The sequence below is a fragment of the Varroa destructor genome, unplaced genomic scaffold (genome assembly GCF_002443255.2).
Source record: "Varroa destructor unplaced genomic scaffold, Vdes_3.0 BEIS01000003.1, whole genome shotgun sequence".
In the NCBI taxonomy this organism is placed as follows: domain Eukaryota; kingdom Metazoa; phylum Arthropoda; class Arachnida; order Mesostigmata; family Varroidae; genus Varroa; species Varroa destructor.
The window spans coordinates 41,339,477-41,627,834 of record NW_019211456.1 but is presented as its reverse complement, the minus strand read 5'-3'; the positions used below and the strand labels follow the sequence as shown (position 1 = coordinate 41,627,834).

Genomic DNA, 288,358 nt, shown 5'->3' with positions numbered 1-288,358 from the left:
GCTGTGACGAACAGTCTGTAAATCACTTCATAAATCGGCTTAGTAGTTTTTTGTGATTATTATTTTTAGAACATTTTCTAACATATAATTGCTATTCTATTGCCTATGATGGTTGTGATCGAGACGACTGCTGTCGTCGGATGAGAACGAGACGTTATTGTAGCCAGTCATTTTGACAAGGACACACACGCGTCGGCAGATCTGTCCATAGACAGGTACATGCAGCCAGACCGAGTACCTGCGTGCCGCACGTAACATTGCATCGACACTGACGAGCGGTTGTTGCTGCCGCACCCTGACTGAGCATTTATGTCGCCTTTCGCTCTTAGCTTCTGTGGCGGTTTCTGTCCCTCGAAATATCAGAACACTAGAGAAACAGCGGACGTAACATTATCACTGGGCTGAAACGACGCCATCCGCCTGAGTAGCTGAGCGCTTATTGACTGTTCACAGTTTTGCGATGATGAGGTGCGATAAAGAAACGAGTGAAAGTGGCGTCGGCAAAACTTCGTCACGTTCGTATGCAGCCATCACAAGTCGATCGTCGTCAGTGAACGAGGTAAGTAGCCATCGGGCTATCAATTATCTACCATGTAACGATGATGACACGGACAACTGAGGCAACAACAATAATTCCAACGGTGTTTTTATTTTCTCTCGCTGTTGTATAGTTGAATTATATAATCATGTAGTAATACCTTTTTATCTGGCTACATATATGTATAATTTTGTGAACTTAATTTATATAGTCTGTTGTTTGTTACTTCGTTCACGTTTGCTTTCCATGTCGGCGAGTGTTGTTACACTGTGACAAGTAGTTCGAGGTCAAAGAATAAGCATTCTCGACTACATCGAATTACTTTTCCCGCTTCCTCTGAAATAGATCCGCTTCTCGATATGTAAGCCCGAATCAGACACGCTTCACTGGAAGAGTACCATTTCTCATTCTTAATGCTGGTGCTTATTGTCGATCTATTGTTATCATTACTAGTTTTTTTGCTAGCTTCTTTTCTGTCCAAAAGCTTTACTCAGTGTACCGTATCAATATAGCGTTAGTAGGCATTAAAATATGTATTACAGTTTGCCTCCGTTCGCTTCAAGCTCTCATCAAACCGCCCATTTATTAGATTTCGGAATATGCCCATTCCGCTGATCTATAATCATTTATTTAATTTATATTTATAATAACGATTGCTGCAAATAAATGTAGACAGAAACAACAATTTCTCTAGGGCAGAGAAATATATGCATAGCGCCAGTCGGCATAGTAGCTTCGCTGTTATTTACTATCGTACGTCTGATTACGTTATTGCTTGGATACTCGATAATAAACACCTTCAAATTTTGTGCAGACCGGTTGAAAGTCACGCTTGAGTAAGCAAAAACATTGAAGTATTTTGACTGTAACAAATAATTGAGTTCTCTATGTGTCGAGTTTTTACGTCCGGTATCACCGTCAGGTATGTCGTGAGACGGCTGGCTCCTGGCACAAAACGAAGTGTATCTATACCCAGGTTGGAACCTAAACCACAACATGTTTCTAAGGTTAGCAGGCAAATACATTACCCACTAAGCTATCACGAGGACTACGTTGGTTAATCTAAGCTGAAGGCCGAGTTGAAGGATTCGCTTAAAGGATTGGTACATTATAGGCGAGCCTAAATCAAGTTTAAGTTAGTGCAGTGGTTCGAGTGGTGGACAACTTACGGACCGAAAATACAGAATTAAACTCTGAAGTACACTGGAAACGACAAAGTTTTATCCCGATAAAGCGAAGCCGTCAGAGGGTACCGCGTCGCTCCCAACTCTTGAGAAATCGTAAGATAATGTAATATAATACTATGGAATCTCACTGCAATACCATCGCGACGTTCGTTTTACAGTGTCCTGATTACCCGCTTCCGTTTTGGCTGTAGGACAGGAGTTGGGACAGAAGCATGAGATCATGCAAGCCTTAATCGGTACAACAGCAGCAGCAATGGTAGCAGCACGAGTAATCCTGGTTTATTGTCTATAACATAAACCATGACGATAGTCTTTCGAAAAGCTTTATTATCTAGTATGTTTTCATTAGCGCTTTAGATAAAGCCGTGGCCACCCCTCCTTGTTAAATTCAGTGGACGAAATTCACTGCGTTGTGGCGTCAGTGAGAAAACGGTACATATACAATTACTTCAAATAACAATAGATTTTATTTATCTAGTCATTTTTGCCACATTACGCCGATACTGGACATGATATCTAGCAATAACTAGTCGGCCCGTTTAGTAATTTCGTTATATTCTACTCTGGCTTTTCAAGCTTCACAGACAGCTTTAATATACTACAAGCTACAGGAATATAGCGTTTGCACCCCCTTTTGTTATTATCTCTGGCTTGACCTCTATCCTATAGCATGAAAAATAAAAAATATAACGATAAAAGTTTCGAGGATCACGCCAAGATCGGCTTGGAGTATAAGGGGGAATCACATTTAATGGCCTCATGATATACAGGCTAACATATGATTATGGGGAAAGATTTTTTGAACTTGAATTTTGTTTTCAGTTAATTTTAAACATATGATACGCGGTGTTTCAACTACGCACGTGAGCTTTACGTTCGCGATAGCTTCAAATCAGCGCTTCATTTTTAGATATTTCCTATTATGTAATGCAAGTATACACTTGTCGTAGACGCTGTCTGTAAACCAGCAACAGTGCACACCTATCTATTCGCTGCCATAATGTAATGAGCCCAAAATTCTATATTTAAGAGGAATATTGTTCTCGCATAAAATATAATTGGCGAAAAAGTAGTCGTTTGATTTTTTTTTTTTATTCATTAAACTCATTTGACGTCATATCGTTCTTGCTACTTACGTGTATCGTGCCAATTGCAGCCCACAGCCTGCCTTACAGCCGACAGACTGCAAACGCCCTTCATATGACGGCTTGCACTGAAGACAGCGAGACGGGCAATCCTGTTCCGACTTAGCTTTTCGCTTCGAATGTAGACGTTAGAATATAGAGTTTTGACGTCTACGTCGAGCGTACGCGCTGCGACGTGGACGTCAAAACTTGGACAGCCTTCACTTTTAATCAAAATAACATTTTTGCATGGTACTTTAAAAGGACACAAACGCCAACGAGAAACGATGCAAAAATATAACAGTCTTCTGACACTATATGCTATAAACCGGTATGTTGTTTCGGTATTATCGTTTAGAATTTCTTGAACAGCAGCATCGTCTTATAATACGTTCTACTCATACATGTAGCGTATTTTCTCTATGGAACATATTTATAAAATACGCCTGTCATAGTCTGACGGCAACTCCCTAACATATAGAATAGTTAACATTATATTTTGACCATTAACTAACTAGTACAGTGTACATATTGATTATTGCGGGCTGCGCGTGTCTCTTGTCTTTACATGGACCCTTCGTCTTACCTCTGCATCATCAAGTCACAATTTAGAATTTCTTTCTTTCTTTCTATCTGCTGTTCGTTCCCCTCCTCCATCCCGCATTTCCCAACCGGCTAGGGCTCCACGACCGACTCATCCGCGAGGAGTTATGCAGGTTGTATAGTTCTGCATTTCCCACTGGGAAACAGCCGTGTCGCACTGTTCGACTGCGGTAAACAGCGTTTCTCGAACCTCCGGATCGCCGCCGCTATCCCTCTGCTGCACCAGGCTATCTTTAAGCTTTAATCCACCTCGTTCTCCTTGCTTCGTGCGGCTCATATTTCTGGCTCTCAGCCGGCTCACTCTGCCGCCGACCGCCAGCCACAGAGAGGTCGACGAATATTACTAGGAGCTTTCCCGTAATCGCAAAGCGACGGCGAGTCCTGCCAGCACCCTATCTATATACAGAGCGAGAATTTAAGTGCAAAGGGCGTTCCCTATAAACACAGCCTGACTTTGCATACAGCACATCAGGAAACTACTCCTCAGATGGAACAAGCTGCTGTTGGTGGGCCGCCACAGAGGAATTCAGACCCTGGAAAATTCTCCACGCATGAGAAAACTAGGGCTCAGGCTTGAATAGAATAGGGCTACCAACGGTCGTCACTCACCAGGCAGATCAACTGACTGCGTCAATTTCGTGCATGCCGAACAGCTATCCACTATCTGTAAACTGCATTCGCTCTTGTGAACCAGATTACATATGTATTATGGGACTTGAGGTTCGTGAGAAATGGGACTCCTGGAGCTTTTAAATTTAACAATGGACAGATGCATATAGAAACGTCTGATCTAGAGCTACCGTCAATGGGATTCACGTCAATTTTTTATGGTTGCCGCATACGCCTGTTCAGAATAATGCCAACCCTTCATCGGGATCTATGGAATTTCCAGGGTCAACGTGTACCTTCCAGCTTTAAAATCTGCCCAAGATCCAACAGTCAATTCTCCTGCATAAGGTTACTGATAGCCTACATTGAATGACATATTCTATGACTATATTGAATTGTCTAATATGGAAGTCTGCATACCAAGTGATCGTTGCTTTATATATTTGTGTTAGGCCTTAAACTTTCAGATGTTCACATTTACATCGTTAGTGGATGAGATATTCGGGTCTGTGTAGAGCTATTCTACAATAAGCAACAACCATTTTCTTATTTTCGAGTTCAGACTGATGATACCGATCGGAAACAACCGCCTGTCATTTTAGGCAATCCTAGTCATCCCATAGCCGCGCGAAGCTGCTACCTAGGAGGATATGGAAGTGGATGTCCTTAGCCATTGTAGGTAAATCGCTATTAACGGTAACATTGAACCTCAGACATCCATTCCGGGTAGTAGGTGCGTGTCGGCTCAGCCGGTGCGCATTGCAGCCGATGTTTGTTTTCTCATCAGCTATACCACTCAGCTGTCAAGGCTTTTACAGAACGTTAGCGGAAATTAAATAAATCAATATCAACGATAACGGCAACAGACAACACGATAAGGCAAAGGCTCCAGGGACTCAGAAGGAGGCAACTTGAAGAATCGCCCAGGTTCCTTATTTGTAGCCTAAGCGGGGGGAGGGGGGGGGGAAGGTAACTACAACTGTCGCATTGAATTTGTCTGGTGTTCAGCCCCTTGGGACTCTAGTAGATCTTCTATTAAAGTTTGGGATGGTCTTTGCAGTAAAACCTTCCAACTGTAACATCCTCTTGCAAATAAAGTTAATATATGCGTAACTTGCAGCTCCGTGTGTATTTCGTTCAACCTGAAAATAGTTTAGTAATCTAAGGAATATTATCGTGATTATATATAACTTGTGAATAATTCAGTCCGTAGCAGATTGTAATCAGCTCCGCAGGCCCCATTTATGTTGACAAAATCTATACTGAATTCATTGTTACCCAACTTCGAAATGTATAAGTGTACGGCAAAAAACATATCAGTGTTTAGGATGGAAACAACATTCTCAATTTTATCTTCATATTTGTTTAGAAACATTATGGAGCAAGCTTGTTTCATTTACATTGGATCATTGCGTTGGTTTTTCTAGTTACTTGATATAGCGCATACCTACAGAGAGCACCTGATTTAGACAACATTGTCGTAATTTTAAGTGCTAACAGCGTTAGTATATAATAAGTAACAACAAAATAATAAAGACAACGACAAATTCGTCTAAAATGCACAAAATGATCTGGGTTATTTTTAATAGACTAGATTCTGTAGAATTGGACGCAATTTATGAACAACTTCCAGTTGCTTATATATAATAAATATACGTTTCTCGTCATGATCGCAGTGGCCGACTGATGATCGTTTTTGAAATAAGCTTCTCATGTGGAGCATCTGTCTCTAAGCAATTATCTAATGGGAACAACACACAACTATGTAATAACATGAGATGAAGTCCTTTACTAGATAAACCCGCCTGGTTTTATTTGTATTGCAGTAGAGCACATCGTGTTGGTGGGTAGTGGCATTGTATTTTTAGTTCTACTATTTGCAGTTCGCATTAATAATAACACTATTAGAAATATCAACGGTTCCAAGGGAATCCATAACTCTAAAAATAGCGCAGTATCATCCTACTCGCTGGACCAGCCCGCACCAGCTTTGTCACCGGTGAAAGCCTGGCAAAGTCGCATAAGCACCACAATCCATGTTTTACGAGCCGGTCTGCGTCAGCGGCAAAAGGCACAAAGGAAAGCAAGAACAACATAAGTAAAAGCAGCAAGCTTCAGCAGTACATTAGGCTGTACTGTCGTTGCCGTTTCGAGGACTAGCATTCAGGCCTTCGTCGTCAGTCGTTAGGTTGTTACGACTTTCACAGATGTCAAGTGCGTTTCCAAAAATAGAGTCGATAGAAGCGGGTGTGCTAACACACGCCAGCATGACGCTGTACCCTGTCTAATACCAACACTAAACACCAGCGTCACCGGCTTCCCTTTCCTGTTCATGCCAACGTCGCGGAGGTAATACTCGACAGAATCAACAGCTCAACCGGCATCCCGGCTTTACTGATGTGGTGGATACCTTCGCCGGTATAGGTCTCCTAGCGTTTCTGGACGGCCAAGCACTGTCGATGCGTACGCCGATTCAAGGATCTTGTACTGCGGGTCTGTTGGCCCTGCCTCAGCATGCTTTTGTTAAATTCTTATTAGTAAGTTGGAGCCGGTGCAAAGTTAAAAGGTCGCACCTTCTGTCCTAAGTACGTCTACACATTATGAGGAAAGAAACAAGGGCATAACGAAAAAACTATTTGTCGGTTATTTCGTTGGTTGCAAGTTTTTGTGACGCTCCCCTGTGTTAATTTAGGTCTATCGCGGTTGCTGTCGTAATCCTTATAGTGATGTTTCCTTATAGTGTGGCGACTAAAAGCATGATTAAATATACTGTGTATAAAAAGCTGCGGCCAGCCATCGCGGAAGTGATCATTGAAATGACGTCTAGCTAAGGTTAGGTTACGACTTCGTAACTGTTAAGCTCATTCAATGTTTCCTTTTGAGTAATTTTGCAATTGATTTTTTCGCTGATGCCAATTACGCGTCACAATTGCCGAGGAAAATTATCGAAGAATCGACATAACGGCTTGCCCTTCCTAAACTTGTCAAATTTATATCGCCTCTTATATCACTGCGTTTGCTGCGCTTACGGATACAAAAACGCAAACGAGATACGATAGTATCGCTTCTTCAGAATCATTGTTAGATATTCTCAAAATAACCTAATCTTAATTCGTTTATAGTAAGCTTTTCTCTCAATCTCCGCATCCAGTTGGTTTAGTGGCTGTTGCTTTGATTCCCCATTACTTCTCTCTCTTCAATTTGGCTCCTTTCATCGTATTTTTAGTTCTCGTTTCCTGACTCCTCGCTTACCATCGCCTACGAATTTTTTAGACAACGTAGATGTTTAGATCTACTATAAAATGGGAGGTTGTTACACCCTTGTAGCCCATGGGCCTAGACTTTTATGTTTACCGGTCGTTATATAGGCTCCAAAAAGAGGACTTACTACAGAGGTTATACATAGAGAAGTTAAGCGCAGAGGCTTCACGGGAGGCAATGTCAACGAACTTCGCTGGACCGGTGAATCTCATTGAGATGTAGGACTGCGTTCTCATTTCTTTTACCCTGCTATTTAAATCATGTTTTCGCCACCTTTTTAAGCATATCCGTTTTCCTTGTGCCAACAGTCTCTGATGTCCTTGTGAAAGCGTCATGGGTAACGTATTTGCCTACTAAACTTAGAAACACATGGTGGTCTGGGCTTGAAACCAGGCATAGGCACGCTTTGTCTCGAGCTGAAACCCAGCCCGTTGAAGTAATGCTTAGCGCCGATGCCGAGCCTAAAACAGTTTTCTACAGGCTTTGGCAGGACCACACTTTATGCTACAACCACCGATAGCACTGCCACTACTTCTAAGTTAAGCAGTTATCTTCCTTGATTTGCTCAGACCAGCTTTGGTTAGCCCACTGTTCCTATTTGATGAACGGGCTCTGCTTTGCATACGTTGGCACCGCTAGGGGCAGAAAGTCGATTTAGCGACACCGCACGCTTCCAACCGAAACTGAACCGCTTAGCTAGAAGCCTCGCCAATTAACCAAATAGCGTCAGGAAACAGACGCCTTCTGCTTTATAGTTCCTCTCGCTTTTACTAAGACGGAAGCCGATCAATAAATTAGGCCAGAATCGGCTGTGCAGTCCCCACGGTTTAGGAATTATCACACTTGCAAGGGATAGGATAGAAGCAGGGGCGGTAAGCCGATAGGGGTGAACGGAAGAGGTCAGTAGAATAAAGATGGCCAGCACGAATAAGGGTATGAGAATAACGGGAAACGAGCGGGTGGTTTATTTCGACAGATAATTTTTATCTAGTTACGCGTTTTTATTATCATTATCGCTTTCTTCACCTTATTGGTGTCTTGCTGAAGTTCGTCACTACAGCTGCTAAATAGAGAAATGCTTCGAGTTTTACGTCCGCTACTGCCATACCAATGATTACAGCTGCTGATGTTATTTCTTACTAAAGACTTAGTATCTGGTCCGTTTATATATTTTTTAACACTCGCTTAGCGATAAGCAGTAGCTGGAGGAGCTGTTGGCCTTTTCTACGATCTTTGTTTGTAGGAGACCGTCTGGACCTACGTTACAAGAGTGTTTAGTTAGGGAACTCTGGGGTTTAACATTGTGGGATACCGTTGGTGCACCGAAGAAATGAAGAAGAGTGAGTAGGTGGGGCAGTCGCATTATCGAGAACCCAAGTCCCGTTCCCTGAATTGTGACTACGACAATACTAATACAGTGTTACTGTTCGGCTTCATTTCACATTCTCACATACAGCTTTTAACATTAAATCATAAAAAAGAATCATTCTGTTTCAAGGCGCTCCGCTTAGGCGAAGAAGATAAATAGTGCCAGTTTTAAGCAGAACAGATAATAAAACAACTAAAAAGGAATCAATCGTAATCACCTCTACTAAATCATATTAAAAATCTGCAGCGTGTAAACATGACAGTGTAGAACTACTGCATACTGTTGCTGATTAGCCGTCATATCACCACCAGCTTGCATGCCTATCTCGCCTATGGTGGCGAAGATTAATGCTGATTATACATTTTAATGTGTGTGCATGTACTAGCGTATAGCTTTACGTACGCTCGTTTACTGGTTACCTACTTCCTTTTCCTGTATTTTTCCCTATAGTCTCCTACGGAAGTGTTGCAACGTCCTAGACACAGCGTCAGGTGCAGCTGGTGCATTACTAAAAACGAAATTGGCGACTTGATAGTTCGTAGCTGGTGTGAGCGAAGCTTGGCGCCCCATTTGTTCGTAACTCTGGGTCGCATTGGGTGTGGCGCTAAAGCCCACTTTTCTTGCTTGCATTAGCCCTCAGCGAGACTGCCCGAGCCGGATTGAGTGCATGGAAGCGCGTTTAACGAAAGCGATGGAAAGGGCACTGATATTTAAGCGGTGGTAGGTTTTAATTGATGGACTAAAAGACAGTGAACAAAATGCGAATACAGTCCGATAGTGTATAGAAAGATCCTGCTTGCGCAAACGGTACTTAGCAGTGCGGAGCATTTCAAAACTCAAACTTCAGCTGACCATACTTTTCTAGCAGAAAGTACCTTTGTCGACTTCTCCATCAACTTCTCAAGCGGACGGAGAGACGACCGTTTAAGGCCGTTTTAGAGAAATTGGTAGAAAAGGGAGTAATTCCTGGCGTGACTTGTTTGTTGATAAGCGAACGTTGAAACATAGATATGACCGCCATGCGACCATAATCGCTTTCTGTAGATTCGATGCAGTTAATAATTGCTTTGTATTAAAATATCAACGAATAAGGTTCACAAGGTTTAAATGTGATTGTTTTCTTTTTTTGAACTTTTACAAAATACGATCTTTTGATATCCCACAAAACAATGAAGATTGTCCGGTCTTCTGTCATAAAATCCTAAGTCGTAAAGTACAACTTTTGCCTTATTGGAAGCCACCTTACGTGTGGAACAGGCTAACTTCAGAAATTTGAAGGCAATCAATACGCTGCCATTGTTTCGAAACTGTGTAAAGTCACACATTGGGGTCCTCCCATCAACTTTTATTTGATAATGATTCTGTAAAAACGCTTATATAATTAACGAATAGCATTTGGTCAATGATGATTCGACAATAAGAATTAGCTGGGTCCTTTATTATATTTAACAGCTGAGCAGGGCTGGAAATCTCTTACAGTTCCCTATTTCGACGGGCGCGTATTTTGATATATGTTTAATCTCTATGCGTATATATCGTTTATAAAACTTTTCCGTATCAAGTTAGCACCTTTTTCAAAGGTACTACCCAGGACAAGTGATGTTTTTTAAAACTCGACCATATTTTTTTTGGCCAGACCTCGGCAAATACTCGAGCCTTATGGAGGCAAGACTCCGTACGAAGAGTCTCCTAAAATCGAACCAGTTATTGAAAAACTGATGGAACTTCTGAACCTTATTCTACGCAGATAGTTTACAAGGAAGGATATTGATGCACTAAAATGTTATGCCAGGATGTGGCAGATATTGTACTGTGATGTTTTCTCAACCTAGAACAGTGCTTACGAGACATTTCTCTTCTAGAAAACTAGACATAGAGCACAAGGGCCTTCGAACAAAATATGATGAGGTAAAATTTTAGACGATTTGGGAATTAATCAATAGCTGTTTTTCGTTATTTTTTTTTACAAAGCTGAATACACTTATGTTTTTTTTTACGTTTGCTCATTGTAACTAACGGTAGCATTTCCCAGATTAAAATTGGTGGTTTTTAATAGAAAAACACAAAAGCCGGAAAAGAAATACAATATTAAATTACATATGTACGGCTGAGGTGGCAAACGATTTATTTCGAATGTTTACCACAAATAAAATCCTGTCACCCTTATTTCGCTTACGCAGAACAGTAGATTTAACAGAAAATAAAACCGATACGGAAGGTATTTGATTGTTCATACGACCCTAATATCGATGTTCCCTTATACATATACCGAGGACTCTGCGCATCGCATTCGAACGAATTCTGCAGTAATATAGAGGCAAGCTGCCTAAAACTTCAACAGTAATTAACCACGTGACTCGCTGATAGCCAATGGGTGGCAATACGGCCTTTCTTAATGCTGCAGTAATAACGATACATATCTGGAAAAACGGGCTAGCTACTGATGGTCCCGCAGCTGCATAGTCCTACCGACAACAATTAGATAGACGGTGTTAGACAATATAAAACTCTAGTTGCCTTCTTTTTTCCTGTTTTTACACCGCACGTTTTTCAATTTTTAGTCATATGAACGATACGTGTTCGTCGATATGTACAGACCTATAGAATTCATATAGCGTACGACTGAAGATGGTTTCAATTATTCATTATTAGTTTTTGTAAATTTATTTCGTCACCGAGCATTAATTAATTGACGTGGTAGACTCTCTATCAGCAGATAATTGCCCCTATAATCTCGTTGTCTCCCTAATCATAATACAATATAATCCTCATTATCTAAGTCTGTTAAGCTTTCCCCGGATGATCGACAATTATATCGAAAACCGGAGACAATTATCAAGCCATTTCAATGTTAGGGTTCACTCATTTTTTTCCTAATTTTTATAACTAGCATTCAATTAATGTTCAGTAGAAGGGTAGAGGAAAACGTTTTAACACTTTCCCGGTAGCTAGCGTCAACAACCCATTTGCTTCTTCCAACGACGCTTTCATATGACCTATTTTTCGGTATTTCGAAGTCTGCTGGTAACGTTTTTACCTAAAGCCTCAGATAAGTGTCCTTGTACGAGCCGTATTACTCTAGCTCATTCTATTGAATAATTTGCTGCTCCTAAACATATCAGTTCCGTCAAAGAATGTTAGTTTGTGTATACGTAACTTTGATAGAATCCCGAACCACAAGGTCTTCACTCACATCCGGATGACGTCAGCCCTCATTTATCCTCTAATTCATACAATTTTTACTGCACGAACCTATTACATGAGAGCATGCTCTATTTTACAGTTTTGCCATGTGCATTTTACTAATGGTGCTTGTTCATGTGAACGTTTGATTCGAACGTTGTAGTCACAGGACTTTACTGGGGCTGTCCTGTATCCTGTGTCTCGGCATTGTCAACCTGGTCTTGTTGAAATGCACATTTTAACGCTCCTATTACAGGGTAAACTTGCTGCCAGCAGAAGTAGTCTTGAAACAGCTAGAAGCAGCTAATAAGTTTTAGTGGCCGAAGTTCGCGAAGAGATGAGTACTGATTACTGTTTGTCAACTTGGTGTATATATAATATAATATAGTTTAACCATGAAATCGTTGTGAGCCACAAGAAGCAAGCGTTACTGAGGACAGGTAAGAAATGATTACTAATGATATTATAGCAGCCAAATGAGCCACACATATCGAATGGGGCAGTCGAATCATCTGTCATTTGACCTGGCTTCGCAGAGCACTCAGGCCGGTGACCGTGGTGGCAAGTATCACTTTAGCACCGTTCACTGAAGATCGGATATCAATAAGCCTTTTCAAGGCAAACTGCAAGTATCGGAGATTAGTGAATCAGTTATATATTCTGTGAGCATATAGATATCCACAGACTATACACCGAGCGTGTAGAATTGTCCTGATCGTTGATCGACCGTTCCGTCAAGATGCTCGTAAATTATCTAGCATCTTTTGAGAAAAGCAACACGACTGTATTACCAAAAGCTGATGTTGATGGTAAATTCGAAGAACAGATAATAGAATCATCTCGTAGACTTCTGGGCGTGACATGAACGCATAAGTGGTCCCTTGATCCAACGTGAAGAATTTAAGTAATCATTAAGATCTTCCGTTGGTTTCCCCTTTTCCCACGTACCCCTCCCGGTGGTGCTTGGCATCTTTGATTGGCTGTATTTCAACTAACATTTTTGTTCTCAAGTAAAGAAAATGTTCTCATGCAGGTTTATTCAAACCCATTCGATGCGTAAATAGCGTTTCCGAGTGATATATAAATAGATAGACTTGGAGTAGTAAAAAAAATCGATTTCAAGAAGTCCGCTTGGCCTGCTGCTGCTGCTAACGGCTGACTTTGAGGTCGCTCTCCGACGTTTCGGTGGTTGTACGCAGAATACTGCGGAATAAGTGAGGATGCATGAACACGCCTTTGGTTGAGCCTTCGTGTAGGTACGTTACTTGGGGGTTGAATTGTAGGGGCAACGAGCACTGCAGGGGAACAGCACCTTCCCTGTTCGTCGACTCTCAAACCCACCTTGTGTTCGCCTCCCTTCTTCCCACCGAGTCCGTTGCTCGTACAGTGTGAAAGAAGGCCTCACTGCTCTTTGGAGTAGTACGCCGCGAATGACTGCCGTTGGAGAGGGTTGTTGCCTTTCTCGTCAGCTTGACTTGCTCGAAGAGTCGAAGACTCCGAAGGGTCTTTGGGAGCGGAGGTGGAGTCGCTATAAAAGAGGGCAGGGCCCCGCCACTATTCCTGCTGTTTTCCCTCCAAGCCAACTCACGCCCCGTATTTACCCTTCTTCGTGCACGACCGGCTAAACTTCGGAACCGGTGTCGCCTGGTCTCTCGATTTTTCGATTGCTGACCTGGTCCGTCGCCGGCTGCTTGCTAAGGTAGAGGCAGCGGCAATGTCTTAAGGCCTGAAGGCCCAAGCAGGCCCTTACTCAAGCCGGTGAACTCCTACTTCAACTCATGATGTGCCCGACCCTCAAGACTTCTCCCTTCATCCCGTCGGCCCCCCATCTTTTGCAGGAAACTCGCGCCTAACTTTGCCTCGCTCCGTTGTGGCTTTTCTGGTCGGTCCAACTTGAAGTAGAAGATCCGTACATCCGAAAGCTACTTGGAGAGCACACCTAGTAACAATGTTCTCCGTCGGAAGCGAAGCAAGTCGAGTTGAATCCCTAACTCTTCTTCTGCAAATTCAAACCGTGATCCTTTTTGTTCTTTGAAGCTAGCAGATCCTGAAACAGAATAGTGATGACTTTGATTCAGTACACAAAGGTAGCAGTAATAGTAGCAGCTCTGCTGATGCAGTTGAACTGGTCGTAGGGCGAGACCGAGTACTGGGTAGCCTTCATCTGACCTGTTGCCCACTTCGACACAGAGTAAAGCCATAGGACATATTTTTCTGCTGATAGTACAAGCGCCAATGACTGGCAACCGGCTGTTTGGTCGAACAGATTCGATCCTCAGTCGGCCTCGTTGGTGCAACCGTTACCGCAGTCTGTTCCGTCGCCTGCTCGGCCGGATCCATCTTCTTTCATGTGAGTGGTTGAGCGGGGTTGCGATAGTCGCAACGAGGATGCCTCGGATGTTGTTACCTCGTACACTATAGCCTACATCCTAACAACACTAGCAGTGATTAACGGCGGCAGAAGTAAACTTCTACTGGAGAGGGGTTGCGGTAGTAGCAGGATCAGCAAGTGAACGGAATGTACTGTTGCCACCAGCCTACAATGGTAGATCAGAACGTTCTCGAGCAGCGGCAACACTCGTAGATATTACGAAATAGAGCGTCATGCAGTACGAGGAAAGCAACAACTTAGTTGAGCTTTGGTCTATCGCCACTCCCATTCGTCCGCTCGTTTTTTCCATAAACGACTCTATCGCTGATGTCGCACGACCAACATGCCTGGATAACCCAGCCAAACTTTCTTTTCGTGACAATAACTACGACACCATCCGTAAGATGGCAGCTATTCATATCTGCTAACTCTCCGCCAGCCAGCCAGCCAGCCTAGAAGAATGGAAAGTCCCGCTTATGGACGTTTATGGATTGCTTCATTCATTATCATCGGCAAAACATCCGTATACTTCTCTCGGGACATTTCAATACACGCTATCTCTTCGCGTTTTCATATGGAAAGAAGCTCACGATCGGCCATGCACGTAACATACAGGCAGGGAGGAAGATACGCTGGTCTCGCCCGCAGGCACAAATAAAGGCGCTTTCATCGGGCGGGGGAAGATTCTTCAAGGATTCCTGTCAATACTTCGTTTAACGCTCCTCATGTCACCGCTGCGATCAGCGATAGCGAGAAGTGTACATTCATTCCGGCCTATATCGTTTGTATCACGGTGGTCGATGTAAGTTGCAAGTCACTATTTACAAGGTCGCTGCATGTGCTTCTTCCAAACTTGAAAAGCTACACAATGTAGCTTGCTTCATACAGACGGAGACATGCACAGCTTTGATATTACTCGGCGGACATTTCAAGGACACGTCCGACTTCTCAGCGCGTTTTACAATATCAGCTACAGCACTATATTATAGTATAATAATATATTGCTTGGATGTTTCCGAAATTGACTTTTATCGCATGCTGTCCGATGCCTTCATATTCTTCACTACATTAGCTTCCGTCGTATTTCATTGCGTTCGCCCAGCTATTCAGCCACGATCAAGGACTAGTTCTACCGCTACTACTACTGCTACGACTGGTTCATTGGTATGATGATTTTCGCACCATAAAAATTATTTTTGTTGTCAGCTTTTTCCATACGTACTTGCACGACGGCACGTTGCCCGCGAGTGGATAGTTCTCGCTCTGTCTCATCGTCGTTGGCCGTTTCGTTCGCACTTAACTGCCGCTGTTGGGTTAGCTGCGTTAGTGGGCTAGCTATGCTCTGCATGTGTTTCAGCGTGCCTTGCTGAACAGAGAAGATTGGCGTGATCCTATCTCTGGAGAGCGCTTTATCTTCTCTACGTTTGCACCTTGTCGAGGCAGCAGTTACAGCCGCTGCGGTTGTGGCAGTGGTAGCAAGGTGAACGGCAAACGGTAAGAGAAGTGAGCGCCTGGCGACGAGGGCTTTCTGTCCTCTGCGACAACGATTATCGCTAGGCAGGTGCTTTTAAGCGCCACTTTACTTAGAGTATGCCCAAACCGACGAGGCTCACTCTGCTGTTACTTTGTAGACCCTTTTAGTTTTCCCGCTCCCCCTTTGACCTGCTGCTGCCGCCGGTCTGACCCCCCAGTCCCACTCAGCCACCCCCCACTTACCGTCCTCATCTCACAACTGAATTGTGCTAACGATAGCAAAAGCGCTAGCCGCTTAGCGCGGTCGGCTCTAATTCTGTCGTCAGCGTCTTCGCTATCTAATTGCATCTTTTATATCCAAGTGGAAGGTTTATCTAAATCACTAAGGTTGCAAACGCGTACATACGTAAACAAAGACGGACTTATATACCCTTTCTCTATATATATATATATATATAAAGTTTATTTTTAAGTATTTATGTATATGTATTATATCAAAGTTACAAGGTGCTTGTGACATTACACGTTATTCTAATCTTGAGTGTTATATATAGATGTAAATGAGCCGAAAATAGCGCGTAGCATTTCTCAATCCCAACTAGGATGGGGTGATAAAGATAAAGAAAGGTATGTGGCATTACCATCTGATCCGAGGATCCGAATAAAATAACCTAAGGGGAGGTCAACGGGCCAATTATATGAAGAATAGTAATTTCTTACTTCACCCGCAAGGATTCCAGAAAGATCAGCAGAAGCTGGATATATGCCTCATCAACTAGCGCATTATGGTAGCGTATGTATTTGTAAAGACAAATAAGTCCAATACCACTAAACGTGTGCCTGAGGCCTATTTAGTTCGAAAGGATGCATCAAAAGAGAAACGAATATAAGTGTACAACACCTAGCATAGGTCAAAAAAATATAATATTTGCATTACTTAGCAGGTTCGTAGCTTTCTTTGCAAATGAATCGTCAGTAAACTTTCTTTTCTATTGGTGCGCCCAGCTAGGTACATTAGTGTCTGTGGACATTGACGTCAAATCGCTGGGGCGTAACGGGCGGCACCACAAAATATGATAACCCGCCACGAGCTGTAGCGGCACAATGTATACTCGAGACGATGCGCGCAACGATACTGAGACAACCGCCTCACCTTCAGACGGGAACGAGCATAAAATCGAAAATATACTTCAATCTCTCTTTCTTTCTCGACAAACATGAAAGTCTAGCCTAAGACGGACCTATCAGATGCCACGTTTCGATCAGTGGAGCGAATTAAGTGGCTGTAAGGCTCATAGGGAAAAAATAGGGACTTACAATACTATGCTGAATACGCGTCATCATCGTTATTATCATAGTCTTGTTATTTGGGTATTAATATTTACCGCTTATGTTTAGCCTCCACTGGTTGCGTTAGGAGGCAATTCTTTTATAACGGGAAAACGTTGCGTACGCCACGGCTAGACGAAATGCGCAATGAAATGATGGCCTTGGAAGGCAGTTTGAACTATTTGAAATGTGGTAAGATTATGATGATATAATCTATTTACATACCTTATTCGTATGTAACTTGAAAAAATGCCCAAACTAGAGATCCGTAAAGAAATATATTCAATTCTGAATGCTGCTTTCAGAAAGAGCAAAGTAACTAACCGTAGTTGCTCCAAATGTGTGTCTGACACATTCTGAGTTTTCAATTAGTTCTATATTAAAAAAGGCATTTTCTGAAATTCATGATTCTGAAGTGCCATGGAAGAAGTTGAACATTCGGACGAAACAAGGGGGGCTGGTGCATCTCTACTCAAGAAATGTAAGCGTCCCAAAACTATATCTTTATTAGACCGTATGTGTTCGTATTTGTCTTTTGGACGACGAAACAGTTCGTTTCAGCCTGCTACTACGTGGGCTACGATATGCCCTTATGCATCAGACGGACTGAGTTACTAATGTTGCAATTTAGCTCATTATCATTAAGCATCAAGCTCATTATCAATTATCATAAAGCAAGCACAAGAGTATTATTGCGTAGCGTAATAATCGAAAGCTGGACAAGCAATTTATAGTTTTGTTGTCCTAGCTAAGATTACCTCGGACTTCTCAACGACTCCACATGTGATACGTAATATCACGTGAAACCTTCAACGCCCCAGTCTTCTTTTTCGCCTTCCACAAGGCGAATCTAGTAGTAGCAACAAAAAGCCGAGGCCATTACGAGCTAATATTCCGAACGACTATAGCAGCTATTTCCTCCTGCCGTTATATCTGCCTTTGTCTACGTAGCGCTTGGTCATGCTGTGTGTCTACCCCCCATTACTTCCCCCAGCTCCTACCTAACTGGACTGATCCGGTCGCATGTGCTTGCCGCAGAGCTGTTCCTGCTGAAAAAAACTTTCAATCTACATAAGCCCCTGCACGAAATAGGTCTCGTCTGTCTAACCCACGATTATAACTGTACATTCAGTTATAAGCGGTCTTGATGAGTTGCGATGGTCCCAAGCACCCAAATGAAAAGGTTCGCTTCATCTCTCCCACAAAACATTCCCTGCAGCCGAGAATAGCAGGAAAACCGCTTCTAGCCACGCCACCTTAGAGATTCGTTAGGGTCGCTCTACACAGAACAACGGAGTGCAAATGCTGTACAGTACAGTAGACACAATGGCTCACACGAAGTAGCACCTGCGGCAGCGGCAGAAGTCTCTAGATGCTTGGGACCAAGGCGGTTGGGTTGGGAGCAGAACCCCAGCCCATCGACGTTCATATCTGCCTGCCTATCCGGCCGGGATGTGTGTATGTCTGCGCGTATGAATCGGCTGTCTATACTAGAACTCCCCTTGAGATTCAGTAAAGGCACCGAGCAACAAGAAGTGCGATCACAGCAACCAATAGCGTCCTGCTAGCAGGATTCTGACTAGAAGCAAATTCGAAAGCTTTGACGGCTCGAAAGCGCGAGTGTTCGGCGTGAAGTCGCTGGAGCGCTGATAGTGGACCGTTACTTTAGACCTTAGACGCTCACCATAGGTACCGTATTAATACTCTGTCAGCAGTAGTGCCAGCTTAAGCTTACAACTATGATACGTACTAGGCGTTCTTCAGATCTACCGTCTTTAACATTACCGCAGCGGCTGCCGCTATTACTATGCCATCATGGCGCAGAAGCAGGGTGCAGCGACAAAAGCAACTGTGCGGAGCTTCAACAGGACCCATGAACTACAGGCGGTTCATGCATAACGAAACAAGCCAGTGAGCCAGCTAGCAATGAGACGAGCGTCCAGATGGCGAGGAGATGGAAACCTACTTAAACCAGTCGGTCTATCCTCGCCAACCAGCTTCCGTCTCAGCTTGGCTAGCTATAGTGGTGTGAAGTTCTCGAAAGGGGAAGGGGCTATAGGAAGGCTAAATAAGAACAAGGTGTCTATGAACGTTTGAGGGGCGGGTGGGGTGATTAAAGATTTTAAAGGGTTCATCTCCCCTTAGACGATTGCGTCTGGAGGGTTTGCCAGTCATTGCGGCCGCTTTGGTGGTGGTGGTGGTGGTGGTGGTGGTGGTGGTGGTGCTGCTGCTGCTGCTGCTGCTGCTGCTGCTGTTGTTGTTGTTGTTGTTGTTGTTGTCGTCGTCGTCGTCGTCGTCGTCGTCGTCACCATCATCGTCGTGATGCCACGATTCGCCAATATTGCGAAACGGTGTCTCTAGAATTAGCGGCATGCGACCGGTGGTTAGCTATCTACAGACTTCTCTTCGAGCGATCATAGTAGTTTCAGCAGGCCATAGTCTAGCAGAATACGCCCGGCAGCACCGTTCAACAGTCACTGAATTCGTTAGTGATTCGTCTTCCGTTTTGTCCAGCACCATAATCACAATCGCCATGGTGATGCTGCCGATGAGGCTGTAGCTGTTACTGATAATAACAATAATAATAGTACTATAAGAACAACAAGCGTGTGAGGGTTAGTGCGAGCACAATAATTGCGGCTATAAACAATAGGCAAACGAGGATGATGTGGTGTGCGATGGGGGTGAGGTTTTGGGGGCAACAACAGGAAGGAGGTCATCACTATAACACAATGGTGGCGCCCGTAATAGAGCTAATACCAGCGATCTACAATAAAGCGGACTTGGGACTTAGAGCCGGAGGCGATTTAAGTACAACGAGTAGTTAATCTTTCGGACTCAACGGAACCAACAAGAATCGTATCATCCAATTTAAATTACACATTTCTAACGCTTTCTAGCTAGGGATGGCAGAGACAAAGACACTCGAAGAACGACGACGGTGCGCTTTCAGCTTGGTTCAACTATTTGTTTGGCAACGGCGTCTCCATCGGAAGATTATTTTCTAGCTTAGACAGAAGTGATTTGACTCATAGTTCTTCAGAGAAACACATTAGACACGGAACTGTCATAGTTTAGTTGTATCCAATATAAAAAGCTCTTTTAATATCTGTTTTTACTTCTTAAGATTGAAGCTGTTACCCAGGAAAGATCGTCGAACCGGTAAGAAGGCGTCCGGCAGGTAGTGCCGAATGATATGCACGTGACGATATAGCTTTAATATTAGAGATGGTGGCCTTGTCCCGTCACGCTAACATTTAGTTCGGAGATATCTGACGCGCCTATGCTAACTAGAAATAATTGAGGTTAGGTTGAACATTTTAGATTTTTCATTTTGGAATTTGACGCACAGAATCGGCTCATCCTGCAGTAGTTGTCAATTATTTTCATTTCGTAATTAGCTACAAAGTGACGCCAGGCAGACCCGACATGTTTCCTTAGTCATCCAGGATAAATGTAGCTAAATTTACAGCGAGGCTTTTTGCTAGCTCCGCGAAACACACACAGTATTAGACGGACCTACTTTACCGAAATAAGTACTTTGAATGAGATAAACTTTAATAACCTTTAGATTTTAAAATGCGTGCGGTACCTATTAATATCCAAATCGTTTCCGCTACTATGTTCTATCTAAACCGGTTTTTGTATCCATTCTAAAATTTCGTTACTGTCGGAGTTCGCTCAGCGATAGCGTGGGCGATTACCTCGCAGGATTCGCTCCCTAAGCAGACGCTTTATTCGAACGTGAGCTACAAAAGCTTTGAAATCCCTATTGACAGGAAACCTTAGTAAATTCAACGTGTAATCCTAATCCCATATATATATATATATATATATATATATATATGGGATTAGGATTACACGATGAATTTACTATACTACTAATGAATATATTACTAAATATATATAGATACCTAATAAACAGACACTAGGTATTGTCAAACGCCAACATTTTTGAGGCTGAGTTTCTGACACTTAGACAATCAATTTACCTAAAATGGTCCTTCGTATGAGGAGTCATTCGTTTTTTATCTAGCTAAAGCTTAAACACAATAAAGAACCATTAACTGTCAAGTTAAACCAAATTTTCCACCTGTCTGCTAAAAATTCTAAGATCTTCTTTATTCGAAGAAGTCCTCGCGTCTGGTATCATTGAAAAGCAAAAATACAGTTCTAATTTGATCGAGACTGTAGCAATTCTTTTTTTGAGCAGCTTCTACAGCACCGGCATTTCCAGTGAATTTTCATTTATCACTGCTTTGTTTTAGGATCTACCATGGTTTTCTTAAAAGCGAGGATCTATCAGTAATTGTGGAATCGATAATAGTGTCTGCAGCGCGGTGAGGACCTGTATTTAATGCAGCACGAAATAGGGCAGGAATCATATTTACGCTGGTCAGACGTAATTATGTAACAAATTTATGCTGAGAACTCAAACAGCTTTCGGAAGTTATCGGACGTCAATTTAGGAGTCAAAATCAGGACCCCAGTCTTGTGAGTGTGGAGCCTTATTCACGTCGCTACCGAAACAGATAAAGTCACTATCAGTATCCCTTTCTGCCACTAGTGTCCCATAAGTAAAAACGTATACAGTGCTTATTAAATGAAAATTCTTTATTCTTTTATTTATCATTAATTTAAGACCCGCACGTTTAATTTTAGCGATCGCTAAAATGTAACTAATGTAATAGATTAATAGCAGTTTTTTTTTCTTATGTCTGCTAGCTAAATAGGGATATTGCCATAGACAGGTGAAGAACCTGTGTGGTTCAGGGAATTAGTGCGTGCTATGACCTAGTTTTTTTAGAAAAAATATTGCTACATAACTAAAAACATCCGTACAAATTGGCCGTATACAGATATCTGAGCAGATAGGCTTCCTCTACTCTGTGGCGAATGAAAGTCGTAGACATACTGACAGACAAGCCATTTATATGCAGGCCGATGCTGCGTCACAAGTCTTGATAAATGAGCAATGTGTCTTATACAAAGTGTCAGCACAAAGAGACATCGATTTAAGCCCCTAGCCAGCATCAAGCCAACATAACAATGTTAACGCGTTTCCACATCAGCTGCTTCGTCTAGATCTCACTTTCTAGTATTCACACGCTAATTACCTGTTTTCCTCTTCCTTTCAGTCTATTTGTATATATATTAACTTCTATCACATCCATACTATAGTCTAGGCCGCTTGTCCCGCTCATGCACATCCTACACTACAAGCAAGCTACGCGAAAAAAAAGCGCAACACATAAATGGCGTCGAAAACTCGCAAAGACAGACAGGGGAACACACGTACACGTCCTCATCTCTTCATTTATTTCGTTGCCATCACCCACTCGTTATTGTAGCCTGCCGGATTCGAGCGTAAGGTAATTTCGAGTAATCGTTGAGTGGACTCCATGAATGGTTGGTGAAAATGGTGGCTCCAGCAACTTTTAGGGTAACTTAATTTCTGTCTGCCTAACTACTCCATATGATATTAGCCTAGATAGTTTCAACAGCCAGCTCTTGCGCTTCTCTTTATATCGTCATTCTTCATCCGTTTTTCAGAACTTTCCTGTATCGAGGGCCTGGTCCAGGAGGCCTATATGTGTATATTCGCTTCATGGATGAAGATTATTTGCTTTCACGCATCGTGACAATATTCTGGCAAGCGGCTGTATTGGAGGTAAATGTGTGCGGGTAGAGAGCAAGCGTTGCCATGTATGAAACCAATTTCGGTACACGCAGTAGGTCACATAGCCTCATGCGTGTTGGCCAGCAGGCTAACGGCAATTAGCCTAACAGGCACAGGCCAAGACGACAGGCAACGACAGTTGGTTCGCCGTCGTTGTTAACATACATCGCTAATTGAAGCGGAATAATCTGCACAACCCAACCCGCTCTGCTATTGTAGCCGAATGATCTACTGTACATTGAGATATAGCTTAGATATTATTGTTGTTATTATATATAGAGATTAGCTGATAATAGATAGTCGGGGGGGGGGGGGGGCAACAGTTAATTAATCTGTTTGCGGTAATCACAAAATATAGGTTCTCAACTGAGCTTTATTGAGCGTTTGTTACTTGCGTTTACTTTGAGTCTCCTCGTGTGCCGATGGCTACAAACAAGCATTGCACGTGTCATTGTTTTGGAGGGCTCTTGGAGAGCTATCTTTTAATTGATTTTGGATACGAATGTATCGGATAGCATTTTCGTTATTTGTCTGTCTTCCTTAACTGAGTTCTACAAGCTGTCGGAATAAGTGAAAATAGATTTAACATGTAGAACGCAATTTGGTAGCTGACAGTGTAAATCAAAAATAACTTTCAAAACTCAAAAAGCATCTTCGATCCAAAACTGCATTGTGCTCAATCTTTGAAGATAGTTATTATTGAATAGATGTGGAACCTTGCTGTGTACAAATATTCTAGGTTCCTTTTGTAGATTAATGACACTAGCGATTAGGTCCAGCTCTTCTTCTTCATCTAACATGGCCATTACTGGAGCCCGAAGTCAGAGTTCATGATCCGATTAGAACGATGACAATGTCATACCTTAGAGTAAAGGAAGAACTCTTCGATGTAACGCTCGACTGCGGCAATAAACAGCCAAAAACAAAATCAAATAGGAGAGAGCATAAATAATAACGAGACGGACTTATCGTTCAACCCAATAGCAGCAGCTGAGGTGTCGCGTTTATCGTGAAATAGGTAGCAATATTATTAGTTTTTATCATACATACATAAATAACAGGCCTGTATTGATCAAACTTCGCCATATTGTCTAACAGCAGGCACTTTTGAAAAGACATAAAAAAAGTTAGATTCACTGAGACAGATGCAGCGCTCCCTGACTATAATGCGTTTTGGTGAAGTCAGCAGTTTCGCAATATTAGCGCTATCGGACTAATACACCCCACGAGTCAGAACGGGATGATAACAGAGAAACTCTGTGTCGAACCTCAACAATGAGAATAGAAGATCTTTTCGGCATCTACGTCCTCAGAGGGCTGAGTATACAGCGTTCACTTCTGATATTTCTTTTCTATTTTTGATCCTAGTAATCTAGGCAAATACATATGCTACCTATCTAGGATTCCGTGAGTGCAGATTTGCAGACATGTTCGTATTACTGTTGTAATCTAGTTGAATAACTGCAATTATGTTCACAGGGATGAATTAAACACGTTTATCAAGCAAGTTATCAAGAACAGGAAGCTACAATAGGATCGGGGTATTTGGTTATGTTGAAAGTTCCGCTGACGAATTACCACGATATTGTCTGTCGTATTCCAACTTGAATATAAAAAAAAGTTCTCTTTACGCTTAAATATACGATACTTACCATCAATTCTAAAACCAGTGTATCTCCTTAGTACATTCATAAGAATTGCACCATAAACAAGGACAACTACCTATTTCTTATTGCCAGAAGAAGTGTCGAAAACATCGTGTGATGCAGCAATGCCAATTAGCAAAAAAACCGCATAGAGAATTCGATAGATTCTAGAGTATAGTCCGCGTCGATACCCAGCCTATGCAAAACATGCGCATGCAAGCATCCATTACATCCAGTACATTAGTCTTAAAAAAAAACATTAAAAACTAAATGATGAGCAAGTGAGTACGTTATGAATAGTTACAAGTTACGTGGTTCGAACATAAAAGAGTTAGCTGATACATTTTCCGTCAACAACCAACGACGAAGCCCACGCCACGTCAGTTGTTTCCGACTCGTAGAAGTGGCGAAATGCTCAGACTTCGAGACTGGCCATATATCCGTCAACACGTCCTCGCTGCTGAAGACAGCAGAGGATAAGTAACAAGATGAGGAAGGCCGATCAACTCAACAATAAAGAGAGGCCACCTCTGTTGCGACCGGTAATGCCGATAGTAGCATCAGATGGTAGCCTACGGGGTTATCGGCACTAAAAGACGGAACCAAATGGGGGTGCACTCAGCCTAAAAGGATTAGGATCCGCGAAGAAGACTTGACTGAAAAAGGAAGACCAGACGAATGCTGTCCGGGGAGCAAGCAGCTATATCCTGTACGAAGTCGCCAGGTTTGTACCGTAAAGACTACAGACCGGAATGGCATCGGGTCCGTACTATGACGATGGGTAAAGTGCGAGAGCACTATGATCGCTGAAGATTCGTAGCGACGGCGTGCAGTCGGAAGAACGGTGGGCGTCACGATATTGCTGTCGGACAGTTAGGGCACTGAACTGCGAAGGGGGCTGAGCGTAACGCCCAACAAAGTAAGTAACAAATAGCTACTAGTTCCGACACGGACGGGATACAAAAGCAAATGATATTGTCGGCCTTCGATACAATCTATGCATTCATAACCTATGTATATATTTGTACGTTTTCGTGCACATGGTTAGATAAGGTCAGAGCAAAACTTGCTTTGGATCAGACTATAATGCGAATGCAGGCCTCGTAGTAGTCAACAAAGGGGTGAAACAGTATAAAAGACAGAGCAGGACCGCTACTGGATTTTATAGGCACCTTTCTTGATCAGCTGCCTGCCGCTTTGCTTACCTCGAAAGAGCCGTCTTCGAAATAAACAAGCAACGGGGGTCGACGACCACAGAGTTCTCGTGGGGCAGCAAAAACAAGAACGACATAGTGAAACCATTGTCAACTGGCTTTCTCAGACAACACAGAAAGGTCACCAGCTGGTTGCCGCTAGGGCAACCGGAAACGCTGCCTGACCTAACTGTTAAGCCCTGCAAAAGACATGTTAACGTTGAGATTAGACTTTGTATTTAAACGTTGCTCTCGCAGACTACATACTAAACAAAGAAACAAGTGAACAGCTCGTTAATATTTATTATGAAGGTTTGCTTTCTGTCGATGCCTAGATTAAATTTTTGTCGTTAAAAGTACTATTTTGCTCTATTGATAGATCCCAACTAGTGACAAATAGAGATGCACTTACAGCAGTTTTAATATATTTCACATCATTGTGCTTTTCAATATTTGCCCTCGCAGCGTTTAAAAGCGGTCCTAGACAATGATTCAGTTGTTTTGAGGATATGCAAATTGAAGGCGGCTAGTATAATTACCAGACCAGGCCAGAAATTTGGCCTAATTGATAAGAATGAGTTGACTGCTACTCAACGAACTCTGATCTGTTACGATAGATTAAAATTGGCAAATTTCGTTGTTATTTTTAGTCAGAACTGCGTTTCAGTGAACTGTGTATCTAGTTATTGTGTTCTACCTGTTCAGTACAGATATATTAATACGCGCTGAGCTTCTCCATTTGTTGTAGGTTCACTATCAGATCGACCGCCGATTACCCCTTTAAAACTTCAATGTACCGTCGCCTGTTTTCCCGCTATTGACTCGTTAATCTGGTTCCTCTTCTAACGCAGAGAGCAAAATCAAATCGATTTCGACAATCAATTTTTACGCTATTAATAATTTTCGGTCCTTTTTCGATATACAACGATAAAATAAGCTACAGGACAAAGGAACTACACTCCGCCCTATTCGTTACGAAAATTGCCCCGTACCCTTTGCTGGCGTTCTAAAATTAATGTTTTAGCTAAGCGATGTTTTACAAAAGCTTAATCTTTTTAATTAGTTGTTTGTCAACAATAGTGAGAAGATTGAGGTCGCAGCCTTTAGCCATCTGCACTGCAACCTATTCCGTCGGCTGGCTGTCAGCTTTATGATTGTACAGGTGGTGACAGTCTTTAGCAGTAGGACGAACCGATGTGATTACAGGTCGATGAACATCTCAGCAATGTACCAACGATTGCCTGTCAAACAATGCCTCGCTTAGTTCAGTGGTCTTTTTAAAACTAGTCATATTATTATATTGAAAATATTATGTTGATTCGTAGCCGTTGCAACCGCTCACTATAGCCATTTGTCACTAGTGGCTCACCGATGCGATGCTGTTCGGCCGTAGTCGCTTGGCTGCTTTGGTAGCTATCGTCGCAGTTGTTCCACATCGTTAGCTTACTTGCTTTATTTTAATCAGGACAATGAGGCGACAACGCGCCAAACGTCAAGGAACCAAGCGAGAGTCTGAGTATTACAGAGTAACGAGGTCGAGGGACAAATCGGCGCTTGGGGGAAGTAAGGGGGAAATCGGCAGCTGTGGCACTTAAAGGAGGGTGACAATGACGGTTGTATTACATTAACAGTGGCAAAGTCGGCGGGGCGCAACGTTCGAGTGGCGCAGTGTCAATGGCAATGGCGATGAGACGGTCCTGTGGCGATAAAGACCACGACCAGCGATATGTTTCGAGACGACCGTTATATTCGCTATCGTCGTAAGTGTCATCGGCGTCGCGCATCCGTTTTACTGGCCGGCCCAAGTAGGGCTAGTCGACGTTTGCTGTCGGTGATCAGTGGGCCCTTACTCGCTAGGGTTGAATCAGTAACAGAGTTAAGTTGAGCTAGATCGTGGGATAGGCCGTGCCATACCATATGGGCTCCAGCATTTCGGGCTGGAGAGTTCAGATTGCCTGATTATATAGTCGGTGCCGGCACTTGTAGTGGGCAAGCAAAGTGCCCCTTCAACCACAGTTTTCGGTCGAAGCAGCATTGCAGTCGCCATATGGTGCGATGGATAACGAACGTAACGATAAAACGACCCCGTTTGTATTTGGCCGATCCCTGGATCGCTCGCAACTACCGCTTGTGTATCGCATTCTCTCGTAGTGAGTGAGTTGCAACAAACGCCACAGCCACACCGCAACTTTGCGGGCGAGCACAGTACAGCAATGGCCGCACGACCACCAGCAGCCACGAGCGCTTCTTCTGTCGATCGCCCACAGCGAAAATGCAGACAGAGGCTAAGACTCTGATACGGAACGGTGCATGACGATGTCCACACTGACCAAACTGGCTCGCAATGGCCATAACATAACGAACAATAGCGCTGAAGCTTTTGTTTACCGCTATCCATAACAACAACAATGCTAGCATAGCGTACATGTCCATCAAAAACTAAGTGAATTTATAGGTGGTCCTACTTTCTATGGCACAGAGGACTACAGGGGGGAACGAGAGCAAGTCATGCTGTTCGCGACTCGTGGCTCAAACAGAGTTGGCGAATTAGCGACAGAGTGAGCAGAATGGGGTAATCGAGAGGCAGGCAGGCACGCAAGGGCAAACAATAGCTACTACTACAGAGAGAGAGAAAGCAAGTGCGAGAAAAATAGCTGCTGTCGGCAGAATCACAGCGTCACATAGTGTGATCTAATATAACGCAGCAGTGTCGTTCGCTTCTAGCACGATACGCAAACGCGCACATGTACCAATACGCACCGCAGAACAGCTCACACATCCTACATCTTTGTGGGTTAGGGGGTTAGAAAGCAAGAGAGGTAGTCTTTGCATTTTTCGCACCGGTGGGAACTTTAGCCCTGTTCCTGCCGTGAACTGGCGGGTGGGCTGTTACGGCGCCAATAGCCACCGCAGGGTGTTTGACTATTTTTTGCATAGGCGAACAAATAGAAGGATATAAAGACGGCATAAATAAACAGGCAGATAGACCTACACTAAACTTATGTAAGTGCTAGGACAACAATTGTTACGATACGGACCATTGTTACAGTGGAAGTGACGATGCTGACGCTGCAGGCGCCACTGTCTACAAACAGGGGAGCCGTTGTTCGCAGTTGCGGTCGCAAGCCCACTTTGCTTGAACCTGGCGAACGGTCGAAACGGAATATCGCTGCCGATTACCGGATCCCAAACGGACTGAACAAAGGTGAACTAACGTGGTAAGCCCCACTGTTGCTATGGCCCAGTTGAACGCGACATGAAATCAGGGAAAAAGGCACGGGAGAGCCGTGCAAACTGCCTGCAATAAGTTCGCTAATACGTATAGGCAGTGAGGTGATCGCTGGCGGATGACTAGAAAAGCGTTAACTTGTTGTAAACTTTATGTATGGCAATATGTATACGCAGAATCGGGGGACGGCTTTCAGGAGATCAGTCTATGAACAGCTGCAGTAGAAGCGGAGGGTAACAGGAAAGACCACGACGGCAGGCCCGACGTTACCACTGTCGCTGAGTAGGTCACGACGGAAAAAGTCTAGTGACAGATAGCGGTAACGGTAAAAAGAAAGGTATCGAAGATAATAAAAGAAAGAAATCGAAGTAAAGAAAAAGCATCACAAATTTAACGGCCGCTCATCTGTTCGTTCGACTCTTACGTAGCAACAACAATAGTAACAACAACGACGACAAACGCAGCAGGAACGGTCACCACGTCATTTGAATCGTCTGGTGCGATGTTGGCTCCGCTGTTGGCGACAGTGTACGATACTACGGCGATATACATAGGCATAATTACGAAGAGCAAAAAGCGGTTGCTGATAGAATGGGACACTGTTAATTGTGATGCTGTGATGATTTGGCCGCGTAAAGCGCCAGCAGTCGTGCTATAGGGCGACAGAAGGAAGCAGGTATGGCCGAACAAGCTGAAACGTTTGGTTACTACTGCCTATTGTTTATCCGTAAAGAAGAACACCAGTTTTTTGTAGTATAATATCCACTCCAATTTATATATATATATATATATATATATATATATATATATATATATATATATATATGTAAGATGGACCTAAGTTTTATGTCCGGCGCTGCTATTAAGTGTTTCTTCAGGCAGTTCAAGATATACCTATATGGATTGTACGGTATCTCCGATTTTTAGAGTCAAGAATGCTACTATGTTACTTTTTTCTAGCAGGACCGTATGTGTCCTACCATGGGAATCAAAACAGTTTTTCATCCTTGCGATCAGGCACCTGTTACGCATACTTATCGATAGCAAACATATTAAATAGTACGAAAGCAGCATATAGAAAAATAGCTAAATGATAGAAAGGTTTAGTAAAACATAATTTGAAGGACTATTTTACATATTTAGGTTTAGAACTATAACTAAATCGCAACTTAAAGCATCATAGGGAGACTCTCATGGAGACATTAGGTTAAGCGAAAAGCAGCGACAGCGGAAAGCAAATTTAAGTTTGATCCAGTTGGGAATTTGGAGATTCGAGCAGAGTTTCGGTCCTCTTTTATCGTTATGGAAAAAGATCGACATGCCTCACGTCAGATCGGCCATAATCGACAGAAATGAAGGTATTGGTTATCGGACTATTGGACTTCACGGTTAAACGATGGAGCCGTCGAAGGTTAGAATGTTTGATCGCGTTGAGGCAGGACAAAGACGCTCTTAGCACGACGCCGCACTGGGCTTCTGGGTAGGTTCAGACTTCGATTATCTGGTGTAGCGTACCCCTATGGCTTTCCAAATCAAATTAAAAGTTGCTTTTGAAATGAATATACATTATCTATTCTATATCCGCATTGCGTGCAGTGACGTGTTCGAACATCTGGCGTCTCGGTGGCGAACGTAAGCGTATATGACTTTCAAAAGGGCTTATTCCAAAAGGGCAGTTGAAACGGGAATCAGCTAAGTTTCTAATTCACCTATGCTCCAATGATGCTTCCAAATCAGTGATTAATCTAGATGATATTTTTAATTTTCTTATTCATTATTAAATGGCTGTAACGCCTAGCACAAGTAACATTGGCGTAAGCCTCTACAACGTTTGACGTCAACTTAATGCGTATTTCCTGGCAGACTAAACGTCTGAATGCTTGTATTGTCCAGGTAGGTTGCGAAGAACTTCACTCGGTTGATCGTCATTCGCGATCAGCAATGTACTATTATGGAAAAGTTAAGCAAAGCGAAAATAGTTTATTTAAATAGAATAACTTCCGTAATGATTCTAAACAACGGAACTGAACCAGTTGTACTCGAGTATATACTTTGTTCTTGGATACACGTTGGCGTGTCAGTGTGGATGTGGAATTGAAAAGCAAATTAACTAGAAGTCGTCCAGCATATCGGGCACACATAGGATTCTCCACATGGGTCACAATATGAATATCTGCCCTGATACTCCATTCACACCAGATAATCTTCCTTCGGTTGAGCCACGCCGATGAACGTCGATGTTGATCCATGACTGTGCATACAATAGCATTGATAGCTCTAGAAATATTATGCGCAGTCATTGAACCGAAGCCCTTTTTAGTTTCCCTTGATTCACGATCGAGGGCAGCAGTCATTGATGAGATCAGGGACAGCATGCTGGGGAAAAGTCTTAAGAAAACAACTCGAGGTAAAGAAAAGAGCGGCATAGTTATATGTATGTATGCATGCATGCATGCATGCATGTATGATTTGGTCCTTGTGTTTGGTGCACCGACCAAAAGCAAATAATCAAAGCAGCAAGCTAAGCTTAACTGATTTTTCTTATCAATACACCCACACAGACATGTACATACAGACATATACATACCCATGAGTACGCACTCTATCGATCTTTCATGACGTGGCTTGGTTTCGACTTGGAAATACTTGTATGCACAGAGACAGCCAGGGAGCAAGGGACCGCTCATTATTATACACTTTCCTGAATGCTCGTCAATGGTATGCTAATGGACCGGCGAAGGACTGGTCGAGAACCATGTATAAACTAAGTTTTACTTCCGTAAGGGGTAGGATCAGAAGTGGAAGACGGATCGCAAAGGTCGTTTTTTAAGTTGAGTATTATGTTGCTCGTCATTGCGTAACTCTTTGCTAGCTTCTTTATCTATCGCTTACTGACCTCTTAATGTCAGTATTCTAGTTTGTGCAAGCCAAGCTTACCTGGACTAACCAGCGGTCAGTCAATATAATTCAGCCTGTATCAGCTCAGAGTCCATCATCGTTTGAATGCTCTTGAAACAGCGACACTACAGGCGCAACAGGGCCAAAGCTATAGCTGTTCATAGTACGTCAGGAGTCCAGCTGAGGCAAAGCTCTCGTAGGCGCCGTATAGCAACACAATGGTAGAATAGCCTCCCAAGGGGTGCCTTATTAGCTAGGACGTAGTTTTGCGAATGCATGCAAGGGGAAAGCCTGTCTGCCTCTACAGTTTAGACGTTTACCTAATTACTAGTGCTGTTGTTTGGTCTACTGGAAGGCAACCGAGAAAGGCCTTGACGGACGTTCGGCGGAGAAGCAGCCAAAATTAAATAGCAGCAGACAGACGAGAAAGGGGATCGATAGATATATAATAATGCGTTGAGGTATTTCGGCTTCTGTATAAATTGTGATTTTGCGTGCGACATACTCGAGGATAGCGACAGTGTAATCTCATCAGAACGCGTTTGTACACTCATCTCGAAGTCATTTCATCATCGTTAGTTGCTTCACTGGCTGTAATCTCATCAATGATATATTCGCAGCACGCCAACTCGATGATACGGTCCTCAACGAGATTAGAGATTCGAAAAACGCACGCGCTCTGTCAAGCCCATACGAGTCGCACGAGCTGAGGTCGTCAACTACAGAACACATAATAGATGCTCTTTTTAAAATTCTATCTGCAAGAAGACATCAGCTCGTTTAGCTACATCTCTTTTGTGGTGACCTATGCATAACAGCATAGCATCGTAAGAACTACTGACGCACGATCTCGTTAGTAATGTATCATATCTTTACTATAATTGTTTTCGCTATGGCATGCTATAGCTCATAGAGATTAGTATGAGAACAGCGAAGACACCTATTCAAGACGATATCGACTGTGCGAAGGAGGAACGAAAACAAACTGTTATTTAATCATTAGTGATCCCCTGTTAGTGATTTCGCCGAACGGACGCTTTATCTATATCGTAATCGAACTAATTACCGAGCACATTTCTGCCTTTGACTGACTAGTTTTTATAGCCCGTCGTCCCGTGCTCTCTCAATATATGACCACCTGCCCTTGAAACAAGTCCCGCTTGAAAATTGGCGAACGAACATGTACTCAACAGGACGTTACGTAACGTCGGCGATTCCGATTTGCCCACGTTCTATTTTGAGCTGAAGGCAACCGCTCTGATCCGACAACTCTGTTACATAGGAAAATTCGATAGCTAGATAAGAGAGATATTAGCAATTCTATAGGGCGGATAAGGATAGTACTGTTATGCCACTATAATTCCCTGACGGGTTAAAAGGGGCTCTATTCGAGATCAAGTGTTCCTTCGAACCATCTACGGAACGCTTCACTTAAAATAAAAGGCACGTGTAATATAATGGTGATCGTTACCAATAATCATTACTTAGATTTATCTGTAATTGGTGAGTAGATGCTCAAATGAAGTAACGCATACTTTAAACTTACGTAAATTAAAAAAGACATGCCCTTCATTTCATATCACTACACTGCAATCGCTTCCGGTGTCCACGTAATATAGTGACCTGACATTCGAATTACTCTGCCTATCGCCTTCGTTAAATAAATGTCTCGTTAGGGATCTTTCATCTAATGGTTTGAGTGTAAACGCCGCAAACTAGGACAGATACTTCCGCATGCGTTAATTGTCCATCGAGCATTTTCCTTTGACAGTAGTGCTTGAGCCTGCATAATCGTCCAACTGCCAATAAAAACCGTTCGGACGACTAGCAGCGAATCTTATAAAAGCCGATAGTTAGACTCAACGTTCTCTAATGACAGGACCTTGCCAACAAACTGATTAGCTTTTGTTAAGTATTATTAAGGTTTTGTGATGCCGGAAGTCGCCGCCATCGTCGAAACAGTTTCCTGCAGACAGCCTGCGCCGATTGCGATGGACCTGGCAATCTATGAGGCCTTTTTGTCCGACGGCGACCGACAACTGGTGAAGGCCTAGGCATTGTTCGTCAGATCTCCAGCCAGGTTCTCCGGTCGTCCAAGCAGCCCTTTTGTCACTCGACCATACCCATAAAGAGGGAGCTCTGGTCACTCACAAAAGCTGTCTTACTAGTGGCTTTGTGTACCTGTGTATTCTTCATGAGCATGCAAGCTTTACATGATTGTTGCTAAAACCGAGCTCCTGAGAGAAAACATATTTTTAATCGAGATTTTTCTCCACTAGGGTTCACATCATACTCAACAAAGAGATCCAGTATCAGAGGGCCTCTGATGGAGAAGAAATGGCGGCAGTTTGTTCCGTTGAAGTTCACAGCCCATTTCGACAAATAACTTCCTGAAACCGCCGCTGACGCTGTAATATTAGCAACATAATCTAGTGCCAATGTTTTATTGTCGGCTTACAGCCAGATGGTTAGTTGGCTGCGTCCCAGCGTAGCCGGAGAGAACTTAAATAGGTAGAGGGGTAGTGAATTTAGTTTAAAGAGCCCAGGAGTTGCACCAAAATGATATAATATGGGGTAGAAGCTTGTTTTACTCCTTTTCTCCTCGCACACATTAAGCCTGAGGCCGGATCTACGATACTAGTACTTTCACTACGTACTATTGGAATGTTGTGCCGCTGTCGTCGCCAAGATGGCTGACGAAACTCGTGCTAGCTCACAACCCCACAACGAAATGCCTTGTCGACTCCCCTACCTAGATTCCAGGCCCTTGGGGTTGTTCTTGGTAACCTTTATCATCGGCTACCCCAGCTCTAATGACATAGAACGAGACGGCATGCTCATAGCTGGCCCTGTATCAATTTTCGTAGCATGGGTAAACACAGTACGCCGCAGTATAAATCTTACGCATTGTACCCTTGACGACAAAGATGTGTACAAATGACAGCGATGTATGTTTTCATTTTAGAGAACAACGTGCGAACGAAAAGAACTCAATGTCGATATTTATAAAAGGAACTGCGCTGAATGTCGGCCCCTTGTTTGCTACGAAGGGCTCTACATCGTCTGTGGCATCATAACGGGACTATTGTTGACACCTCGTAGCAGCAAGACGGACATCTAAATAGAATTTATAAAAACAATACACTTTATAGCCTTGAGCCTTCAGGTGCAACCGAATACTGGCCAAACAGCAGAATATATTCATTCAAGCTTGGGTGTCAACTTCGTGGACCTTACCATCATCGAATTTCGAGAAGATATTTTTAAGTTAGCAAAATAGCTAACATACGATAATTGACAAGGAACGTGAAGCTAGTTAAAGTTGACCTAGTTTAAAAAAATCATTTTTCGGTAGCACACTGTCATCATGACTACTTCGTCGTGCAAACATATACGAAGCTAGACGGACCCAATACTTTGTGTAGGAAATATAAAGTCAATATCAATCGTTAAAATAATAAAAATAATGCTTCAACCTGAAATTACGTCTTCACCTGTTTGCGTCCTGTGCGTTATTTGCACCTTCTCTTGTAGCGCGTGGAGCGGCCTCGATTGACTGTGGTCACTACAGCGTATTGCTATACACGTGCCCACATATCTAACAAAATTACATTGTAGTTATGTAGATAGCCGAAACGTTTTCAATCTATGCCTGCTGGTATATTCCAGTGTCACCAGGACACAAATCCGACTTTTAGATTTTTTTAGATAGACTATAATAGGCTGTTCAATAGTGCTTGGACAATGTTATTTAGAAGACAAGGACGGTCGACGCAGGATAACCTTCACTAATTTTGTTCAGGTAAACTTACTTACTTACTTACTTACGTTTATGGGGATCCCATACGAAAGACACAGCCATACGGCTGTAGTCCAACGACAATGATGATAATGTCATAGAAAGCTCTGATGTGTGAAAAATGTCAGATTTTTCCATTAACATTGTCGTTGAATTTTCGGTATATTCAGTCATCTCTCTGTGGTATAGAGTAGGTCCAACATCGGCGCTAGTGTCCCTGCCACTGTCCACGGTCACTCAGGCTGGCGGGCGACTATGGCCTTTTTTGACATGGCATCTTCTCTATATGTGCTTGCTTTGTTTTTACTTTGTGTTTATGAAAGATGGGGCACCGCTTGTGGCGGAACCGGAAGCTACGTGCAAACGTTACGTCGAGGAACTGATGGTATATGATTTTAAGTCTTCTTTGAGCGAAATGAATTTATACAAGTGGAGGAAAAGGGAGGGAGGGGGGACTAACCTGATTTCTACGTACAGATATTTATAAATTTCTAATGAGTAGGACATGCTTCTTGTCTCATACGTTGTCAATCAGGATGCAAATCGATACAATTGGGTATATATAAATTAGAAAAGAAATAAACATCAATAAAACTATTTTTATAGGATCTCTTATAAGCAAAGTTTTGCAATGGACGCAGTGATTCCAATATGGTATTTGAAGCTGTCATTTTTCATCTGGCTTTTTAAAATAACCCATCCTGCACATACAATGAGTCTATATTTGCTTCACAATAAACCTTAAATAGGGTAATTAGAATTCGATCTTGACTACGCATGGCTAAAACTTCGCTATGAATATATAGACAGAATCATGGTTGTATGTAAAAAAAGTTTCGCAGTTCCATCATGTCGGTATCATAACGCTATGATTCATAATCAGAACGAGAGGCGCCGTCTATGTTTAGACGGCGTCCGATCGTTAAACGATACGCAGATGTTGTGAGATTTTCGTCGTCTTCCATCTCTTTCTTCGTTTCTGACTATGGAAAAGCTTGTAGATTGAAAATTGTACCTTTTCATTCCAATGTGTCTATTTCGACTGGCTGTATTTTTATTAACTTGTATTTGGCGGCACGGAGAATCCCTCGTCTCGCTGGCCCATTGCACCAATAGAAGGGTCATAAACCGAACGCCTCTTGCGATCGTTCTATGCGTCTAATCTAAATCTGCGTCGATTCAAGCGTTGTCTATTTAATACGCGGCTACTAGTGACGAAATATTGAATGCGGTACATTGATTTCCCTTTCGATTTCGTATTCACGCTTTGTCCTGGCTTACCATATGGGAAGGCTTTACCTGACTGTTTGCACCAGCCCATCGGGCTATTATAGGACTACGACGATCCTCATCACCGCATTATAGTTCTAACGAGGCCATCATTACCGATACATTTATCCCAACTGAGTGGACAGGCTTTTGATATGATGATGATGTATCGAACACTCTATTCGTGAGCGTTCATTTTGATTCACTTGCTAGCATTTCGAGAGCTCTCAGACCGACCAGATCTCGGAACGAACCACATCCACTTGATATCATTGATCCGGACCATCGGCGCATACGATCGAGGTTATCTAATGAAATGATGTCTTTTCACCTCAATAGTGACAACATGAGGAAGAAAAACGTAGCATCGAAGAATCTTTACCATTAGCGTGCGTCGGAAACAAGCCCAACGCACAAGCGCACACGTGTGATGCATGTGTATCATTTAGTACTATCAATGTAAACTAGGATTAAATAAGTATACGAAATACGTAAGCAGGTAAAATAGATTTGATACCATTAGGACAAAGCTGATCGGTGCTGACAAGAATGGCTAGAGATAGAATAAATAAATAATCAAAGAATAATAATGGATACTGTGTCTGAAGATATTAAGGCGATTCAATTAACGTATATAAGATATAGACAAGCATGATGTTTTCGGCATTGATAGAAAGTATTATTGATCTATAGGCTACATAGGAGACGAACCTTTGGCGGCAGCTTACGAAATAACCTTTCCTTCGAGATTGTTTTTCTTTCTGTCTTTTTTTCCTCATTTGTACATGTACTTTGATGTAAAAAAGACAGTAACAAAGAATCTACAGGTAGAAGTAACGGTTGCCTAGCTGGACAAACCCGCTAATCTATAGAACGTACCAAAGGTAGATATACAATGTAGAATAGTGCAGAAGATAAACAGACCAACTAATACAAGTGTTACTATTACCACTACGTTTATGTAAGCTTCATAAAACCTAAACAGTTGTATTATTAAGCACATTTGAAGTAAGCCTCCACTTCCCCTTCCTCCTCCCCGAGAGGCCTAATAACTGCAGCAGAATGATATATTTTGTTACAATTAGCTGAATGTGCTTTTCTAGTTTCGTTGCTGGCAATTGGAAATTTTGTAAGTAAGTAAGCAAGTCTTTCTTTTCTGTCAACTTGTATGAGTACCTATAAAACTTGAAAACTTATCTCGTTTGGTGGGCGCACATGGGTAAATAAACGTTCAGCGATATATGTTACACATTGCGAGGAACAGTCAGACTGCCATGGCCCTGTGTGTCGATATCTCTGTGGGGAGCCGCCATTTTCGATACTCTCGTGGTTCACGCCGTTAACTGGCTGTTTCTTTTCAATCGAAAGTACCGATCGTATGAAAGAAAATTCTGCGCCTGCCAAAATGTATACGTTGAAATATATTGAATAGCTGTATCTAGCTGGCTGCTTAAATTTTAAGGAGCTACTCGACGCGCTGGCTACTTGATTGGTTGTCCTAGGCGAGGGTTCCTGCCCACCACTAGGCCTGTGCCTAACGGTGAACGCTTAAACGCTGTTGGCTTGCAACAAGATGAACTTTTACCTCGAGGTTCGACGAAAGACGTCTTAAGTTCCCAAAATCTCACCCACGTCCTACTTGTAGCGCTGAGCTGTCAAAATTTGATTCATTCATCTTATTCTATTCGAAGGCTTGGCTAGCTAGGATGGCGAAGGCTTTTCATTTATTATGATTATAAGATCGGCTATTTAAGTTATTGAATTGCAGTAGGCCGAACCATTATTGACCCTTAGTTGGCCATGGATGGAAGAGGACGTTGATAGGATAGAGATGGTGAACGGTAAACGAGGTTAATTTTGTGTGCCTTCGAGTCCTAGCTCCTATGTATTAGGAACATGGGCAAAATCTTCATTCATAACAGGTGTACCTTGCATTATCACATGGGCCGCCGAAACGTAGAGCGCAAAGCAAGAAATTAATTTTACGGGAAAATTTAAGTTCATACGCTAACCAAATCACAATCAGCATTATCGTCGGGTCTTTTTTGGTTCATTTTCATTCGTTGCTTTCTAGAGAACAGTGAGCGCAAAATGTATTACAATGAAATGATAGAAAATTATTCCTAACATAATCTTTCTGCACATGTCGTTTAGATATTCATTTGGAAAGAAATACTCGGATTGAACTTACGCAATAAATTATCTCGCATTTCCACAATTAGGTTAAAAAAAAAACAGGTGACAAGGATTTTTCAAAAATTAATTGGTGGTACATCTAAGCTAAGCTTTTCTTCCTTGGTAGACTGCTATTTCGAGCTCTGCTCAGTCGGTATGGTACATATGATCATAATTTGTGATTAGACGTATTCTGTTTTATTTATAACATCTGTAGAACAAGCAGTGACATAAACGTGCCTATTAGGAACAATATGTATTTTCACAAGCTGCAAGCCAATCAACCTCGTCTAATGTGATAGTCCATCAGTCCACATCAGGAGAACTGCGGTAAACCACAATCTCTGTGCATGTCAACGATGTTAATCGGCACGAAAGAAGGACCAGCTATAAACAACATGCTTTTCGCTGCGCGTCGCTACATCTTCTCACCTGAATAATCGTCCTATCCAAAAGTTGGGTCTAGCATCCGTAAGGGGATTGGCCACATAGGTTCTTACTCACGCTTCTAATCTTCTCTGCCGAAGGAATTCTACAATCCGCCAAACAAATTTATCACTGGATTCACGAATCCCTAGTCGAATATAATACAGCATTTATAGGATATATTTTATTGTGTGATGCAGCGTGACGTCAATGCTGAAACCACAGGATTAGTTCCAGTTTCAACGTCACGTCAGATTGAATCGCACCCCGTTTATTATTACTGTTCAGGATCGCCGGTACGATGCTGACGATTGGCAACGAAAAAGTTGAAAAAAGAGTTGTTGAACTTTATTGATAAAACGGTTTAGTCAGACCAGCAACGTGTCATGACTGGTGACCTTTCTGAACATGTCGACGTAGAGTAGGGCCTTTATTTAAATATTAAAAAAAAATCAACTTCGGGACATGAAGAAAAACTATCATTGTAGTATGCTGTGTGAGCATAGCTTTTGTTGGCAAAATACCGATAATATAAAACAGTATAACTATTTTATATAGATACGTTCTTCTGTCGATTTCCTGCGCTTTCTCGGTTCATGATAATTCTTAGTGGGCTATAGCAAGGGGCCGCACGAAGGTTTGAAGACGTCGTGCCGTAAATTTCCGAGTGATACACCATTGGAACTGTCATTTCCTACGACCCACGAGCAAAATTATCTGAGGCTTCGTCCTCAATTGTGGAAAGAAAAACTTATAGGGGCTTATATATTCAATGCCCTATAACTATGTTAGCTTTCTAAAATTTGCGATATAAGATGCCTCTACTATAAAGGCCGTTGCGCTGTCCTCAGATTTCATTATAGCATAAATATGATTGATACGGGTTGAACTATTTTGATAGGACGGTGCAGTGGCAGCATATCTGCGTACATGACTCATAAACGGAGGAAATTAATTTAAAATACGAATCTTCGGATAGACGCTTGTTTAATTTGAGCTGAAAGTCAACCATCTCCATCGTCATCATCCTGAAAGGAAGTTCCGGATGTAAAACACCAACGGTTTATCAAAACAAACTAGGATTAAGTGAAAAAATATTAATAAAACGTTATTTAGCAAAAAAAAAGAATGACCTATTATTACAAGTTCATATTAATGATAAATTCGTTTTTACCTACAATTTGCAACTTACAACCTGCGATCATCCAAGGGTTGCTACAATATAAGCCGATTTTATTCAGTGTCAAATTCTTTGGCATCCATTGACACTTCCTTCTGTAAGGCGTATGTAAAAATCTGATATGCCCTGGTTAAGGCAGGCCAAAATCATTGTGGATTTTCTAAATAACGCACTACTTAAAGGTTTACAAGATCGTGTGTTATAAAAAAGGGAAGTTCTAGTATAAGATACATATATGTGCTTTTCGTACAAATGATACGTGTCTCCTCTCCTAGTTGATCACGTGAAAAATAGTAGATATGTAAAACTCTAAATAAACCTTACCAATTAGATTGGTCTAATATAATAAGATATATACGAACAACTCACACATCATTCTAAATAATATTACGAAAGACAATTGTATTCAGTTGTATTCCATGCGACTCTTAAGCTTAAATTTCTCTTAGACAGTATTGTACTATGTGTATAGTATGGTAGATGCGCATAGCATATATCGCAGATGAGCTCAAAGAACCCGCAAAAGTCATGCTGCTGCCTAAAGGAAGAACACCCACGTTCGTCGTTGCCGTCCTAAATGAAGTGACTCTTCATATGATCGCCTGCTTCACTCATATCCTATTGGATGCTTGACGCAGTCTCACCGCAGGATGCTTCTAACTGAGCCACTTGCCTCTGATCGGCCGAAATGCTGCTGGGAATCAATAACAAAATATAAAGCAGATAACATACAAGTTACGAATCGAACCTGCGACCGTACGGTGCACGATCTGAAAAAAGCGTCAACCATAACAAACTATGCCTTACATTAGGTACTTTTCTTCCGATTAGATTGACGCTCTCCCTCCATTCTTCGTTCCACGACAAACGAGGGTTAATATAAACAGGACTAGCTTTAGGTGAAGATGAATACATACGTATACGAAATCAAGACATTAACACTTTAATATCCACATTCATTATAGAATACTAATATCTACAGAAGTGGAATAATATTAACAAACAGTTACAGGGTTACCATGACTGTCGGTGCTAGCCAATGCTTGAAGGCAACAAAAACTTCGTCTCGATCCTCTCGGGTGTAAACCTTTCCATTATCCGATTTTCTCTGATTAGCGACAGCGTCAACGGCAATCGCACCTGCTACCGGACAAGCCTCCTTTTGGCGAACGACTTAACGATCGTTAACATTAGCATGAAATTATTGCTCATGGCGGCAGTGACAACAACAACAACAACAATAACGCTAATAGTAGTGTGTGACATTAACATATTTTTAATCAAGGGCTCTGTCCATCCAACTCTTAATGATTCCTGTTCATAGACAAGAAAAAGCAAAAGATATAAACGGCGAAGACCGAACACGTAGGATAGGTCATAATAAAATCTATATGAATTTGTAATATACTGTATTATTACTGAGATCGTTTCAGCGCATAAAAATAGATAAGATACGATAAATTCTACTTATCTGTATCCAGATGAATAAGATGATTAAACAAAAAAAAAAAAAAAAAAAAGGAAAACATCTGCCATGGTAATAGAAAAGTAATTAAGAAAAAAAAAATCTTTGTCTTAGTTACCCCGACGTGTGAGTGAATTATAAGTGCATTTTGTCAAAGTTCGAAAGCTCAAAGCATCTTGAAGAACGACTGAGTTCTATAAAACCGTATAATGATCGCAATCAACAGTCGTTATGGGAACTATCCTAAATTGACACACGTTAAACCTATTAAAAACGATACATTATGCAATGGTCATTTTAACGTTTCATTGCGTAAACAACTGGAAAAAAAATATTGCCTTAAATGTAAAGGTGAGATTTTATTGTGAAGTAACAGATTTTCTCTTGGGAGAAAATAGACTTACTAATAAAATACGTGCCCTTTATATTGTTAGTCCATTTCGTCGTTGATTTTAGCTCTGTATTCTTTCTAAACTGAGACCTCGTTTCTTATGGAAGAATTAGGATTTATATTTTTTCAGGGATACTGAGTTTCGTCTTCTCGATTTTCGAAATTCCCCGTAAGGATCGCAGTAAATTTTAAAAATACGGAAGCTTGAAAGCTATTTCAAACGCTATAACTCTTCCCTTTCTGTTAGATTGTAGATAGGCACAACGGTGAAATAAATCAATATTCCTATAGAGAATAAAAGCTTCTTGGTCTCGTATACCGATTTAATTTAACACTATTTGGAGTGTAACCTTTTCTTAATATTCAACCAATTCTTACTATTTGGTTATTGAGTCATCAATTTACTAAAATAACATAGAAAATTCACGAGGTAAATTTTTTTTTTTTTTTTTAAATTCATTCAAATTTATCTAATATTGTAAAATTTACATTAGGCGGTCGATATTATTGCAGATAGTAAATGGCGTTAGATCGTACGTATTTAATAAACAAGCGTTTCGGAGATGGATGGGCGATTTCATGCCCATTGGTCATTTGTTAGAAACCTATAGCCCGTAATATGATATAAAAACATCTATAATAACGTAGTAGTGATCATTCCATGGGCCGCGTCAAAGGAACTATTAATATTATTGTCACGTAAAAGATTCGATTAGAACAGTGTAAAAGCAAGGTTTTTTTTTTAAGCTGCGTTTGGGTATCCTTTCTTTACACCCCAGGAGAACTCGATGTCCGTGATCAGTATATCGAATTGTGTAGTCTTCAAAGTTATTAAGATCGTTTTTACTGGTGGCTACATGACAGCGACGCCTAGTACTGCAATGGATTCAAAACTCATACCTGGATCCTCATGACTCTGAAGTCAGAACGAGCTAATGAAGGTCTAATTATAGCGTTGCTATTCGTTCGTAATTGTTTTAGTTGATATTGCCTATCTTTCGTGACGCTGTTGCTTTGTAACACTTATAAGCAACACCTATCGTAACAGACGAAACGATCGGACCGTCTGAATCAAAATATCATCTTCCACGAACCTTATCTGGGTAAAGTATAGGGGGTAAGGATGCGTCATGACATTGCAATAGCTGGGTAGCAGAATGAGTCGCCAGCATAATAGAAGAAGAAGAAAAGGGCAACGATATGACGCTTTTCGTACATGATTTTAATATAGATCGTACTAATTCTACTTTCCCTATTCGAAAGCAATAGCTTCGTAATAAGTTTCATTGTAGTAAAGGTAATCACGATAGTAATGTAGGTTCGTCTGCTATCCCTTACGGCAGCTGCATAGTTACGGTCGTTATCGTTCATTTAAAGGGTCTGCGTGGTTTGACGGCTAAAGCGCACGTTTCTGAGTGCGTTACCATAATAACTATGAGCCTGCGGCCATCGTTGGTCCAAATTTTAGCGTTAACAAACGACTGCTATGCCGTTTTATAGGTCTATTAGAAAACACTCAGCTTAATCTAGCTAGATCTGCCTGAGGTAGTGCTTAATAGCTTAGATACGGGACCTGAAAAAATCAAGCCGATACCGGCGACAATTTCAAACGAATAAGAATGACCTGTTGCACATTTATATTATCGTTCCAGATAAATACTTAATATTAGTATTGTTATTACAGATAAATAAACTGAATATCCCATATGGATGATCTGATCATTGTCGTTGATTGGTCGTTTACTACCAACGGTTCGATGTAAGCAATTTTTATCGCCGTCTAGCGACGGCTATCCTAATTTGACGGAGAACCCAGCTTGAAGAGGAGGAAGCTTAGCCGTCACTTTCATCGAACGTTTTGTATGGATTACTTATAACAAGGTGGTCCGATGTATGTACTTGATGCCCTGTTTCAGTTCACGTACATCTAGTATATATGGACTAGGCGGATCCGAAACACCGAACACTTGTAAGACGTCGGTCAAAGGCAGATTCGACCCCGGACAAAAACGGGTCATTGAAACAAACCAACTTAGATTTTTCGTCGGCTGGCGTCACAGTCACTCGCTCTGACCTTATATAGCCGCCAAGGTGTATTTACCCATAGATTAATATTACATTTCCTTCGTTACAGTTCGGCTACGGTTATCCGGCGGCATGTCTTCATCCCGCAACGGATCTGCTTTAGCGCTGAGTTACTTTACGTTACCCTCTCTAAACTTTCTCGTCGTCTCTTCGTGTGCTTCTCCGGCGGCATTCTCAAGCCGATAATAGAACAACTGGCGGCCTTCGACACGATCGCGAATGTCCTGCACGAGCGTCTGGCGACAAACCCAGGCACCCAGACCTGCCGACAACCAAAATCCACTTTTTTGTCGTGGTAATGTTCATAATGATAGCGGCTGTTCACGTCACTTAACAAGACTGATGCTCCCCTCTCAGCGGAGAATTCGCGGATCCTCGGTAAACGGGGTAGAGAGGGACATATACGGCAAAGCCATGTACGAACGCACGTACTTCAACCTAGGCCCTCTTCCGGGAAAATTGCACGTCATTAGTGGGTGCGCAGTTTTACTAACGTCTGGCTACCTCGGTCACAAGGTGGAAATATTAACGCTTTAGCTAATTTTGGTACGATTGGTCGTAATATTCTCAGATTAATTTCAGATAGCAAGTCTTCGTTGAGCATGAACTCACAGACCCTTCATTTTTCCTACAAAGCTCGTTTTACAGCGACCCATGGAGGACTGGCTAGTTGATGCATTATGATCTGTGCATTGAAAATGGCATTTTTTTTAATAGCGAACAGACGGCGTGGGCTGTCTGCAACACAGCCTGGTTCGTCTTGCGTTGTCGACTCCCACTCCTGCCCACGATCCCTGCGCATTGATATGCTCTGTGCCACAACAATAACGGCAACTGGCGTTTTTTTCTTTGCTCGTTACGCTTCCGGAAGCGTCCGTCAGACTTCTTCAGTATGAAAGCAGGCCAACTCGACGTACGAATCGACTCTAACCACCGTAGAGTTAGCAAAAGTGGCCGATTTCGCGCTTCTTTAGAAGTTTGCCAGGAATACGCTAAATTTGAACTCAACCAGGAGTGCTCGTTAGACGTACGCAAGCCATTGGAACGTCTTCCTGTTTGTCCTATAGGGGCAAAAAACGGTTTCGGTGGGCCGATTACCTCCGATGGAAACGTTTGTACAGCTTATCCTTAAAGCTTTTCCAGGTCTTCCTGAAACCGATCTCGAGATCGAGCCAACTACATGTCACTTTTTGCAGATATCGACGTGCCCACTTCAAAACCTGGACCGATGGCAATTTCCGTTTTTCTGTAAGCCGCTTATACTCCTCACCCTGATGTTTGAACTTCCTCTCGCTAAAAATCTGTTCAAAGACATGTGTGTCTCGAGCGATGGCTGCACGGTCACCATCATCAACTTATGTGGTCTACTTGTTGCTTTTGTAATTAATTTATCGAATCGACAACTGCTCAGTTAGTTCTACGCTACAGTTTAAGGCCTAGCGAAATATGAATACTTCCTTCTCTCTTTTTGGCCGCCTCTGTGTGACTTTTCTTTAGGTCGTCTTTCTGCGCTCTCATTGATCCTTTTCTATCTTCCCCATAATAATAACGAGCGCTCAACCGCGCTCGTTATTATTATGGGGAACGCTGGCCTGCGTTGCTGTTATGAGTGGAAAGTATTTCACAACAGCTAACTTCTCGTTGGTAAGCAAGAGTCTCACTTATTACTTTAGCTTTATGGCGAATAATGATTAGAATGACTGATGGAGCGTTGCACTGCCGCAACGATGATTGCGCTGCTGCTGCTGTCGGCAACAGAGTAGATAGGGGTATGGACGTGTTTGCGCTGATTGTAGCAGCCGAGAACGATCCAACTGTGTCCTAGTAAACCGATATATATAGTACGTTGCTCTCTTCCACTCTTGGTGACTCGCGCTTTTGTTCGTACTCTTTTTGGCTTGTTTGAAGGGTTAGTTTATTCGCCAATCGCAACGCATAGCTTCCGGGGGCAGAAACAGCAGCAGTGGCGACGGAACGCTCAACGCGGACTACCTGCTGCTGCTGCCGCCGTGCACTTTTGCGTTATTTATGAGCCGGTGTGTGTGTGTGTGTGTGTGTGTGTGTGTGTGTGTGTGTGTGTGTGTGTGTGTGTGTGTGTGTGTGTGTGTGTGTGTGTGTGTGTGGGTGTGGGTGTGTGGGTGTATGTTGCAATATGTGACGCAAGGGGCAGCAGAAGTTGGGCCAGCACTAATATCGGTGCCGCAACGAATTGGTCCTAGTCAGGCGCTTATCCGGACGACTCTGGTCCTGCGCCTAAGTCTTCGAATGTCGTCTGCCGTGCAGTTCTGATCGTTGTCTGTCAGCCAGCGGTTTCAGTCCGTCGTCAGTCGACGTTGCAGCGTTCTAGCCAGCGCATATAGGTGCTGTGTTTACCAGCTGACTTGTCGTCATGCTGCAGTTAAAAAAAGGGGAGACATCGGCCTGCATGCCAACTGGGTATTAGCTAATCTCCTGGCATCATCTGAATAGTGCGCTTGGGTCTCGAACAGCTGTGTGGACCACTCACCTCCGTAGTTAGCAACATTCGCTAATAATAGTAATTCTGCTGAACAGGAACGACAGCGACGTCAGGGGCTGTAGCAACGTAAATCGATATCAATATCCAACACATGTTAGTCACCACTGTTCGTCACAGGCGTCGACTTCGTAGCTCTTGTGTGGACTATAAGCGATATAGCTCTTCACGGTGATCGCCGTTGATGTTAGATAGGCATCGGGTAGTCCAGCAAACTGGCGAACTAGTATTACCTCATAGAATTTGTACGTCGCCTTCCGACTTGGCCAATGAATAGCAGGAGACTCCGACAGGCAACCCTTCGTGCAGATGACGGGGCTCGCAGGACGTGACAGGAGAGAATGACCGACAGAAACGTAGACCGGCAAATAGATAGCGATAGCAACAACAACAGCAGCAGCAGCAGCAGCAGCAAGCGCACATAAACTTCAAACAAAACTTCAATAGTAATGCAGCAACTGTCTGATCCGTTCATGATCTTCTTACATACATCATTAGTATTGCTGGCTTTTTGATACCCGCCCCCATTTTTCAGCGGGTCATTATAACGAAATCGAATCGAGAAAAAGAAGAAAATCAATGCAACTGTTTGAAAGATAAGTGATCATTCTTTGGCTTTCGTTGATATGCATGATTCATAATGGCAACCATTCTGATATATGGTACGTATTTTAACGTGCGAATTTTCAACAGTCTGCTAGTCTGACTAGAACCAACGTAAAGTAAATGCATTATATAGAGAAGACATCGGTGACATAGAAAAAATAGCGCCTACTGCCGACCCAGAAGTAGCAGTGAATATTTAGCAGAAAGACGCCCTTGCATGTCTCGAAGCTGACTCGCTTTCAGCGAAAATTATAGAAATTTCACTTAATTATTTCACGTATGCTCGACTCGTTAGTCCATCAGTTGCAATAGCAGTTGAAGTGAACCAAATATATATATATTTTATACTTTTTTTACCATTCTCTATATAGATTGCGATTTCATACCGTTCACCTCTCTGCTCATCTATTTGCAGTGATTGTCCTATAACTACTGATGCAGTTTCATTTACGTTAAATATTATAATTAAGTAATGTAGGGCTTCGCTCAGACTTTTCTGTAGTTATCTACTATCACGTTCATTGTCATCATCATTATGATGCTCCACACGTTTAGATAATTAGATACAATGAAGTCTTCTGCTGAAAAACAATTTGTAACAAACAGCAGGTATTTCTCTATCAACTTTTTCTACAACTAGGGGCCAATCACGTAATTTATAGCAAAATAGTGCTGGATTCATCACTACTGAAGTAATATGGTTTGCTAAATGAACGTGGGGCTACTTTTGTGGTATGGGTCGCCATAGTAACGATATTTTTCTTTACGTTTTTACGCTACTATATATCCATATATATAATACTAACGCACAGATGTGTAACATTGTATTATTGTTATTCAAATGCTACACAAGCTACTCTGTAAAAACGTCAGATTGTCCTAAATTTTAGCCCAAAACAGATATACCAGTAGCTAACTGTTGTTAAACCCGAGGAAAAATACGACCTTTATATCAGGAAATTAGCGAGGAAGCAAGACGAGATGAGTGAAGATCTTTGAAGTTGGAACGAGTACAGCTGGCTGCTGTCGTTCAGGCTAATTCATTTACCCACTCCGTTAACGCGAACACGTACACGCACAGATCGTATGCCAGATACATGCCTCACGGTAAGGTCACTGGCCATCGTTGGGCCGGCAGTATCATAACAGCATTTTGGTTGGTACAATTGGTCAGACAACTGCTCAAGACTCATTCTGAAATAGCCGATTCGTTGCGCCATCCTTCTGATTACTTCAAACATGAAGCAGTCCAAAGGTCATGGCTCATTGTACCTGTGTGTGTGTGTATATATGTTGTTTACTACAGAAGTCATTTCGGCTTGGCGATTCATTCCGTTGCTGCCTTTCCTTTACCCTTCCGCTATATGCTTGCCTATATATTTGACGCTCAACCAATGGCAAATGCATACGTATTGCATTGTTCGGTTTCCCGTCCCTCTGCCATCTCTTCCTTTGTGATAGACACTCAAAAACTTAATTGCCTCACGACACGTCTAACAACCACCAGCTAGATCTACCACTCCAGGCCCATCGGCTGGACGTTAAACTAGTGAACTAACCGACGACACAGCCAGTCGGCCTACGGGCCATCGGCCGATCGACGCCAGACCGCGTGGCAACATCGCACCATCATTGTCGTCATAGACGAGAGAAACATGACGATGATTGTGATAATGATGCGACAAAAGAAAGGACGCCATACAAACGCCCATATGTGCTCTCTATTTTAAATGCTACTTGTGCTACCACTGCTACTTCTACGAATGGTAGCCATTGCTGTAAAATAATTGTAATAGTAGCCGTAGAACGATTACAGTTGCCGCCGCCGGGGGTCGGACCGAGTCGAGGAGAAAGATTTGCATCCATGCAGACCATATCTACGATCACGTCGTCGAACGACTACGCAATCAACCCCGAAAGACGACGCCAACGAAAGAAACGCCTACGCTAAGATAGCAACAGCCGAATAGAAATGATTAGTTGTGCGCGATCACCATCAGTCCGCTCTTCCTCGACTGTCATTATTTGGTATCATATTATAGTTTGTGTGTTGCATGACGAGGTCGGTCCCAGGCTGCCGGGCCAACTGGGTCGCTCTTTGCGCGTATCGTATATATACTAGACGATGGTCGTTTTGCTTTTGTAACGAATGAGTTACGCGGTGCAGGCTGTTCTGCTCAGACTGACGCTGGCTTATCAGCTATCGAAATCGATGCTTACATAGGACACGATCTATGTCTGTTAGCTAAATGTTACCGCCAATGCATAGTACTTCAGTATTCCTTCGATTTTGGGTACACTTGAAATCGTAAATAACCATCAAGTTTATGTTGCTCGAACGATTTCGAAACAATTCCTTTCGCACATTTTTATAAGTAAATCTTTTACGCATCTAATCCATCGAAAGCCTGAATAGATAGATTTATTGGAGCTTGCCGTAACGTTAGGCTCACCAATGTATGCTGTCTAAGCTTCTCGAAGAAGCTTATCCGCGATCGACAAGATGTCGCTGTCGATAGAATGGTTTTGTGCCCTTATTAGCCTCGAGTGCTATTACAATTGGGGGTCCGTTGTTTGTTTTGTATTGGATTGGTCGAGCTAATAAAAATGTAGGGCGAACGTCCAGCAGAACGAACTTCCACAATTTGTCTTAGGAATTCAGCTGGTTGACATGATGCGCCCGATTCGAAACGTTCTCTTGGTCCTTACGACCACACCATAACACGTCGCGTCTCCCTTATAGGATTGTATTTATAACCGAAGCGTTAGGCGGAATAGAAACGCTATAGCGAGAGTCGGGCAACATCCAGAGTAATATGGCACAACGACGTATGACGTAAATTTAATTGAAGTAACTTCAGCCAACACACAGAATGATACACAGTTTACTGGTAGGCCAATATGGTGCTCACAAGAAAAGGTGCTCCTTGAAAATTAAATGCATTTCTGTCGTCCTATCGACCGGTCGTGACAGACCTGATAGGACCCTGTCAATGCATGCATGCATGGCTACTAGCGTCAAAATTGTCGTTCAAAACATTCCCTTCGCTGTAGAATATAGAGCGTGATAGAAAAACGTTCTTTTTTTCCTGTAAACGGCTGTTCTTTACGCGATGGAATTATTCCAAGAAAAGGCGTGTAAATGTATTTAACTCTGTCAGTTTAGTCATACGTTGGTAAAGTATAGATCGAAATAGATTGCTGCTGTACATGTACTAATGTACATAGAAGATTACCTTCATTATTTTGAAATGTCTGCGCAAACATCTAGCTCTGACTGTATCGTCATTTCGAACGTGTGGATCTCATCAGACTTGAAGATATAACAGTGATAATTACAGGCGAATGAAGAAACCATAGTTCTTCTACTCGTCCCACGTATGTGGGAAACTGTGAGTTTCATTATTACGTTTTGTAATAACTGTTATCATAAAGTTTAAATAGAATTTGTTCATCTCAGTCTTATCTTTGACATGTACATGTGAAACATAGTAATGCAAATAGATTGCTATAGGTAAAAGTGAACTTACGTTAATTAGGTGTTGTTTCACCATGTTGAAACAGCTAGATTAGTTAAAACATGTTGTAGTGAGGTGCTATGCCCGTGACCTTCTCCATTACCTACTAGTGGGTAGATCTGTTAGATTCGAAAATCTTTTCTTTACTTTTCAAATAGGTGCGTGCAACTATAGTTGTGTTTTACTAGTCTGTTATAATAACTTCCTAAAGAAGCTATAAGGACTTGATCGAGGTTACAGGTTAATCCGTACAACTTTACGGCCGGAGAACACTTAGAATACTAATGAATGTTGCACTCCCGCCAACCGTGGGGCAAATTATGTCAACAACGCGAAAAAGTTTAGATCTATTGAATCGACAGAAGTGACTCGATCAAATCTTCGTCCACTACTCTTGCGAGTTCGTTCCATCTCTTCTTCATTTCCAATGCAAAAAACAAAATTTCCGGCAATAAAAACAACATTATTCAGAGAATGCGGTAATGACAGCCTAGGGGCGACGAGATCATATCTATATTGTAAAAATAATCATTGAATTAGTATCTTTCGTAACGATTTACGAGTACATACTGCTTGGGGGAAATTTTCTGACAAGGACCGAATTGCTAAGATACGAACTTGCGGCCGTTAGAAACAGCAGTAATAATAATAATAATAATATTTTAAGGTTTCTTATTAAAAGACATTTAGCTTTATATTTTACTTACAGTCAGTATGTGCGTAGTTGTCCAGCGTACGACAAGTTCTTTCGGAAGATTTACAACTTGTTGGTTCACAATACCTAACCTGACTGGGTAGAGCTTGCTCGAAACCATGAGCGAGTACATTCATTCTAGGGGGCGCAACAAACAGTTAAGCTTTTAGCCGATTCACTAAGGAAAAATACCGAAAAATCAGTGTAGCAGGGAAGGCCAATGACCACCTGCAGGACACGGTAGCTTCGTTTTACCAATCGAAAAGGCAAAAAAAAAAAGGAGTTCTATGTGCAAGACCATTTGCCTTAGGTGTTCGTGCTAGTCGTGTGTAGACGACTTCCTAAGATCTCAAAAATAGCTGCAATACACAAGAGTTACGAGCTGCCATAAACTGAAAGAGGCCAAGTCGGGTGTTCACCATGTTTATTCATGCCCTATGGTACGCCTTACGCAGGCCTTAGTAAATTAATAATCTAATATTTGCTATCTTACTGACGTATATCCTCATCGCACCAGTAAAATCCAATGCATTTATTGGCCAACGGGCTGTTACGTTGTTTTAGTAGCATACGTGTGGTCGGACGGTCAGTATGGCTCGGGCGGCCGCGTCCGGCTGTCGGGAAGGAACAAGCAGAGGTCGCTGCTTCAAGTCTCGCCAGTGACACATAATTACCGTATAACAATTTAGCTAAATAAAAAAAGTTATACTATTAGAGAACAGAATTTTTCAACGTGCTGTTGCACATCTTTGAACGTCACATCGAATCCGTTGAAGCAGCCTCGACGTTTTCTGTCCGTGAAGCTGAAGTCTGGCACAAAGGCACACATAAATCTGCTCCCGATTTTGAAAATTTCGACATTCTGAGTTTAGGTAGTAGCACCGCATTCAGAATACCCGTCTTAAATAACTTGCATCATTCACTGCTGGTATGAATTAGAAAAAGAGGAGAGCATGTTCGTTCGAACGCAAACCCACCATATATTCACTTATCGAACTCAAATGAACTCGTTCTTGCATGAAGCCCTTATTTTTCTAACTGTATATAAGGCTTGTACAATTTATGGTACCTAGCTAGAATTGGGCGTTTTTTTTTTCTAACAATAAACACGCCTGTGCACTGCCTCTGAATTGTTTACTATGTATTTGATTATATATTGCATATTATGATGGTATAGCTGAAAGCAGTCGATACCACCGTCTACGATGGGAGTGAAACGTACGTGGTCGAAGAGTCCTTACTGAGATACTCTCCTGGGATGGATACACTGTTGTTGCTGTGTTTGGCTACCGCAGTGTGTGGGAGTGTAACCCCATTCAAGCTATGGTATATCACTCAGTAATACATATTAGATTTAATCGTTCTGGGAAATATGCTGCCATGTTCTGAAAATAACTGAAACAAGTTAAATGTAAGCGAATTAGAGTCTGAAAAACAGGATAGAAATCCTGCTTCATGCGGCTTTCCCAGATTAGCCAACTGACCAAAATTGAATACCGAGTTCCTCCTTTTAGGGCCCGTTGACGGATGCTAGACTCAGCAGGGATGCCTCAGCAATCACTTTTGCGTTTCCTTCAAAGTGGGCATATCCTTACCTATCTAGAAAAAACAGCATTCTATTCTATTCTATTCTAAATTCTAAACCAATTTAGCCAACTCAAGCTTTCAAGTAATGACCTTCTGCCATTGTCCTGACAACACTATAAACTCATCACCGCAGAACTCTTTTGCTTTCTGGACGAACAGATGTGACAAGTGACCTCTGCTTCTTCCTTCATTTAAACCAAATTAACACCGATAACGGATTGGAACAGATGACTGTTTGATGTTGCAACATCTGAGCTATACGGGGCATGCATGAAAATTTCCCATGATTTCTGCCGGTTAGCTAAAAACGTACGTCATCTGGCTGTGGCAAACTACGCTTTTTCTGTTCACTGTTCACGGTCTACCTTTTCAGTAGTTTGTTGCAGTCTTATTAGTTGTTGTGAGTAGAGGTCCGAGTCAATCGTCCTGCCCGGTGACAGCAACTAAAAATGCGCGATTGCTGTCCAATCCGACCAAACGTACAGCGTCGCCTCCATTGGCATGAGTATGGATTCTGCCAGAAACGGTGGAGCTTTTCCTCGTTGTGACCATGATTTTTTTTTCGCACATTGTTCGTGATTAAATATTTCAAGTATGACTCGACTTCGATGATTCGAACTTCTGTTAAATTGTGCATATGGAACTAGGATCGAGTAACTTCTTTTTTTGCCGTAATTCATGTGCCGTCCAAAACTTCGAGCTTCTTTTTGTAGCCAGTTTTCTTCAAACAGTTTAAAGCTGTTTAGCGGTAGATGTTTGGTTCTGTAATTCGTGGGTTGATTTTGCTTAACTTTTGCAATAACATTATTGCATTTTTTTGTAACTGGTCGACCCCTACGAGAAGCAGTTTTCACATCAAAATTTCCAAAACGAAACCATTTTCGAGAGATACAGGTAACGTATCTTGACTATATATAGTATAACCGTTTATGGCCTAGCCAGCATCTGTGCGCTTTTCATAATAAAAATTGAATAAATTTTGTAAAAATTTCACTCATTTTCCAGATATTTCCATTATAAGACTAAAGAAGAACATTCTGGCTATGGTAGTACATCTACGTCTGGCGTCAACTTTCTCTTCTTTCAAACGTCACCAACGCCAACCTGTTACGACTGACTATCAGTTTTTTTTCGACGACTCAACAATGTTTTCGATCGCTCTAGCTGTGTCTGATTGGGCATGGTTAAACACAATATTTTACAATAACCAATGGTAGTAAAGGGGTAGATCTACCAGCAGTAGAGTGACGAAGCTTCTTCCCAAGCGTTTTCCTATTGTCAAACAAACACATCGCGCGTTTATGTAAGACTTGCCTGGCATAAGCTCAATCTGAATGTAAGAATAGGCGAGCCACAAGGCTAGCGTTGCTTACCATAATTATTTCCCTATCCAGAGAGTTCTTGCTGTGTGCTTACAAACTGGAAAGATAGGCTTTCACGTCTGACGGATATCCATCTTCTATCCTTCAGGGAAGGATCCGCTGATCCTGCAACAATACCAGGCGACTCCATTTCGTCCGCTTATGCCACGTGAAGTGACGACCTCAGGCTTCGGTTCCCACGCGGATACTATCACCGCTACTATCATCACAACGGAGACGCATGATTAGTCTGACAGTTCTTATTTGGTCGCTCTGTATTCTTCAGTCGGCGTCCATCTGCCACTCAGAAAGGTGGAGTCGTTCAGTACAATCCCCAAATCGCGACTGGAACCGAATTCTTGTCAACATAAAGAGGTGTACAATTTGTATGTATTAGGGCGGTAAAGAGCCGAGCTTGACACCCACACTACCATCAGTGCAAGCATTATCGCAGTAGTTCGATACATACAGACAGTCGTGCAGAGCGCACAGACTTTCTAGCTATGCAACTGTATCCGTAGATACTCGTGCCCACAACAACACGCGCCGTCAAAATGTACACTAAATCATACACATACATATATGTACATGTATATATCGTATGCTGTTTTCTATCTATACTGCTACAGTCATTTGCTTCTATTTACTTTCTTCTCGAACTGTTTCGCTGCCCTCCTGGGTTTTTAGTATTGTTAATAGATGGTGGCACCTTATCCCTGCTTCTCCGGGCTATTTATCCCGCTAAACACCTCTGTTAAAAGTAGTTGGGCCCTACGAGTGTCTGCATGCCAGTTCATTCCCCTTACTTCGAACTTTCTATATCTTTGCTACTCAGACGGATTTCTTCGATTTGGCTGTAATGCTGGCAACCGTGGCAGGCACCGTTCTGTCCCCTTCAGAATTTCTGGATTATGTCTAGTATTTGTAGCAGTATATGTTTCGTGGTGTGTTTACATATGGCTATAGCTCGTTACTCAGACAGCGGTTATCACCTTATGTATCCACTTAGTAAAGCTCTCAAACCCGCTGGCCGCAGTCTCCGCCTCTTCGTCTTCTTTATTCAGCCCACGTCGTTAAACACTCTCATATGTAAATCCAGCAGAAATCTCTCCGCTCTACCGATCCCTACTACAACGAGTCGCAAGCGTGACAAAACAAGGACAACGAGTGGCACTTCTTTCGGGCTAAGAGACCCAGTGACAGGCATTCGTGATAGGTACAAAATACCTTGATATATACATTGAACGCACTTATCGGAATATACACTTGGACATACCGCCGCAGGTTAGCGTCGAGGCAACGCCACGTCGAAAACCAGCAAGTGCATGAATCCTACTGTGTAGTGATGTCGCTGAATTGTCGTTCTTCACTGCGCATTCCCACCCCTTGCAAAATAAAAATTTTGAGTGTGCCGCAGGATAAGTTGGCCCAGCTTAGCTATCCGACTGGGCATAATCTGTAATGTAATTGACATACGAACTGACGGATAATCGTTTATCTGAAACGCGTTTGTCCTATCATTTTATCACTGCTAAGGTTCAATTCAGTTCTAGGCTAAGACCGCCTGGTGAATTGTGCTATTTATTGTAGCGGTCGCAAATATTTGCGCGGACCCGAAATGGTGGGTCGGCTTGAATCAGCCTTCGAAACTGGGCTAGATTATCGCTCGCTGGAAAATCACTTTTTAGCAGGTGATGTCAAAGGGTTCAAACCTCAAACTGTCGACTCGTCAGTGACGCTTCCATGTTTCGAGTGGACAAAGCTAGCGCAGCGCGTGTGTGCTATACATGTATACACGGGCAGTAACGCTACCGGTATGCGACTCAGTGGCGGCGCTCTAGGTCGGACGCTTAACTGTGGTTCTGTGACCGAACGGTATCACTGTCTTTCCGCACCGTCCTGACTCTTGCATTCCCAGCCTTTATCTCTGATCGTCGTCGTAGTCTGTTGCACTCGTTTTACAGCTGTAGGAATAATGCAGCATCTAAATTATGATTGATGATACTTTTTCCTAGGGGAGTGACGGTGCCGAACAAAGGGCACTTCGAAGATGGTTAACGGAACCAAGTGGGTCTAAATCAGACTAGAGGAAAATAGTTGGACGTTCGCGGGACGACATCAGTGTCTACGCATATATATATCTGTATAGCTTCTCCATAGATATACTTAATGAGCCGTGATATAACTACGTGCAACTAAGGTTATGATTAACGAGGAAGAAAGATATTGTCGTTATTTTTATGCTACATAGATCTACTTCGCTAATGTAATAAGTTCAAAAGGGCGCACGCAGCGTTTGTATTCAGTGTCACGCTTCAATGAACTTCAAGATTTTCGCTGTTCAAAGCTGATCTTGTAATCTTTTTAAGTTCTTTTGTGCACAAATTAGGATGAGGATAAATAAATAGGAGGCCAGCACTAACTAGATATTGTTGAACAAACTGCTTAGGAGGAACAGTAAATAGCATTATTCAGTAATGCCGTAATGTTAATACTAAAAATACTAGATAAGATTAACGAATTCTGTCTAAACGTTGAGCTATACATAATCGAAATTAAGACATATCTATGGGCTTCAATGTAAAATTTTGCATCCCAAATATACGGTTTCTCTGTTGGGCTCTGCATAGTCCTCGAGGTGTTATTGCAGACAACAGACATCGCCAGCACCTGCAGCCGCAGAACAGGGAAACCAGTATCCGTTCGCTTAGATCGTTAAGTAAACAACCTAAGGCACTTTTCAATTCGATTTGAGCTAGGATTTCCGATGTGCTTCCGCATTCTACCGTTGCGTACGATCACAACATCGACCTTTTTGGCCTACGTTTACGCAGAGGCTGCCGTTCGACGTAAAAACATAATGCTGAATCGTACCGTCAAGTACATCTATGAGAGAACGCTATTTCATAACTATCTGTTCTTAAACACAGTTCCTAATGTGTTTTTTGCTGACCAGTCTAATAAAAGTGCATCCAAAGGTTGAAAAGTCCCAAATGCTTTTACAAAGCCCGGCTCTGTGTTGGCTGCCCTATATATGAATGGTTCGCGAGTGAATGTACGCCATTACGGGTAGATGCTTGTCAAACAAATGTCAGGGCCTGGCGTCTATTGATTGATTTAACGTTTTCTGCAGATATTCAACCTTCAACCTAATTCAGACAAAATGAGATAATAATCTTTTGCAGTTTAAACATCAAGCACGTTTATATTCTCTAACCAAAAAACCTACATGTAAGCCCACATGTCTTTTAGGATTGTTTATAACTGTCAGACTCCTCAAATGGACTTAATATGGCGTGCTATTGAGCAATAATGACTAGTATATTACAAAACAACAAGAGTTGCGTGGTCGTTATTTATCCATCGTCGTTATAAACACGTATTTATGCATCTACATTTAATTAGCATGCATTGATGCACATTTTCGTGCTTATCATACAAATTGCTCTACCCGGAAATTGAAAAAGGTCCGTAAGTGGGAGCGCACTGTCGTTCTTCTTTTGCAACCGTTTGGTTTATAAGTAGTGGGAACCCATTTAAACCCGGACTGCCTTACCACAACCACATAAGGCAGGCCCATATCAATTCAAGCAATATACATTCATATACCCACGTCAGCTACTGTATATACCAACTTAGACCTTCGCCACTGCTGCCGGTGCCGTTAACGACAACGATGTTAACATCAGCAATGGCGATAGCAACAGCAGCGAAAATGACAGGCAAATCACACGCACAGTCAGGCGGTACCTTTGCCAAGTTGGGGCGCTATTCCCGTCCACCGAGCAGGATCCCAAGTGTAAGCTCGCAGGTTCAGTCGTCATGCCTGACCCTATAAACATCGTAGGTGGAGTATCTATGGGTAGCGGAAAAGTGACGCAGTTCCGCTCTTGGGTTCCGAAGTCCTACGGACCGGGCAATCATTCTTGCTTTTGCTACGAGGTACTGCCACCGCCGCCGTCATACTGGGTACCGCCTGTCGATGGGTCGGCTGCTGCCGCCACTGCGTCGACGCAACTACGTGGCATTGACTGAACAGTCCCAGGACTCGAAAAGTAGGCAAAGATGAAAGGACAGGGTGGTGACTGCGCACTGCGCTACACTCCGGTTCTTTTGCTGCTGCTCTATTTTTTCGCATCAGGCATGCTTTCTCTGTTGGCGTCTTCGTTCTTTTTTTCGACGAGCCCAGGAGTCGACTAGTCTAATGTGGGCGGTGGTGGTAGCGAGCGACAGGAGTGACGGTGGTACGAAGTGAGTCAGCGGGCGACTGAACGAACATTCGGAACGGAAATGGAGCAAATGAAAGGATTAGTTCGGTTGCCTTAGCCGATACGTCAGTTTGGCTGGCGCAGCGACATTGGCCGGGTGCACTAGCGCTGTCAGTTTGGACCGGCCGCTCCCTGCTACTCTTTCCAGACTATTGCTGTATCTTCACTGATGCTGCCTGCGCCTCTCCTGCTCTCCTCTCCAGAGTGACTGCTACTGCAGGTGAGTTTCGCTCATACCTCGGCCTCTTTCTCTTTCTATCTCTTTCGTTATCTTTCTTGCCGCCTATCGCTTGGCTATAGACGCATCTTCCTCCTTGGCGCCATAGCTGTCTTCCGCTTATCTCCAACCAGTGCTTCCGTCGTCTTTTTCCTTTTGACAGGGTGCTACGTTCCGATCTCATGTCGATCATTTCCAGTGTTGTCTATATTCGACGTTATCCTTCTTGCTCTATAACATTAAAAACGAGTCAGGGTAAGGGAAAATGAAAAAGGAAATTAGAGCCTACTTACTTGTTACTGAAAACTCTTTCTTCCCGCAGGTCTCTGGCCCCTCACGGTCGACTTTTGGATTGATTGGGCCTTTTGCAAGGCCCAGCTCAGTTATACTTTGTACCTCTACCGCCGTCCCGTAGCCTTGCCACCAATACCGGAGCTCCTTTTTCACTCCTTTTTCTTCCATAATGTTTCTCCCTTTATCCTTCGCTACATTACATTTGCTCAACCCTATCGCCGAATGACTACAAAACAATCCTAATGTTAATTTCTCATGAAATTTACATTCTGTAACTCATTTAATCCTATAAGCGTGGAGATAGGTGGCACGGTAGATAGATGGCCGATATACATGCAGATCAGGAGTTCTGTAGAACGAACGGCATTGAGAAGCATAGCGAAAAGTTAACATGTTCGGAATATGCTGATATGGCCTCAGTGACAACGGCTCTTACATAAGGATAAAATACACTTCTTATGTGAGATTACAAAATTACATCCTGCTACAACCTATTGTAGACTGACACGTTACTTTCTACGTCTTCACTCGGCTCTATATCGTAGACGGCGCTGTTTTATGGTATGGTAGACACGTATGCGCCACATCTGCACATTAGTGTTTCGAAGAGACATAATTAAACGACAGCTAGACAAGCTCTGATCCTGTTAATAATATCCAGCTAATTCCCTCAGCGGACCTAATTTGCCACATGAATACAAGGACAACAAACCCTTTTTGGCCGTTTTCTTCCTCTTTATCTCATAATTTCCTGTAAACGTCTTGTCCTTGCTCTGTTGTCTTTTCCTTTGACACACAACTTTGTAGATACTCCTACGCAGTTCGGTGTGGATTGTACGTGTATGAAAAACGGATACCATGTATGTACCGCCGTCAATGGCCGTCTCAGATATACCGTATTCGATTGGATCGAATGACAGTATCGGATCACCGGCCGATGAGGAGGACGGAACGATCTAGCCATTGCTCATCGTCCGCTCACTCATCTCGACCTCGTATCTTTGTTCGGTCCGGTAGCCTTCCGATGGCGTCATCGCAGTAGTGATCGTCATTGTCGACGATGTTTTTGTCATGAGGTCTTGAGCGAAAAGCAGTAAGCAGACCCGACTAGAAACGACTGACAATTTTTTCTTACAGCTTGCTTTGTTGATCGCGTTTGATTCTATTTCGTTTTTTGTATCGCCCATGTAGTACCAGATATACAGAGCAAGAGGAGAGTGGTTCACGCTTTGGCTGAAAACGATGTGCCTTGGGTCGTCCTCGTCACTCGGTTTTCGTTGCAGCCAAATGAAAATCTGATGCTTCTCCAGCCAACTTCTACGAACTCGATGTGTATTCTCCACGAGCTACCCGACCAACTTTGGTTGGGGCGACGGGCCTACTTTCGAAATGTGTCCTGCTCCACATATAATATACGCGCTCACGCACATACACACGCACGCACACACACACGCACACAATATGCCATTCTAATAAAAAGCAACGCGATACGTACATTAAGACACCAAAAAAGATGCTACGCATTATGAGCGTAAGGACAAAGAAATTGTTTGGCTATGGTTGATGATTCGCCGATAGCTTTCATATAGCATTGCTTCGATCTGATCGAATTTAAAGTTCTGCAAGGTAGAAACAAAGTTGATGAACAAGGTCACCCTAAATACTTTCATTCAATGTATATACTACTTTAGCCGCTTTTCTTGATCGTTTACTAGCGTTGTAGCACCATATCATGAGCCTTAAAGACTGCTGGAGCCTTCAGATTATCCCAACCAACCCTAGCCGTGGATTTTCCCGGGTCTCTGAGAGAAATGAGAGATAGAACAAGAGAAAATGCGATACGGACCGATTGTATCCAAACGAGTGGGATGCGATAGAATTGGATAAATGTGTTCCGCTCTTTGCGATATTCGCCTGACTGGTCCACAGGTCCGACCATTCGTTTGTTCACTTGCCTTTGTCTGTCCGTATAGTGTTGTATAGGAAGCGTGGCCTTTACGGCAGAAGTTGGCTCGCCTGGGACGTTCAGTGCAGTTCGTCTAGAAGCAGTAGTCTAGGACTCTTTCCTGATCGACGTAGCAAACACACTAAAGGTTAGTCGAGCCCCTGTATCAGCCTCGTCGTTGCTGTAGCTGCAGCTCGTAGAAAACTCATGGCGCTTCCGCCTTCGAAATGACGGTGGTACTATACCGTGTCGGCTTGCTGTCCGTTGCGTGCAACACTTACTTCGCCTTCCCCGTTGGATTCAGCCGCTTCTTCGGCCGGCCGGCCGGCCTGGATGATACTGTCTACCACCAGCATCACTACTGGCAGTAATAGTAGTAGCAGTAGTAGTAGCGTAGCTCGGTCTAGTGCCTAATTTATGGACGGATGCTTATCTGCTGCGATCCAACGCGCTTCAGCAGCGAGAGCCGCAGCCAGAGAAACAGGCGGCGCAGCGGCACACAGAAAGAGATGCTTTTCCGTCCGTCGTCCCGCTGCGCGATACTTTGTCCGATGGTGCGTTAAGATCCGCACTCCGAAGGGTACGTAGGATACTTGGGAGAGAACGGGCCGGGAAAGCAGCAAAGGCTGGGCAAAAGAGAGAACGTGGAACCCTCCGTTTGCAGGCTGTCTACCCTCGGGGGGTTTAAAGAGCCCCTTACTTCGACCCACAGCAGGGGCAGGATTCGTACAACAGGACACATTCTACATCTTCCTTCTCCTTTTTCGTCTTCTTTCCTTTCCAACCAACTAGCCAGGGAGATGCTGAACCAGCCCCCAGGGCTCGTGCGAACCTACTGTCAATTCTCTGCAAACTCTTTTGAAAGTCCTTCGGAGCGAGCAGAGAAGATTTACTTGTTCGTTTGGATGCTTTCGATCAGCAAACGAGCGCATCCAGGGCGAGGGAGAGATCTAGGAAGTCCCTGGGAAAAAAGGGAGCTACCCAGGTGAAGTCTCCTATTTCGGTAAACGAGTACGGAAGGGGTGCTGGGAGACCCAAGCGATCGTCCCAATTCGCTTGGCTCGGTCGCCTGAAGTCGAGCTACTCCAACAGTAGCTTTACAGGGCGGCAGAGAGGCCGACTACGCTCGAAGTAGCCGAACCCAATCGAACCGAGTCAAACCGAATGAAGCCAACCCATAGTGACCATTGGTTGGTACTATTACTAAAACTACGACCTCTCCTCTTGCAGCTCGTTTGCTGTTTTACTTACTCCCATCGAGTCTACTGAAACTAGTAGGCCGATGGCCGATACTCTTCCGTGGCCAGCTGTCTGCTCTTTGGTCTGAGATTAACTGACGAGCAGTCAGGCAACCAAACGGGAAATTTGATCAGATCATCAAAATTGTTCGGCTAGCGGTACCAGTAGTAATGACGGGAACAAAGGGACGGACGTTCGTTGATTCTTATCAGGATCCTGCCGATAGTGGCGGCGCTAGAATGGCAACGGCGGCAACGACGACGACAATGGTTCGTGCTCAAAAAAGTTTTTTCGCTCCCCCTGCGCTTCCCTTATTTGTTCTGCTTAGCGCGTTCCACAGAGATACAGATATTTTCGCTCTCTCTCTTGCTTTTCTCGCACATACACAGATATTCTATGGCAGTGTCCTGTAAGCAGTTGATGTCAACGGGAAACAAAACAGCTTCAGAAACTGTTGGGCCACGTCCATTCAAAAAGCATTCGAATGTTGGACTAACGGCAAGGTTCTTAAACGCCGACAACAGTTAGAGGGGCTGCAACGTTTGAAGCGGCGCTTTAAGCGTCTCGAAGAAGAAAAGGTTATTTTTACTGATGTACACCTCATTGATCGTTCATTCGCTCGCTGGTCGCATGCTAGTCGCACGAAGCCCGCTACGTAGATAAAAACCCGAAAGCGTGCAAACAGAGGAGGGGATAAGAAGTTTTCATAATAGGATCGGACCAGGAAGTCGTGGGATGGGTGGATGCACACTCTAAATGGACTAAGTAGAACGGCTGAGGAATAGAGCTCCGAGGTACTGGCCTGTTACGATTGGGATCATGGTGGGAGTCCTTTCTAAAATAACAGCGTATAGATCATCGTCAAATGAAGTCATTGTATTGCGCACAGATACACATGGTCACAGTCTATGATTCCAACCGTCCGCCTGACTTCGTTTTCGCCTCAGCCGTTGCTGTTAGATGTTTCTTGTGTGTATATTTGTAGATTTTCTAAACTATGTACACTGACGTCTTTGTATATGTATTGTGTTTAAATCGGTGCTATTTATTAAGCCCATATCTATTTCTACCTACAAGATTTTACTGGCGCTCTCGATTCTGCCTGTTTCTCGTCTGCGGACTGGGAGAAGTTCTCGTGATGATCGGAACCGGGCTTGAGGAGCTTGCGTTCGATAGAGAAGACGATCCGTGCGACCGCCTATATACGAATATAGAAGTAGGCATCCTGTTGGATCAGTCGTCCTGTGCTAACAATGTACTACTGATAGCTAAGGACAGACTAACGAACAGAAGCGAGAAAAGGCAATGCTGATACTAGTGAATCAGCTGTAGCTGGTTGGCTGGTGGGCTAGTAATCGGCTAGATATAGACCGAGCTCGCGACGAGACTTTCAAGTTGACGATATCGTGATCTCTCTTGGGCACTTGCTAGTACGTAGATCTCTTTTAAGGGACCATAAGCGAAAATACCCAGAACTGACTTCAATTGTACACAGGAGGCAGACTCAAATCATAGCAGATACTAACGCTGGTTTTTCGATAGATACTGGCCTAATATACAAATAGGTTTAACTACTACTACACTATACAAGCTCAAATGAGTCAAGCTAAAAGGAGCGAAAAATAGCCCGCAGGAAAAACGGACACGTGTCTAGTGCCAGGTGGATTAAGCAGCAGTCCCCCAGACAACACTAAAGACTAAGTTCGAAGGATAGCGTTTCAACAAAAGCAGTATTTGATAGCAAAATGTAGGTGGATTTCAGACGCTGAATGCGGCAAGGATAGACGAGCGCAGAAACAAATATCTAGTCTTGGACCATTCAATTAGTCACTATCATCAGCACAAGACAAAGCTTGAGGAGATCTCTATTGAATGGGACAATGAGTGCTGTTGAACTTTTTTTAATAAAGGAAGTAACAAAAATGCTTCGGACAAAAGATCTATATTAAATCTCTAGGCAATGTGCATGTGTTTATTGTAAGTAAGTGGAAAAGGGTATATTCATAATCAAACCGTATAAAAAAGCTGGTATATTGCCTAACATGGATATTTAACGGTAAGTAACACTATTTATGCGTCTATAGAAACGCTGACTTTCTAAGGACAGCCCTTTTACTAAATCATGTATATCTTGTATTTATCGGATGAAGCCTTCAACGTAACCTGATCGCTAGTTCAGGTCGATACAACGACCCAGTTGGGCTAAACAGAGAATGCACAGCAGATAAATATGAGAAGGTTTTTCCAATAATGAGGTTCGTCGCAACGCAATTATTGGAAGACCTTGAGATAGTGATGCAGATGGTGTCATAGCTAAAAATTTTGTCTGAGCACTAATAAAAATATTCCAATTGTTCAAATCGAAATAAAACAGACGCAGAGCTAAATATGTGTTGATAATTGCAACGGCTCAGGGTCCGGCTGTGAAAATGAGGTCGCTAATTCGAGTTCCATAGTGGGGACATTTCCCCCGACCGAGTTCGAAACGCCATAGGCCCTATCAGGCCTATGGCGTATGGAATACATTTGAAGGGGTTCCCTCCGTTGGCAAAAGACGTTATCTATGTACAGCATGTTCAATAAATTTCTTGGGAATTTACTTCTTGTGTATGTTGAAGCTATCGCACGGCAGTTTTTTTGACCCCAGCTTGTTCCATTATGCTCGTTGTCCAACTTACCCTACATGCCGCTCCGTTTAAGCTTAGTCGCATCACTTACAACTTGCCATAGTAACGTTCAGACAAAATATGACGAAGGTATGAAGAGTAATATGTTCAGGAGGAGCAAAGTCGTTCTCGAAACTTTGCTTTTGCGGGAGCGTTAATAGAGGCCGTCAATTTTGCCGATAGGCATTTAATACTACAGTTTGAAAATTGCACTATTTCCTACAAGTAGATTGCAATCTGCGCTCATTCCAAGATGGCCACTGCCGTCGTGACATTTGGTGGAAAAGTTAAATGGCTAAAAGTATCTTATACAGTAGGCGTGTTTTTTGCTCGATATGAGGGAAAATTTTTTTCTACCATTTTTTTCTCGCTTTCGAATAGCAATTTCACGTGGCGAGGGATTTTCATCGTTGTGATCTAGCAAGCCCAGTCCAGATCTGCCTTTTCGAATGTAACAGAAGCTAGTATACACGAATCGATTCTATGTACTTAGAAGAAAAAAATTATTCCTGAAAATTTACAAGCGATTAAGATAACTCAGGCGGTCATAATTTCTAAAAATTTGAAAAAAAATCCAAAATTAGAATATTGTTATTAATCGCGTAACCTAGTAAGAGCTAGCTTGGGTCGAATACTATAATCATACATTCACATACGCGTATAGGTAACAGTTCTCGTGGCAGTATCGTACTGCTTTAGCATTTGGCACCGGTTTGAACTGCGAAACTCATTCATTCTATTCAAAGTTACAGACCATCTTCTGTGAGTATTCCTGTGTGATTGGCTGTTAAGAGAAATTTTTTGGGCCCCACAGGCAGGAAGATGTGTTGGCGGACTACCAAAGATGATACATACGCAGCTGACTTGTGCGTTACCTAGTACGACCCGTCGTACATCAACTTACAATGCTAACTCGGCACATTGCTACAAGTTCCATTGTAGCGTTAACTACTAACGTTCTACCGATAACAATTCCGCCAATTTCTGAGAGTAGGCTGAGCGATACTGATAGAGCTCTGCTCAGTCTACCTTTTTATGCCCATTGTTGCGCATTACCAACAATATTTTTCACTGGGAATATTTCGCCCTTTTGTGTGGAAGTCAATCAGTAATGTAGCCGAAAAATTCTCACAAATACTTTATCTATTCATGGTCGTAGGCGTTTGCCCTCGAAACAAGTACAGACGTTCACTATTAGTAGTTTAGCTGCCACATGCAGTACGTAGAGCCGATCGGTGTATACCTGCGAGTGACAGAAGTAAGTTAACCCGACTGCCAAATTATAGAAATTATTAAAAAATCCGTGCTTTTGGCTTTTAAATGCTGGTTAGTTCATAAAAATTAAGAAAAATTGCTAAAAAAAAAGAGTTCGCAAAAAGTCGGCAAATGTCTACCTTGGAGGTTGGATCTTATTTCCTGTCGTAGAACATGATCGTCTAGGCCTCGTATGCCCTTATAGACTCTGCTTTCCTGGCCCAAAGTTTAAAAACGGTTTTGTAGGATTTTTTCGTTAGAGGTAATATTGCTCTTTAGACTGTCATGACGTAGCATGTAAGTCAATTTAGATATATCTGATGATCATATGAATGATACATAACGTCAGACTACGTTATAGTCCATTACAATCTTCCGCAACTTGAATGCATATCATGGAACTACACATACATATCATTACCCTGTATATACTAAGTTGTAAAAACTTAAAGTTAATTAATACAGGAACGATTTTAAATTATCTTCCACTAAGCGAAAGACATTATACCTGATCTTTCAACTGTAAATCAACCAGGGGCTCTATAGGATTTTTACAATCCTACATTTAGATACACATTTATGAACAACAAGCTTATTCAATAACATACTTTTTTTTCTGATTATTGAATATGCGGCACTAAACGCACAAACATTTAGTCGTCGACTGGTATAGTATCGTAAGGAAACGTTCGCTGTCATGACAACAATCTGATTGAGTTACGCACGCCGCTGGCCCCGTTCTAGTTACGAAGGGATATTACGTACGTTTGCGAGCGCGTGAGCTGTAACTTTATTCACTATGCAGTTAAATGTACAGCTATTGATAGTATAATCACTTACTATCATTACAACGTTATATTTTGCCTTTGATTCTAATGAGTAGCTCGAGCGTGGTTCTTTTCCTTACCATCTTCATTTGAGTGTGCATTGTCTGTAGGCATCACTGTCGTTTACACTTTTTTTATTGTAATAATAATGCGTAAATGAAGGTAGCTAGTGCGCAAACGTGAACAGCTTTTTAATCGGAGAATGAGTGCCTTAACCACTGGCAGTAAGGCTTACGCAATGAGGTTCAGCTGGACGGCGAAATCGCCAACCGAGCCACTGCTATAGACGTCAAAGCACCTTATGATAATTTACCTATTACATAATACATATTTCCTTCTACTAGTAGTTACCGTTGCCTCTTTTGTAACTATTACTGTCGTCGCTGCCGCTGCCGTTGCCGTTGCCGCTGCCGCTGTCGTTTTCGAGGGCCGATCGGCAGGGCAAACCGAAACGGCCGTTGACGAACTGAAGTCGGGCGACCACGAAACGGGGGTGAGGCCTAGTAAGCAACGCCGGTAGGACCAAGCAGTTTTGCGGCGCACGACTGCATCGGAAGCAAAAGCATCGTATAACATAGGAATAATTAATAACTGAATCACGCCATTGACATTAGTCTTCTGCTCTCTGCACTTCTGCTAGTACTGTTGTTCGCTTTTACCGCCTTCCATGTTGCTTCAGTTTCGTACTACAGGCAAATAGATAAACAGACGCATGTACGAGCATACGATATTGTCATTGTTGCTAGTCCAACTTCGACAATATCATTATGTCAGAAAAGACGATTAAACAACAGACTTGGTACTCGAATCGAGGCGAAAAGAATCGTTGTTACGCGTTGACGAACAGGTACGGTAGTTTGGAGAGAAAGTGGAATTAGCAGCACGCATCAGTGCTTTCGTTGATTGCGTTCAATAACGAAGTGTTCGTTTGATGGGTCGTGTCGCTCTAAGAAGTTTGGAATACTGCCCTATTTCGGCTATTGTCGATATCTCGACCGCCGCCGTCGCAGTCTACCCAGTCATACTGATCGTTCTCTCCGTCTTTTACAGTCGTTGCCGTACATCGATCACTGGAGGCAGTTTTCGCGAGCTCCTATGAGTGACCTTGGCAATGGCTGCGTTGGGGTCTGCTTCTCGCTATTCCACTTACTGCCAAGTATTTTAATTCCATAACTTGAACCCTTTTCCCTATTCCAACACTCGTACTATAACATCTCAGTCGATCCCTCTCCTTCGCCCTTCTCTTTTGCGCTATTCTTGGAAAATCTGCGTTCGTGGGAGCGGTAGCTGTATCGCTACAGCAGCAGGGCTTGAACAATGGACTAGCTGGACTTCCGGCTGATGATCTTGTTTCCTGCTACAAATGAGCGGGGTCCAAATTATTTGAGTTATTGAACGACGACGGGTCAAACGGCGGTCTGTAGCGCTACTATTTGTTATGGTTGCATTAGAGAAAGTTGGTCGAGTAATGGCGATTACAATGGTTATGGGAGTGGAATGACTAGCCTCAGCAGATCGATCTAGGAAAGCCCCAGCGGATTTGTATCTGCTACATACGTAAAGCACAGGCCGCTTGCTTGTGTGCCCCTATATATACATATGATGGGTTTGCTGTCCTGGGCTTAATGCTAGCGTTGAACAAATCACGGTTTAGACTTTCGCCATAGTGGGCCATGATCGAGTTCAGCTGATTGTGTACTCTGTTTTGAGCACTGGTTAACTTAGCAAGAGGAATAAGGACAGAGATGCACTATGGATGTGCTAAGTATTAGATCACGAACGTCGTATTATACATAGGAACACAACAGAAAAGCTCCATCTGTCAGTATAATATCCACACCTATTTCTCGTGTGCAAGACGATTTAGTAAAAACACAAAACAGTGAACGACTAGCCATAAAGCAAGTAATTAAATTCAACGTGTTAATTATTTTGTGCCAAGTTACCTAGTTAAGTAATTATACGAGTTATATATATATATATATATATATATATATATATATAACTTGGTTATGTCGGTCGAGGCTGTTACGTCACACATGCGAGCCCGAGTTAGTACGTTGCTATCTGAGCATAATATTGCCACTTGAGATTTTTTTCCACAGAAAAAAGGTGAGAAAGAGTACTTATTCTGTTGTTTGAGACTGATTTGAGGTGTTTTTCTTTTCGCCAGGGGTCATTTACACAGTTGGCATCCATTTAGATATAGAAGGATACCGATATGCTATGCAACTGTTAGTCGTTCGTAACTGTATCTTGTGCCATTATGTTGCTTTATTATCTAACTATCATAAAACATCTTCAAAGATAAGTCGTCATTTTCGAGTGGCATCTCTCATCACTATTTGTATTTTTGCTCGTATAACATCTCGACAGTGTTAGCATATTAGATAGCAAACATATCTAGACAACAGAAACCCATTAGTGACGACGCGCAAATCACAGCAACGGTGACCGTGGTGCTCAATCGCCTGCATTACGCCACTGCGACGCTGACGCAAGCAGGCCGAGTTTCCAAAATGTTCAAGCCGTATCGACGTGTATAATTAACGTTCAATTCAACAAATCAAGCTCGTGATCTTAGAAAGGAGCTCGTTGATAAAGTTTGTAACAATTGCGATTAATGGATGTCCGTATTGTTACAAGACCCAGTCAGCTCCGGCTGCCGTAGCTAGACCTTTTACAGCCTTTAACGGACACATCGGCCTGGCACGCGCCAGAGTGCGTCACGCCGACGACTAGCTGGCTTTTTCTTACGCTGTTCTCGTTCAAGGACATTGCATCAGAGCTAATGGCTAAAAGTGTTGTTATCTATCAAAAGCACTTTGTGACGTAATAATTTGTTTCTGTATAAAACATAGTAAGAGCTATTCGTTATCGATACGTAACGTGAACTATAGCAGGTGGTAGAAACGATTGTCATCTAATTTAAATATATTTGACATATTATCATGAGATTATGGACCTTTCTGCTTGATTGTTATTTTCTCCAAAAAACGCTTCCTCCAGAATTAAGCGATTGACAGCTATGGCGATGGTACTTATGCGATCGTAGAATACCCGCTTCTTCTAGCTCCATAAAGCGACAGTCAGTGCGGTTTTCCCAAACCCGTTCCCGCCTTGGGTCTTTGTCCGAGACTCAACGGCTGGGCAAACGTAGTAATTCACTTTCCGATAATCTCATTATCTACACCTCGAACTTTCGTATATGGTAAAAATAATACTGGTATCATAGCACGAGGATTACGCTCTGTATGTGAAAACGTAGATTCATGCAAAAGTCAATGGGTTGTACAACGCTATACATTATACTAAGCGAAGATGAACCTATCCCATTTCATCCGTCTGCTATTATATCGACGTAGAATTACCAGTGCGTGTATAAATGCTCCTCTAATTAACGCTTGATCGAATACCAAGTATCGTAATATGTATATTATTTTATTTTCTATTTCACTGTAACATTGATAACGGAGAACGACCCAGCTATGCACGACGGTTCTCGCCCCCCCCCCCTAATACACACGCACCGTGCACTGAGACTCACGTACGTACAATGTTATGAATGTATAAATACAACCGACCAAGCCTGTCTACGGAAAAGGGGATGGTCAATTGAGGGGGCAGTACCGGCAGGATTACTGTTTATCGGCAAAGACGATGAAATTACGATTCCTTTCATTTTCAGTGTTCACTATTGCATTTTCTGTTCACGACCACACCAGAACGATGCTGTTATTATAGGCTGCATGGATGGATTGATAGTTGCTTGCGGTTCTTGTTTATCCAATCACTGATTTATATGATTTTCCATTGTTCTACTATCCTATTATATATATTATCGTTTTGTTATATCTCTTGCGTGTTTATTCGCTCGTTTAGCCGGCCTTTGTTAGGATACGATGCATTGGTGCACCATGTACACCATACAGATTGCGTCTAACTACCATACAGACAGCAGGCCATTGCTCTATATCCGATTTTTTTTTTTGCAATCGATTACTCGCACTGTATATTAATAAGAATAGTCGATAGTCATGGTGTCATGAATGCCTTCGTTAATTTAGGCCTTTCAATAAAATAAAGCCTATTGTAGTTCCTTTTGTTTTTTCCTTTTTTTTTTCGTTTCTTATTAACTCAATTGATGATGAACACATTACGTAAACACAGGTGCACAGGTCTAATAATACATTAAAACATTAATAGCACTAATCGAATCTATCACCTTTGGCCAATGGCTCTCGCAGTTATTTGAGGGTGATCTAAGAGTTAGCGCAAACGGCTAGACCTAATGCAAATAGGAGATCATTTGACAGGTCAGAAATCTACGACGAAACGAAATTTACAGTCAGGAAATGTCCAATGTCGAGCTGATGTGCTTTAGTTTTTATAAATTCACTATACAGGTATGTTTGCACAAAATCCCTAGTTAAATGTGATGTATTAGCGTATTTTAGCCTTTTCGTCCACGATGAGGTGTAGGTGAACTGTATTTTAGAGCGCAATTTTTTCACACGCACTTCAGAGTCCCAGTTTCGTGGCAATCAATCGTCTGCTGGTGGGACTTAGTCATGATCTGCGATAAAAAAAGTACCGGAAGCTTTTTAACCCCTCACATCTATTTTTGATCTAGATTTTGGTCTATTGCCCTTGAACGGCTCAACCTTCGCAGAGCAGATCACGGACAGGGTACGGTGCACGATGGTCGTGAGTGTGAGAATATAAACATCTTCAAAAACTCTCCTCTAGCGCATCGCACTAACCCCATTCGGAATAAAGGTGAAGCCAGTTGCTTTCTACTGAATCCAAGCTAGCTGAGAACACTTCTTGCTGATGAAATTCGCCAGTGCCCACTGAATCAAACCTGCGATATTGAAACACGTCATGGAACTGCAGACAGAAGTACGCTTTTACTGTGCCAATCGAAAACCTAAGAAATGTTTGTGCCGTTCATCCGTTAGGCAAATGATTTTTTGGCATTTTCTCTGCTCTGAGGTCAAAGTATTTATTTGAATTTGTTGATAGCCAAATGGCTCCTCAATGATGGTTATTTTCCGCTAGGAACAATCTACCGTGCTGCCTGATATGATACCGTATCAAATCTACTGTGTCCTATAAGAGATTTTATGTTGGCACGTAACTCCGGTTATCAAGATCAAATACAAATCCTAGTAACATATGGAACTGAACGGTAACATACTGATCTAAACTTAGAAGCTTTCTAAAGAATCTCGAACAAAATTATTAAAATTTAGAGACGACATTTAAGGACCAGCTCTATATCATATAAATATGCGGGGACAAAATATTGTGACTACAATAAGTGGTATTAAAGCTTACAACAAGCTTTTTCGGATTTGACCTGTTTCTTAAACAAATTCGCAGGCACTAATTGGTTTAGGATTAATAGCTATGGGCTGTATGTCCAGTCAAAGTATGTTCTCTAAAGGCCATTAACGATTTAAAGCAAATTTGGGTGGTGACAACAGGAAGTCGAAGTTACGTTAGAAAATCGCATTGAAATCACAAAAAAAAAAGAACGCATCCAGTACGCGTGGTGCACCCTCTCAAACAATTTTCCTAATACAGGAGGGCCATGGTACTTGTGTTTCTTACCGGGTTACCTGTCGCAAGGTCAGCCTAGCTTGGCATGGCATGACCTCTGTGCCGTTTGCATATGGAGCTTTTTCCGTCCTTCTTTTTTCCTGCTCGTGTCTGTCTACTGGTCATGTCCTTCAAATATATTCTATCGTTTCATGCTCTCTAATGATTTCTGCTATTCCATAGTTGTATAGACGAACACGACCATTATAGCGAACCGCCTCACTTATCCCTCTTGACGTTACTTGATCCAACATCACAGCGCCTAAAACAAGAACGGCCGCGCGGATGTTTTATGCCAATGGATAGAGTATATATATACATATATATATATTATTACTGCTAGTATGTGGACCATAGCTAAGTGTGTATGTATGTGCGTGCACATCGCTGCGGTACGCACTCCGCCACCCTATCCGTTTGGTGTAGGTTGTATTTTACATGGTGTATTACATGGCGGACCAGTAGTTGTTATCTTGCCATTGGAGTAGTGCTGCCATCTTCTCGTGCTGGGGCACGTTCTCTCGTTCCCGCAGGGTCGACGAAAAAAGGAAAAAGGTAGATGGACAGTCTAGTCTCTTTTCGTGTGGTTACGTGCTATATATACATGAAAGGAGGCACGGACGGATGGACGGACGAACTCACTTAAAGAGAGTCCAAGACAGATCTCCGGAAATGTTGCCTACATCCGGTCGGTCGATCTTCACTGACGGCCTGCGTGAGTGTGTGGCTCTGCCAAGCAACGGGTCGTTCGGTTCGTTCACTTGCTCGCCTGATGTATGTCTGCCTAACGACCGACGCTCTTCGTTTGTAGAGATGGTCGAATACCGACGTGGCAGTCGTGAACAGAAGGCAGAGACGAACGACGCGCTTCTCACTGACTACCGCTAGCCAAGGTGCACGTACAACGTCGGACACGCGCGTCTCACAGGCGTGAGAAGTCTTTTATGATACAAAATCTAATATTTCCACGCTTAGGTTTGTCTAACCAACGACTGTCCTTGCTCTTCGCATGTTCGACTTTTCCGTGCTTCCGTACATAAATGGTACGTATACAAGTGTGCCTAAAGTGGTACGTGAACGGTGAATAAAACCAGTGAAACGTATTAGAGTAAAGCTTCTACATGTACCTCACTATATTTCGTATATTTTATCCGTAGACCTCTGCGATAAATAAAGGTGCGTCCTTGCTACTGTTTAATAGGGAGCTGAACCTACGCTTGCTTAGTAGAAAGCGTCTAGCGAGAAGTAATCGCTTCATAAGATCATTTCACTTTTATTAGTGGTATCACCGCTTTGTTGGCGATCCGAGTGGCTGTGTCACTCTCTGACCATGCATTATAGAAGTGTACGCGGTCTAAACGATACCTTTTTCTAAGCCATTTCAAGGAGAACTTAAGAACTAAACAAAACTGAACGACTAGGAAACTTTGAAATGAAAGCAGTTAAACATGTTCAAATTCGTGCTAAGACAGTGAGTCAGGATCTAGCAGGTGGGTAAACTGTTTCCGCTACCGCGTACGAGAGACGTTGCTTTCATGTATTGTATTCCATAGTCTATTTTGATCAAGTACCATACGAAAAATAAGGGGAATACGGTGAGCGAAGACGCAAAGTCGCGTTGCTTAATCACAACTCAGCGCCAGTTGGCCTTGTTTTGTCAGCGAAGCTGTCCAGTAGAGTACTAAATGACTGAAAAGTCGACGTAACGATACTGTACTCTTATAGCTGATTGAGTTAGCGGTCGTCATCAACAATAGTGTTATAGATGTCAACTCCATACGCCGACCACTCGACCGGCCTTAAAAACAGGAACGACGGTAAAAATAATCAAAACCTATCTACAAATTCTGCTAACTTAGAACTAAAGATATTGTGCCTTCTGCAGGTTGGCCTGTATCAAGACTGATGGGCAGAAGCAGTCTTAAAGAAAGGACGACTACCGACACTTACAATTACAGATGATGGAAGTTGTACATTCAGACACACGTGATATGAAAAGCTATCACTTCAAGTAATAGTGTGCTTACTTGTAGCTCACCCCTCGTGTGCTTATCAGGTGTGGGTTACGATCACGAGTATGGTCATCTGTGTGCTATTCTCATTTGCATTATGTTATAGAGTCTAACAAAAGGTCGGGCGTGATCCGGCACGTTCACTTCGACTTTACTTAAAGCAAGACGAAACAGGAGCGAGAATCGAAATGAATGAAATTAGGAAATGGGTCATGAAAAGATGCCGTGATCGTTTTGGCATCTTGTCATTGTTAAAGTTTGAACGTTTTCAAATTATGTGTCCGTAGCTTTTTGTCCTGGTTATGCTCTCAGCCGAAACGACGCGCTACGCTGAATCTAATAATGTACCTGCTATTGTTTTTCTTTTGGCAGGTACAAGTTCGGTTTGTTCATTTGTTCAATTGTTTCACATTCAATTGTTGTAACGGTTTTGTTTATTACACGATTTTAGCCAATCTATTGGCCTTTGGCAATTTCCTAGAAGTAGCAAAACGCCTTTTATATGTCCTGACCTAAGATAAATGACCATAATATTATCTGGGGAAAGCTCACGTTATGGTCGTTGTCAGTACCTTAAGTAGTTGATCTACCGCCTGGGAGCTGCAAATCACTTCGTTTATTACTGAAATTAAAAACAGAAGGGCATATTAGCAGAGTCTGACATACGAGTATATGTAAATTGTTACAAATTTGGAAAACAAATTAAATTATCACTATAAGCTGTTAGTTCGCCTTCAATTAGCAAACAATTATAACTTCAATTTTTTTAATAAGATGATGATATCGAGTCAGCGTATTGGCGTCAAGCGAAATTCGACTTTTCATTACACCTGCCGATTATATAGTTCGGAGGATATAGGACTATAAAGTTATTAGTTGAATAATAATAATAATAATAATGGATATCATTCATGACGTCTGTTTGAAATGTTACTGTGACAATGTAACAATTTATTCAGTGTCAACTTGAAGGTTACCAGCGAGGAAGTTGCAACTTAAGGCGCACTCAATTTGTGTGACCCAATATCATGCGTTCTCAACTTGGCAAAACATAATGAACGTAGCTGGCATCGGTACGTTTTTGGCGTTCCGCAGTATTTTCTAGCTATTAGCAGAAGTGATTTATTTAAAAACAGCGCCCCTCCGAAATATCGGACACAAATACCATTAGGATAGAACCACGCCAATTACTAACTATAGCGTAAATCAATCAAATTACGCATCGAGGACATCGGCGAGTTCTATCCTATCAGCCATGTCATTTTTAGATAGATAATAGTTCTAGATATACTCCATAAGATATCGCCCTATTGGTATAGTGTATGTCAAAACATGAATACGATAAAATAAACTTATCATATTTACCGATCGTTAACTACTAATTATTACCACTTTTTTTCTCTATACATGTAGCGACGATTAATTACGTCATAGATCTATCGTCTACCGTATTATGAACGTTAGACAACTCTGTACGTATACAAACATATTATAGTTCATGTTCTTCCGATCCGAATTTGTTAGGCCTGATACCTCTGACATAACATTAAGCAGAATTATAATGTGTTAAATGGCTAAACTGGTCCGCAAGCGCATCTCAAAATAAACCCACTTTTGATGCCATAACGACACACACAGATGCTGTCCACCGTCGACTGCTTCTTGCATCGTTCGCCTAAGCAACTGTTGACCAGCATATACGCTGTACTCGGCAGCCGCCCAATCGTCCTTGTGTGCGTCCTGAAAGGGTCCCTTGCTTGTTTGGCCGCCTCACAGACAAATGTGGCCAACAGGCCGAAGCGCGAATCGCTTGCGAACCTATCGCAGGTGCGCATCGTATGCCAATGCGCTGCTGTTCCACACAGCGTCAACACTTACAGACGTAACCAACAGGCATTAGCAGCCTTTACAGTACGAATCGCCATCGCAGGACCACGTCGCGTAAAATCAAACGAGCTCAAACTTGGAAAGCAGGACATGATGACTGAAAACTGCGTTACAGAGTTGGCCGTCGTCGTGTGAGTTGTCACTCCTGCATCATTTTATCGAATTGTTCGACAAGTGATGCTAGCATCGCTAATCCGGTTAGCTCAGCTATTCTCTCATCGCCCAAAAGGCACACATGATCCCGGCCTTACATTGGCGTTCACACATGCATACGCCCATGCACGAGAATACAATGGTTCGCCAATCAGCAACATAGTAATATACAGCTGACTTAGTCTCTTTTTTTGCCCGCCTGATTCGTAGCATGCCTTTACCGATAACTTACCGTATACAGAGATAAAAGCGGTTGCATTAACTTTATCTCACCCCAAATGCAGATGCTGCCGCCGCCATTGTCCGTCCCTCTCAGATAATTCAATAGTTTGTTCTGTCTTGTCATCGCTTGCAAGAGCAACAACGCCTGCTGATCGCCAGCCACACCGTCTAGTGTGGCTGGCAGCTGAGAGGAGTGCGTGCCCAGAGTCACGTTTGCTCGGCATCGCTGGCGGCCGACAGTGCGCTATAGCGAAAGTTTTCAATGAAACCACAAAGGCTACATGATTGCATAGGCAGAACAAAGGACTAAAGGCTACACTTAACAAAGCTCGTTGTTGATGTAAGACGTAAGAACTGCCATTGTACGGTTCTTAACTTGTCCAATTTTGCAGTTCAACTTATATTCCCAGTAGACGCGTGTATGTACTAACGGAAAAGGAAATAGCGCCATTTCATTACTGCGCTAACAATAAAGTTCCGTTAGGTTATAAAGTTATACAATAAAGTAACCTAAGCGGTAGTTATGAAAGTGTACGTAATTTCAAATGTATGTATTTCGAACGGAAGTTATTTGAAAAACTATTCTCCATGTGCATATGTACACATGTGTGCCACGCATGTCAAGACTGCTGAAGCAGCGGTAATAATATACTATATGAGCTGACAAATTTTTGCGTCAGCTCCTTGCTTTCTTTTGGTTTGGCCTTTGTTTCTTACTTATTTTGCCCTCTCATAAAGCATTTAATGTCTTCGTTTTCTATTGCCTCCATCGATATGTTGTCAGAAAAGAACGGCAACTTGCTTTAGGTGTTACGAAAGCCCGTTTACATAGACGAGCTTGTTATAAACGTCGACGACGGTGGGCCGTAAAGCGTACAAAGGGGGAGTTCACAAAAAAAGACTCACAGCTATAAAATACGTCGTTTAAAGGATTGATTAATTAGATGCACGCTATATACAATATAACGAAAGTCGTCTGTTGAGGGCGAAGTCGCAGCAGTGATGCGTTTGCCACAGTGGCGGCTGCGAAAGGGCCCAGAACTGCTGTAGTTAGAACCGCAGTAATTGTAGGCCACCGCCACAGGAAGTACCGTGTATAGTATTATCTCTATGAAAATTCGTAGGCCGCTGTAACGGTACAAATTTGTAGTTTACATGACTATCCTTTCCTTTTTCTCTCATAGAGGAAGGTTTTATAGGAGATAAAATTATGATAACTTCCGATATATACCGCTTGACTAAGGCAGTGTTCTGCAAACTTCGTTGCTGTAACACTTGCAGTAGCCTCATCGATTGCAAAATCGTACCGCGATGCTGCGACTACTCTGTTCGTCAGTCAACGGTCAGTTCGCTGTTTACAATGTGTGTCCTCGGCTATATGTTATGAATAATAATGTGGTAACGAGTGGTACTACTTCAAGATATTAAGCTTCAGAGGGCCTGGACAATTCATGCTATGTAAATTAGTATGAACGCTATGCATGTGCAGGACCTTTGGAGACCATAGTGTCTGCAGATGTCAGATCGTGCTCGAAGACAAATGCTTCCATGCAAACCACTCATTGCCAAAAATTGATTGAGCCACATTTTCCCTAGTTTATACTCTTAGTCTTCAACCGCTTCACTGAACAATGGACTCTCGATTGTAGTCTGAATACAGAACGATTGGAAGATCAAAAAGAACTAAAACATGTATGTATCTCATAGCAGCTGATTGCTCTATTACCTGAGGCTAACATGTATGTTATTCGGAGGCAGTAAGTACCTATCTGATATACATATAATTACATAGAAGTGTAAGTGTTCTACCTAGCACGAGAAACAGATTTTATACTCAAGGTGAGTCCCTCGTCATCATCGGGAACGGTCAGCTATACGCCTTCGACGAAGTGAAGTGCTTTGTAGGCTGTATCATTCTGTTCTATTTTTGGCTATGTTGGACGACTCAAGTAGCTCGCCCGCTACTTAGCTCTGTTTGATGGTAACTAATATGACCTGCTGAGACAATCACCTCTTTGACAATCCTGTACACCGTACATGTATAGGTCTGATATGCTAAAACAAACTACATCGACGTGTGCAATCTGTGTGCTGTTTATTCTATCACCGGCTATCATAATAAAGTGTAGATACTGAAATTTTACGTATTATCGTGTATAGACACAAATCATAATAGAGGGTCGGCTGTCTGGTCGAGACCTACTTCTAAACAAAACCGGCCTAATGAACTTATAAAACAATTTCTTTATTACAAATTTTATATACTGACTTTATTCAAATAGAAGAGTACTAAGATGGGGGGGGGCTACAAGGGCTTTCTGCACTGCGGTAATTTGCTTTACTCAGTTTTTAGCCACTTTCCCATATACATCTGACACTAGCTCTTTAAAGGCACATGGATATTTTCCTCAAATGGGTCCACCGCTTGTGGAATGTCGTAGGCCGAGAATTACCGGGATAATAGAATTTACATACAAGAAAAAAAACCCTATTTTGTGCGCTATGTGAGCCGAAGGCATCATTGGCCTTTTCCTTAGCCAAAACAAAAAAAAAACTCTGCTTGCTATTAGAAGATGATTCCACGTGTTCTGATATCCCCAATTGTTGAAGAAGATCTTAGCAAGATAGCCCACCCCTCCACGTAAGTAATAACGTGCGAAGGATCACTTTATTGAGCGCCTGAGCTCCAGATGAAGTAACGTTAAATGATCCGCCAAGTCATGTGATATACGAACACAAAATCATTATAATTTACTCTGAGAAATTTTAATATCAACTTAAGGGTTATGTAAGTTTGATAATAGAAGTATAAGTTTGATCATATAGTAATTAGTTAATAATACATTGCAAATTATATATATATATACGTCTTGCGAGCAAAATTCATCTATACGAACTACGTTATCGGCACTGGTAAAAGAAACGTAACGTTACGTCATTTACCGATCGAGCTAAGGTCACCTTGTGATAGTTGCCATGTAACAGTTTAGTATGACAAAATTTAGCGTCCTGAACGTTGTTCTGTCTACTTTGCAGAATTGAGATTGTGACGACTATAAGCTCATCGACTGCCATGAATTGATATCAGCAAGCCCAGAAATGCAAATATCATTTAGAACATACAGAAAATAGCAATTTTGCAATAAAAACAGATTTTACCAATACATTATTCCGTGCACAGTCTGCATTAAAACAAAGCAACAGTAGTTTTCCTGGCTTTAGCAATCAATATGGTGAAGTACTTTCTCATAACGAAGTAATTTTCGATAGCACATTGCCTCAACTTAAATAGTGAGCGACATTATCAACGACGTTAGTAAGTTGTGCAGTGATTTCCAATGTGACTATACCATGTATTTTATGAGTAAAGCATGGTATAAGTGTTAACTACTAACAATAAACAATATTCTGCTAAAATTTGACATGATGCTAGTATCAGTAAGCGCTTCAGTCTTTACCCATACGGATGATTTGACAGGATCCTATAACTAGTTTTACGTGTTTGGTAAAAATTAAAAAAGATTTTTACTTAAAACAAGGAAGTTAATTATAACAATGAGGCACATAAGCTCTAAACCTTTGCCTTTAAGCACTGGCTTTCAATTCATATGGGTAAAGAATTTCTGTTCTAGTAGATGACCATATCTAATAAAGAGTAATTAGAATCTCTACTTTAGAATTAAAGAAATAACTCGAATTTTATGGATTGACCCCTAAAAAAAAAAGAAAAACATTTCGCTGAGTTCAATCTTAACTCTGAACGCTACAACCACCCTTTTGCACCAATCGAAGCTGTTATAGGGCTTCGTTATCGTAACTCGTTAGAGGAAGCCCACAAGGACTGCTGCCCAGCGGTTGTACAACAATTCTTCATTGGCCTTGAACTTTTCTGGTCAGGCCAGAGTCGTTTTTAAATGGCCTCGGCTTATGAAAGCACGAGGTAGGTTCACCCAGAGACCGTATCGGATTAGGACGTAATTAGTGTCTCTCAAGTGAACAAAATAACGTATTCCAGCTTTGTCCCCTACCAACAAATTTGTAAACCTATAGTTAAGTCTGTTATCTTATTTTATAGAATACATATTACAGGTAACAATGTGGTAGAAAAGTACAAAGTTATCAGGCTGAAACCCTGGCTGATCTGTCGTCATCTCAGATAAAAAGCCACTAATGAAATGTTGCTAAACGCCAATTACTTGGGCTAGAATTTACGTTTATCACGTCGTCGTAGCTACGTATTTTTAGACAAAGACAGAATTAAATGGAGAGCGCGCCAGTTCGTTAGAGGTTTAAAAATAAACGAATCAATAATTTGGCTCCCGATTTTTTTTTCATAGTGGTGTTCAATTCATCATAGGGATTCTTTCTACTATTTGTAATAGGCTATATATTTTAGGGCAGGTTAATTCGCTGCATTCAGCAATTGCAGAGGGGCATTGGAATGGGTCTATACTGAGCCATTTCGTTGTAGGCAGTGTTGAAATATTAGCTGTAAAGAAAGCGGGTCTCTTATTATTAAGCCCTTCTTCTTCTTACTATTATTACGAATTCTAGTTACACCCTTTACAATTATCGTATCGCATGGTACTATGTATGTAGAGTCAAAGAAGAGTTGCATCAGGCGATGTAAAAGTTTAGGTCTTCTTGAGCCTCTTTCTCCTAGGTCCTAATCTGTCTGTTGATCAAGCTCCGCGTCAGTTGATCGGACTTGCAATGTTGTAGTCTCTGTCGTTGGCCAGCTTTCAGTAGCACGGTGCAGCGGGCTACCGCCAATCAAGATCTGGATGTTGTCAGTCGCTGTGCCAATATTCAATGCCAGTCACACTACCAACCCTAGGTAATGAACAAGCGTGCAAGGACTACTATAGCAACGAGAACGATATTTCGATAATTCTTAACTTTGTTGTGCAGGCTGTTGCCGTTGCTGCTACAAGTCGAAAAAAAGAAGTACTAGCTGCGATGGGGTGAGATGGTTGTGACGGGAAACACGGGTTTTAGGCCTGGACCTATAGCTCTGATTTCATCAGAGGTCAGAACGAGAAATAAGGGAGTTTTTGACCCTTAGAATAGTGCTGGTGGTAGGAGTTGTGGTGGAAAACCAAAGAGTCTGGTAGTAAGTACACTAGAATCTACTAGGTAGAGATTAGTAGTAGTAGGTAGTAGGTAGAGAAATTTAACAGCAACGAAAGCAACGACGACAAGTTTCTAAAAGCTGCTTTGAACCGTCGACATTATGGCGCCCGTACGTACGACCGGCAAATTCAGTCACTAACAGTGAGCTAAGGCATCTTGTCCTGGTCCAGGAAGGGGCTGCTATAAAGAATAAAGGTAACTGATAGGATAGGATTAAAAAGCGTGACGCCCTAATATCAATATATGTGGTAAACGAACCAATGGGACAACGACTCTCAAACACAGCAATAGGTTGATCTTCATTTGAAGTTGGTTACAAAATTCTATTCGAAGATGATCCTGCATGATGATGATGTGATCAAATCCCGCACTATCGAGATCTCATCAAATCTATTGATATCGTTCTGATGCGCGATATTCTCATTTACGTATATAAAACGTTAAACGTATAGTTTTGTATGTCGTTCGGCACGTAATAGCTGGGCAGATATCGGAATAGATCTGACGTTGAGGCGGCTCAATGTCAACGTACATATACTTTAATGGACACTAAAAAATAGAGGATACGCCCGAAGGGAGTAAAAAGATGAAACAGGAAGTCCTGGTTACTGCGAAGACAATCTAGCAGAGCTATATGGTGCGCCGGAATTGGATTGATAGTACTGAAACAATATAGCTACTATACCATTTGGACGCGAACGGTTTCGAGAGAGAATTATGCCAGTGAAGCAATCTAATTTGGCGGATAAAATATACTTGTCGTGAATCCCTTGGCCTCGCAAGCGTGCCAATAAATAAGCTTGTGCTAACCATAAGCCCGGAAAAGCTCTAATGAAGCCACATTTTTACCATAATACAAAGAAAGAAATAAAATAGACAGGAGTCCAGCACATATCATTGTGTTACTGCTAATCCTTCGTGCGTTCACATCTTGAAGGATACTAAGTAGAAACAAAAAAAAAAAACAACAATTGGAAACACTTTCCTTTCGATTGTCTTCCTGTGGCCGAACTTGTTCTGCACGGTACCCTACGCGTAGGATGTGAAATCGTCATCCGTCAACCTGGCTGAACAAGTCGTAATGAGGTCGCTAAACGTATGTGGCCAAATCGCCATCGCCTCGACGGTAGTAGTGTTCGTTCAGCGTGCTCTCGCCAGGTTTGTCGGTCCATCTGTCGGCTTGAAAAGCTTAGCTTGCCTCGAAAGGGGCAATTCCAACTAACTGTTTTGGTGAGTTATTTCCTGTGTCAAGTAGCAATGGTTTTTGTGTTACTGTAGAAACATGATGATGTGAATGATTAGGCGATCCGCGACGTCACAATATTGCAATCAGCGATAAATGTAGTTGCAACAGCAGGTCTGATGGAAGATGTACATATCCTACACAGATCTGCGATAACGACTACGAATTTGGGTAGTCTCTCAGTTCGAGTTGTACAAGCACGGCGTCCCGAAATGCGGATTCGCACAGAATTGTATAGCTTTACCAAGCTCTAGAAAATAGTCATTTAACATAGGTGAATTAGTACTCTGTTTTCGTGGGACATTACTGTCTGGCTAATCAGGCATAGAAATGACAAGGACAACGGTACTTTATTGAATCACGCATGTCTTATGGTACAGATATCGATATCGGCGTGATATCTGGAATAAATGGACTCAGCTATACTGGCTTAGCTGTGTTTTCTCTATGCAAATGCATTGAAATAATGAGATTAAGTTTATATGAGGCAGCTATAGATTAATTCGTAGGACTGCTTATAGTCACTAGTAGCGCGTTTACTTAACGCGAATATGATACTTTTCGGCCTACTCTCAACTCTGGGACAACATTATCTCCATCGGCAACAAATAAAAAGCGAAGTCGCTATCGCCGAAAAAATGGCACTCGTAATTCCGCCTTTCCCTGACAAAAACATTGCGACTTTGGCCCGACTGGTCCTTACATTTTTAAAATAGTTCTAGTTTTCGTATGTACTTATCTAAATGTATTTTGCACAAACCATGGACTATATCGAGCTTATAATATTGGGTGCATTGGTTATACGATAAATGCCTATATATCTTGTTTAGGACGTTTTCGTTGTGTAGTAGGCCGAACATGCCGCTGTCTACAGATGCCAGCTTTGTCGCTTAAGCACGTATTTAGTAATTTTCTTAAATTTATTATTATACTTCATTATATATATAGTTAAAAAAAAAAAAAAAAATATATATATATATATATATAGAGAGAGAGAGAGAGAGAGAGAGATTTTTTATTAGTCTATTAAATCAGCGACTCTTCGCTGTTTCCTTATCTTAATTTTTAAGTTATTCTCTAGCCGACTACAGGTGCATACTGACAAATGTTTTATGCATAGATCTGCTTCGCAACGTGTTTATTTAATGTTACAGAATTTTCTATTGTTGTTTTTTTCATCTCTGCTAATTACTCACACAAATCATTAATATCCTTTCATTACTCTAGTCATCAACAGAAATGGTAGCTTCATGTACACGTTTTTGCAGATCTCTAGCCGAGTACGTCTTCAAGTTTGGGAACCGCCATAATTGACGTCAGCTACAGTTTCTTCATGCCCAGAGTTAATGGTGATTTAAACACGACTGGAGGGGTTAAAACGATAAATTACGGTGTCTATAATTAACGATGGTCGGTGGTGCAGCGACGTTGATCTCTAAACAATAGTTTGAGACCTCGGTATCACTCCGGCCAAACTAACCTAAAAGGTTAATGCGGTTTGTGCTCCGCTGCATAGGATATTATGGAATACAGGATGACGCAATGATTAGAGTAATTTTGGTTGGTGTTTCTTATCATGAATGAAAAATCGATCAGTACTTTTGATTCGATATTGAAGTTGAACACTTATACAAGATAAATTGAGGTGATTTTTATGCACAGCCTAAATTTCCTTATTTCTCATTGTTTCAATTCTTTCGCCCAGTATTAGTCCCTTTCGTTCATCCCCAGGCACTCTTTCCTTTATCTCTATTTTTAATAAGGTATAGATAACTGGAAATAAGCTTTAGTTCTACAAATCCTGTCTGGACACAGCTTCTTAGTTCGCCTTTACCTTTTATGCATGTATATAAATACGTATTTGATTTTCCGAAAAAATATAATAAGGCTGAGAGGGTGCTTATATTTGAGTAACCAGCAAATAGCAGCTTTTCTCAGCGACATTTTAGCCCTGCCTCGCTAACCCGCCTCAGGATGCTCCCGTTACGTTCAATGCTTTGTTTGCCATTAACGTTGCATCTGATGCAGTGGTCGTAATGAGCGTTGTGCACCACATTTTTACCGAACATAGCCCAAATCTAGGCTCTTAGATTTCATAAACACTTAATATAATTTTTTTGCCGTGGCATTCAGACACCCATTTTACCTTTTGATTTCTTTTTTAAGCTTCGTCCCAGTTTAAAGGCTCTATCGGCTGAGAAGCCCGCGATAGACTGCGAGAAACCCAAGTGACGCAGTAGTACCATCATATCGAGAAGCTTTTGGTAAGAGCCACAGCTGTAGTCAGTTGCGATGCGCAAGTAAGAGCGCATTGGGTTCTACCAGGAAACATCAACAGTACCGTAGTCATTTGATTACTATAGCAGGTGTCCGGACACGAACTTGATCAATTGCTTGGGTTCGAGTCGTACCGGTAGACGATGGGAGTGTTCTTTGTTAGGGCACGGTTCCATGCTTGGCAGTGACCGGTCGCTAGTGGACCTACCGTTATTGGCTTCGTATCACCTACTTTGTAAAGCTTCCTATCTCGTCTTTATGTTGTTCAATCTTCCTGTTACACGTGTTCGTAACTTTGCGGACGCTGCCTGTTTACTACTGCTACAACCAGCAGTTACCGTAACACAACCACGATCGGCTGGATAAGTATTATAGTATCATAGATGATACGACATTGTTTCACATAACTCTACCGATAAGAAGCAGGGGACACGAGCACCTTTTGTTGGTATTGTCGCTTACGCGCCTTGGCTTATGTGATGATATTGCCACCACTGCTGCTGCTGCTGCGGCACCCGTTCTCAGTGATGATGAGTTTTTCACTTCACGACGAAGATGACGCGACAAGACGACCTGTGATCGGTGCCTATACATACCTTTTTGGCGTTGGCAGCCATGTTGACTTGGCAGGATAGCTGCCCACCTGCCTTGTTGGCTGTTTTGCGTTGATGTTCGACGTTCTAGTTCTCGTTCTCGTTCTCCATTGTCAATGATTTCTCATATCATCCGCCGTCACCACCAACTATGCCGCCGCTCTTGCTTCTTAGCGTTACAGCGGGCACAGCAGTAATGAACGTGCGCTGTGCTTGCTGGTGGAGTCGACGACGATTGGGTCTTGTCGCAATCGAACCCACAACCCACTACTCTTTACTTAGACGCGCATACAACCTCTCAGATAACAAAAATAGTAAAGCAGTACCGGCTTCTATAACTGCGTCGTAAAGCTCATAGCGTTATCATTGCGCTCGTTGGTCCTCGTCTATCAAATTCTCTTTCTATTTGTCAGCATATACACACGTGTATATATAGGGTGGGAAAAAATCTCTCGACAAATGTAGATTCTATCCGTGTATATACTGTACAGTTGTAAAACGAAGACTCAGTTTGTGAAGAGACTTTTCTTCCATACTCTATATAGAAGTAGTACAGGTGATTTCTGTGCGTTCGGCAAGAGGTGTCATAAATTCAGTATGATTCGAATTTGTCGTTTTAACGTGGAAGAATACTGGCTAAATGACTAAACAAACAACTGTCAAATATCTCTTGCGTACAGCTATAATATATTGCCTATGTGCATTATATATATGCGGTCACCCATAGATTTCTTACAAATATGAAGACTGTCATGTACTTTTTCGAACAACATTATTTAAATGTATGAATTTAAATCCCGCAGATCTTCTTCTGAAGAATCGTTCAAGTTATTCTATCATTCAACCTAAGTCCTTTTCCATTCGTTAGCGTCTGCTCTCTATACTGAAAGCTTCCTATGATTGCAGTCAACTTTAAAACACCTTTGTAAGTGTAGGTCTAAAGAGAAAATCTGGACAAAGGTTTTGTATGAAATAAGAATTGCCCGTTTTCTTCAGAGTTTATTCCAATTAGTAATCCTTTTCTCTTTTTTCGCTCGTCGTATCTATGCTGCCCCAACTCGTGCTGCTATTTACCCTAGCCAAGAATACGTGGTGCATAGGAATAGCAACAAATCGCCTTTTTGTCTAACGGCCATTTTGGGAAAGCTGTACGCACATCAGTTACACCTCAAACTCAGGTATCCTACACAGTGATCGCTAATGCTGTATATACGCGCTAGTCGTCGTTGCCTTCAAGGTACGGCTGTGTTTCGTCGATGAAGAAACTCAGTTAAGCTGACTGCATCTCTCTATCACTTACAAGATATCCAAAAGTTTCTGTCCTACATTCTATGCCTCTACTATATAACCCAGCGTAAAGGCTAAATGCTGGTGTTACAAAAGCACGACTGGGTAGAAAATAAGCGAGGAAAAACGACGATCGTAGCGTGCCAAATGGTACACATCGATGATCAGCCCCAACCCTGAGAGATGCTTAGAAAAAGTCGTCACTTGTACATCCAGCAAGCTCATCAGTCTTTACAACTCTATGTAAGATTAATAGTTACATTGCCGGTTAGAAGAAACAGACGATAAGTCGCTCTAAACGAGGACAGAAATGCTTATACCCAACTTACGACCTATGAAGCGTTTACGTCAGCCTCAGGGTTAAGGTTTATGAGTTGCTCAAACAGCATACACAGCAAGTTCACACTATGAATGACGATTAACTGTTAAGTACTGGCCAAGTATTTTATCATCTATTTTTCATTCATTTATCAAGAAGGTCTAGTCTAGTAGAATAATGCCTAATACCTCAGTGAATCCTGGATCGAAGCTAGGGAAAATCAGGTTACCGCCAGGCTTGAAATTTTGAAACAAGTCTACGTTATCCTTATGCTGAAAGTTCATTTGGGAGGTTAGGTCTAGGATAAGGTCTCGCTACTTGCCTCCCTGGGCAAAATGTTTTGTAATTGCTCCTGACAGTGGCACGACGTAAAAACCGGAGCTGTTGTACAAATCTCATAACGTTCAAATTAAATTTTGGGTCGCTTAGTTTTGTCCGCGCTCGGAGTATTACTGCGGACATGCTTTACAAACATGGAATACGTAGACTACATAGAATAGAAAATTACAGTGAAAACTAAGATATTGCTTCTAACAAGGTATGACCACATACTTCTACGAAAGGTCATGCCTATATACATAAAGATGTCGTGTTTTTATTTTATTTTTTTTTTTAATTTATTTATGAGCCGATACGGCCGCTTAGTCAGTCAACTGAAATTATTTTTAAGTGCTCCCTTATTTCGTGTTTATTCAAATATATCTGCTTTCCACAGTCAAGTGAACGGCTCAAACTGCGCTTCGACATGGACGGTAGACATGGTAGTAGCAGATGAGACGTCAGAGAGGGCCCATGAAGTGTGAAGCCATAAATATTTTTACTTAAGTGAACGTCGAAACCGATAACTCTCTACTTCTTGCGTACTACCTGGTGTCATTATTTTCTTTGTAGTACTCGCCTATACGCTTTTGCAAAAGAACAGCTATCCCGTACCTGTGGCTGTGTCGGCTCTGAACGGCAAGACAATAGCGAATGTCCGATTGTTTTTCTGAAATGATAGTCGAATCGCCACCAGAAACTGGCCACTCATTGCAAAGTGGCCTATCGTCTTCTGCGGCTAGCAACAGCCGTCCGTCATCTTTTCTAACCTGAGCTCTCCTGTTAGTTGCCCCGTCGCAGTGTTGCTGGGGATGGCGTCAGTTTTTCTTCAGGCCGCCAGAAAGGAGGTCGCAAAAAGAGAGTATCGCCTCTCAACTCATAACACTGGCTGCAGAAGTGCCCGTTTGTACGTGGATAAGGTATAAGCGATGCCGCCACTCCATTCAGCCGTCCTTCTGAGCTTCTTAAGTGCGTGTGACTCGCCCACTTCGTCGATGCTGACCGGCACTACTTATCACCAAGGCAAACGCAATAGCAACAACAGCAGAGGCGGCCGCGCCACCAGACGGAAACAAAGTTTTAAAGCACGACGCGTGAGGCCATTATGGCAACAATAATGATAATAGTAATCACAATGCACTTACACAATAGTCCAACTCTATCCATCTATCTATATTATTTATCGCTTATGCGGTTGGCGTTTCTATCGGTGCTCTGGCTCGACGATAACAATGGACCTAGTGGCGTCTGTGGTCATGGCAATTCTGTCGACGACACGCCTCCTCCTGCTGCCGGTACGCTTGCTCGTCGCTGCTGCTGGACTGCTATGACGCCGGCTCGGTGTCAGATGGACACAGAATGAGGCCTCGCGTTGAAGTCGCCATACGCCACAAGCGTCGTTCCGGAGCATCGATCTTAAAAGCTGATGGACTGAAGGGCTGAAACACCTTACGATGTCTATTTGGATTGCTGCTACGACCACTGGCTGTCACGGCTTCTCTTCCAACTGCTGCCGTCGACGTCAGGACCTCTATTTGACGTTCATCTTCAACAGAAAACGAAAGCCACGCATGATACTACAGAGTTTTATTATTTACTAGTATTTTTCTAGGACGCAGACGGTGAAGGCAACGTTCCTCAAACACTACTCGCACACGTTTCGTACACAACGAACGAACAAGGGCAAACAGCTAAGCATTTTATGTAGATGTTTGGCCTATAATCAGTCAAACATGAAGTCGCTTGTGATAAAGGTACAACGAGTTCAAGGGTTTTTCGATGAAGTATGACTGACTGCAGTCAAGGTCAACGGCAAAGTAGAGGGTTTACTTAAATACTGGACGTACGCACGTATCTGCGCGTCCCATGAACTAAGCGATATTGAATATGAAAGAAAACAAGCAAGCAAACGACTTGTTTTTATAGTTATCGATAATTACGCCAACGAGAGTTATTTGTCACATTAATTTATTTAAGCGTTGCTGTTTCTCCATTATCTCCGTAAATACATTGTGAATGTATGGGGTAGAGATTAGCTAAATCAAGTTGAGCAAAGATTATACTTAATTACTATCTCTCAGGCGACATTTTAGACCAAGCAAACATTTATCTATTATACTGGATTTTAACTACTTAAGTAACACGAGTTCTATCGGTAGTAAACGTAGGTTCATTGTTAATTCCATTTAGTCGTCGGTGTCCATCATTAACTTAGTAACTGCGGTAATATTATCAAGGCAAAATGTACAAGCAATATATAAATGCTTGGTCTGTGACCATTGATTGCATCTTTTTCAGTTTCATTAGCATTATCGCATATATATATATATATATATATATATGGCCATAAAGCATATGTGAACATTCACGCATAACCAGTATTTTGATTTGTATCTTCCACTGACAGCATCGCTCATATTATGGTAAGAGAAAATTTATTTGTGAGTGAACGGTAAAGGTAAAGCCAGGACTTGAGCTGCCCTGGCAACTTTTACTATTGAATTTCGAGTTCGCCGTGTATGTACCCGGGTATATGTTTAAGTGCGTTTCTGGACCAAAGCTCTTGTGTAGATCTGATATGTGATTATGCCCGTGCGTGCTGTCATCATCACTGTCAAGGCCGGTCATTTTTTTGTTTTGTATGCTCTATCGTTCATAGAACACAACGTCTTCGAGTCGTGTGGCCATATACAGTTGGAACTGCTTGTGAAACCGAGCGTCTGTCGGCGCATCGGCAGCGGTTCTGTCGCAGCGCTACCGGCGCGTCCGTCGACGTTGGTGAGTGTAGGATTGTTGCTATGGGGGCTGCTCAGCCGACTGGGCGAGTATTTATTTGGAAGATGTACGTCATGTTCCGTGCTGCTGCTGCTGCTGCTGCTGCTGCTGCTGCTGCTGGTAGCTCGTCTTTTTTTTCTGCTCTCCCGCATCTCAACATGTCCCAGCTCAACCATCCCGTCAGTGACTAAGTCCCGCATTCGGTGGCTTCGATACTGCAGTTGATGTCGTTGTCTATTCTCGATGCAGTTGTTTCGCCTCGATTCGACTCTGGCCTGCGTGCCTGTCTGTGCCAGTGTGTGTTAATATACCTATGTTCCAGCTTTCGGGCGTATCGAACAAATGGATACTTCTGAAGAATGCTCGTATGTGTGCTTCTATCAGACACTGAAAGGATAATTGACGATAGATCTACCGAAATTCGCTTTCACCCGCTAAACTAACACATCTTGGTTTAATAAGTTCTTTTTGTCGCATTCGATATTCGACCGATTTTTCGACCTCGTTCATCCGTTTTTTTTTGCTTGAAAGAAAAACTTTCGTTCATACTACTAGCGACTTCTTTCGCGAATGCTATATAACATTATACGTTCAAGGTATATATAGATAGTTCTAAACGGTCCCCGAGATTTTCTCCAAAGGTAATGGACATTTTCTGGACGCTCTAACAGCGCTCGTCCCTGTCCTCTTTGTGCTTGTGCTTGCCGCGAAAATTTAAACTTTGTTCTAACTGCAGTTCATCCCGTCCGCGCCATCGTCGTCAAGAGCGAAAGTACTAGTGTCACGGCTGCCGCAGCTAGTGAGAATGCTGCTGGCTTGTCCTTGAGCTACTACAGAGTGGATGGCTGGTTGGTTAGAGAGAAAAAGGAAAGTCAGCCGGCGTTTTAGCAGTGATGGCCGCGACGGCTACGGCAGCAAATAGCACTAGACGGCCTGGCGCCGTTGGTGCGTTTGGCAGCAAGCAAGCGACGGGCCGGCAACCGGCGGCGACCCCAGATAGCGGCGCATAATGTCGCTAAGCGTCAACGAGCGTGTTGTTCCGGCCACCCTACCTCAGCTCAAGCAACCCGAGCTGCCAGTCGGCCCCGCGAAACTGCTCTGGGAACAAAATCGTTGGCCTACTTTAAAGAAAATGACGATGACTTCTATAGTGCGCTCTTTGTCTGGAGTTTTTTTGGACGAATTTTATTCTTGAAGAAAAAAACTTGTTTGACTGCTTTAGCAGATTTTTTAGCTTGAAAAAAATTGAAACGGGCTGGCGGGCCTTTTGTTGTCTCATCTCCTCGTATTCTGTAGTTAGTAGTATGTTAAAGTACGTACGTAGAAATACGGAGAGATAAATAGATGTATTTTTTTCCATGTTTGCCCTTGCTTCCTGCTTACTACCTGCTTGTTGTAGAATGTGGGGAATCAACGAGACGACAGGTTTTTTTCCCGTTGGTGTAATTGTATTGTTACGTAGTCCCAGACGTCGATTCCATTTTAGCTTTTCCCTGGCGCACAGACTGAACTTTGAATTTTACGTGTATTATATTCGTATGTTTAATGTCATTAGCCATTTTAATCTTTGCATTACAGTTATTAGGCCGAGTTCTAAGAGCATAGGGCAAGCTAAAAATTAAATTGTTATCTCCTGTTGTTGTTTTTCCCTACAAGGTTGGTAATCCTTTGCATCCTGAGGGACAATCTTCAAAGTAATCCAGTAATATTTTGTCACTTTTTTAAAAATCCATACCATATTGACAGTTTTCCGTATTTACCAGTTCTAATGAATTACATTGTGTATATTTACCAACTATAAGCGTCAGGAGAATACTGTTTAGTTATGAAGTAATCGATAAAAAGGAGAGTCTGTAGATGCTTTTTTCTTAACAAAATAGCCCTTGCTATTGCAAATGCTCAAAGGAAAAACACGGGAATAATAGAAGACGTATGAAATTGCTGGGATACACAGGCGCACTTGCCGAGCCGAACAAATTGAGGCTTTGAAAAAAGCTAGAGCCTCACTAAAATTGATTACAAACACGCGTTTCTACTTAAGAATAACTTTACGCGTAACATTTTATCAAGCGAGCTGTGTTCTGTCTCTAAAGCATTCTCTAATTCAATTACGTAGATTTGCTGTCATTGTTGCACCTTTGTAACAAAACACACACAGATAGTCATAGAAATTTTATGTATTAGTGTCAACCTCAGGGTCACCTGTGCTTATTTACTAACCCTTACGAGTAAGTAGTCTCTAAAAGTATAAAGACAAGTTGCAACCCAGTTTCTCTTTTTCTCGATCTCGGACCATCGACAACGATGCTTTTAGCTATGTTTATCTATGGGTTTGCTGTATTTCATGCGTAGCTGTTCCGAATTTCTATTTTCTCTATATTTTCTATATATTTCTATTGCTAAATTGACTTTCTTGCTATAACGTCTAAAAAAAAAACCTAGATCTACGCCTACAAGTATCGAGGTTCATTCTACTCAAGACATTACAGAAGTTCATCGAATTTCTAATTTTTGGCAAGAACAAGTGAAGTTCCTGCGCGGACAAGCTGAAACGTAGCTGCGTAACTGAGTATAAGTTAAAATGACGAACGCTATCGGGCGGTTAACTTGTCTTCTTTACAGAAAAGCTATCCAATTCAAACAAAACCACGAAGTTAACCTTTCAAAGAATAAACGAATTCAAACAATAGATTTGCTTTCCATATGAAGACGCGATCTCGAGCGATATTAAGCTACGGAATATCAAATATTGTTTTCTGTCAATTGAATCGCCGCACGCTTCTTCGAAAAATACTTTCCTCTCTACTGAACCTGATTACCTAGACAGGAAAAGGGAGACGACCTGACTAGACTTGGTTCGCTGCTTTCTGATTCAATCTCAGCCTATTGGAATGATAGGCGCGAAATCGTTAGGCTGCTGCCAGGAACAGGAAACCGGCCATGGTAATAAAAATAAAGGTAGCTCCTGAAAGACTTTCTTTGATCATTCTGATGTACAGAGTCTATTTCAATATACACTTATTCTAAGCCTAAGGAAACAGTGGATCCATAGCCACAAATCGATATGAGCATCGAAAGTTTCTGAAATGATATCAAACGAGTCATATTAGAAAATTTAATTTTTCTTTTTTAACTTCGTACTTTGATTTGTACTGATTTTACTACGGTTTGATCAGATAATCCAATACGAATGATAAACTTATGCCGACGTACCTGCGCTGTCAGATTTAATGCGCTTTTTTTAAACGCTTCCAAATATCTGCCAATTACAATTATAGTTGTTTTGATCCACACTGATGTATCGGGGTCAAGACAAATCTGTGTATAGAAAAGTTCAACCATGTGTTTGTAAACGTTCAGACCTCTGTTCTGGAGGCGCGAACTTTATGGGCTGACGGCCATTCAGTAGAAGTATAAAGAAGAAAAAAAGCTGCAAATGTCTACACGCATTTGCAGAAGATTAATGGCAAACAATAGACAGTCCGAGACACTACCATGTTAAGTGAAAATCTACTGAGACCACACCACCTGCTTAAGTTCGGCCACTGTCCAATTGTAGTTAATTTCGAATAAAGAAGAGAGCGCATAGCTAAGTCGAAACGGCCACGGATTTACTAGGAATTCTAGTAATTTCGCGTCCGGATCCGGGTTTCTAGTACTGCGCCTGGCAAGAGCAAGGAGGATCCCAGTATAAGTACATAGAACATTAGGACACTGTCAGATGAACATAAAAGCTCTGTGAGCTGGGAAAAATTCAGCTCCTCGTAGATGTTCGATCGCGCTGATGCACGAGTAAGTTGTATAATATACTTCAAGTTGACAACGATAATCGTCAAGCAATCTTCCTTAATTTTTGTTCACACGACACTTTTCCGAAGAACAATTTCAACTGTAATATTTCTAGTAGCAAATCGTTAAAACTGGTTTTTATTGCCGCGTCAATCATTGCTCAGAATGATAACGATCATTCTTCTTGCGGATTCATAATAAGGGACGAACGATAGCTAGTCTAAACCGCCGCTCTTAAATGATATAAACATCCTATCAGTCCGTACTGCGTTATCAAAGAATCACCCAAATTACTGAAGTTCAACCCATAATAATAATAATAATAATATAATGATATAACAGTCATGCTAATGAGAGAGATTCAATTTGTCTAAAATTGGCAATGTTTCCACTTATCTCGTGAAATCTTTTAGCTAAATGATCACAGTTTTATAAGTACGTAAACCTAAGATAATTACTGGAAAATCAGAGGCAATTAATCATGTCCTTACGAAGAATGTTCTAGTTTAGTTTGGGAATAGGAAGCGGGGTGGCCGAAGTGGTCATAACGAAATTCTTCTACACTACGGATCCCGCCCATCCCCCTAGATTAAGGGGGTATGCCTTTCGCATGCGCAGTTTCTTGACGGTGAGGATTGACTAACTGGATGTCCTGTCAAATATTTTCTATTAGATAGTCAAGCCGGAAAATAAAGAAGTTGATTGACGAATCATACTGACGATATAAAAGCGAATGGTGACTGCTCTAAACGTTTAAATTAGTATTCATTCTATCAAAAATGTGTCCGAATGATATCAGCTAAGTATAAAATAACGAAGACAGACACCCTTGTATATACTGTTTGTTTGTAGAATATTCGTCTTTGTTGCTGGCGCTATTATGTTTTTTCTAGCATAGCATCACCCCATCAGTTTGCAAAGCCTGGGTCCGTCGAGCGTCGGCGGCCGAGGCCCGTATCAGACACTGCCTGAAGATAAACCTAACACTGGCATTATTACTACTACTATTAGAACTGACATGTAATTTACACTTGACAAAGGGTAACTGCGCCAATAACAAGACTAACTTCTTATTTGTTGTTTAGCCGTATCAGTCTCGTGTGACCCGTACTAAACGTGTTAGCTTCATATTAATATGTAAGTTAAATTGCTAACTTCTAGGCAAGCGGCTATGTTTTTGTAACAATCAATTATAATGCAGGGTCATCTGTTAAATACTGATATACCGACAGCTGCAGCGTAACCTGAATTTAGATTTCAACATTTATTATATAATTACTACTATTGCTTGATTTCGGACAATCAGTGAAGTGTCTCCACTCAACCGAACGACACGCTATTATTTGATGCAATAGGAAAATACATTGGGGAACTGTAACTTCAAAACATTAGCCCGAGCGGAACAGAGCGATTTGCTGCTTCGAAGGTAACTCGATCTAACCCTGTCCTTCGAATGGCGTGTTTCGACAGAGCAAGTTTCACCACGCTTCATATCAACCACTTTGTGACCGAGGTGACGGGTCGCTTTGTATTCGCAAACTGTAATTCTTCGCCCGCTCAATGTTGTTTTGTGGAAGATGCCCGTTAGACGATTGCATCTCGTCCTTCTCATCTATCGACGTTTCTATGCGCGTATATGTGTATTGCATATTAGCCGGAAGCTGTCTTGGCAGGTGGCGAGGAAATTCCTTCTAGTTGAAGCCAAGCCCAGTGCGTGGCAGAAGGCCGTTTGAGGCTTCTGCGTTGTAAGCGGGCTGGAGCAAACAGCAAGCTACAGGCTATAGGTCGCCGGAGTGAAACACACGTTTCTGATTACGGACCACTATAGCCGTACCACGAATCCCGCTTGTACATCGTTTTACAGATTCTCCTCTGTTTGAACAGCTCTTTCCTCAAAGCCGCTCCCGTACTCAGAGCTTGAGCCACATATCGCGCGTTGAATACCTCCAAATGTTCATATTTCGGTGCCGGCTGAAGATGCCAACCTAACCCCTTGGTAAAGCTGTCCTCTGTCTAAGCGAGCAATCCATCGGGCCTGGAAGAAGCAGGGAAGACCAGTCAGTTTCAATGATATACTAACCATCGCACCGAGAGAAGTCCGTTAGCCGAAAGTTGATTGACTGGGAAGCATCTGCACTCAGAAATAGGGCAGGCGACTACACTTCGTGACAGACTACTTTATGTGTATTATTGTTGCCTTTGGTGCTGCTGTTGTTATTTGAGTAGAGAAATTTTGTTAAAAATTTACAATTTAAGGCTTGTAGAAGTCTAAACGACACAAATACTGAACATATCGAAACTGCTTTTAGATTGCATACAGTACGCTCTAAGTAACAGGTGACAGCTGACGTGGTGTCGTATAAGAAACTTAAGAGCGTCGACTGCAACTTGATAAATTAGGCTATCAGAAAAATATACAGTTTGTATGCGTCTTGAATGAACGTATGTGTTATAGATAGCGGATATTACGCGCTTCACCATTCAAATCTGGACCCTTTATCTCAGAAGAAAAACAATGACAGAAAGTTCGTTCTGAACCAAAAGCTTCCAAACTGATCAGCGAAATTGATTGGCTTAACTTGAAGGCTACACTTCTTAAATGTTTAATAAAGTTTCCTTTCCCGCAAATACATTTATTCCAAGATACATACCAGATATCATTCCACAGCATTTTTTTGCAGGTGTGGTCCTGTAGGACGTGGTAGCGATGAACCACGTGGACCACAACAGTCTTCAGGCATTTGTTATGTTGCCGACCACCTGCCGTCCAGAGCTCTACTTTATGATAGGTGCGCTCAAAACGCGTAACCACAAGAGTTAGCTCAGCTGGCAACGAGAGTTTGAACGTCCTATCGCATTTTCGCGGTGGCACTCCTTCATAGCGTCAAAGCTCTTATCTAAGGAAAAATATAGCATGGTTTAATTGCAAAGACTACAATAGGTCATTGTACGCCAAGATGTCTTACCTGTGTTGATGGTATGGACAAGCGTTTCGATACACTAGCATGATAGACTAGGGGGATCAGCACAGGTGAGAGGACAAAGGCTTACTGCAGTCGAGAGACGGGTTTTGCCCACACTGCCTGCGGGCATCGATTCCCTACTATTTGTTACCTTTAATCAGGATAAGAAGTGTGCGTTTTCATTATCATATCATGCTCACACGCTATAAGTCCACCTCCGATATGACAAAAACTTCTAAGCTTTCAGGCAGTAATAATTAAGGAAGGTTCAAAATACGCCTTTGCATATTACCCCTGCTTAATCCACTTACTTCTTCTAGTCGAAGCGGTGCAAATTAAGTTTTATTTACATGTTATTATAATATTACTTTGAATATTAGCTCGTAGAGATTTTCCAAGGGATTTTTAGGACACCTAAAGGCCCGTTACAATAACTGCGCTTAGATGTAGCAGTACACGTTGAACTACTAAAATATCATCAACATAAGGTACAGTACCATTGTTTTTACTACTCGCTGAAGATGTAAGATAAGATCGCTGGTGATAGTAGTTAAGCAATCATCCCACTTGCGACGTTCGTAAAATAAGATAGAGTTATTGTCAGTTTTCTCTACTCTGTGCCTTTCTTTAGCATCCGATGGCAAAGACATTGATTTGATATTGACCCATGCATGGAATATATTGAGCAAGACACACAACCCGACCGCCCGGTGATGACGGTGTTCTCAATGTGTCGTCTGGCTTTTGACGTGCATTTAAACGCATTTCTAGCGCCAATCAGTGTATGCGTATGGATAAAATACGGGCGCCATTATTCGAACAGATCTGCTGTCTATACGATTCATTGAATGGTACGCAAAGTACGATAAAGGTCCAATTTGGCAAACGAACAAATAAAGGTTTGTGAATGTGCCATCTTTGACATGACGCTTAACTCAGTCACCGCCGTTCGTACGCGTAACGTGGCTATAGAAATATATTGGACGCGTCAGCAGTGGCAGATTTAGCCGTAGCAGGCCGCAGTAGGTTCATTGTAGTTAACAGCAGCAGAAGAAAACGCAATGATAACAAAGCGTTGTCCAAACAAATGTGGCTGAACTCACAAAGAGCACACAATTAACATGTCCTTTGTAGAACATCGATATATTTGGTTAGGGATTCTTACGTGACGGCTATATATACTATATATAGCAAGTCAGTTGTTCAACGTTGGATGCAAATTTTTGCATGATTTACAATTGGATTCATAACATTACAAGCATGACAGCAAGCTGCTATTTCGAGTTGGACACGCGCACATAGATAACACCCTGCCACGGGCAGGAGCCGAGCGTCTGTACAGATCTGCAGGACGGAGCTGCTCTAAGAAGGGTTCGGCCATCGTAAGCAAGCTCTTGCGTGACGCGGTTTCGATTTGCTGAATTATTTCGCCAAAACAGATTGACGATGATAGTGGATTGTCACGCCTCTAGCATCAGGCTTTCACCATGATCCTAAGTTTGCTCGCTTGTTCGTTAGATCTCGCTCTGACTGCCGCCGGCTGTTGAAGATTTGCATTCTATACTACATGCACTCGCGTTGCCTGCGAAAATCTATTTTAAAATTGCTTTTCTCAGCCGAGCTCCGGTTTTTACACGAAAAAAAAAAAGAAGTCCTTATTCGAGGACAAATTTATTTAACGCAATACTTGGAGATCCTTTGCAATTCTTTTTTCAAATTGAACGAATTTAGAACGCATTGAAACTGCAAGTGAAAATAGAGGATTGCAGTTTAATATAAGTTCGAAGGCTTACATCGTCCGAGATTATGTTTCATCGAGTTGGGGGGGGAGTCGGAAATACATGGAGCATATAGGAAATGAAGGCATAATCTGAGCTGGTACTAGAAACGCCCTTCGAAGGCCTTAACTAGGATACCTAGCCAAAACAGACTTTTGTTAGGCCTGTTCATTAGACAGGTAAATCGACAACATTTACACCTCTTTAATACAGCACGTCAGCTCTTTTCTTTGTCGTAATAGTAATCTTAATCATTTCTGTGACCAAACTGATGCCATAAGCAATCTCCGAGAAATACAAAAGCAGCGATATCCTTACTCATACAAAACGTGACTAGTGAATGCCGCTTTCGGCTATTAAAGCTGAATGATAAAGCCAAATGCCCATTCCAGGTAAAGGAATTAAACCATTTATTGGCTTTCTCGTCGTGTTCCCATTACGTCTCATTATTTCAGGGCATCTCTTGAACCGCCAACGTCGGCGTAGACAACGCTCGGCAAACGCGAAGTGACCAGTGACGGCGGCCAAAGATAAATAGTCTTCGACAAAACGCCACTCCAGCAATCACCGCCATAGCGGTGGATGATTTACAACGATTGCAAATTTTCCCTCTTGTTCTAATATCACTTTTATATCTCGCTTTTGTTTTTGCCATTTTCTCCATAACAACTTCTATAGAGCACAAACAAGTGTCTTGTTTGCTCGTTTGCCTGCTGCTACTTTATTTCGGCCTTAGCTACCGTCTGATTGGCACGCGTCAGCTGCTACTGACATTTCGGCCAGCCATACCTGGGCGTTCTCTATGAGTCTTTCGAGTTTACTCTTGTCGGTGGCATCGGCATCGTCGCCACCGCTGCTGCCGCTGGTGCTGATATTATTCGTACCACAGTATTTGCCAGTATTACGGTCTCACCTATCGGTACGATTATCGTTCCTGTTTGTGCTCGCGGCGGTGAATGGGAACACCTCCACTTTTCCCATGCTTACCCAACTATCTGGGGAGCCGAATTCAAATGACGAAAATCCCAGCGCTGCTGTTGCTGCAATAGTCGAAGAAGAGGCAGTCAAGAAAACAGTTAGGGATTGAACGGCGCGAGCTGTTCAGGCACACAAAACATAAATCGAGACCGTTTGCACGATAGCGGTAACTTTGGCAACGGCTTCCATCTGTTCTTGCCTTTACACTAGCATCACGCATATACATAAGCGATGCGACTGCTGCGGTCGTTATTGACGAACGTTCGACTGACGGCTCCACTCGATATTTTCCATCCTAGCACTCTAAATATATATATATATATATGTTTTGTCTCTAGGACGATATCGTTGTTGTCATTCTCCATTGCTGAAAAAATTGCCTATTATACCGAGCACCTGTTCCTGTTATTGTGGCGGCTAGTGCTATGGTGTCGTTGTCTGTTGCCTGCCGTTAGTTGCAGTCCGACGTCCTGTGGCCTATAATTTGTTGTCGGGCTATTACCGCGCCTTGGACAAGCGCCGTTTATTTAACTCAGCCAGTTCCATACACCTGACTCTGGATCGTCATCACCCCACCAGCTCAGCTCACGCATCCAGAAACGCCAAGCAAGCAAACGTAACTGTAAAGCAAGGGAAAATACATGGGTGGTTACCACCGTGCGTTGGCCAGTTGGAACAGCTGTAGTGGTGTTGCGCCCGCAAAAAGCCGGTTACGTGCCAAACAGAAACAGGCTTCTTGCTCGAACCTAGGAATCTGAACCTTTCCGTTGCGCCACACAATCGTTTCGTAACTTTCGACTTCGTTCATTCGCAATCTGTCTTCTCGCCAGGCTTTTTGTATCCTTAAAAGTACTGCCACAATCACGAGCCCCACTACTGAACAGGCGGTGAGGCGTATTCAGTTTCTAGAAATAGAATTTATTTAGACTTCACTTTGTTTTAACAAAGGTGGTTAACAAAAGCGAGAAGGTTATCTACAGTCAGCCTGAGCATAGCCGCCGTGCGCAAGGTAGTAAGTGAACTTGAAGGAAATATAGATTTCTCTTACTGTGCTTAGGAAACGGAGTGTCGTCGTGTATTACAGTATACATATAGCGAACACGAGAAAAAATTACGTAAATATTTTTTCTTTCTTTCATAATTGAGTAACTTTGTTTGTTTTGTAAGGGAAACAGATGTGTTAATATTATTAAGGCTACAAATATTTGTATATAAATTGTCGGACATTTGACGTAATGTATATTTAAGGTACGTGCCTATTCTGCCGGATACTCCCTATCAATTGTACTATTATTGTAGCAATATATCTTTTGTTGTCCTGACGACGTAGCGCTGTTTATCCAATGTACTAAAGGACGTCGTGATCCTTTCGCTCATACCCAGCAGAAGTTTGACTGCCGCATGCATAACCGCACGCATGTAGTATTGCCATGACATAATCTATTTACACAAGGTTAAGTGTCAATATAATACGGAGTCTATGAAAAAGGCAAATGGTGTCCAATAAAAACCATCCTTATGGAGGCCGATTAATGACGAGCCAATCTACTATAATTGAGAGCCGTCACGAGCTGATTCGTGAAGGTTCACGGCTCCTATATTTTCGTTGGTTATGTCGTCATGGAAATGCGATGTTGCCGATCATGTGTTAACCTTTCCGACACGATTACTCTGTACACGTAGATCCCGTTAAGAAGACCCTCAATACATATCGAAACATTTACCTTCGAGAAAATCAAATGGGTGAGCAAAAGTTCATGGACATCGAACGCGCTTTTCAACGCCAAATAAGTGTATATATATACATATATATGTATATTGGGTGGCCAAAAAAGTATCGACTGGTTTTCTAGATAGATGGCTTTAGTGTGCCATATCTCAAGCAATGTGAGCCGACCGCATCGTGTCGGCGTTAGAAATTTTAGCAGTAGTAGATACGCTAAAATCGTTGGAACGCCTTTATTCACACTTAGGATGGAGCGCTTTGAAGGTAAGTGCTATTCTTTTGCAAGAATTCCCTGAATTTATTTCATTTTATTACGGGGAAGGCACAAATGCTACCTAGGCTTATAACAAAAACTGTGCTATTCATGGTCAAAATGCATCATCAGAAACATCGGCCTAAGGGTAATTCTATCGTTGTCGCTTTGGAAATCTCTATGTGAAGGATGTTCGTTGTGGCTGGCCAATTACGGAAAAAGCTAATAACATTATTACGAAAGTAGAGCGAGACTGACGTGCGAATGGCCCAGACGTCGCCATGAAACTAAGGACGAAGGCTGGCTACAAAAAAGGTTCGATGTTAGGCACCGCACAAGTTAATACGAGAGAATACTCGACGGTATTGGGATCCAGGAAATTTTATAGAAACTCATCGAAATCAAACCGTTTCTAAAACGCTTGATCAAAAACGGTCAAAAGTGGATTACATACAACAGTAATGTGCTCTACAATCTGTGATTACGGCCGGACTGATGCTTGATTGAAAAGCTCTTGCTAAATGGTTAACGGGATTGAAAAGCAATCCTGCATTACGTGTTGCTACCGCCTACAAAAGTGTTCATTCGAAGCACTACCATCAACAATTAACAGGATTACAAGAAACCATTAGAAAGAATCGATTAGAACTAATGAAAACAAAAGGCGTCGTCTAGCAATGCCAGACTGTCCTATACGTCTTAAACTAACTGGCAAAAATCAAAATAACTTTTCATGAAAAACATTAATATATCCATCGTACAAACTGAACCTTGCATTGTAATGCGTTTTTGTCTCTGCAGGACCCCTTTAGTTAGGTAGTCGGGCATAGGAATCACTTGTTGTAAGTCAAGTCACAAAGCTTCTATAGTGATGGGATTATGAAACATAAGCAAACGTGTCAAGGTGATGTATACTTAATTTAGTAATATGACTATAAAAATAAGAAACGCTTGCTTTAATTTCCGCTTGAAAATGGTCAACAGCTTTTCGACAAGCCTAAATACGTACATATATACTCTGTGAACTCATCGAACATATTTCATATGAACCTAAAAACTTCCTATGCCATCTTCAGAAAATTTAAGGCTAGCTAAGATTGCTTATGTAGAGTATTCGATCTGTAGGATTTGCATGGAAAGTCTAAACACGGAGGGCCGATATTGATCGATAGATGCTTCCTTCACAGTTTCAGTCCTTCTATGTCCTAAAGTGTTAAATCAAGAAGTACTTACAAAAAAATTCTCTGTACAATTTTCAATTTGTTCATCTATTTTTCCCGCAAGTAGCTTCTCCAGACTATCCTAACGTAGATAAAGAGCAACGCATGTCGCAGTATCGGGCTGAAGCAATCACGTGCCCTTTGTAGTACTGCGGCCTTTTTATGTGCGACCTATGCTTACTCATGACCGGCCTCATGACTAAGATGCTGGCTTGCAGTTTTATGCGGTATTATAGCTATGTTTGATGAGAGAAAACTTTCATCATAAAACGCCATCGGCTTAGGTTGCGGCCGACAATGGTATTCTATTTATTCTCGACATTAATTCGCTTAGCACCGCCTGGGCGTGCTATATTTTGCAGTACGAAAATAGAGCGGTTCCGCTGCTGCTTTCCGCTGCTGCCAGACGCTTTTTGTCAGAGTTTACTTTAAAAACTTTACTTTAAAGGCGTCGGCCACCACGAACCATCAGCTATTGTTACTTCTGCTATTAGTCCTGTTGGTGAACTGGTCTAACCGGCAAACACTCGCCTATGGCAAGCAGCGACGCGCCTCGTGTTCTCGATCGTTCGCTCCAAAGAGTGCTTGGCTGTAGTCATGCGTTAGAGAGCTTCCCCGCTGTTGCCTCGCGACGGCCCCAGGTACTGTTCACAAAAAGGCTGAGAAACTATCTCTCTAACTTGTCAAGTTTTACTCCGTGTTTCCTTCTTGGTCGAGCTGCTAGATTTGCCTTCCAGAAGGATTTTGGGTTTGGTTGTAGCAAACTTCGCAAAAATGCTTTGGTCATTAACTGGCCTGAACTTAACCTCGGACTGATATTCCGTACCCGTCAATATTCTATTCTCCGGCTATTTGTATGGCTATGAGTATATGTATATATTGAGAAGCACAGAATTGATAGCTCAAGGAAACAATATTAGCAGCTCTAGTAGCTAAGTTGGCAATTACTTGAGAATATTTCGCTCTGGCTTTTTTTTTCGCAAACGAGGGAATTTATCGTCGTTGGGTGCTTCTTACAGGCGGTCCGCTAGTGGTAACGCCTGCCGCGTGTCCCATATGAAATGTCTAGCCCATCTATGCGCACACACTGAACTATGCATGTACATACGCTAGTCTGAGTGATTTGCTGTTGAAGGTCAGGAAAATAAACTGAAGAGAATAATTCGATAGACAAAACAGAAAATACAAGAAAAAAGCCAACAGACAGAATTATACGGTCCCAGATACGACGTAACATAGATAACGTAGACTCTTGGGCTTTTCAGGGATAATCCATAAGCCCTTTGGAGGTTATCCAATTAACTGTCTCCATACGGTCAAGTCGGTTCTGATATAGATGTAGAATACGTAACATACATATTTTATCTGTTGTCTTAACAACCGCATAGAAATTATATTATTTACTTTGACTAGGATACATACAAACACATGAACGCATAACGTCAACATATTTCACAAGGAAATAATTGTCGTAAGTTGTAGTAGGTCATATTCGTTCTGTGACTTCCTAAAATTGAATGAAAGTGAAATAATCATTGCCGTAATCGTGATTAGGCCAGCTGAAAAACGTGTAGAAGATATACCTACATGGATCTGTTGCTCCTTCGAAAATACGGGGTCACATGAGAAATTGTCTCACGAATCAGTATTCGTACGGCCAACTAGCTAATTAAACCCCAAATAAGTTGAAGTTAAAAAAAAAAGCCAGTTAAAGGATTACTAGCAACCTATGTGACCACAACAAGCAGACAACAGCAGAAGTAAACGACGCAGGCACCCAGTTCGGTGGGAACGCCCCAAAAAATCTCAGTAGAACGAGTCTAGAAATTATTGTTGTATGCCGGCAGTACAAAGCTCTAATATGGTTGAATAAGGATGATTTTTCCCTACGCTAGTCGGAATTAAAAAATATTAGAAAATTATGTTAATTATTTTCTATAATTGAACCGCTCTATTTGAAAGTAATTTTTGTCGATACAAACAGCTGTACAAACAGGACATATGTATTAGGATATTTCATCTTCGTGTTTACTTTAAGCATAAGTGCTCCGCAGAGATCCAATTGTCATCTGATTTGCGTAGTGATTCTGTCATCGTTCAGTCGGGGGTCATTCTTCGTGTTAATCAGCAACAGTAGACAACTTTGTACAGCCATGGGGGATATAAAAGGCTATTCATCTTCAGTTAGTCAACCCGTTTGAAAAAATCTTGTTTACGGGTGACAGGCTATTTGAGAGCAATACGGCGCAATCTCTCGCGACCACCAAGAGACATATAGTGGACCTGAAAGGTCACATCGGTTGAAAAAAACACGGATAGCTTTGATGATTTATCTTTGTCACGAGTGTACTTAGTTTTCGGCAATTGGCATTGGCCAGGGATGGAACCTTCTTCCTATTAGGTTCATAACAAGCATTTAATAATCATCTGCTCGACGTTACCTCTTGAGAACTATCTGTCGTATCTGAGTAAATGTACCTGCTCTTACGGTACATTTATCAACCCAAATCTTCACTTAATTCGAGGACTCTGGTATGACGGCGGAGCCATTTTTCCTCGTTCCTCAAATGCTGCTACCAGTGAATTAAATCACAGCCGAACAGGATTAACAATTCGAACGACACAGTAGAGATTGTGTGCTGAATTTCGGAGGCTGCCTCCTGTCTACACGACTGCGAATCTGGTAGCTTATTATCTCGCTAGCAGTATTTCGTTCGAGCTATTTCAGAATATTCTTAGCATCTGGGTTCGAATCAAGGAATGGGCCCTATTGTTAAAACTTGCGTGGTCTTTTGCGACACTTGCGCCCCGAGTCGGGCGGCTGACATCGGGTAAACATAGTAAAATCGAGTCGGATTTCAGTCAACGCCAAATAAACGCGCTAAAATTCAATATGGACCCATTGTTCCGCAGATATGGCCGGCGGTACAAAGTACATTCGGGATTAGGAAACGAACGGGGATATTTACCTCTTATACAAATTTATGTTTTTAGGACGATACAGCAGAGTTCACTTCATATCGATTGTACGACTCGAAACCCAGTAAACGCTGGTGTCATGGACTATTAGCTTACGTCCCAGAAAAGGTTCGATAGTGTTACATAAGTTGAGTCATTCAGCAGAAATCTTACGCGTGGTACCTAAGCGGCTATTGTGTAACAAATAATAAGATACTTATTCGAAAGCCACACCGAGTAGGAGGCGGTCATCCGTTGAAATATTCTATTCTAATGAAAAAAACAAACCGATAGTTGTCAATATGACAAATTATCCATGATAAATTTATTCGTATGATCGGCTTAGAATATCACAAAAATATCTATAGATCGACAGAGGGATATTGTTTTCCAGCGTGTCAACCGAGAAAAGTTTTCGGAGCCAAGAGGAGTTTCATGAAATCTTCAACCTTTTAAATTCATTCTCAAAAAAAAAACAAAATGCCCAATTAGCTGGTGCTTTAAAATGCAATGTGGGACAGCTGTACCAACGATCACATTTAGTAAAATATTCTTCAATGTAGTAGTTTGATCGAACGTGGTGTCAAGCCAGAGGACTTAGGCTTAACGTTGGCATGTACCTGCGGTGCTAACTGAGGACGCAAACCGAACGATCTTGCCAGGACAAAGCTAAACCGGCCGTGGCCTGTAATGACCCGAGTGGATCTTTCCGGCACAGCCCCATCAAACTTGAACGCAATATTGTAGGTAATTTTGTATATATCAATTAATGTAGACGACGATGTAGCTATCCATAGAACAGTTACGAAATTCCACGACGGCAGTTGCCCATCATGAGGCCAATTTGTCCATTTGGAGTGCGCGGGCTTACTTACTGTAAAGGTAATATACTCATTCTATTGCGTGGGGCTTATCAGCGCGAGCTAGTAAAAATTCAAATTTGTCAAGTACCGGCCAGTAAGAAATGAGTATGTGCACTAGACTGCACAAAATCTCCTATCTGTATTATTAAACTGATATTGATCTGTGTACTTGTGATTACCATGGCGTATTTGACATTTATACTACAAATATCGTGCGAATTAACAAAAAGGATCAAGTAGCCTTTAGCAACTGAGCATGTTTGCGAGTGCACTGTTGTGAATGGGTATGTCGTTCTGAAAAAAAAAAAAAGAAATGTTAGATCAAAAAACAAAATGCATATAGACGTACTCTCGAAAACGGATCGCTCTCTGAACTTTAATGGATCGGCGTCCTCCTGGAATCTCCGCTTGATCCTTTGTCCTGACTCGCGCCTCCTTTTGGTAGAGAAAACGTGCATATAAACAGCATCGATTCGCACGGACTTAGTGCAATATAGCGAAAGATAAGTTAGCTTATTAATATCCGCCAGTTTTTTATTTATACGTGTAAGCCGAGATAACATCCATTTCGAATAAATTTTAAATAAAAACAATAAAAGTCACTCAAGGTGATAGATAAATATGATACAATGTATCGGTTTTTTTTTCGCATGGAAACGATTGGCTTAGTGCACACTATAGATAAACAAGTAAATATATATACATTACTCTATATAGTCCATTGTTTAAAGTTTATTTACATTCTCTTCCGTGAAGCTGAGATCAGTATCCATAATACGATGTGTGCGCAGCCGGCGCTTCATTAAGCTTCAGATCAAAACAACGCTTCGTCGTTTACTTAGACTTGCCGTACACATGCTAATTAACTTACTTCAAAACCTGTATATATAGCGGGTATCATTGTTGAAGACAGATTATAATGTTGCGCCTGTACTCGCGGAGACCCGTTGAGTTCTATTTGCCCGAAATCTTTTCAAAACTATAAATAGTAGAGCTCGAAGCGCCGCCATGGAATTGGCATGATTTGTGTGACTGGCGGGCTGTACGTAGACGTCCGTACTGTGTGGGCATATACGTCGATGGTGCCTACGGTTTGGTATGCATATGAAAAGACTTCATAAAAGCAGACATAAAACAGACAAAAGAAGAAGAGAACAGCCGCATCAAAGCCTACCTAGAAAATTCTCATCAGAATGACGCCAAAATATTGTAGATGTGCAGGATAGCATGTGTAATTAGATTGCTGCAAGATTTATATGGAAACTAACAAGAGACAGATGCAATATAGTTAACTTTTTCTTTCTTTTTTAATAAAATTATTTCGATACGAATCTATAGAATAGCGATGCATAGAGGCATGCGGCACATTTTAAAAATGGCGCTGAGTTTCAACAAAGCTTCAAAAACCGTTCGAGATGCCAGTCTCAAGTTCTGCGAACATGCTTATGTTTGACATATAGACGCACTTATATCCGCTATGATCTTACGTGTATGTTACAAGAACGGGGTTTGGCTTGATGATGCTAGGGTTTTCCTATTCGTACAGGTAAATATCTATAGGATACGGTTTTCGCAAGCTTCTCCACCAACCCTTTTTCTACGATGTCCTCCATTTAAACCGCTTTCAGGGTTTGTAACCTAACTATATTCTATATACATAATCATATTCTAATAAAGACATCGAGCCAAACGGTTAGTCTACTGAATTTCTATTGCCTGCAGCCATCAGTATTACCTTGTAGCTATGTGCCTCGTAACATACGTACCCCTAGAACGGGGCAGCAGGGGCTAACTACCGATGAAAACTATTTTCCGGACGCGGACTCTTACGGATCGGTCTATACGCAAAGCTAGAACAAACAAAGGCCAGACTGAACGAGAAGCAAACCGCAAGAGCATCCACTTTGCTGGCGCTACTGTCGTAGCATCTATGCGCCACTGCTGCCATCTGTACGACTTTCTTCAAAATTCTATATGTTTCTTTACCGTCTCACCTGCACTCCTAGCTGTTTAGATAATTGTTTTGATCCATTTCTATTTCTCTCTGGCAAAGCCCTTTTCGCGCGTTAGCTGTCTCATTGCCCGGTTGTTATTCTATAATTGTTTATTTGTCGGCCGCAATTTGATCATCGTTTAATTGCGGATTAGATCATTGACCCGGTTGTAGCAGCTCACCTGCTATTACCGTCTGCTGACTGTTTGTTCCATTATATGGTGATGATATTACGATTATTGTCGTCGTATTACTGTCGATGCCGCTGCTGCTCTTAGTTAATCGGTCGCTTTCAGTTACAAAAGCACAGCTCAGCTACTCCATAGCAACAAACAACAAGGACGACATTAGTCTCTGATGGCTGTTATTAAATTGTTCGCCGAGCCATCGCGCCGCTAGTGCAGCATAGAAGCTTATTATCACCACACATCCTACCATTCACTAGATGCAGCTGGTTTAGCCAGCCGTTTTGTTGGCCGCTGCCCCTACTCACAGTGCTACGAGCAGACGCCACAGTCCGCTCCGTTGCTAGCTCCGACGGACGCTGACTGGGCTGGTGAAATTTAAATGCTGTTGTTTACACTGTCGTAGCAACTGTAGCTTTCATTGGTGTTGTTTGCCACTTCTTACGTACCATTCACGCGCGGTGACCGTTGGGTCTGAGGCGGTTGGGTAAAGAGGAGCGATAGGCTTCCGCAGCGAGGCCCGTCCGGTCAGTGGCGGTGGTGGCAGCAGTGATGGGCACAAGCCGTGGATGCTGTTAGATATTCGGCCTGGATGCGCCATTGATGACATATTGTAGTGGCAAATACACAAAATTTGTACTAATGTACTCGTCGTCGTCCTCATCTCGTCAACCACATCTTGAACAAGCATCGTGCATCCATTTGCTCGTCGTTGCTACTGCCGCAGCAGCAGCAACCGCTTTTATCTCCACTAGCGCTAAATGTGCTTTCCTTCTACTGGCATCCTGGCGTCCCTGGCACGTTCCGTCCATGATTTCTGATCGACTGGGGGTAAACTGCAGGCACACGCAACACGCGCGCAGGTATTCAGGGCTGTTTCCCTGTCCGTCAGCTAGCCTTGGTGCTCACATAACTCGTCCGAAAAATGGGTCCTGCACCAGAGTTGCACCATTTGTTGCTCCCCTCCAGCTGAACCTTCCCCTCGCGCTGCGTCTTAGCTCCGTCGATCATTTTCCGTTATCCAGCGAATATCCACTGACGTGGCTGCTATAGTTGTTAATAGTGTTGCTTAGCTGAGTAAAAGTGATGCCAGTGATAACAAAAGCATCTCGAGAGCTCGTACACTAATACAAGAAGCAGAACCGTAACGTTGCGCCGGATTCGCTTTGGTGGTGATGAAGGTGAAATAGCCCGACGTTCAATGGCGACGCCGGTGATCTACTAGTAATAGTATATCTGCAGCAATGCAGTGGAGTCTAATCAGAAATGTTTATTCTCTCTTTTCGTCGAGGAAGTAGAGAAAGGTCTATCTTGATTTGGCGTTTCAGTTTTGTGTTCGGTGTTCGGCGGCGGCTGCTTTCGCGGTCGGCTCGAAATGGACGGACAAAATGAGGGCTGACGATGGCGGCGACGAATACAACCGCGACTATCATGATGACACCGAAAAACAGCAGCCTCAGAAAAAGCAACAAAGTTGGCGGCGATGATGATGACGATGGTGACGCTGCCGTTGCCACCGGCCGTAGCTGACAGTTCTTTGGTTGAAATGAAAAAGCAAGCTTTCTCAAGGACAACATTGAGATTTTTCTTCTATGTAGACTCCCATCTCAAGACTGCGCCCAGCGGCCAGTTACATAATGCAATACAACGCCGTACGAGCTGAGCTAAGTGGAGTACTTTTTATGCAGATAGATAAAAATGCCACAGTTTTTTTAATATCTTTTTTAAAAAAAAAAAAACTTTTTTTTAAATGAACATAACTGTGCAGATTCTATCTGAGCCGGCTTCAGATTGTGAAGGATACTGTATTTGGCTACTGTATAACTAGTTACCATGCTGTATTACGGTTAGAATATTATCTAAAGCCTACTCTCAGCTATTTGCTATCGAAGCACGCTTTCAGTATGATTTACGTTTCCACTGATTATATATTATTGATTCGAATTGTAATTATCTGATTTCGAATAAAAAGTAACTTACTGATAATGTCAAGTTGGTTTTATTTATTACAATTGTAATATTTTCCAGAAAATTCAGCAGTTCATTGTAACGTCTTTAATTCAAAACATCCGTTCAGTGTACTGCATCAGCACCTAAAGCACTCAATGACTCTTGATAACCAGTGAGGGTTCAACTACAAACCGTATGAGAAAATAACCATAATATCAATAGTATTTTAATTATAACAACTATATATATATATATATATATATATATATATATATATATATATATATATATATATTGAGAAAGAGAGAGAACAAGTGATTTTTACGCGGCCTTCAAGCCGTCGACCGTGGATCACGTAGGTCATTGTTGAAGCAAAATGAACACTTAGCTAACGTAGTGGCCATGATGAATGATCGCATTTCATAGAGAGCGTAATTATGAGTTTTCATTTCTCTCACCTATTCACTCGATCTGCCGTCGTTCGCTTGATAGCTTTTGCATTGAGTTAGATCTCCCTCCCTTGAGATGAAGGAAGTCCCTTGTCATTCGTAGCCAACGGGAGTTTGGGCCTACGAGTCTCAAATTCGGACTCATTTCTTCAGAAGCTATACATAAACACTATTCTATTACACATAAAGAGATTATCTGATAACATACTTGTCGCAAAACATTAGCCAATCCGCGTGCAAGATTGAGAGAAAACGTAAATGGCGATCTACAGACTCTGCTTACGCAAAGCATGACTTTCGCAGTTCCAGTAAGTTGTCGGATCTTGCGAACACTGGCCAGGTATATTAGATGGAACGTATAACTAGGACCGACTGAAAACTTTTCGGAGCTTGAATAATGACTGTTCATATATAAGCTATGTTGAGTGACGAAACTGGTCAGTCACACTGTATAGGATGAGCGGCCTTCAGGAACCGATGCACAATGAAGTATTGTGCTAATCATATCTCTCACTTGATGAGTAATCCGAAAACAGATTTCCACCACACGCTTCTCGATTCTACAAACACGTATGTTTATTTCAAAAATTATGGTCAAATGCTAAACACCAAATAGCCCGTTGAGTGCAAAAATAATGCAATATGCTCAAATTATAAATATCCTATTTGATCGGTTTTTATAGACCTTCGAACGACACCTTACATTGTGTTGACTGTGTTTTTATTCCTAAGATCGAATACTTCCGCTTTCTATTTGATGTTGAAACACTGATCCCTTCTAAAATCTAATTAAAATTTTTTTGCCGCTGTGAGACGAAGGCAGTATGTGGCATCTCAGTTATGTTCTCCGGCACTCTGTCATGTTTGCCTCTGAGCAATCAATGGCTGACTGAGATTGTTAGCCAAACTTGTCTCATATTTGACCTTTCGTATACGACAATAGTGTCCTTGGCGGCGGGTACCTACTTCATCCAAACGCCTTACCACTGTACTGTACCTAGGGTGATCTTACTGGCCATTGTCCGCAATGATGTTACTTTCTTGAGCAGTATATTTCCTCTCGTCATCTGCAAAACAAATCTGCTTTGATACCTAAATTCGCACGTTTCGTATCCCAGTTCGTAATACAGAAATCGCGCGCGTGACACGCAAATCTGTGTTTGTCTAAGCCTGTAATGGCCTGGCTGTCTTTAAAACGGCGCTATCTAGAGCGTTAAGCCCGCCACATGTAAAACCTCGAGTTTACCAGATACATATGGCACGGAAGAAGCGGCGTCTAGTGATCCTCACAAGTTCGTAGCATGTGCGAGTACGCTCGCAGCATCTTTGCGACCGACTTTTCCCTACACCCTGGTTGGCCGCCAGCCATAGACATTTTTGCAGATGCCCTCAGTCAGCGTCGTCGTCGAGCGCTGTGGTCGAGAGAAAACGTCGTTATCGGTTGCCCCTGCGCGTTGGCCGCCAAGTTGGCTAGGTATTAACTATCAGTTCGTCTGGTCGGGCCGCAACGGTCGATTTGATCTGACAGTAGTAACAATTACAGCAAAAGCATCATAGAAGCTGGTGGAGGCAACGGCAAAAAACGCGAACGGACCACAATGGATAATATTTGAAATGCTTTGGACCGTTGACAAAAGGCAGACGTTTTTACACTTACCGACATTTACGTGAACAAACGCGCCGATTATATCGGCCTATACAGAAAGACACACGATAATACCTATCACAGAAGGGGTTACTGGCACTGTAGTAGAAACTGTTATAATAATGAAGGCAGCAATAATCATCATGGTGGTACTTTTGCGCCGCGCCCCTACGATACAGATACTGCTGCTGCTACGAAAACGTACGGTCATGGCCCAGTCTTATAAATGAAGCAGCGATAGCTTCAGTGAAGGCATTAGAGATCTTATTTATAGTAGTACGACAGCAAAAGTCACTGTGGTAGCACTCGTGCGCTGTTCTAATGGAACCAATATTATAGACGAACCTGCATGACAATTGGTAACTAATAACTACCTGCTGCCATTGGCCCGTCATTGCCACGACCTCCAATGCTTGTGCGAGCTTTGAAGCTCTGCGCCGCATCGGTCGCGGCGACCTGTACTGTGAATCAGACGAGTAGGTACACCACAAAACATTTATAAGAATTTGTATATAGGTCATCCACGTGTTCGAGTCATGAACGAATCCATTCAGTTGAACGTGTTACCTATTTTCTTTTTTGCTTGCCACGTAGATTAGGTACTATTTTAGCAAAAAAAAAATAAGATTATGAAGTAGCTAGTCTTAAAATGCTCTTTGCTATCGCTACCTGTTCGATTAGTCCGACAATGAAACACGTATATGTATATTCTAGCTTTGTTTGTACGGAAACAATAGTGGGTAGGACTTACTGGCTTCGGATCAACGGCGAAATGTCCCTCATCGACATTTCCCATTGTGACGACGATCGCCTATCGAAGCTGCAATGGCGACGGAGCACGCCGACGGCTGAGCGAATAAGTCATCACGGTCGATCAGGCGACTGCCTTATGCCATCCAGATAGCGTGGGTAAACGTGCCAAACAAGGTTTAATGGCAGTACCAAGCGTAAAACTGGAAATAATTAGGACTGCAAAATTCACAGGTCGCTTACTAAGCAATTTGATGAACTTGGCCTAAATGAAATTGGCCACAACCTACCAACTTACTGAATAAAGATCTGAACAATGTAATCATACACGGGATATCAAATCTTTACATACATCCAAAATTTAAAGACTTAAAAAATACTCTAATTGCAAACTGTCCATTTCCTTTCCGTTTGTCCCTTTGGATCTTATGCGGAAGAAAACTACAACGGTAGCACAGAAACCCTTTCAGAAAGAAATGTACAAAGTGGTATGAGCAACGTTCAGCAGAAACCTCTCTTGGCTAAAATGGCCTTCCGTTCAGACGACTGAGTTACATCCTACAATAGAAAAACCAGCATCTATTATACGTTGATCATTATCTTCCTATGTGAAGTTAATGAAAACGCGAAAGCACGTAAACATTACGAACAAATTGCCAAGCGCCTCGACAGCGTGTCGACGGCTACTGCCCGTTGAAGTCGTCCGTGGCAGGACGAACAGCGTGGTGACTGCACGTAATTCCCAAAACTACGCACAATTCAATGCATCTGAGAAACACATTTCTATGTGTGTTTGTAGTGGGAGGTCTGAAGAATAGAACTACTTATTCCTGCGCGATAAATGGCACCACAGTAAAGTTGATCATAATCGGTATTTATTACCAGATAAATCTTCTCCATTCACGCGGAAAGCTATTACGACCAGCAAGAAGTACTGCAACATTCGACGATGCCATGATAGATGAATCACGTGATTTACAACGGCGCGAACCTACGACGACAGCTGGACCAAAAGTCTACCACAACTGTAACAATAGAATACACGGTGATACTACCCAACAGCAGCCGCGTGAGCAACTAATAGGATCAGCGGACATATCGCCTGATCATACTGGTGCACTCTGTAAAATAATTTGCGGGCCGCAGCTCCTCTCCTCGGCCGTCAGTTTTTTTTTTTTTACTTCAAAGGAAAAGGAACACCCCCAAATTGAGCAAGAAATGGAACTGGATGACACGGGGCGAGCTTTGCAAATTAACACGACAGGACAAAGGGGGCATTCTAAGCTACACACAATACAGCCCACGGTCGCAAGCTGTCCCCTCGTCTAATGTGAACGGATTATTTTACGCCGGTTATATGACTAGGTTTGAACATGTATGCACGTACTTGTCCTTGGCACCAATCGATATAAGGCTGTGCTGACGCTGCCATGGTAGCTGCTATTCAAGGTTTTGCCTGCCTATGCCACTGCCGCTGTCATTCTCAAGATGATCGTTATTACGATTAAAATCATCATTCGGAAGATCATCAGAAGGGGAGAGAATGTCAGCCTTCAGGGTTATTGTTTAGCGTTGAGTGAGCGTAGGCGGATACGAAAGGGGCCAAACAAGAAAAATATTTTTCAAAAAAAGGAGGCCAGAGAAATAAGGAGGAAGAAGTAGGGAGTCCTCTATGTACGCGATGAACGTCTGCCGGCTATTTGCTCTTGCGTTACTTCGAATTCTAGTCCGAGTCAAATAAACGAACGAACGAACAAGTCCGTTTTGTCCAATAAGCAGTAGTAGGCTACTATTTACCTAGTCATTGAGTAACGATGCACCGATAAACTGTCTTTTCTGATACTGTTCAAATCTAGGTGTTTAGCTACTGCATTTATATATATATACTTCTATTTATACAATCAGAACGACTGCGTTAGGCGCTATCAACTCTAATGATAAAATATGTAACTACAATTAAGTTGTGTTTCTTAAAATGACGACCACTGCCGAAACCGGCCCATAGAAAATAAGTGTCAACTTCAGCAAAGTTTCAATTCCAGTTCTAGGTTTCCGAGAATTATTTAAATTAGTACTAAGTTTGGTTCTCGTGATGGGTGACTTGAATGCTTTTCGGTTGAGGCAAAATTTAAGCGTATCCAAACGCTTATTCACAGATTCAGGAAAAACAGGCGCTACATGATCGAGGATATTCTTTTGGTTTTTTTATGACTGAGTTAATTGTAAAAATACACTATAATTGTGGGGAAGTTAGTTGAGTATTTTCAAATGCAAACTAGATGGTAAACGTCTGAAATTCTATAGTCAGCCGAGCTATAATTTGCATGCGCTTCGTAGATTGCCTCTTCTTCGTATCTTCCATTTAAACACAGGTAACCTATGAGTGAGCGCTACTTACATGGATTCATCTGTAGGGTCTGTAAGATTCCACTTCGGCCAGATGGGTTAAATCTTCTGCAGTGGAAATTTCTAAGCATGGGTAAGCGGTTCGATCCAAAATAACGCCGCCAGCGGGGTATATTTCACTACAGTATCTACTTGCCTGAAGTCCACTAGAAGCAGACAATAGCGGATTAACCACACTCTTCAAAAGGAATGCTCGAAGTAATTGTCCCCTTTAACACTATCAGTTAATGCCCATCTGATTACGTATGTAGTTTTCGTGGGCAAGCGTATTTATATATGAAAACATAAATAGAAAACGTACACAAGCATGCCCTCAAGGTTTATGAAATTTGAACTAATAAAACTTTTTAAAAAAGTAATTGCATAGACCGTTTAGTCATCTTGAATTTCAAACCAGATATGACTAAGCAGCAACAATCACGTACACAGAAAAAAAGCGAGAGAGAGCGAGAGGAAAACACAGATACGTGACTTAACGAACTGCCAACGTTATAAGTTACGTATACGATGTTTACAATACAGGCCGGACATCGGTTTATGAGACAGAAACGCAAAAAAAAAGGGTATAAACTTGAAGAACAACTCCATCCACTAGCAGCGCTGTCAGATATATATAAAAGCGGCCGCTATTCCGGTAACACTTAGATTTTTCTAGCAGCAAAGGCAATGTTTCTACAAATCCTGTAATTAGAAAATTTTAGATATTTATTCGACTGAAGGTAGGAATAAGCCTACGCCCTTGACAATATAGTGCAATAAATACGATTCAGGTTAATTTGAAAGGTGCCATTTAGGCCAGATTGTATCAAAGGTTATAGCCCTGATATTCTATTTTTATTTCTATAAGTAATCTATGTGTAAATAATTTTGAGCTACAAATATAGATACCAGCTTATTTGACGCAAATTGGTTTTAGTACGCCACAAAGACACCTACCCAGTACGCCATTTTAGATGTTGAAAGGCTTCATTCCCTACAGAAAAACAAGGACGAACCGAAATTATTTCTATTTTAGTCCTAATAGAAAAAAATCTGTCGCAACAGACGTTATACAAGGAACAGATAGTCTATATAACAGGACAATAATACCTAATTTTTATTTGATTAATAAAAGCGAGGCGACTCTATATAGGTAGATATAACAGAACACTTGTCGGCATATCTAAAGTGAAACACCTGTGTACACCGTGTTTTTTTACTTGGAACAATGGAAAATGTTATTAAAGTGAAAAGATTATGGATATAACAATGTTTTACCGATCCAATGATGAATCATCTCATACTCTGGGGGCAGACGAATGCGTTTTCATTATGTTATTACACATTAATCCAACAGATCCCCTGCTTGGTCCGGTTGATTGAGTGGGTTATTTTACCCCCCGCCCCCTGGTATAATTCCATTCGAAATTATAGCAGTCAGATCTGCTGGTGAATCGACTAACGATTTCTAATGTTAAAAAGTAAATGTAAAATATTTTTCGGTTAGAAGAAAGGCTGCTGATTGTTTATATACTATAAATAGCAGCAGACCTATTAGAACGAATTTTACCTCGCAGTGCTTATAACGGAAGTCTTGTTAATTCGCCATTAATTGACCAAGTCAAAAAATAAAATTAATTCCAAAAAGTATATATGCTGAATAGTAACAGATAATAGAAATCAATATTTTTTGACAAGAAGATCGTACATGTATTGAAAGCGGTATATCAAGTTGAAAGAATCTATACGATGAAAATTTGCAAAAAACGTGTCCTACATGCACGTCCTATGTAAAGAAGAACATTGATCTCATAGCGTTTTCGGAAAGTTCCTATAGGATTACGTATTCATGGTTGAGAATAGCGAGGAAAATAATTAAGAGCATGATCAAACTTGCAAAACTCTGAAAATGGTATTTTTATTTCAACTTTTATGTCAAATGACGTAACGGTCAATTTTTCACATATATTTAATAAAAATGATGATGATGGACACTTGATTTTGATACGTACGTACTATACACAAATAATAGCTACCTTCATTATCAAAGTTAGGTACTATTGATATTTCGAAATTCTTCTCTTATGAACCCACGCCTGAACGATCTGTGACCTTCGTTCACATTTTTTTGTATTTGCTGTTGTTTTTTTTCTTTGCCTCAAATAAAAGCATCTTCAATAAAAGCAATAGCGGTAGATTTTTTCGAGGAAACTTCCTCCGTTCTGTCTAGCGTCACGAATCCGAGCAGGTAACCCATTTTGATATATGTCTCCATGAGTGTATGTGTGTGTTAGCCTTCACATTGGATTTTTCTGTCCAGCAAATCTATCCTAAAATACGACCTAAAATCGTTTCCTTTTCTCGCTCCAAGAACTATGCCACACCCCACTTGGTGGTGGCCTCCCTCGACCGTTGTAACAACTGTAAAGGCAGAAATAGCCCATATAACTAGTTTATACCATGTATAGAGCCTAGAGAGGATATTATATTATTTATTATTATTATTATTATTATAATCATTTTTCGCCCTGTATGTAGGGTTATGCCATATTACTGGACAAGACAGATACAGAATAGTTCGCTACATAAACAACTCAAAAACGCTGCTCATCTGGAAGTTTGTCGTTAAGACAAACTGGCCGTTCACTGACTGACTGATTGACTTTGCCGAACGCGAGCGAATAAATGAAACCGCTTCTTTGTGTCACAGGAATCGCCTATCCTTGAGGCAAATGGAAGAACGAGGAAGAGCGTCTAACGGGGCCCGGTAATTGAGTAAAGCGCAAAATCGAACGTTGCAAACCGAGAGAGATATGGCCGAGGAGAGGGGTACGCCGTTTGATTCTACTGTTCTCTGTCATTAAAATCTAGATGTGGATTATAGGCTGAACATAGCCAGCCAATCAGGTTTGTATAGGATAGCCGATGAATAGAAAGCTTACTTCCGAATAGATATGGCCATCTCATTTTTTAGCTAAAGTCAGGTATTACACTGTTCGTAGCCAAAATAACAGCGTCCATATTGGATGTTTTTGTCAACAATGATAATTTCGCTATTTAGAAAAATTATATTATCTCATTTTGCACAATTTAATGTAGCCATTCTGTATACAAAAACGTGTCATGAAAATCAAGTATATAGCCACTGTTGCGTACCATTTGATTTAAATACTAGATATACTGTAAAAATGAAAAGAGGTCTAACGACTAGAATCGTTGGAACCTTTTCTTGACCTTTTCTTCTGTGGGTTTAAAGCCAGTGTTTCTTATAAGGCACTTATAAGGCGAGAAATATATGCTGTGAATCGTTTCGGAGAAGGTGATTATTGGGACAACATGAGCATACTTCAATCAATTTCGAGTTTCTTTTTTCTATAAGGAACCACTTTGACCAAATTGAAAATTGTCTACCGGATTTGCAGGATGCATAAAATCAATGTTTCCATACCTGAAATGAATATTTTGGATCAGAAGTAAATGCTATTTTGAAAGCCGTAAATTTCTACCTGTGCTATTCCTTTATTGGTGTCCATTCAAATCTCTCGCTGTAACAAACCAAAATTTGATAGACCTTCTTTTCGGTTGCGAGTAACTAGAAATGGTTCGGCCGAACGAACGTCTCGGGGACAGAAACTATGAAGATCCGCGGGCACGAATATGCGTAGCTTGGCTGGAACCTCTAGCTCGGAAAGAGGTCCGGGTCTAGTTATTTTCATATGCCCATTCAGTCAGTGTGTCAGGTAAATTCGTTACGTTAGTGTTGATTCCCATTGAAATGCCATAGAGGTTGGATACTTTTTCAGCTGGATGTTCGCTACAAGATAGAACCGTACATTAGCCTTTGAATGCTTGTTTATTACATTAGCCAGCCTGCCGAATGTGGTCCCACCCCGAACTGTTTTTCCCTACATAGACACCCATTTCTGACCAACGACCCAAAAAAGCTCGCATGTATCCTCCGATTGTGAATCAAGCTATCGTGAAAGTCTGTGTTTCTCGTAATATATTAGTAATATTTCCAACCGACTCTTGTTTACATATAGTCAAATTTCGGAATAAAAATTGTGATCTAGGTCCCGCACATCAGGCCAGTCAAGGCACCGATGATATCAGACCGCTACAGATCTTTCTTCGTGCACTATTTAACTATAATTGCAGAAGTGGCCTAATGTATTTTTAGGCCAGTGACAGAAATTCGTTTAATAAGTATTTTGCATTATTCTGTTGTTGCATCTCCCTACGTTTCCAATCAGTTTCTAAGCACGACCTTTATCACGTATTTGTACTCCGATATTATTTGCTGTTAGTTCCCTGGCGCGAAAGAAAACTAACCAATTATTTATAGTATCACAGGATCACAAGTGCCTTTATCATAACTGTGGACCTATGGCAAGCACTCTAAGCAACAAGATCCCTGGTATCTCAAAGCGATTGAACACCTTGCAAGCGATCGAAGTTTTTATGAAAAGCATCTTTCCGATTTAATAACAGATACTGCCTTACCCGATATACAAATAAATCTTATTAATAAATGTTCGGGCAGAATTGAAACCACTTCAGCTTCGACATGGTTGTCACACCGATAAAAATTGAACTGAGAACGAGTTGATCTATATGGAAATTTTTACACTCGGTGACAAGCATGAGTAGATCAGCTCAGCAATTTCCTCAGTCACATCAGCAGTGGCAACAGCCGTGACACTGCTTGTCCTCGTATATACTTGAGCAGAGGGGATTCGCCTAGAGGATGTACATTCTGGGTGCTTGCACAGCTAGATACTAGTCATCTTGTCAGACAGTAAAGAGAGAAGGAAGCGAGGGAGTAAACGTCTGATTCGGTTGATCGTTTGACTGACGGGACGAAGTTGAAGGGTATTTGAGACAATGGAGCATCAGCGGGCCATTGTCGAGAAGCAAACGCAGGCCAAATTGTAGGGTTGCTCAAAGGTAGCGGTAACCATGAAGGAATACTTCGGGGATGGGTGGGTGGGTGGATTTTTGTACATACCACTAGTGCAATATTTAGGGGCGGACAGGCCGATTCAGGGTTCAGCTTGTCGGAAGCGTTCTCTGGTCGTGGTTCTCATATGGACCCCGTAAATACTAACCTTTCGCTATGGTAGTTAGTAACAAGGTGCACAGGTTGCGTGCCGAATTTTGCTCAGGTCAGTGTTTACCGAAATTGCTACCGTTCTCTCATAAGCGCTGGTAGGGGGTGGGGTCCATTGACAACACAAACTCTCAGAGATCGGGTCAGTTCTCTGGTTGGCGTGTCTGACGTGCCTTGTCTTTCTTGTTCTTCTTTACTACAATTTATCGCCTCCTTCATTGACGTGGAGTGAGTGAAGTGGAGGGCTGAGATCGATGTGTTATTTGTAAGTTAACGAAGAATATTTAGCTTTAGAATGCATTCACCTCATATTATAAGTATACTACCCATGTCTGATTTGAACAAATGATTCATTTCTTTAGTCGACAAGTGTTGCGTCATGTGTAACACAATTGCCAGCAGTTGACTCTACTTCTAACCGTCTGTCTGATCAGCAAACGTAATTTGCTTGTCCTTCGTACATTCCTGTATGAATGTATCCTTCACTTAAAGATGGCCGTGTTTATAGCTGGAGATACCCTTTCGGCTTGTGAGTTTGCTTTTTGCGTCTGCTGCTCGCCGACATGACAGCTACATGACTGTTTTTCCGAATAGCGACCCTGATTTATTCCTATCGCCCCTCTCCCGAGCTCCCAAACTTCTGCAGCCTCTGCGTTCAGATGCTCCGTCTATCAGCCTGTGGGCAGCCCATTTTGTCCTCTTGTCATGGGTGACTTCACGGTAGCAGGAGGAGCAGGCGATGACGACGATAAATGAATTCACTATCGATAGGACGCTTGAGTCTGCTTGAAGCTGTTGCTTCTCAAGTGCCATGGACAAAACCAGGACGACTAAGGGAAGCACTAGAACGGCAAACGATGGCAACGACAACGACAGGGGATAGCGGAGCATTGTGTCAGTGTCAGTAGCATAGCGGCGGCTTCGGTGATGGCGAGTTGAAGGGCAGAAGCAACAACAGCAAAGTGGTGGTAGCCGCAGTGGCAAGCAGGCCCATAGCTGGGCTGTGATCTGTCGCATGATTGATCATGTCTAGTGCTCGTCCTGCGGAGCACTGATGAGAGGGACATACAGAGAGTGGAACAAAGAAGGGCGGTGACAGGGTAACTGGAAAGAGGGAGAGACGAAAGCATGGAAGGCAGCACAGCCAAGAACTTAATGGCAAACGTACATACAGCACAGGAGAAAAGCTTATGCAAATGCCGATGGCGGCAGCACTAGCGACTGAAGCGTGCTAAAACGCCTGGCAATAGCAGCGGCAGAAGAAAAAGAAGCGACGGATGCCTAGCGACGAACCGCAAAGGTGTTCACTTATCTGGAAACCGCACACGTAGATAAGAAACAAGCGTAAGGCGACGACGACGATGATGATAGATACAAGACGTGAAAGTGACGGGACGACAAGCTGCGAATTGTGCACCTACATACACATCTAGCTCTTTGGTAAGACCACTGGGGTACTGCCGCATATGCATATACCATCTCATTGAACGGATATGTCCGTAAGAGAGCAATTTTCTTGACCAATTGGAAACATGAGATCCCTGGCAACTTTATGCTTAAGTTGCACACAAAGTTAAAGCTCTAACTAATAGGAGTATACCATATTAAGTATCATAATAAATTTTATTATTGTTTGGGCCGTTATTTGGTGCCGGCTTTTAAGGACAGGTACAATAACTAACTACTAGGGAACAATGGTAAGGAAAAAGATCGAAGAAGGAAGATCATTACGTATCCCTCTGTTAAGAACTTATTTTGCTTTTGGGATGCGTAAATTGTAAATTGAACAGATGAATACGAAGATGTATGCTCGGACGACAGAAGAGTAAGAGTCTATCTTTATGACTAGATGAGTGAGATGCTTCACGCTTCGAAAAGAGAGATGGTACACTCTATCTACCTTCATCATTGTCTCGTCAGTCGACTGAACAAGAATCAAGAACAAAATGTTTGCTTTTGAATTACATTTAAGCGAGCTATATAATCGTGCAGGCTATGTTCATCCGTATGTGTATGGGAGAACGTGAGTTTGTATAAAGGCAACGCCTGTTGCTAGTCCTATTCACTCATCTAGCAACTAGCGAACGTCCATTGCTGTTTACCATGATGATGCTTCCTTAAGACGCTAAACATGCCCTGTTTGAGTTCCGCTTTTCTCTACGTATTGGCTTGATAAATCTTTGTGCCTCTCTCGTTTGCCCGAACTGCAAACTAATAAAGCGATAGCTTTCAGGACGGCAACTAAAAGTAGAATCAAAGACAATTATGCGTCTTCATCTGCGTGTTCTTTCATCGATGCGTCGTATTCTCGTAGGTCACTCTTTGTTGCTGGGGTTGTAACGAAGAACGAGAAGGCTTCAATAGGTCTCTTGCTTAGCAGTTAAAGCAGCCAGCGTGACATGATGGCTTTCCTTGCCTTACTTAATTCCCTGGACGTTTTTCCCTAGATTCTTGACAGAAGCAGGGATTGCACAGCTGCCAAGTAACCATCTCAATGGTAAAATCGAATATTTACCATAGCAACAACGATAGCCATCTTTCCCGGGAACTTGTTGTTGCTGTTCCTGTTGTCGATATGCTGATAGTAGAACCCATTTCGACCTGCTATTCTGTTCTGCCCTTGTGACAGCGTTGGCAGTCGCTTAGCCGCTTGGGTTGATGCTATTGCCGTTGCTTCGTAGCAGTTTTCTGTTGGTGACCTAAGCTTCCTCATCGTCACTTATAGAAAGGTGCAAGCTAACGAACTCGCGCCAGAGCCTATGCTTGGCTGGCTGGGTGCGTGAGCGAGTAGCAAACGCGACACTATTTGCTCCGACCGATTACAAAAGTCGACAGTTGCCAACGGTAGCTATACCTATTATCGCATTTGTCTGATCTGCTGTTTACGAGTATTGGTTTCGCCGGCTGCTCTTGTTGGCTGTGTCAAACTTAGCCAGCAGCGTCCTGGTCAATGGGCATGTCGAGACAGTTGAAGCTACTAGCGCATGCTGCTGACCACGTGGGCAGCCTCCGCACGGGCTCGCCCTGCGCTGGATAGCGCTGCCACTTCTGTGCAAGCTTGCTGCTGGAAGGTTGAGTTTTACGGATTTGCTGAAAGTAGCGGTCTCGCTCGGCGGCTGGCGTCATTGCATCATTGTCCCATTGACCTGTAATGTTCGTCGTTTTATTATTATTTTAGTGAAGCGTAGCGTCATGGACATCGGACGACGCAAGCGAGCAGTAAACTGCAACGCAGGCCATGCCGGCTGATAATCAGGAACCGACTGGTTGTGTTGGGTCACGACAACTGCACCAGTGGCGACGGCATAAGCAGCCATACAACGGTAAACACCAGTAGACAAACGCCTCCGGCATTAGTTAACTTCAACGGGACTATTTGTGTGTCTCCTGTGATGGCAGTAAAATTGTACTGGCCTGTTTGGTATTCGATGCACCGGCCCTGGCTCGCGGCGACAGCAGCAGCAGCAGCTGCGGGAGCACTCCGATAATACTTGATCTCATTTTATCCGCATCTACGGCTCTGTCCTGCCTGTCGCGCTATATTGTTGTTGCTATGACGCGTCGTCCACTATGACCGCTCCCGCTGCTAGGAGAGCTGTCCCTCGAGTTGGTTTGTTCAATGGCATTTATTTGTACGGCCTGAAGATAAATAACGCTTCTCCTCTAGCCCGTATCAAAACGACGTTGCTATAAACGATGATAGTAATATCAGTAGTGAACGACAATAGCGGGTCCGTTTCGTAGAAAATTATGTTTGTTTAATTTGACACTCTTCGCCACGCAGATTTAAGTAAATAATCAGTCCTAGCAATGGGAAGCCTTGCCGCACGTGTAGCGTTCTTGCGTCGCCGAGGCGGGCGTATACTGCTTCCAAAAGGCCACCACTTAGTCTGGTCCGTTATTAAGTTTAACATATTTGGCGAAAGGACCTGTACCGCTAAACATGCGTTTCAGTACTTAGTATTTCACCTTCGTAGCAAAATAAATAAAACTGTCATTAATTAGTACTTTATTATAATTGTATTTTTTTTACATCGAGCTGTCCGCGTCGTCCCGTAGGTCTCTATATACATCTCTCTTTTAAACATAACGAACACTATCGAAATGAAATGGTTGTTAACTTATAGGACAGAACCTATCTACATCTAATACATTATGAGTACGGGGCAATGGACAGAAAATTGGAGCACTTCAAGATGCGCATCCCTCATACGATTCGGTTTATTCTTCTCAAACTCAAGGCTCAGATATGAGCTGTAACTCGTTCATATCTCTCTAGCCAAACTGGACACATGACTATTAAAAGCAAGCAGCAGAGACGACCGGATCGACAACAGAATAAGCAAACCAAACGCGAAGATCGTTTTGTGAATATGAGCCATTGTAAGAGGTCACCTCCGCCATCAATAGCCGTCGTTGATCTATTCTGATCGTTTGTTCTAAGAAGTCAACATTTCTATCGCTGTTTAAATATACGCTTTACGACATACACAGCGAACCAGTGGATCACAGTTAAATTCTAACAAAATCGGCGTGTCTGCCGGAAGGACTGATCCAAGCTGAACGCAGGGAGCTATACACCCGTTAGCCTTACCTCACTGTGTATGCGTCGAAGTTAAACGCGTAATGAGACACAGTGTTTGGAACATAAACGACAGTGACACATTCATATTGTCATCGTTATGACCGTCATCGAATCCATAGAAGTCATCATTAATCCGGCACAGACGACTGCAGGGGTAACAATAGGACCTTAAGGTCAACTGTGTTTAGCAACTTCTATCAATAACGTTCGCTTTGTGTAATACTAAAGTGCATCAGGATATTCAGACGGGAACCGAATCAAGAACTGATGTAAGAAAAGTATAGTAAAATAATGTATAATCATAACATAAGAAAAACCAATCAGGGTCTTTTTCGTACGTTTTTTACGTTACGTATGAAGCGTAGCGTTACAAATCTAGCCTTTACAGTGTCATCATAATGAATATCTTACGGCATAAAAAAAAGTGAAATCTGCTTAAAAGCAACGCCAGTACACAGCCTATTCTAAAGTAGCAACTGACATGCGTATAACACAATCTGACGGTGTGGAAAATTGCGAAGTAACAAACACTCGACAACATAGCAATATGAAGCTACGTGTAATTGTTGTCATCAAATCTGCCTGATGCGCGAAGAGTGCTAGGTTCATGCCTTGGAAGGGCACTTCGATTCGTAGCCCTATAACGTATCTGGGCGTAGTGAGCTTCGGAACGTGTTCTGCCTTTAAAATACCGAAGCAAATGGTACGTTTATCAATAACAGGAGGTGAAATGAGTTGAGTACGTTTGTTGACGTCCACAATAACTATTGTGCAGTGGAGAGGCGTCAAATAAAACTAAGTGGGAAGTTATAGCAGGATTCGCAGTTTATGAATTCTACCATTTAGTGTGTGGGTCGCCGAAGTATCACGGACCAGGTAGTGACTGGGTCTATAAATTTTATGATGCTCGATAGATTTTATGCCAGTGTATATAGCCAAATCTGATGGTTGAACCAATCAGTAAACCACACTGCGAACTATTTTAACCATATATATATATATATATATATGTTTTGAGTTTTACGTCGAAGCATCGCTATTAGGCACCCTAACAAACATATTTACAGGCCGTTTATAATATAAGAATGGTGCGTGATTCACGTGAATTCCTCGTGTTTGTTTATACATACATTTTATATAATCGATACAATTCGTGCAAAAAAAAACATTACTGCTATCAGAATTTTAGGCGGAGAAGAAAACACAAAAAGAAATTAAATAATGGCTGTCGTAACTGTTATCTGGAATTGAAAATAACACAGACGAGTGGCACTAACAACTGTCGTTTTCTAAGTTATAGTACTCTAGTAACGATAGTTACATTAGTCCATAACTTACTATATAAACGTGCTGTTTTCTTTGCCCTTGTTGGTTATTTTCAATCTTCGCTTTGTACGTTATTTACACTAGATTGAGACAAACAATTACAAAAGGAGAAAAAATTCGATACAAAATGTTAATTTCTACGTTGGGAGATGATAAAAAAAGTCGGCCGCGTTCTTCAACCATGACATTATTTTTTCATTATAAGAATGTGGAAACGTGGCACTAATCCGCAGTCGAGTCTAGACATCAGCGCACGATTGCGTAAATAATGCTGGGGTACGATGCTTATCATCATGATACGACGTGCCAAAATTATGACCATAATCCGTTCTTTCTTTGATCTGGGTCAGAGGCAAACCGACCCTACGGCCCCGTAAAGGACACTGTGCCTATTTTTTTTTTTTGCTTAGTGACACATTTGGTCGCTAGAGGCCATTTGCAAGTGTTAGCGAAAATGTCTGGTCACCCCTATCTACAAAACATTAACTCTACGTAATGACTATGATGTTTTTCATTGAAGTTTCGAAACATGAGATAACTAATTCATTTTTCCGCTATTATCATTTACCCTCGACTTTAATTTTCTCCACGTTATTGTTTTGAGTCATAATTCTAATCCTTCATTGGTTAATGCAAAAAAAAAAAACTGTATGAAAAAGAATTGATGTTTCTCGTCTCTTTTGTTCGCTACAAGCAAGAATAAAGCAATTCGAATCTACGGAAAGCCTCGAAAGAGATCTACGGCAATTAGAGTCTGCAGGCAATGCCAGCCATGACAGTATCATCTGTCGAATGAATAGCGAAGAGGACGAAGGAAGTCCTGGTCCTCCTGTTCTGGCCTTTCTTCTTCTTCTGCAAACTCAGTGAATTCGGCTCCTACTACCGCCGCCGCCGCCGCCGCCATCCTCAGTGCTTTAATGAGGACAACCACCAGCGACTCACCGACAAACGGTCCCGGCGGAAGAAAGCCCTTCTTTGACTCCGCCCCTGGTCTGATTCCCCTCCCCTCTGTCTACTGTTCTCTTGCTTTCCTGAAACAGCCTACGTCCTCTAGTAGCCACGAAAGCAGGCTACTTGCCATTCCTCGCTGGCTAGTCGCGCTATTCAAAATGCCGAAATCGGCAGAAAGTCGCAAATTTTAATTGTGCACTTTTGCCTTGAGAGACAACTGAGATATGGAGATGAGATAGCGTACGTACAAATGAGCCAGTGAGAACGGAGATGACAAGAGTACGACGGGTGTTCTGTTCAAGCGTCCTGGTCCTGGTCCAGCGGGTGCTGACTGCGGTAGATGATGTCGTAGTTGACCGACCCTTTTCGTGGTAATCGTGCCACCAATAGCACCACAACAGTATATTGTTAGTGAACGTCCGCCGTTCCGTCTCACCGTCTCTCTCCCTGGGTTCACCCTCGCTCGCTCTTCTCCTTCCAGAGGTCGTGTAAAATTAAGCGCCGCAGTTTAGGCTGCACCGCCGCCATTTCTTTGCCAGCTCCATGCCTGGTTAGAAGCAACTCCTCCTGTAGCGCTAGAGGCTAAACCGACCGTCAGGTAGGGGAACAAGGGAATGAAGGCCAAGGCAAAGAAAAGACAAGCTAGATCGAGAAAAAGAGGAAGGTCTTAAACGTATAACTAACCCGCGATGTGCTTATCGACAGAGAAAATACGGAGATATGTTTCGTGGTATAAAGTAATATATGTAGTATAGAGCTCTTTGGTAATGCGGCGACGATAGTAGTCAGTCGTGTTTTTGGGTGTGGCTCACGAAGCGTAGCGACAGGTCGGCGGACAAACAGGCAGGCAGAGGCAGCAAGAGAAAAAATAATGATAACCCTCTACGACGCTCGATAGCTGAAAACCGGCCCCGGACGAGGTGTTATTTGGCATACTGTTATACAGTGCTGATGGCGAATTCAATTAGCGAGCTAAAGTGTGGTTTTCGTAAAGTATCATCATTTATTGCTCTCATACATTGGCATCATCTAAAAGTAGGGCAGAGAGCACGCATTTAACACCGTTCCAACAATGGCAAAAGCATCTACGACAGTTGCGCATACTGGTAGCGAAAGATTTATGTTGGATCATTAATAACGCTAATTCGTATAGGAGCTAAGCAATACATTTCTCTTAACCTTCGTATTGTTTCAGAGGTGGTATAGGTATAGAGAGGTATAGGTAAACGCACGAATAACACACAATTTCCAAAAAAACTTGAAATTCGACTTCAGAATTCAGTTCCGCTCAATATGCTTTGTAATGTAATATAAAATGTACATTCTAAATCATTGGAAACATCGGTGGCAAATGTTCCCATGGTTCTTTTAGGAAGATTTAGGCAGCGGATTTAGGTAGATACGAAAATATTGATACTGCCATCTGTCTCGACATGTACACCTAATCAATAATCGTTAAATTTGCGGCGATAGACGCTACTCAAATGCACATCTATCATGCGATTCGCCCAGTGGAAGCTCATGTCCATGCTTCTAGCAGATCTTCAAGAAACAGTATTTCCTAACTTGGGATCATTATGAGAGACGGGAACTTGAAAATGGCCCTTAAATCGGAATAGACAGTTCACCGTATATTTATATTATTTTTTTTTTTTAATTATTAAGACAGATAGCTGATTAAGCGGCTTAAGGAACAGGTTTCTTATTAGTGACCTAGCTGATTCTAATCACTTTTAGGTCGATGCATGAGTAGGTTAGCGTAAAAAGAAGCCGAGCTTTTGACACTATGCTGCATAAACAGCTATAGTACCACTGTAGCGGCTTCGAAGTACAGCTGACGAAGGGACCAATAAAGCCTCACTAGCTCAGGTCGACTTCACATTTATCTACGGAGTGCAGCATGCATCAGATGAATCTACATATTTTGTAAAGCGAACTTAATCATTTCTGGTAGAAGCGTTTTTGAAGCGCGAAGATCGATCGCAATTAGCCAATGACACAGGCTAGGTAGGCTGGAATTTTTTTAGCTTTGGGCTCAACCACATACGCGGAAAGGTGTCCGCCATCGTACTTCAATGACCAGCCAACACAGTATAGAAGACACCATCTGATTAGATCGGTAGCTATCCGGCCGGACCCTTACGGTGCCCGTTCTCGGTTAGTGTTCGTTCGCTCGCCATGGCACGATCGATCGCAACGATCTTTCGGTCCCGCCATCGACGCTCATCATCTCCTTCGTTGTCTATCGGCGATATTGTCGCCAGCAACAATCTGTTGCTGTTGTTGCTTCTCTTCGCACAGCCTCTTATTGGCGCTGCTGCCGCTGTTATGGCAATGGAGGCGGCCCGACAGATCGGCAGGTCACTTCTGCACCACTCCTCGATCTTCTCTCGCCTCGTGTTTCTGCGCATGCTGTTGTTGGGTCGTCGACAACGAAATGTTCGTTACGGCTTGCCCCCTCGTCTGCTCTGGCGACCGAATGTCGCTTCTGTGATTTTTTGCTGTTTGCATCTCTAGTCGCCGGCATAGCCGTCGACCGGTGGCGGCAGCCATAACGCTCCGATTACGAAGATTAACTTGTTTCGTCTCTTTTCCTCCCGCTAGCGCTGCTGCTGTTGCCGCTACTGCTTTCTGCTAGCGCTAGACAAGTGACTGCGTCTGTGTGTGTCCGAGTGTCGATATAGTGCAGTTGACATGTGTTGTTTGATGCTTATTGCGTGTGTGTATCTGTTGTTGTTGTTGCTGCTGCTGCTGCTGCTCTGTTTGTCGCGTTGCACGTATTATTGCCACCTTGTGTTCCGATCGTTATCACCCAGGCACACACAAGGGAACGCAGACATAAACGTCTCCACATGTATCGATCGTTCATCACCCTCCACCGCGGAACAGCGACGGCGAACTTGTCGTCATTGACGTAAGGGAAAGATCGGAAAAGACGGTACGAACTTAAAGTAGGCACGAGATAAAGTACAAGTCCTTTAGCAGATCAATTAATAGTTAAGGACAACGGCGTGTCGCATCTCACAGCGTCTAGTCGCTGGCGAAGACCCTCTACCTCGATATGAAGCGCATGCGTATTTCATTAGACAACGAATAAGGAAGCATTCCATTGTGGCATCCATTAAGCAATCCGTTCGTATGAAAGCTTCAAAAAATGAAAATAACGACAGCATTATCTTCGCCAACATTATTCAGCCTTAACGACAGATAAAATTTGCATTTAATAAATCAGAAAGTGTGACGAGGCCATACACAATTGTCTTACTAGGTCTTCATGTACTGGTCAACGATCAGATGATGATATTGCCATCAACATTGTTTGACAACGACGCCGCTAGAGACAAGTTCGCAGTCATTCAGCTGTAGCAGATGATATAATTGTGCTTCAGAAGTTTGTATCGTTCTTATTTGTCATTAGACGCAATTATAAAATCCAGCTTCCGTTCCGACTTCCACTTAACTTGTTGCACCGTTTTTACCTTGAGGCTGACGGTCGGAACCGTATTGATTTTCTCTTTATTTTGCGATCTTTTATCATTTGTCTAAAAATAAAATGCGTATGTATGTTACGGCTTTTGTTCAGACAGAGAATTAAACGAAACGTATCGTTCCGTAGCTTTTTTTTTTTCGTAAATACAAGTTAGATTTGCCTCGCTCGATTGTTATTGCCTGATTCGTAACGGATCACACCAATGAAAACAGATCGGTAATTTTTAGGTTTTCGCTTGAAAATGTGCTGGTTCCGGCAGAGGTTTCTGACCCAGCTCGTATCTAGTTAAGTTAGCCTTGACAGTAGACAATTTCCCGGAGGGAAGAATCCGCGCAAGCCGCTCTTCAAGCACTGGACGTTGATACTGGTCAGTTCGATGCACGAGCCCAATTATCGTCGAAGTCTTACTAGTCATAGTAGAGTGTACGCAGTTTTTAACCGTTATCATAGGCTACATTCGTCATAGCCCACACCCATATAAGATGTTCCGATCGAAGAATGAAAATAGCAACTAGGATGATATAGATTTAGAGTATTTCCTCCTTCCTCCTTCCTTAGAGTATTTTGAATCTCACGAATCATACAAGTCCAATAGTGCGCCTTAATGCATTACGAGTCCCGCTCATGAAAAAAAAGTCTAAAATAAGAAGATCTATCTAGAAGTTTCTCATCTTGAAATCATCATTTTCCATTAGCTGAAAGCAATCGTTCGTTTGGCAGAAAGTTGACTCCCCGCAGAGATCCGAAAGCAGTCGATGCACTGTTATTGTCAATGTTGTATGCAACCCCATCTTAAGGTATAACTATTTGTCTAAGACTAGTCGTGGGTAAAGCTTTTTTGCAAAGACAGCGAATCAAAACTACTCACCTGAATCTTATCGAGCTTAAAATAACCTATGGAACAATAGACAGTGATTTTAGAAAATGCTCGAAGAATCATGATCTGTAATAGATGTAAGCAATACAACCCCCTAACACGATGGTAAATGGTATTCCGCCCCAACGTGTGCGGCTACCCATGCATTCAACAATAAATAATGAACGTATTTTAGCCTGAAAAATGACAGCTGCTGTTTTCAGTGTCGTATTATCATACTTGATGATGGTAAACACCCGTTATGATAGAACCTATCTTGTTATGTTGTAGCTGTCGTGCATAAACAATGAAGATTGTTCGCTAACGCTAAATTAGCATGACTGTTTTTATGTTTCTAGTCTGTACACGTAGAAGCTATTAACGCTCCTGTTTTTCCTTGCAGAATGATTTTTTTTACTGACAGCATTAGTGGTCCGGCGGCGGTGGTGGTGACAGTGATCTTTTACGATGAGATTCGTACTTCGATCGCTATTGCCTATCATATTGCATATATGTACATCGTACAATGCATGCTATGTACGCGACGATAAACAGCGAAGAGTAGAAAAATCCTTGTTATCTTATTACAGCCTTACGGAGGTAGCTAGTCTGTAAATGGGCGCCGATGGAAATTGTGCGGCATCCATAATAGTATCGATATCGCCTACTAATACGTCGTCCGGGATAAAGGCATCGCTATCTTCGACACGATTTTAACTATTCATACTGTTAGTATGTTGCTCAACCAAACCAGAGAGTAAATCGCACGGACATATGATAGATAAATACCTGAGGAGCGTTCCCTTGTTTATGGGAAAATTCTTATTAAACAACGTGCCATTGTTCAAGTGTCCTAAGCGCGTGCTATATATGTGTATAATATAACTGCTTCGTTTGGACGACGACGACAACAACGACAACGACAACGACAACGACAACAACGACAACAACAACAACGACGTTTCGAAAAGTCGCTATAAGAGCATCATAATCTTAGTAGGTAAATGCACAAGGACATCATTAAGAAACAGAAAAAATCAAGTCAGAGGAAACGAAATCGACAGGTTGAGAAAAAATCATACAAAACTGTCGGAAATAATACGAGAGCTCCGTTCGGATGATGATAGGTCTGCTTATAAATAGTTTAGTAAAATAAGCAGAATCACGCTCGACTCCCTCTATTCACCTGAAATACGAAATGGAGCATCTTTTTATGATGGTGATGTAACCAGGAGAGATAGGAACAGCCGAACAGTTACGGAACATGCGGAAAACGTGGACACGGACAGACAGATAGATGATTTGTATATCTGTGGGTAACCTCGCAGCAGAGTCCATTACATGAGTCGAGAACTGCAGTGTTTAGTTCATTAAATTAGTTCTTTAGTTCATTAAATGGTTTACTTGCAAGATCTACCTAGAAGTACTATTAAGCAGAATAGAAATGTTTCATATTAAAAAAATATTGCAATTAAACTTTTTTCAGGGTCTCTGACAACCTAGTGACCGCGCAGGGGACTCAAGGTCTGAAATACCCCCGCTGCAAAAGATGCGAGGTGCGCTTACATCGAGGCGTCACAGCAGGTATCATGCTCATTATGCTTGAATAGAGCAGGCTAGGTTTTCTAGTTTAGGCCGACTCACGGTTGTTTTAGGACATCGAACAATATTTTAGTTGAATGAACGTTCACATTTCTCCTGATCATTACGACCCGGAAAAGAATTAAGCTCTTTTTCTCTATTATACGTGTTTATCAGAACAAAAGTTGAAGTTCGATCTCGTTCGAGATATGTTACGCTGTGCATGAGCTGCGCCGGAGCGGACATGGTGACGGTGGGCGGGATTTCAGAAATACACACACGTGCTGGAACGAGCCGCTACGTGTGAATGTTGGCTGACGTGAAAAGGCACGACGCTAAAAAAAAGTGACAACGCAATAGTATCCTTGTGTTTTCGCATAATTTTGACTAAAGGAGGTGTCTCTTCTGCCGCGGCCACTAACCGATTTACGTTATCGTTTGCGTCGTCGTACGTCTCGTCAATGACGCTTCTGTTAGCTCGATCTCTCTTGACTGACTTGTGTTTAGCCGTTTTTGCTCGTTGAATTTCCGTTGTTCACGTTCGTTCTGTTTCAGGTTCTTGTCCTTCTTCAGCGACATTCCTTTTGTGTTCTCTCGTCCTTCCTATAGTGCTGTAGGTGATAGTGAAACCTTGTTCGCTACTTAACTTGCGCTCAGGGCTTTTGGTCTCTCTTCATACCCAAAAATGTATCCACAAACGCATATACTTGTATGCATGTACATAAATATTTATGCATCTATGGTTCGGAAACAGTCCGGGATCAACCAGTTCCAGCGAATCATATCCATCCATATTTGTGTCCCTGTATATCGAGATGCGTTCATATCATCGTCTTCTGCAGCCATTGCCAATCTCTATTCTGTCCTGCACCTATTCGCTTTCTTCTGCGACGTTCCTGTCATTCTCTTTACCCCAAACCCCACTTCTGCAAAAAGGCCTTTGTTCTTTTTTTGTGTCGGCAACGCTCTCTCTCTCTCTCTCTCTCTCTCTCTCTCTCTGTCACTCTACACTTCTCACTTAGGCCGTTTGGTCTCTTGCTTCGGGCTAAGCAAGCGCAAAGCTTCTTCTTTTCGCTGACGTCGTCCTTTGATGATATGGCCTGCTTCGTTGTTGGCTTTTCGACCTGCTTACTTCCTTGCTAGCTACATCCGCTACCCACCGCCGATACGTCCATGCATTCGCTATGTGATGTCGTTCATCCTTGCTTACTGTCGTCATGCTGTTGTCGTTATCGTTGTTTTGTCGTTCACTTGAAGCCAGCGATGTTTCTTGTCTTATTCGTTGCTCGAGGGCACCATCTCCAAGACATGTCGGTAACCAAAAAATGTCAGATAGTGTCCATAGACAAGACGCCATACCAGCACGTAGCACACAACGACGAAAGGAAGGCCGTAGCTGTGGCGTTTTCGTTTTTTACAGAGGCGCACTAAACAACCGACAACGAGTGTATAAAGCAAGTAGACGGAGATACAGCAGAGTGAAGGTGGTGGCTTGCCCCTGACATCCCAGTTTTGATTAGTAGTAGTTATGCTTTCATTTAGAGCAATAGGTGACAATATATATATGTATATATATAATGTACGAAAGAAATATTACGTTGAAATTTACCCATCTACACTCCAATGCATTATGTATATAGCCAAGACGACAAACATCACCAGCGCAATAGAAGGGATAGTTGAACCGATTTTCTCAGGTCAACTGTGTAACCAGTTAGATATTATTTTGGAAAGATTGTTTTTATCTAATATCAATTATGCACTAGGCCACTCAAACCGTAAACAAGTCCGAATTTTAATAGAGTCTAGCCATAACTCGTGGTGTGTTGCATGGTGTTCTACAAGTTAAACTTAATTATAGCCGACCTATGGTAGAATGGAACGCTTCTGAGTTTCTACATACGTCCAGAAGCGTTGCTACGCATTACATGTAACACGGTCAAACCCTAGCATGAAGCTAGCTAGAGGATCTCACTCAGGCATTCTGGTGCTGCTATCGACTCTAGTCCGGCTGTAGTAATCGCTGACCCTGGAGTACCAATATGCGTCGCTGAAGTGACTACCATTGCTCCGTTTTGATAGATCGAATGGACTACGCTACTTGATGCCTGGACACGGTTAGAAGACAGTGTGGCGACACGGACAGATGCAGATTTCTCCTTCCTTTGACACACCCTAAACTGGCACCAGACAGAGCAATAGGTAGCTACTGGTTTATCTCTGTTCTCAACTCACATGTATTACAATAGTAAATTTTTTAACTTGATACAATTTTTATGCTACGTTTTCTCTCTCTCTCTCTCTCTCTCTCTCTCTCTCTCACTCTTGTCCGCCCTTTTTCCTCTTTCTCAAGCGGTTGACTTCTGCATGCAATGGTCGGAGAAAATGCTGTCGATCCGTCTAATTCGTCATTTGATTCTACCCGGCCAACGTCTAAAGCTGGCTAACACTTGAGACTTGTTAGGCGAATAAAGCGGTGATTTCATCCCGTCTGGCTGCGCCGACAGACACAGGAGGACAGTTAAAAACATCCTGCAAAATGCAAAAAACACAACAAAAACATAGAAACGATTCTCAGACAAGGCGTGCAGCAGACGCGAAATGACTGAAGACATAAGATTGCCAACGACAAATGCTGCGTGAGGCGCCTGGCCGCTCAAGCCATGCGTTACATACACACACATGAACGGCGGAACGACAGGTTCAACGTGATTTTCGGGCAATTGCAGTAAAAGCAGGAGCACTTGTCGTTTGGTAGGGGGTGAGGTTTTCCTGCCTCGGTTAATGCGGCAAAAGTTTAATTTAGTAGTAGATGCTATACGCTATCTACGTTATACTTTCTCTAACGTGAACCAAGAAACAAATAATTGATTCTAGTTTATCTTTCGTGTTGTGTTTGACCAATCGGCTTGTGCCAACGTCGTTGCCACTTTTAATTGCCGTGAGGTGCTGTACGTGAGGTTTGTCTTCTAACTGAGAAAGGGATTATCCTGAGAGAGAGAGAGAGAGAGAGAGAGAGAGAGAGAGACCAGCTTTTACGGAAGACTACGAATTATTCGAGACCATTGTTTTCCCGATGTCAACGGCTGCAATCATAGTCTAACTATAAGAAAAAAAGGTTAGCATGACCCAGCGGCGGACGGGCGGGCGGGTAACCTTCTTAGAATATCTACTGTACAACGGTTCGTGTAGGCTTTCGGTAAGTGTCTGCACCCGCCGCATTCAAACGACCAAGCAAGCGTCAATCTCGGCGTCAATGTCAAAGACAAGCAAGCGTCAATGTCAAAGACAAGCTTTGCATGCCCGGTCCTCCGCTTCTTCTAATCTATTATGTCTCTCAACCGTTGGCGGCTAACCAGAAACGTCGAAGTGCTTTATTTAGTTCTGATATATAAGGGAATACAGTTTTACCCACATTTACGCGTCGTAAGTACGACGGACTGCTTTATATGTAAGTATATGTACTTTATGTTATTGTTTCTTATGTAAACATATGTCACATATGACTGAAATTGTATGATATGGCTGAATGATCTACTATCACTTTTCATTCCATGCCGTTAGTGTAAATAACGCTGGGCCACTGGTTAAGCTCATCAACCATTGAAAGCAATTAACTGAGCGTTGTTCAGGCTTTTTTCGTGTTAGTTTAGCTCTTTCGTTGACAATTCGTACATAAAATTGGCATTCCTTTTCTAAGGGTATCATCTTACTACCAAAAACACGAACGAAGACATCGTTTATCCTAAAAACGTGTTACTATGGCAAACATGCCACCGCTAGCACTACTGAATAATTGACTTAGGGTTTCTTCTTACTAAATTTTACCATAATTATCCACCTACTGGGATAACTCTACACGTCCATTGGACTGCATCTATTAGCGATGTGTTGTCATTGAGTCAGCACGAAGGTAATTTGAAGGAACGGACCGGCGCTGATTTGACGCCGGTGAAGTCGTTTCGTCAGCCACAGCAGTAGCAATAATAACAGTTAAAATACCTACAGATCGTTGTATCAGTGCTCTTCACTTAATGATTACTATAGTTTGCGCCATCTTGCCGACCCGTTTACCGGGCCGCCGCCGCCGCCGCCATGATATTGCGTGTGCATATATGTATCCGGCTCATTGTGCTGCTTTAGTTACATCAAAGTTCACAGCATGGCTATCACGTTCAGTAGTGTCCAACCAGTTGAATAGTATTTTACTCGTATTATGATCATAGCAGTCCGTGTTTGTAAACTCTTCTTTTCAACTCAGGATATGGTGCTGCCGCTGGGTAGCTTACATACTCTGCTGAAGAGCTTCCGATTCTTGTCTATCTATCTGCCTCTCTTCCTTTCATGCCGTGTGCTCTCTGCCTATCTACCAATGTCTTGTTGGCATCCTTACTTAATTTTGATCTGATAATGTAACTACGAATCGCGTGGTTTTTCTTTGTTTTTTTTTTTGCAATTGAGGGCGTGTTCGCTCGCAGAGGAGGCTGCTATTATCGTTAGTGCTGTTGCCGTAGATGCAAAACTATTTTGTTTTCACTGATTACTGCTGCTACTGCTGCTACTTATTATTACCGGTAGCAATGTTGTTGAGGTAGCTGAGGTTGCTGTTGCCGTGATGTGTTTACTTCGCACATTGTTATTTTTTCATTCGGCTTACGTAGTTGTTATTGTTGCTGAGGCTCGTTTGATCTATACGGTGACGCCTCTTCCTTCCACTTCTACTTCGATCTAAACTAGTGTTTCTACTGCTCGCGGCCGCCGTCGTCACAGTGTCATAGGCCTTACTTCACGCTCGTTGTCTTCGACTTCACAAAAGTAGTAGACAATATCTTAATCGCACGCTTGCTTTTAGCACACAAATTACGTGTGTGTAGCACATTGGCACTAGCAGGACAGAGGCTAGCGCCGAAACTACAGACGCAAGAGTGGCCAGCAGCAACAACGATAAAAACAACAACGACAACACTAACGCATCGTGTAGCACTGATCATCGTACCATTCGTATTAGCAATGTTCTAGACCGTCATTATCGAGAATTTTCTTTTTCGCTGCGAGGTTGTTTGTTACAGCGTTTGAACCTGCACACAGATGCCCCAATAAACCGACAAGTTCTGCTTTGCTCAATGGGCATGCGAACTGGACCTTCCCCCAAACTACAGGCTTTGATTTAACTTGCGAGAAAAATATATGTAAAATGCATCATGGTAGGTATGATAGATTAGCAGACTACGTGTGAACTGCGACGTCTCGTAAGCGCTAAGGAAAAATATCTTCCGAATTATAGGCACATCGACGCTGATATGGGAACGGCTGCTTTAAGTGTCCTAGAACTGCAAAAAACCACCATCATTATGACCGTTACGTTCAAATAATGCAACTTTACGTTTGCGTTTGAGACGTTCCGCTAAGCATCATCTCTATGATACGTATTTCTGTCCGCACCGAATATCAATGCCCTATTAACAACAATCTCTCAGGCGATTAAAAGAGAGCACATTTATATTTAGATATTAATTACCATTTTGACGTTTAGAAGACCCCTGTTGGCTTATTTTGGCAGCCCTTCAGTCCCATGTCAATGAGAAAGACTACAACATACGTATAGACAAAGCAAAAAAGTAAAGATCAATACAAGTCAACGTGCTGGCCCAAACAAGAACCCGAATAAACTTATCTCTCGTTCGCCTAGCTCATTTGAAATTATTGGTCTTTCTCTCGATATAGCGCTATATATATTTTTGATTATCTAGCTATAAACAATGATATAAAAAGACATTGAAGCCCAGAACTCTGTGCAGTTAGCACATGTAAATAATAAAAAAAAGAAATAGACTATATCTGTTCAATGAGTTTAGCGAGTCGAGCTGCTATAGTACTATATGTATCCCGTAGCAGACCGTCGCTACGCGGGTAACCTCATAAAAACAACGGAACATAGATTAGAGCCCAGCGGCGCATTTTGTAACAAGCTGTCAAAATCAATATGTCAGAAGGACTTGCTTCCCATCGGCAAAAAGTTGATAAAACTGTGACAGGTGTTGAGATGAGATTCGTGACAAAGACGAGTAAAACGCCGGATAAACGATAGGAATAAACGCAGAAGCAGTGAGTTGCTGCAAAAAAATTATAATGAATAATTATGTAATCTATGGTCAAGAACAAGTGGTAGCACCTGATATTGGCATAACATCATATGGATGTTCTAGGTATTTGTCGGCAATTTTGGTAATGTGGTCCTATCACAGGAACGAAAAGTTGGTCTAATATGGCACCGTAGTGGACATCGACTTCCAGCGAGCGATTTTAAGCTCGATTTCACTAATTCTAACACTGCAAATGACCAATAAGTCAGCAGCACATCCGAGATGCTTCGTTAGGGGGTACTAAACAACTTAATGGATAATATCAAGTAATAATGTGGCTCTGCTTTTGCTACTGATTACACAACTCTTAAGCTTTCAGCGTCCTTCAGACAACCAGGTGTCCCATCGCTACCACACGTGCTGTTACACGGCAGTATTTAACGTGCCTTAATCCTTCGCAGCTTCCTAAGAGATACCTCAAACCATGTTGAAGTCAACGAATGCTGGACAAGGGAACAAACGGGCGTTGACTAGATGAAGGGTTTTTATCACTTCAGACCGAATAAGTTGCCGTCTTGCTATCTTTCGATATAACCATTTGAAAAGTACACTCGCTCTTTTACATTTCCCTTGCTTGTATTTTATAGATTTAGGATTTTTGACAGACATTTCTATGCAAACATTACGGCCAAAAATCTCCCTAAAACCCCTATTCGAGGCTTGGCCGTGGTTACTACAATGCAGTGCCTTCGACAGGCCAAAAGTATCGTATTCAGGCGAATTCGAGTGAAGTGTACGCATTACTGAACTAACAGCGCTTGCTCTGAAGATCGATAACCGATCTTCTTGTAATGCTCCAAGTGAGCCACTTCGTCGACAGCCGATGCATCAACTTGCCATCGTAGGCCTATAGCTTTGAAAAGCGTACCGCATTGTAAAGCGTTCGAATAGAGCGAACGAAACCGGCTAAACTTAGACCCGCAACAGAGCTATTTCAAAGAATAAGAGCTTTTAGGGCATTGTGACAGGAGCGCCATGATCGAAACTAAGTAACCTAGCTGGGTAGGTTCCGTGAAATGATCCTTACTTGATCAAATGATGGATATGTGAATGTAAAAAGGATGGGAAGTCCTGGCCAGCGTTGTCGAAGCTCATATCGTATATTTTCAGTAAGGTTGTCAGTGAATACCGTAGTTCGTCATTATCAAATTAAACCCGATTGCCATAAGTGAACATCAAGTAACCTCGTCTCGGTCTGGCAGACGTAAACAAAAAAGAAAAAGGAACTTATCGACAAGTTATCGATAATCCATAATTGACGCCTGTTGCCCACAGCGTTTGCTTCATCGTGCGCTGTCGCTCGTTACTTTCTGTGTATTTAGGTTTGACGGATTTATTTAATTATGCATCCCTGTTTATCAGGCTTAGTAAGGCAGCGTTGATAACATCATTGTCATGTATGGCGATGCCATCTTTCAGGTCGGAACAAAACGCCCAATATTCGCTCGCGTACATTATCTAGATTTTGAATGTTCCGTCTATGCAAATGGCACCCCCAAATAAAGCTTTGCCTTCAGGTATGACGTGGTCTTATACGGGATATGCTACAAATGATAACAAAAATGATAAACCTAAACAGTAAGAAACAACCGACAACGACAGTTGTACAAAGCAGCGGAGCTTCAACTAATCAATTCAAGAACCATAAGGACAAGTAACTTCGAGTAATTCAATGCTACCGCGAGGAAAAAACCGTCGAAGTGATGCGTTAAACCCTTATGGTAGAACTAGACAACGACTATTTCGAAACGTCTATATGTCAACAAAGGTTTCTCCGAGCGATTGGCCATTTGTACTGTTGTTATATTGCTTATAATGAATATCATTGGTGACTCTACTACTATCAGTTAGCTGATGTGATACTTAATAGCACAGAAATATTGATGATTTTTAAATAACACCAGGCCCTGCTAGAATCCCGTGTTGCACTTGTTGTTGCGGCATTATAATTTTTTTTGCCACGATTGATATGTGTTCGGCCGTTGTTATAAAAGGGTGACAGGCAGGTCAAAAAGGGTAGATGAATAATTCTTTTGTTCTCTGCAAGTATAATAACTACACATGTGTCTACAAATATGGTATTAACACGGCGTCAAGCGAAATAGTCACAGCAGCGCAAGCAATCATTACCATCATCAGTCGAGAAGAAGTTTATGGGCTTCTTGTCTATCGATAGAAGTGCGCTATGACAGCTAAGCTATCGAAGTACGTGACGAAGGCAGAAAACTGCGCTCCATGGTTCGATTCCATGACACTGTTTTGTGACTGGCATCTTTTTCAACATGGCGTGTCGTGTGCGGTGTCGCTTAGACCGTCGACCTAATTTTCAGCTCTCCGCTGCCCTCAGGCACGCACGCGCATGGATCATAAAGGATGACATGGATAAATTATACTAAAAAATACCTTATGCAAAATTGTATATGCGTCTCAAATATGACAAACTTGCGAACGCCTATTGGGTGTACCGCGTGTGTTGTGTTTGAACATTTATATCTGTGGGCCGCCGTACTGTCGCCTGCAATTCGTAGATGAACGAAGGTTCTACTTATCACTCACTGGTCGCTCCCCCCTATTGTATAAAGGTCGTTTCCAGCAAGAACTTCCCGTTAATGGACGAGAGAGATTTACGCGACGATTTTGTTTTCTAGGTTGACAATCTTTTCCACATCGGTGACAGTGTTTCATTTGGAATTCAAAAGACGTCCACGAAGGCCTACTGGGTAGTTATGAAGGTATGGAGATTGGGCTGAATTGGCTAAAAGGTAACTTTCTTAGGGCAGGTGAATCTTGAAATAGATGCCGACTGATTGAACACAGTTCAGCTAGGAGCTAAGGAGCGGACTTGAGGAAACTCAGACACAGTCAATACAAGGAAGTAGTCTTCTGTGTTCATAGTGTATAAGTAAGCCTCTATGCACTATTAGATATCGGTATAGGGATCATCGAATTAAGTTAAACTATATAGAGATAAGACAGTTCTGTAGCCTTACTCTGCAAAGGCCAGCACTTTTCCGCAAACTCTGTAATAGCATAGCATACATCAGAAACGACTGAGTATCGATTTAATATGGTCTGAACAGATGATGTAAGTACTATGTTTACCTAATGAACTCTGTATGCTCGTAACGTTGGTCACTATCAGCGGCGGTCATTTTGTGTAGGGGAAACGATTCAACGATAATCACTGAAGTTTACAAGTTATTAGTTGTGCCGTATTAAAAGCAAATGCAAAAGTACTAATATACTACCCAAAAATATTAACACAGGAATGTGTAAATCTGCAACACGAACAGAACGAGAAGCCACATACTTCGACAATCCTTGTTTCAATACCCTACTAAATCCAGTCGAACTACTCGGGTCTACCGCATCTGTCGACCGAAATTACGTTGCTTCGCTCACGCGGGTTGGCATGTTACCGTGCATCAGTATCGCGTTTTTGCTGCCACTTTTTTTTTTACTAGGCTTCATAAATATATTTCCTTTTATTCGATCTGAGCATATTCTATGAGTTACATATTTTCAGGTATAGGACAGTCTAACCGTAATGAGTGTTACTGCACTTTTTTCGAGGTTTCTCAAACAGACCTATGAAAGCAACATGGCGATCATACAAACAGCCATTAATCTTCATAATAATATCCTATCGTGCTTGATTCTTTACTTTTCTCATGAGTCTTATTATTATTATTACCTGGTAATACTTTTTTCCAACGCTGAAATTTGAATTAGCGCGGCAGTATCCTTGTTAATTATGGTTTGCTGAATAGATAGCTAGGTACGCTTTGATATAGCACAGCCTAGATAGACTTGTATGATGGGTAGAGTAGCGTGTAATCTTTTACATCATATCTAGCGTCCTGTGGCGAGCACATTATGACGAACTTTCCTCATTGAATGATATTAGTCATGACGACGACGTGATGAAAAGAACGGGCAGCTTGATAGTTTTAGTCCGCCTTCTGCATCGTTGCATGTACATTGTAAATTCTGAAGTTGCTCTTCATCCCTTTGCAACAAGAACAACAGGAAAGATTGATTCCGCATCATGCGGCACCCCTAGCATTGTCTTGCTACTGTAGTTGAAAACAATCTAGAATAAAAAAACTGACGATTTAGTCTATCGCGAGCCGATCAAGGATCTCATCGAGACCCATTATGTTGTATCGCTAATTAACGACAAGCCAACAGACGGCCAGGGTGGTCACCACTGAGTGCCATTTCAGCGAGAGCATCTTTTTCTCACGCTTCGTTAACCCGGATAGCCGGTGTCTTTCTTTGGCAGGATGTCGTTTCTTGATTACGTCAATCTATGATCCAAAGGAGGATCCTCGACCTGAACGTGAATTCGTTAAGCGCAGGCTGACGATCGTTCGCAACCGGTCAACTGAGCCATATTATCTAACCGTTCGGTTGAGTTTAGATGTTATTCTCCAATAATAAGGTGCAATGACACAGGATCTTTCGTATTTTTCACTTGACGATGCTGCCAGTCACAACGTTTTCACTGCTCGCCTTCTTTATGCTCTTTTTGTCTTCGTAACGGTTATGCAAATCTTCAGTAAAGTCCACCGCGCCAGTCACAGTCCCCTTTAATTGTAGATACCGTTGTTACCGTCATCGCCATTTGGGCTGTGCGCCGACCCTGCAGCCGTTATTGCTGCAGCGTTGTTGAACTGCGTTGGACGAACTGGTTACCCAATCATTACACAACGACTGGCCGGCCGACAAAATAGCTGAGGCCGCTGGTCGGCGCGAAAGAGGACCTGAAAAACAACTGAAAACACCATCACCAGCAGGACCTAAGGGGCCTAAATAGACGGATTCTACTCGCTTGTCGAGACGGTTTTTGCTTGAGCTGTTAACTTGAGCTGAGTAAAATTCCGTAGGCGCAATCGCTTTGGTCACTTCGATACGCAATATCGACGAAAATCTGCGACAGGATGCATGAGCATCCGTTGTTTCTGTTGTGACTGAAAGAGTCTATAGAAAAAATGCCACTCGTTCTGTATTTCCATGCGTGTTATGCCTATCGTATGAGACTAATTCACAATTTTCAACTATGCCATTTCGTCGCTCTATGATCCTTTCGAACACAATACAACAATGACCGAATAAACAACCGAAATTGCTCGTTTGTTGAGCTTGAAAACGCATAGGCCAAAGGTGCAAGTAGACTAACAATGTTTGTATATAGATAGAAGAAGCTGCATTATATAAACGTATTTATTGTATCAGATATAAAGCCGTGTACGCGCCGAACGAAATGCTCAAACGTCGGCAAGACTCAGATATCGATGATGGGCAGTAGATAATAGCAGGAAGCATTCACGGCGCTACCTTTGCGACTTGTTCTATTTCCTATCCAATTTGATTTGGATTACTATTATATGAATGTAAACACACGTAATACATACACACCTCTGTGTTTCGGCCCGATATCGCCGTCAGGCATTCTATCGGATGGCTGGCTCCTAGCACGTTGGTCGATGCCAGGATTCGAACTTAGACCATAACGTATCCCTAAGATTGGCGTGCCAATACGTTACCCACTAGGTCATCACGAAGACAGTACGTGCGCACCCGACGAGAACATGACTTCATTTTTAGAATCACTTAAAAAAAGAGAATAGCCTGTCTCATGTTACCAAACAAATCGATCTAGTTCAAACGAACACACCGTCTGTATGTAATCCTGAAAATAAGCCTTCATCTTCCAGAGAACTGGATCCTCTGAAGTCAACCCCCAGCGAGTACATCTTATATTATCATATTAGTTAGAATTTTCGCCTAGTGACATGATGTTATTACTGCACGTGAGGTTCATATAGTAAAACAGTGACACGCCATATTCAAGTCGTGAAGCTCCGGGCAGCGCGATCTGAAAGCTTGAAGAGGACCGCTGAAAAACGCTCACGGCAACAATGAAACAATAAGATTAGGTTTCCTTTTCTATTTCTCTGCACTCGGTCCGTATATAGCGCAAGCTGTTAGCCAGTGTAGTGAATTGAGTGTTGCTTAATTTAACGACACTGTAGTGGTGTTACCGCATACGTAATAATTGTACTGATTGTTGCAGATAAGATCGGTACCGTGCGATAACGACAATATTGTCTGGTTCGACGATTCTTCTACAGCAATCGCATTGTATTCATCTTCATCGGCTCAGCTGCATTCAACTCATAAACGAACGCTATCGCACACGCAGAGATCGCCGGTGATAATGACGGCTCATGCTGATCCCGTACGTGATGGCCAAGGGAGCCAGACGTCATAGGCCAGCAGGGACAAGCAGTCAACCTCGCCAGATGCCCGTGCCAATATTATCAGTTGTAACCATGGCAACTGTGGCAGAATCAGGGACTGCGTCTACTACACGAGTCGTGTCTATTCTCAGTGTTGTTGTTGTTTCTATTGTTGTATGTTTGTTGCTTCATGACTTTTGTTGCATGACTACGAAGAAGCTCTGTTGTGGAAGACAGCCCTTCCACTGTCTTTGTTGATGTTGTGCCTTTATCCGCGGGCAGGCATGTGTCCGGTGCCCTTTCAGTATGAAGAACATACAGATTCCTTGGCCAGGTATCCGGCAAGTATGAACCCAAGTCAGATAGAGGATTTCCGGTTAAAAGTGTTGTCGAATACCGAACGCGATAGGCCACTCTACTACTTGTCGTTAATACATGCATTTTATTCACTGTATTCGTTGTGGTGTAGAGCTATATACTTAGATGTCAGATAAACCCAAGTTAGCTTTCGTATGGTGTGTTGATTGGCTTAAGAACAGAGGAAACTGCTATTTGTTTAACTTTACGCTGTTTCCTTAGACCGTATCAACCGGAAAAAGTAAGTAGGAGAAGGGGCAAAAAGGGCCAATGGTGGTCTTTTCTTGTTCAGAAGATATAGAACTGAGGATTAATTCAATCCCAGATAGAATAAACATTTATATGGCCGTGTGCATAAATCTGGTGAATTTTCATTAAAAGGACGGGCCTAAACAGGCAGACGAACAAGAAAGCCTTTGTTCTGTTAGTTGCCAGTATAGGTCACGAGCTTCTACCAAAGTGCTGTTGTTATACAGCCGTTCGGTTTGTGATGTCTTCGCTTTCATTTCGCAGCTGATCTGTGCTATAACAATAACACTGTTGCAAAGCTATCACGATCGATCATCACCAACAGGATCGTTGTTATGCTAAAAGCATTTTCTCCTAACTTCAGTCTTTGTTAGGTAATATCCAGCAACCTCCACGCGTCCCGTCAGCTCTGCCTTAGGAAATTCACAGGGATCGCTCTTGCCTTTGGACTTTTCTCTAGACTTGTTTCTATTTCTCATACTTGAGCCTTAAGCATGAGAATACCCTGCTGTGCACATCTTGTTTACAGCTAAACCTGTATGTGTAGATGAACAGATTTGATGCTCTATGGTAAAGCCTGTTGAAGCTGAGCGATCTTTGGCCACTGCCGCCATTTTTAGACCTGTCAATTGTTTCGAACTTTTATGGATGCTAGAAAGCTAGGTTTTGAACGTGCTCGTGGAGGCAGGACAACCTGCCTTACGCCCGTCGCAATTGGAATCAATAGAATTGTTCATCATCTGCAGTAAATACTTTCATGACGTGCTTATACCAACTTCAGAGGGCATAGCGTACGAAGTATATATATATATATATATATATATGTATATACATGATTGAGTCGCGTAATGATAATTCGCTTTGAAATATTTTCTTTAATCCATACACAAGCAGAAAAATGCTATTAAACACCATATATACATTTGAAGATACCCACACAAAATATGTGAGAGAGGCTCCGCTCAGCAAACTCACTCGTGGAACCCTTCGTCCTCGTCTTCTTCGAGAAAGATAAGTTCATATATGCATAGCCCTGAAGTTGTGCTTGCCAGACAGCATATGCTGTTGAATATCCGGTCCGCAGTGGCTCAATATTTTTAAGGTGCTTAATCTAGAACGTCTACTAGTGGGTGTTCATTGTTGTGGAAATGCCGCCACGGGCCACGAGCAGCCACGATCACTGCTTCTACAGCGAAGAAACTTTAACATTGGCTGGCAGCTCGTGCTTGCCGACGTCATTTAGGAGGTCTATTCGCGTTCACCATCATCACTCAACAGCATTCTTCACAGCAATCGTTCTCGACAATATCGCTCCTGGCCCGACGTAGCTTATAGCGTCGTTTTCACGACTTTTACGACGACGGTGGTGTCGTTATGCTACATCAGAGGGCTTAAACATAATACAGCGAGCGCCAGTCACTACTACGTCATTATGGCCATATAAGCATTCATTTATTTTCCCTGAAGTTATTCAACAGTGATTTCCTCTAAGCTTGGTCGAAGTACTGCCACCGACAGCGAAGCTCGCGTTGACCGGCTTTTTGCAGTCGCTTCCGCCCTTTGCTAATGTCTTCGTCGGAAGTAGCCCCAGTGACCGGTGTATAACCACCGCCCTAGTACTTCTTCTTCTGATGATAAGTGGGCACTGTATTGTTACTACCGTTGTTATTGTGAATGCTTGCAGTGAGCTTGGGCGGCGGGCCAGCACGAGCGGCCGAATGGGTTCTCGTCAGCACTCTTTCGCTGCTTTTAGGATAAACTAGTGCGGCGGAATTGTAGATTCAGGAAGAAAAACGAGAAAGAGGGAGAGCGTCGATTAAAAAAACAGAATGTTAATTAATCTTAAGTGACAACATTCGCCTTTCCAGCTGCGAAAGTAAACAAGTAGTACGGAGTAAAGAAAGCGAGAAATTGCTACCTGCCTCGGGGCGAATCAGCGGACAAATCTTTCTCGGCTGGAGATATGGCTCTTTGAGTAGTTTCGAGTCCTGTGGCTGCACGGACATGACAGGTCCGGATAAATACTTCAACCGATGAAAACCGAGGACGTTGTCACGTTCATCGCTACTATTAGATATGTCATTTTGTATTCATCTTTCCCGTACCGGCTTCCATACTTACGTAATTGGAGCTACGATCTAGCCGTCGATCAGACGCTATTGATTGCTTTTCGTATATGTGGAAATTAAAACCAAACCGATATGTGTGTGTTTCGGCCCGCCGGTTCTTTCTTTTTGGACATAATTTGTCCCATGTCAACGTATAAAATACTTCAGTCTTTTGGCAAGATTAGAAAAAAAGAAAGAAAATCGATACCACGCTGTGGATGTGTGTGCCAGTGTGCCATTGTCCAGAAAAAACACGTCTAGAGCACGCCTTTCATTTAAACGAATTGATCTTTGCCTTCTTGGAAAACAATATCTAGCATTAGAATATACTATTCTCATTATCCTGATCATCGTTAATATTAATGATGCCTTATTACCATGTCATGTTAGACTATTGATAGCAGCACATCTAAGAAGCACGGAAGTAAACCCCGAAGCAGACAGCTATCATCCAGGAAAAGTATCGTAACTGGAATGTATATGGAAGATTATCCAGTGCTTTATACTGCTACCACTACTAATAGTGAGCAAACTCTCAAAAATTCCTTTGTGTTGAAACGCACCTGCGTCCATGTAGGTACTGGTGAATTAGCAACATCCTTAATTCACATATAGTTTTTACGCCATGATCTACGCGTCCGTGTGTGTGCGAAACACATTTAATAGAATGTATAAGCAAACTTATCAATATCAATGCCTGCTATCAAGGACGCGCGCCTGTCACAGTTGATGAACCGAACTGAAGACGGTTCTCAACAAAAACAAGGTAGGACTAAAGGCGAAATTTTTTTCCTTCCATAAAGGTTGACAGACACGTCGCTGCGTGAGTGTCTTTAAAATAAGTGAACACTCGGTGCCGCTAATAGCGCCATGTATAAGTCCGTAGAGGAGAAAAGCGCCCGTTTAGGTGTACACTCGTCCAATCGTCCTGAACGAGGTTCAGCACCCATTGAATTTTCGACAGCATTGCCATTGGACCTCTAAGAAACGTCAAATATTTCTTATAATAATAACATAGTATTTTCTCCCTAGAAACATCCACTTGCTCAATTGTTCAATATGTTCATGTTTAAAATTTGCTCGTTTTAGTTCTAAAAGGCTAACCTCTGTAGATACAGATGCTTCAAACGTTTACCCATATTTTGATCATATGACCATATGGAGGACGGCTTAACAATGCAGTCGTCCTGTTCATGGAGCCGGTTAATAGAGTATGCATTTATGACACCCAAGAAACTTCGAAATTCCATCAAGTGGTCGCAAATAAAAGTCACGACTTGATCAAGTACGGTGCCCATATATATTTAGAAATTGGTGCAAAAGTAATCTGAATAGAAGCGGTTGACTTTACGGCCGTGCGACGTGAGGTATACACTTCGTCACGGACGCCAGTGAGAATATATTTTATGCTCGATAACCATTTCTATTGGTTTACAGTGTGTTTATTTGTTTTCATCCTTGTCAGGTACCCTGTATGCAGGCATCATGAAAATATATTTTTAAAATAGGATACGAGTGTTAAAACCAGAATAAACAGATTAAATACGCAGCGCAGAGCGTTATGACTGCGTCGCGCGATTCAACGAAGGCCTCCTTGGACGTGAGCCTACGTGAAACCTCCGTATCGGACACAGATGGAATTTTCGTTCGGCTCGTGGAACAATTTATTAGCAGACGCGATATGGTGGAAGTCATGCACTATGCGGCAGACTGCCATATGTCGGTCCCTTCTAAGTAGATTTTTCCACGCTCAGTCCACCATAGTATAGGTAGAACTTCAGCCATAGGTTCCTCCCGTTGTCGGATGAAATCCAGCTAGGCGGCGCTTTTTGTAGGTCAAACTGGTGCTATAGTTCCTGAGAGAATAGCGACGTATCCACTAGCGAATACACGCAGAGGTTACGGCAGGATGTATACAGAAGAAATCAACTTGGACAAAGTTAAAACGGTGATCTTCGAAAAACGGGGCTACATGCAGCAGATACAATGTTCCAGTCGCGCTCCTTGCCTCTGAAATATACGAAGCATTTTCGCTCTCTAGGGCTGACTTTTCCTTCTCCGGAACTTGCCACACTACGTATGTAGCAAAACATGACAGAAAAACATTAGTAGTAAGCGTTGCCATAGATAAGCTGTCGTTCCGCTTCGTGAATACGGCAATACACCTTTTCAATGCCACTTTGCGCCGACTGTTTCATATGGCATCAGGCTCGTCACTGTTAAATAGGTCCTCATCTCAAAAGTTTTCTAAAGCTTCTGACGTCGTGTCACTCAAATTTAATGACTGTGTAATGTCCCATGACTGGCTATATATACAACTATATTTAATTCATTACCCTAGCATTCATACACGCTGTCTATGATGTCCAGATCGAAAAGTCATCCCCACTTCGTTCTCTTCACAGTTGCGCTATTACCCTCTCAGCTAACGCACTCTTCATATAATCCGTTGCAGTTACTAGAGAACTAGATAACTTCCATGGTTGTAAATGCTTCACTTTTTGTTGCAGATACTAGCTCTGTTCTTATATACACGGTCCAAAGCTCTTGTTTCCGACTGTCACGGTGTAGGCATGCCAAGTCGTCGAAATAAATGCCCATACATAGATCGATGTATAGGCTGACATCAAGCGCGGTGCTCCCGTATCGTAACGAAGCAACGGAAAAAGTTGTGTCCGTCTAATATATATCTGCCCTATGTAAAATAAAGTGCGTACGCTCAAGCAATTCCCTCAAGCACTTCACGCTCGCGTGGCCATCATATCTTTCACAATATACAAAGAAACCTATTAGCAGATAGAAATGTGCGATCTATACGCATCTATGTTCGTATCTTTACTGAGAGGATAGCATTTACATGGCGGCACTACCGTCCGCGTAGCTAAAAGAAAGATTAATGAATCGCCTGTAGATTAATTAATACATGTACAGTTCAGCCAGTCCGTTTGCTTGACCGAGTTTTAGATGTTGCTGCTTCTTGCTAACGGTTGTACTTCTGGGACGCTGGGACCGCATTGGCTCGGCTAACATGCCTACGATGTGGTACTAAATGTTCGAAAGCGTACGCCATTTTGGCCCAGGTCCGTCATCAGACAACAGCAACAAAGTCGTCAGCTATAATTAGTATCGAAGCCCAATACGTCTTCCAAATGATACCTATATGTGGCCCTGGAACTCAGACACGAGCAGCAGGGAGAGCGGGTTTTAGCCGAATGCCGCGTGAGATGAGACTGTCAACCATTATCGAGCCGTTAAAATGGTTTTGAATGGGCCCGGTGATAATGCCGTACTACTGCTTGCTGGCAGCGTGCAAATTACAGTACAGCGACCTGAGAGTGCTAGTATTGTCTCGTATATAAATCAACAAATATGGCAATCACGAAACATCAACGTCCTGTAGCCAATACGTTTCTATCGAACCTCGATGTTTTTATGTACTAATTATTTTTTCTTTCTGTTTTCCTCTATCCCACTTAAACACAAAGAATAGTTTTGTATTTATGCCCAGATCGGACAGACAAGTCCAGTCGGTCAACGGCGGCGCCAGGCGATCTCAGCGAATGTCGGTGCGAGAGCGGCAGTGATCGTGCCGGTTATGGATCAGCCGTGACGGCACGTACAGTCTTCACGACAATCAACAGCGACAGTGGCAGCAGCAGCCGTCCGACGGTCATCAGAACAGAGAAGACGGTACAATCATAGCTATTGTTGATGATGGTCATCATAACGACGCGTTCTGTTTGAGGTATACGAAACAACTGCAAAGGTTTCCAACTTTGTTGCTATTGTCGCCGCCGCTGCGGCTGCCGCTCGTATTATCAGCCTTGCTTTTTTGTTCGTTCGTATAGTTACTGTGGAAGGAGATCAAGGTAGTGAAACAACAGCGACGTCGACACCAACAACAACAGCAGCAGCAGCAGCAGCAGCAGCAGCAGCGGTAGCAGCAACAAAAGCGCCATCGATGGTGATGATGATCGAGAACGTGATTGCAGTAATTAATGGCCGCAGCTAGCCGAAACAGAGGCGACCCGTGCGTCGACCGTCGGCGAGCGTTCTCCCGGCGAGAGCGAATGTCGACAACCTGCACCGCTGGCAGCAGCGTTAGAAAAAACCTCGATCACCTTATCTAGTGTTTTTGTTGTTATCGTCGCCGTAGTTGTTGCTGTTGTTAAAGTTGCCACAGCCCTGCAGGCAGTATTGGTCGGTGAACAACAAACGCCGGCATCGCATCACGCCACGCCCATCGACTGCCGGTCGTCGGTTGTTGTCTGGTTAAGCAGTCCGAATGAATATAACTTCCATCTCCGGCAACGACTGTGGTCATGACGATGATAATGATGATAAGTAGGAAGAAGAACAGTTTTCAAATTCACACGCTGAAGTCACGCTCGGTTAAAACGCCAGCGTCGCATTTTGCTCCGCGGTCCATTCTTCCTTTCTGCAGTAACCCTGTCGGTGTATCGGTCTGTCCGTCTATGATCTATCTACACGCAGGTAGATCGGCTTGGCACAAATATAATCTCATCCGCTTTCGCATGCTGCTACGCTATGAAGTTTGCGACGATTACACACAAACGGCTAACAAACATAATTCAACGAATGGAAAATGTCCATTGAGTTAGGCCTCTATTCTATATTTTTTTTATATCCGCTCTTGTATTCTATGAGGCATAGACGCCAACCGTTGCTTGGCCAAAGCTTAGCAGGAGGGAAAATACCTTGAAAAAAGTTAAACCAAGCTATATATATGTGTGTAAGGAGCATAACAATTATGGCATGATTTTTCCCGACTCTAGCGAATGCTGAGCAAAACACTATCTGATTAATCATACATGAGATAATAAGGCTGTATATTAATTTAGATAGATCTAGCTGATGACGGTACGCTACACGGACAACCAAGCCAAAAGATCTTAATACTATGATTTTTGATGAACGTTTATATAAGCTGCGAGTATCTGTTTTGATTCTTAGAATAGAGGCATCGTCAGCAGCTGGAAAAGGAGGTCCACGCTGTCCTGTCTAACTGCGCTATTTAACAACAAATAATACATCTAGTTTACGATATAACCCCACTGCGAAAAACAATATCACGCCCACTGTTTAATAGCAACACTGACACGCGTCACCAACATCCGTCCCTGCATCGATATTTAAAATAAGATTTTCAGTGATAAATACACCTTCCGATGGGTCTTGTCTCAGCGTTCAGCAACGCCCAATGACAGTCCGGCCAGGACAACAACAAACTTGTGAAAAGCATTTATGTCAGCATACATACATACATACATACATACATACATATGATAAATGACTGCCGTGGCCCTTAAGGACGAGCACTTTTAGACATCTTGGGCTAACCTAGGCAAGTTTACGACACGCAGACATATGCACGCGTATCGAGGCGTTTAGCAAGAGTACTTGATCTGCTTTCTTTTCCGATGCCATTAACCGTTCAGCATTGCAAAGTATAACAGGCTTGAGCTGTTTCACCAACCTTGTCGTTAACGCCCTAAAAACTGCAACGTCCTGTTTGTCGTCGCCTACTTGGGTATACCATGGCGACGTGGCAATGCCAAGGACTTTGTCGAAGACGCACACATATACCTTGGTGTTGGTGGCGCTATTGCTAGAGTTAAGCGTCTTGCCAAACCTCGCAAAAGCACCACGGCTGTTGACATTGATGCGCGGCCCTTGTCGCCTTATGATCTACAAAGGGACACCGCAAGCGTAGTGAACAGCCGACACAGCGACGTGCAATAGGTGCGATGGCCTCTTAGTGTTCGTATGTACGTTCAAAAATTGCACTCTGATATACGCTTTCAAATATAGGTAACACATTCGTAAAGGCTATGGATGTATATGTAGTCGCAGTTCTCTAAAGCGCCGTCACGCCTCTCTATGCAGCCATCGGATAATGGATAATATGTGTTGTTGCTATTGTTATCATCGTTTACTGCAGCGTGAGAGCTTTCGTGCAGCAACATATACAGTCAGTGAGTAGACCTTGAGCTATTGGTACCGCTCTTGAATGCACGTACGCACTATGCCGGAGTGTTTGTATGTGTGTTTAGTCTGCATGTGATGTCTGTTATTCATGCAGATCTCTAAACTGTGCCGCTGGTCGTTCGAGTCCATGTATGTGTGTTCTCGCGAGGGTTATGTAATTAATCACCGATTTACAGTCTCCATCAGTCGTCTCCGACTGGGTAGTTCGTTCGGCCGTTTAGGAAGAAACTGGAGCAGCTAAACCTGTGGACATGTACACGTACATATATACATACAGATTCGCTCTGTTTCCCTCCCTGACAACATGGCGTTATTTGCTCTCGTGCTGACTGCGGAGATGCCTGGTTCACATCAGCTATAGCGGCTTATGCGTTGTAAATGATCGGCACAGTTTGGGCTGAGAGCGATAGTTGCCGTAGAAAGGCACAGCACGCCACAACGAATGATAGCCCAGGTCGTTCTCCTGCCTGCTGCCTTTCGCAGCGGCGATGGTGGCGACTGCAGCGGGACCAGCGAATGAATACGCGTCTCACGTGTTTAAAGCCATAACGGATCTGTCAAAGACGACCAATTGGTCGTTTTGCGAGCCGTTGTCGTCATACAGAAGGCGATCGAATGTCTCGATACAAGTTAGAGGAGCATCGATCTTTGAAATTCACAGTTAAACGTTCCAGTAACCTCAACGTTAAGGGTAGCACCGAAACAATCACAACGGGACAGCGAGAGTTAATCGAACTAAGGCTCCTTTTGTGCGAATTTCCATGCGAAATAATATCACCTTGATACGAGAACGGCCTCGATGATTCAATGAATTAAAGCAACAGCTCTGTTTGCGAAAGGTTTTATTGGGATTAAAAAGAGGACGCTATTGTTTTACTGGATGAGCAAAAAACTAATTAGCTAATGACAATGTAAAATAATACAGTCGAGGAGAAGGTGCATGACTTGATCGCTACAAATCATCAGTAGCTAAGTATAGCTGATGCAAAATGCGTGTATCCTCCAGAAAAATACATAAAAAGCGACATACTGACAATAGAGACGTTTTCTCAAACCACATACACAATGCTCACTACAGTAACTATGCCCCCTACGGGCTAATCTGCTATATCAGGTCGATAACTTATCGTTTGGCTAGGAAATGTTAACTTGTCATTTATTTATCCATTGGGAGTTGAACGAGATACGTAAAATGGTTGCAACACAGCGGAAGTAATATTAAAGCGAGTTAGCGTTATTGAGGCGGTTGTCGTTAGGTCGAAATGTAAAAACAATACCTCTACAGGTTGGCTTCATTATATAGACCTTTGGTAAAAGTTCGTAGAACGCCTGAATAGAAGAATACATCTAATCGTAAAGATAATAGTTTAACTCTGCATACTGTGCCTCTAGAAGAACCTACCTTGCCTTAAGACCTACCTAGTCGGGCATGTTGCGAGCTGCTGGTTCATAACACTATATTCCGGCAGTTCCATGGATGAACAGACGTTTTGAATGGACCTGCGCTGTTATTTAACTGACACATTATGTTCTGGTTGCGTAAAGTTTATAATAATATAAATTCATCTTAATAAACTGGGTTAGCCAACCTGTGCCGCAGAGATAACGTATCATTTTATTTAATTCATTCCCCTTAAGTTATGAGTACTAACTGTGTCGACGTTTGTAACATAAGCAACCAGATTATATTTGGGCTCACAAATAAACTTTTTGAAACTTGTAGTTAGCTAATTTTGTTCACCGTGTTGGAAATAGCTCAAGTAAGGCTGTTCCACATTGTAGCGAATCTATTTCTGGGCTTCTCTATGCTAACGTCATAAGAAAGTCTATATTGCCTTGCCAAGTAGTTAATTGCATTGAACAGTATAATCTCTATCCGTATGATTTACGCTTCCAAATAGAATGTAAATTATCTGGTAATAATGAGAGCGTGTATGTACGTTTTTAGAATATCATTAACGCAGCAAAACTACCCTGTCAGCCTGCGCGTTTTTAACGTAAATTAGTAAGAAGTCTATATTAGACAATAAATTTCCCAGCTCTATTGGCGTATCTAAATGGCTGCCCGCGGCTGGCTATTGTAAAGAGGAACAGTTAGAGTTCTATATTCTTTATGTCTGCTGTCTTCCTCGTTTCAGTAACCCTTGACCCGCTGCTGCTTCTGGACTATGTTAAATAAATTGCAATAAAAAACGACCGAAACGAGAGTACCCGGTCTGTACGTTCGTTTTTATTATTACACAATTTCTTTATTGCCTTTAATCGGTTTACTACTCAGTAGTAGTTCGGGTGAGGGCTATAGGTAAACAGTTACTTTCTTACACTTTGGCTAAGGATTGTTAACTGCATTCTTATAGGTATGTTATTTTACATATCTCAACAGATCCATCCAGAACTTTATAGTTCTAATAACGTTGTGTGTTGGCTTTTATTTGCTTTTTATCATTATCGCATCATCGTGCGCTATTTGGCTGCTCGGCCTGACAGCCTCTGCATTAAGTCTATCTATCTATCTCATCTATATTCGATTCGCGCTCTCTCTATATCTCTTATGTTCCCTGAATCATTACATATCAATCAGTTGTGTTCGGCCACTCATATGTTTCATTGTTCTCTCCGCATCTTCCTTCGCTATTCATTGCGGTCACTCATGTGTTGTTGTTGTTGTTGTTAATCTCCGCTTTTTGTGGCCTGGCGTTTGCTCTTTGTTGCTACTAGAATCGACGCCGCTGTCGGCGTTAGCAGTGAATGTTCATTTAGCCTCCGCCGCCGCCTTGACGTTCGCATATCGGCCCGTCGGCCTGTCCGTTCGCCTGTCTGTCCTTTCCTCGTCAGGGGGTCAGTCAGTGGGCTCACCTTGGGTTTGTTTACTGCTGTAGCATTGGACGCCTCGTCATCAAGTTGCTGAGACTGCCGTCGCTGGTTCATTTACGTTTTTCCACATCGTCTTCGTTCACCCAGCGTCCCCACCTCTGCCATTGCCACAGCTACTTCTTACTTTTCCATTCTACTTCGAGCGCAACTGCCGTTCGTTCTGTCTATTGTGCTGATTTCTGCGCTTTGGTCCCGATGGTTCTTGTCGTCGACGTGTGCTGCTGCTTCTGCCGCTGCTCTCTGGAGTTGTAAAATGTCGCCGCTATATTTGGCAACAAGGTCTGTCCGTGTTGTTTTGGCCCTCGCCGCCGTTCCTACCGCTCATGTCCACTCTTTATTGGTCCGTATTTTCATCAAGCGCCGCGGGCTAATAATCAGCGCGCAGTCATGGCGGCAGCGGCTGAAACAGCCCCGTCTGGAACCGATGTAGCCGATGTCAATATGTGAGCACGTGCACAATCACAAGTGTTCTGACTCTACCCGTCTCGTTGTTTCGTGTATGTATGTGTGCATGTGCGTGTATTTGTACACTTGATTAGTTGTGTAGCTCTGGCCGCGTCTGCGTACGGATCCCGCTACCCGGGCTGCTACTGATAATTTTAGCCAATCGGCCTATTGCAAACAACGGTATTCTTTTGCTTTTGCTACTGCTTTGACTACTTCAATGCTAACTCTATCGCTAATGCCAACGTTAAACTCCGCAGAGATCGAATAATTTACTACCGTGAGCTGCTAATGCTATGGCAGATGATAAGCGGCCTACGGCAGCCTGCGATTTGATAGCGGCCGCGTAAACTGTGTCGCAATGCTTGAATTTGAAACAAACATACGTAAATACACACACGCACAAAAGGAGAAGACACGAAGCTTGTATATATAGACTTTATTATGGTTAAACTGGATGGTACTCGTTTAATAAACTGGGACAATATTAATAATATCCGCTTGTAATTAATGCACCAAGAAGACTCACCCGAGGTCAAACTCTATTTCCCCACATCGATATTGCGTTCTTAACAGGTAAGCTGTTAGCATCACTGAATTTTAGCGTTTACGAAGCAAATCATCTTGTTCTCTGAGCCGCAAAGTGTTAAATATAAAAAAAAATTGCCCATTGCATTTCTAACGTTAAGTGGCCGCTATCCCCTTTCAAGTCAGCGCCCATATTCTTTATGTACTTACCTTCTGTTACTGTGACATTTTACGCCGGAAAACAGACTAAGTCCGAAGATAACACATCCTGTAACAGCCTACAGTTGCACCATCTGATGTCTGATATTCCGGATTTTTGACATTCATCGCCGATCATTCACTACGTTTCTCATCCAGTAGGCAAACTCTTATCGGCATTGACAAATAGTATTTCCAGGCTGTTACCTGACGTATTGTGAGATATAGAACGACCTGGATATCACTGCTAGCCGATTTGACTAAGTACAAAAAGTCTTCTCGAAGCTGATTACTGGTTTAAGGCTTTGCTGATAACTGGTCAGAATCGCTGACAGGTGTTGAGAAAACGTGACCCATCTAACTTTTACCAGAAACATTTGTAGGCAGCGACCTGAGTGTAGCTTTCGACGCTGAAAATATCTTATAATACAGTATATTTTAGTGTCTGAGAACAACGTGGAGGCGAATGTAAACAGCTTTTCTTAAAAGTTTACACATCCGACAAGCCATAACGAAAAGATAAGAGCGTATCCACATGACCCTGTCTGGTTATACGGCAAATGCTACAAACTTACCAAGCGTTGGAGATTGACTTCCATTAGCCTTATTTGGGGCGTAATGCTGCCGGTAGAAGGAGGCAGTATATACAATACATTTAGTAGCACTTAGTTGATGCCGATCACTGTCATAAAACATATGCCGGCTTCCGAAGCTGTTGTCGAACTAAAACAGCTAAGGCATATCAAGGACTACTGGCCTGAGGGAAAATAACCTTCCCTGACGCAAGGTGCAATCCAAGAATCCAGCTGCATTTAGTAACTTGGCAACATTGGCATGCGACTGCGTTAATCACAGTCGCATGGGGCGTCTTGCGGACGCCCCACTCTGACCTGTCACCGAAGGCCGACACCTGTCCCCTCCAAGATCAACGAATTACATAGAGTAAGTAACTAGTGTAGTCGTGATGATATAGGTAATGGATGAACCAGGTGGTAAGCGAGCGAGATCAGCGAGCAAGCAGTTAGGTAAATCTTTACAAACCAATAGCATCGAAGACGCAGTGAATCTTCTTTGCCTGCTCTTGTGTTTCCTGTCTTTTAGAATTACCGCAGCAACCCGTCCACGTCACACTAACCAAGGGCCACCTGTTTCGTTTTCCAATATAATGCTGCCGTGACAGAAATATACAGAGAGGACCTGTGCCCGCGCCGGTGACACGTTAAGAAGCAGCACGAATATCACAGCCAACGATTGAATCCGTATTGTACTGTGCTGCCGTTCCTGTTGTAAGTATATTGTGACGCCTCTCTAGGTGCCCACCGTATGCAAAGTATAGGGCAAAACAACTCACGGACATAACAGCTCCAGCCATGTTTGTCCGCCTATAAACTGCTAGAAAAAGAAAAGAAATAATTCTGCCAGTATTGCCGCAGCAGAATTCTGCGTCAAGCTGCTTGCTGCGGCTGACCTTTGTGGCCTCTCTGGCTGTCCAGCACAGCATGGTCAGATCATTTAGGGCTGACCAGTGGCTCATTCATGAAGCCCCTATGAGTGCGTTGCCTACTCTACAGGTCGATAACTTATTTCCGCACGGGGTTATCTGCATAATTCTACGCCGCGAAATGCACGATGAGACACGTAGGCAGTCATAGAAGCTATAGAGGCGGCAGTTCACGTCTCACCTATATCGTCTTTCGGAACTACGCGAAGAGCAATTTAGGCAACATGTTTCCTCATGTCTCTACATACGCGACGATGATGATAGCATCGGGAGCGCCGGAAACAGAAGTGACGGCCGATGCGAGTGCGGATTTGCTACACTGCGGCCTTTATGTGGACAACTGTATAAAGCGGCTGCCAACAGCGAACGCTCCCCCTGATGATGGTTGCTTGCTGAGCGGTTGTTGGCACTTGGCGGGCAGTGAATGACATTGACCGGTCGTGGTGGGGTAAACCTATCGAGATAGCAAGAAGCACTTATCTTAGTCGTAAAGAACAACTACTCCATTGATGACCACACAGACGGACCTGGCGAGCGGGACACGGACCCGTACCGAGACGTCGGGCAGTCGAAGGAGCGTAGAGAGGGGGATCACTTATACTGTGAACATATCATAAGCATTTTCATAGGTGGAAATTGCATGAGCGCGTCGATCTGGCTGTAGGTGCGTGGGCGAATCGTGCCCAATCTATGGAGCTCTTATCTTGGACGAAGATGAAAACCACCGGGTGGACCGCAGAATATGATAATGCAAATAACAACGGATTTTGTCCATGTGGTCTGTTTAAGCAGCAGCAATGGGATAGAACCAAGAGGAATAAACATATGTGGTATTCTGGGCTTGCTACATTTGCTCTAAGTGTGGCTGTTCGATGTATTACGTTTGGGTGGACCAGCCCGCTTTTCAAAAGCGATGTCCGTTATATGTGAACATTATAAGGGACGCGCATAAAGATGCAGCGACAACTGAGTCAACCTATTTGTGATATCGCTATCTACTTAAACGAAACGCTACTTTTAACTTAGGACTTAGTTAGGTATCTTGTTTGAGGACTATTCCTACCGGAACTTCAGTGCTTCGCTGTATTTATCACTTATAGTAGTTTATTTGCTCGTTCCAATGTTCCAAAACAATATCGTCTGAATGTCTCTGGGGTAACAATCGTTCAATTCTGTCGTTGGCTATATATCTCTATTCGTATTCAAGATCACCACGTGAATAGGTAGTACCTTTTTCTCGACGTGCGCTTCCGTTAGGGTAATTACCACAATTTGCAAAACTGAGCGTTTCAGCCAATTGTCTAAAAGGTCTCAAATACAATATGAATCTATTTGCTTACGGGGGTAAACGTGACCACACGTCTGTCCATGAATAGGACTTCTATGTTAGGCCTGTTTAGTTCAAGCAGTCATATCATAATAGAGTCTATAGAGCAAACAGGCTTAGCTAAAGCTACGAAAATATTCGCCGTTTTCAGAGCGTTTGTCTTCGGAAACAGTTCAAAGCTCTAGATAATCTATAATATTGATAACTGTCCCGATAACTATCGCGATTCCCCTTTAAACATACTCATTGTTTCCCTTTCGCTTTATCAAATTGCAGCAATAGTCGTCTACTGATATCCGTTCACAGTATCTTATAGTCGCATCTGTTTCTATGGCGGAGCGCTTTTCCCCTTCATTTAAGAGCGAGCATGTAGCAAGACAAAATGTACTATGACTACGTTTGGATCTGTCTATCACTTGCCAATAAGCCGGCAGTCGTATAGAAGCAATATATAAATGGAAATTATTTCCGTTCACCGTTTCCGTTAATAATTGTAGAACTGATTGTCCCACTGACTCTCAAATGATGACCAATGATTAACAAGCCTCTGTTTATGTTACGCCTTACATAGCTTTGTACATTGATTTCTAAGCGAGTTATCAAAAGTTAGAGATATATGGCTATAATAATTTTAGAGATAACGACCCTTTTCAGATGGGAAAACGCACTACTAGTTAAAAACAATGGGTACTTAGGTTCCAATGTCCAAGCTATTAGAACATGTGAGATGTTATCAACGACGGAGACGTTATTACGCCGCATAGGAATTGAGTGAAGATTACTAAAGAAAAATTGTGTTCCTCGCATACCCTCACTGGGCCTCGTGAGTTCTTAGTAACCAATTTCTAGATTGAAAGGATGACACGTTAGAAAATCCCTTTCCATAACGGGTTGTAGCAACAGGGTTTTTTTCGGTATGGGGCACATAGATGATTAAGTCAACAGAACGACTACGCGATTAATGATAATCCCTAGACGACCCATAAAATCTAAACGCTCTCGAATTTTCCCTTTTTGGACAACAAACCTCTAAGTGCAGTGGGCGGTTGAGTCTTCCCAATACGAGCCGCTCAAAGCCACTCTATCTGCCTGTGAGGAACTAGGCATGTGAAGATGTGCCTAACAATTGCTCTATTACGTTATCGATTGGCCACTGATATAAGAATGAAGTGTGATTAATTTTACTCCTTTTAACCTTCCGATCCTTACCTGCTGATGTATTTTATGAAATAATGATGAAAAAGCTGTTTATTGTTAGGCATTGATGAACTGCCATTACTATTGGTCGGAAGGGCTCCATTGTAAATATTTTTTTTTCGTATCGTAGCGTTTATTTTCGAATAGGACCGATGCGAAACGGTTTTGTCACCGCGTAATGCTTCTATGCACATCGAATTTGAATTTGTCAGGTCTGGTAGCAGTGTAGTGGCCTTTCGTTTATTCGTTAGATCGCTAACATAAACAAGCAACGGCTTTGGAGGAGCTCATTGCCTAACAATCCAGGTCACTGTTAAATAACAATTGCTGTGAATATTGATGCTGATGCCTCAGCGGCCAGTTAATAACACAATAGAGCAGTTGTTAGACACATTTTCATATGCCTAGTTCGTCATGTTTTTCACAGCCAGAGAGAGAGAGAGAGAGAGAGCGAGAGAGAGAGAGAGAGAGAGAGAGAGAGAGAGAGGGAGAGAGAGAGAGAGAGGGGCTTTGAATGATTCGTATTTTGCAGATTCAGCCTCTCACTGCACACACGTTGCCGAATGTACAGTGATGGAGAGATCAGACAATGGCGGCGGATCACCGGAGCTTGCCTTCCATATAGACATAAGGGTGAGTTGGGGCTGGCGAGCCGGGCACATTTAGTCTGCTAGCTGAGTTCCTATACAGCATAGCTGGTGAACGGCTAGCGCCTTGTTTTGACTTTAGAATAACGTGCTGCAACGGGCAAAGCGATCTCTCAAACTAATCGACCACCGGCGTATAGCTAGATTAGCAGCCCCTTTGAACCATATAGAAGTCCATATGGCCTCAACACACTGTTGTGTACGCTCCTCTACGGAACGGCCCGTCAGATAGAACTGTGACCTCGTGAGAGTTCTACGAGGAGAGCCTAAATTCCTGCGATGATACAGCCTCAACCGACTTGTTGTCCTTCACGGCGGTTTACGCGATGTATTTATGATTACTTCGATTACAGGTGAGGTTTACGCGTGTCATCTCGCAACAGAATGAACGGCTACTGAACACGATGCAATTGGCCAACGGTGGTAAAATTTAATTGTTTTTCGGTGGATTTTCTCGCACTTTCAAGTGTTTCCTTTCATTTGTAACGACGTACTATAGTTGTGTGACGCCCAACACGCGACGAGGCACTCGCTCGTCGCGTGTTGGGCGGCGGCCACGAACGGAGCCTTTACATGTAACATCGGCGGGATTCGTCTACTGGAAGAGTAAAGAAGATCGACAGATGACCGATAACTAGAAACCGGTTTGGATAAAAACTAATTGAAGCGTCTACACCTAGTATTTTAAACTGATTATCTTGTTCAGGACAAATACGCCGATGTATTAAAGTTAAGCTCATCTGATCCGAAACAAGAAGGGGTTCGGAATAGCTTAACAGAATATCGCCTTCGGGGTAACACGCTTTATTATTAGAATTTCGTAACTACTTTGGGATATAGAAAAGGAGTCGCAAATTTCGGAGCAAGGCAAGAACAATCTATTGATACCGCCTAGATTATAAAACTACGTCGCTTCAAAAATATTACCTATACGTAGATGTATATTATTGTAGTTGACCAACTTCTACCGTTTTTATATGCGCACAGCGTCGACTCGCTTATCTATCTAAGTAAACAGAGACACGCAGAAAGTGGTATAAATTGTATCTAAAAGTGTTTCTCTTCTGCCATTGGATTTAGCTATGAGTTTAAAATTTCTGCGTTGTGGATTATATGATAACAAATAAAAAACACTTTCTTTAGTAGATTCACACAAGTGGCCCTATGAATTCCTTCCAACTCGAAGGGGAGCTAGCAAACATCAAACGCAGAGTTTGCTCTACTAGAAACGATAGGATACGTAACCGGCCAGCCAGTGAATCTTCGCGCTAGAGTTTTATCGAATTTTCAGTTTTTTTTTTCTCTTTTTGCCAGCATCAACAGTAGACCATCAGTGCAGAATCGATGCCCATTATTCTCTGTTGATTTATCATCAAAGCCATCGGCGCCGTTGACATCGTTCCGCAGTTCATTAGGTCTGATGCTGATGGAAATTTACTATATCCTCTTTAACTAGTTATCACTACTTATAGTGAGCGTTTGCCAACAAACATGGCCCGTCTATTTGCCTTATTCTTGTTTCGTCGCTTACATTGCACGTACATTAGTGATGGTCGGATGAAAGGGTGCGATATACTGTTCCTATTCAAACTAGGATATTATTATCATAGCCAGATAGTTATTCATCGTCAGACAGATTGGCCGCCGGCCATACTGTCGTACATCCATCTTCTATATTAGGGTAACGTTGCTTCTCTACAAACAGCGATAACGTTGACGATGTTTTTGACGATCTATGAGGAACGGGTCCTGACTAGCGCCGGTGACCTGCTAGCCGATACCGTGGCGCTCATTGATATAGTAGTCGGTCACTTAAAAATGCGAGCGAAGAACTAGCTAACAGAACTAGTTCGTACTAGTCAGGCCAATCTGGTCAGCCTGAAGAAGGGAAGTAAGGTCGTAACCATCTCGGAAGCCACAAAAGAGAATACTGTCAAACTGAGGCCCGGATGGACAGAACAACGCACAATTGAATTCATGATCTGGATTTACGTGAGGTGCGAAACATTATATCGAGTTCGCTTCGCCTCCGCATTTTCTATCTGCCTTCGTCGTAGACGAGGCGTTAGCAGCCAGCCAATTCACTGAACGTCTCAAAGGAGAGCTAGATTGGGGATGCCCTCGACCAAACTTGACGCGGTACAGGTTGAAATAAAAGCTTGTTGTTGTTGTTCTCCTGAATGACTTTCTACTGTATCAGCTGCCTTTTTCGTCTGTGAGAGTTTGCGTAGTCCTTTTCACTTGTTAAGCTTCGATGGCAGGGAGTGGACACTTTTTGTTCTCTTGTCTCCAGCCAAAAATAGCTTTAAGCTTGAAATGGATAAATCGTTTCATTGGTTCCACCGAATGTTGACCGAACGCGTTGAAGTTATTATAATGACTGTGATATCAGCTTTTTCAAGCCGACAATCTATGTTGCGGTTTCGATACCTGCATGGCTGTCTTCTTGTCGTCTATTACTAACAAACACTTAAGGCTTAGCGCATCGTGATGGTCGCGCGAGAACTAACAATGAAGCTCGCCTCTGTCGAAATCTTCCGTGAACCGGCGATGACGTTAGCTCTGCCGTTGACCACGATTGCTTCTAATGTGTATATATATTTATATGCGTACATTATAGCGTAATTACTAATAGATATATTGACATATATTAGCTCTAGTGCGACGGCAATAGCCAAACATACTGCTATCGATGCCTGTACGTTCTTAACTGATACAGAAGCGCCGATGCTTCTGTTGCTTCCGGCGGGCTCGCTTTCCCGGCCAGTTGGTAACCGGTCACCGGGTTGGCTAGTTCGTTTCGTGGTCCTGTGGCTGTTGGCGAGAACGGATTTCTGCGTCGATATGCTGTTATCATTTGGGCGTACCAGTCGTGCCAGCCCAGCAGCTATATTGGCTCGCCGACATAAGAACAAGTCGGTCTGTGTTTTGTTGATATTTTTCGTCTGCAAAATCTCAACACGCCCGCTGGCGCTTTATTTTTTTTTGCCCGTATTAGCTTATCTTTATCACGTTGTAGGGCTAGCCGGAACGAGCGGGCCAACAGCACGTTAAGCTGCGTCGGCATAGACGACGATAACGCCACAAATAAGTAGGACGACCTTGGCAAATAGTTTCTTAGACGAAAACATTAACTTCCCCTTGTGAACTAACTCAGTAGCTTTTCTAGCGGTCAACAAACGATAGCAGACGCTACAGTCATAGTCAACCTTCCAGCCAACGCTGAACAGGAGCAAATCGGCCGGCCAGATCGCGACGCAGTCGGTTAGGCTGTCCAGTAAACGGTCGGTCGACTTCACTCATCCGTCCACGGCTATACGGGTGGTAGCACTGGCGAAGCAGGTATAACGCACCGACAGACAAAAAGTTGCCAAGGTAGCGCTCACAGTCTGCCGACTTAGCAGCCTAAACAATAGAGACGAGCAGCGAAAAGAACAGCGAGATTCGCTGAATCGTCATAGTCGCAGTACCACGTACATATATTTCTAGATAGCTAGTACAGAATTCAGCATAGCTGCGATAGCCGCCGCCGCCGCCGCCGCCGCCGCCGCCGCCGGCGTCACGCGTAACGTAGACGGACAGACAAATATCGCACGAAAGCAACAATTAAGAGAAACAACATTTTTGCTAGCATAGCGCCAATATATGTGAACGTGAATTATAGAGGGAATATGAACAGCTGGCTTGTCGCTGAGCGCAGATCGTCTGATACTAACGTCACTCACGGAGCTGGTCCTATTTCTTGCTGAGCACATTGTATTCCCTAACGCCTGCAAGACTGATTGACTACACTAAGTATGAAATGCATGATCCTCTAGCTAGCATACTAGAAAGAGTCTTTATTGGTCATCGTATATTATAAAATCTACAAATTTGGAGGACTTTTTGTGTGTACTTCCGCGAAATCCCAATAGGTACATTATTCATCTTTGTAAAGCAAAGCGCACATTGTCAAGCGTCGCTGCGCTGGCCTTTTCAAAAGAGGTGCCAATATATAGTTTATGTGATTCGTTGAGCTTGTTCTCAATAGCAGCAACTGTGTACGATAGCACGATACTTGTAGAGTTCCGGGGGCTAATTTTTGATACGGTTTCTTTTTTGAGCAATGCGATACCGTTCCTATCGTTTCTGCTATTTTCTTCAACAGGCAAAGTTCATATAAAACTAACAAGCAAATAAACATCCAGCTACGAACTCGAACTATAAAAAACATAGTTCCATGCAGTTATTGAGCGAGCTTAGCTACTGAATTGGCAAACAAACGATGGTTTTCCGTCAAAATGATATAGTTATCACATGCTGTTTTTTCAACATGATCATTATATTATTAAGTTCGAATTGCGCTCACCGTACCCGAGGCCGTACTCTGTATTCGTCGTCTGGTGCAGAGTAATGTTTCTGAATTACGCAACGTCCACCGTCGCGAGACAAAGCTAACTAATAGGTCACTTAAAGACACTTTAACTAACAGCGCACCAAAGGGCAAAATTATGCTTCCCATATTCTAATATATATATGTTGAAGACCACTGCAATCTAGAACGGTAACCGTTATCATCGTCATTCCCGGTATACGACGGGAATAGAGGCGCACACAATATTAGCGACTTCTAGCTCTATGGGCTGAGCACCGCTTGTTTGGATGTTGTGCGTGTTATAGTCCTTATTATTGGCTACCTCTAGAATGGTTCGTTACAATGAGACACTGTGTAGGCAGATACATTGCGTTAAGCTGGGAATCGATTTCACATCTGGGAACCAATATTCAATAAAATCGTGCAGACGGAACGGAAGCACGCCTCTCGATGAAGAGGGCGACATAACGATGCTAATGGTCACAACAATCGCCTTAACAACGATATCAACAAAAACGATTATCCAATAAAGTTGATACCTAAGCGTTCCGCCAGGCTGCGCACAGCAAGGCCTTTTATTCGTTACCTCTCATCGTATACTATATTACAAGCTCTCGATGACGCTATTTACTACAGAAGAATTGTCATATTAATAGTCTACAATAACAGAATTGACTGTACGGAAGACGGCATCACGACAACGATACACTTGACAAACAGACGCGTGTAGCGAGTTATTTTGTCATAACCTCTATTTGATGCCCATCTTGCCTTTTTCTCGCGCGAGATGTCGAACATCATTCAAGTATAGCGTCCCTTTTATATAGCGTCCCCAAGTATAGCGAATCGACAATATCCGGTTTGCTATATTTGAAAACTGGTTGTCGACAACAACGACGACGACACCGGTTGTGACTACGATGCCTGCAACGATTATTAACTTTCCCCCTTATAGTTCAGAGCCCGAATTTGTGTGGAGGAAGGGCCGAGCTGAGGGTTTGTTTCGCTCGCTCAAAAAAGGTCGTGTCGTCATGCTGCCTTATTGCTTTCGCTTCTGACACAAGGACAGTGCTGCCGATGCTGGCTTTTGTTGTCTCCGCCACTATTGATTTGGATCCCTCTAATTGACTAGGACTCCGATCGGCGGCGTTTCCCCCTATCAAGCCAAGCAAATTGTGTGCTCCGCCACGATACCATGGATGTTGTGCTAGACCTGACACTGATCTGCTGCCGTGACAATCTATGAACACCGTGAATGCGCTCGTGCTGTAAGAGAAGATCCGTCCGTTGGTGACCTTTCTTCTCTTACTCTTTATCGCTGCTTCGTTATGTCTGTTTCGACGTCGTCTCAGGTCAGCCAGATAGTCGGCCTGTCGTTAGAGGCGCTGGGGAAGGTCTCGCCGAGTCCTACCTTGAACACGGCGCATACATTTCCCCACACAATCTGCTATAGACAACATGATTGTGTAGTTGGTATTTTGCAACAGCATCAAGCATATCTCGTTCGCTGTTTCTGCCGCTGACGCATGGCTGCTGCCACTCACGCTGCTTGTCTTATGGCATCTTATTCCGTTCACCCCCTCTTTGAGCTGTTCTTGGAGCGACAACAAACTATATTCTATGTTCCTCCTTATGCTGCTCTATCAGAGGAGTCATACCTACGTCTCGGCCGTCTGGTAGGATTCCGATCGAGACTTGCGGGCGAATGTCGCTGATCCGAAGACGGACGAGCAGCAGACTAGATGGGAGAATTCCCTGTAGTCGGCCGTGGGGACTGCTGATATCGACTGACTACCTACCACCTGATGTTGGCGCAGTAGCACGGTACCAAATCTTGCTCCTTGGATTTAAAGCGATCGAGTCCTATTTTCGCCGCGTTGATGCTGCTGTCTTCGTCAGGATGTTCATTCATTGGATCATCGTTTAAAGCCAGCGTTCGCTTACTGTCTAACTTGAGTTCTATACAGATCTTGAGATGTAGTAGCAGTGAGTGGTCTTTCTAGCAGCCGCTTTGTGGCTGTCTGGCTATGGCGACTGATCTCTTAAAGTCTCACTCAGGAGCCTACCCACTGCTTTGATCCGGTTTGCGCGTTCACCAGCCATTCGTCGATCTCTCTCGTGCTCTCGCCTGTCTCAATAGCTGCTGTTCGACTGCTAGTGTAGAATCAAACTGAAGCATTGGGGGGCTTCAGGAAAGACTCGTGCAGGAGGGTTTGCTCCTGTTGTGCCTGCCATTGTCGTCATTCTCTATGGGATCTTCTGCGAGATCCTGGCCTATTCCGGACGACTGGGAGCGATCGGTACACAACAGACTATTCAGACTCTCAGTCAGGCGTTGCCTGACCCGTTGATATTGGCTGCGCCTCGACGCTCGTAAAGAACGCAAAAGATAGCAGCACGGAACAAAAGCCACCCCATTCCATTCGAATCCAGTCGTAGACGTGAGAGATAATCACGATTAACGGAATAAGAAAACTGGTCACTATTAATAATAACACAATACAGTAGCATTACCAGGATCACTATCAGAAACAGGATCAGCTACTGGGAGCGAATATGGGCCAAATGACGTAACAGGCCACTTAGACAGCCATATACACACACACGACCACATACTAACCCATTTGTATGTAACCATTTATAAGATAAGCACCTACATTTCCTCCTATCTTACTGCTATTTACAACTGTAGTTTGCTGTTAGAGCAAAATTGTATGGCCAAGTGAACTTGGTAGACTTTATTAGAGCGTTATTATAGAGTTTTCTTTATATAAAGCTTATCTTATTATCTCGCTTTATATTAAAAGCGGCGCGCATTCTCATACACATAATAACACGACATATACACGCGGACATCGACAAATCTAGCCCTGTGTAAGCGAATCACGTGTACTCTGGACCTTTGGCATATAGCAGCCCGCAGACATAGAAAATGAATTCTACCTTAAGCGAAACTGCGGCTCTCATGCCAGGGCCTGAGTGGCTTGCTTCTGTATAGCCTTATGTATGACCATTAGGTTTTGCTATTTACATATGTCATTGCAGCATGTGAAAACGCTTGAAAAAGCTCGTCCTCGTTTGTCTGTCGTATGCAATAGTAGAGATGTACTGTGAAGCATAAAAAATGGCTGCATCTCTTAATGGCTGTTCTCTGCCGCCGAGCACTCTGTGCTGAAAAAGCGTAATCCGGTTCAACTGTGATTTTTACTATTATATCGGTCAAACACGGCCTCTGATTGGCAGTACAATACAATGATGACGTAAAAGAAGATCCCTGCCGAGAATTTCTATGTATTTTACCTAGGTGTATGTGTATTTCTTTGTGTTCAACTTTAATATGGGGCAGACCGAATAAATTGGTAAACCCGTTTGAGGTAATAATACAGGCTAGATTATACCGAATCAGAGTAAATAGAACAATTTTGTTATCTGCAAGCAATAACACAATTGAAAGGTAGCGTAATCGATTTTCTTCTTCGTTACTGGTAAAGATAGCTTTTTGCGGATGAAACCACAATTCGGTCTGCAGTCGGTGCTTCGTCGAACGAAATTAACCGTTTCATCATCGACACGGTGAGGACAACGTAGCTATAGTGGCTGTTCTGGGACACCAAAAACAGCAGTTCGCGAGCCAACGAAATATGACCATAAAAGAAACAAACTTTGGCGTGTTTCCCGTTAGCAGAAACATTGTCAGCGTCTGCACGATCTTAAGGCCACCGGTTGCCTCTTTTGCTCCTTCTATTGCTGTCTTCATGGCGGCGGCACCACTTCTTCTCTGGATGAGGAGTCTTTTCTAGTTATAAATTTTCCCTATCATAAATAAGAAGGCAATCGTCAAATAAATCACACGCGCGCAGCCGCACAACGGCAACGCCGCTAGTACTGGCATTCAACAGCTGCCGCAGTGGTGGCCCTGTCTATTTTGTGCAAGACTGGTGGAAGAAACAAATAGTTGAATCATCGGGGGTGATCTCGAAGACACCCAGTAACGGCAACGAGGACGACACATTGGCTGAACAAAAAAAAATCGCCAAGGTAAACGGTTAGCTCTGCTGGCGATGATGATACCGTGCGAGTGCCAGTGGATATCAAAAGAGCCGAACAGCGGCTTCTAAGACATGCTGAAGTGTCCCATCTGGAGTAGTGAAGCCGTTCATGGACGACGAGAGAGAGAACGCCAAGGTCCTTGTCCGAGGAAGGGTAGCTAGCACATCGCCTCTATTTTCAGGGCGTAGCAGCAAAGACATTAGGGCTGTGCAGCCCGCAATCGAGCGGCCGCTTCATGTCCTACTAAATGACTTCATAAATCAGCCATTGCTAGCGCCGTTGCTGTCTGGATCGAGATCGCTTTTGCCTTTCGTGCCCAACAAAACTCACGCCGAGAGACCGGTAGAGGAACTAACACGGAAGAGAGACGGTGCGACAGGCACTAATCGTCCTTAAGCATATGCAATTGTTTGCAGATGTGTGTTTAAACGAGTGAACATGTGTCGCTTAAATGCTAGCGGAACCTGTAGTGAAAAGGAACAATGCTAGTGTCTTATCTTGATGCACTGAAACGTTGTAATGCTCTACAAAAAAATATAGTAGTAATTAGAAATGTAGAACACGCTTACTTGCGATCTGCTGAAACCGGCCTCGGACTGTTCTATACAGTTAAAGGTATCGATCTATGACATAAAGTTCTCGAACTTTAATACTTAGTTGCGATCCATGTCTCGTTTAAATAGCTTCGCCATTTTTGAAGATCACCTGCGCGAAGTGACGTCGCTACTACGAGTAGCGGCGGCGACGACGACGTTAAACATGGACGTCGAAATCAAAAAAGGAATCCTAGGAATCACTACCAGCGTTCAGCTTCGTGGCCATGTGCGAAGCTGTTAAAGAACCAAAGTACAACCGGAAGAAAGGAAGCCTTTTAATACTACTCAGTCAACACAGATTCTCCGACAGGCAGGCCTAGGCCTCGGCCTCGGCCTGTATGATTAGCCGACCTTCGCTTGTGAACTGCCCGAGCCGAAGCCGGCAGTATTATTTTCGGCCGCCGCCGCTGTTGCTTCTGCATCCGCTGGCCATATGTTGTTGTTTGGCAAATTCTTTTGCCTATTAGATAGGCAGACAGGACGGCAAACAGGGGTTACGTCTGTTGAAGCTTTAGGCGGATGTTGCATCAACGGTGTGGCACACGCCTTTACGAGCATAGGAGCCACTTCACTGGAATTATTCTAACTTCGTCCCTCCCCCACACGTTCAACGTAAGTGGCACATTTTTGCGACGCGAATGTTAAGGCGACTAAAGCGTTTACTGTACGACCTTTCATTCCTGTAAAAAGCATTGAGATGCTGTGGGGAAGGAAACAGAAGTATGCGTTACTGAAGCTCTCATATATCTATTCTGTTTCTGTTGCTCGTATACAGGCACGGAGAGGTGAAGTCTTGTGGAACTGCCTGCCACACAACTGTTGGGGCCGTTACAATAAACTTTCCTCTAAAATTACCAGGAATTGATGTCATGTTAGGGTCTCGTTAGACTAGCGCTTCCATATACCTCAACGAGTGCTGTGGTTCAAACTAAAAGTGTGGACTTTCGAGTCACATCTATAGTCGCCGTGTCCGGCACACCAGAACGCCTGCTGTTTCGACTGATCAGAGGAAGATCGGTTGCTGAAGACAGAGGAGTCACGACCATGAGCACGACCCTGACAGCGACGAAAAACAACACAACGAAATGAGAATGGGGTTGACGCGAAGCGTCACTGAGAAATAACGGGTAGAGCTAAAAATCAAGAAGAAACGGTAACTTGGACCCTGGCTACGGTTTTGCAATTAAGTAACTTTCGATGCGCATGCGTGTGAGTCTAGCATATTCTAGTATTTAACTTTTTTATAATTGTGATTATATAGATCCAATACGTTATGCTAATGGGTGCCATATATATATTACTAATTGGGGATGTTGCTATTGTCAAATGTAAAAAGGTATTATATCTATGTTTCTATAAAACTCCTTGAGTGCATCGAGGACTAAAATTTGGCCATGCAAGCACCTGCTTGCAAACAGCAGAAGATTCAGTTGTAGCCAAGATTTATATTCCAAGATGTACTACGCAAGCCAATTTCTTTATTAGAAACGAGATAATTAGCGAGTAGTTTCGATTCGTTTGAACTATACTTTACGCATAGAAAAAAAGGTACAAACAATGATAGTAGCACACGAGCCTTAAGTTGATAGAGCGAATAGAAGTGGATCATTTGTTTAGCGATGCCTAGAATGTGGGTGCTTCGATATTAGACACCCCCTTAGATATGCAAGTCGTCTGGGCCTAGCTGCTGCCAAAGCATCTAGCCAGGACCCCTATGATGATTTTTCCGATAATGATTCTTGTGGCAAATCCTGAACGTTGTTTAGAGGAGCTTTTCGATAGTAACTTTGCTATGCCCGTGAGTAATTTCAGCTGAAAATCAGAGCAGACATTGCAGTACATTTTATTATAGGACAGTATTATACGATATATTATCGCCTATTTATCTCTTAGATTCGTAGTATTTTGATAACGCTCTAATAACTAATATTAGGGACTGCATTCGGCGTTCTATCAATAGACTGAAAGCAGAGTGACGAGTGAATACGAATGTATCGTGTACCCATCCAATACGGAACGTTACAAGGAAGGACAGCTACATTCTATGGCTTCACATGAAGGTAAATAGACTAAATTTAGTGAACAATAGTACATTACGTTAATGTGAGACTGCTTTCCCGTAACGTTCTAGCCAACTAGAAGCTAATCTGGCCCCGAATCTGTGACCACACTTTGTCGCATGATATTGTGGCTCTTCATAATCGCTGAACGGTATAAAGATGTTTGATTATCAACATAGTATAGCTGGACGGACAGTTTCCTTCGAAAGTAAGTTACAATACGTAATATGCGTTTTAGAAGAGCGACATAATGCCAGCCAGCGAGCATTCAGTTCCACATGAGCAACAAATGAAGCAAGTTAGCTAGCAAATTACCGGAACCTATGCTCAAAGGGTAATTTCTGACATTGTATACCATCTTGACAGCAGGAGTGGAGGGAAAAGTGCACTGGGCTGTTGTTGTATATGGCTGCCACCATAATCGATACAAGCAGCCAAACAATTAACTGTTTGCTAATAAAGAGGCAAGCATCACTGTAAACAGGTGTTGACCCTCGCGATGAAGCGAATACGACAATGACGCCAGTCCCCTCAGACAAAGGTTCCCTAGCACAGATCATGAGCCGCCTAAAAAGAATGGAGCTATGACATTGTTATTACACGATCGGGCCTGCTGTCGCATAGGAAGAACAGACACGAGCAGACTAATTTGATGAGGCAAATCTTGCCTTGCGTAACAAGGAGATGAGAGATCCGGTAAATAGGTACTTTTCAACGTGCGGTAAGGCTAGCTAAAAATTAAGCTTTGTTTATGCGTTCCCATAGATTGTTTTTGAGCGTTCAGTTTCAGCTCGGCTATAACCACTGGTCTCTACTTTTTCAACATACAACTTTCCGCTTGAGAAGCAAACTTCACCCAGCTTAACTTCTACTGAATCCTACCAAATCTTGTTAATATATCCTCATCGCGTTTTGTGACATGAAAAATTATTTGAGAGTTGCACAGCTCGTATTGGGTACCAAGGGATGTCCTGGTTTAATCAATTGCGCGCAACCTGGCGTGAAATGCATGTCACAGAAGAATCCATGGTTGGACGAATCGGTGTTAATTTGGGAGTGTTTTAGAGAACCGCGTGCAGCTCAAAAACGTGCTGCACGGCATGTAATAGCACATTCACTTAGGGCACATCGTTTGTTAGCCCAAAAGCTGTAATGAATAATCATTGTTGCACTCTAAGGTCTCAGGCTGGACCGCGAGCTTGGTTAGGCACACTTCATACGTTTCGTAATAATATCCAAAGCGGCGCTAGAACCGGAGGTCGTGCAGCGCTCAAAGCCAAAGGTAGGGCAAAAAATGCTTACGCGACAAGGAAGACTAAATAAAGCGATTTTGTTCAAAATTGTTTTGTCGTGGCGCCTGGAAGCTTACATGCAGCTTAACAGTGAGACTTTAGACAATTTCACTTTTGTCATTTAAACTTTGCCCCACCAGATCAGTAGGTAACGGGTTCCATTTGTATTTTTCAAAGCAACTTAACAAAGATAATTTCGTCTAACAAACATGAAGCTGCGTTGGACGTTCAACCAATACGATATAGATGTCCGACGGACCTGACCGACGCGCCCTCAATGAGACTAAAATATGCGCTTCTGACCAAAGGGGGTCAATTGTGAACTTTAAATTTAAAGAGGGTCATACGTTCAAGATTATTGAAAAAAAAACCCACAATGAGAGTCGAAAGATTTTTTTATAGTATCTCTTTAAAGCTCAACTAAAATAGAACCGCTCGACACGATAATTAAACCTATACCTTTGCATAAACTAAATTTCAATGGCCTACTGCTTTTTTTTACAAATGCTTTATATATGTATGCGTATATATATAAATCGCATATATATAAAATTACTGTGAATATTAGGATGTTGCTGTTGTTATTCTAATGGTGCATTGTTTCACGTTTGAACCATATATAACGGTTACAGATATAAGCTGCCTGTTGTTTATTACGTTTTCCTGCCGCTTCTTATTGCTAATTTGGGTCGAGAGTCAGATCAGACCTTTGTCGTTCCTCGTAACTTCGCTTTCTAATTGTCTCCGTAGTATTGGCTTTCTTGATACAATTATTTCCATAGGTTTATAGACACGATTGTCAAAATAAGCCTTATACTCGCCGATGAGATACATCATAAAGCAGATGCAGGTGCATAAATGTATAACGTATATGTACAAAAGGGGATCTCTCAGCTTCCGAAAAGGCGCGCTTGTTCCGTCTATCCCTACTCGAATCCTGTAAGCATTGAGGAGAGATGGATAAGTAATCACGATGAGATGAGATATAATTACGATAATTTATAAGTAAAGAAGAAATGCGCAGGCGCTAGAAGGAGGAAACCTTGAGCGTACTACGTGCGAGTATCCTTTGTGTTTCGAGTTTTACGTCCGGTATCGCCATTAGACATTCCACGAGATAGACGACCGGCCGGCTGGCTGGCTGGCTGGCTGGCTGGCTGGCTGGCTCCTAGCACAAAACGTGTGAGCAGTGTCCAAGATAATATAATCGGTCTCTAATAGAGGGAATACTGATGGCTGCGTTAGTGGGCGAAGCTCGAATGCAGTGATCACTGCGGTGTCGTCTAACATCTGCTAGAACATACATATCTCAGTAGAGTAAGGAAAAAAATCTATCTTCACAAAAGCAGTGGCTTTCCCTCAATAAGTTCGTAGTACATACGTATAGTCTTAATATTGACGCTGTGATTTTTGCTCGTCCCAGGCCTGTTACCTTCAAAGTATGGCTAGCAAGTAACTCAACTAAATGTGTGTTCGTTCTATCGGATTGTATGCGGACGTGATTAGCTATCCATATAGTGATTGCGCACCGTAGCCACAGGACAAAGGTCGTTTTTTCGATATAGTCAAGCGTTTCAGGTCACGCACCATGCTAACCAGTGTTTTGACAAAGCTTACCAAAACACTGCACAGCTAGTGATATAGATTCAATTAGAGGTACAGACCTTTACTATTAGTCATCCTAAAGATGATGTTTTTAAAAAAAAAATTACAACACGGAATTATTCTTACGACATTGTGTCTCTAATAGCGTTTGTTGTCCTTGGCATTAAACAACGCGTCGTATCCCGCTTTCAGTATTTGATTCACTCCTCTTGCGTCCTAAGTTTACACACAAATCACGTAAGTTATCTTCTACGACTTAAGCTAAATTGACTATTTAAATAAGCGTTCCATTAAGGTGAATGGGTAGCGTATAGTAAGTTGGTTATTAAACACCCAAATACGGAATCTATTTCATAGAGAATTGTTCAGATCAGATGAACTGTACAATCGTAGGCTAGCTAAGAACAGCGAAAATTCGCAGGTTTAATTATAATTTGATTTATCAGATTTGGTCATTTATACGTTACACTGAAACATTAGCTCTATTTTCTAATATATCTTGCTTTTTGCTCCGCAGTGTGTTAGATTTTGCTTGTTTTTTTTCTATAAAATCTATACAAACATAGCAATCTTTTACGAAGACAAGGCCACAAAAAAGGAACGGACAATATTATCTTAGGAGACTATAATAGTCGCTGTTTTTCTTCCATATTTCTAAAGTAATTTCGTTGCATACCCGCATAGCAGACAAGTTTACGGGTCTTTTCAAGCCATTTGTGTCTAACACAAGCAGATATTTGCATTTACGTAAAAATACCACGCTTTTTTTTCAAGTAGTCATACGTGGACGATTAATTGTCTTTCTTCTTAAATTCTTCTTCTCCCGCTTATTACTTTGTCGTTCTAATAATAGGTGACAGTCAGTTGGTCCTGACAACGGGGTGCAGGTACGGGGTGAGGTTAATGTACATCACGGCGGCAGTCTCGCTCAGTGAGACACAGAGCGGTTATGGATGACACGGCAGACGTTTATTCCACAGTAACATTAATCGCAATAATAACTACTTTGTGTATTTGTTGCTCATTGCACTGTGGGACGCCACTGCTTGCAGACAGATGCACAGAGTCAAGCTTACGCTGTTTGTGCTATGTATATATACATATAATGTTACAAACAGCTTCGTCAAAAACAACACAAAGGATCTTACCATTCACGGTAACACAAATATAAGCTAAATTTGCATTCATTACTCCTGTCGCCGTTTTCCTCTTTGTTCCTTGTTATTCAATAATATGATCACTTTACGGAAAGACTAGGGCCAGCACCAGCGACATCGGCTGCAACGTATGCATATTATATGTACATCCGTGTGCACGTACATGAACACAGATAACCCAGGCAGCCATCCGCCTCTACTCATATATACACATCCAGCGAAGGAATATTGGCATAAAGGGAAGTCTTATGGAAGCTAACAAAAAAAACAGCGATATGAAATACTTTTTTTCTTACGTTAGCCGGGGTCTGTCGTCTGTCTGTTGTCACTATGGCTGGCGTTGTTAGGATCGTCGTTGGCGCCTCCATGTATGAATAGCTGTTGCAATTGCCTAGTTGATTCGTTAATGAAATGTCGAGTCAGCGGCCGGTGGATTCCGCCCAGTCTCGACCAGAATTGTTTCTTCCGAGGAATAATAACAATATTTCTAATAAGTGTGTGTACAGTTGCGCTGGTGACGTCCACTGAAGCCGGTAGCGTCAATAAGAGCAACGACGGCAGCAGCAGCAGTCCTATTATTATACTATTAACGCTAGCTATGGCGTGTCGTAGATACAATAAAACCCACGTGGCGATTATAGGACTAATATTTTGATTGCCGTTGCTGCTCTGCCCATCGCTACCTTCCTGTTGGTGTCAACAACGGCCTCAACAGAACGAATGGTGCCGGGAACAACAGGAACAAAAGCAGAACGACAAGGAAGACCTGCCACAACCGCGACCTAGCAAATTCATATCGTCACCAGCGCTACTGCCAAAACGGCCAACACATCAGCGTTATTGCTGTTGAATCATCGGTGCACGATTGATTCGACGTGATACGTTATAACTGGGTTTGGTCTGGTGTGGCGTCGTACGCTGGTATTGCGGCTGTGACTGTGGGTAGTTCTCTGCTGTGAGTCCCGTGTCGGTATTGTAACGTTCATTTATGACGTGCGCGTGTGTATGTATGGATGTATGTACAGAGGCATGTGGAGACAATACGCAGAGAAGAACATGTCCCATAAACACGGCACAACTCAATGTTACTAACAGCCCGCTGCCAGAGGATCAGCGCGCACTCGCGCTGTCTGCATATTGACATGAACACACACGCAACTACCAGCCAGCTAGTTGGCAAGTACACGTTCACGGACACAATTATACGATGACGACTAAGGCAGAAACAGCAGCGGCAATATCTTAAGCAACATCTGTGATGACACGTTGATGGTGGAAAGTGGTCATAGATAAAGATGAGAAGAGAAATAGGCCGTGCGCTTTTTTCTTGTTCCACCCACGCGACTTGGCGTTTTCGCTCGCTGCCGCGGCTACTGCTGCATCCGCCGAAAAACAGGCCCACGGAGACACGTTTCAATCGTGATTACGGTTACGGTTAGGATTTCAGTTGGCACTTGGCCCATGTCGAACCTGAAGCCGACAGTTGGCAGACACGGGGTGGTGGTGCCGTCTACATACGAATATGTACTTATACCGCTAGCAGCTGAAACGGTGGAAGGGATTTGCCACAGGAAAGCGTAGTAACGAGCGATCGAGTGTGTGTCAAAGGGAGAAAGCATCCTTGTGAAGGAACTTCTGACTAGTCTGTTTTACCGCGTCTCCGTTGACGCCACTTCTGCTGATTGTCCCCCTGTTTTTGCGACCAGCGGAGTCTTCCGAGTCATCTAATCATTATAGACTACAGAACTCAGCACAGAGCGGCGATGATCGACAGCGTGTCGTCGACAGTAAAGCAATGAGCAGACAACGTCTTTCCTGCTTACTCAGTTGCTACCCCTACAGGAACCACAGCCATCATTGAAATCATCAAAATTATGTAAGTTCATACCGGTGCATTGCCGTCTTGCCACACTGCCTTACAGTTGTCGTGCTATTGGCGTGTTATCGTCAACTATCGGATAGTAGCGTGACGTAGGGAAGTGAATATACGTGCTGCCTTCATTGTCTGGAGATACGTTTACGCTACGACCGACTAGCTGGCGGAGAAACCAACGGACAAAGAGACAGGCAGGCAGAATAAAAAAGCAGAGATGGCCAGACGTGGGGTAAAGGAAGCAAGATTGATGGACATCTACAAAATCTTCGCGAAGGACAAGAACAACGACAGCAACAATGGTGGAAGACCAGGCTGGATGGCAGTTTGGCGGATTTACCAGCTGGCAATCGCTAGTTAGCTGGCTAAGATTCCGTTGGGATGATCCATTTGGTGATGTGCTATTATTGCATGTATAGATCGATGTGCCGTTTGCGTTGCATGTGTATGTATGTATGTATGTATGTATGTATATACGTGTAATCTCCGACCCGCCGAACAGCTAAGCACCACGCAGATAATATAGGAAGCATTTGGTTTTGAAAGAAGCAGCTCATTAAGAAACAAGCAGAGCTGATTGGGAAATCGATAAAGACAAACGTAATTTGTCTGGCAAAAAAATATGGTAACCGAAGTAGATTATCAGAATAAACGTACTTCATTAGACGAAGTTGAATAGCTGGAAATTTTTTTCAGAGATATTGGAATAAATGAGAAGGCCTAAACTTTGATTCAGGCTATATTTATCATCCACCGTCACCACCTGTCTTGTCCCACAAGACACACACATAGCCTACCTGACGTTGGTAATAGATTTAAGATTATAGATATTAAAAGCTATCATTAAAGTGACACATTAGCGTTCGAGGCATGAGGTAATTCGAGCTCAGCCAGGTAAAAGTTGCTCGATCCAATGGGTTAAGAACTATCCGTAGCTTCAGATAACAACAATTCAGGAAATGTCCAGTCACAGAAAAAAAAAAAAACTTTCGAACGATGTACGACAGAGCAACGTAACATTAACTCTTCCACAAAAAGATCTCGTCATTCAGTATTTCTTCCGATCCACTTTCTATTTGTATGTTCAAAAGGGGTCAGAGAACAGCTGCGTTTCTTACCGTATGCCTTAAAAAGTTACCGTTAATGGCCTCTATGTTTCCCTGTCTAATTCAATTACGCATATAGACTTGGTGTCGTCTGATAAATACGCTATTTACGGAAAAACAAAAAAGTGGAGAAATAACAAATGACGACAACGCATTCTCAGCTGATATATCTAAAGTGTATTTACGACGTTCCACTGCTAAAATACAATGTCTTTCGTTGCAGACATGTAGCAAATAGTTTATCGAGGATTTTCGAGAATTTCGGGTATTCCAAATATGAGATAATCTTTACGGTTCGAGGGGTACAAAGTTTTCCCCTAAGAGGATATGCGAAACCAAAGGTTAAGTTAGAAGCGGCATATTTACAACGATGGAAATCGTTAATCCTATGTAATTTTGGAGATGCCGAATATCGGAAAAGCAAGGCCGTTTCATCACATATGTGGACAAGTAACTTGTTAGGTGGGCATCTCTTCTCTACGTTCATTTGCATTGTGGCCCTTTGTTGCCCATGAGCTAGTAAAGTTCAGCCATCCAATAAACAGTTGACCTATCGGTTCTCTTCAAAAATGACTAAGATCCTCTTCGTGTATAGTAGCAGTCATACTCCACGGAGTGGTTTACATATGTTCGTTATTTCAACAGTCACAGACTCCATATACAAATCAATAAATATTATTTACTTGACATTAAAAAAACTAAAAAAAAAATGTCATTTATTACTTGGAATAATGCTTTGCAACAATGTTCTGCACTAACCTATTGAAGCTTCCTCTGCAAACAGTTGCATCTAAATAGAAACAATTCAAGTTGATGTAACGTAGCATAAAGTGGAACGACGGGATCGTCACTATCAACTACATAGGGTATGTTTAAAGCAATACTGGTTAGCTTAAGATAGTAACAATGGAACACTATCTAAAGTAAAAAATAAAAACTTCTCTCAGTAAAAACCCAACTTGTCCATCAAAATCCGACATGGAAAGCCAAGGACCACGTCGTACTGCATTACCTAACCAGTTACAGAAAAGGCCACGATTACTCACATTGTTGAAAAGAAACAGGGTCAAATGTGTGCATAACAACAAACGTTGGCGGCTAACTCTATAATCCATTCACGGTGCTATTAGTTAAGGCGGTAAAGTGATATAAACAAAGCCGATGTCAAATATATGTTTAATCACAAATTTAGAAAAACATTTATATTGTCTCGTATATATGTCAATGCTGTGCGCCTACATCGAACCACCTACGACTGGTTATCAAGCAATAGGATTAGTATGAAACATAAATGCGACATCTCCCATAGCTGGAATGATGACCTACATACGTCCAACTTCCATTTTTCTTGATTTGATTTTCGAGAATAGTTGGCCTCCTCTGCAAGGACAGGGTAATAAAATCGTGTGCCTATCAAATATCTGCAATGATGCTCCGTCATCGTTCCGAGTGCGAATGCATTTAGATCAATGTTCGTCTATTGTTAGTTGTTATGTATGAAACTTGCCTGAATGATTGACTTGCACGTTCGTCACATACGCTTGTGCACCGGCGTTCGGGCCTCTTATCCTGACGAGCGGCTACAAGCTGAAATGGTCTCATCACGCTATCAATATCCGCGGATGCTGGTTCGGTCATAGCAGCACCATGCAGTTCCTATATTCATTTCAAGCTAGATGTATAGGTTATACTAGGCAATATATCGAGAATCAATCATCTGACCTGCACATAGATGGGGAATGCGTACGCTTTACAAATGATATAATTCTTTTCCAATAAGGAATAATCTATCGGACTAAGAGCAGCCATCGCAATATTTGTATCGGAGCTGGTCTTCCTCGACTATTCTGTCGAGTGAAACGATAATTGTCGCGTGGCAAGAGAGCGTTACCCATCCCCTGCCAGGAAGGGAGAAGGACGCAGGGAATAACAGGACAAAACAATCAGCCAAAAAATAAATACATTACTCACTTTAATTCGCTCAGCTTCTATTCGAAAACAGTAGGCTTAAAACTGAGACTAGTTTTTGCAAAGCTGATACCAGCCTACATTGCATAGTCCCACTAAAATCGCAATTCGCTGACCGTCGAAACAAGGCACAAACCTCCCAGGCTTTAAACTCTTGAATTCGTGTTCGCATATATGTACATATGTATGTGTCTGTGTGTGTACGCGCTTACTCAGACCCTTGTTATAAGCAACCTGTACCTTACATCGGACGACAAAATCTTCTTAAGGATGAACGACTACTTTACGTAAGGAAAGCTAATATATGGCCATTTTATCCTAGTAACCAACTAAGGATCTTCTGCAAGGAAAACGCAAGCTATAAGGTGCTACGGCAATTTGTGGTGATATATTTGAAATTTCGAATAAATTCTCGTCACGACAAAGACTTGTGAGATATGCTTTTGAGTTTCCGGTTGGTCTAAATACAATGAAAGGCAAGATAACTACATATATTTCAAGTTATTCATTGCCTGAATTTATATATGATGCTTGCTGGTTATATAATATACACGCGTATATATGTTTCTCGGAAAAGCTCTTCCGTACCGATCGGGAGAGCCTAGATGTTTATTGCGAACGTAAATTAAAGGCGTAGCGCACAAAATCGAATTTTTTAAATCACAACTATAAACACTATTACTTATTACAACGTAGTGGCTGATAGACGAACTATAAATCTGCACGATATACAAATGCATGCATATCTTCGCTAGTGTATTTATTTATGAAGATAAGAAGTGCTGGCTCCATGCCATTTCGGATAGTCTCCACCAAAACATCTTCTGACGTGACTACATCTATCAATCCCTATCAACTAACTGTAAACAAAGACAAGATCAATGGTAGAACCGGATAGTAGCAAAATAAGATATTCAAGACGTATACATATGGAAAACAGTGCGCAGCTTAAAGGCTCAGGCGGTTCCAGCGAACCCTACATTCACTGCTCATTTCTTAATTACTCGCGTCAAGTCTCACGGTAAACCAGCGCTGTTCATTTAATAACAGAACTCAAACATAGATACAAACGTGCGAACCTATATAAGCGGACGTATAAAAGACGTATAAATGTCAGCTGTAAATGGTGATACGAACGGCAACGTTGAACACAGACAAATCATTACCGCAGGATGCTAACGCACAGAGACTATGGCCTCTTCTAGCCATTGCTGAGTGTGGGGCAGCCCGTTGCACTGGCGTTGTCATGGCAACGACTCTTGCGAGAAATGAGGTGGATTAGCCTTTGCAGAAAGGGAATTTATGAGCCACGAATGTTTTCAACGAGCCCCCTACCAAACGCCGTTATTTGACTCGTCTACTGAATAAATTCGCCATCTAGATATTTCCCCTCGATGTCTGGCTAGAACAAAAAGAATGAGATTGGTCTATAATATTTATACGTACACTTAAAATTTTAGTCCGTAAAACTGCGTCTGGAATGGGCCGACGAAGATAGCAAGACACCCCTGAAAACCTTCTAGTAGTTCGATGTCTTAGTGCGTTAGTACTTGAATCCAGTGGTAGCCAAACTGAAAAATAAAATGTATATATATATATATTCAATGAAAAGGACAACATTAATGCTTTTCTAAGATAGACAACATCAAAAAAATAATAAACTAACAAACACTTTTGAAAATCCGTTTCCTCTTTTCTCTGCTGTCAGTTTACATATAGTATTTAGTCGCGTAACCTGCTTTTTATGTAATCATTTTATGGCAACACCCTTATATCTGACGTCCGTCAATTTTCGATCAGTTTGCTCATTCCTATCGTTTGCACACCAGTGCTATATTGACGTACGTATTTTGCACTGTTATCCTTACTTCGATTAGAAATCATTCAGTGCATGCGTATGTTTCGCGTGTGAATACGTTCCTGATGCGACGTAACACAATCATAAATCCACATACAAAAACAAATACATCCATCCAAATATTGGTTTAAGGCAAGCAGTAGCAAGGCCGCTAGCAGTGGCAAGGCTATTGGTACATTTTGTTTCTTTTTTGACAATCTGATTCGTTCCCTTCAGCTTAATCGAGCCTCTCCTTTCACCGACTGACATTTGCTAAATGAACTCAGTATGGCCATGGCTACTATATCGTATCGTTTTACTAGCCATATGCTATGACCTACCAGTCGTAAGCTTATAGTGAAGCTTCAACGTCGCCATCTTACACTTCAGTCGATCCTTGTCACCTAGCGAAGCTGAACGTCAACGTGATTTGCTCGAAGTCGGCCCCGATCATGCCAGACGCGCGGCCAAGTCCTATGCAGTGTTAGCAGAAGCAACAATGACCGCGGATCGCTTTGAAAAATTCTAAGGCTACACATTGCATGAGAAGGACTATACATCGATATTGCTCCTTCTACGACTAAACGGTAAGATCTAGCAGTAGCGCCATACTTATGCGCTTAGCAATATTGTTTCACTGAAGTTGAACATAGAAGTAATGTCAACGATGCTAAACATATATCGTTGCTCTTTTATCTTGATCAACACTTCATGGCCATCTGCAGTGTAACTATCGATCTAGCAGTAGTAGTACTGTTAAAAATAGTCGTTTACCGCCACCAAAGACGATGACAAATTTATCCGTATTATATATATGTGTGTGCCAACACCATAAATATATATATATATGTCTATCCTACCTGCTTGAATCAGTTATTACAGCCAGTTAGTTAAAAGAGATTTTGGCGGCTTTTTAAACTAGGTGCCGCTAGCAGACGAAATTTGGCTGATGAATATTGCACTTTTTTGAAAAAATTAATGATTAGTTCTCAAGTTTTCGTTTCTCGAAAGTTACAATGGTACTGAAATTCATTGATGAATGAATGAGATAAAGTGGTCTTAAGCGTAAATGATGCAAGCGTTCTAAGAACGGCGGTTGAAGACCAAAGAAAAGGTGGCCAGGGGCAAAAACTCGAGAAACTGAACCACACTGCCGCAAGCGGGAACGCCATCGCGTAGCTCGGAGTCGCGCTTGACATGTAACGTGTTACAGAATTATCTATATCTAATCAATATATTGCTCTGAAACAGCAAAAATCGGAAACTGAGTAAAAACTCTATTTTTCGTAGATTTTCTCAAAATGCGTGTGGTGTATTCCATACGCAGTCGGCTGTACTTTACGGCAAGGCACAAAAAACTCTGGAGCATACAAAAACTAAATAATTCCTCGAAGAATGAGGAATTCTTTAGTTTTTACCCTTAGCCGGGGAGCGATCAGGCAACAGAATAACATGGCCTTTAAAAGAAATCGAGTCCGTGTTAAGTGGGTTCAGCTATAAGGTGAGGATTGTACTTGTAATGTACCTTCGGGGCATCTGCTACTATGAAATACTTGCCAAAAATTAAGCAATAAGTGCAGCCCACTATCCTGAGTTTCTCGAAAGACCCATTGACTGGCACGACAGTCAAAAGCAGGCCGTTTAATTACTTAATGACAATGCCATGCCTCATTTATATTCTGGATTGAACAGAGGAGTACCCAAAGTTTGCTTCAACCCGCTTATTCTTCCGATATTAGCTGACTTGGTTCTAGTACTTTTCATGCCCAAAAAGGACAAGTGGTCGGCCAGCATATTCCATCGTCTACTTACCTCAAGAGACCATAAAAAAAGAATTTGCATATGGTAGCGCAAATGGTAGGCATATAATTGTCCAGAAGCTGCCGGAACGCTGGGTTATATGTGTAAAAATTAACGAGGAGCACCTCTACCGCGTACAAGAAGGTATCGTTCTAACCCACCTAGCTCAAAGGTTACTCAGTTTCATAGTCAAGCGGACTCGCTTGTAGTGAAATTACTGAACAAAAACAAACGCTTGTGTAAAAGATGCTTCTAGATCTGTATTGCTTAAAAGGATCCGGTATTAATACTTTACTTAATTGGGCCGAAACCGAAATGAAAAATTAGCAGAGAGCTATCACGGATAGCAAGCAGTAGAAAATTAGGGTTTCGAATTTATCGCTTTTCTAAATTGACGTTTTAGCATCTTCACCAAATCAACATTCTCAATGGCCAAAAAAATGCGCTACTAGAACACAATTAAAGCAACGGTATTTGCTAATAGTGGAATTATATGTGTTTGTGATGCTATTGAAATATCGTTATATGTGTTACTTATGTATTCATATGTGTATTGTCGAAATGGGTCCGTTTTTTAGGTAGCAGACATATTTGATTGCCGACCCACTTAAACAATTCAGGGAAACAACTAATGTTTTAACAACTAACTAATGAAACAGTGTATACCGTTATGCCGAAATAGTAATATTAGTTTTAATGAGTCTACTAATTACGGTACTCTTGAACAGTATGGATTTAGTTAATTTATAAGGCCGTGGATGCTTTACCTGCGTTTTGAAAACTAAAATGGTCCTTTTCGGGCCGAATATGTACCTGAGAGGTATAATCATCAAGCGTGATAGCAACGGTTTCGCTGGTAGAGGACGGTAACCCTGCACTACTCATCATACAACACCAATCGCCTTCCGCTTCGTCGCACACATCAGCCTTTGACGGTTCCGAAAACTCCTGTACTAGAACAGACAAATAAGAGCAATTATTAATTTGGTAGCGTTATATTGTATATGCCAAAGCAACCCAAACCGTATACGCCAATTCGACCATTGCTCAACGACCACTGTACAGGTTTAGTTTTTTGCGCTTTTTCTTTTAGGTAGACGGTCTACGTAGAAGGGATGGAAATTACGGATCGAGTCTATACAAGGAACTGCTTTTTTTGTGGATTATCGGCAAGCGCCGACTTTATGGTGCCACTCCCTCCAGCTCTGTTGAAGATCTTTCTTCTTCCTTTTAACTCTCTACGTTTTTCCTCCCGGCTGGCGGCACCCTTGACCGACATTAAGGCGACTGCTTCGTCTTGTGTAATGCGTTTTACTCTCAAGATCGAGATTAAGTGACGCTGCTTCGACCCGAGAAGAAGCCCACAACAGCCATAAGCCTAATGTTGCCGAATGTCCTTTGTATCCAGACTCAGCGCCTTGCGTCTCGTGGATGTCCTATTACTGTGTTATTGTGCCATCCATCGGAGAACAAGGTTCAAATGACTTCCTCTTCGACTAATGTAGCAACAGAAAGCGTCAGAGGCAGCAGCGGCAACTCTAGGACGACGTCGCTAGGTTGGAATGGAACGATACTGCGGATAGTTTGCTCATGATTCGATGATAGAATGAAGCCGATTTTTTTGCCGCCGACAGCGACGCAATGGAGTTGGATATCATCAGTAGCAGAAACTTATTTCTGCCGCGGCCTCCTGGTATACCCTTCAAACACTCGACGCGTACCGCTTCGAAACCCGTTAGCTACGTGGCTCCCTGCTATCGGTTCTGCTAGTAACGTTACGTGGGTTAGCGCAAATGGGTAGCTGCATTGGCAGAGTTGATGGGGCAGCCCACCGTGGCAATGGAATAGCAACAACAATGAAGGCACCCATGACCACGCCTTTATACGGGATCTAAACCAGTTAGAGGCAGTATGCTGCAAAGGTGGCGGAAGGCAAAATCTGTACCCAGCTTCTCTCAGATAACCTACACTGCCAAGTCGATCGGGAGAGACAACAGGGCAATCCTCGCTTGTCGTTTTATCGACAATCGTCGATGACGATCTGCGACAGCGCTAGTAGACGCCGATAGGTCGAGCTTGATTCTCTGCTCCATCTAACACTACTGATAGAAGTAGCCATCTGTTATGTGAGCGCCCTCGGACGGGCTTCTTACAAAAACAGTTTTGGTGGTGATATTTATACACATATACACGTAGGGACAAGAACGGAATGTTTTCGCTTGTCAAGACGAAGTGTGTGGTTGCAGGTCACGCTTGCTCGTACGCGATCCTACGACGCTTGGCCGAATTACGTCATTGTTGCTGTTACCTTTCGACAAGATGATACGAAAAAAGAAAGGGCTAGTTTGAAAATCGAATACATTTTAACGTAAACTAAGGATATATCGCTGTATAGCAGTATAATAAGCTAAACACACATCTGAGACCAAGCATTGAGGCGTTTGTTGTTATTCGATTCTGTCATTTTTTTCCCTTGCAAAGCGAAAAGACAACAGAGATATGAGAAATCTATTTATCATATATGTGGTTATCCATCATGAGTGCGTTTTTTTTTTGATGTTTTCTTTTAACGCAATTACGTGTTTCTACATGCATATGTAAACGCCTTTGTCTGACGACGCACAGGCGACGACTTCGTTAAAAAAGGGTAGATGCAATGTCCGGGCTATCGTTTTCGATGTAGATTTGCTCGAGCTATGTAGATGGATAATCTATTCGAACTGGGCATATCCGTAGAACATGCTTTCCTATTTTCTAGTTTCTAAATTGTGATGAGCACGAGCTTAAAAATGGTGGCAATACAAAATGGCTAGTTAGTGCTCTCTAAAAAAAAAAATCTAGCCAGACTATGTGCTACTAAGGTATACTAGCACAGTTTATAATAAACTATAGATTTTTCCTTAATATTTTACACCTGACAGCAGTATGGCACCAGACCAATCGCTGTTAACAATATCATCAATTATAATTTCTAACTTCATAGGCGCTCTTTATAGTTCTCTATTTATCTAAGGTAAGTTAGATACGGATATTGTCTACAGGTCTAGACTCGAATCCGATAGTTTTTGTAGAACAAAACTTTTCCATTTGTCCTATAAGCCCTGACTGATGTCTGTCGGTTGCCCCAACGTACGTTAGAATTCTAAGTGACACTATTACAAATGACGGTGTTTGCTGTGACCAAACACACGCCAAAACGCGTCGAGCTGAAGCAGCAGCAGCAGCGGCCTCAAGGGCTTCAGAAGCTGAACCTAACAGAAAATGTATATCTGGTCCGGAACCATTTAACATAATATATCTTATTGCTTTAATATAATAGGCGCCGTTTTCAAATTATACAATTAAGAAAACTTGAAGCAGCTATAGAATTTATGTATACGACAGGAAATCGTAAGTAGTACAATCAATCAAAATGTATTGCGTTTCATATGAAGAGAAACGACGTAAAATGTAAATAATTAACGCCTAACTGAGAACAAATTGACTCCAGGCCATTTGAGTCGTTTATGAAGAAATCATTATCTAAAGGCTACAAGCAGCGGACATCGTCGAGCTCGTAGGTTGCGAGAAACTTAGTATTTCATACTATTGGGAAGCATGATATATTTGATCATTCGAAAAGTTTATAGCTAGTAGTAAAAATATCGCCTATAATAAACGATCTGTCAAGCAGGTTAGATAGATTACCAAGTTATATGGGCGCAACTTAAGGCGTTGATTAATTATTTCCATAATGATCTCGCCGTAATTTAGTGTTGCGGCGGTCTTTGACTACCTAGCGTCATAAGTGAAAGTCTATTTGAAAGCGTCTCCGCGGCAGTCAGAGCACACGCGCCGTGATACGAGATAAAAGCGTACTAACAACCAACATAGTCCACCAAATTTCCCCGGCCAAATTTGACGAAAAAAAGCGCGTATAGTCGTCTGCGGAAAAGACGTAATTGGACGTCTAAAGGTCTCGGATGTTATTTTATATCAAATAGATTTAAAAATGGCGCTTTTTTTTGCATCGATACAGCCATCTGCATGAAAGATACATCTACGCATCAAGACGAATAGGCAATAAATCGCCTTCGTTGCATTGTAAAACCCATAAAAAATGATACTACTGTGTCAGGTTAGTCCATCGAATTAAACACGACCGTCCGAAAATGCTATTGTACCGCGCAGGATTCTGCATTTTCTAAAAGTGGCTATTTTTGTCACGTTCTGCCTAGCCCTTGCCTTAGTAAATACACAACACTCACTGTCGGGGGGCACCACGGTGCATTCATCCATCCTTTTAGAGCACCAAGTAGACAATAAGGGAGTGAATGCAAAGACTTCAGAAATTCGTGTTGAATAGCAGAGATTTTGATGGCCGGAGCCAACTTTACGTCACTTTCCTTTTTTATAATGATCGGTTACAGACGGACCGGTGACTTTCTGTTTAGGATGTAGCATATATATATATATATATATATATATATATATATATATATATATATATATATATATATATAACGGGTTTTATTGCAGTGAAGAGCTAGACGTCTCCGGTTGGAGCTGGCTTCTACGCTTCGTCACGCTTCTATCGTAATTATAAGGCGATTCGGTTGGCTGTTCGACTCTTGGCGGGACATGAATATTTTCGAATTAAGCAAATAGCTCCACCTTCGTTGAAATAAATAAATATGGGTTACAGTTTACGCTATAGTCGGTTGTTGCGACTGCCGGTGTTGTTGTGACTTGTGTCTTTTGATAAACATTGTAGCCCCCTGTGATCGACGGTTATGGCTACATGCGCTCCGAGTCCTGCCCGACTCGATTTGTACACGTAGCTCCTTATTGGTTAGTGTCGAAAACTTTGCCGCGATCATTACCGCCGCCGCCGCCGCTTAGGAAGGAACTAGTTCAAAGTCGCTTGTTTGTTTATATCAAACACGGTTTTAGTAGATGATAGCATGTCGCCGACGAGCGTACAGAGCAAGCTTTGGCGGTGATAGGCTTGTGTTCCTCCCTGTGGTAAATCCTATTACACTCGGCTGCCCAACAAACCGTAAGTTATTAGTCAGAACGCTATCGAGGGATAGAAATAGACAAGGCGGGGCGATGACAAATAGAAGAGCGATACCCTTTATGTGTGTGAGCCTGCAATTTGCATGTAATGAAAAAACGGCCGATCTACCACCATGTTAACCGACACCGGTAAGCATAACGCTTTCAACAATTACGACTACATAAATGAGTAAAATACATGCTAAGGCATTCAACCAATTAATCGCCTATCTACGTACAATGGCTGCTGTAGGGACGAAGTTGCTCGTGCGAAAAAACAAAAAGAGGCGACACTTATCAACTACGTCCTGTCCTGCCTGCTTGCCCGCCCTCCTGCCCACCTTCGTTACTGGGGCACAAAGTAACAGATGGGGCGCACTGCCACACATGCCGCCAATCCGCCTCTATCCAAAGAAGATATGAATGGAACTACGTAAATGCAACTTGTATTTGTTCAATTAAGCGACCATTGTATGCATAAAAGCTCATTATAAATATATCGAAGATTATATTGATTTCCTGCGAAATGAAAAAAGTAAAGCGTATAATAGGTACGTTCGAAATGTCTACAACCGGCACGGATCTACAGCTACTAGGAAAACACACATTCGTATTATTACTAATTAAATATTCAGCAGGACCCTTTATGAGCACTAGTTTTGAGATCGGAGAGGTTTCTGGCCCCTGCTTACAGTGTGATCCACTTACAGAGTGAATAAGTATTGATGTAGATACTTAATGTAATCCATGTGAAACAGTCAGCTTTCAAACGACAGAACCTCCTCACAATGGACGGATCAGTAGTGTTTCGCGTAGCTAGAGACGCACGAGCCAGCTCAACGATGAACTGGAATGGTATTATTATATTGCGCCTGTTTTTTGTCCAATTGAACTCTGCTACTGTTAGCACAGTACCAGCGCTATGCTCGTGACGCTTATTTAATTTTTTCATCCAACTACTAATGCTGTTGGGGTACGATGAAATTTCACGTAACTCACACGTGTTGCTCGTCTTGGCAAAACAAACGGCTCGTAACCGTAACTTTTTCTCTTACTCAATGCTCCGCTTGAATAAATCAAGTTTGCCTTAGTAAAATTCCCGCATGCTTCATTTGTCGAAAAGTTTGATAACTAAATATAGGTAATAGGGTTTGAACTGTAGGCCAGTGAACATTTTCGTCTGCCGTTTATCTCTTCCCTCTTGAAAGGAACATACGGGCTGGCAGTATTCGTTACGTGGTACAGTGTAATTAATACACAGGTAATTTCTCTAATAGTCGTTACACACCATAGACAAGTAGTTGTACACATATATATGCATACACATATATATATATAGATATATATCCATATGAAAAATTTCCGTCAATAGAGATGATCAGTAAGCCTATTTTTCTTGGGAATTATATATATAGGCTAATCTTGATTGATGAACATAAACGAATGTAAACCTTTTTGTACAAAAGGGCCTCCATTTTTTCTGTTGCATTTCAAGTCATATATTTTCAAGAACGCCCTCCATTCCCTTGCCGGCGACATGTATAGCAACACTTGCTACATAAGCATCTCAAAAACTGCTTAAGTTAGCAGCAAGTTTGCAATCTTCTTCGCAAAATGCCCTTCATCCCGTTTGAACATATGCTGCTGCCGCAGACACTATAAGGGCAAGATTGGCCAAACTTAGCTTAAAGACGCAGTTCGGGTCTGCCGATAATTCTGTCACGATGAGAATTAACCCCACTATATATATATATATATATCGAAGAAGCTGATTCTTTTCGATTGTCAAAACCCACCAAAACCCTCTGAAATTTAAATATTTCATATGCATGATAGATATATATCGTAATACTTCTAACGTTTACGTCAACTTCCCGGCTTGTGCCCAATCATACCTACAGCGTTCGCGCTGTCCACAAACAAAAAACGAATCACAAGGTTTATTTGTTATTTTCGTACGCAGTGGACCCTTCTATTTCTAATGACTGGCCATATATGTGCATATATGTATATATATATATATATATATATATATATATGCACATCGCGTAAAGCCATACGACCGTCAGAATATAGAGCAGTGGTAACCGCAGATGAAAAGTCGACGCCAGCGTCGACTTTGTAGAGTGCAGAATTAGTGCTTAAATCATTTTAATAGGAGTGATTAAACCGGTCAAATCGTAGCTACCATTACAGACAGAATTTTATTATAACTGGTATTACTACTGGCAGAGATCAGGCGACAACAGACTGTTGGATAGCACTAGATAGGTCGTTGGTGATGTACGCGAGATCTGCCAATTGCCAACGTTCGTGACAGGGGTTGCTTACCACAGGACGGCAGCTAGAGAAATGTCGGAGGCCTTTCTCGTAGTGGTTTCATTGTCTGTTCGAGTTGGCTGCCGTCCGTTTCAAATGCTCCAGAAAGGTAATTTATCGGCTGAATTGATAATAGTAGAAACTGAATAACAGACAGACCGGACTCTAATAGCGAGTCGGTGTTGTTCCATGAATTCTGGTTGTCTCTAGCCCGACAGAGATACCAGATGTAGAATGATCTTCGATTTTAAAACGCTCAATTATTATCATTGGCGCCAGCTGTTCGGTAAGTGTACAAATAATAATCTTTGAAAAAGATACACATTTATGAAATTATTTGAAGTTTTCTTAAGGCTAATGGTAACGTTGAGGGATCAAAAGATGAGCAAAAAAGGCTCCAAAAAACATGATAACAAGCTGGTCGATTGGATCTGTGCTTAGAATGAGTCTTTTAGATAATGAACTAAAAGTATAGGCGTGAGCGATGTGGACGTACTTTGTGAGATAAGTCTCTTGTTGACTTTGCTCATAGTCTCAATGAGCTCAACCTAGGTCCTCGGACTGTACGTTATAATCATTTCACTACAGATCAGTTTACTTACGTTACCGTGAGACGTTAAAGTGCTCGACGTACTTTCAGCAGAAGACATATTTACTTTCTATAGCATCGAACGCGCTTCGACATCACTATGTACGCAGGAAAATATCTACGAGGAAATTTCTACTCTAGGTACAGCTTTTCGTATTCGATTCTAGGTGCAGACATTTGTTCTGTCTGAAGCGTCGAAAAGTTACTATTTCGTCAGGTGACTTCCGGCCCCAGTCAGCAAAAGACGCAGTGCAGAGGGAAATGATGACCTGGGGGTTGCCGACTGGCTACCCATACTCTGTCACCAGTATAAATTGCGAACGTCATATTCGAACCTAATGTATGTAAAGTTTGATCAAATATGACAGACACGTCATTTGCAGTTTACTTTCGCATCTGCGCAACCAGGCATGGCCATCTATTAGAATTACCATACGTAGAGACCAATCTAGCTTACCGTTTGTCTCAAATTGCTTGCTCTATTAATGGCTACATCGGTGTGCGTCGGGAAAAAAAAATAGATCAGAAGTTTTGTCGAAACTTTTCGAAAATATAGCCTGCCGCCTTTCACAAGCCATGGGAAACGTTCGGATTAGTCGTTCAAAATTCCTCGGATCAGACTAGCCTCGCAGAATTTGATAGAGCCAGAGTTCGTTCGATACCACAACAGTGTTTTAATTACTGCTAGCCGGAAATGTGCAGACGAACCCTTATGGCCGGACAAAGCTCGGTTGTGTGCCTTAGTGCAGGACGTTGCTCCTATCGATTTTCTGGTTGTCGTGACAAGGATTTGAGTTGAAGCAAAATATATGTATATAGGAATGTCCCTGTCGCTAGGAGTGGTTAGTACTCGTCATTTTCTGATGATACATTTTCGTATGAATTATAGATGTGTCAGCAAGTCTGTCTGTCAGCTCGTTCAGTAATTGCCCGCCCGTCGTAACACAAAACGTATCTTTTGTCTTTCGTTCGTCTCTGTACTCGTATCGTATGGCATATCTGAGAATTTTACGTTTCGTGAAAGTCAAGCAATACTCTATTCTCTACAATTAAAATCTTTATCATGACTTACGACCTGTATCAGCTTCGATGCAGAGATTCGTCCGCCTATACAGACCTATTTTCTGTCCATAATATTGCGGCCGATGTGATTATATATTTCATATACTTAGTTCAGAGGCACCGAAACAGACCGGTTCGGGAATACGCAGCAGTTACTTTCACACTGTAACAGTTGCTCACGCTGCATATTTTGGCTTACCGTTTGTTTAAAGTCTAGCTGCAAACAATAGCAAAGTCGGCAACAATCTCGTTTTGAGATCGCCTCTGGGACTAGAACAACAAGAATCACAACCGCTGTTGATTGCAGGTGTAGCAGTGGAAAAGCTCTACTGCGAAACTTCAAGAGGCTGCAATGACGATAAATACAGCAGCGGGACCAACAACGCCAGCGGAAACCACTACGCTGCGCTGCGCTGCGCTGCTACCGCTGTCGCCATAGAAAGGACCGCTGCCAGTCGCGGCTATCGCGATGCCGGCTGAGTCCTATAAGAAGGCTGGGATAGATGGATGGATGGATGGATGGATGGATGTATGTATGAACATACAGATCAGCTATCCCGGCATTTTGGCGTTATTCTGGGCAAATTAGCCGGCAGCGATGCGATGCAACTCACCGCACCGCGCTGTTCCCCATTCGTACGGCTTCGCGGCTCATTCATTGCGTTCGCATAGATCTTCTGTTGTTGTGGTTGTCTGCGAGTATTTAATAACAGAAATGACAAAAACCGAACTTTGCGAATCGTCTGCTATTCAACTCGAAGCCCCGTCACTCATTAGTCAATGAGTGCATCGCTGTACTTTTCTTCAATAGGATGTCTCGCTTCTCTGCATATATTTGCTGTCATACATGACATGATGCTCATTGTGATGCGTGTTATTTACGGATGACTGATTTTGATGACAAACAGAAACGTTTACAAAATATCTGCATCAAGCAATACATACATAGAAGTTACATAAAAAAAAAGTAAAGTAGTCGAAACATAAAGCGGCGATACCTGATGAAAGTCAGCACCATACATTGATAGGTACTAAACGAGGCGACCAACGAAAGCTTTGTTGGCCACTAAGATCATCTTAAAGCTATGAAGCTACTGTCTATGGAGCTGATGATTTCGATTTCGGTTCTTATAGCTTCTGTAGAGCCGTCGTTAATTATACTAATTGTTCTTCGAAATTCTGGCATAGCCATAGGCTACAGCGTAGGTATACTGGTATATATATATCTCTGATATCAGCACTCCCGACTTTTGCGTATGACGGAGCTTCTCCACTGGATAATTCAGTTTCGAAATCGCTCAAGTCTGTCAGTTTGTATTACATAAAGTATCAAACATCAATGTTGAATTTAAATTGGATTATGTTATGGTATTCTCTTTTACGTCCTGATGTAGAAATTATTGCTGCTAGAAGTTACAGTTACTAGTTGTGTTACCTAGCACAACGCAACACCAAAATTTCCATTGTTGGTACTAGATAACATAATATTGAGGGATGGTCTTGCAGCTGGGCATGACGGACAGTAATGCAAGCGAGTGGAGAACGGATCTTCATGCGAAAAATTTTTAATCAGAAGATTGCAAATACTATTCTAAAATTTTCGGCAAAAAAGGAACGTTCTCGGGCTAAAAGCAAAAAAAAAATAATAACATTTTGAGGCTAAAGTAAAATTGACGCTATGATATATTGCTGTCAAATGTCAAAACCAGTACACCCAAATAACATACCTCGGTTTAAAAATAAAAAAAAAGCTAAACGGTTTTTCCTTTCCATTCGAAAACATAATTGATGGTCAGCTAAATGTTCTCAAACAAAATTTATACTCACGATTCTATTATTATTATTATCCTTTGTTCGAGTGACAGGTATCGTCGTTGACAGCATGGGCTGACCCACATCTTTCGCGGTCCACACTGTATGACACAAGAAAAGGGGCGACATCACCATCGCGATTCGCTGCTTTTACATATATATATATATATACATATGTACTTATTAGTAGCAAGCTTGGCGTCTCCCACTGTTTTCAACATTGTGGTCGACGTTGATTTTACTGTTACTGTTGCCGTCATTGCCGCTATAAAAGTTATTGCGGCCGCGACAAATGTTGGAAAGTGGTAATTTCCGAATTAATGCACAGAAGAAACAACGTCGATGCTGAGGGCATCCGCCCAAACAACGACTTTGAGGCAGCGAGCGGAGGAAACTACAGGGAGGACCGGCAATTCATCATTGTGTAAATGACGTCGTTATTTCGAACTGCTCTTTCTCTCTGTCTGCCCCTTGTTGCTTCCTTGAGCCGCGACGGCGTATAAAAAACAGGCCGAGTTGTTCTGTCCTGCTTGACATTGTGCCACACCGCCGCCTACGATGATCTTCACGGGAGGTCGTAAGCTATGACCCAGTTCAGTTTATTCGTCACCTAGAGTTCTGTGACTCGAGGGAGTTGTCCATGGTTTTGTTAGATTTTGTCTTATCGGCGACTAGCGCTAACGGCAGTATGTATAGCAACGGTTAGTTGGACCCGCCAGCGTCGCGCTTATTTTCTTCAGATATTAATTCTACTTTACCTCGTGTTGTATCGCTCCAATTTCCGCTGTCGCTTCTGCATGCGTCGGCGTTCAAAGCCTGTTTATCTGCGGAGCGTTTTGTTGCGGCTGGTGGTCCGGGAGAAACTTCTTTTGCTCAAGTGTCCATTACGAAAGCCGTCTTGAAAAGCATTTGAATATATAATAGGCTACACTGCGGTCACTCCTTTCCCGATCTGCAACTTACACGCAGTTGCGTAGTTCAATTTATTGAAAATGATGGATGTTGCCATCGGCTCGTCTTTTGGTGCCGATATTTGGGCTGCTATCGTTGTAGCTGCTACTTCCGTCTTATTTTTAACCATTAATGAACACAAACGAAGTTAGTCACGTATCTAATATCCTATGTAGCATCAGAAACCTACTATACATCTATAGATCCTGACGGAACATGTAAGCACAGAAAACGTTTCTGCGGACCCTTCTAATGGGGACAGGCCAGCTCTCACAAATATAGAAACGATAGATCTTGATATATCTGTCGTTAGTTTGAATGGAGAGGAACACGCTTGATTGTAAGTCGGTCGTTCTTCAAAGCCCTACGTTACGCGACGTAAAGTTTTGATATTAGAAAGTAGCTTTTTACTATAAGAATTAAGTGATTAGTACCTAAACTTTTTAACACTTTTAGGCTTCGGTGCAGTTTCAATAAGAATGTGGTTTCTACTAGCTTCAATAAATACCAGCTCTATCGCTAACGTTGTCCTTTCCATCGTCCAGAAATAAAATAAAAGTTCTGGTCCAGGCAAAGTTATACGTTGTACGAAGTTAAATTGTACTATTGAACCACACACAGCTCCCACACTGGTTCAGCAAAAATCCAATATTAGACATTTATTCAGTACTTGAAATGTTAAAGAATTACTAAAAGCTCGTCATCAAAACTCATGAAAGTGCTAAACTAATCTTTATTCCACTGTAGCCTGTGAGATTTGCGCTTTCTCACAGATGTAGTGTTAAGTAGATAGGAACCGGCCGAAATGGCCTGTTGCCAACGTATCGACGGTGATAGATTCCAGTCACTTTGAAGAAAAAAGAAAAAATCTGATCGAGGCCGAATATGTTGTGTAATACAATTTTGAGATGTTCAGCCTTTAAAGATGTTTCAGCCAACAAGTATTGTCCTAACTTAGATTTGGTGACCATGCTGTGTCTTATTGATTCGACGTGAAAAACGTTACTCCAAATGCGATCATAAATGGGCAAATTCAATCGAAACTTCAAATTAACACTGAAGATCCCTCACTCCTCCCATCGGCTATTTTCAGTCGGAACGTTGTTGTCCTAAAGCTCGGATATGAATAATCTATGTTGAACATACTACCCACATAGCAAACTATTATTTTCCTCGGTTTGTATGGCTTTCACTTTTTACATTTTGAAATTCAACGTTTGCTCCACTTCTGTTTGTTACGTGCTGTCCGCTGTTAATGTTTTTAGCCTTTTGTTGGTTTGGTTCTTTTCCTAACATGTGGCTTTCCTCTTAACGTGGCTTAATATGAGGGCAGCGACACTAGCGCGGTCTCCGTTCCGCAGGTCTGTGTGTTCTACACGCATTACGGATTTATATGTCGGAGTGCATGAACGCAAATGTGCCTGTGTTTCCTGTTGCCTGCCTGCCTGTCTCTGTCGTTTTCTGCGTCTGCGCGTTACACAAACGCATTTCAATAAAATAATAGCACAGAGCCGAACAAACGTTGGCACGACATCTTTATGTTTGTAGGATTACACGACAGCGAGGCGAACTCAAGTGATCGTCGAGGCAGGCGAACAGCCGGGCGACTAAGCGACCAAACGCACGGTCGACCAACGCAGAGGGCTTCATACATTACGATTACTATAAGTTCGGAGACGTATTAAACGGGGGGCTAGGGAGGATGAAGAGGTAGGGGTTGGTCATAGCAGCGGTGGCGGTGGCAGTAGCATCGCCGAAGCTGCATGTAATGAGTAAGAACGAATCGTAACGACTTGAAGAAAACCGCCGAAGCTGTCTTAGCAGGAGCAGCGGCGGTGGCGGCAACAGGCCGTACGCAGACTTGGCCGGCATCGGCAGAACGTCAACAGGACCACCGGGAAGGAGATTGCTTTGTAATCTCTCGTCGTTTCGATGTGAGTGTGCTCGTGCGCCGCTGTCTCCGTTAACCAGCAGAGAACTACCATAACGCCAATGCAGCCGTTGCTTTCTCTAGCAAAGCAAATCTGCCTTTGCCATGTATACGAGCCCCGTATACATGCGAGCGCGGCAACAAAGACGCTGAAGACGAACACAGCGAAACTGGCCATATATATATATATATAAGGGTGTACGCCTGTGTATATCTTATTCTATAGCGTTTGCTGCGCGTGTATGTCTGCCTTGTATATGGCGTAGCGTCGTCTGTGTAAATTTGAGCTTTGGGCAAAGCCTTCCTGTTTCCTCTTCCGTTGTTCTAGCGTCTTTGCTGCTCGTTGTGCTATCGCTTTTGCATGGCGGCGGCAGTGGTCCACGATTGCACGTGGATAACGCCGTAGTAACACAAACAAATTTGATTAGAAATTAGCCACAGACGCCTGCAGAGCTGGCGACCAAGAGTGACATAAAACTGCTACTGCTTGAAATGTCGCTGGTGTCCCGTACTCATCTTTGTTCAAGCTCTCGCTTGCAGCACTGTCGTAATCGTCGTCGCTGTCGACAACGTTCGAAGCAGCCCGAGCCACTACGAGTCATAGCTCTTGAAGTGTTCTTAAGTTGAGCCGCTTTGCAAACATCGAGGAACAGCTCTACGCTGAAGACTCTACACAAATCTCGATACACTAGCGCTTATCGGCAGACGCATCCGACATCGACATCTACACGCTCACGCACACACACAGGCACACGTATCTTGTACAAACAGCAGAGTTACGAGCGGTAATATTTATACGCGCTGGGATAAGAGGAGCTGAATTCAGTCACCATAATCACCGTCACTGCTAATGCCGCGGGCATCGCCGCCCGCGCCACCACAACTACAACTGTGCCCATACAATCGAGTACATTCGCTGACTGTTATTGCATAACCAAAGGAAGGGACTGTTGGTAATGGAGAAGGCTGGAGGTGACTGCCAAGGCCCAGCCAGCTGTCCCCTCCCTGCCCAAGGACTTAAAATAGAAACAATTAGATAGATTTTGGGCTGTGACCTTCATTGAAAACGTAGTCTGCGTACGCCCAGCAAGTGCCACTGTCAAATACTGGCCCGCGGAGAATAATAAGTTCATAATGGGCAAGACCAGTTAAATCAAGAGAAAATAAAAACGGGCAAAAAAGGAATTCAACTTACTCATGATAGTTCGTTAATGCGAGTACCGAAAATAACAAATTTCCAAGCCGGATCTAAAAGAGAGAAACTGAAATCCCTTAGCTTGCCGTTATTTCATATTTACTAAATGCTCTACATGCTGCTCAGTCTTGCAAATTTCCACACACATATCAGTTATAAGCGAAATAACCTTTGCACAGAACTTTTTCATCAATTACACAAAGGAACATACGATACCAGTAGAAAGCCGCAAAAATGTGTAGCCTTCTGGCCGAATTGTGTTTACCAAACTAATTCCCTGCCGTGTTTTAGACCTGGTTTCCAGGTGGTAATATCGTGATAAAGCAACTGCACCGAACCCTTTGGCGGTACCGGGTCGACAATAGGTGTGGCATAGCGAAATACAATGCGCGCACACCGTGGTACCTCATTTCATATTTTGCAATATTTGACACGCGCCAGCAAAAAGAAACGCCATCATTTACCTGGTCCATAGCCTATACGAGGATCTATTCAGTGCACTGGGATGATCGATAGACCAGGACCATCTTTACCCTTCAGCGACGGTCACAAGATGAGGCTCGAGGGAACATAGATTACCCCGATTTCTAAAGTACGCACTTATTGAGGCCCTAACTTACCTAGGTACTTGACAGATCTAGCTAGACTGCCCCGACATTATTTACGACTCTGGGTCAACTTGCTGGGTTATGCTTATAACAGACCCAAACAGATGGCGCCTGCTTTGTAGCATCTGAAATGGAACAGATCTCTCTTTATTCATGTTGATGGCCGTCTTCGACGATTCTGTTAACATTTGCAGAACATACGATGCGTACGTTAATGGCGTCCATGCGCTCTGTAGGTGTAACAGTACGTCAGTTCATTCTTAATGGACTAGCTGAGCCGCTGCCAGTAAGCTAAAAGTTCCCTTGAAATTACAATGATACCAGCTTACAATAGTAGATAATAACATCTATTATGTTGTTATACGCATGCGATATAAAGGCAGAAGCACATCAAAATCTTGTAGAATTAATAAGCGTCAAAAGGAACAAGCGTTCGTAGAAGAAAGTGTATGACGATCAGATACAAGCTTTTTTTCGAAATTATACCGTGTCGATCTGTTCATACAAATTATCGAGGGTGGATTATACGTGAAACGCATCCCCCCAGTCCACAAATATCAACAAGGGATCCTAATATTAAATGCTTCCAATACATTCTAACCGGTGTTCATCCATCGATGCAACGCCATAAGAAGAACGAGGATCCGTTGTAACAGAGGGTTCAAATTAGCACAAGATGATAGTTAGCAAAATTTCTGAAGAGACATACGTGGGCGTATTGACAAAAACCAGCATTCAATCTTTTCTACGTCTTCTTACAACACCCTATCGATTCAAGTATAGCCTAAGCTGATGGAATCGGGGTTAGCAGCGTTATGCATTAAGAGGGTCTATATCCATAATGTCACATAAAAACTGGTTGCTACGGATTTGTGGAATTGGATATTAAATCTTTAAGCCACTGAGTCAAGGTCCGATGCACCCTATCGAAAGATAGAATTTAAGCGTATTAGACACTTAATATCGAATTAACGTAGCTTCGACCGTGTGTGACCCAGCCGTCATGAATACACGTGCAGCGCAGAATGGGCTGTTCAGGCCTTTCCTTTAATGAGATAGATAGTATGCTCATACCGTGTCAAGAATAGGGGCTTATTAATGAAATAATGGCTCTGAACTCTTCGGTCGGGAAAAAAGCGGTATTAGAGAAAGCCTCTTAAAGAATTCAGAGTAATCCGATTCAGGCATATCGCAGTGATTAAGGGCAACCTTATAGTTCGTAAAAAGATTCTCACTTATCCGTATGGATACTGCCTGCTGTTGCTGTGGCTCTAATGAATAAGGAAACTGTTTTGTTTTAAGTAGCAAGTAGATAATACAAAATTTGGATTATTATTTGTGAACGTACTCTGGCATCCTACGAGTATCAGGATATGTACAGTTGATATGGCTTACATTCAGGGTGATTCATTTTGCTGTAATCAGTGTAGAGGCGTACAACGATTTACATACAATCCATAGCCCGGCCCGGAGGATAATGGGTAACGTAATAGTCACACCATCTGCGGAGGCCTGCTGAGCATGTGATGAGCCTGTAACACTCTTCGTAATACCTACCGGTACAATGTCCTTTTTCAGGATCCGGAGTGTTGCTTGCTTCACAACTAGGGGCGACGAATTCTCAGGATAGCCTCTCAGATCCAGCGAACGAAGACAGCTGGTCTCTTTTTGTCGACCTTTAGGAACGACGATAGAGCAATCGAGGGGAGTTCTTAAAACGTTATGTCGATTTCTTTAAGGGGTTAGGCACAGTGGCTGTGTGAGGCTTGTTTGATTCTACTAGCAGTTGTTACGGGCTGAAGCTACAAAGTTCTACCTGTTAGTGTTGGCCAAACACGAAAGGCGACCCGATGTCTTACGCGGTTGCTTGTCGTCTTGCTTGCTACTCCGGGTTGATAACGCAATTCGGCAGAACGCAAACATTTTTGTAAACCAAATAAAGTTCATGTAAAGCAAATTTAATTTCAGCAGATCCGGTGAAATAGTTTGTGTAGATTTTGCCCCCGTACATAAAAAGTGTGGCTCCACAGATAATGACGCTGATTTCCCTTAACTAGGTGACCAGAGACGGCGCCAATTGGCTCATAAAAACGTAAGTACCGCAATTATATCGCTAGAAGGAAACTCACTTCAACGAAGGAATATAACACTGAGATCCGCGAATTACTGATCATAACTGTCACCACTCTTTGTTATCCTTAAGCAGCATGGATACGTTACAGCGTGTCGCTTTGCTCCCTGTGACTCCATGCACCTGACGGGTTAAAACCAGTAGCAACGCTTTGAAGCAGCCATTTACTAACTACTGTTTCTGAGCTCACTGAGCCACTCCCGACGGATAACTTATTCCGAATCCGTCATTAAAAACAGTGCTATCTGCTTTCCTTCGATTGTGTTGTAGTTCCTTCTTGGAAAAAAAAGCAGAAGAGAAAGACAAACGTCCTTTAACGAAACGAATTTATATGTAAAATAGTCTATGAGTTAAGACGTCGAAAGGTAAATGTTTATTATTCGTTGTTTGAGCTACAATGATCAGAACACAGAGAGAACAAACAGGGCGGCTTAAATAAAGTTAATGAAGATGGGAAAACTACGGCTGCAGATGTCGTAGTCTTAGGCGGAGCGATGGCATTATAACAGTTTCAGATCTGGTAGAAGCTTCTCGAATTCAGGAATTAGTTCAACAAGGTAAAGTGGCCGATGCAAGGCTAGCTATTTCGAGTCAGTCAGATCGGTTAGACGAATCTCGTATTCTACAAGTTACCCAGGCAGACAGCCAGGTTCTGGGCCGAAATTGAGAGTCTGACGAAAGCATGGATTCCACAAAGGCGGCAGAAAGGATTCAAATAGCCATACTAGCTATAAAGCAAAACCGAGATGGGTTTCCATGCTCTCTGTAGCCGCTACTCTTGGACTTCACTTTCCCTGCAATTTACCAGCAGTTCTGTTATTGAATTTCGTCGAAGGTGTAGTTAGAATGATCCCTCGCTGTTCGCGAATCTGCGGGATCAAAATCGAATAGATTGTGTCGGTGGTCAAAAAAAGTAGACCCATGCAGGTTTTTAAAAAAAGGTACAAAACTTTGCTCTTTCTGTCCTTTTGCTGTTCCTCTTTGCCAGGAAAGCCTTTTTGAAGCAGCAACGGTACCATCATCACCGCGTACAACAATCAGACACATGTTGTCTTTCCCATTGTTGATTTCAGTGGTGATGTGTCACATTGTAAATACGTACCGCATCTAAGCATTGCGCCGGTTACATATTTGCCTTAGCGGTTGGCTCCGCTAAACGGTCGATCCGTCTTCAGCAACCGGCTAAAGTAGTACCAAATGTGGCTTTCAGGCGAGTTGAAACGGGAGAGAGCAGGCGAACGCTTGAGAGATCAACTAAGAGAGAAGGTTATGCACGGAAGAGATCCGCCGATGTCGCTTCACAGTGGCGGGCTGCTTTAAACTTTTACATATGTTACCGTCACACAGCGATACATCCTGACAGCCTTACACAGGAACGATACACATCGCGGCGCTAGTAGCACACGGAGACACTGTCACACTGGTAGGCGAGCGTGTAACCATTCTTGTGGCACGCAAATCCCTGTTGCCGTTCTCAAACCCTTAATATATTCCTTAAGCGATAAACCGTCAGCCGTAGTCGCCGCAATTTTCCTTATGAAGATGACATTAGTAGAATTACAGTACATTCTAAAAGTGGTATGGCCAGTACAATACAGTACCTAGTGGAAATTATATAGAGCGAAAAATGCTTAGAAATGATGCATATATTATAATGGAAGCGTGCATGGGTACGACACCCCCTCCCCCTCCCCCTCCCCCCCCTGTTTTTGCAACTAGGTGCAATCAGCACTAGGAACTACGCAATAATGAACCGCATTTACTTGAATTTTCCGTATGTGCACGTATGTCTGTATACTTGTTTTTTTTGTCTTCATGTACGCAACTCATGTTCCAAGATATGTTGTGTTCCTCTACTTCGCAAAAATATGTAGAGGAAAGATGACATATACAAATCTGTACAAAATGCAGATAATATTGGCTCAGGTATGCCAAAAAATTATCTTTTGGTTTCTATTACTGTTGCCCACAGCATGCGTTGCTTAATTCTGTCGTGTCTATATATAAACTACGTAGGTAAAAATTGTTTATTATCCCTCTTGTATCTACATGCGGGAATACAACGAAATATTCTATACAGAAGCTACATGTGTATACCTTGTGCCTGTTATATTTTTACTATTCATGCAGTGACATCATATTCCTTTATTATTTATCGGAGAAAAAGATCAAGAACTGAACGCTAAAAGAGACCGTTTTCGGAGCGTCGCTACTATTAGAGCCGAGCGAAAGGCGGATGGGAACTTTGATAGGCGTATCCTTCCATCACTGGCATCAGGAGAATCGAAAAAAATGATTTTTTTATTCTATGTATATTCGGTCTTGTTCGGTTCTCATGCCAGGTAACAAAAGAGGCATTTGGTACACGAACTGGGGGCCTAGAGCAACCAGGCGGCAGCACCAACGACAGTGGGGGTGCTGGCATGATGATACTTCCGCTCCTGCTCCTTCTGCTATTCTTTGGCGGAAAATAATTACAAAACCGGTTGTTTCGCTAGCTAGCCGACGGACTGTCCCACAAGCTACTGCTGCTGCTGCTGCCGCCACTACGTAGGTCCTCTTAAAGGCAGCAATAGCTAGCTGAGACAAAAGACAACAATAAAATTCTTTTATTCATTCCACTTTGTTGTGAGTATACTTGTTCCTTCTCCCTGAGTGCTAACGCTACTACAAAGAGCTTTTAAGAGGCGAGAGCGAGCGAGAGAAAATGAGAGAGGGAGAATTGGGAAACAGTAAAGAGGAGAACACTGAAAGCACAAGCAGTAATCACTGGGCCTGCGAGTGTCGAGTTGGGAAGCTGACATTTTCACCCGCCCTAGGCAACGCCGGCGGCGCGAACGAAGCTTCTTCTCCGTTGTGTCGCTTTCGTCCTAGCCATCTTGAAAAAGCTGGCCACATCGTACCGCCGCCGCCATTGCTGCCTTAGAGAATAACGAATACTTCTGTATCAAGCAACCTGTGCTCGAGCTGCCATCAGCCAGTCGACCCTTATACTCTATACGACTGCAGCGGACCGCTGCAAGAATAGTGTTCCCTAATACCTATATCTATGCTGCATTCCATATAGAATAGTCAAGCGCTAGGCAGACAAAGAAGGGAAATGACTTAGCTTCGATATCTAGGGAGCACAGCGGGTGGATAGAGGTGAGAACAGTGGGGTAGACTGGCCTCGTGCAACGCTCGTAACGAGTGCGGTAGTTCGCTTAGCTACAGGCAATATCTGTGAGGTCTCTAGATGTATTCTGGAATTCGATTCTGCTAAGCTGAAAGCGTTTACCTTTGCTGCTGCTGGCGCTACTCGTCGTGAGGCCCAGCCAAGATGGACCTTGCCTCCGTTTAATGATCGGGATTTCCCCACACAACATAACATGAACCCCCTCAATGTACTGGCGATTTTACATTGACAGAACAATATGCTAACGATTAGCTGTTCGAAATGGACACATAAGTGCCACATTACTGCGACTGAAAAGAAATTTTTCTCGATTGTGTCCTTTGGGCAGCTGGCAAACGAAGGTCTCGTTTTTTCTTCTATTATATATATATATATATATATATATATATATATATATATATATATGTGTGTGTGCCGACGGCACAGACGCCGGCTTGTATCTATAAAGCGGATGGTTTCTGAAGATGAGTGATCCATGCCACCTAGAACGAGTTGAAGAACTATCTGAACAGAGTGCAGCAGAAAAGAAGAGATCAAATGACTTCTTGCGAGCGAGGAGCTCATCGAACAACCGTTCGCTTGGTGGCTCGCATCGGCGGACGAGTTAGCTGTTGGCAGGCTCGGCTGTCGATCTCAGATTGCACGTCTTCCCGACCGGTCAAAATGCGGCTGCGGTCGGGAAGGCGATAGAGGCAAGTGAAGATCAGGGTGCTTCTGGCTGAGATCGTTGATGTGATGGTGTTCGCGCAAAGTGACATGTGGACTGATCTTGACAGACTATAGGAGCCATACCAGCTAAGTTGGCAGGGAAAAGGGACAGGGGCGACGGCGTCTAAGGAGGTGACGGGTGGGGTAATACCAAGAGGAGATGGCAAGCGACATTAGAGTGGACTTTGGTATTCGGGAAAGGCCAATGACGGGGCAGGCGGACCATATCAGCTAGACAAGGAACAAAGCTAAGGCAAGCTGGCAGAGGAAACTGCCTTGCCGGTCATCGTGGAGCTAAGCTGCTAAGATCGTATCGCGCAATAACGGCAAGACGAGACTGATATCAAAAGAACGAGCTCGGAGTCAGACTCACCATTGCATCCATGGATAATCATATGAGATGGTAATAAGTGATATCAGTGATCGCCAGATCGGACTAGATGTGGGAAGACACAATATATTGATAACAAATTTGACAGGACAGTAATACCAAGCGTATCATCTGCAGAAGCGCCATAGTGACCGTCGCGAATTCTGATTGTTGTGTAAATGAGGGGCCACCGTATATATCCAACATCCAGTACCTTCCTGTATGAAGATAGGAAATGTGTTCAATTGCAAGAAAAAAAAGACGCAGGTCACCAATATGACATACAGAGGTTGCGTCTACATATCCAAACAGGCTATTAGTTTCCGATTAATAATAACACCTACCACTGTAAACAATAAGCGTTTGGCACCTCTTACATATTAGTAGTAAGCGGCCGGCCGAATTCAAGCGGAATGAGAGCAGATGCTCGTGTTATCAAAACAGATCAGCAGAGCGATCATATGAATAAGATAATATTTGGCTTAATAGCCGTACAAAGAATCAGCTTTAGGGTAGGTAGATTTATTAAGACGGAATATTTGGAGCGACGCGTCAAGCAAACAGATAGAAGATATGCCATAGAGAAAGATCCTAGGTGTATATTTACTGGGTTCAATATTACGAAAGATGCGATAGTAGAGAAAAACCAGGAATATAGATTGATAGAACCGAGAAAAGTACTGCAACGAAGGGGAGATATGTCGGTGTAGGGTAAAGGATGACGGTGGAGGTCGAATTCTAGGATAATGCTCTAAGGGATGACGATCCATAACCTTAACGACGACGATGAAAACGACAGTGGAGAAGGGGCGGTTGTCAGACTCAACTCAGCTTTCGACTTGACTGTCCTCTCGCCTCTCGGCTCTCCCTCAAAGTCTCTGTTCCCTTTTCTTTACTTCACAAAGGACATCGATCAGGACAACACTCAATCATCTCTTGTTGGAGGCCGACCGACCTCCCGACAGGACTAACGCGGGCGTCTTTTTTCATTCAGCTAGGCCGGCGATAGCCAGAGAAAAAGTATGACAATCACCGCCATCACGAGCGTACCACCCAGCCCAGCCCAATCGTACCTATCAGTAAAACCGACTCAACTCAGCGGCGTATTCTGCTGCTCTGACCAATGCTGAGCATAGACTCGCTGCAGATTTCACTGCTGTAGCCATCGTGCTGAAACGACAGCAAAAAGGCGCTTTTGCAGCGGGGTAGCATGAAAAGTGAACGCTGTAGTGGCAAAAAAGGCAATTCTGTTGTTCTGCTGCAGCGCGTTCCATTTCCTTCACACAACGACTCTTATCATTATTGTTGTTGTTGTTGTTGTCGAGGCAATGGAACGATCCGAACCAAAGACTTAATATACATACAAGCCATGCGTATACACTGACAAAGTTCTTTTTTCACGTCTTCTTTCTAAGTCTTGTCCGTCCCAATCTACCCGCGGTTTGTACTAGCGCGCTTGCCGTCGCCCTTTCTCTCTCGTTCCGCCTACTTCGAGGCGGCATCGATCTTGCTAGGTTGGAGGTAGTAGAAGTAGTAGTGACTTGTACTTTGCTTTTTGCTGCCACGAGGCTTCCTTTCACGCAGTAGCAGCAAAACCCCGCCGGTGCTATTGTTGACGCTTTACTTCTTCCTTGCCTGCCTGCCTGCCTCAAGGCTGCCTCAAATCAAAAGAGTGGACGGAGAAAAAGCCCAGGCCTAAGGCGAAGGGTTGTCTAGCCGGAAGCACAAGCGGTGGACGGAACTGTAACCGTTCGTTAGCCTAAACGGACGGCAGTCGTAGAGCGCAAAGATGGACTGAGTGGCCCACGAGGAGGCAGGCGACGTTCGAGCTGATCGGCGTGATGGACGCGAGTTAGTGACTACGTTCGAGCAGGACGCGCGGCAAGGCGGTTCACTGAAAATGGTGGCAGCAGTCGCAATGCTGGTAGTGGCCAAGGCCCGACGGATCAAAGACGACGACAGGAATGAGAACGGCTACATAGAGTTAGCCACGGAGAAAGGAGTTCTCGGGAGTGCCCGTTTCGCTTCCCCTATTTGAAGTCAAGGCAAAGCGGGGTGAATTTCTTGCCTGGTTTCTTTTTTGTGCTTCAGCTGACAAAGATTGGGTTAGGCCTGCTTGCTTGTCGTGTCCCAGATAGCCAAGTAGTTGCGCATACAGTACTGCAGAGGCCGGTGTACTACGTTATTCTCCATAGATTTGACCCCAATCTTCTACTGCTGCTGCGAGGCAGCTGATCGGTTGGGCAGACGTGAAACGAAAGGGGGAAGGGAAAGAAGTTCATTTCAAAGGGAGGTACAAAGGCGAAGTAAAGTGATTAGTCGATTGAATATTGTGCCAGGGCAATTACCAGTTTGACTCACTGAAATAGGTGTGAATGAGCTTACTAATTCGTAGGTTTTGCACGCATTATTAAAATCTCCTGCAGAGGATGTTTTATCTCACTTTTTGCAGAGTTTCGTTTATATCGCCATGACCGTGCATTTCAATAGCAGCAACAGGATTTGTCAGCATGTCCGACGTTCCCTTTGTAATAAGTATTGTTTTTTGAAGGCTTCTAGGCTCATATCGCTTGTAGCTCTCTCTGTGGGTACGGCAAGACGATTTCAGCACGGAATATGGCAGAATACAACCTATAAGTCATGGTAAAGAGACATGACTCGTTGGAGCACTACTTTTTATGGTTTTGATTGAAACAATTAGAAATCCAATACGCCCTTTAACATTAGCTGTATAATAATATAATTGCAGGACATTCAGTATTAGTCTTATTGTCGAGGTTAAGAGAGAGTTTATTTTCGACAAAAACAAAAAAAAATACTCTGAAAGTAGTTACAGTCACGTAAGTATACGAAGTGCACCGTCTTGAGTTAGCTAAGTACGCAGCTGATTAGTGTTATTAGATGCTGTTGCATGGTCTATTGTGCATTCCAGCGCTCCACCGTAGTATCGCAATGGCACATCATCACCGTGGTGACGACAATGAAACACTAAATCATTGCCTATGTAGGTGTGTATATATCTACCAAAGTGATTGTCGTCGTCACAAATAATTTCACAATTACGTCGCATTTTTTGTTAGCATTCGCCCGTAAAAGCATTGACATATGTCGCGGACATAACGCAAAGCCAGCGACGACGACGACGACGACAGCAATGCCATCGTATCGCGCACCTTCACTGCGGCAGTCAGTGGGCGTCGTACGCAATTTTCAAGTAATCATCGTGTTGTTGTTTTCGTACAATTGACGAGGTATTGGTCCAGTCAACGTCGCAACGGTTTCGTATTCCGTACAAGCAGCACGGCAAACATTCGATCCAAAATTCATTCCTGACCTGTTTTCCAGCCGCTACGGTAGCACTTGAGACCTGCTTGTGCCTCAACAATACAGCCTGTGTGTGGAGTGCTTGGCCTGCACTGGCCGGTGCCTGTTTTGCGCCATCGTCTCCCGCGCCCTGCCTTAAACTATACCCAGCCCAGCAGCGACCACAGCACCGCTGGAAATCTATTTATCCATTTGACTTGTCTTCTTCACCTCCTGCTTCCGCGGTACAAGAACAAACGTATATACTAACAATACCGATAGATTATTAGTATTTGATTAGTATGGCTTTATTATTAATATTATTAGTAGAGTGTAGAGTACGAGCCCGTATACTAGATGTTTTGTTTTTTTTATTTGCACATACTACATTCACATGAAAAACGTAGGCCAAATTTATTCTTTCCTGTAGACGTTCATTACAATAACAATCCTACGACGACTAGTTATATTGCTTGCCATTCATTCCCTCGATGATATTACCAATGGCCTGTTCTATTTGTTTGCGTTCTGATACGGTTTCTGTGAAAGCAGCCCGTATAATCCAGTGGACAAGATTGATCTCCTCTATATCTAACCTCTGTTTTTACTGTTTGCATACCGGCAGATTTGACAATCGATGGCTACAATGCAGCAGTACTCTAACATCAAGCGAGGCGGTATATTTCCATTCTGAAACTGGCCGTAAAAGTCCCGTATAGAGCAGACAAGCAGTTACGCGAAATTGCCGCGGATAAAATAGGAGCCACCTGAAATTTCAATCCTCGTCTCCTGATCCTCGATGCTGTTTTTAATTTGATCGCATCGATTCTATCATTAAAACAACTGCAATGAAGCACTTTTTAGTAGTTTCCTTGTTGTTTTTCTATTTTTCAAGCACACACCGAAATAGTCGATTGTAAGGACTTCGGCCTTCTCAACGAATATTTTACTTTGGATTCAAAAAAAAAAAAGCTTGCTCGCTGATGCGTTTATTGTTTGTTGTTGTTGTTGTTGTTGTTGTTATTATTGTCGTTTATCCCGTAAGTAATAACTGTTATGGTGTCGTGAAATTTACATAATATCTGTCTGGTCTTGAGCCTTTCATGGGTTCTTCGTCTAAAACGTATACCACTATTACTGGCTCTTTTGCTATGTGTCGCTGTCATACAATTACCATTGCTCAATCGAAGTCTCTAATCGTCGTAGCACTATCGTATTATAGTACTGGAAAAACAGTAGTCTCTCGTTTGCGATTGGAAGAACAAACGTTTAGGCCCGTTCATGCCTTTGGAGCTTTTTAAATTATTCTGCTTCGCTGTCGTGACAAGATCCGCTGTTGCCCAAAGGCTATCCCCAATCTGCTAAAAAAACATGGACAATGGCAGCCCCCCGTGAGTTCTACCGGCTCTTGGCCTGTTTTTACCGATTCACTAGGCATATCTATTTGCCATTAACGAACTGGTGCTGATGGCAGAAGTCGTTGTGTCACATTGTGTTGTAGATGCTTACAAAAGGCCACGACACCGATATTGATAATAATTCCTAAAGTACTTTGAGAAAGATAAATATACACTATATAGACATAGATCTCCTATTGTATATCGGTCCATTGATATGCACGTGTAACGCGCAGTACGTTCACGGCTGTAGCAAACAATTGCGCAAAAGTTGGGAAGAAGCAATTTAGCTACGCCTAAACCGCAGGCTAAGATAGTAGTTATATGGCCACTATAGTAGATGTCGCTGCTGTTATTATGATCATTGCGTTAACGTGTGACAACGTGAACGAGAGCACAATTGTGTGGCATATCGCTAAGAGATCGACGCAAGAACAGGAAAGAGTAATGAAAACACGTTGCTGATTTTGGCTGCGCCATCATCTACCGTATTCTATAGTACGTTCAGTGGTATGAGTTGATGGCGATGCCGCTAGTGTCTGTACACGATGTCTCATTGCGCCGTCACAAGCCCACTCAACACGGTACGCCGCCGCATTGGCGACCCCTTGTGACCGTAGCGATAACCTTTTGCTTGTACCGTTGTTGTTATTGTTACTGTCATTATTGACCTTGCTGTCGTCGTTTTTCCCCAGTGGGCGGGCGGCACAGATTATCATGGCACACTGGTTTACTGCGCTGAGGGCCACGACCACGACCACGACCACAACCACCAGTCTGACGACTACCAAGAAGGAGATGCTATTCATCGAAATGGTAATCTGTGCCGTCTAAATGCTTAAAGAGCACCTTCGTTGTTGTTACTGAAGCCATTGCTGATGCAGCTCAACTTCTGCTTTTCCCCTTCTGTTGTTAAACAGCTAAAACATATCGATCGGCAATCCCTCATTTTGAGCATCACCTGCCAAACCCTGCTGCAGGCAGCTGTGAGCTCCTGTCGCCGTTGTTGTCGTTGGCAGTTGCTGTCAATGGCATGCTATGCTAATGTCTCTGTATAGCGTGAACTTTACTGCGCTGAGGTGGCATCATACTGGGTCACCGCGTGATATCATCGCCATTCAGTAAGGAACAAGTGCCCTGTGCAGCAACCGTAGAGAAGGCCTAAATTTGTAACCGAAACGTTGCATCTAGGAAATTATAACGTAGATCTGATATGAAATCCACTGCAAAAACAGGACACAGTGTAACAAAGCTTCTACCCTTATAGGCCCACACAGGTCTGCATGAATTTAGCTCACTTTCGAATGGAATGAGCGAATCTAACTTCATCACTGGCAGATTTGAGAAGAAACTTCAAATGCATTATCCTATTTGGAAACAGATGGAGGACATTGGTAAATGAACATCATGTACTTTGATAGTAAATGATCACTGTCAATCGGCATTGCCATAACCCAATTGATCCGTCGATTGATAGGAACAATCAGCTACATTCTTGTTCTAACCGTAGCTTTGTACTTCCATATTTTTCAGATAAGCTAATACATATTTGATAGGTAGACACTTTCTAGATTGTGAGGGAACAGATAGCAACGTACATTAAACATAGTTAGATAAAAAGCATCGTTCTTTAAGCCTCTTTGCAAATCCAGCCGGTAGATTTCACTGCGAAAAGCTATAACCATTTCAGTCCCTCAATATGCACATCATTTGCGTTTCCGGCACGGGTTAATTTACTTCACAACAATTGCGTGAGGCCACTGTCCACCATCTGATAAGACCTTCAACAAACAAAGGATTCTCTTCAGCCCTTTCAGTTCTACAATCCGTGGCTCTGATCACGACTCACATTCAAGACTTTTTCAACCTCAGAGGTAGATAGACACATGTTATTTCCGTAAATCGACGCCGCCACTACCATTGGCGAGCGCCTCCGTGATTGTGGCCGCCATTGCCGTCAACTGCTTTTGATTTGCAAAATTGACGTGAGACCACCTATCATCACTGTACACTCGACATGAGGGCAAACGCGGGGGCCGGAACCGGCCATCCGGCCGCTTGCTGCTGCTGCTGGTCCAGCATGTTGTCTTGTCGGCCGTTTGGTTGCCTGGTTAATGTCCTTCTAGTGCTCGAATCGAGACGATTTGAGGTTAAGGCAGAGTGGACAACAGGATTCCTAACGGTGTGTTACGCTGACGATCGATGTACGATCAACGTGGCGTCCACTCTGCCGTGATGTTTGTCCTTCTCTTTAGCTCTGTCACTGTTGTCCTATATGTCTTACCTATTGGTCGAGATCATATCGTGTCGCTTTTAGCTTCTGCCGGTTGGTGCTGCTGGCTAAATATGTGCAAGATGCGCCTTAGTGCGGCTTGATGCTGTGCTCTGCTCTATCGTGTACGTGCAAGGGTGCCCATAATAGTTATTGGAATATAACTATTTCTTCAGTTCAGCCGTTATCATGTTCCTCTGTTATGGCATCCTGCTTATACATCGACATTCGCCTACTCGTAAGACTATCATCAACATGGTCAGCAGTAGAGCACACGGCCTCAGCAGCACTCAGCGTATGGATACTTCGACTGGCAAGCATGTGCGACAAATTGAAACAGGTTCGTTTATTGGGAAGCACCCGAAGCACTGTGAGTGCAAAGCAGTCCACTTTTGTATCTCGAACGATCAGCACAGATACACAGACATACAAGGTGAAGCTCTATGAACAATGAATTATTTGTAACCATCTCATATCTTACTTATTTAAATATTGATTAAAGTATTGTTAATGAAACTATTAGTGCGCAGCCTTGCTTGATGTACGTTATGAACAAAGGGGTCGATCTGTCATTCTTGTGATTCTTCCTCATTTCAGGTAAGCTACCGCATGATGGACAAATTACTTCAAGATTTAACCAACATCTAAGCTTGTTACAGAATTTCTATAGCTTTCATGTAGGAAGTACATTATAAGAAACTGTTAATCTTGATAGCATGATACTTGACAGCATATCTAGAGTATCTGATACTTTATAACAAAGCGCGTTATACTGTGTACCATTTCGTTTCTTTCGTTGTACGAGCTCTAAGGTGAAAGCAGGCACAAATTAACCCATCCGTGGTATAACCACGAAGTAAAACTCAAACACAACGAAAAACTCTTATTAGTCGTTCCTGTCGGACATCGCCGGGACAGTATGAAGCAGGAAACGGTCGAGTAAAGAAGCCTACTGAGAGTGACCTTACGATGACGAATGACTTGGTTAGCCAGTAGCCAAATAGTATCTGGCTTAGTCTGTGAAGTTTGCGATTTTTTGTCATACATATACACATCTACATACACCCATCGCCCACAGAGAGGGATTTCTATAGGCTGCTGTACTCAATCTCTTAGACCCAACGATAAGAAAGACCAAAACAGGTAACTCGCGAGAGCAGTCTTTTTCTTCTGCCTTTACGTTGTACAGTGTAATCCCAAGAAACAGTGGCGGTAGTATTTGTTGCAGGTACAAGTAGTAATTCGCTAGTGTCGTTCTTGCTGCCTTCATTACGCTTTAAGCACGGCTTAAGCGGGTAGCAACCGTTGTCAATCACCAGCGCCAGAAACTGCAACTACTTGATCACCATTATCTCTAGCAGTTACTAGCACTATGATATAAGGTGAGTTCATTCAGCGGGCGAACCGCTAAGCGAAGACCCTCAACTATCAACAGGGGCTGGTGCTACTTACTGTTCAGGGATATTCGCTACCCACAGGTTGCCAGACGATCAGACATGAGTTGGATACACACACACCGTATCGACGCACACTAGAATATATGGCATTGTAATACGTTGGCAGCTTGTACTCTGTAAAAGCTGCTAGCAACAATCGGACGAGAAGAACAAAGGGAAAATCGTTCTCTTAAGCTGAGGACCAGCAAGGCCGATTTTTGTGATCACTTGATAGCCGGCCAATAGAACGCAGCGGTTGCTTGGCGTGGATAAATAGCTTTTAGGGGATAAGGCGTCCAGGGCGGCCGAAGAGCACCTTAGGCAAGTTCTGCTAAACACAGACGACTCAACGGCAAACATCTCACGGTTCGGTAAAACGATTGAGCTGAACGTGCCCACAAAAACTATACACAGATGTATTTACTTAACGTATAAACGACATCATAGACATTGATAGAGTGCAGGGTTCATACAAACGCGAGGAGACGTTTGGTTGCGGTTAGCGGATGCGGTCGATAGCAAAATTTCGAAATTCTATGAGGCAACGCTTCGGGAAATTAAAGTATAATATACGTGCGCAAGGCTACTCTCTATGCTAGAATCAATGTTTTTATCTGTGAACGAAAAAGTGATCAAATATAGATAATTTTCTTGTGTAAATGGCGGTTACAGAAATGGCAAAAGCTTTGGGCTCACGTATCAGATCGGCAGCATTCCGTCTCCGAGTTATTGATTGGTGCGCGATTTCTCAGACAATTCATGCAAGCCTATGGCTGAAACCGTATGAAATCAACTATGATTACATGTTTATCATTAAATGGCTGAAGATAACAAATTAAACTGAAAGTAACGATAAAATACTACAACAAAGTTATCAACACTTTTTTATTTTAGTTATACGGCACCTATAAAAAGCTGTACGTCAAGTCCTCGTGACTTAAAATCGAATCCGGGTGTGCGTATCTGACTATTAAATGAAGGAAAACACGATAAAGATTGATATATATATATATATATGTAATATTCGGCGATGAATAGCTCACGATTTTCTTGCCAATTTACCAATGCGAGAAATGTAGTTTTCTTCCCAATAGGGTTGCATTCAGACATCCTATACTTTTTTGGGGCTGTGTTGTTTACCGATATGAGCAATGGATAGCATGATTAAATCCCTCTGACAATATCATCATTTATAGACCCGCATACACAGAGTTCTTACTCGACTGATCAAGAAAAATGAAAAAGTACTTGGGGCTGGCTTGTCGCTTGTGGTAATGAATGCTGAAAGAGAGCCCAATTTCATAGTAATTATCCTTTTGACCTTCCGGTAATGCTTTTAATTTCTGTCACCAGCCTCACGAGTACGCGCACCCTGAGTTTGTGCGGCCCTTTTTTTGACAATTACGTTCCCTTTCCGGTGTATGCTCGATTCTTTTCCTGGTCTACAATATGCCAGCGCACAGCTGCGCTACATAAAACCAAAGCAGTGATTATTTAAGTTCATCGTTGACGGTAATGTCAAGCTTTCGTATTTATTAATCACAGATGTATCAGGCCTCGTCTGCGAATTTTGTGACTTGTTCATATCGATCTGCCTCCGCGTTTTGTTGATAATCATAAGTAAAAAAAGAGAGATTCGTGATGAAGCGTCACCATCGTTTCCCTATGTTTGAAATTAAAACAGACTCCCTATGACTGTCCTATTGGAATGACATATTTCAATAATTTAGCAGTCAACCAGACTTCAGATCCAGTCATTACCATCAATATTTGAAGAACGTCTAAACCATACAAAAATTAGAGCGAATGATACGTACACCCACATACACATTAGCATATCGACATATCTGTACACGTTTTCCAGTCGCACTTTTCTACGAGCGTCGCCTGCAAAAACGTCTCATAGATGGACATGGTAACACATTACGGCTCTTCTATGGTTCCATAATCCTCCATGGATGCAGTGAGCGGCTGCCCTAACTAGCGTCCAAATAAACTAGAAGTGATCGAGACTAAGATTTCACTTTGTCAGGGGTGAGTCGCCTCTTCTCCCTGCCCGACTGACGGACTGACTCTATACACTGCCATGCGCAGAGTCGCGCTGCGCAAACTAAGCTCTATTTGGAAATCCCAGATAGTAGCTAGTCTTGTCGCAGCCTCTTCCATAGCCATCGACTGGCTGGCACTACAGCTGCTAAAGTTGCCCATGAACGGGGGCGTCTGCGCTCAAACCCCTTACGCAAGCGGTGCGGGCGCGTCGAATTCGTATCGCGTATACACCCGCATAGGGAAGAATGGCAAAAAGCGTTCAATTTATTGCCACGGCAACCAGCAACGATAACAGCGACCTCAGCATTATTCTGTTCCACTCACTTTAGGATTCGCGCCCTTCCTTCCCACCACTGAAGTTGCATTAAAGTCCTTTAGAGCCGTACTTTACCATGCAAAAGAAAGGGGCGCACCGGCGCTACACAGAAGCAGGAGGCACGAGCGGCAGCATCAGGAAAGTCGTTTTTCCAGTAGCTCTACGCATCTCTTTGTCGATTTGCTGCTTCTTGATTTTTCCTTGCGAAGAAATCGACTTCGCAGGGGCGTTCTTTTTCGTCGTTAGAGCGGCTAGCGATTACATCGTTCGCAGAAGCACGCTGAACAAGCAATAAACCGTCAATAATATATATGCGTATGAGGCTAAAGCAGGATAGACATTGGCCGGAGTAGAGCTGCAACAGTCTTCCTTTTTTTTTGCGTTTTCAACCGACTGCGGAGGTTGATGAAAAGTAATTAAGGATCGAGCGACTGGGCGCCGAAAGCACTGCTATTTCTGCTGTTGTTTTTTGCTGAACTATATATATAATAATAATACAGAACATATCGTTCTGTGCTTATAGTAGGAAAGCTTGCGTTCTGTTATATAAGTCATTGACACCGTTAAAGAGTTTCTCATATGCAATAGCAAAACTATGATTTCATGGGCAAATTTCATAGATATAGAGAACTCTGGATGCCTTTCACCTGCCATATAGACATCTTTCGATAATCTCTTTATAAATACATAGACGAAAATACATATTCTGCTCATAAGCTGCTCTAAGCAGCTATGAAAAAACTCATCACATTGTATTTGCGTAGCGGAAGATCAGTAAGAAGAAACAATGTACACAGCAGTACAAAATCAAGGCATCTTGGGACCGCGGGCGACGAGATCTTGGGTGGACTACTTGGCGCTATATTATTTGATCCATTCATATCAGATGTTGGGTCGATTTAATGGGTCATATCTACTTATGACTAATAGTTAGTTTATAAGTAACGGTTAGCGTAAAGAAGTTAGGGCTTGTATGTGCGGTATGTCTCGACAATCGTAGCATGAAACCTGTGCTTTTACGACGCGGAACGTTCGTGAGCGTCAGCTCCTGACCAATCGTAACAGACCAATTGTAGCTATAGCAGCAGATCAAAAAGAACACGATATGATAAAAAAAAAAAACGGCGATGGTTAGAGAGCAGTTATCAGAACTGGTCTATAAACGGATTGACAAACAGGCAAGCAGACAGGCAGGAAGATCGTCAATAGATGATCAATCAATTGCAAATGTTCGTTGGCGTCAATAGCTACCAGCTTAACTTGGCCAATAGCCGCATGTTGGCAACAGCTAATCGACATGTAGATGCTCTTGTTATCGCTGATGTTGTTGTGGTTGCTGCTATTCGTGTTGCCATCATCAATGTCTTCCCATCGCTACTTGTATGCAATTATGATAGCGCGCCGCGCCTTCTTCAGAGTTACAGTTAGAGATCAGATGAATTGCACAACTCCTCTATATTCCCTATTATCACTGCACGGTGACTGCAGTTGTAAAAGGTCAGTGTCGGTGATGTTTCACTTCACGAACACCGTCTGTATGACATACTTGCTCAGACATCAGGCAGACGAAGGCAGATTGAAGCGATACCACGGCGATGGATCCGACCTTAGTCGGATCCAATGTAAACGCTTGAAACAGGTAATTGCTTTTTCGCGGCATCCAGCGAAAATGTTGGTACGTTGATGCTGGAATAGAGAACGGGACGGGACTAAATACCGATGCAATAGCCATGACTTAATTTCTGTGCGCTAAGCCAACCGCAGTGCATAAACATATTGATCGCGTCGTGCAGTACCGTGATTTGGCTACGTGTCTTCAGATCGGCTCTGATCGAATGAATAAGGCAGATAATGATAATAATCAGATCGCTTTCGTAACTTTCAACCGCAGAAAGAATCAACATAGGATCAGGAATTTTATATATAATGCCACTAACATTCATCGGTAGTTATAGGCTAGTTGCTGATATTCCTGCAGATTGATAGCAAAAAAAGTATATATTTTATACATATAGAATACACAATAGAAAAGCAAGCCAGGATTGTATCAGCCAGGACGTAAAGTGAGCTAAAAATGGTGCTGATAGATATCGTGACAGATAGAATAACGTTATTTAATAGAGTCCACCAAATACACTTGGACAATATGGATTTGCCGTTGTTATTAGATATATATGTATGAATGTATATAAGATACTATTTGGGTCTATCTCGCTTAGCTTAGCTGTCAAAGCCAAGGCCTAACAACAGGATTCCCGCCTCCGATAAAGGATTAAATAACTCATGTTTCAGAACTGAGTCATTGCTCGCTTGCCTTATAGGGCAAACTGGTATGTGTGTTGTTGTCACGGTTAGTATTATTATCTTATAGAATTCGAACTAAAAAACTAAGCCAATTTCAAAAGACGTTTGCCCTGCCAAAGGTTGTCTTGCTCATCGTGGCTGCTATTGTTTCTGTTCACAAAAATGAAAAAGTGTATCTCAGTTGATGGTGGTTTTACGCACGATTGGAAACAATATTGAAAGATCCTTTGGGTGGAACCAAGCGAAACTGTCAGACTCATCGAAAGATGCGGTTACACGCTGTTTGATAGACCTCGTTGCAGTTTGGATAGATGTGCGAAGAGCTTGAAGAAGCCTATATGCAGACAAAGCAGGGTGTAGCGCATAAATACGTTCTTTTCGGCTTTTCACGAAGTTAATCGAAGCGAAGATCACGAATTTAATACCGGAAAGTTTGAGGCCATATATTGCCAAAGGCACCTAGCCAAAACTCTCATTTGCTAAAGGCGCACGACTTCCATTAACCGGAAGTGCTCAACCTGTCCCATGAACCATCGGCTAGACAAAGTCGATAAAGCTAACCCGCACTTCAATATTCTCTTTATTACCCACAAAAAAAAGTTAATGCCTGTGAGAGCGTCTCGCCTGTGAAGTAGTGCAAAGCAACTAACAAATTAAATTCAGGCTACGCAGGTTAACTATTGGCTCCTTTTTAACAACATGAAATATTTACAATCAAAATGTACGTTTATGAAAGCTAGGCTAGCCGTAATAAGGATCTACGTTCACGTACGTGGACGTGGGTAGTTTCCGTGTGTCCTAGTGCGCTTGGTGGCCATCTATTTCTTCATGACACTGGGGCATATAGTCTGTGTCCATCCTAAAGCATCAAATTGTTCACAAAAAAGAACTCTTACATTTAATTTAATATGCCTCAATAAATGACATCTCGTCTATCGGATTAAAGCTTTTAACTTTTATAACACATAAATGCAAGACATCTCTATTGTAATAATGTTCCAGGTACGGCTTCCTTCCCGGCTTCCTTGCTATTTTGCAATTAGAAGATATCTATGTTTACTATTATAAATATGTACAATTTATCACTCTATTGTGACAGTCCTCGTTCCTCTGTTCTCTCTCTCTCTCTCTCTCTCTCTCTCTCTCTCTCTCTCTCTCTCTCTGGGTTCATTTCTTGCCCCGATAACACGAAAAGCATTTCGCATTTTCACTCAATTCTAGCTATATATATATATATATATATATACATAATGTGGGATCTGTAGCGTTTATATAATCTATTGCAGTTACTGAATTGGTCAGTGGTTCATTGTGCTGGTGACGCTGGATTATTTCTTGACAGACGATCGCTTTCAAACCAGCGATATTCATAGGACAATCAACCCACTCGCCTGATGTATTCGTGCAGTGACAGAGACAAGCTCATTTGTTCGCTTACATAAAATCGACAAACATAGACTAGCCTATATATGTTGCTGTACCTCGATTTGATCCGAGTTAAACGGGACCGAATCACTCTGGCAGCTAGATCCCCCCTGCGATTGCTTCTGTTAGCGATGAGCGAGAGCTTTATTTAATTATTCGTGTGTACAAACTTCGACGGGCGTCAGCGTAGGCAAACAAAGTTGAACTAGCGAAGGGATGAAAGAATCGTAGACGCATTACATATACGCGCGCAGACACAATCCATTGGGTCTCCGGGGCGGTATCTTAATCAATCTAGAAACGAATAACACTGGACGTAACGTACGATGCCACTTCCAGCTGTCCCCCGAAGTCTTCCAACTGATGTTATTGAGGCGTGTGCCGTCTGACCGAAACTAGTAAAAGGTGCGGTAGCTAGAGCGAGTTAGGTTTTGAATTGGCCGACACTTGCGCTACTGTAATCGATCGAAACATCACGTTAGGCACCCATGAATCTTAAGTTCAGACTTTGGAATAGATACGTTTGCTTTCCGCTGACACAGTTTCAAACGTAGAACTTCGAACATTTGACTTTCTTCGAAACGAGCATGCGAAGGCAGATTGTAATAGTGTTTTAGCAGCGTATCGCTTCACGTAATCTCTACATTTGCTAGACACCTCATATCTGCTACGTTTCTCAGTAATCTCACTGACAATATCAATGTTCGATTTTTAAGCTAGCTCCGTAACAACCAGCAGCAGCAGTACATTCTACCTCTACCATAAAGGCTACTACTGGCTATTGTATTTTAAAATAAAGAGTTATATGCCTATTTTACATACCGTATATATATCGCTTGTTTTCTGCGATATTCATTCTATCGGCTTCTGACACTGTTGCACTGAGAGTGTTGCCGAAAATGCTCATTTTCGACGATGCCTTCGGAATGATATTTTGTTCAACTTAGCCAAGCTTTCGACGGCGACAGTGATAGCCACAGCATTGCCGGCAATCGCTTTGGAGAAAAATGATGGATCATTCAACCAACCCTATAGCGAACACGACGCAAATAAAGAAAAAAACTGCATAGGGAAAACAACAAAGAGAACCGTCAGCAGAGGTGTAGAAAGAGGCGAGGGAGCCAGAAGATGAAAGAGTATGCAGTTGCAGTCTTTCGGCACGAAGACCACGTCGAATCGCCCCGAGCAAATGTGGCTACCGCGCGTAGAATTTCACGTGCCAATGGATCCTTCACGTTGCTGTTGTTCACACAACGATCATCGACGCGGTCCTGTCGCCAACGCATCGGCACGCTGAGCAAGAGGCAAAAACCTTAGGAGTCGCAGCTGGAGGCAAAAACTAAAGACCGATTTTCATGTTGATTCTCAGATCGATCAATGATGGAGATGTGCAAATCAAAAGGGTCGCGGATACCTATTGACCGTTATTTGAGTCCTAACATATACAGGCCTATTTACTAATCGAAGTATTTTCACGAAGATGACGCTAGACATCGGGACTGTATGCCACATGAGGCTTATTGCACCCTTTTATTGAAGTTGGCGTATATTGCTATGAGAGCTGCTAAACTGGAATTGAGTGTAACGTTCTAGTACAAACCGCCGCTTAAACAATGCAATAGCACGTCACACTCGGCGAAAAAATAATTGATCCTAAACAATCCAAAGGGCAGTTCGAAATTACTTTGAAAAATATTGTATATATATATATGTGTGACCTAAAGTTGCCCCACAAACCAGCAACATCTATCAACTATCTAAAGCTGATCCATAGATTCTTTAATATTCTGTAATGTTTCTAGGTACATTTGAATGCCTCCAAAATTGCTAAACAAAGTGGTCTTTTATTCTTTTACCAACAACCACTATCCCTTTTGATAGACAGAGCATATACATGACAATATAGGACAATTGCTGATCGTTGCTTGGTGATTTTTGAAATGGGATCGTTTCTTGCCGTGTATATCCCGCCGTATCTGTCTGGAACTTGGTTGACGGCAGATGACTCTTTCATCCGCTAGGCTGTCACTTGACCAGCCACCGGTCCGTGTAGCCACAGGCTACATATGACAAGAAAAGTTTGCTTTGAATTTGTGATGCTTAGCGGTTTGGTCCGCCTCCTAGCTTGAGGGAGCCCGATTACTTGGCTGCCTGTTTGGCTGTTTAGCGAATGGAGCGAGCAACAAGGAAGAAACGAGAGAACAATCACGACTTGAAATCATCAGGTGTAGAATCCTTTTCTCGCTCTGCCTTTCCTTCGCTCATGCACGTACGCTCCATCATCATCCGGCACCGTTCCCCGCGCAACTTTGAAATTTGCACCAGACGTATGTCAAATCTGACGCAAGTACCGATCTCCCGACCTCTGAACGCTGTTTGCTGCAGCTAGCTCGCTGTTAGGAGAGCAGAGTACAGAGGGAAGCTGTGGCGATTCGAAAGAGGTAAAATGGAAAAGAGAGAGCGAGAGAGAGAGAGAGAGATAATTAGAGAAATGGGAAGGAAAAGTCGGGCAGCTCTCGCAAACCTCCACACCCCTTCATTCAAACCGGCACACATAGCACAAATGCTTCTGGGTCTTCCCCCTAGGCCCAGATAGTTTTCAGGGAAGATGAACTCTGCGGGAATCCGTTCGAAAACGAGCGAAGGAATTCTTTTTCTCTGTCTCGGCCCCGCAGCAGCAGGGAGCTTGTCACCAATCTAGCAGCACTCTTAGAGCGTTAGGGACCCACCAAACGGCTTGTACCGCCTCTCACGTCTCTAGTCATTTCTTCACTTCGACGAAAACCCTCTACTCACTGATGCCTTAAAAGAAGTGGCTGGGTATGGTGGACCACCGCCCCCTTCTTATAAACGACGGTCCAGACACCGGTAGTGGCAGCCGAGGTACCACCGAGGACCCAAACTCCTCTAGCGAACGCAGTGCGGCTGTGTCCAAAAACGGCGGAGTTGTTCTATCAGTAACGGGCGGATCTATCAGGGATTGACTCAATCCGCTCCCACTTTCGTTCCTCGTTTAGATACACTTCAGGTTCTCTGCTCTATGTGGGTCGGCGTTCAACTGTCCCTCCCGCAGCGCTGTTTCGTGCTCTCGATCTCTTTCGCACAATCTTGTCCCACCAGTGGGTTGCATTGGATTTCGAATCCAAAAATCACTTCATTTTATTTCCTTCTCTGGCGTTTTCTTCAGTGATTCGACTTGTAGTCATTCGTGTGTCCCTCAAGCCACTTACATGAGCTGGCTCCGGGCAGGAACACCTCTAAATAGGACAGCCGGTAGAGATCCACCTTGTGAGCCTCTTCAACTTTTCCCCAAGAACGGTGACTAGTTCTTAGGCCCCTGGTCCTGCTTGTGTGGTGGTCCCAATCGAAAAGTCATTACAAGTTGCCAATGGCAGCGACAACTTTTCTTATATCTACAGCTGCCTCTAGCGACCAAATGATATAGCAGCTGCAGTCCAGCGATATGCGCCTGTCCTATGTAAAGTTGCACGCTTCAATCTTTAAGTTTTGTCAATGGAACCACTGTTACCACCTACACACCCGCAGCCACAGTGATCGTTCCCTTGCCTCGTTCTAGCTTCAAACGTTCGCTGCAGATCTGATACCCACAATGCTAATGCGGTAATTACGCGCGCATTTATGGATGAGAAAAGACACTGAGATGCGCCAATCATTGAACAGGACGAAAAAAAAACATCGGCTTGCATTATTGTCAGTTTAACCAGTTCATTGTCTAATTCGATTTTTGAACGTTGTCTGACACGCGACGTTACATACCATATGCCTATAGTGATAATGTTATGTATGGCTTTCACTTGATAAAAAAGTAGCTGTACGTACAACTGGCGCATCTATAGTATGACTGATATTGTTGCTCTGTGTTTACTACTGCAGCAAAGCAGAACCGATTAAAAAGAAGCACGTGTTATCAGATTATAATTATTACTTTTTGTTTTTTATCTTGCTCCTGATAGTAGTAGTAAGTGTTAATGCGTTCATCAGTCGTTTGCCGTTTTCGAGGTACCTATTGCCAGTGCATTGTGGCAAAAACACCCTAAAAAATGTAAGGGCTGCATCACTTCTTTTATCGGACTTCAACTTGCACTATGGGATCTTATGCTACGATCGCCCTGAGTGAATAGGTTCGAGTTGTTGGAGAGGTTCGTCGAGATGACGTTTCCCAACTTGCTTTTCACTGTCACACACTACCTTGCGCGTTATACAGCTAGAGTGGCTTCCTTGAAGCGTTCTCTTTTCTTTGCTCAAGCCTTATCAGAAATCCTAACACAGACACGCTGAGCTTGTCCCCTGAGCCCTCAGCCTACACTCAGCGATGCCTTCAACGTTCCTCTACACCGTACCAACCAGTGTGTCAGGCTGTTAGCCTGTAACGGTCCCTGGGGACGATGCGGGCAGACTTCGGGTTGAGCAGAAGGGGTTTAGAGGGGGTACAACAGCAGGTATGAGTAGTAGTGCTGCCACAATTCAAGCGTTCAACTGCCCGAAGGCCCACAATCCCACGGAGAATGGTAGGGCTCTCACTCGGATCAGTTTTGAGATATTCAGGCACCCAACGAACGCATCATGCGTATCACTAAATCTGCCAACACTGAAGCTAAGGGCGAACGTCACAAAAATTCAACGTTTGCATTGTACTGGCCAAGTTTCCTACGTTTGTTTAATTAACCCCGGGGGTGCTACGCTACTGAGCCGCCTGCCTGTACTGTTTCTAGTGGCTGGCGTATTTTTCAGCTATTTATTTAGAATTGGTCTGACGATTTCATATTTTCTTTTTCTTTCTATCTCCACTGCCACGTATGTGCCTGGGCAGACATCTGTCAGTGTTAGAGCTGGGCTATGCGCGAGCTGAGCGTCGCATAGCAGTCGGCTCGATCACGACGACGATGTCGGCAGCACTCATTCCTCTCGAATGGTGGATCCGTAACCTCGACTAGGTCTCGCCGAGGTTGCTTCCTCCTAATGCCTGGCTGGCTATCTAGCTGTTCTTTGTTGACTCTGTTAGCCAGCCCTCGTAGCACTGCTATTTGCCAGCTAGCAGCAGGCCGTTGCTAACAGCAGACTTGACGACATTGGCACACATATGCAGTTCTATGTGCTGTTCTGTGAACGAGAAGCAGAGGGGCGGCCGTGCGAGTCAGCGGTGGTGTGATGTTGGCGCTGTCGTAAATTCGCGATTTGAAACACTCCCTGTCTACTTCTCTGCCTACGCACTTACATATCCTGCTACTACAAACCGTCTACGCCTAAACCATATCCTTCCTGTGTTCTGGGCAGAAGCGAATAGGATTTCTATGCCTTCGCCTTGGACTGGGGCGGAACACGAGCTGCAGCGCGGCTGCTAGCAGCAGGCTGACGCCTATGCGGACTGCCAAGGGACCGGGAGTTAGCAATTGAAATGCGAGCGGTACTTTCATCAGCGTCCACACCTCTTCTAAATAAATATTACTGATTATAGCCACCGCAGAATCATTGGCTCTCTATTCGCCCATTCTTTTTCTGAGTGGATGTTGCGTCGCCACGAAGCACGTATTGATGTGGTACTTTAAGCTTTTTGCTCAATGGAAGCGTGTTATGCTTGGTTGTGCTATATTTTGCAAGCACCCGATAAAGGTATGGCCCCTTCTATCTGATTTGCAATCGTATTTAACCGTTGCTGGGAAGCAGCCCACTGTGAATACTGCGTTGCGAAGTTCTAATGTAGTCAGAGCTTTGGACTCTATAAATGAACTTATAGTTGACATTTTTTAATTAATTGTATCGTAATTGCAGTAACGTAGAGACCAATGGTACGAGTACAGGAAACCCAGTTTCATGTCTTATTGAAATCAGCATAATAAACCGAATATAACGGTTTAGAGCCTAGATAAATTTATCTTCTAAATGACTTTTGCCGAAATATCAACACCTAAAAAAGTAGATTTTTAATGCTGCTAGCTATTAGGTACGTAGAACGCATGTTGGCAGTAATGGAACAACACGGTATAAACGACTGTATATAATTTTTGTAATAACACTGTTCAATGCTACCTACTAATTTTAAATAGCATCATGTAACAATAAAGGTCCAAGGGTGCATATTGAACACGATACAGCTTGTAACCGTATGTTATCTTGGCTATCTGTCCTGCAAAAAGAAAAAAATAGATAATTATAGCTATTATATAAATATATTGTGCCTCTTCCCATAATCTTCCGTAGCAAACATGCGCTGCTACTAAGCATCGTTTTCACAATAACCTGCATCAAGGCACTATGGTGCAGCATTGACAACAGTTTCCTTCCGACAATCTGATGTAATATCTCAAGTTTGTAATATTAATGAATGAGCAAGATTGCTCTTCAGCCTTTTACAGAAGTGCCGCCACCTCAACCAGACTAGGCATACGACTATAGCTTAGAATGTATATATATATATAGATAAAGAATTGTTCCCTCAGGGGAAAATTGGGTACTAGGTCTGTGAATACGCAGTCTGTTTTTTTATTCACCAACAAACGCCGTATTTCTTGGGGCAATCTCGTGTCTGTCCATAAGAGACGCACCCATACGATCCCTAATTAAAATATATATAATAACAATGACCCTCGGAGTAAATTGCCCTTTTTGTTGGTGGCAGTTGGGACACAGTTATCGTACGCACACATTGTTTGTGGTAATAAATTATGTCTAGCCTTTTGCTTATCTTAGCTTCATCGCAGCTACATTTTTTTATGGAGAAGCCACGTGAAGTATTAGTACGTTTGACTATAGAAATTACGCGTAGACTGTGAAAAGTCTAGAAAATAAGACCATGAAATTCTTCAAGGCGCTTTGAGCTTACGCATAGAAAGGAAGATCCAATGATTTTAGATTAATAGCAAAGGCTTCAAATGATATTTTATGGTAGAAAATGATATCGACCAGTCTACCACTCCAATAATATCCCTATGCACACCAAACTACATTCGACGTAAGCGCCGGATTGCACATTGATCGATTAGTCGGCCTGCTACTTATGATAGCTCTCGACAAATTATCTTAAATTTAGCCAATCTATAAACATGAAAGCTGCACCTTTGCCCATAGGGGCACCCTAATCGAAATACGAAGTCAACCAGCTAATCCAGGCTATGTCTGCACTGGATTTAGCGGCTCGCAGATGAGCCACACACTGTCAGCGAATAATTGGCTAGTTCGTACTGGGTTAAGCCCATCGGGTTTTCGAATCAGCCACTCCTCGTGCCATTGGCCCGATTCAAAGAATATTCAAATACGTGTTTGCGAGTGAGATCGCCTGTGTCACCTATAGTCGATTAGGCACCCGATTTATTTAATAGGACGACATCTAGCGCAGCGTGACTGGCTTAATGATTGGAAATCTGCGTGGATTAAGGTATCGAACGTGATAAATATCAAGACACAGGTGATGTCACGTCACCTCGATTTGTGAACTGCGCGATACTTCGCTCGCTTTTATCGAAGTTCCAATAAGTTCTTCCAGTCGTTATAAACTGGAATTGGCTCGTCTACTTATGTGTTCGTTTGTTTTTAAGGCAAACGTGGGAGTGCTACTTTATATCTAATCTGAAAAGTGCTAGCAATGAGATTTGAACGGTGCTATATGACTAACCCTCACACGAATCTTATGCCTTCTCAGGGAATTCTTAGCCTTCACAAAGCGAGACGTCCTGCTTGCAATCTATTCGCCGTAGCGTCAAAGTTCTGCTTTTCAGGCTGAACAACGTTTTCATTCGGCTTTCTTGAGGTTGTTGCCACCCGTCAGAAGCAACGGTACCACAGGAGGACAACCAGAATGCCCACCTGTCACAAATTCAGCACTTCTTCAAGTAGCCGATATCGTCTACCAAAAGACGCTGATGGCAGGAGCAGACAAAGAATTTTCCAATAGAACAGGATACGTGGAGCTGGACGGTAAGTGGAGCGACGCAGCTCACCTCACTATCCAACAATGTTAGTTCCTCATATGTTCCTTGAAAGCCGCCTGCAGATGGGTCGTTGCCATTAGGGCAACCGTCGCCGCTGTTAGTTTTGCTGCTGGCGTTTCTCTCGCTTGCGAAATGTCTGCAAGAGACAAAAACAGACAATGCTAAAATCAATACACTTCCACTGCCATTACCGGTATGAGTGTCGGTTGTATTTATGTCTTGAGCATTGCTGCTGCTGCTGCTACACCCACCTGTTGTAAATGAAGACGCTCTGGTCCGGATGCAGCTAGAACTGTGCACCGTAACTGTTATTATCACAAAAGCCTCACGTTGGATTTTGGGCCTTCCGTATTTGATTGCTAAGCGAAGGGGACATTAAAGACTGTACAGGACGAAAAAACCATAGTTTAAATAGTAGCCACGGTGATTATTTGCAGCAGGGCCACAACTAACAGGCAACTAAGGTTGCTGCCGCGGTTGACTATGGCTTAATGGTCCTTGCTGAAATCACTCGGGATTTAAAATATCGTGTTTGTATCGGTTTTTTTTCTGTTGATGCTGAGATAGGAATTCATAGCTGGACGACTCTATATATTTGTGGTTCTCTCAGCTATGTGTTGCGGCCGGCTAAAAGGGACGAACCATTGCGGTAAGGATGGTGAAAAGTACACAGGTACCATTATGAAAAGAGTAAGCACCATCAAAAGCGTTGTATTCGACCGATGTAAACATAGAAAATTACCAAGTTGTACTCTACCGTGTTTATGCACTTAATAGAAAAGCCTAGATAGTCGCAAGGAAGACTGCAAAGTGTTCGTTGGTATTCTCTGCGTCGCGCAACGCTTAGTGAGACCGTCAACAGCTAATTGTTATTCCTTTTAAGTCGAGAAGTATCATTATGTAGTATGAGAGCAACAATTCTTCTTACGGCCTCTGTAGTAGCGTGATGCTCAAAGATGTTCGGCTCCCCGATGCAACGCCTATCCGGCCTTGGAACTGTCCAGAGGGGCTCTACGTCTCGTGGCCACGACTTCATATTATGCAGATGTGCTCGTACACATCGGGAGAGTAAGCGCTCAAAACTAACTCGAATCTTTAGATTGAACTAGCAGAGACAACAAACAATATCCGACATGATCACTAGCGAGGGAATACAACAACATCAGACCTTTTACAGTGTGCCTGTATACAGCTCGCCGACCCAACGCGGGGTTTTTGAATTTGAATACAGCGACTCCGTATCCATCTTACGTTCGAGTTGAGGCGACTGCGTATTAGCTCCGCGCTTGAACTTTCAAATGATGCTGGTCGTCGTAACAGTGGCCTTTACGTATCCTATTGAACGCTTAAGAGAAGGCAAAAAGTGCACAGGCACATATATTGAATGTTACGAATTCTACAGGTTGCCCTCGACCCATTAATGCTATGCAATGCATAAAGCGGTTCTAGTGTATCTTTTGTTAGATCTTTGAACATATAGCTGCATACGGTTAGACTCTCGCTAGACAGAAAGAACGACCGTGTGCATTTTACGTAAGAGCTATCTAATGTGTACTTTCTCGTTATTGTGAACTTTGTTAAATGAATTAGGAATATTCAGGAGCTAACGTTGTCACTCCCTATTGTTTGATTATTTCATTACAGCGTATGAAATGGCTGTCAACGTCCTCACTCGATTCTGTCTATTTTCGTATACGTCTGCTGGGCCTTCGTAGGCTCAACGAGTTCAACTTCCTCCTTCGAGTGGGCCTTCTGTATGACTTTTCGTGGTACTACATGACGTGCTCTGATCAAAATGAACATGTCTGCCGTCATTATCGACGGACATAAAAAGACACAGAGATCCGAACAGCTACGTTAAACGGTTCTCGAAAGGACTCTACCTTCCAACACTAACAGGGATATTTTTTAGAAACCGCAATTGCAAAAAAACAAAAATTGCAAATCGATGGATAGATAGAAATAAATGACGATGCCTGAACCAAGGTGATCTTTCAAAATTTTTTCTCGTGTATCTGGTATTACCGGGATAGTTACCTAGTCGTTTTTGTTAATAGACGTATTTGAAGGGTTAGCTGTAAACTGAAATTTGTTCGAGATAATTTGGGTCTCTATTTGTGATTTTTCTGTATGTGTATTATCCGTCCATGATTACCTATAGTATTAACATATACTTGTTATACTCTCGAACTCTGCTAGGCGGTTTCCGAAGGGTTGAAAAATACGTGAGCGTATCGTTACCCCCTCGCTACCCCATCTAGAGTAAAGTGGGAAGCTACTGGCCGGTCTGCTTCGACTGACCAGACTCAAAGGCCTAATAGTTAGTGGTTAAAGCGGCCCTCACCTTAGTACCTCTACGAGATTTAGCTGGGTAGATACTCTTTGATCAAATTTTGCTATTTACGTAGCCGAAGATCCCTGCAATTGTTGACCATAGGCTGTCGCCAGTATAATAGAAACGCCACGCTAGGAAGCCAGACAGCTTGCCTTGTTTAATCATGTACTCTCAATCAAAAGTTTGTAGATATAATAAAAATAACTGTCTTCATTCACATGCTTTGTATATAGCTGTATATACTCAGACAATGCCAAGAGAATTTTTTTTTATTCTTTGTCTGTAGGTTTAGCCCAGCGAGAAAGCATTAGCGCGATGACGGCATGAAGAACCCTAACGTAAACGAAAAAAGAGACCCATTTCGCTAGGTTTCCTACAACTGGAGACTTGTAGAATCAAGCAAAGTAACAGTTACTTTTTAGTGTCGCACTCAGTCGGCACAGAAATGTTTCTTTGAATCAATTTGGATTCGTCCTTTGCCATGAAGCCTAATCTGGTGTCTTCTCTAAAAAAACCGGTACGAATTCACGATAGATATCGATGCTTCACATTGTGTACTAGATTTCCTAGCGGTCTTACATATACATGGAACTATGGAAGTGAAATTTCGTTTTGCTTGGGAGTAGAAAAATAACGTCAAAGGCATCACGTGTCGACGGCAGCACAGCTGCATCTTTATGATAGCATTTGGCCGTTAACGTGAAATACATACTACAGGAAGGTTGAAGAACGAGAACGGGTTTGCAATCAGAATTTGGCTTTAGGAGAGAGTCAACCAAAGTACGGTCAGTGACTGAAACAAGCGCGTCGTTTACTATTGTTATTTGTTGCAATACTATATCAGTCAATCAGAAATCTCGACGCTCCGCATCGGATGTTGAAGCGTACGTTTATAGCTGTGATTGTTGAAACAAACAGTCCGTTTCAAAAACGAGTACAGATGCATTTCCTATAATTAGCATTATTATCTGAGGTTGAAATAGACCATCGGTTTCCTGACACAATTGAAACAATTTCATGAAAATTCATGAAACGGGACAGTCGATGAGACATTCGTCGGCCATGTATTCTGTCAAGGTGTCGCCTATGCAAGCAAACTTAGCATGCTGATGCTGAAATACGCACGTTTTTACCAGTCTGGCGTATTCCAGATGATGATCTAATTGAAAGAATCTGTCAGAAGAATAGATTAAGCTGATAGAAATTAATTACATCTTAGCAAATTCTAGTAAATTTAAGCACGTAATGAATGTAAACCATAAACGAGGCATGAATATCTAATTGATCAGTAATCCGTTGTCAAGCGACGTACAACCACACAAGGAGATCTCCCTTGATAAAACCAGCTGAACCTTTTCCATTGGTTAAATCTGTAACAGTAGCGTTGAATGGAGCCCTTTTTAGCACGAATAAAATGCATAAAACGAATGAATCTGAATCAGTGAACGGGCTCCGGAGCTCATAAATTAAAGCCGACCGATGTCGCTCATGTTTCGTACTGTCTGTTACCAAACAGCTATTCTCTCCTAATCCCTGATTGTGACATAAACAAAAAAAACACGTTGCTACAGAAAAGCTTTTGAAGAATCTCTGGCTGTCCATTTCCCGGTTGACAACTTGTTAATAAAGATCGTTTGTTATGTATCAAAAATATGCAACGCTTGATTTTATTGGACTAGGTTAGTGGAACATCATAAGAATAGACGATCAAGGAGTTTCTTTTTTTTTTTAGTAATTCTACTTGGTATCGTTGGCTAAATCGATTACAATCAAATCCTTGGATAGTAAAGGCGAATCCAAAGCTGCTAGTCTGAAGCGGGATGTTAGGCCATTTTGATCCAAATGCTTGCCTCTATTTGACCCTAGCAAAGCTGTTATTGTTTCGGTCGTTATTGTTCTAGTTGAAGGCGAACCAAGCGTACTGTCCAGTCAGTCCGTTAACTTTGTCACTTATGTTCCAGCGGTTCCATTTTCACTGTGTAACATTGTGAATCTAAATACAGCCTGCCCTTTCTAGGAAAGCATCGTTTCTTCTTTTTGCCGTCCGGATCTGTTTGCTAACCAGATCGAACCTATGCTATATGTGTCTATCCTTGTGTCCTGCCATGCGTGTTAGGCTACACTACATGGCTACATTTGTCCTACTGAAAAAGCATTAACCTATATGTACACCATGTGAGAGAGTGCACGCGTCTTCTGATCTGGCGTTCCATCGCTATGTACAATGACGGCGAGGCAGCACTCGCGCAGCCAGTGCTTGAAACACGGAAGCAATTGACGTTAGCATGGCCGCTCACGAATAAAGAACACAAGCGTGGAAAGATGAGAAACTATTTTAAATTTAGCTTGTAGGGTCTGGTTTCTCCCAGCAAGACCTGTTCGTTGTCTTTATCATTATGTCACTGGGCCCATGTTAACGAGAAACATTAATGGTACTGTCCTTACTACCAAACGTACGTATTGCTATGATGGCGTATAAAATGACGTATTATTATTAAGCCATTTTGTGTCTATTCGTGTATTTTATTGCGGCTATTTAGCTATTGGTTTGTTTGGTCGTACTTGTTTACGTCTTTCTGCATGACAAGGTCCTGCTGGTTGTTCGGCAACGTTTTAAACATGATTTGCTATAATCGCTACGTTACGGTGTACTATTCTAGATCATCCGAAAGCCGCTGTTCCCCTGAAAGGGCATCTAATTATAGGAATAACTGTAATGAGGGGAGCGGCATCTACGCGTGTTTTCACGTTCTTGACGCAACGATCATCACGGTTACACATTGTTAGTGCTAACTTTTGTTTTGCCCTATTGCTCATTATGATTGTCCTGTCTTGAGTACAATATTGTTGTTCAAGCGTTCGTAACAACCGTCATGTCACACAACTACAACAACAACATAGATTTCAGCGGATACAATGGCCCTAGTTATTGTTATCAAGATCCGATAGCGAATAGTTGGATCGTGATGACGATATCATCGAAGATATACACGAAACGTACGTAAGTGACTCAGTCACACTAGTCGAATGGCACGCAAATACAAGTACATCACGTAATTCACGAATCACGGTAATTATGAATCTAATATCTACGTACTACGCTCGAATACCCTTTCACGGAATTGATTTCTACACGTACGTGTACCTTTTCAAATGTGGTGGTATAGATCCCAAACAATCGACAGGTCCTTCTCAATAGATTCGCCTCGATGAAATGACCTGAACGACAGAGAGCAACGTAAGTTATCGTCGTACTGAGCGTCTCTCTGAGAGCTGCTTTCGACCGAAGGCATAACATGATCTTTCCGTGGCTTCCGGACTACGTGTTCGCTAAATACGCAACATTGGCCTGTTGTGGCCAATTGTAATAGCAGTATAGGCTTGTCGAATATATTTCTAGAATCTATTAAGTTTAGATAAATCTCGTGATAAATTGCTGAATTTAGTAAAAGAACTTGTGGCAAACTGAGATGTTTCAAAGTCCTTTGAACCGAAATACAGTGTAATCTTTCTTCACCTATTTACTTAACGGTAGACATGTATAGTTAAATGCCTAAAAAAAATTGATCTACTCCAGCCAAGAGTCATATCGTTTCGGTAGTATAGATTAAGGTTACGCTGTACAGGCTTAACAAATACAAAGTTGGAACGTCGTAAGGATGCAACCAACAGGTAAATGCTATAGGGTCTTACTGGTGTCAGGCGCTCATTTTTGACAATGCGAGTATGTGTAACGCATCGATAGTAGATCCATGATGATAAATCTTCTTCGGAACGCTGTATAAGAGTCGCTTCTTAAGGGATATAATATTTTTATCTATAAAAGTGTACTATAATTTTTTTTCCTTTTGTAATACATCTGACGTTTCTGATTAAGATTAGTTCGATCCAGGCGACTGGAGCGAGTGAAGTGACGCGTCTATTTATCAGACGGGTTAGGTCAGAGCCGGGACTACGGACAATAGACTGAGGTAGTCTATATCTGAAGTGCTGAACAGGCAGCACGTTTGATTTCGTGTTCAATATCCCGAATTTTAGCAACGATCTGGTTGGTCGATAACTTTTTTCCGTGTTTGACCCTTGGCCAAACAGCCAAGGGTCAAACATGGAAAAAGCCCCCTTGAAGCCTTTATAAACATCAAAGTGTTTGGCTTCTTCCATAGATAACACTCGTCCGGTATCAGGTTTGTGCTTTGGGGGCTGGCGATAGATGTATCCACCAAAGGCAACCAAATGAATAGCGTTGTCTGCTAATTCTCCCATTGTGGTATATATGTAAGAACAGCTTATCATCGTATGACTTTCGCAATTGTCGACGTTATTTGAATAACAAACTTCATCGATTATAACAAATCGCAGTTAAATAGGACAGAACTTATGTTTTAGGCGTACTTATTACTTTCAATATAGATTATTTTTGTTGACGCGATATTGAAATATGACTAAGGACACAAATGTTACTGAGAAGGACAGTGTGCTTGTTACCCCTGTAAATGTTGGATGCTATTTCTCCTGATTTGTATGTGAGGCCGTAGTGCATCGCTCGTGGCCTCTCCCTCGAAGTTACGTTATGAATATAAATATGGACGACGAGGTTCTATCTATGAAAACAAGTTCTCCTTATATAGCACAATTTTGCAACCTTTTGAACCACATAAGGCTGGTGTGTATTTCACTTTAGATCGCTCGATATCGATGAGATTCAGAAAGTCTTCAAATCAATCACTGTTAGTGCGTAGTATGTGCATGCATGCATGCATGTATGTAGTCTGACCGATTCCGTCAGCTTCAATTAACGGCTGATGACAAGCTGACCCGTTGATCATTTCCGGATCGGTCATACGCAAACCGTAGCCACACCTCGGCTGCCGCTGTTCTTACAACAATACAATACTGCCAATAATCAGTACGAAATCGACCCATGGGAACGCTGGCACTCATGCAGAAGCGACTCAGAAGGCTCTTTTTTGTGCTCGAACCATGTCGAAGGCAAATGGACGTCATTCGAAGTCCTGACGAAGCAAGAATGTGCGGTGAACCAATATCCGTTTCTTTCTCTGCTGGATTCGTCAATTAATTCGGCGTATGTAATTACATTCCCTGCACCTTTTTCAACATCTGCACGGTCTCGGTTCTTGTGAGAGACTTTTCTATCTAACTGATCACGGAAGCAGACGGCCTGTTAGCCGCATGTATGTGCACAGGACAGCAATAGCTGGCCTGCTCCACCAAAAGATCTGGATGCATTATCAATATTGCTATTGGAAAGACTCGTGTTGTTCCCTGGAGCTGTCGTTGCGGGCACCAGCAAAATACGTTGATTATTATTATTAGCAGCAGCAGCATGAACAATAGCAGTCCGACGCAGGACACGACAGATGAGCCAGCAATGCTATCTCGGCCTTCTCAAGGTAGGTGATATTATTACTCACTTCTAATTTCGTTTGGGTGACGTCCTACACACTCATGTTTAATGCAGGAGGGCGCGTCTAAATTGAAAATGTTTCTCATGCTTTGATCCTACGAGTGTATCTAAACAAATGTATCTCAACTAATTTTCTACGTGTGCTCAAAAATATCATTTCTAACATTGCAGACTTTGATTCGGGATCTATATTATTTGTTCGTCATTCTCAAAGTACTTCTTCCCTAAGTGCCAATGGATTTTCTAATAGAAAACGTACGTCAAGCATCACTGGCAGACTCATTCGAGTGTCGCTAAAATACATAACAGCGGGCGAAAAGTCTCAACTATACAAAAAAAAAAAAAGCTTAAAATGTGTAAAAGGGCGCGATTTATGTCGACCACCCAATTGCCAACCGGCATTTTTCTTTCTGAAACGGCCGATGGTTTTCGTATCAAGGACCAAGTATATGAAAAAGAATCCAAACCATTTGGATAAGATTTTGAGACCTTTAAACCTACACCCTAATGTGTAGGCCTTTTTCCAATTTATTCAAAGGCAGCATGGAGACTGCTAACAATGTAAAGAGTTTGTTTTGGATCAAAGAAGTTCTTACTTCTGGCTAGGATTTGTCCAGCGCAGGAAAATTGGATAATATCTGAATTTCGAAAACTATGACGAGTCTGTCGCTTTGTCCTAAAGAGAAGCGGTTTCTAGCACTAGGAATTGTGAATGAGAGCACACTTCAAACAGCCCGGCAAAGTTTTTCTCGTTTTGAGGGTACACGAAGGTCTAAATCAATGGTTGGAGACTATCAGCCAGTTAAGACCTATATACATATCAATTGTAGAGTTCTGCTACAAACACTCTAGAAAGCTACATATAAATATGAAACTAAATCCATATGTGTAGCCTTCTGGAGTGTTTGGGTCCTCGTCTGACATTTCCAGAGACAGGCCCCATTTTTACTTGTGTATATGTACAGTGTGATATATGTGATCTTAACCATAAATATTGAGATTACAAAAATTGTGTATTATCTTTTTCGATATTCCATCGTGGTATGCGTTCCACCCTTCGTGTGTTCTTTATTTAATTAAACAAAGTTTTACCGCTAGCGGCGCCAGAATCAAGCTGATCAACACTGAATATTGAGCAAATTGCAGACTACCGCTAAGTTTGGAACATGTCACTGATGTCGCTTGCAGTTCCCGAAGAAACTTTCTACGTGGGCGCTTATCTAGGAGTATGAGACAGATTTATGAACGTCTCCATGATGCTAAGAAACAAACGTCAGTAATCCCAGCGACATGTCCCCATCATAAAAATGCTAACATAGAGCTCAAATCTTGCATACTCCTCACAAAGCAACTTTTACACGAAGACTCAATTTAATTGAAAGGTTTCTTCCGACCATTGGTTCATATGGGTGCACTCGCCGTGCTTCGATGGATGCCAAATCACTGACAGAAGCTGCCTAATCCTCGACTGGGGCGTATTTGAACACAAACTAGGGCTTCAGCTTTTTTCGTTCGCGCATACGACGCTTTTTACTTGCCGAGTAAAAGTCAGAAGGCTCCAGTTGTCATTAGATTGTGATGTTCACTTATTCCAGCAGTCCGAAAGCTTAGAACGATTATTATCGTTATGGACTCATATTATTTCAGCTAAGAAGTGCCCTCATGATATGACTCTCAATATGGCCTATCTTGGAGGCAAACCTTAATTTTATTGCGATCGTTTTGTGGTCCTTTTTCAATGGATACTGAAGCTAGACTGAGATTTTGAATTCTAATCAGCTCTGATCACGGCTCGGTGCTGTGCTGTGCTGAATACGAAGATGTTTATTGTTGAAGTTCCTGGAATGAACCACGTAGACAATATTTACTTGAACCCTATATATCGAACCCAATATTTACTTGGATATATGCTGCTGAAGGTAATTAGCTATATACTATCAGGTAACTACTATTCTGTTACAACAACTTGTTCAAATAGTAACACTTCTTCCTCAAATTGATTTATTGCAGTAGGTATTTATGTAGCGATGCGTGTAGCTTGTCGAAAGCTATAAAGTCATCTACAATGTCTTACGTCTGGTCTTTGTCCGTGTTTCAATGTCAACAGCCACCAGAGACCCTCCCATTGGCTACCGCAAGTGATATCTGGCCATTCGATTTATCAGGCACCAAATGTACGAGAGAACCTCTACTGAATACTTTAGGTAGTCCAGACTCAGTTTGCCTGTCTGCAGTATCTCTGTCGAATTACACATTTCGTATCGGAACTGACAAATCCTATACTTGTATATGTCTTATAAAGGGCACTATTGCTTTCTTTCAGGGTAAACAGCTCATGTGGGTCGAAGTATTCACTGGTAAAAAAGAAATGATCAAAACTACCAAAAACTGTAGGTATTCATTTGTTTCAGTATAGTATTTCGTGCATTATAGGCTATTATGTATGTGTCATGCATCTTAAGCATCAGTAAGATTCCTATCTCAGTTTGTGTCCCCGAGCCTCTCAAGGACAGCACAATCTCAGTCCTGGAGATACCAATCCACTAATTCTATCTATAAGCAATCATTTTCTAATGCCTCTAATATATATTGTTATTTCATTAGAGGTGACGTCGGTTTTTAGCCACTTATACTAGGTACTGCAACTAATGAGTGTGCCAGCCAAGGCTAACCAGGTAACTCCTATCTTGTATAGATTCGAAGTTAGTGATAGCTATTCTGTTGCTCGTTCCAGATCATTGGCGAAAAGAGGGAACCTACCGAATATCTAACTTCTTTTATTTGCCATAGAGGTATTAATTAGGCTTTTCTTGGTTGGCTTTTAGAGTGTTAAAAATAGTGTGGTTTCTAAGGGGCCCGAGGAAAAGCCGAGGTTGAATGTGATAGGTAGATACAGCAGATGGTGACAGATGGCCAACCTTACTCGGCGATCTTTATTGTTACTATGGCCGGCTGACTACCTCAGTCAATGCGGCCACCGGTGTTTGATGCCCCCACTGCTACCTTCGTCCCATTGGCTGTGTTATCAGCAGATAGAAGGAACTGCTCTGAAAGCACGACTCTTATTGGGCCGGTCAGGACGAATCAGCTGCAGGAGAAGCCGAGATCAAAAGGCGGATCGATGTGATGCTTTCCGAGGCCATTAACTCCTGCTTCGGCATGCGGATAATACCAATAGATATGGTAAGGATAGATCATGAGTCGCTGAATCGATGAACAAGCCAGCAAACAGAACAATAATACTCTTATCACGACTACTGTGCTCTCTGCTTGACTACACGCAGGCAGGCAGGCAGGCAGGCAGGCAGGTAGGCCGCGCAGCGACTATGAACCATACAATCTCGAAACTGGAACGGGATAGCAATGAAGGAAAGATCATCCCGGTGGTTCGGGGGTTTCCCTGAGCTAGGTATGAGGGTTGCGACTAAATGGCGGTGGTCCGAGCTAGCCGGAATAGATGCTCATTGGAGAGTCGAACTGCTAGGTCGTGAGCGCACTACTACAACATTGTAATGTTTGGCTCATTGGCTTGCTGATTAGCTGCGGAGGCCAACAGCAAGCGAGCGCACTCATATGCGGGGGTGAAATCCATGGCCTGAAAACCTTTTACTCTCAGCTGACAGGGCCACGAGATGGGTCCTGCTTGACCGCGGCGATCGCATGATTGCGCTATAGCAGCTAGTGATATTGATACTATTGATAACAACAGCGGTACGAACGATAGCTACATTTTGAACAGGAGGTGTGGGCCTGCAGCAGCTAGAAGCACTGCACTTAACCGCCAGCTACAAGTAGCCGGCTGCTACAGATATTTAAGAGAGTCTGAACATTTTTTGCAACCTGGAATTGATACTGCCGCATCCGGTACACTCACTCTCCTGCAGAGTTCCATGTCGGCCGAATGTGTGGTTCTGCGGAACGCAACGGCATTATTGCTCCCACGATGTGTCTACCTATTTACTCCTCCGGCGTCTTCTGGTTTACAAACTGTTGCAGTCAAATTTGAACAGCGTTCTCGAGAACGTAAGCATTAAGGCAGATGGATGAATAGGATCTAGTTCAAGCACACATATACACACACCAATCAGCGAAAGCAGCAGCGTTTTGGAGCTTAATCAGCAACGACTGCTATGCAAGTGGATGAACAGCACTATAGGACTACTTCTCTTTCTTTTTATGATAGGGTATTCGAACGCATTTATTGCGCTGTTGGGTCGCTAGGAGCGATTGGAATCTGTAGTTGTTAGGAAGTCGATAGGGATACTGACGTTGAATCGTGGGCGAGAGGCGAGTGGACGGAGCTCGAGGACAGGGTTGCGGGTGAAGCAAAATATAGTGGAGGCGTTAGTAATGATAGTGGCTTCAGCAGGTTCAATGGCTTAGGCAAATGGGAACTGAAGGAGGGAGGGGGTGAAACTAAAAGGAATACGACCACTAAAACGACTACCTTTTAGAAGCAGGTCGTGGACGAAATTGGACTGAAGCCCGTATGCTGAGGACCAGCACAACGGGATAGACAGTAGCCCGCTGGAGGCTGTGGCCTCCAAATCTAAAATGGCACTAGAGCTCTCCTGCTGCTGGGCTCCGTAGACAGGATCGAAAAGGAGACTAAGCTTCAATCGAGTCGTTGTCTGCCAATCTTTCGACACTTATTGTTGCCGAGTTAGTTGGTTGGACGTGACATTTGTGACCTCGAATAAGACGGCAAACGAGTGGACGAAGGAGGGGAGAGAAACATAAAAGGAAGACGGCCGTACCAGGAGCTAGCATCACACTTCTCAATCAGCCAACCTATACTGGCGAATAGCTTAGCCAGCCTAACTTAGCTCAGGCTCACTGGTCCAGTAACTTGGGTCCTATAGGGGGAAGGCCAAGCAGGGCAGATGTCCCACCACATGACTCTTGAGCTAACGCAGAGGGTATTGAAGAAGAATAGGGGCGCAGTTCGAATCCTATTCAGACGCGAAGCATGAACGCACAGCGACTTCGGTGTATCGATATAGACGAGGTCGTTATACTGCTGTCCATGTCTGCTTACCAATCCTGCAACTGCCTGTAGCTGCATGATTGCCATAGATTCTTTGTTACATCATTGCAGTTAACGTTAACGTTTCTAAATTATGTATTACAAGCCAACCAAGTTATTGTCGACCTGGCCACTTGTCAAACGCTTGGATAGAAGAGGGCGCTGGAGGTACTTTAATATTAAATAAACTGGAAAGGAAACGAATTTTTATGGGTATTTGAGCAGGCAGGAGGCCAGACAGAAGTAAGTTCAACTGAACACTGCTGCATTCGAACATTCATTACAAGTGGGCAGACGAAGAAAACAAAGTCTAGCGTATCGTCTTGCCACGACAACTTGACAACGATACTACAAGCGTATATTAATAGCAAATACAGGCAAATCCGTCGCCACCAATGCCACAGCAACAACTTCTAGATGTTAGACTTCAAGTACATCTAGCACTAACACAAACCAACGAACCGGTCCAGCGACGCCCGTGCTCTTTTGTAGATACTAATAATATAGTATATGGTTCTGCTCGTGTGTTTCCGACAAAACAAGCATAAGTGATGAGATTGAGATGACAGACAACCAGCCAAGAGCAAGCGCCTGGACGCCGATATCTCGTTCGTGTTGGCTTTCTTTCAGCTGGATGGCTTCGAAGTTCTACAGGCAGTAGTGGCGTGACGGAAGGGTTCCACTTCAGGCGTCATCGTTCTTGTCTGGCGGATTTTGTCAAGTAGAACTAGTAGTAACAACGATTCGGCATTGGTTGGTGGGAACGCAGCTTGCCAAATGGAAGGGGATTCAGCAACAATATACGCACAGAGCGAGAAAGACAAAGCGGGCGCACAGCTGTCCACACAACGATGCCAACTATAGCCAAGTGATGCATTTTATCATGTTCTAGGCGGCTAAGTCTGCCTGCCTGCCTGCCTGCCTGCCTGCCTTCTGCATGAGCTGCGGTGGCTACTGCTGGCGCCACTGTTGTTGTTGTCGCACTCACGCAGACGTTCTTCAACTTCTGCTTCGTGTACGCGTGGCTACGTCGTGTACGGCTAGTTTGACGACGTCTGCTTGTTTAGCTGCCTTTTTGTCAATTCCCAACGCAGGGTCTCGTTGTAACAGCGCTCAGATGTCGAGCTGAAAGCGATGACGTTGCGCGCTAGCTTAGCTCAGCCCGACTAAATTACAACTACGACTGCTTCGTCGTCGACAACAATACGATGCTTGAACAAGTTGACGCTCTTATTCGCTGCCCAACCAGGTTCTTCGAAGCATAGAGCGTTACGCAGCTGACATCACGACCTCGTGCTATCGAGACTATAAATAGATGCGTACAAGTGATGTCAGAATAGAGAACTACACTTTGATGACTGAACAGTGCAGAAAGCGATAGAGAGATTCGCAAAGGGAGTGATATCTTAGGAAGATGACTAGTGGTCTAGACGACGCGGACAAGGGACAGAAACCTGTAACGCTATTATATATTGAATACTATTTTTTCGTTAGGAAAGGTGACACAAATGCACTAATTGACTTGTTACGGAACCGGCGGATCGAGCGTGTCCAGCCTTAGCGATGGTCTTCCATTTGTCTAGCCAACGCTACTGAATCGCACTCACGGATTCCATTTAGGCAACCGTACGTTGAGGAGTAATTCGATGTATGCTTGTTATAACCTTTAACCATATAGATATATACCGGTTTTCTAAATCTAAACAATTTTATTTGTATTACCTGTTGTGATGTAGCACAATGTGTGTCGAAAATAGGTAGGGGTCCATGCCTTTCCCCTCAAGGCATACGGAAAGCGTGCGAAAATTACCGTAAAATCCAACAGTGGATAGGTCGGCGGGGTTGCAACGTGAAACGTTGAGGTTAGTTCGATCGTGTGTTCAGTGCATGTATCCTCTATAGGCGTACATTGTATCGTGTTGCGTTGCGATAACATTGAAAAAAATTGACTTTTAAGTTGAAACCGCCAGGATGTGTTAGTGTCATCATAGCTTAATTATATGTATGAGCTTTTCTCTGCCTTTTTCCTTTTCCGAAAAGATTCCTTTTTTTTCTTTCTTCTTTTGAATACTTGCCTGAGATAGTTCGATCGTCCCAAACAAAAGGACGCCTAAAGGACCTACATTGCATTTCTTCTTCTTTTTTTTTTTTTTTTTTTTTTTTTCACAATTTTACGACAACGAATTGCCTATTGTAAAATAATCTCATTTGCTTAGTGCTGAACCGGCTTATTGAGGATGCGCAGTAGGCCAAAGTTGATTTGGTCTTCAGGCCACAATCTGCTTTAACATGGCTCTGCGAAACGGGGTCAAAAATCGACAATTACCCGCTCTCAAGCTTCGAATCTCACTACTTTGATAGTGATGACTCACATATTCCGTTTGCAGTAGACTGTTTTATCTGTAGGCAGTAATAAAAATGTCGAATATCAACGGTCAGTCATATTAAAGAGAAAATGCGCCCAAAAACGTTCGAGTCGTGTTAGCCTATCGATGCTATCAGTCTACCTTCTATTTACAATAAGGATGATTCATCTTTGAAAATTAATGGCAATAATTTTCTTCCATTGATCGTGATGCATCGCAATGTATATATAATATACTAGCGCAATTTGATTTTCGTCTTGACCAAATAAATAATCATAGAGGATCTATAATTTGTTCTACTGTATTTAACAGTCAAATGGTGATGCGTATATTATGCATTGGGACAAGAAGGAAGAGCGGGAAAAGTATATGCCTCTGGTGATGAGCGAACAAACCACGCCCGTGGTTTGCTAGCTATTTAGTAGAGATACTCATTTGGTCTTACGCGTCAGCTGATTGAAGGAAAATAAAAAAAAAAAAAATAGGCAAACTTCCTTCCTGCTATATGGTGTTTTATCTAGTCAGTATCGGTCCATTAGACAGCTTACAACACCGCTCGCTAATTTTCACGTTGCCGCCGATAAAACCAGCCTCGTCGTCGCCGTCTCAGCCGCCATCTAATGATGCGATACCGGGGTCAACCTGTCTCCAGGCTCTTTGGTGGCGTTCAGTGCTGTCTCTCTCTCTCTCTCTCTCTCTCTCTCCCTACCTCTCGTCAGGCAACATCTTTTGCTATTGAGGTTGATCGTTGCTTTTCGAGATGCTGTAGCGCCTACAGAACATTGAACGATCCACTGCAACTAAGCCATTGTAGGTTGGACGTGTGCAGCAGACGCTTACTAGTACTATGTCCGTGGGGCCAGAAATGATGTCTGACTCCCCGAATCGACCATCGAACGATGTACTGGCCGACGACGGACGCCGACGAAGCAACGAGCGAGTATCTCAATACCTTTCGCAGCAGCCGCCAGCTTTTTCACCGTGTAGCACGTGTCGTTCCATAGAACTAGTAGTTGCGGTAGAAGTTGTAGTCATAATGGTTGTGATCGTAGTCTAAAGCAGCAACAGCCGATCTCTTGCCGTGAGCATAATTGCATGGCAGGATACTAGCGCAAGAGCGTGAGTGCGTCACAATAATAGTGAATAGCAACGGCAACAACAAACACGTTGGCTCGTTTAGCGGCCTCTCTGTCTAATCAATCCCCGTCCATGTTGTCTCGAAATGATCGATGTTAGAGTATCTGTTATGCGCGAATGAGTACGCCGCGATGCTGTTGCTAGTGGTTCTGTCTCTTTTTTTGTGTGCACTCCTTTATGTTATTTCTGCCTACTATTTCGACTGTGTTCTCAAACTTCTCCGATAGATTGCAGATCAATTGAAGTCATATTCTTCTATGAGTTCCTTGTGTGTTGAAACGGCGATCACGAAAATATCCTCTAATTGACTATGCCGACTGTCAGCGGTTGAAGAGCTTTTTGCTATTATGAAGCTTTCCTCCCACTTTCGTTACTATACGGCCACGATTTTGCCTTTCGCAGATCTAGCTTGCGAAAACAGAATGCGGTTTAGTGAATTCGCTGAACTGGCATTACGATCTCTAAGGTATTTAGCTATCTAGCTCTAAGAGGGCTCTGACGCATCGGATCATCGTTTCCCGTAGTAAACTGTAGGCTTAATGACTAGTTTGCTAACAAAGCCAGGTTTGTTGACAAATGCATCGCTAGCAGTGGCAGTAGCCGGCGGCGACGGCTCCTCGTCACAGCAGTCGAGTACGCCAGAACTAGAAGCAAACGCGGCAGTCAACGGCCTCCCCGTAGTTATCGACGATGCTGACAATATGGAGGGCAGAAGCAGGTACGTCATCAGCGTTGGCCTTAGCAGTCGTAGTAACCAAACAGGAGCAGCAGAAAAATGGCCTAAGTCCAGCACAATCAGCACTAACTATACTGTGTATTTTAGATATACGGCAAGCCGAAAGAGCAGACAGGACGAGTACGCTGACCGAAACGAGTCTGCCTGTGACGTTGCTGTTACGATCGTAAGAACGGCGGCGGCGGCGGCGGCGGCGATAGCAATCATGCTATCGGTGGTGGTCGGACAGAGAAGAGACCAATGGGCTGGAGCAGGTTTTTGGCTCCGACACGAGAAGGGAGGTTGTCGGTAAACGCGCACGCCATCTTCGTTGGATAGCCGCTTAGATGGCATGGAATGGAGCAATTTGTGCTTCCCCACCACAACCACTGCACAGCTTTTGCTGCTTACTCCACGGCGATGATGTAGATGACGACGGCAGCAACAGAAGCAGCGATAGTTCTATGCTTCACGAGGGGAGGGTCGAGGGAGCGAATCCAAAAGGGAAAACCGACGCAGTAGCAACAACGGCTACAGAGAGGGATGACAACAACGAAAGTAACAAGCTCAGGAATAAAGATCTGCAGGCTTTGACTCTTGTAGATGAACAGATGGATAGTGAATGAGCCAGTCGAAAGTCCGAAGCGTCCGGTTGCCGTGGCTGGACGCGCCCGAAAGCCAACGAATGACTTGGGCGAAAGCAGTGGCCACTGATTGCTGCGACGGGAAAGCAGCCAACAGCATTGGCTCTGGAAGGTGAGTCCAAGGGTGAGTTGCTGGCAATCAGCGAGTCGCAGTGGCACTCCTCGCAACGAACAATGCGAGGCCAAGCCAGCTCGCCTTGGGACTGCCAGTTTCAATGCGGGTTAATGGCGGGTGCCATCAACCATCAGCGCGCGCACGAGCAGAGCTTCAACGAAATGCTTCCTAGCCGGCGAACAACCCAAGATGAAAACGCAGGAGGGGAAGGCGATAAAGAAACGAAAAAAGCGCAATGAAGCGGTGCTGATCTAGGTCTTCTTCGCGGTGTTTTGCCGTTACTGAGCGACGGGACTACGTAAAACCGAGTAGAGCTACGACGAGAACCGCCATCATCGTCGGTGCTGCTGCTGCTGCTGCCGCCACGAGTGCTACGGCTGCACGACTGATGCGAACGGTTTGATGGTTGATCCCAGTAGACACAGCCGCGAATGTAACACAGGCAGGGACGGACGGATCGTCATTGCATTCGGGTGGGCACAAGTGGTGCTGCGGCGGCGGCAGAAAAAGCAGCAACATCAACAAAACAGCTTTCCTACTTCAGGCAAAGGCCATACCCGCAGTAGTAATACCTGTAGTCGCAGCTTCGTTTTCTGCCGATGGTACGTAGCAACGCACCACAACAACGCAGACACAAACACCAACCGGAGGCAAAGAGACAAGCGGCTTAAGAGACAAGCCAACAGGCAAGCCCAAGAGAATGAGACAAGACAGCCGACTCTATAGCAAGACGATCACGGCGACGGCGGCAACAACGGTCAGAAGAGCTACGGGGTAATATGTCTGCTCCAGTTAAACGCGCCTCATCCAGCCGCAACGTCGATGATGCTTGTCACTTGCTAGCCGTTTCGTTGAGCCAGCTAAACAACGGTGGCGTATAGCTACTATCGTAGCTGCGGAACCGGTTATGGTAACCCCAGTGTGACTGACGACCATGGGAGGGTCTTTTCTAGGCCCTCTCTGGGCTCGGAGGGTTACCCTTTTGTTGCTGGTGGTGGATAGCGGGCTGACTGGCTTCATGATTGTGAAACTGAACGAGAAAACGATGTCTACTCGCGTGCTTCTTCCTTTCCGTCGTCACCATCGTCATCTTCGCCGTCATCGTCGTAGTCTTAGCCATCATCTTCAGTTGCAACGGCAGCGGCGGCGGCGGCGGCGGCAGCAGCTGCAATCTAAGCTTTTCGTTGCTGTTGATGTCGCCCTTACGCTCTTTCGTTTCCGTCCGCTCTCGCGTCAGCGACAACGACAGCACAATCTAATAGTAGGCAGTCCTGCTTTCGTACCTGTTGGCAATGGCGGCTGCCGCGCTCCGCCACAATCGTCGTCGTCATGACGTAATGGTACTGTTCCATGCCACACCGACACGGCGGCAGTGTTTGTCGGCACACCACTCGAAACGCTTTGCGACAAAAAAAAAATGAAGTAATATTCATCCTTAGGCGCCGCACAGGGAGTGGAACATAAGAAAAGCAGTCCTCATTCTTGTACAACTATTGCTGCTGTTGCTGTTGAAGCTTTGAACATCCAACATAGCCCGAGTCTGCTATCGTCCTGTCTTCAAACGTTGACATAACACAGACAATCGCTAACCTACTATTACTGCCACGTACGATGTCATCTTCTTTCCATCATTGTCTTTCCCTCTTATTTATTTTTCACTGTCGACAGCTCGCAGTATGATTATTATTGCTACTAGTATTTCCCTAGCCTGCGCGAGCTTTTGACGGGAGAAAAATCTTCGCGTAGAACGTTTGTAGATTAACACAATTTTTTACAGTTTTCACTATAATGGGAATTGCGGGAATTATCGAGCTATAGGATGAAGCTCTGAATACGCGACATTTCGACAAGCTAATAGAACGATGTCGCCTGATTCGTGCTGAAAGCTACACCGTATGAATACGATTGAGTAGGCTGTACGCTGTGATGGGTTCCGTTTTATCGAGTTCGTTTGCAAAAATTTCATTAAGTTAAATCGTATATAACGTCATAGCTCGGATATGGGAATAAAAGTATGGAGAAGCGATCGTGTATATAATCTTGATAGTTACGAAGACCTGTTAACGATCATTGGGTGGGAGATTATATTATGTACCCCAAAAATGTTCATATTAGCTTTGTTGAAGGGTGCAAAAGAGCACGTAGCAGAGCTTCATTTGTTGTTTTTTTTTTTTTTATAGAGAAAATCATCTGTTATATAGAAGAGCTCGTTCTATTCGCACGAATTACATTGTATGAGTTGCTGGTAGAATCCGAACAAGTAGCAATCCTAAATTTCTTTTCTGCATAGGAAATATATGCCCACAAATAAACTCAATGTCGATTTGCGGAGAGCAGTCAAACCTATGTATCCATTGATATTCTAGCAGAGTATAGCGCCAACAGCGCTAAAATTTTACAGTCTTTACGTCTGACACAGAGTCGAAACTTGTCGAAACTCGAGATATAGGCGAAAACGTTGTTCAAGCTTGTCTATCTGCGTGACCTTTTCTAATATCGTTTTATAATTTCTAAGACTATTTTTGAAAGTTTCTGATCCCGTACTTTCCTATTTGCGCTAAGCTGTATAGTCTGTAAGCTCGAAGCTCAGTTCCTGACATAGTGAGCCGATAATTGCCATCTCGGTGGATATCTAAAATTTGCCCAAGACATAATTAACAATGTCAGAATAGGTATTCACCAAAAGAAACTGGCTCTATTGAAATATTATATCAACCTTTGTGATTCCGGACATAAACAAAACGTGCAGCTACTCTAGGATCATACCGTAATTTTAAGTTTATTTGATAACGCGCTAGCCGTTAGCCTTAATGGCCTAATAAGCCTTTGGCCGATTGACATCGCCAGGGCCGTGCCAGGTACATCTACAGCTACAGGCCGTATATGCATCTACGGAACGGAGTTAAAGAATAACAGCATTAGACTGCACTCGTTAGTTTGAAAGGTTACTGCCGACAACGATGCAGCTGTTTGACAAGACGATAGCAGCCATCGACCGCCATAGCACCGAGAACTATGAGCGCAGATGAAAGCCAGTGCCCATTTTCTCGCACTAGATGAGCTTCTTGGTTTAACTCGCTATTTCCTTCTACGCGCAGCATGGTTGATGTACCGCTGTCAGCTGGTATCTCAGCTGTAGATGAATCGCTTGACAGTCCTTCTTTTCATTCAAAACATGGCCAATGCGATGCGACAACCATCAAGTTTCTACTGCCATATGACGACAGGGACTTAATTCGAAAATGAATGCCGCTGCAGGCCCCCAACTCGAAAACAGTTCGCTCGCCTAGATCGCGTAGCGCTTTACGAAACGTCGGTTTTTTTTGACGATGGCAGCAGCAGCAGCAGCCGCCGTCGTCGTCGCCGCCACGAGGCGGTCTGACACAGGAAAACCGAAAGTAGATGTGGAGTGAAACGTTGGAAAAGCGTCTGGAACCGATCAAAAAACGGCCTCTGTTATTCCGTTACACAGATTCTATACGAAGTAATATTGAACCGTCAGCCGGATTGGCTACTGCGGACGGTCGAACCGCCCGCCGCATAGGGCCCTCATGGCCCAGCCGGAACAACAGAAAAGAAGCACTCGCGACTTACGCCTATAGCCGGCCTATCGGTTTTCTAAGCGTTGCCTGATCGCTCTACTGCAAGACAACATCCCGTGAAGCGGTCGCCTGTGACCACCGTCACAATAACATCCGACTAACTGGTTGTGTTTTCGCTGTCTGTCTGTTTGTATCAAGACGATATTATTTTAGCCGGCGGCAAAACGACACGCGTACTGAAGTTGGCAGCCTCTTGCCGATAAGGCACCTCATTGCGTCGCATATCATAGCTGCAACGCATCGATGCTGCACAGAAAAGGTCTTCTTGGATACGTCCTTCCAGCAGGACAACGAAGTCGTTTTGGTCTCTTCGCCGCCGTCTTTCATCTAGAAAACACTTCTCGCTAGAAAAGAAAAAAGCTTTTGTGGGCCGTAAGCGAGCGGCAGCAGTGTCCCTAACGTCCCGCTTCATTCTACAGTTGCTTCCTGCTGTCGTTCTGTTTCTCAACGCCGGCAGAAACAGGCTAGTAAAGGTTTGGTTTGCTGATTTTTTTTTGTTTTTTTAATTTTATGAGGTCGTTGTCTCGAGCTCCGAACGACGTAGCTGAAAGGACGCTTCAACCCAAAGACTGAGAGGTAGAGCGAATAAGAAAAAGACGGACTTCTGTTAGCAGTTTGTGTGCCTTAAGTGGCGTGATATGTATATGAGGCCGTATCGCAGGCCTGTGTGTTACTGTCTCGCTGCTACTACAGCGGACAGTGCCGATCACGTGAGTAATGGTTAGACAATGATGGCATCGCTTGTTGTTGAAGAGCATACTTTCGATCGGTGATCCTCCCACCATCGTATCTGCTACCACAGGTGACTACTAGTGTAGCCGTTTACTCGTTAAGGTTAAGAACGGCAGCAGTCGAAAATATTAGGCAGATTACGATTGTTTTGAAATTGACCTCCTGCTGTCATCGGAGAATAAATGGCCTGGAGTAAGTTCTGTTTTTATTTGGGAAACGTAAATCGAAATGAAACTGAGACATTTGTCTCTGAGACATCGGCCCTTCAGCTGTTATCATGGAAATCCTATCTGTCTAGGTTATGCATGCAACAGAACGATGCGTCAGCTCAGGCTGCTATTTATGGCACGAGGATGTGTGATATGCACGCGCTGTAAGACACTGGGGTCCTAATATCGTTAGATAATCTACACGTAACTTTCTATCTCGATCAAATGATTCTTAGGTAAGCATATATGTATGTGTGATTATACATGAAATTGTTGAAATGGTAAGATATGCTTCTTATCATTAACATGATATATTGGCCAGGGTCGTCAGATCGCTTCAGACTAGCTTTAGCAGTTCTTTAGTAATGCAGTAGATTAGCAAGGTCTCTCCACAACGATCGACAGTGATTCTAACTATAACAATAACATGAACGTCTAAATGTCTATTTATGTTTAGGAAATATGGGAACAGGAATGATCTGCTAAAGGCTTATTATCTGTTGTGCTTCCCTCATCACTCGGACACTTTGTCCATTTGGGAAGATAGGATACTTTATGAGGATCGAAATGTTCCAGTATCTTAAATTATGTATTTCATATCACTTCCAACATAATAGTTGCGTACCGGAACAAAGGGTACCTTAGAGCTGCGCAGTCCCCTCAAATGAGATGCTACGTTTAACGAACGGACCGGCTAACAAAGCCAAACAATACGGCAGTGTGTAGATAATATTACTATGCTTGAAATGGTGTGGTAGCAGGACGTTGAAAACATCGGAAACGCCAGTTTTCGTTGCGGCATACGTTGCGGATACGTGAGCTGTAGAGCTTTTCTAATTAGAATTTGATGTAAAAGAAGTCTTGTAGATTCTGCGAAGCTTATAAAATCTATTAGTATTCTATATTTTTCAAAATTGAGAGAACGATTGTTATATATATATATATATATATATATATATATATATATACATATACGTTAAGGGAACCCGTATTTGAGCACATGTGATCATGCAATTCGTCAGGTGGGAAGACCTCAATGGCATTGATACATTGTCCTTGCAATGTGTGGACTATCTAAATCGATATGTTTATGGAATCCACAAAGAGCATTCATATGATGATGGATTGCTACATAACGTGTTGGAATCGTACGAGAGTATCAATTTTTAGAGCTACTGATTGCTAGACCTGCACCGGTCTTGAGTCACATCTAGCTGTTGGTATGTAGTGTTTGATATAAAGGCCATGAGCCTATTTCTTGACGGGGACGTTACCGTTACGTTGCGTAACCTAAGCGCGGTGAAAATACAAACATTGCTCAATCAATAAAGGTACCAACTGCTAGATATCAAATGTTTGTTCGGTTAACTAAGCGCCGAAAGAAGCTCCTTATTGTAGAAGATGAATTATAATGACATAATAATTATTACGCCTTTTACTTAAGAGCTTGATTGCAATGGTGCATATATGTGTAAAACAAGCGTGCTATATTTTAAAGTGCTTTCAATATAGACTAGTAATACACGACTTGTGAGTAATGGGTTGCTGTAAAATGCTGTTGTAAGATCTAGTAACCGTCTGGAGCATGTCCTCAAATTTAGAGAGATGCCTGTTGATACGTTCGAGAGTCTGTGTATCAATGATGCCAGATCGAAAGAGAGTTGCTACAAATCTGACAAATGTTTGTCATTTAAAACACAGCGCGTTCTATGTATACACACCTAAGCCTTTTAGTGTCTTCTTCACCAAAGCAACTTGAAGGTCACGCAGATCCTACATAGGGTTGGAATGAATGAGCATAAGATCTAGTGCTGCGCGGACGGTCACATCTTTTGCCTAGTTTAAAGTAACGGTCATAGAACTTCTTTGATGGTCGCTAGTCATTGCTATTTGTTGTTTATGTCCGCCAATGGAAAATACATGATTAAGATTTCCCGCTTCAAAGTGTCCAACGGCACATTTTTCAACCGATAATCTTAAATTTGCTAAATTGAATCCGTTGGTGTCTAGGGTATCTACAACCAGAATCCGCTATCGTGTGTGATTTTTGCACAGATATTTTTACTTCAGCAGCGCAAATTTTTACAAACACTGATATCTACATTATTCTATATATTATTTATATATAAATACATATCGTAAGTCTCAGAACTGTCTTGAAGGCGACCCGACGAGGATTTCATTGGCTCATTCATGAAAAATGTTGAAGGTTAAGCCTAGCGTACTTTTTTGGCGCGTATTTCAGCACGATTTTCTGAGAAATCAATTTTTTGGCTGAATTATCTATTGGCATTAAAGCAAAGACTCGAAGTAGCTTGCGTTAACTTTAAAACTGATAAGAAGGTAGCACAGGTCTTTAAAGATATTGAGTATTCCCGAGACCGCTTCTGAAATCGAATTCACCGAAGAGGGTTCAAGGATTGAGATCAACAGATTCAGCACATTCTGATGTTACTCCATGTATCTGTTTGAACTCGAAGGTCGATGATTATTCGATTAGATAAGAGCGGCCCGTTGCTTCAAGACTACTGCCACATGGCCGAAGCAACTTTTGGTTTCCTTAATAAAGACAGACATGGACTCTCGTTCACAAAACTCCTTTTTGCTATTTCAAAGTTCCAATAGCGACAGATGCTTTTAACTAAGCAGGCCTTACCTTTTGGAAATGCCCGTAATATGTGTTAAAAAAAAATTATCTATTATTTGCCCTATTGGTACCGGTTATCTTTAATCAATTTAGCTCAATGGATATTAAAAACGAGGAACTTACAGACTATCCCCTCACACGCATGCCCTTACACGCTTGATCGCTTTTTTCATGAATTTAAACTGGTAACAATAAAATAAATGTTGGCGCTCCTTGGTCCTATTGAAAGAAACGCTTTGTTCACTGAGTTCTATCACCTCTTCAATGACTGACCTCAGGTCTTAAAACCCCCTTGTGTATTGTGCGCTGCGAACGAATAGAGAACCATCGAGCGATCTTTGACCTCGCGTGTCTATCTCTCTATCGTGATAGCATGCAGCTCCGATGACGGCCAGAAACAGCAGCGACGGTAGCAGCAAAATGTTTCGCAGCAGACCTCCGCGGCCGCAGCAGTCGCGCAAGTAATAGCAGAAGATGTAAGAGCAGCGTACACTTTTGACTTTGGTGCCCCGATCACAGCAGATAATACATAAATCCTCTTCACTCGCGTAATTTTTTTTGCTCGCTCCTTCAGTCTGATATATTCTAACTACGACGCTGTTATCGGGTTAGTTGTGCCGGCTTCCAACCTGCTTGCGTTACCTCTTCGTCTGGGTCCCCCCGTATCTCTATGTAAAAACGACGATCGTTCCTTCCATGCTGAGATGGTCCTTCTGCTGTTTCGTTCGTCGTCACTGTTGCCGTTCCTGGCACACAGTCGTCTAGGTGCGAGCACAAGCATCGTGGTGATCGCTATCTACTGCAATTCGTACCTGTCCTGCCCACTTGTAAAACAACAGGAATGACGTTGTTCTATGTTGCGTGTATATGATGTATACATGCATGTGTGTATGGCTCTTTATGAGTGGGAAGCTAATGCGCCTGTCAGTCAGTCTACGGGGCGACGTAATGCGTTCGTGGTCGCTCACTGTTTTTGGCCGACGATTGCCTGCCAGTGAACAACTAGAGAAATTTCAACGCAACATAAAACGTTGATGACTGCCTATCAAACTATTGACGGCGTCCGCTTCGTTGCTTCGCCGCTTCTTTCAGTTGTTAGTTCTCCGATCGACCAAATCCCAAGTTCAATCGACCAAGTTGTCTCATAAGCGTGGAGACGCCCAGGACTGTACAGTATACAACTTGGTGGTTGCGGTCCAACCAGCCATGGGGCATCACCGGGAACAAAGACAACGAATCAGGTAGGCACCTATTACTGTTGAAAGATTACGACCATCGCTGAAGTGGGGGATGAGAAGCTTCGAAGTACTATATGTAGGTGGTAGGTGAAAGCATTTTTCTAGAGCTCGATCTGCTTTGGCTCAGCGACACATGCAGGACTCAACTGCTACTACATTGTAAGCATGTGTAAAAAACCTAATACTTTTAATGGTGCCAAGAGATAACATTGGCTATATGGCCGACACTGGTTTCTTGTCAAGCTGTTATATCTAGTTAGATCCAAGTAGAAATTTTTCACGACAATTTCCTGTTAACAGAGTTGTATTAGCACAGGCTATGTTCATCTGACACGTTACGGTATAGAATTTTGTACGATACCGATAACGAGAAATTTAAGCAGCATTGTTACCTGAACAGGAAGAAAGAACAGCTGAACCGATCAACTACGTCAGCACACGGTTTCACAAGTGATATTTTTGTAACCGAATAGAAGAGACCGCAACGTATAACCGTTCTGAATATTTCAACTCAACTATACTACCCTCCTGTCTTCATCGTTGCTCTTCTCTCGACTTTTTCTCTTGACCGCTTAACAACCAACCAACTGCATAGACTAGCCGTTGAGTCTTCAGAACGCTCCATAACGTCATGGCGAATTTCAGCCTGCTTGTTGCTGTTATACGGCTATCTCTATTGTTTAGGCGGCGGGTCTGAGTCGCTAGCTAGGTAGGAAAGTGGGTACGGCCTAGATTTTGGCCAAGATGGCTGGGGTCGTGCGTAAAGCAATAGGGCTATGTTCATGCTTAAAGAATCTTTCCATCTGGAGCTTTCAGTGGCAGCAGTCGATTAGAACCACCAGTGCTGATGATGATGACCTCTTCGACGAGCGATAGGACCGCCAGGCTTCTCTGCTGAGCTCGCCTGCTACGCATAAGGAGCAGTAGATTGGCCTTTCAAAGAAGCATCGATCTCGTCGCCTTTCGTCAGATCTTAGCCAATACAATGAAGCGAGAATGCATCTACAAAATACATCAAGTACGAGCACATGTATCATACATATATCAAAAAGAAGCGAACGGATCGTATACTTGCGCTAGAAATGAATAATGCTTCGTGGCACGCTGTTTGCTGACTATATCATCTATTGCCACCACTTCAACGGTTCCGATGGAGTTACTATGCCTAGGTCTCGCTATGCGAGATTGGGAGATTTACCTCTTCTTCCGGTAGCATTTGTGTTCCTCTCTAAGGTCGATGGGAAGAACTGCGCCAACCTTAACGCCGTCGAACATCCTACAAAGAAGAACGTTGGCAAGCGGCTTAATCTATGAGTTTGTGGCGTATCTATATCTACTTACAAGCATACTTAATGGAGTTGATTATAGGTCATACGAATACAATGCAGTGACTAAATTACATAATTGTTAGTAGCTATTAGGAGAACTGAAACCGAAATTAATTACTATACCGGAAAATTCGTGCCCTAAATCTTTGAATGTGAGATAGTTTAAGGTAATCTCACTTACGTCCAAGGTACCTCAGTAAGTTCTAGTTAGTATCAGTTAAATGGCCAATTAAATAGCATCTAACTCTAGCCTATACGAATGATTGCTGGCAATGGCCATTTATCGCATCAGGCATGTTTCTACGACATCGCTTTCGAGATAGCTTTCGGGATAACACTAACGAAGTAGCTATCGCAGAAGAGAAAAGGACGTCACAACTACGTCCAAAGATTTCGTCGGTTTTTCTGAATTTTAAAATTTACACTTAGGTGCGGCTCCAACAGTGATAATAACAACAATAATAAAAGTAACAGCTTTTCTGTAATGACGGTTCGCCCTCTTCTGCTTATTCGTCTTTTTTTTTTGCGTCTCAAGTTCTGTCAAGTTTTCGTCATCTTCCATTGCTCCTCTTAAGTGTGCAACGCAACGAACAAAATCGGTTTCCATTTTTGCCTCCCTTGTCAAATTAGTTCTCGTTACTCACCTTTGATTTACCTTCCTATGCTGCCGTATTATACACACCTCTCATAGGCGGTCCGACACATCCACATCTTTACGAAAGAAAAAGACGCTTTTGATTCTGATTTGTACCCGTTTACATGTGGAACGCCATGCGGCATGTTAGCGGCATAGTATTTTCCTTTTCTTTTATTATTCTTTAGATAGGAGGCTCTGCGCACGCTTTTTACGTTGCGTCAAGCAGAGCGTTCTTGAACGTTTTGTCTGCATTTTCTGCACCCCATAAAACTATAACTTGTTCAATAGCCTTTGTCATTATAAACGCTGCTATAACTACAATTCAGTTGTTTTGTTGCCGCGGTACACAGTGGGTTTGTATCGAGCTGACTGGCCAGTGGTTGTACACCGGAGTATCTTAGTGCTCTATGGGGCGCATCAGCATCCTCAAAGAGGGAAGCGTCTTACACAGGCTTTTGGTGGCGGGCCTATGGTGACATGACGTAAGGCCAAGCCTATTGGAAAAATCAGAGAAGCGAGCCAACTTCAACCTTTACCTCGATTCTACTCTATATTCATCATATGCCTGCATATATATAGATACTCATCTAGCAATATCATCGTCATCTTCGTTTCATAGCAACTTGGCAGTAGAAGCCCTAGACATTAATTGCCAAGCATGGCACCTTTCTCTCCCCTTTATTCTAGTTATCGACCGAGACGATCGAAGGGCAGGTAGGGGATGGCTTTGGGGCAAGTAGAAGAAAAAGACGAGGAACAACTGGGTAGTAACTTTAAGCTGCTTCGTTTGTTTGCCTCTGGGCCTCTTCGTTGAAAGACTGCTTGGCTCCTATCCATGCCGTACGGACCTACCTATATGCCTATTTACTCAGTCAAGTAAACCATATAATATCCGCCGCCGTCATCATCGTCGTCGTCGTCGTCGTCGTCACTTCAGCATCAAGAACGAGAACGCCTTGGTTCTTAGCCTTGTTGGATTACTGGGGAACAACGAAGCCTATCGACCTAACTCAGGTTGCGCGAGAAAAGCCTAAAGAAGCCAACTAGATCGGAAGTCAGGCAGCAAACTTGAGTCGTCGCTATGTCGAAGACAAAGAGTTATAATCAAGAAGAAAGAGGTATGTTCACATATATATGCACACACACACACACACACTCATATAGGCGCATACAACAGGTATAGACCGTGCCCAGCATACTGCAAAGGATCCCTTAGCAAGTCCGAAGCCGTCAGCAGTGGCGGCGGGTTCAGGCCTGCAACGGCTACAGCGGCAGTACAGAAGGCAACATAATATGTCCTACGGGTCAAATCCTGTCTTCCTGGTAAATCACCTAAATAAGCGCTGGCTTCGCCGTCCTTCTGCTCAACTATCCGCTCCTTTTTTTCTTTAGATATTTTCAATGGGTACTAAGCGACCGGCTGAACAATCTATAATATTCTATATATACGCCTTGTTGTAGATAGGTAATCACGTAGCGTATGTTTGATCAGGCGATTTTAAGTATCTAATCGGCTATATGAAAGGGGCGACGACGACGCAGAAGACAAACTATAGAACCTGAGCAGCGGAAACACGGGCGAATGTTCGAGCAGAAAGTCAACGAGAGACGAAAATTAAATGAACTAGAAAAAAAACAACAAAAGTAAAAGGCAGCCGTGAGTTACGATGATTTAAAAGTCATAATCATGAGAATAACAGCACTAATAGTGACAATTATCTGCGATAATGACACGTATCATCGCTGAGTGAAACGGCAAGATGGGGTCGCTCATGTCATGTCGTGTAACATATGTTTACTCAGATGTAGACGATTGTTCCCGCGCAGCGCTGCTGATGGCCTTATTGATGTTGCAAACATCTAAAATGAGGAAATCATGCGGCTGGATTTCAAAGCGGTCTTCGAAATGGTGGCGTCTGCAGATTTGTGTACATACTTGCTCAGATATTTATTGCTTGGTGGAGTTTGACGCCACATACGTTCTGCTAAATTACGTTATACGTTAGCGGCGCGAAGGTAATACCCATCCCGTGAACAAAAGTACATCGTCTATATGCAAGCGAAGCGTGCGTTTTAAGCACTGTGTAATACTTGTAACCCTAACAAATGGCTTCGAGTACAGAATTTAGTCAATTTAAATGTACAGATATTTTTCTGCCGCATGGGCAGAGATCATGTGTGCATAAATACTAAGGGACATTAATATGTAGCAAGTTTCGTATAATTTATTCAGAAGCGTATGTCATTTCTAACGTGAGTCCTATATATAGTGAAGTAGTCAAAGAAAAAGCAGATATACACACTAAACCCGATTGCGCTTTTTGGCACAGGCTAGAACCTTTGAAAAGAGTAAAATTGGAGCAACTGCGTAGTCCACGGATTAAAACCGGAGCTGTACCCATAGAAATACGTTCGTACGAATTGGCAAAAATGGAGTTCTACTTAGTAATTGGGTTTGAATATTTCTAGGACCACGACCGCAGCCTGAGCAGAGTTGAGCCAGTTCAGCAATAGATTACTAGCCGCTGTTTTAAGCTTTCGCCCAAAATAATATATGTACAAGTGCGTAAATCTGAAAAGCCGTTCATGATTTGGACATAATTGTATGAGTTTTCCTTGTGAGAATATGTAAACAAGTCTAACGCTACGCTAACAACAAGTTAGCGCAACTTGTTACATATCGTGAGATCTTAATATAATAATATAACTTAGTAAACTTTATCGAAAACGAATTAATAACATTATCACACATTAAACATACGAACGACGCGTATCCATGTGCAAATGTTGCACAGTAAAGAAAAACAATGCATCCATTCGAAGTTTTACGCTGAATACAGACTCGGTTGACTACTGGCAATAACATCCAAGACAGATCCAATATAAAAAAAAGTTTACCTTAAGCCACATTCATAGACGATGTGACGACTAAACAGACATATATAAACGAGTCTTAGCAATAAAATAGGTTGACTTTTCTGTCACAATGTTATACACGCTTTACAGCTAAATGTTTATGAAGTTACCTTAGCCAAATACGAAATATCGCAGGGAACAATTGTCAATCGGCGATTACATAAAATGAATGCCGTATTGATACGCTGAGATGGAGCAGGTGTTTCATTGTTCTACAAGAGTTCCTCGTTGGTCCAGTTCGCGCACGACCGAACCGGAGCAGTGGCATTCAGTAAATCATCGCAGAAATTTTCAGAATCGCTTACAGGCCCAAATGCGAGACATTGCTTCATCCCGATTGCTGCATGTAGCATGCTTTATCTCGTGACACAACTTCAAACCTCATTTATTAGTGGCTGCATTTGTATGTCTTGGTGTATGTTGTACCGCTGTGTGAATGCTATCAAGGACAGTCACTTGGTCGTATATAATAGCAGCGAGCAGTGTCGACTTTTGGTGATCTGCCGGTCTGTCAACGTTTGTCAGCGATCGAAGGCTGCTCGCCCTGGCTGTAACGCAAGTGTTTAGGTGACAGGATATGGGAACCACGACACCTCGCTAGTTCGGCCCCTCCTTTCCAAAGATTCCTGAGCGCAGGCAGAAAAACTTTTTAAGACGTTTTACCGTTGGAAAGGATTTATACGTAGGCAAATCATAGACGACTTTAACGGGACTTCGGGACAATCGGATAATTAGAAGTTGTTTCGGTTCACAGCTGAGTTTGCGGCTGTGGAGCTGCTTTTTGCTGGTTGGCCAAAGACTCGAAAAAAACAAGCTGTTACAAAGCAACCGATACAAATATGTAATCCGCAAAAAATATGGTACTTCTCAAATGCTGCTACCGCCTTTACCGTCCAGTATTGTCGAAGTCCACTCCACGGTCGAAAATGACAAGCATATGTGTCTTAGTATACATATATGTTGGTGGCGCTCAGCTCGTTAGAGGCTGTGGGTACAAAGCTTTAGGAGGGGATCGGAACGTTCATGGCCTGCACGAGAAAGATGTACTTTGTGCTAAAGAAACATGTAATAGATGATACACCTTCCCTAGGTAATCTGTTTAATAATGTTATAATGAGTAATGATCAAGTTGTATAGTGCCGTCTGCAAGAGCATCTATCTGTTGGGAATCCGATTTCCCACCAGCTTAAGTTATAACGCCTCGTAGAGCCAATTGTCCTGACTTCATTGCTGTCAAGTGTCATAAGTGCAACAAATGGAAATATTATATTATTCTTTGATATAACTTGTTGTTTATATTAAGGCAAGCTTATTGACAAGAGCAGTCGATACTGGCGTCGCGTTATTTTGCACAAATTTTAATAACACAACTTTGACTCAAGTCTGTCGTTCTTGCATTTTTACGGTCCGGTCAGAAACGTTGATATGCCAGCCATTACGCCATACTGTAACAAAAAAACAAACGACGGTTTACAATATGCTTGAAGGTTACCGAATCGTATAGCCGTAGCGGTAATAAATAAAAACAGTATCTGTTTTACATGCATGGAGAATATCACGTGCGTTGTTTCTAGTAGCTGCTTGCACGTATGCATGGGCGTTCCGCAAAACACAACTGATTGGTAGAGCGCAGCGAGCTGCCCACCCGAAGATCAGAGATGCTCAAGCTTTACGAAGGTAAGTAGTTATTAGGCAGTCTGTCTCTCTCGAATATATCAGGACGCATGAGACTTAGATCATAGGTTCGAACAGGCCACCAAGCCGGTGTTGTGACGCGGTGCAGGCCCTACAGCACAGATATGACAGTATAATCTCTACCGATGCTCGGTGATAGCCGTGGTCTTCGTCACCGACACAACGTTTGATGATTCAAGCCATCGCCTATAGTGAATCGCTCGGGGGCGCGTGACGCCGCCGTTGCTTCAGTGAGTGTGCCGCATAGAGGGATGGACTTGGCTACCCGTGAAGTGAAACACTGGCCAGTCCCAAAACCGGAGCGTTCAGGGCCAAAGGCCAGCAGCTTAACTGTGGGCTCCTGCAGCGCGTGGCATGACCGAGGTCTGCTTGGGTCTGCTGGCTACGCCGGTCCAAACTTGGCTACGAGGTATGTCACTGCGTTTCAAACAACCCCTCGATTATGCTCACATATGCACGGACAATATAGTGGAAAGGTAGTATGCTGGGCACAAACAGAAAAGGGACTTTGAAAGTCTGAATGCATTTCAGAGCTTGGCAACAAACACGACGGAATGCACAATCAGATCAACGAGCATGATTAACTATCAAGTTATTTTTCGGCAATTATTCATAGGGAAAAGTATAATACAACAAAATTATAGCATTTGTCAGTGTCCTGTTTTCCACTACAGATAATAATTGTACATTTTATAGTAGTTCAACTATAGTTTGTTCTGCCATTGTTTTCTATCGTGACTTTTATGAATGAAAAAAAGAGCAAAGATGTGAATCTCAAACGGCCGATAATCGTATAGAGTAATTTGTTGCAGTTGTGTCTATGTTTTTTTTTTTTATAATTAACTTGCCATTTAAATTAACAAAATATGGATTGAGTCGGTGCGAGACTAGCTTTGTTTACCAGCGCACTTGAAGTTCTACTAACTTTTGCAAGACATTAAACCTTTTTCTACTGAAACATTTTCTATGGCTGCTAGCGATCTTCGTTCATTGTTTAGATAGAGCCCAGAGTGACTAGTGGGTGAAAGGCGGAAGCATCCATAGATGGAATTGTTTACCGACGCGTGTTTTCCAGGTGGTCGAAGATGTTCTACTGAGTCCATGATGTGGTAATCGTTGTGCAACCCGGGTCCTCGCTAGCGCACTTAGTCAAACCCACTTGTCTTGTTTTAGTTTAGTAAATAAAAAAGTATTTTATACCTATGTGCAACCAAAGGGTAATATAGTGGTTTTTTGAAAAATCATTTTATAGGACTCTGCATTTGGGGCTTGGAAAATAGATTAGCTGCTATGGGAAAACAACAGACGTGCAATAATGTATGGGGTTATTGCGACCATGTTTTAACACGAGGGTATAGTTATTGAAGTTGATAATGGAATGACAGCGACCTAATCGAAGGTGGCACATGGACATAAATATGAAGACAAAGACCAGTATTTAGCGCATATTGAAGACTGCATAGCAAATTGTCCAGTCGAACTTGTTCTCAAAATACCCACAGTATCGAAACGGATTAATAGCAATAGGACGATGGGTTCTTCTAATAATAACAATTGTCATCATTACCAAGTGAATATACACGCAAGCCGCTGTCATTTTTAGGTACTGGGTTAAAATGGGAGAAATCAATAGCCGATATATATAATATATCTAGGTGAGCTTACGATGGGGTTCGATTACAGCAAGATCGTAAAATGGACATCTGGATCAAATCGTTGCGGAGATAGTAAATTGGGTTATAGCTACTTTAGAACTATGAAAAGTCACCTGTCGTTAACTTTACTGCTGTTTCTAACAAAATACCTTATTCGACTTGGTTTACACAACCCCGGTCGTGGTGCCAGGATACAATACACATTGCTGTGATCTTTTTTTTGATTCAGTGTCAATGCTTACAGAATAATTGACCAATCGACACTTTAACACCTATGGTTATGATATCCACAATCGAAGAAAGGTGTTTATTGACGAAACGAGTTTCTTATCCTTATTGAGTTCTATTCTCTATGTGTGACGTATATTGACTTCGGCGGCGGGATCGAGACCATGGAAAACAACGGTACTCAATTGAAGTAATATAATGATACAACACCGATAAAGATAAAAGTCATTAACACCACTGGTGGCGCACCATGCACAAGTAGGCTTCATCATGAATCCGGGAGGAGCGTCCAAATGTAGGGCTCTGACGAAACAGATACATGCATATATAGACTTGCACACGTACACGTATGTATCTATGTACGTATATATATATATATATATATATATAAGGTTCTAGCTTATGCCTGAGAGTTAATGCACGTACCCTTTTCGAAATCCAGCTATTCCGCATCCCCTCGCTCGTACATAGGTATAAACATAAAAACCGACTCAGCTACTACTTCGCTTCAGTTCTACGGGTTCGCTCTGCCTCTTAGACTCTGTCAATGAGGAAATACGGGGTGCAGGACTAAGAGGCAAAGTAGATTAACTCTCTAAATATACAAGACTAAGCGACTAAGTCTATGAGAGAGTTGCTCATGCTAGTAACACGGGTTACGAATGAACGAACGATCGATATTCGCCTTAATGCCAATCCAGCTGACTTAGAAGCCAAGCGTTCGTTCACAAGATTGTTTTGTTGGTTCTCCATGTTCAGCTTGTTGTATTATAGACCACGGCAACCCAGTAGGTCCTATATGCAAGCATACCGGCAGTACATGAGTGACCGACGTAAACAGAGTCGGACGAAGCAATAAGCGAAGCAGAAGAGAATGTTCGTTCGAGGATTGATGCCATCGCTTGGCTCTATGCGACTCTTGCAGCTGCCACTGCCGTCACCCGTAGCATGAAAGCGGCTACGGTACCTGTGAGCGAGCACGTAGAGCTGTGGCAGTGTTGTTAGCAGTACGGGCATAGCTAGTGTTGGCCCAAGTTAGCGAATGTTGTCAAACGTAGTCATGGTATAGGCCATGACCGAAGGCAGGCCTCGCTGGCGGTCGCGGCGGCAGCAACACGGCCGCGCCGCACTTGACGCAAAGTTTGTGTTTCTAGGCTGCACTAGTCTGCGAACGTGAGGACTTATATGTGTGGAGAGTTGCTGGGTCGTCAGGTCTCTCTTGACGAAGAATGAACTGCTGGGGCTTTGAGCTCGCCCAGTTTGGCAGTACGATGTCTACGTTTGTTACTACTGCCATAACGTGGACTTGACTGCTCTGACAGCGTGCAGCGGCGAAGAGTGGTGGATCCAGAATTAGAGCGTGCTCGGGGGGATGCAGAAAGAGTGTAACAACTGTTTTGATGAGGGTGGTTGTTGGTTGGGTAAACGGAATCACCGCCGCACAGGAGCACTCCGGTAGAGACACCGAACAGCTTGACTAGGCACAACAATCTCGGCCTTGATAGCCTACCCATCGTTGGGGATTGCCGGGGATGGGATGAGCTAGGGGCGACGCTGGCATGGAGTTAGGACCTGCCAAGGGGTCTAAGTTATTCGGTTCCCTTTTCGCCAGCCAACCACCCGCAGCCCCGAATGGCGATACGGCACCCTGCCGTGATGAAGTATGTCTAGCGTAATATTTTACCCCTGCGTTAACAATACGCTCGCTTACAATATCACGCTCGACGTTCTGTCATACTCTGAGCTTTCCCTACAAGTTGCTGCGAGCTAGCCGCCGATGGTGCGTCCAGAATCCCGAGGCAGGAGCTGACCGCTAATTTAGCGCGCGCCTAAGTGACACCTTGCAGTTGTCTTTGTTCAACCTAAGTACGATATATGTAAAGTATCAAACTTCGTCTAAGTTACTGTTAGCCGTCATCTATTGGTGGAAAAAATCAAGAAGCTCCAAATTTGAACATCTATAGGACACTGATAAATGCATGCGCCCACATATAAGATCATAAATTAAAACTATAGTTCCTAACCAAGGACTGGCGACATTATTTGTTGGCATTTAATAATTCAGGTTGTGCACGAGCAGTCAGCTGATTTCGCGGCACCTGATTTGACAGTTCCAACTGAATACATATGGAAAGTTTTGTGACTTATGTACTGTGTACGCAGATACGATTATAAATTCTTATGGCCACCTCGGGTCGTGTGTTTGTGTCCATGATGGTATTAGCAAACGTGCGCCAAAGTCTCGACACGGTAATTCGCCGTCGGTAACGTATAATTCGAGAAGCAACGGTAGGATGAAGGATGGTACTATCACGCAGCGTATATGCATAGTTGCTAAATTACACAGATTGCTCAGCACCGCTTGTCGTATACCGTTTCTATCGTTTAGTTTCTTTCCTTAGCTATGTTTCGTGTACTCGGAACGTGTCGTTGTCTTTTTCCTCTTGCAGCAATTGTTGACCTTGAAAAAGCCGAGCCAGTAAATAATCACAATTGGTATAGCAACAAAAAAAATGACGGTTAATACGGAGAACAACGTACAACAACGATGCTCCGAGAATAACTACTGGCTGGTCCGGTGAGCGGCTGGCTGGCTGGCTAACCGCATTTGCCAGTAGCTCCACGTTATACATATCGACCTTCTTTTACGACAAAACCTGTTTTCTTTTTTCCTGTCTCTTTCTCACTTGTACAGACATCATCGTTTATAGTATCCACAACTGCACCAGTCACAGCATCACCGGCAGCAACTAATGTTCTTCGAACGTTCAGTCACTCAGCTATAGTAACGTTTGAAGCAATGCCACGGACACATTACAGAAAAACGACAACGGTAACAACGGCGACGACAATCACTGATAGCAAGAAAAGTACTACTACAAGCGGTGTTAATTTTTCCGGCTTCTCGCACAGCTGTTTTGTCCCGGTCTTATCAACCTGCCCCCTCATTATCATTCGTTGATTTTTTGTATTTTCTGTGATTTTGTCCTGTCGTCCTACAGCTATCACCCACTACTAGTTAGCATGCTTCTTGTCGGTAGCCAATATGTATCCTAATAATAATCAGATGGGGGTGAATACTGTTCTGAAGAAGTGTCTTTCATTATTTGCTTCGTTTGTTCGCGGAGTCATTGGCGTGTGTTGGGCCGTTTTGTGTCTTGGCTCAATTCGCAAATCGCGTTCTCTGGCTTGTGCTAAACCCATCGTACGACAACTACATAGCCTTTTATTTGCTACTCTTACTTTATGTGTTTGTCAAATATTTTTAAACACATTCCGCGCAGGTACTCTGAGGACGAGAGCTTCCACTACATAGCCATGCTTGTTGGGTTGAAAGTAGCAGGCGGCGGTGGTAGGGACGGCTGCAGCGGACTAATTCTAAACGGTCCATAAATTGTAAAAATTGTGACCATTTAATAGGGAGTCAGAAAGCAAAAAAAGAAGAAACAAGCAACCAGTCGTCAGCGCCAACCGCTAAGAACGTCGATCTCCATAAATAGTGCAGACGCCGACTGGTTAACGAACGCCTTTCTGTCAAGATACCACAAGTTGTAGGTAGGATCGTTATTTGTTGCGTTGCGTTGCGGCTTATGCATAGAGCTGACCGTGAGAGACGTAGCAAACATTCGAAAATTAACGACTACCGCACTGATGGCGCCACAGGTACACTTCTACGACCTGCGCGAATCTGACGCTGCCTTTGTATGCTGTGGCGAGATGCCGTACGTTCGTTCCACTCGTGTTTACTACATATCGCTATTACCTACTGGCAGTATTGTACTTCCTTAAACACTCGCGTCGTCGCGTACAAATGTCCTGCGTGCACTACAGAGACAGACAGACAGATGCTGTGCTTCTACACATTGTTAATGCTGCTACTGCTGTGCGTTCAGTGAGCCACTGCTGTAGAAACAACAGCAATTGAACAGGGTCTATTGATTTGTCTATCATTCCGCAAAGTTTATTGTATAGGTATGGTACGCAATGGAAGTTACTGCACGATTACATCGAGCGATACGTGGTGCAGCTGTGCCCAAAGTCGAATAGTGATAGACAAGTTGTCGCTCCTAAATGGATAATAATAATATTACGCTTATTGTCACCCATTGATCCTGTCTAGTTGCCATAGTTTGGTAATGGTCTAGGCAGTGTCGTATACGTCAAGTGGCTAAAATCGCCGAAAAATTTAGGGATTATAACTTGTTTAAGTTAAATTCGAATATAATTAAAAAAAAAAAATGCTCAAGATTACAAAGCAAAGTTTTCATTTCTGTACATGAGTAATCTTTGTATATAACGCATGCACGTACATTAAATCATGATTTATGATGATAGAAACAAGCGGTAAGCTCTATCGCACAATCCAGTGTTGAATCCAGCGGACTGTGAACAGGTAAAGAAACTCTCTGACTATAACAATCACGTACCAAAAAGCTCTTTTTGCTTACTGCTACTTTTTAACACCTCTGGTATATGCAAGGCAAACACTAGAAACATGAAGTGCTTTGATGCAAATAAGCCGAAGCTGACGATTTCTAATTAGTTTTATATATGGAATGATTTTAATGCCCTGAGCAAATATCTCTAAAATATAGGTTTATCAAAATTAGACAAAACGAAGAAAATGTCGGATTGGCTTTTTGTATGGCCGGGCTTAAGTTCACAACTTCAACCACAAAAACTACCAAGGTAGAATTAGCCATACTTAGGCTACGGCGAAAAATGTAATACTGAAGGTTGATTTTAGCCGAGATTGACCTAGCCCTGTTTACATAATAGGGCTTCTCTAGGTACTTCCCAAATGAAACAATACATACGTTTTACATAGATATAGGAAATGTATATTGTATACGTTCGCATATATCCTGACGTATATCCTTAGGCAGCTTCTCTGATATTCTGCCACTATTGTTCTTTCTTTGTTCAGCGAAACTTACGCAACGCGCTATCTATTTCCCTTCTAGATATGTATGTATATATATAAAAAAGGGGGGATATTTGTCTGAAGGGGTATGCGATCCTCGACTACTTCTGCTATTAAATGAAAGCCAATTCTTTCTGCAACAAAACAAGAAGCTCATCGTTGCGAACAACAATGCGTTTTCAAAAAACAAACAAGATTAACTGTTATTTGATTTTTTGCACTGAATAAACCTCCACCGAAATTATTCATCTCTTGGGTAACCTAGAATCTACAATCTACCGTTTTGCAAATGATCAGAGTTGGCTGCAAGACAGACGCAGGTTGCAGTGCTGCAAAACGGAAAATCCACGACGAGGAAAAGCGGCGCGAACTCCAAAGTTCATCGCTGCCGTCCAAAGATGCATTTCTAATGACTATCTTGTTTCGGTCAGGGTGTTAGTGACGAATTCTGATGTGAGTAAGTCTACGATATCATCACAGATTGTTCACGAAGCCTCAGGTGCACGTCATATGTCAGAAATATCAGACAGAGGACAATCAAACCAAAGGGTTTGACCGATATTGTTTGTTACTCAATTTTCTGGAGGATAAAGCAGTAGGTCGTCCTCTATTTTTCTGTGAGAAAAATATTTTTGGTCCTCGATCCAAAAACGGACAGTAAAAAACATCGCTTTCTTGTTCACAGTCTAGAGGTTAGGTCCATTGTGAATAGGAGCGAACCTTTAGTCAAAGTTCATGTCCTGAGTGTCGTATCACACGAAGAAGATTTTATTCCATAATTATACTTCTTTGGAAGAGGTAAACGCACCTTGTGGCAGCGTTGTCTTGTGCTCTCATGAAGGCGTTCACAGGGTTGCAAAGGAAACATTTCAAGCGACCCTGTGAGCGGTTTAGGACCGATTCAAATTAAATTAAATTGTAGTTACATTTGGTACGTGTGGTTGCGAGAAATAATATTGCTAGCATATGTTAAAAGTTTCATTATACTACCTGTCTTTGGCAGGACATAGAAACAGAACAAAGATGAAAGACTCAATATAGGTACCGTACCCTGTATATATCGTCACATTTATATGGATAAACTGATGTAATTTACGCATAGAGCCACTGCGGTGATTTGCATATCTCATGGAATAGGTCAAGCTACCCACATTATGACGACGAGAACAGCAGCTTTCATTTTGGCAGCAACGACATTAGCGATATTACGTCAGCAACGGGCGCCTGCAAGACACCATTAAAGCTCCCTCCGCCCCCACTAGCTACCAGCATCGAGCACCGGGTACCGCGCAGTGCCGACACTCAACGGCCAGCGGTTCGACGATCTCGACTACGACCTTCACGAGTAATTATTCGTCACTGTCCTCATTGTTACATCGATGCCATCCGTGTTCGTACTGCTACGGCCTCAATAAGACACCTACGACACTATTTTTCTTTGCTCGGTGGCTACAAGAATAGAGCACTACAGAATTAACGGCAAAATCAATAATACAAGTAATAGCTGTTGTTTGTCTATATATCCATCTAGCTAGCAATATAATAGTACGAGTACCAGCAATATCTCCGCCATATGGCGTGTACGTACATAGGCATTTAGGTTCATAGGTGGACAAAACAAAATATCGTCGGCCGTAGCACCAGCCACTATCGCCCTGGTCACCGCCTGATCAGGCCAGCCTGTGACCAGGGCGATGAAAATGACGTTTCGGACAACAAAAGACACCACTGCCACAAAGGCTCCCTTTCTATATTGCTGGGTGCACTTATAGGGCCATTACGTAAGGGCCATATCATCACAAAACCGGTTGTTGCTATGTCTAATAGTTTTGTTTAAAGGGTAACATTGATCATATTTGTTTATCAGGACCGATTGGGAACATCAGCTCGCAGGACAATCAAGCAGGAATTGTCTCCTTCAGATAGAGTCGATAATCGTTTGTTTAGTTCTTCCTACTTATTCCACGTGGCGGTTCTTGGCGTGCACCTTGGACGTATTCAGCAATGATATCAAAAGAAACCCGTGCATTTGAAGACGGCTGAAGATAATTCTACCATTAGAGTATTTCAACAACTAATGATGCTCTAAGCTTTTCATCAGAAACAAAAGCTGACCTGAGATTAACATTTGATATATAAAGCGTCCCCCAATTCAATTTTGCACTTCGGAAGAGGCAGGCGAGCCCTTAAAATATCGGTCATACAACAATTGCATCGGTCAAACGAACACAAAACAGAAAACGCATAGATAAGGGGGGCACTCAGTGAGAGGTGCGCCGTACAAAGTGTGCGGTATCATACTACGTTTGAAAATGTCGGACGCTCGATCGTTTACAGGAGCCGTACTTCCGAAAGAGCCTGATTGATGAAATTTTAGTTCAACTCCATTATATTGATATTTATCAATTTTATTATGAAGTCGTTCATTGTGTCAAACAGTCGTTGTGTGAGATTTAATTGGTGCGAGCATATGTTTTGTCTTGCCGATGATACTCAATGAGGTAGCGTCGTAGCTTTCCCGACAGGCTTGTACTGCCCCTTTATTATCGTACGCCTCCTTTTCCGTTGACTTATGTAAGAGAAGTTCGATTGGTTTCCTATTGTATTGAATGCATCAGTACGGTCTAGATAGCTTTCCATAGTCTGTGTGTTAGTCATTTGAAATAGTGCGGTACAATATCAAGCAAGGTACATACCTAATTATATTCCACTGGATCGCAAAGTCAACGTTCTATTCTTATGCGTCCGGCAAGCCAAATAGCGAATCTTATATAAATAACATAGTTGCTAGTGAGGTACGATCCGATCGACTCGACTCGACTCGACCCATTGGGGGGTGTCAGCGAAATCCAGTACCCGAAACGGTAACGATCCATAGCATTTTACATAGCCTTTTTTTTTTTTTTTTTTTGTATAGTGTTCAATAAAAAAACATAGACGAAACAACAGAATCCAGTACTATCAGTATCATATAGACGCTGTGGCAATGTATAATTTGAACTGCATCTATAATGCACAAATGCTTTTAAGCGGTGACTCTCCTCGGTGATTGAAGCTGATGTTTAGGGAAGTCCATAGCTGCTGCTCCTGCTGTCACTGCTGCATCTACCGTAGGCTCTGGTTTGCCGCACGCGAACAACGGGCGGGTCAAGCAGTCTGTTATGGTAGAGCGCGGCCATGCAGTCGAGAGAATTACAGTTTCAAAGTTGACGCTATTGTTAAGCCGTCAATTGGAACCGTAATAAAAAGGATACATTTTTGCTACACCGCGAAAAATGTGTCCTGTCTTCAAGTTGCGCCAATGGCGGCGATAGTGACTAATAATTTAACAATGAGCGACCAGTCCGTACCCACATTGGCAGTAGTAACCTTACCATCTGCTCTCGCTCTCTCCGCCCTTCCTGTTGCCAGCGAACAGCTCACTAACTTCGCGCGGGCAAACCATTGAGACAACAATAGCAGCAGAGGCACCTGCTGAAATGCTGGCGCCACAATAGCGTCGTCAGTCGTCGATCGTACCATCGAGCCCTGGGTCGGGCCACACATGTATGCAGAACTGCAGACAAACAAGCAGACCGGCAAACACAATAGTATTTGATTCTTCTGATTGCTACGTTTGAGAAGTGTCTCAAAAGGCAAAAAGCAGTTTCTTCCATGTTGTTGTCGTCAACGTGAATCTCGTCGTGTGTTGCCGTCCTCGTTATCGTTATCGTTATGGTTGCTGCGGTTATGCCTGTCGCCGCCATTGCTGTTAACGTGTAAACCTAGCCATCCGACAGCTTCCGCTTGTCGTCCAACTTGCACTCGTCCGGCGGTCGGGTTGTCTGTTGCCGAGAGTGAACTTTCGAGGCCTTTCTACATTCTCACAAATCACACACTGGCGCCAAATGTATATATATATATATATTTTTTAAATATGTGTGTAAAGATACGTGTTCCAGGCAATAAGTTCATGTTCCATTCATTGGTTGATTTGCTTGCGTTCTTCGATCGCTGCCGGTGGTTGCCTGGCGCTGTATCAACACGAGCGTCACAGCGTTATCTTCAACAGTGAGAGGTGGCCGACCAGAAAACAACAACTTCAGTTGCTCGATTACTCGTCCGTGGGATGTAGAGACGGCCGTTCGTCATCCAATCGACCCTTTACTTCATCACCGACCAAACGAAACAGCGCTTTAGTGACGGGCGACTCTGTATCTCACGTTTTGAAAATTGTAAAAAGAGAACCTTCTCTCTCACAACGTTTTTTTCGTGTCGCCATTTGATTCGAATCAGAACTTTGCAGAGTAGATCTGCAAAGCGGTCCAAAAAAGGTCCCCACCGTTGTTATCCATGGAAATTAAAGGCGGCAGCTGGCTGGCCAAGCGATCAGCGTGCGAGCTAGTCAGAATTGGCCTAACTTCCCCTTGCCTTTACGCGATCAGCCTCTCTCGGCGCCTCTATGTTACGACTAATAAAAGGATAGTCAGCATTGCCAACCAATGAGGTTCAACCTGTATCTCTCATGTTTTAACCGTACGATTATGTCCTGCAGCCTAAAATTCTGTTCTGCATATAGGCTGATCTGCTTCAACACAACACCACCACATATCGGACCTAATGAGCGAGAAAATAGGTGATCGCAAAACTTCAACTTTATATATATATATATATATATTTTTGCTATAATTGTGATCTTCGAGAGAATTCGTCGTATCGCTAGACTTGAGTGAACCCACTCGACCTCAACTTGAGAGCTCCTGGGCCCACCCACGATGGTCGTATCGTAGTGGTAGATTGACGTTTGTATTTAACTATGTACCGCTGCAAAGTCTCCAATGGGATTGATTAAGATGTAATGCTAGAAGTTCGGACATACTTTCAAGTCGACTTTGCTTCAGCAATGCCAATAGATGTAATCATGGCGTTCGCTTGACAAGCGTGTTACTCTAGGACCTTTTGCGGTATAAGTTATAGTTACACGCCTGTACAAACACTTTTCGACGTTAAGGCCTTTTACTTTCTGTGTAAATGTGGCTACGCCTAAAGGATACCTTAGAATTATGGCGAAACGAATTTAGCTATTAATTCAATGAAATATATGGATGAAAGAGAGCCCGAGGTGTCGTGGAACGTTGTCGTCGATCAAAAAGTAAATCCTCTTAAATATAGTGCCCTTACACACATCCTAGACTCAAACAATCATCGTAACATTACCTATAAACTTACGTACCTGCCATTCTCTTGAGCGTTTTTGTACGACAATTGCCATCGAAGACATCGAATCTTCGTAGCTAACTTTAGCTTGTCTAAATCTGCACAAACATATGGTTATAATAGCAACAGCTGTACTATCTTCAGGGAATAGCTAATTTGCACAAAAGCCTTGATTTACGTTCAAATTTGCGGGCAGACAACTTGTGAAGAAGCAGTAAGAGACAGCTTTTTGCTATCCACTTATTCATCTTGCTGATACAGAGAGCAGTCGCAAATAGGGCGTCGGACAATCTTCAACAACAGAGCGATGGCAACAGAAGCCAGTCCGGAGCAATACACACACTAATGGCGTATGTCACCCGTTCATTGATTTCACTGGTCAACGCACACACGCAATCCTATGAACTAGCCGAGTTCGTTTTCAGCTGACCTCAGCCTGTTTCCCTTATTCAGCACAATTCTAATTGGGGCAAACACTACTTGCTAGCTACCGTGACAACGTCGATGTCAGTTCGTTACCTGCTCGTCGGCAGCTCTCGATGCTCCTTTGCCTGCTGCGGCCGCTTCCGCTGTTGGCTCGGTTGCTGCTGTTTCAGAATAGGAAATTCGCCGTCGGGAACCAAAAGTAATAAGCCGGATAAGTAAAGCCGCAAGGTTGCTGCCAGTCAAGCCGGGCTGGAACCCAGTTCCAATACCCATTGTTGCACTATCCCCCAGTTCGTTCTGAATCGTATGGTCGCAGGTGAGCGGAACAGCACACACAACTCGCAGGACACACGACGACGACGACGGCTGCTATCACCGACTAGGACCAGTCGTTGCTGCTCCGCCACGATTTTCGCTTCCTAAAAAATTTCAAAGCCGCTCGTGACAGTTACTGCCCTAAGCAGAATTAACAAAATTTAAATAGAACGCTCAAATGTACCGCACTCGGACTCGGCTACAACTGCTACCATTGTTACTACTTCGAAGAGAACCTCGGCCTGACTCTCACCTTTTTTTTTGCAGTTGCGTAAAATCTTTTACCACTACCACCAACTCTGTTAATACCGCCCGCCTACACCACTGCAAAAAGTTTCACCTCAGGCTGTAGCCGGGTAACAACTTAGTTAACGTTCCGATGTTTTTTAACTTTTTACAAAAAAATTTGTTCGCCAAATATATACTCGCACTTCCTCAAGCAATGAGTGTATGGGTCGGGCTCGTACCAGGGTCTACCACACAAAAAATCTTATGTGTTTTCTTACTTGTATCACATATGAATGATTTATGAGATTCTTGAAACATATTCATATTAATCTGCTAATTAGGCAATTACATATTTTGCAATAATTGTATGATTTAACGTTGCTTTTCTGGTCTGTGGGTGCAGACGCTTGAGAAACGGAGGCAGTTGCGTTAGTGCAAAGCACTCCATTTAATTTGTGTATTATATTCAAAACTTTCTTTGCATGCTATGGGAGTTTCAGCAGCAACGTTATGTTTCACTTCGTACATGTTCGCATTCCCCCCCCCCCCCCCCGTCGGGGGTTTTTTTCGATAATTTTTCCCTATTTTAAATTTCCTGGTTTAACCTCAACAGGAGTTCAAACTCGAAATAGTTTTCGTCAAATAAGTAAAACCTGATTCAGATCGCGTGGTTGAACTTAGAAAAAGTGGAAGGTGTGCACGTTGCTCCTACTGCAGCGGTAACGTGGTACATAGTCTAAGGCACACGGACCTTCACTTAGAATCCCGCAAACGGTGTAGCAGTGAAGTTTACCTGCCTGCTTAGCGCCACAGTGCTAACGACTGGAGCTTTGCGGGATTAATCAGGGAGAGAGCGATGACCAACCGCTCTGTGGCCCTCATCTTTTGGCCTGCTCCAGGCCAAACGCGTGGAGCTTGCACGACTTCTTTAACAAAGTTAGAGACCCGCACTATAGACATTACCGCCATCACTAACTAACAATGTCGCTCACTCACACGTGGCTTCGCTCTCGGTACTTGATGCTCCTCCTACTCTCATTACTACTAGTGCCGCCTTGAATGGCTCCAACCATCTCGCAGCCCGATGTGTCCAGAGGGGCCTGGTCTAATCTGGTCTCTTTTCTGCTCCCCTAAAGCCGTTTCCTGCCCGGGTAAGCCAAACGCTTCTCGTAGCCATCACCGCCGCTGTGATCCACCACTGAGGAGCCACTCATCGGCGACTCTCGCCGTTGATGCTGCAACTTACGCGTTTTCTACGTTGCCTGTCCGTATTGCTCCCATCTTAACGACTGCCGCTGCGACCACCACTCTGATGCTGTCGTCTTTGTGGTCTTCTTCGTTTTATTCGCAGTGCGACCGCCGTTCGGCTACACTGTCACTATTCTCACATGCAACCCCCGCTCCTTCCCAAGAACCCCTTCCTGATTGTCTACTTCCCTTGCAACTGTATATTCAGTCTCTCATTCACTCTACATACGTGTGCCTGTCTGTGTGTGCATGTTTGTCTATATATGCTTGTGGAAAGTGTGGTTCGACGAAGAGCAGAAATTCGTACAACTTTGCCGAGTTGCTTGTGTCTTCGCAATAGAGCAGTGCTATCCACGAAGAAGTCGCTACGGAAGAAAGCGGTCTCACATGCAGAATGTGCCTGGCTGGCTGGCTGGCTTTGTCCTAAGTTGCGCTAGAAGACTCTCAGGACTCGTCCTTCCTTTATCGAACCTTACGACAAGAGATCGTTCTTCTTCCACTCGAGAGCTCTTCTCTTATTTGGGCATCGGCCGTTGGCTCTAGAAGAAAAGCCTTGGTCGCAGCATCTATGCAGCAAACGTAGTCACAGACGCAGCTGACCGTACTATGTGGCAGAGGGGGCTCGCAAAGTCACGGGGGTTGCTAAGTACGTGTAGCACAAAACTGCTGCATAGGTTGTTGGTTGGCTGTTTGAGTGTCTTGGTCGAAGGAATTATGCAGCAGAACTCACTCGACAGGCTCGCGCCCCACGATGCAACCGAAGGACAGCCATGCCTAGCTCATCTGCATATGCGTCGGTCGCCTGCCTTGCTCTAGCCACGACTGCCTACCACTACCGGGACTGCAGACGCTGCCAAACCCAAGTTGGCCTGCTGCTGCTAAACCCAAGTTAAGCAGGCGTACAGGACACTAAGCAGCTAGCTGCTACCCAGCAACAGTGAAAGAGGGAGGCCTATCAGTGCCACCAATAACACTCATAGTACTACACTGAAGGACCCGGAGCTGCAGACGAACAGGCTGGTAAAAATAGGGTTAGGAATGAAAAAAGCAGATAGAAGAGTGCCAGACTAAAAGGGTAAGACTTACATATATGGAGATAGATAGATCGCTGGAAGGATGAGGAACAGTGGATGGCGGAGCTGTTCAAAGCAACGACTGCGTGATGATAATACCAAGAGAAAAATGAAAAAAACAGGCTATCCAAATAGCTGCGTTTCGGACGACGCTGGCTGATGGTAAGCAGTCACTTAAACAGCTTCTGCTCGTTAGTCGGTAGTCGCCGTTCATTCTCTTCGAATTTGCCACGTAAGAGGAGACGCTCGAAAGGGTAAACTAGACTTAAATGGAACGACTGGGAACAGATCGCAAAGACCAAACGTCGCCTCGATGTAGACTCATTCATCTGCTGCTCCCTATTGAACGTCAATGCAACACGCACTTCTTCTGATACTACGTGAGTCAGAGCAAGCCAAAGCGTGTGACGCCAGCTGACCACTTGATCGGTACAATTACATACAGAGCAGCAAATCTGTTATAAACGAACAGGGGAAAGAGAGAGACACGTCGTATAATAACGAGATGAGTAAGCGACTTATTTTCCTAGCAACTTTCGACTTTTGCATCTGCCTTTCTCTGGCGGTATATGACCCTTTTGAGTCCAGAGTAGAAGCTGCACTCCTATGAGGTATATGGAGAAAGCCAAAGCACGAACATCGAGCACTGTATGTAGCTAGACGACGCCGCGCGTCGAGATAATACGCCAGAGGATAGCTCCTTCCTTGTGGAAACCGATATGGATCAAACACACAGATGTACATTAAATCGGGACGTGTGTTGACGGTATGGACACACGCTAAGAGTCCTATTGCTCCCCATTAGCAAGGGTTCGACGTCTCCATTTTTGTCAATATGGCCTAGGGTTAGGACTGTAGGCCTAACCAAGGCTAGAACAACAAAATCAATATCGGCCGTAGCAGCAAAGCCCGCAGCAGAGGCTGCACTAAGTTGAGTATAGTAGCAATAGTTACTGTAGGCTGAAGTATAAACGAAGGAGAGTGAGAAAGAACTGAAAGGATATAAACATAGGATATAAATAAACCTCAACGGTCAGAATCTTGATAATAGAGATAGCCGGATGAGCCGCTCTAAATGACAAATGCAGCCGAAACGAACTAACGAGTAGGACGGAAGGGAAAAGTAGGACTAGTTGGTAGCGAGAATGCTATTGGATTGTGGAGGCTGTTACGCCCACAGATAAATCTTTCACCCTATTATATATCTCGCCCAACGGTACAAAGAGCCAGTAGCAATAAGGTTGAAGGTAAAGTAGAGGGCACTGTCCCGTTCGCCTGAAGAGCTCTTTTGGGAAGAATAATGTAACGCGGCTCCTAACCGTTCTCAGTTATCTGCCCCCCAAGAGCTTTCACCACGAACGTGCGGGTTTTCTACGTTTGCTATGCATCCTTCTATGTGTACGATAGGTTATTATAGTGTGAGCTTCAAAAAGAAAATGACTAGAATAAGTTAATATAGGGCAAAAACAATGACAGTACAATGAACCACACGTCAACTTCGCAGTTAGCTGTCTACTGCCGGTCATTGCTGTTGCAATTGCCCTATCGGATTCCGTCAGTGGGACCGAATTCGTTGCCACTGGTGCCAGCACTATTATCTAGTCAGCAGAAACACTCTCCATATAATGTTGTGCGTGAGCGAGCACGAGTAGATTTGGATATTTGTGTTCGTTCATAGGCGGGAGTTGGATCGTTGGCCGGGAAAGGTGACACCCTAGAGCAGCAGTGCACCGTATCTAAGCAATACTCTGCTGCTGTTGTTGCTATGCGCGTTGCCACTGTTGCTTTCCTGTTATAAACCACCATTTACTTCTACCGAGAGCTGAATAGTGCCCTGTTCGCGCACTCCCTGTTCCCCACGACCGAGGCGGTTGTAAATGTCCATAGCTACGATGCCGATCATTGTTGCATTATCCCTCTTTCTTTCTTGGCGACCCTTCAGACGGTCTTGTTCGTTGTCGATGCCGTAGTGTTTGTCGTAGCACGCTGGCGTCCAAACAGTTACCTACTTGTTTGGAGCCGACGATACAGACGGCTGCTTGCAGGCCTGTTTGTCAACCAGTCGACCCCTAAAGCGGTTTCTCTGGATCCGTCTCTACGCCTCTTTCCTTCCCACCGGCGCTTTCTTCCTGTTTGCTAGCTGCTTCGCGTAACCCAAGAATGACGCCATAGGGATTGGCTATAATTATAAGAAGGGATAGTCCTGCAATACAGAAATGGCACAAAAATGGCCAGGGGATTGCGCCTAGGTCGATAGACGTAGAGATATAGGAAAGACAGAGATATGAGCAGAAACCCCTCCGCGTTATTGGACTAGTGGTGGGCCGAAAGGTGCAACAGCAGCAGCGTCCATAAACGAGGTAACCATACTACACACAGACAGCAGCTACGTTGTAGATAGATATAGAGCGGACATAGACAATCAAACGCATCGCTAGCCGTTGTCTATGACTTCTCGTCTAGATGACCCTTTCGAATGCCCTTTTTCGTTCGTTCACTGGAAAAAGCGTCATGTTCGCTGTCGCATAAAAACTAGAAGCAAGAAATAAAACAGTTAACAGACACATCGTATATATAAAATACGATTTCTATGTTTTTGTATGGCTTTGGCTTTCATTCGACTGCGGCGTAATTCGATTTCATCGTATACTGAATGTTGAAATGGTCCATGGTTGAAATGAAACAAGTGCTAGATACGCTTTGTATCGCCGTACTCCGCAAGCGCAACTTTATCTTGACAACGCAACAGAAATTTTCTGATTGTGAAACAGCATCGGTATGAAGCAAATGATAAGTATCGGATTTTTAGACTCCCTTCTCAGCTGAGATAAACCGTGGCTGAAAGTACAACCCGCATTTGTTAGTGAGATGGACATCCGACAGACTATTGGCAGATAGATAAGAAATGTACCGTCGTCTGTTATCGCCACTTCAGATCATACAAAGTTCAGAGTATGAGCATTCTCTCCTTAAAAATCAGCCATAGAATATTTGATTAGCTAGCAAAAAATATGGTGCGCCGTAGCGGGCACCGATAACAAAAGTTCAATCGCATAATTATTGCGTAATCGCAAACTTAATTATAGCTTAAAAAAAAGTTTCGTTCTAAATGTCCTTGCGGCTTTTGTCATGTGTGCTTGACAGTATATAATATACACGCTGCTACTATTGTCATTTTTACCACAGTTATCCTCCTGGTATAACCGAAACGGACGTTCGAAGATGCTGCCTTAGGTGTATCGATGATGTTTTCCTCGGTTTCGTTTGCCCCCGGTATGATCTGGTATCCATACCAGAGAAGTCATACCAGCCCCGTGATGAATAGATAAAATTTCTTCGCCGAATCCACTTCTCCGTGGAGGGTATAGTTTCACAGATAAATCAAATCAATTATGTCGACTTGTAAAGCTGCAGGTAGTACGACGAATGGGAGAGATGCCCAAGTGATGGAGCTTCAAGCAAGCAGCTCCGTCTGAGACAAATAACTGTGACCTATCCAAATTCGTTTAATCAAACTACATTTATATAGATATAATTCAGAGACTGGCTGAGCGAAAAGGCTCTCCATTTCTTTTGTATTGTTTGATTTGTTTCGACGCGTGTATGTGTGTGTGCGTGCGTGCGTGCATGCGTATGGATGTGACCGTGTACAGGCAGCAATGCAATGCAATGCAAGAATACGGTTTATTAAATAGTTTCCGTTGTGAAACTCTTCGTTTACTCTGAGTTAATAGGGCAAAGCTTTACAACCACTCTGAAACGCACTAGCAAACATTTGACGGGTGAAGCAAACGGATAGGACGCACCTCGATGGAACAGCGAACGAGATACAACTATGGACGATCGATAGTCAGCAGGGTAATCTACTCGGGTTATCCTACGGATAGCATTACTAGAGCTTGATCAATTTTATGACCTGCAATATATTTATATATATGGGTCATCTAAAGCTGGGCTTTTTCTTAGAAGCTACTTTCGAGGATTGTATTTAATCAATAACGGACTGTTCGAGATAGTTTTTTGCATGTGTTATGGCTAGTGGTGATGTTTATTTAAGACAACCACCATCGACCGCGATGGCAGCTTCAATCTGGGACGAATGAATTGTGTACAAAATTTTGCTTCTTCGATCTGCAAAGAACTTCTTAGAGGTAACCGTGCGTCAAACGATATGAGTAAGTATAAACTATCGTTGGTGTTACCTAAGTACGCTACATATAAACAATTTTAACGGAATTAACGCTTAGGCTGACAGTAGGCCAAAAGTCCGAACAATGCAAAAGCGCCCAAAAAAATTGGAAGATGCAAAAAGTCCTAAAGAATCAACCCTTAACATTTAACAGCATTTCATATTTTCCTTTCCAACGCAACCGTATGCAAAGCAGGAATTACTTTTTGTATTTGTGCCCTTTAAATCTAAGTACCATTAAAGGTCTTCCGGTTAATCCCACATATGTTTTCCTCGATTTTTGAAGCCGCAGGGAAACTGGCAGTACAGTAAACCGTTGATATTGTTCAAACAGCAAATTCAATCTCGTTAAGGGTTCGTCCCGCGCAAAGTCATTGTATTATACCTGATTTTCGGTCTTCGATAAGTCTGTTGTTTACTGTCTTTCTGCTGGTAGCAATGTTAACGGGTCTATGAATACGCGTACGACAAGCCGGCGGTCCGGCGAACCTTGTGCGAGTTTGAATGCCCCACCAGTTCTATTGCGTAGATTAAAGCCTCAATTGGTTCAGTGTATTTATCATACGATTACTTACCTAATCTGATCTACGTCGCTTATAAAAGGCGCGTTACACTTTGTGTCTAATCCTATCATTATACATGCTACAAACAGAGGAAAAAAACACATCTTTTTTGTTGAAGTGACAACTGGAAAAGCATCGGGGAAGCAAGGCAAATGAACCTTGGACATGAGGGGCGGGTCTATGACCTATGATCAAATAACTGATGAAACTTTCCCTAATTTGGAGTAGAATAGCTAATGAGCACTCTTTTTGTTCAGACAATAAGACTTGCAGCTTTTCTCTCAGCCCCTCAGGCCATCACACAGGCTTTAACGGTGCTTCGAGTGGCGGTACGCCTAATCAGACATCGATAGTCTAAACGCGGTCTAAAGTCGAATTAGTAGGTGAAATACGAACAGAGCATTGCCGTTAACACCGGCAGACGGTCAGAGAAGTGTGTTAATCTTACTCGATAAGGTGCCATATTACCAAGAATCGATGAACCAATGATGTCAAAGACCGTTGCCGTGATAAACATGCTCTGTGTTCTAAAAACGTAGCTACCATTGAGGTTACTGAGGAAGCTCAAAGTGAAATCGAACTTCCTATAAGTAATTTTCAGTACGGCTACATTTTACAACAGAAAATTGCCCCATGGCAAGATATCGTATCGCAAACCGTTCCTTGCTTCTGCAGATCGAGCAGCGAACAATTCTAGCTTGTTCGTTCCACCGTGTATAAAATTTTCTGCCGGCATTTTTATTTCATTTAAGATCAGCGAATTGTTTATGCATAGAATGTACTATAAACGAGTTCGAAGTAAACTAATTGTTAAGCTAAAATACGCACTTTACATCCTTTTTTTTATTTTTTTTTTCTTTGCTAACCTTGTACGAATACATTAGTATTTTGAAAAATGCTTTATTCATTAAATGCGGGATCGATTTTAGATTCTTTCGGCTCTGTCTCTAACTATCACTATATTTGATGGCTATTATTGAGTCTTGGACGGTTCGAGAATAACCACCGATGACCATGGTCAGCCGTATGCCTACCTGTGAACTGTAAATTACTACTCAACTCAATTTCAACAAGTTTTCCCCTGACCAAACGGGTGGTTTTCGTTGATTTCGCGGGGGTGTAGTAGAGATTGAATACTTATCAACCATTTCTTCCCGGGAACATCTTGAATGAACGAACGAACGCAGAAGGCAGCTTTATATATAAATATTTGCCCTGAATGTTGTACGACAAAGCGCTAATTAGTGCTTCAGGCTTTATTTTTTTTTTATTCTCAACGAACATTTTGACATCCTTCTATCTTTTAAAGTAGCACATATAATAATTATTGCAAACAAGTATATTTCTAAATACTTTCATCATTTATTAATGCCCCAGTAGAGCGTAGTGTTAAAATATGTAACGCATATGTTACACGTTCAAGGAACAAGGCTGCCGAGAATTGGAGCTTTATGACAATGCCTCCACGCTCAAAACCGAACTACAACGTACGACTGAGAAAGAGATCACTGTAATATCCTACATCTCAATATACCTATTAGCACCCTGCTGCGGCGCTTCAAAGACGGAGATATGTGGTTCGCGGACCGCCTCGCCGAATCCGTTTGGTACACTCGAAATCTCTCTTTAACACACACACACACACTTTCTCTCTCTCTGTGTCCTGTTTACTTGGTCCAGCAAATCATCCAAATCTCCTCGCCGTCTCGTGATAGCGTTCTTTCATTCTACCTTTAGAGGTAGAGAAGAAGTGCTGACTGATGCTTTGGTACTATGCCGATCGTCTGCCTCTTGCCAGCCCAACGGTCAACACGGTCCCACGGACTGCTGCCGACTCAACCGACACGCGAACAGCTATCGGGTAGAGAATGATGAGTTGGTCAGTGAGTATAGCTGACAACGCGTGAGCCCACACCGATGATAATCGCCCTCCTCCGTCCTCTGATCGTCGTCCTTTGCTACGAAAACTTAAGCCTAATAACAACGAAGCGTCTCCAACCAGCAGCGAGACTTCCAAACGGCGACGACAATTGCGATTATGTCCCAGGGCAACGGTCGCGCTCATCTACCGGGACACTCGTCCATTCCGCTATCTCCTTGTTCAATATCTCTCTCTCTCTGTCTCAACCCCGACTATACTTGGAGCTACCTCCCATCCTTGTCCTGGTTTGGTTTCCTCACTCTAATACACCCAGCTTTCGATTCCTGCTGCCGCCTTTGCTCCACGAAGTCTGTTTGGGTGGACATTACCATTTACACCCTCCCCAAGCCGTATCTACTGCTCAGACTCGCAGAGCACATGATGTCTCTCCCTTTGCGACTCTTTCCCTTTGCCGCGTTCTCTTCTGACTCAAGCGTCCCTAAACTCTGCCCCACCCTTCCTTTCCCATTCTTTTCAACTCATAAGCCTCGCTTCCATTCAACAAACTCCCGCCCCCGCCACTCCTCCTTAGTTGCCCGCTGCACTCGACCCACCCATCCAGTCAGTCATTCACCGATTTAACCAGCGGCGTTTTCTCCCCTAGCTCTTTGCGCAACTTTCTCCCTTCCAGCAACAAAGTTTTCAATTACCCCCTGAGGGTCAAAATTCAACCCTCGTCCACCA

The 288,358-nt window shown here is 42.9% G+C and overlaps 1 protein-coding gene and 10 long non-coding RNA genes across 31 annotated transcripts in view; 6 read left to right on the top strand and 5 right to left on the bottom strand.

The window, feature by feature from the left end:
- Positions 1 to 5,180, top strand: part of LOC147756961 (uncharacterized) — a 7,938-nt gene extending 2,758 nt beyond the window's left edge. Inside the window, exons 1-2 of one of the 2 annotated variants that reach the window (XR_015324367.1) lie at positions 1 to 559; positions 1,884 to 5,180. The exon at positions 1 to 559 is cut by the window's left edge and continues 2,758 nt beyond it. This is a non-coding gene — a long non-coding RNA (uncharacterized LOC147756961). Of the gene's footprint in view, positions 560 to 1,550 lie in introns of both variants that reach the window. The other variant, XR_015324368.1, reaches the window with a different exon arrangement.
- A 35,386-nt stretch (positions 5,181 to 40,566) lies between these two features.
- Positions 40,567 to 54,251, bottom strand: LOC111247741 (uncharacterized). 2 transcript variants are annotated; one of them, XR_015322887.1, is made up of 4 exons: positions 51,830 to 54,251; positions 51,135 to 51,225; positions 41,561 to 41,715; positions 40,567 to 41,233 (listed from the first exon to the last, which is right to left on the bottom strand). It is a non-coding gene; the product is annotated as an uncharacterized LOC111247741 (long non-coding RNA). The 2 variants fall into 2 exon arrangements; XR_002672250.2 differs by lacking the exons at positions 51,135 to 51,225; positions 51,830 to 54,251 and having other exon boundaries at positions 41,561 to 48,866.
- LOC147756959 (uncharacterized) lies at positions 48,939 to 148,226 on the top strand. 2 transcript variants are annotated; one of them, XR_015322891.1, is made up of 4 exons: positions 48,939 to 50,996; positions 119,893 to 120,089; positions 134,987 to 135,084; positions 147,304 to 148,226. It is a non-coding gene; the product is annotated as an uncharacterized LOC147756959 (long non-coding RNA). The 2 variants fall into 2 exon arrangements; XR_015322892.1 differs by lacking the exons at positions 119,893 to 120,089; positions 134,987 to 135,084; positions 147,304 to 148,226 and adding an exon at positions 54,874 to 64,677 and having other exon boundaries at positions 48,996 to 50,996.
- LOC147756960 (uncharacterized) lies at positions 56,596 to 59,711 on the bottom strand. Its single transcript, XR_015322883.1, has 2 exons — positions 59,543 to 59,711; positions 56,596 to 56,728 (listed from the first exon to the last, which is right to left on the bottom strand). It is a non-coding gene; the product is annotated as an uncharacterized LOC147756960 (long non-coding RNA).
- LOC111247525 (uncharacterized) lies at positions 66,517 to 68,296 on the bottom strand. The gene is made up of 3 exons (XR_002672147.2): positions 67,826 to 68,296; positions 66,788 to 66,863; positions 66,517 to 66,636 (listed from the first exon to the last, which is right to left on the bottom strand). It is a non-coding gene; the product is annotated as an uncharacterized LOC111247525 (long non-coding RNA).
- Positions 107,254 to 112,154, bottom strand: LOC111247247 (uncharacterized). Of its 4 annotated transcripts, none has more exons than XR_015324087.1 (3): positions 109,561 to 112,010; positions 108,175 to 108,938; positions 107,254 to 107,836 (listed from the first exon to the last, which is right to left on the bottom strand). It is a non-coding gene; the product is annotated as an uncharacterized LOC111247247 (long non-coding RNA). The 4 variants fall into 4 exon arrangements; XR_015324088.1 differs by having other exon boundaries at positions 107,254 to 108,307; positions 108,566 to 108,938; positions 109,561 to 112,009; XR_002672036.2 differs by having other exon boundaries at positions 107,254 to 108,260; positions 108,566 to 108,938; positions 109,561 to 112,009.
- A 10,156-nt stretch (positions 148,227 to 158,382) lies between the features above and the next one.
- Positions 158,383 to 281,475, bottom strand: LOC111246777 (uncharacterized). 11 transcript variants are annotated; one of them, XR_015322879.1, is made up of 7 exons: positions 189,420 to 189,713; positions 187,148 to 187,280; positions 180,319 to 186,540; positions 175,465 to 175,720; positions 174,814 to 174,964; positions 160,249 to 160,443; positions 158,383 to 159,481 (listed from the first exon to the last, which is right to left on the bottom strand). XR_015322879.1 is itself a non-coding variant. In XM_086982344.1 (7 exons), exons 1-4 carry the CDS (start codon positions 277,732 to 277,734, stop codon positions 186,505 to 186,507), a joined length of 261 nt encoding a protein of 86 aa, XP_086838470.1. In that variant the 5' UTR covers positions 277,735 to 278,224; the 3' UTR covers positions 158,383 to 159,481; positions 160,249 to 160,443; positions 174,814 to 175,720; positions 180,319 to 186,504. The 11 variants fall into 11 exon arrangements, 6 of the variants coding, with proteins under 6 accessions (XP_086838470.1, XP_086838469.1, XP_086838468.1 ...); XM_086982344.1 differs by lacking the exon at positions 187,148 to 187,280 and adding exons at positions 260,331 to 260,408; positions 277,728 to 278,224 and having other exon boundaries at positions 174,814 to 175,720; positions 189,420 to 189,559; XR_015322881.1 differs by lacking the exon at positions 160,249 to 160,443 and having other exon boundaries at positions 174,814 to 175,720.
- Positions 159,480 to 166,517, top strand: LOC147756958 (uncharacterized). Of its 3 annotated transcripts, XR_015322890.1 has the most exons (4): positions 159,480 to 160,086; positions 161,338 to 161,522; positions 164,794 to 164,894; positions 165,262 to 166,517. It is a non-coding gene; the product is annotated as an uncharacterized LOC147756958 (long non-coding RNA). The 3 variants fall into 3 exon arrangements; XR_015322889.1 differs by lacking the exon at positions 164,794 to 164,894; XR_015322888.1 differs by having other exon boundaries at positions 164,794 to 166,517.
- LOC111246779 (uncharacterized) lies at positions 230,492 to 236,878 on the top strand. The gene is made up of 3 exons (XR_002671799.2): positions 230,492 to 230,626; positions 232,653 to 232,927; positions 234,586 to 236,878. It is a non-coding gene; the product is annotated as an uncharacterized LOC111246779 (long non-coding RNA).
- On the top strand, positions 254,293 to 260,969 carry LOC147756957 (uncharacterized). 3 transcript variants are annotated; one of them, XR_015322886.1, is made up of 3 exons: positions 254,293 to 254,779; positions 258,987 to 259,135; positions 259,942 to 260,969. It is a non-coding gene; the product is annotated as an uncharacterized LOC147756957 (long non-coding RNA). The 3 variants fall into 3 exon arrangements; XR_015322884.1 differs by having other exon boundaries at positions 254,298 to 254,769; XR_015322885.1 differs by having other exon boundaries at positions 254,299 to 254,769; positions 259,949 to 260,969.
- LOC147756956 (uncharacterized) lies at positions 261,789 to 266,919 on the top strand. Its single transcript, XR_015324771.1, has 2 exons — positions 261,789 to 266,117; positions 266,784 to 266,919. It is a non-coding gene; the product is annotated as an uncharacterized LOC147756956 (long non-coding RNA).
- Positions 281,476 to 288,358: the final 6,883 nt, after the last annotated feature.

Bases quoted from the DNA above. Each gene is read 5' to 3' on its own strand.
- LOC111246777 (XM_086982340.1), bottom strand. From the start codon at position 187,184: ATGGCGACGTTGAAGCTTCACTATAAGCTTACGACTG. The intron at 184,589-186,415 runs GTACGTATAAAT...AGACCATTTCAG, and splicing joins TACGGACTAAAATTTTAAGT to CTTGTAGCCGCTCGTCAGGA. The intron at 159,482-184,508 runs GCAAGTTTCATA...CATCGGTTCCAG, and splicing joins CGTGCAAGTCAATCATTCAG to ACGGGGCTGTTTCAGCCGCT.